Source organism: Rhineura floridana, chromosome 1, assembly GCF_030035675.1.
Source record: "Rhineura floridana isolate rRhiFlo1 chromosome 1, rRhiFlo1.hap2, whole genome shotgun sequence".
Classification (NCBI taxonomy): Eukaryota; Metazoa; Chordata; class Lepidosauria; order Squamata; family Rhineuridae; genus Rhineura; species Rhineura floridana.
In genome coordinates this window covers 84,594,294-84,882,651 of record NC_084480.1, presented here as the reverse complement: position 1 = coordinate 84,882,651, position 288,358 = coordinate 84,594,294, and the positions used below count along the sequence as shown (strand labels likewise).

Here is a 288,358-nt window from a genome sequence, read left to right as displayed (position 1 = left end):
TCTGGAGGGCATCCTGCTGGCCACCCCTGCCCTAACTATTGGCCAAAAAGGAAATCCATGAGAAATCCCATGGAAAAAAGTGGCTGTTTAAATTCTACATTGGTTTTAAATAGTTCATTCTGCAGAGGTGAAGCATGGCGACCAGATGTAAAGGTTGGCGCTGTCTTGATCAACAAAATTAAACAGAACCTGATGCTGAAATAACATACAAAGATGCATTACATTAGGAGACATTGCTTGCAAAACTGTGGGCGTTAGTCAAAACTGCCTACAAATATGTGTTGATTAAGAGAAATTCACACTAAAATGCTGGAGAATTTTCATGAGGATTTTATTTAAAAACATTCAGAAATTGCAGAATTCTGCAGAAATGTGGGGAACTGAATTTAAGACTGGAAAAATGAAAAACGGAGAGGACTGAAATGGAAAGATCTTTCTATCCCTACAGTGTGCACAGTTTCTCGCCTAATCCAGCTGCCAGTAGTCTGTTAATGTAGCCCTGGCCAGAAAAGTGGCACTGCTGATCAGCTGTTTGAGACACAGAGGCGGGAGCAGCATTTATCTCCTCTTCAGATTGGTGGTTGCTTTCCTTCATCAAGCATTAGATGATTAGATCTCTACTTTTAAAAACTGAGCAACACATAAGGATTTTTTTAAAAAATGTACTGGCTTTAAGAAGACTATTTCCTACATTTCGTTTGGAAAATATTGATGTTCTGAGTTTAGTTAGAAACAACTTGTATTGAGAATCGTATTAGTTTCCTGGGGAATCGTATGATATTTAAAGTAAGATGTTATTTTGACTTTATTTCATACTTTATTCCAGTAGAATAACATTTCTAGAACTCTTCCTTAGGTACAGTACACCATTGTGATGAGTTGTGGTCCAAAATTTTAATATAAATTTTGATTCATATCAAGTGCTTATCTGATCCAGATTGATATTAAAATATCAGGTTTTTTCATTATTTCCCATGAGACACTGCTGGAAAAATACCTCAGGGGATAAGATAATACCCCAAGGCACAAATCCAATTCAGTGCACTGAAGAGAAAAATAAGACATATTGTTTCTTTGATGGAACATGTCTAGAATATTGATGGAACATTCAAGAGCTGTTATTTTAAGCTGAAAATCAGTAAGAGCAGGCCGTGTACATCCAATAATAATGGATATAAAGGTAATTTTTATTACTGGAGAAAAAAATCCTCATTATATCTTTTGCAGTTGTAACCACCTTGCTTGGGCATAAGCTTAAATGTAAGTAGTAGGAGTGAGAATATTGTATGAGCATATAGTGTACGTATGTTGTAAAGGTGTTCCCAGATCCCAGAATCTTTGGGTCTGTCCAACTGCATGGATTCCTTGTTTATTACCTGACTGTTCAATGCCCACCTACACTGATCCCTCTCATGCTTTTGAACAAGAACACCAAGGTGCCTTTCCAAACTGTTGCTCCTTACAAAGCCTCTCCCAGACAATCTCTAGGAGTTGCCTGGTGTAAGGCCATCCCTGTTCATATCATTCAAGCAATCTGCTTTTGTAATGGTGAAGGTCTGCTAGAGGAGCAACTCACTATGCAATATGAGAAGAGGCAGATACAAACAATAGCGTCAGACCTTGTTATGTATGGCAAACATTTACCTGTTTCTATCCAATATAAGCAACAATAATCCCGTTAAGGCAGACATCATTGAAGAGATGTCAAACTTCATTGCATTACTCACCTTGATGCATTGGTTACTTTATGTGAAACTGAATTTTTGATGTTACAAATGATGTGTTTTTACATTCACATTCAGGACAGATGGGGGAGACTAGACAGTGTCTCTTTCCCCAGCCTCAGAAGAAATCAAGAAAACAATATCCTGGCTGCTTGAATACTTATGCACTGCTTCTGTGGATGCCGGGTTTTATATTGCAAAAAATAAATCTCTTCAACATGATGGATGGAGTTATTTCTGCCCTTATTGAAATGCAGCAATCTTCTGATGGTTTGTGTAAATGTATATTCAAAATGCAAAATCAAAATTCTAGCACTTGCTGAGTTTCCCAATCGTGTAATACTGTTAATTCTTTACTCTCTCTGAATGTATCATGTATCCTCAGTAAAGAAAATTCCATGTGCATGCAGTCATGACATATTGCTGTGATTCAAATAAATACTGCATTACAAACACATTTACATTACAAACACATAAATACTGCATTACAGATACATTTTAAGTTTACAGACATAACACGCCCCCCCCAAAAAACTGCAAACGCTACTGAATTGAGTAGGACTAGATTTTTCATAGGCTGAATTATAATGAAGAAAATGTGAGAAGCTTTTAATAATAGAAGAAACTGAGATAGCTGCAGAATATAAGGAACTTCTTTATACTGAGGCAGGCCTTCCTAGTCTGCTCTAAATATATTCTTCAAGACCTCAGGCAGGTATCTTTCCTACCCTTGCCTACAGCAAGTCCTGAACAATTAACTTCTTGAACCTATGGATTTGCCCTGTGCACTTCCAGTTATGGTCAAAGCAGGGAAACTATAGGGACCAGCAAGGAAGCCTCTTAACAATTGGCCAGAGCATATCATGTGACATTCCTAGGCGGTTGCTCCCTGGACCTGAGACTGAGCAACAAGAAGAGGTCTCTGCTGCTGTGTTTTCCTTCAGATGGCACTTATAGCTCAAAAGTGTTCATTCAAAGCACTGTGCTGCCTGCACCAAGTTTTTTAAAAAAAGGAAAGGAAGGAACTTGCAGCTTCATCTAATGGTGGTGAGGCATTGCAATGTGGGCAGCTCTTTACTATGATGTGGCACTTTTTTTCTTTCTAGTGAGGCTATTAGGTTTGGCAGCTTGTAAAACTGCAGTGACAGCATAAGCCGCAACTGACAGAATTCTTTTTCGATGCAACTCTTAAATGGGTAACAGTCCCCGCCCCAAACCCTGTCAGCATCTAGATTCTAGACTCACAGGCTGCAGCTGTCCAAACTTCACTTCCCTCATAGCAATAATTCACAGCTCCTCCCATCCTTAGGCCTATGGATTTGCTCCAGAGCTACTTCTTCACAGCTATGACTTTACTACCACCCATGGTTTACTCAAGTTTCTGCTTTTCGACCGACTACTTTGTCCCACTTTCTTGGCCACTTCTGCCCTCTGGCAGCATCCAGGTCTTCCTGACCTTTTTTCACAGCCCACTCTTGTCTCACACCACTGACTCCTCTGCCCTTTGCTCATCCTTCCTTCATTTGCCTTTTCCTCAGGTTCTTTTTAAAAGTTTATTTCCTGTTCTGCATTCTTCCTTCAATGACTGTACCCTGTAATATTGTTTTCTGAGTCTTCTTGCCAGTGCTCAGCCTGTCCCAGATAACTACTCTTGCTCCTAGGACCTGTGTAAAGTTTAACCCCTTTAATTCCAACAGCTTCTCCTCACATAAGCTAGGATGCATACATTCTGACAGCTTTGTTTTCTGAGCCGTTGAATGTTTATGAACATTCTGTGCCATCTCCCCAGTCAATGTCATAGGCTTAACCATCACAAGTACGATACAATATCGACTGTAAAACAGGGTATGTACATTAAGGGAGCCACTGGAGGGGAAGCTGGGACTGAAGCAACGGTGTTTGTGTTGGCCTTCCCAACCTTCAAGGAAAGTGACTTTGACCAGAGGCTGCTTGTGGGGAGGACTAGAAGTTCCCTGTTCAATTGGATGCAAAACAATAAGGCGGGTGGGGGTGGGGAATATATTATCAGCAATTCCTTATACATAAAAAATAGTTTTTGTAAAAAAAGGAAAATGCATGTCAGTTTCAAAAATATATCAAAAGATGTATGAAGAAGTACAAGAATACTGTGCTTACCTGAAGCAATTGTTTATTAGATTCATTGTCCCAATCCTTTTTCTTCTACATGTAAGTGCATCAAGCCATTTTGGAGCAATGCTTCTCTTGCGTGCCACCTCCTCCACTAGAAACCTGATGTCTCATTCAGTGTGCTGATACATCAAGACTCCCACCCACTGCATGCCCTTGGCATCCTATTCTTCTTGGCAACTATGGTAGTATGGGCACCTTCTGATTAGTTCTCTCTCTCTCTCTCTCTCTCTCTCCCCCTTATGTTTCCTGCCAGAAAATCACCCTCCTTTGTAGAAAGCCTCAATAGACATAACAAATCACACCAAGAAATCTGTCTAAGAGTATTTTAATGTTGACATTACAATCTTTCACAAAGCTTGTTTTGAATTGTTTTATGGGGTCAGTTGGTAATGAGAAGCTGGGAGTGGCAATGACCCAGCTAGGGGCAAAGAACATTGCTGCCCTGGGCTCCTGCTGGGAGGAAGGGTGGGATATAAAGCAAATAATAATAAATAAATAAATAACAAAAAGTCCTCAAAGAAGGTGGTGGTAGTGGTGGGTGCGTCAGGCCACTGCACCTCCAAAGTGGGTGGGGAAAATGTATTTTGCAAATTAGCTAATTGTTGGGATTGGCTGGCATGAACTTTATACAGTCTACTCATGTTACACTGCAGCCAACTCAGAAGGGACAGGAAGGGGGGAGGCATGAATTTCAGGCGCCTCTGCAGTCAGAAGAAGCAGAGTTGGGGATTGTTGTGTCTGAGCAGGAGCGTGCGGGAGGGGGACAACCTGCTCTTCAGCCATTTCCCACGAGTAACGCCATTCCCGAGGAGCCGAGCGCACCGCCCCCAGTTGAGGCAGAGAACTTGTGGGAGGATCTTCAGAAGCAGTGCCAGCTCCTCCTTTCCCAAGCAGTTCCCAGGAGGATTCCAATGAGGCACCGCCTCTTGACCTCGAGCCTGTTGTTCGGGAGCAGGTGTCTTCGGATGAGCAAGTGGAGGCGTGGCCCCTGTCTCCTCATTCCCGCCGCCGCAAGAAACGGACAGAGCAAAGACAGGAGTTACGAAGGAGTCAGAGATTATGTTCGAAAACATTTCCTATATAAGCCTGCTGCTCCCAGGGGGGGTTCGCTGAGTCAACTTCCTTCACACGCTGCACAGCATGTCTAGAGTTTAGTTAGGGACTTTAGGACTTCCCAGGAGGATCCCTACGCCTGTGCAGCCTCTGAGACGAGCTCCGTCTTGGATGAAACTTATCCAGTTTAAATTCAGTCAGAAGGCTCTTTTCTGACTGGGAATAATTTCTTCCGGATAAGGAAGAAACGTGAGATTTCCCACACAGCTTTGTTTTGATTGTTGGAGTCTGGAATTCCTCAGAATTGTCTGTCTTCCAGCAGCTCAGACAGAGCAAGGATTTTTATGCTAGCTCAGCTGGATAAGTGATCCCCTTTTTTTTACGGATTAACAGGCAAACATCCTCCTGTCTACATTCATCATTTTCTTATCTATACAGCTAAAGAGATTTGTCAAAGTAACAGCAATTGAGATAACCTAGGTGAGGTAAGACTTTCCTTTTTTTATTCACGGAACTAAGGGGGAAGAAAATATAAATAGCTTATCTTTTTTTTTATTGCAAAAAGCTGACATGGAAAATAGCATTTTAAAGATTACAACGGACGGGAGATTTCTGATTGGAAGAGATAAGAAATCTTTTTGATTTATAAGACTTTTGTGTAATATATGGCTGGGACTATTTTTCCTGATCTACTTTTTTTTTTTTGACGAATCTGCTCATTCTCTCTGCTACTAGTTATTTGGACGCTGTGAACTAAAGCCGTTCTTACACTTCCGGGCAGATAAGAGATAAGAGCTGTCTAGCGTGTGACTTTAGTTGGTTGGAAAGATTAACTCCTTAGTAACTGGTTAAAGAAATAAGCTGCTCTTTGTTTGGGACATTGAAAATTGAAGGAGTTTTGTTCCTTTGGCTTTAAGAATGACAATTAAGAAGATCATGGATGTACAAGAAGGGACTTTATCTCTAGACATGTTTCAGAAAATAATGAATGGGATTAACTCAATAAAACAAGAACTGAGAAATAATAGACAAGCGTGGAGAATTGAATTTCACGAAATGAGACAGGAGCTGAAAGAAACTCAGGATTCTATGAGAAAGGAGAATAAAGATAGATCTGGAAAACAAAAAAAGGATGAAAGAGAAATTAAAGGCAAGGTTCAAATTATGGAGATTGGCTTAATTATGGACATGAAAAAAGATTTGGATTTCCTGGCTGTGATGGATCCTGGAGACAAATATTACAGTTTGGAATTCAGCGCTGTCCCTGAAGGAATTGAAGAGATTGGAGATAAAGATATTATCGGTTCAAAAAAATTCCTGGACTGGAAGGATTTGATGGAACTTGAAATGGAGAAAGTTAACAGAATTAATCCCTGTTTTGTGTCAATGGAAAAATCTTCAAGAGATGTATCATGTGGAAAAGAGGAACAGAGATGCGGCTTTGCAACAATACTTCAGTGATACGTTTGGATTTGATGGCAAGAAAATATCTGTGATGGAGGAAATTCCTATCAGACTTTTATTATATGACTATGACAGCAAGATTTTTGGGTGCGTAAAGATGGAAGATGGACCCAATATGGATAATGACAGAAGAGCGATTTAAAATTACTGGATTTAGTAGATTAGATGAGTTGGATTAATTGATATGTTTATTTAGTAAAAAAAATTGATTGATATATATCTCAAGGATTGGAAACTTCTCTTTGACTTTTTGTGGAAGATTAAATGATAGGATGTTAATGAGATTTGAAACTAACTAAGATGACCGCTGGAGGAAGGTGATTTTATAATCTATTAAGAGATAGGTTTGTTATACATTATAGATTTATAGCTGAATTATAGCGATTTGAAATTACTGGACTTAGTAGATTTGATGAGTTGGATTAACTGGCATGTTTATTTAGAAAAAAAATTGATTGACATATATCTCAAGGATTGGAAACTTCTCTTTGACTTTTTGTGGAAGATTAAAATGATATGATGTTAATGAGATTTGAAACCAACTAAGATAACCGCTGGAGGAAGGTGATTTTATAATCTATTAAGAGATAGGTTTGATATATATTATAGATTTATAGCTGAACTATGACAAATCGGAAGTCAATATTCTTTCTTTTATATATATATATATATATATATATATATATATATTTCTTTTTGTATTGTACTAGTTATTGATTTGTGTTGTTTTCTTTTTGTATTGTTTTGGTTTTGAAAATTGGAATAAAAATTAATTGCAAAAAAAATAGAGTTTAGTTAGGGACTTTAGTGAGTTAGCATAGGGTTTCCTATGAAGCGCAATGCTTTTGATGTATCCATTACTCTAATAAAACGAGATTTACTTGCACACACGCTCCAGCCTCATTCTTTCGGCTCTGGGCGGGTCAGTTTGACTCAGCCACCATCCCTACTCGAACCTGTTCCCATGGTGGATGACATGGACCAGAATGGAGCAAGAGGGGGAGTACCTATCACCATGGAAGCCTTGTATGCCAAGATCCAGAACCTCCGAGTGACTACGCAAGCCCTACAAGCCGAGAATCAAAACCTCCGAGCCACAACACAAGCATTGCAAGTGGATAACCAGAATCTCCATGCCTTGGTCGCCCAAGTCCAGGCTGCACCTCCAGGGGCAGCAGCCCCAGTGAAGTCTCCAGTGGGGCTCCCCGTACGATACGGGGGCCAGAGCGAACAGTTTGCCACGTTTCTAGCCCAGTGTGAGTTGTACATTCAAGTGCGCAGAGCCGAGTTCCCAACTGACAACGCGAAGGTGGCGTTCATTATCAGTTTATTGGAAGGGGAAGCGGCAAAATGGGCCACCCCGTATTTGATTTGCAACGACCAGATATTGCGCCAGTTTGACACTTTCAAGAATGCGATGGGGGACATGTTCCGAGAGCCCCAGAGGAAAGAGACGGTTGCCCGCCAGTTAGGGACCCTGAGACAGGGAAAGGGGTCTTTAGGGCAATACACGAATGCTTTTCGCATTTTATTTATTTATTTATTTATTTATTTAATTTCATTTTTAAACCGCCCATAGCGAATAGCTCTCTGGGCGGTGTACAAAAGATTAAAAGTACAGAAATACAAAATATCACAATAAATAAACTGAAACAAAGAGATTTAAAATTGTAACATTAAACGCTTTAAAATGCCTGGGAGCATAGCCAGGTCTTAACCTGGCGCCGAAAAGATAGAAGCGTTGGCGCCAGGCGTATTTCTTCGGGGAGGCTATTCCACAATTCGGGGGCCACTACAGAAAAGGCCCTGGATCGAGTAACTGTCCTCCGGGCTTCCCAATGGGTTGGTACCCGGAGGAGGGCCTTAGACGCTGAGCAAAGTGACCGGGTCGGTTCATAGCGGGAGAGGCGTTCCACAAGATACTGCGGTCCCACGCCGTGTAAGGCTTTATAGGTCAAAACCAGCACCTTGAATCTGGCTCGGAAGCAAATAGGTAGCCAGTGCAAATGGGCCAGAACAGGTGTTGTATGCGCTGACCGGCTGGTCCTCGTCAGCAGTCTGGCTGCTGCGTTTTGCACTAGCTGAAGCTTCCGAACTGACTTCAAGGGCAGCCCTACGTAGAGCGCATTACAGTAATCCAACCTAGAAGTTACCAGAGCATGAACAACTGAGGCGAGGTCATCCCTGTCCAGATAGGGGCGTAGCTGGGCTACCAACCGAAGGTGGTAGAATGCATTCCTTGCCACCGTGGCCACTTGCGCCTCCAGAGACAAGGAAGGATCGAAAAGAACCCCAAGACTACGAACCTGTTCCTTCAAGGGGAGTGTAACCCCATCTAGAACAGGGTAAGCATCCACCATCTGGGCAGGGAAGGCATTCACCAACAGTGTCTCAGTCTTGTCTGGATTGAGTCTCAGTTTATTAGCTCTCATCCAGTCCATTATCGCGGTCAGGCAGTGATTCAGCACATCCACAGACTCACCTGTAGAAGATGAAAAGGAGAAATAGAGCTGCGTGTCATCAGCGTACTGGTGGCAACGCACTCCAAAACTCCTGATGACGGCACCCAGAGGCTGCATGTAGATGTTAAAAAGCATGGGGGACAAAACCGACCCCTGAGGGACTCCACAATGGAGAGTCCAAGGAGTTGAGCAATGTTCCCCAAGTACTACCTTCTGGTGACGATCCGCCAAGTAGGAGCGGAACCACTGCCAAGCAGTGCCTCCAACTCCCAACTCCGCGAGTCTCCCCAGAAGGATACCATGGTCGATGGTATCAAACGCCGCTGAGAGATCAAGGAGAATCAACAGAGTCACACTCCCTCTGTCCCTCTCCCGACAAAGGTCATCATACAGGGCGACCAAGGCTGTTTCAGTGCCAAAACCAGGCCTAAAACCGGATTGAAACGGATCCAGATAATCGGTCTCATCCAAGAGCACCTGGAGCTGACCGGCAACCACCTGCTCCAGAACCTTGCCCAAAAAGGGGACATTCGCCACCGGTCTATAGTTGTTCAGGTCATCTGGGTCTAAGGAAGGTTTCTTTAAGAGAGGTCTTACTACTGCCTCCTTGAGGCTACTAGGGACTACTCCCTCACTCAAGGAGGCATTTATCACTTCCTTGGTCCAGCCGGTGGTAGTAGTCCTGCTAGCCTTCACTAGCCAAGATGGACAAGGATCTAGAGCAGACGTGGTCGCCTGCACCAATCCAAGTACCTTGTCCACTTCCTCAAGCTGCACCAACTGAAACTCATCCAATAATGAAAAACAAGACCGTGTTCTGGACACTTCAATGGATTCGTCTGTCATAACATCGGAGTCTAGGTCCCTACGGATGCATGCGATTTTATTTTGGAAGTGCCCTGCGATGTCGTTACAGCGAGCTTCAGATGTTTCAATAGTATCTCGAGGACCAGAATGTAAGAGTCCTCGTACAACCCTAAAAAGCTCTGCAGGGCGGCAGAGAGATGTCCTGATAGAGGCAGCGAAGTGAAACTTCTTCGCCGCCCTTACCGCTTTTATATACGACTTAGTAGAGGCACTTACCAAAGCATAACTGCATCCATCTGGAGTTCGTCTCCATCTGCACTCCAGCCTCCTTCTCTCCTGCTTCATCACTCTCAGCTCCGGGGTATACCACGGAGCTGTATGAGCTCTGCATCGAAGAGGGCGCGCAGGAGCAATCGTGTCAATAGCCCGGGCCATCTCCGTATTCCACAGTTCGACCAAGGCCTCGACAGGAGCGCCAGTACTATCAGCTGGAAAAACTCCCAGAGCCGTCTGAAAACCAATAGGATCCATAAGCCTCCGAGAGCGGACCAACTTAATAGGTCCCCCACCCTTGCAGAGGGAAAGAGTCGTTGTAAGTCTAAAACTCAGCAGGCGGTGATCTGTCCATGACAATGGAGTAGATGAAAAACACCCCACCTCCAGATCACCATTTCCATGACCAGTGGCGAAGATCAAATCAAGAGTGTGACCCGATACATGCGTTGGGCCAGTAACAAATTGAGACAGCCCCATGGTTGTCATGGAGGCCATGAAGTCCTGAGCCGCCCCAGATAAAACAGTCTCGGCATGAATGTTGATGTCCCCCAACACCACAAGTTTGGGGGACCTCAGCAATACCTCCGAGACTATCTCTGTCAGCTCAGCTAGGGAAGCTGTTGGGCAGCAAGGTGGGCGGTACACCAACAGGATTCCCAGTCTGTCTCCTTGACCCAGCACAAGGTGGAGGCACTCTAGACCAGTCGCCATCTGGACAGGATGCCTCGTGAGAGAGAAAGTACTCGTATAGACCACAGCGACCCCGCCTCCCCGACCCTCAGGTCTACCATAGTGCTGCACCGTATACCCAGGTGGACAAAGCTGAGAGAGAGCAACTCCTCCCTGCTCACCCACCCAGGTCTCGGTTAGACATGCCAGGTCGGCACCCTCATCCACAATTAAGTCGTGGACAAGGGAGGTTTTATTATATACCGACCTGGCATTCAAAAGCAGCACCTGGAGATCTAAGGGCTGGCTGATAGAACAACCAGCAGTTCTGTGGCCTTGAGGAGAACCGGAACAAGGCACAGACACAACTTGTCTGGGGCGAGTTCCCCTTACCTGGCACGTTCTCCTCCTAGCACCATACCTCCCATAACCCGTCACTACGCTAATTGGGGCCCCCGAAAGCCTCCCCGTTAAATGCAAAATATGCTCTCCCAGGCACATATTTAAAAATACTAAAACACAACAGGCACATTCACACAACAACACATAAAATACACATAAACGCACACAAACACATCCACACAATCTCATTCACACGCACAAACAAACAAACTAACTAACAAGTTAAAATACACCCAAACATCAACACTAGCAGCCGGTATTAAGAATACTCCTCCGCATCAAACTTCGTCCATAAATAATATCTGCAAATAAAGTTGTAAAATATCTGCCCACGACCCAATAAACAAACAAACAAGTAAGCAAGCCAAAAGGGTAAAACACGCCCCAAGCAGCGAACTTGAATGGAGTGGCGGCAAGCAGGCAGAAAGCCACGATGAAACAAAGACATGGGAGCAGGCAGAAGCAACAGAGCCCAGCAGCAACGATCCAGCGATGAAACAACAACAAGGAGTAGGCAGAAGCAGCCAAAAGAATGTCCGAGCAACAGTGGCACGAAGGCCCCGGCAGCAGTGGAAAAGCAATGGGCCCGGCCGCTACGATGATGTTCCAGCGGCGACACGGCCCGTGGCGGCGGGGGCGACAGCGGCGGCGGCAGCACAAGCCGCAACGATGACGACCCGGGTGAGAGCACAGCCTGCAGCGGCAGAGGCGGCGGTCACAACGCCCGCACACGGGCAGGCCCGCAACAACGGCGGCGACAGCACCAGCCGCAGCGACGGTGCCCCGGGCAGCGACACAGCCCGCAGCGGCACACGGGCGGGCAAGCGCCGGTAACAGCAGCACAGGCCGCGACGAAAAGCAACGGCCCAGCCTCTGCGACGGCACTCCAAAGAGCGGATTCCGGATATACAATATATCAGAAATAAAGGTAAAGGTAAAATAAAGTTTTATCTCAGGAGACGGAGTACAATGACCCAGCCTTGATGTACTTCTACAGAAATGGACTGAGTCCAGAAGTGTTGGATGAACTGGCGCGCTCCACACACCCCGACTCACTGAGGGGTTTGATTCAACTGAGTTTACAGATAGACAGCTGCTTAGAAGGAAGAAAGTTGGAGCGAAAAATGGAGCCTTCATGGAGTCAGGTGGCTGCTCCGCTGCCCCGTGCGTGCCCCATGCCCAATCCTGGCATCCCTACTGTCTCGGGAGAGGAGCCCATGCAGATGGGGGGGCTAGACCGCGGTTGACAGAGGAGGAGAGGGAAAGATGCCGGAGGGAAGGACTGTGTCTTTATCGCAGAAAGTCTGGACATCTAGCCAGAAATTGTGCAGCCAAAACCGGAAGATCCCAGCCGCCGGAAAACTTCACATCCCAGCTCTCGTAGAGGCTAGAGAGTTGGGGAGTGCTACAGATATTGAGCCTCCATTACGACCACTTCCCTCACAAGGGGCCCTTCTGTTGCCCATTCGCATCACACTATCCTTGTCGATGCGTGCGTATAGATATCGTACAAGTAAGAAATTCTGGTGCCGGATAGATCCAGTAAATAAGCCAGGCCAGGCAAGTATCTTGTAAGAGTCTTTACTGACAAAAAGCATTAAACACAAATGACTTTCCCCCACACCTGAGCTTCTGCGAGTTCCCGTCTTATCTACTTGCGAACCAGCTGCTGACCTTGACAAACCTGGCGCTCTGTTCTGCTCTGCTTAACTCTTTTGCTTCAGGTTTCCTTCTCTCTACTAAAAACCCTGTCTGTGAGTCTCATAGCTTGCTTTACTGAACAACAGCCCCCACCTGAGACTCACAGATCACAAAACTACATTTATCTTATTTTACAGTCATACATTACAAGTTCAATACACATATATATACACATTATTTTGTTTCTCTTTACAGTCTCTATTTCCATTTCAGTTTTGTTTCTTTATTCATACAAGTTTTACAGCATTTTGTTCACACTCATTTATATTTCATTCTTCAATACAGTATTTCCACATGAGATCCATTGTTTCTTTGTCTATTGGACCTTCTTTTTCCCATTCTACAGGATATTCATCTGTCTCATCATTCTTTTGTGTAACGTTAAATGTAAATCTATGAGGTGGTTTTCCTTTTGTTTTTCTTTCTGACCGTCTAACAGTATCTATTTCCATTTCTTCATCACTCTCAATTTTACTTGGTCCTGCACCTGTGTCTGCACTTGTTCCTGCACTAGTACCTGGCACCTCTTTATCTTGCATTGCCATGTCTTCACTCCTCAGTCTTTTCACAGTATGTTTGCCACTTTGAATTAAGTCAGTCAATGCGGTTCTTAATGGTAATTGATGCCCAAAAGGAACATCTGCTGCTTCCTGCTTGCTTGCATCATCAAGTATTACTGTTTGACTGTCTTTCCAAGGTTTATCTATCACCTTTATGCTTCTACTTAACACTAATTGTTGTTTCTCAGGCAACCAAATTCTATAATATGAATTCTGAAATCCCAAAATGCGACCTGCCTGAGCTCTTGAGGCCAATTTACCATGCCTTTTCTGCTTTGAAACATGCACCCAGCATTTTGCTCCAAAACGCTCTATGTGTTTTACCCTGGGTTTTCTTCCTGTCAGTTTCTCATAGGGAGACATGCCTATTATTCTGTGCACAAGGCGGTTCTGAATGTAAGCAGTGTACAGAATACATTCACCCCAATAGGTGTTATTCAAGTCTGCATCAGCCAGCATGGCTCTCATTGAATCCTGCAGTGACCGGTTCCTCCTCTCTGCAGTTCCATTGGAGGATGGTGAGAAAGGAGCAGTGAGACTTTGAATTATTCCTTTCTTTTCTAAATATGTTTTAAACGAATTACTGGTAAATTCTCCTCCTTGATCTGATTTGATATTTTTGATAACAACCCCATATTGTGTCTCTGTCCTCTGTATAAATGCCTTTAATTTATCTTCTGCTTCACTTTTCTTTTTCAACAAGAATACATGTGTAAATCTGGAAAAATCATCTACAATCACTAAATAAAATCTTGCCCCACCTTTTGAGCACTGGAAAGGTCCAGCCAAATCCACATGTATGAGTTGATAGGGTTTAGCGGTAGTACTTTCACAGCTCTTATTGACAGGAGTCACAGTCATTTTTGTTTTATAGCATACCTCACATTCATCCACATGCTCACAATGTGTTAGTTCCAAATCTTGACTATGCTTTGGAGTATTTTTCACTTTCTCAAAATGTGCGTGCCCTAATTTTCTGTGCCATTCATGTATACAGTTTTCGTGTATGTTTTTATTTACTCCTATCCAGGCACACGTGGGTTTATCAAGCTTGCTCTCTACCATAAACATTTGGTTCTGTAATTTCCCTTGCATACAGATTTCACCATCTTTTCTCACAAAACATCTATTCCCTTCAAATGTAATTTTACAACCTATTTGAGCTAGTTTTCGTACAGATAGAATGTTATATTTTAAACCAGAAACTAATAACACATCTGTCAATATAGTTCTCAAATTACTTAACCTGATCGTGCCTCTTGCAATTGCGTTCTGAGTTGATCCGTCAGCCAGATAAATCTTCTCTTGCACTGGTTTTGATGTGTAAAATAAACTAGAGTCTGTGATCAGGCAATTAGACGCTCCGCTGTCGATAAGCCATTTAGAGTTAATTAGTTTATTGTCCTCCTTAGTAATAAAGTTCACGCTTGGTTTCCAATGTCCAAAGTCCCTGTTACTTCTCTTCTTACTTAAACAATGTCTCTGTATATGTCCTTGGGACCCACAAAAATAACATATTTTATTCTCTTGCCTGTTTCTTTGATATTGTTGTTGTTGTACAGCCTCAGTCTCTTTTATCTCAGTCCTCTTACTCTCTTGTCTCCTATTCCATTCTTGTTGAAGTTTCTGCTCTACAAAGTCCAGAGATAAAGTTCCATCTGGTAAAGTTTCCAAACTAGAGACCAGTACATCCCATTTTCGATCAAATGAAGATAACAGTATATAGACCATCTGAATGTCACTATGATGTACTCCTCTATCTTGAAGTTCAGCAAATAATCTACGAAATTCAGCCAGATGCTCTGTCATAGTCACTTCATCTGTAAAACGCATCTGATAAAGCTTCCGCGCTAAACACAGCCGGCTCCCTGCGGTTTGCTGCATATGAGTGGCTCTTAGCTTCTCCCACATTTGATTAGCTGTCGGCTCATTACTCACCAGCAACAGTTGAGAATCAGACAGCCCCAGAGTAATAAAAGCCTTCGCTTTCTCGTCTTTCTTCGTCCACGCTGCTGAAGGAGCTACCGGAGGGGGGGTTTCTACAACATCATTCAAATCTTCTTTAATCAGAACTGCTCTCATTCTCCATTTCCAGCTGGAGTAGTTTACAGCATTCAGTCTCTCCATCGGCATCCCGGATGACAGGTTTACAGCCATGTTGTCCACTCTTTACTTGCCTCTTTCTTGCACTTTCTTTTCTCTGCAGCAACATCACGTAAACGACTCTTGAACCCCTTACTTTGTATGGTACGCTGGGCCCATAACCCCTGTCGGTGCGTGCGTATAGATATCGTACAAGTAAGAAATTCTGGTGCCGGATAGATCCAGTAAATAAGCCAGGCCAGGCAAGTATCTTGTAAGAGTCTTTACTGACAAAAAGCATTAAACACAAATGACTTTCTCCCACACCTGAGCTTCTGCGAGTTCCCGTCTTATCTACTTGCCAACCAGCTACTGACCTTGACAAACCTGGCGCTCTGTTCTGCTCTGCTTAACTCTTTTGCTTCAGGTTTCCTTCTCTCTACTAAAAACCCTGTCTGTGAGTCTCATAGCTTGCTTTACTGAACAACAATCCTCAGCCGAAAGCTTCTCGGCCAAGGCCATGATCAACAGCGGAGCATCCTCTTGTTTCATAGATCGAGAGTTGGCGCTACACCACGCTATTCCCACAAGAGAATTGAGCCAGCCGTTGGCAGTGGAAACTATAGATGGCCAGCCTCTGAAGTCTGGGGGGGTGACTAGAGTGACTGAGTCCGTGGAAGTGAAGGTCTCTGGGCATCGGGAAGACCTGTCGTTCTATGTGGCTTCCTTACCGCGTTTCCCGGTGGTGCTGGGTATGCCTTGGCTGGTTAAGCACAACCCAACAATCTTTTGGGATGAAGCTGTGGTGGTTTTTACCTCCAAGTACTGCCATCAACATTGCCAGCCTGAAGAGGAGCCACAGGTGTTGGCAGGAACGTCTTCCCCTGGGGAGATAACTTTGCCCGCCAAGTATGGTAGTTTTCGGGATGTCTTTGATAAAAAGGAAGCGGAGCAACTCCCTCCACACCGGCCCTATGATTGTGCCATTGAATTGCTGCCTGGAGCACGCATCCCCGCTGGGGGGATCTACTCTCTATCTGAACCAGAGTTGGCAGCGTTAAGAGAATTTCTGGACTCCAATTTGAAGAAAGGCTTCATTCGCCCTTCACAGTCCCCAGCTGGCACCCCCCTGCTGTTTGTGAAGAAGAAAGGGGGGGAGCTCCGTCCCTGTAATGATTATAGGGCTCTAAACCAGATCACTATCCCCAATAGTTATCCACTGCCGCTCATTAGGGAAATGTTGGAGAGGTTGCGTTCTGCCAAGATTTTCACGAAACTGGACTTGAGAGGGGCTTACAACTTGGTGAGGATTAAGGCAGGCCATGAATGGAAAACGGCTTTTAAGACCCGTTATGGTCAGTTTGAGTATTTGGTAATGCCATATGGGCTGTCGGGAGCACCTGAAGTCTTCCAAAGTTTCATGAATGACATCTTCTGGGACTTTGTGGACCGCTTCATGATAGTTTATCTGGATGATATTTTGATTTACTCAAATACTCCCGAAGAACATGACTTGCATGTGCGTGCAGTGCTGCAGAAGTTACGAGAGCACCATCTTTACGCGAAGCTGGAAAAATGTGGGTTTGACCTAACCACGTTGGACTTTCTGGGGTATTGGATTTCTCCAGCAGGAGTAGAAATGGACCCAGAAAAAGTTTGTTGTGTACTCACGTGGCAACTCCCCAAGACCAAGAAGGATTTGCAACGCTTCTTGGGCTTTGTGAATTACTACCATCGTTTCATAGCCAACTACTCCCATCAGACCGCACTGCTCACGGATTGCCTGAAGGGCTCAGGACCCTTCCAATGGACAGAAGCTGCACAAGAGGCTTTCGAGAGCCTGAAGCAAAGGTTTGCCACCGAACCCATACTACAGCATGCCGACCCGGTGCTCCCTTTTGTGGTAGAGTCGGATGCGTCGGACGTCGTGATTGGATCAGTTCTTTTGCAACCGGCCCAGAAAGGGGGAGAGCTGATGCCTTGTGCCTACTTTTCCAGGAAGCTAACCGCCTCTGAACAAAACTACACTGTGTGGGAAAAGGAGCTATTGGCCATTAGAGATGCCTTTGAAGCCTGGAGACACCATCTGGAAGGGGCGCAGCATGAAATCGAGGTGCGCACGGACCATCGTAATCTAGAGAGCCTACATACTGCCCGCAAGCTCAATCAGAGGCAAGTGCGCTGGTCTCAGTTCTTCGCATGGTTCCACTTCAAAATTCATTACATCTCCCAAGCATAGAATAAACGGGCTGATGCCCTCTCAAAGAAGCCAGAATTCCTGAGGGATTCCACCCCGAAATCATTACAGTACATAATCCCTCCCGAGCGGGGAGTAGTAGGTGCCTGCCAAGATTCTTGGGAAGCTGCAGTGCGCGAGGCGCAACAACGGGACCCTTTCGTGCAGGAGCAGCGGGTTGATGAGGGAGCATCACCCCAGGCAGAACAGAAGGACCTTATATGGAAGGATGGCATATTGCACCATCAGGAAGCTGTTTATGTGCCCCCCGGGGATCTGCGAGTGAGGGTACTACATCAGTGCCATGACACCCCCACAGCAGGCCACTTTGGGGTTTTTAAAACCATTCAAGCTGTCACTCGGGAGTTCTGGTGGCCCAAGGTGAAGAAGGACGTAGAGCATTACGTCCGCTCCTGCCCCACTTGCATGAGGGCTAAACATGCCACTGGGAAGCCACCGGGGCTACTGGAACCCCTCCCTACTCCTGGAGGGCCCTGGAGAATGATTACTATGGATTTTATAACAGACCTTCCACCTTCGCAGGGGAAAACCACAGTTTTGGTGGTCATTGATGCCTTCTCGAAAATGGCTCACTTCATTCCGTGTGCAGGACTCCCAAACGCTCAAGACACTGCTAAGTTGTACGTGCAAAATGTGTATCGGCTGCACGGTCTGCCAGACAGCCTGGTTTCCGATTGGGGCACGCAATTCACCTCACGCTTTTGGCAAGTGTTGTGGAAGTTACTGCAAGGGGAGCTGAGACTGTCGTCTGCCCACCATCCCCAAACGGATGGGCAGTCCGAGAGGGTCAATGCAGTGTTGCAACAATTTTTACGTTGTTTTGTGGGGTATCAGCAGGATAACTGGATGTCCTACTTGCATTTAGCAGAATTTGCCTATAATAATGCTGTGCATTCACACATGCAACAGATTCCTTTCTTCGCCAATTTTGGATACCACCCCCGAGCCTTCCCTGCCCCAAAAGACAGTCTCTCCATCCCAGCCGCTGAGGATTACTTGCAGGAACTTCACGCTATGCAACAGCTACTCCAAGAGCAACTAGAACAGACCAAAGCGGATTACAAACGCACAGCTGACCAGCACCGGAGAGAGGGGGACCCCATACGAGTGGGGGACAAGGTCTGGATCTCTACACGTTTTCTAGCTATGCCTGGCCGGTGTCGTAAACTGCAGGATCGCTGTGTGGGGCCCTTTGAGGTGGAGGCACAGATTAATCCCGTGGCTTACAGACTAAAATTGCCGCCCGCCTTCAAGATGCATCCAGTTTTCCACAGGGCATTGTTGACCAAGGACGCTGGCCCAGACCCTCACCGGCCGAGAGCGGAGCCCGTGCCGCCGTTGTTGGTAGAGGGGGAGGAGGAATACGAAGTAGAACAGATTTTGGACTCGCAAAAATGCCGAGGGCGTATTTAGTACCTGATTCATTGGAAGGGGTACGATCCACCTGAACGTTCCTGGGAAACAGAGGAGAATGTGCACGCTCCGACTTTGGTGAGATAATTCCATGAGGCTTATCCAGAGAAACCTAGACCTTGGGGTGGGAAGGGTTAAAGCATGGAGGGGGCGATGATGTTACGCTGCAGCCAACTCAGAAGGGACAGGAAGGGGGGAGGCATGAATTTCAGGCGCCTCCGCAGTCAGAAGAAGCAGAGTTGGGGATTGTTATGTCTGAGCAGGAGCGTGCGGGAGGGGGACAACCTGCTCTTCAGCCATTTCCCACGAGTAACGCCCTTTCTGAGGAGCCGAGCGCACCGCCCCCAGTTGAGGCAGAGAACTTGTGGGAGGAAGCTTCAGAAGCAGTGCCAGCTCCTCCTTTCCCAAGCAGTTCCCAGGAGGATTCCAATGAGGCACTGCCTCTTGACCTCGAGCCTGTTGTTCAGGAGCAGGTGTCTTCGGATGAGCAAGTGGAGGCGTGGCCCCTGTCTCCTCATTCCCGCCGCCGCAAGAAACGGACAGGGCAAAGACAGGAGTTACGAAGGAGTCCGAGATTACATTCGAAAACATTTCCTATATAAGCCTGCTGCTCCCAGGGGGGGTTCGCTGAGTCAACTTCCTTCACATGCTGTAGAGCATGTCTAGAGTTTAGTTAGGGACTTTAGTGAGTTAGCATAGGGTTTCCTATGAAGCGCAATGCTTTTGATGTATCCATTACTCTAATAAAACGAGATTTACTTGCACACACGCTCCAGCCTCATTCTTTCGGCTCTGGGCGGGACAACTCAGGGCAGAGACACACTTACTGTTGTGTTGGTGTGTCTCCACCTCTCTTTTTTGAAAATGGGGGCATACTAGTCAAACTCTGCTCCTTTTTACTCTAAAACCCTGGTTGGATCAGCTTGAGTGCATTTTTTAAAAAATTCAGCTTCAGACATATTTCACAATTGATTGGTAGATCAACCCATTGCCCCTCCAGGTGTGGCTTTGCTGTAGGCTCAGGAAGAGATAGTGATTGGCCCAACACTTTGCCACGGGCAGTCCTGAAAGGTCTGAGTCCGCAGTGGGGAAGGGAGATGTGTCCAGCCAAGGGCAGAGTCACTTCAAAATGCACCAGAAAAACCATTTTCACTGCTTTTGAAGCGACTATTATTTATTTTTATTTTATTATTTATTTTATTAGATTTTTATACGGCCCGACTAGCATTAGCTCTCTGGGCGGTGTACAACAAAATATAAAAATACAAAAACATCTCAAAATCTCATAATAAAATACAGCATAAACATATGTAAAAACAAGAAATCAGAAACAATTACAACAAAATTTAAAACTAAAACAAGTTACATATTAAAACGCCATAGCGAAGAGGAAGGTCTTAACCTGGTGCCAAAAGGACAACAATGTCGGCACCATACGAACCTCTTTGGGGAGACTGTTCCACAATTTGGGGGCCACCACTGAGAAGGCCCTAGATCTTGTCACCACCCTCCGAGCCTCCCTATGAGACGGAACTCAGAGGAGGGCCTTCGATGTAGAGCATAGTGTACAGGCAGGTTCATATCGGGAGAGGCGTTCCGACAAGTATTGTGGTCCCGCACCATATAGGGCTTTATAGGTTAGAACTAACACTTTGAATCTAGCCCGGAAGCATATTGGCAGCCAGTGCAAGCGAGCCAGAACAGGTGTTATGTGTTCCGACCGCCTGGTCCCCGTTATTAATCTGGCCACCGCATTTTGGACAAGCTGTAGCTTCCGAACTGTCTTCAAAGGCAGCCCTACATAGAGCACATTGCAGTAATCCAGTCGTGAGGTTACCAGAGCATGTACGACTGATGTTAGGTCCTCCCAGCTAAGATAGGAACGTAGCTGGGCCACCAGCTGAAGCTGGTAGAAAGCATTCCATGCCACCGATGCCACTTGGGCCTCAAGTGACAGGGAAGGATCTAAAAAGACTCCCAGACTACGAACCCGGTCCTTTAGGGGGAGTGTAACCCCATCCAGGACAGGGTGTATATCCACCATCCGATCAGAGAAGCCGTTCACCAGCAGCATCTCAGTCTTGTCTGGATTGAGCTTCAGTTTGTTAGCTCTCATCCAGTCCATTATCGCAGCCAGGCAACGGTTCAGCACATCGACAGCCTCACCTGAAGAGGATGAAAAGGAGAAATAGAGCTGCATGTCATCAGCGTACTGGTGGCAACGCACTCCATAGCTCCTGATGACCGCACTCAACGGCTTCATATAGATGTTGAAAAGCATGGGAGACAGAACCGAACCCTGCGGGACTCCACATTGCAGAGCCCACGGTGTTGAGCAATGTTCCCCAAGCACAACCCTCTGGAGACGACCCGCTAAGTAGGAGCGGAACCACTGCCAAACAGTACCCCCAACTCCCAGCTCCCCAAGCATCTCCAGAAGGATACCATGGTTGATGGTATCAAAAGCCGCCGAGAGATCAAGGAGGATCAACAGAGTTACACTCCCTCCGTCCCTCTCCCGACATAGGTCATCATACAGGGCGACCAAGGCTGTCTCAGTGCTGAAACCGGGCCTAAACCCCGATTGAAACGGATCTAGATAATCAGTTTCATCCAATAGTGCCTGGAGCTGGCCAGCAACCACTCGTTCCAAGATCTTGCCCAGGAATGGAACATTTGCTACTGGTCTGTAGCTGTTGAAATTTTCCGGGTCCAAGGAAGGTTTTTTCAGGAGTGGTCTTACTGCCGCCTCCTTCAGACAGCCAGGGACCACTCCCTCTCGTAAAGAGGCATTTATCATTTCCTTGGCCCAGCCAGATGTTCCATCCCTGCTAGCTTTTGTTAGCCAAGAGGGGCAAGGATCTAGTACCGATGTGGTTGCACGTACCTGTCCAAGCTCCTTGTCCACGTCCTCGAGCTGAACCAACTGAAACTCATCCAATAAAACATGACAAGACTGCGCTCCAGACGCCTCATTCGAATCATCTGCTATAAACTGGGAGTCTTAAGTCCCGGCGGATGCATAAGATCTTATTCTGGAAGTGTCCAGCGAACTCATTGCAGCGGACCATCGATGACCCTACCATGTCCTGAAGGCTAGTATAGAGTAACCCTCGGACAACTCTGAACAGCTCCACTGGGCGGGAAAGAGATGAACTAATAGTGGCAGCAAAATATTGTTTTTTCGCCACCCTCACTGCTTCTAAATACTGCTTAGTGGAAACACTTACCAGCGCATGGTTGCATCCATCGGGAGTTCGTCTCCACTTCCGCTCAAGCCATCTCCTATCTTGTTTCATCGCTCTCAGCTCAGGGGTATACCACGGAGCTGTATGAGCTCTACACAGGAGAGGGCACTCAGGAGCGATCGTATCAACAGCCCGAGTCATCTTCGCATTCCACAGTTCAATAATAATAATAAATAATAAAATTTAATTTATCTGTCGCCTATCTGGCCAGTGGCCACTCTAGGCGACATACATACAATAAATTACAACAAAATAGAATACAAAAATACAGTGTAACAGTATAAATTATGCTAACAAACAATATATGATAGGCAGTATTTAAATCATAAGGACATTAAACCTCCCCAGAAGTCCCAAAAGCCTGTTGGAAAAGCCAGGTCTTTAAGGCCTTGCGGAACATATTCAGGGAAGAGACGTGCCGAAGATCTTGTGGGAGGGAGTTCCAGAGGGTGGGGGCCGCCACTGAGAAGGCCCTCTCTCTAGTTCCCGCCAATCTAGCTGCTTTGGTTGGCGGGATTGAGAGAAGGCCTTGAGTGGCCGATCTTGTCAGGCGGCATAATTGGTGGCGTTGTAGGCGCTCCTTTAGATAAACTGGGCCGAGACCGTATAGGGATTTATAGGTTAGTACCAACACCTTGAATTGGGCCCTGAAAACAACTGGAAGCCAGTGTAGATCGAACAGCACTGGCGTGATGTGGTCCCGGCGACGACTGTTTGTAAGTAGCCGAGCCGCTGCATGTTGTATAAGTTGTAATTTCTGGACCGTTTTCAAGGGTAACCCCACGTAGAGCGCATTACAGTAATCTAATCGAGAGGTGACCAGGGCATGTACCACCAGTGGGAGCTGATGAACAGGAAGGTAGGGTTGCAGTCTACGTATAAGGTGTAGATACCAAGCTGCCCAGCTCACAGCCGAAATCTGAGCCTCCATGGACAGCTTGGAATCAAGTACAACCCCGAGGCTGCGGACCTGGTCCTTCAGGGGTAGACTCACCCCATTGAACTTCAGGTCAACAAATCCCAGCCTTCTCTTGTCCCCCACGAGTAGTACCTCGGTCTTGTCTGGGTTCAGTTTCAGCCTATTCCTTCCCATCCATCCACTCACGGACTCCAGGCACTTGGACACGGTCTCCACAGCCAACTCTGGTGAAGATTTAAACGAGAGATAGAGCTGAGTGTCATCCGCATATTGGTGACACTGCAGCCCAAATCTCCTGATGATAGCCCCCAGCGGCTTCATATAGATGTTGAATAGCATGGGAGAGAGGATAGAGCCCTGTGGCACACCACAATTGAGTGGCCAAGGGTCTGAAACCTCTTCCCCCAATGCCACCTGTTGGTATCTGTCAGAGAGAAAGGAACGGAACCACCGTAACACGGTACCTCCTATTCCCAATCCCTCTAGGCGATATAACAGGATACTGTGGTCGACAATATCAAAAGCCGCTGAGAGATCGAGGAGGACAAGAAAGGTGAATTCTCCCCTATCTAATGCCCTCCTCATATCATCTACCAGAGCGACCAAGGCTGTTTCAGTTCCGTGACCAGTCCTGAAGCCCGATTGGTATGGATCTAAGTAATCCGTTTCATCCAAGTGTGTTGACAACTGGTTAGCCACCACTCGCTCAATGACCTTGCCCAAGAATGGTAAGTTCGAAATTGGGTGGAAGTTATTGAAAACTTGGGGATCCAAGGAGGGCTTCTTCAAGATGGGCTTTACAATTGCCTCCTTGAGGGCTGATGGCATCACACCCTCTTTCAAAGATGTGTTTACAACCGCCTTAATCCCCTCACCCAACTTCTCTCTGCAGCTCATAATGAGCCACGATGGGCAAGGATCAGTTAGACAGGTGGTAGGCTTTACAGTCGAGAGCACCTTGTCCACATCCTCAGAAGAGAGAGGCTGAAAATGATCCAAACAAACCGGTGTGCAACTGGCCAACTCTGGTTCATCTACTGTGTCCATGGCGCACGGGATCGAGCTCCGTAAGCGTTCGATTTTATCGGCAAAGTGCTTAGCCAAGATGTCACAGGAGGCTTTTGACTGTTCCAAGGGTTCCTGAGCAACTGGACCGACCAGGCTTCGGACCACTTGGAATAACCTCCTGGGATAGCACTCTGCAGACGCAATAGAGGCAGTAAAGAAAGTTTTCTTTTCTGCCTTTATTGCCACTTGGTAGGCAGTTACTGCTGCTCTAACCAGGGCTTCGACAGGAGCGCCAGTCTTATCAGCCGGAAAATCCCCCAGAGCCCTTTGAAAACCTTCAGGATTCATTAGTCTCCGGGGGCGGACCATTTTAATAGGTCCCCCACCCTTGCAGAGGGGAAAAGCCACTGTAAGTCTAACCTTCAGCAAGCAGTGATCTGACCATGACAACAGGAGAGATGTAAAACTCCCCACATCCAGATCACCATCCCCATGTCCAGTTGCAAAGACGAGATCTAGAGTATGTCCCGACACATGTGTTGGGCCGCTGACATATTGGGACAGCCCCATGGTTGTCATGGAAGCCATGAAGTTCTGAGCCGCCCCGGATAAAGTAGCCTCAGCGTGGATGTTGAGATCCCCCAGTACCAGTAGTCTGGGGGATCTCAACAGCACCTCCGAGACCACTTCCGTCAGCTCAGTTAGGGAAGCCGTTGGGCAGCAAGGTGGGCGGTACACCAACAAGATCCCCAATCTGTCCCTCTGACCCAACACTAGGTGCAAACACTCCAGGCCAGTAGCTGCATGGACATGGTGCTTGATGAGTGAGATGGAACTCTTATGGACCACAGCGACCCCACCTCCCCGACCCTCGGATCTACCATGATGCTGAACCAAGTACCCTGGTGGGCAAAGCTGAGAAAGACTAACTCCTCCCTGCTCACCCACCCAGGTCTCGGTTATGCATGCCAGATCGGCCGCCTCATCTACAATCAAAACATGGACGAGGGAGGATTTATTTTGTACTGATCTGGCATTTAAAAGCAGCAACTGGAGATCCGAGAGTTGGCTGATAGGACAACCAACAACCCTGCGGGTGTTAGAAGGACCGGAACAAGGCACAGCCATTACATGTCTGGGCCGCATTCCCCTTACCTGGCACGTCCTTCTCACAACGCCGTACCTTCCTCTGCCTGTCACTACACTAATTGGGGGCCCCTCCAGTCCCCCCGATGGGCGAGAAAACCTCTTTCCTAGGCACATGATAAAACTTAAATACCATAAACTTATAAACAATAAAATGAAACTATATACAAACACACGCTCTCATACACATCAAACGCACTTACATATACATATCAAGGACCAAACATACATATATACATTCAAACTTCATTCATAGCCAAGCACATCCACACACTCCCACACACAGTACAACAGGTACTGATGCCAAAGCCCTTCTCCTTTGAACGAAAGGGCCTCATCGTCAGACAACACTAAAGATGATTAAAGGTGTGTCAGATGTATCAGCTGTGTCAGCTAGCCTCTTTGGCGCAGTAGCGCCGCCATCATCAGGAACCAGGCTCCCCCACAAGTTACTCGTGTCTCTCTAGTGTGCCCACAGACTCAGAGAGCTCCGAGAGATATGGAAAGGAGACTTTTTTTTAGTAATCTCAGAAGCTAATGAGCATACTTTTTGTCAGACAAATTTGTTAAACCTTGTGGGAACCATGGCCATCCAAGGCAGAACAGGGTCCAGCAATTTCAAGGTGGTATCTCTTTCTTCCACCCCATACTGCAAAACAGTCTCTGTGCTGTAGACCCTCCATGGTGGTGTAGTGGTTAGAGTGTTGGACTATGACCTGGGAGACCAGGGTTCAAATCCTCACACAGCCATGAAGCTCCTGGATGACCTTGGTCCAGTCACTGCCTCTCAGCCTCAGCGGAAGGCAATGGTAAATCCCCTCTGAATACCACTTACCATGGAAACCCTATTCATAGGGTCACCATAAGTAGGAATCGACTTGAAGGCAGTCCATTTTTAACACGATCAACCAGATCCGCTTTCCAGATTGAACTCCCTCTATCCCACTCCTGGATTCAGTGTAACTCCTCCTTTAAAATTCATGATCCTGAACCCTGGACCTGATATTGCAGCAGCATTCTTCCATACCCTGATCCTGATAAGAATTGCTTGGGTCTACAACAGGCTGGCACAAGACACGCTCAGCTCACTAGCCGTATATTGTGGCTTGCTGTGCTTGACAATGCCCTTCTTTATGCAGTTTGAAGTATAAAACAAAAATGGGAGTCTTATTAAACCCATGGATAGCTGTCATACATGGTTGCTGGACTAGCCATTTAATTACATATCAAAGGTGTTTACTTGAACTTTTAAAGTCAAGAAGTGCCAGAACAACAGACAATTTAGCTTTTAATATTAGCCCCTTCTCAGGTCATGGTCTGAAGGCACACAATGCAGCAACCTTGCTGGACCATGGCCTAGTGGCAGAGCACATGCTTTGCATGCAAAAGGTCTCAGGTTCAATTCCCAGCATGGTTAGGTAGGGTTGGGAGATACCACTGTCTGAAACACCGGAGAACTGTTGCCACTCAGTGTAGTAGACACCACTGAGCTAAATGGTCCAATGGTCTGACTTGTATAAGGCAGCTTCCAATATTCCTAGAAACCCAAGCAGGACTAGGTCCATTCAGTGCAAGTATGGCAGACTGGCTGTCAGGAAATCCTGTGTGGCTTGGGTACCATGATGGAAGAAAAGAGGGAAATAAACCCATAAATAATATTGAATTCCTTGTAAACATTAACACATTAGGTGAAGAAACAACGTTAAAGCTGTAATCCTAGATACTTGGCTGGGATCAAGCCCCACTGATACCTTGGAAGACAGAAACAAAATTTAAAGGGATCTTGATAGGCTGAAGCACTGAGCTGAAGACGACAGAATGAAATTTAATAGGGATAAGTGCAAAGTTCTACATCTAGGGAAAAGAAACTAAATGCACAGTTATAAGATGGGGAATACTTGGCTCAGCAATATTACATGCGAGAAGGATCTTGGGATTGTTGTTGATCACAAGCTGAATATGAGCCAACAGTGTGATATGGCTGCAAAAAAGGCAAATGCTATGGTTTGGTAACCAATAGTACTAATAAGTTTAGCTATTTATGCTTCTTTAATTTTTATATTTCAGTAATTTTTATATTACTATGCATAATGTGTTGGTATTTTTAATACCTCCACTCATCATGCAAAGTGTTTAATACTGGCCATTTCTAGAAATTCACACAGGGATTCAATGCAATCTAAAAGCAGCCGCAGGTCTACTTTTTAATGACATATTATGTTAGTGCTTTTTTTCTGGAAGTAACAATCCCTTTAGACATAGTTGTCACCTTGCCACACAGGAAAAACAACACATCTCTCCCAGACTGTGACTATATTTTCTCACTTAATAATTAAAAACAACAGCCTAAAACACCTACAATAATCTGACTATTATGTGATTCATTCAGTAGCTAGTTGCACTAACGTTTGAAAACAAATGAAAATAGATGTAGGTGGCCCTGGAAATGGGAGGTGTATCCACACCTGCCCGACAATGTTTTGGGTGGGAATATACCACTTTGTTTTTCATTTACCTGGGGCATGTGCAGGGAGGCAAAGACATGAATAACCTAGTCAAGGGGAGGATTTTCAAATGCATATCAAGTAACCGCACCCAGCTTTGTGGACAGCAGGATCTAGAAGTAATGCAGATCCACATAATACATTCAAAGCAATGCAATTCACATTTAAAGTGCTTAACTTCCCCCAAAGAATCCAAAGAAATTCCAAAGAATTTCAAAGAAAGTGTAGTTTCCCCCTCACAGTTATAGTTCCCACCACCCTTAACAAACTACAGATCCCATGATTCTGTGGTGGGATTCATGTGCTGCAAGTGTGTGTTGAATGTGTTTTAAATGCATGGTGTGGATCTGCCATCAATCTAGACTGAAAGCAGCATGTTGAGGATGAACATGAACTACTCTGGATTGAGGAAAACTACATTTTTGTGCTACAGATGGTTTTGTGTGTACACAAAAAAGCGGTCTATATGGTTAATGGGAAAACTAATGCAACATCTACAAGTTTTAAGAGGGACTGCTGGAGAGTCTTATGCAGTTTGGTATGAATTTATTTCTTTTGTAAACAATTAAATCATCTGGACAAACACACTTATTCAATGGGCCTTTTTTGGAAATTGTAAAAGTGGAAACAACTCTTGGATTCAGAATAGCCTATAGGCACCGAGAAACCACTGGTGGCAATTTGGACCTTGATCTCCCAAGCATCCAGTGGAAAACAAAAAACAGAAACAATGTCAACCTGTCTTTAGTATTCTTTGCTTCCTCTGCCATTCTTTCTTCTGTCACTTGAAACCTCTAAGTGTGACCTTGCTGTTATATTTAATTTGACTTTGTTGTATTACTTTATTCTTGTTGACAGATGTTATAGAAGAAAATATGCCATAAAATAAGTTTTAAATTAAAAAAAAAATACTCCTTTCGATCTTTGTGCTAATCCTAAACATGGCTAAAGTAAGAGGGCAAACCTATGCATGTCTAAACAGAAGTATGTCCGGTTGATTTCAGCCTCAGTACTATATTTATGCCATAAGCACCTGAATGATATATGTTGATACACATTGGCTGAACAGTGTCTGAGTCTTTCAGAAAACAAACAAAGATATATTTTAAAATAATTTTTAACTCCAAGCCTTTGAGATGGCTCAGGCTAGGCATTCAAATACATAAATCATTTTTTAAAAATCTGATTGCCATTACAACAGATGGATGGTGCTGCTTTCTGACTCAAATTATTATTTTTATTTTAGTGCTTGCGAAATGAAATTGCCTTTTTTAAATACTTAAACTATGCAGTAACTCACAGCAGGTGCAATCCAGTACCATTAAAAACCATTTGTGGGATTGCCATTTATTTGAGTTCACCCCCTTTTTAGTTATCATCATACACTTTACTGCTTTTATAAAAATTTCATGGTTTGATATTGCAGATACATTGGTAGACAGAACAACATGTCAGTCACAGTAATCAGGTAGAGTCTGCCTTCCTACGCAAAGCTTTTGATAACTAATGCATATACGATTGCTCTCTTTTAGACAAATTTTATCCTACTCTCAACAAAAAGGCTGAGGAAAATAGACTCTAGTTAATGATGAAATCATGTCTAGTCAGACAGCGAATTGACTGTGAAGTGCTCCTCTGTCAATAGGACAATGTTTCTTGCTCTGTATAGGTTTGGCACCTCTTCCAGGTATTTAATTATTTAAATTTTAAGTTCACCTTGTAGTAGGCCCATTTAAATAATGGATGTATTATATAAGTCTATATAGTTAAAGGGTTTTGCCCCCTTCAGAGCTGAAATAAAATGTACTTTGAAAAGACAATCATTCCTGTACCCATTCTCCCTCTCCAGGAAGTCTGGGCATACAGTCAAGATTGTAGCTCTTAAATCAACAAGTCTCGGCTTACTCATACACATTGAAGAGTCTGGGAAGAATGTCTTACTAGGTTTCTCCAGATTTCCAGTAGTAACCTTAGGTGAGATCTGAGATAGAGATCTATGAGAACAGAATGGTGACAGTTTGTGAGAATGTCCCATTAGAATGTTTATGAAAAGTCTGTAAGAAATTGTCTGTGGGAAAAGACTGTGGGAATGGAGGAAGTGGTTCCAGGTGCCTTGAAAGAGGCGGTGATCCGACCACTCCTGAAAAAGCCCACCCTGAACCCATTAGTTTGTGACAACTACCGACCGGTTGCAAATACCCCATTTTTAGGGAAGGTGATTGAGAGGGTTGTGGCGCAGCAATTGCAAGTACTCTTGGATGAAACAGATTATCTTGACCCATTCCAGTCTGGGTTCAGGCCTGGTTATGGGACTGAATCAGCCTTGGTTGCCCTGATGGATGACCTTTATTGGAAGACGGACAGGGGGAGTGCGACCCTATTATTCTTACTTGATCTCTCAGTGGCTTTTGATGCCATTGACCATGGTATCCTTCTGGGCCGACTTGTTGAGATGGGTATTGGAGGAACTGTTTTACAGTGGTTCCAATCCTATCTCCAAGGTCGCTCTCAGAGAATAGCATTGGGTGATTGTCTTTTGGCCCTCTGGCAGTTGTGTTGTGGGGTACCGCAGGGTACCATCTTGTCCCCCATGCTGTTTAACATCTATATGAAGCCCTTGGGAGCAGTCATCAGGAGCTTTAGGGTGAGGTGTCAGCAGTATGCTGATGATACCCAGCTCTATTTTTCCATAACATCTGAATCGGGAGAGGGTGTGCAAGCCCTGGACAGCTGCCTGGACTCGGTGGTGGACTGGATGAGGGCCAATAAACTGAGTCTGAATCCTAGCAAGACGGAGGAGCTGTGGGTTGGTGGTTCCCGAGTTCAGATAATTGGTCAGTTGCCTGCTTTGGATGGGGTCATACTCCCTCTGAAAGAGCAAGTCCGTAGTCTGGGGGTGCTCCTGGATCCATCTTTGTCGCTAGAGACCCAGGTAACCTCCATGGCTAGGAGTGCCTTTTACCAGCTTTGGCTGATAAGACAGCTGCAGCCGTTTCTGGACCGGGATAGCCTGACCACTGTTGTCCATGCATTGGTAACCTCCAGGCTGGATTACTTTAATGCGCTCTATGTGGGGCTGCCCTTGAGGTTGGTCTGGAAGCTGTACCTGGTGCAAAATGCAGCGACGAGACTGCTCACTGGGGCAGGATATCGCCAACATGTCACCCCACTGCTGAAAGAATTGCACTGGCTGCCCATTTGCTACCGGGCTAAGTTCAAGGTTCTAGTCTTGGTGTACAAAGCCCTATACAGCTCGGGACCAGGATACCTGAAAGACCATCTTACCTCTTATATACCCAGTTGATCATTGCGCTCTGCAGGTGAGGGCCTCCTGTAGATACCATCTTATCAGAAGGTTCGTTCTACACAATATAGGAAACGGACCTTTAGTGTGGCGGCACCTACCCTGTATGGACAAGTATGAGTAGTGCTGTGACTAATGACGCAGCTGGGTCAAAGCCAAAACGAAGCCCAGAGGCTGATGCGCACTGATGCTAAAGGAGAGTCTAGAGTTGAACGACACACACAATAGGAACATGGAATGTGAGAAGCATGAACCAGGGAAAGTTAGAAATTGTCAAGCAAGAAATGGAACTTATCAACATTACAATACTTGGCGTGAGTGAATTAAAATGGATGGGAATGGGACATTTTCAATCAGGCAACTACAAAATATTTTATGTAGCAAGTGAGAAATTAAGAAGAAATGAGGTTGCTTTAATAGTGAGAAGTGATGTAGCAAAAACAATTAAGAGCTATAATGCAAGGTCTGAGCGAGTTATATCACTGAGTTTTAAAGGGAAACCTATTAACATAACCATCATTCAAGTTTATGCTCCAACAGCAAATGCAGAAGAAGAGGAATTGGGGAGATTTTACGCAGAACTACAGGAAGAAATTGATCACGCACCAAAACAAGATGTTCTGATAATCTTGGGGGAATGGAATGCAAAAGTAGGGAACAGAGAAAAAATAGGAATTGTGGGGAATTGGGGCTTAGGAGATAGAAATGAAGCAAGAGAAAGACTTACCGAATTCTGTGGAGCCAGTAATTTGTTTCTTGCAAACACATTTTTTGAGCAACTGAAAAGATGACTGTACACGTGGACATCAACGGGGCAATATAGGAATCAAATTGATTATATAATTGGAACCAGAAGATGGAGAAGTCACATACTTTCTGCAAAAACAAGACCAGGAGCAGACTGTGGTATGAATCATGAACTGGCAATATAGAAAATGAGAGTAAAGCTAAAGAAGAACAAAGCAATCATAATGCCAAAATACAATTTAAATAATATCCCAGAAGAATATAAAGAGCAAATAAGGAACAGATTTGAGGCTTTAAACTTAGTTGACAGAGAACCAGAAGAACTACAGAGTGAAGTCAGAGACATTATCAGGGAAGAATGCAAAAAGACAATACCTCTCATTAAAAAGAGAGAAAGATCTCAATGGGTGACTAAAGAAACTCTTAAAATGGTTAAACACAAAATAAAAGCAAAAGCAAAAGGAGATAGAAACATGGTTAGTATCCTAAATGTAACAATATAGCGACTAGTATGTAGGGATAAAGAGAACTATTACAATGGTTATTGTATAGAAACAGAAGAGGACAACAAAAAAAGGTAGAACAAGAACCCTATTCCAAAAGATTAGAGAAATTAAAGGGAAATTTAAACCAAGGGTAGGGATGTTGAATAATCAACAGGGGAATGCACAGACTTACTGAAATGAAATAAAAGGAAGATGGAAGCAATACACTGAAGAACTCTATAAAAGAGATGCCAGGATGACTCATTCATGGAGGAACCGTATGATGATGAACCAGAAATTTTAGAATGCGAGGTGAAAGCTGCTTTTAAAATACTTGGAAGAAACAAATCACCAGGAACAGATGGCATACCAATAGAGTTGCTACAAGCTAGTAAGACTGAATCTGTCCAAATGTTGACAAAAATTTGTCAACAAATACAGAAAACTAAACAATGGCCCACAGACTGGAAGCGTTCAATAGATATCCCAATTCCAAAGAAAGAGGATCCCAGGGAATGCAGTAATTATCGAACTACTGCCTTAATATGCCATGCAAGTAAAGTAATGCTCAAAATTCTACAACAAAGGCTCTTACCATATGTGGAGCGAGAAATGCCACATGTCCAAGCTTGATTTAGAAAAGGAAGAGGCACCAGCCATCATATCTCAAACATACGTTGGATAATGGAATGGACCAAGGAATTTCAGAAGGAAATAACCCTGTGCTTTATAGATTACAGCAAAGCCTTTGACTGTGTAGATCATGAAAAACTATGGAATGCTTTACAAGAAATGGGGGTGCCACAGCATCTGATTGTCCTGATGCTCAAACTAAACTGTGGACAAGAGGCTACTGTCAGGACAGGATATGGAGAAACTGATTGGTTCCCAATCGGAAAGGGTGTGAGACAGGGGTGTATTTTATCACCCTATTTGTTTAATCTATACGCAGAACATATAATACAGAAAGTGGGATGGGACCAAGAAGAAGGAGGTGTGAAAACTGGAGGGAGAAATATCAATAATTTAAGGTATGCAGTTGATACCATACTCTTAGCAGAAACCAGTAATGATTTGAAATGAATGCTGATGAAAGTTAAAGAGGAAAGCACAAAAGCAGGACTACAGCTGAACGTCAAGAAGACTAAAGTAACGACAACAGAAGATTTATGTAACTTTAAAGTTGACAACAAGGACATTGAACTTGTGAATCAATACAGTCAATGGAGACAATAGTCAAGAAATCAGAAGGCTAGGACTGGCGAGAGCAGCTATGAGAGAACTAGAAAAGGTCCTCAGATGCAAAGATGTATCACTGAACACTAAAGTCAGGATCATTCAGACCATGGTATTCCCGATCTCTATGTATGGATGTGAAAGTTGGACAGTGAAAAAAGCGGATAAGCGAAAAGTCAACTCATTTGAAATGTGGTGTTGGAGGAGAGTTTTGCACATACTATGGACTGCGAAGAAGACAAATAATTGGGTGTTAGAACAAATTAAACCAGAACTATCACTAGAAGCTAAATGATGAAACTGAGGTTGTTATACTTTGGACACATGATGAGAAGACATGATTCACTGGAAAAGGCAATAATGCTGGGAAAAACAGAAGGGAGTAGAAAAAGAGGAAGGCCAAACAAGAGATGGATTGATTCCATAAAGGAAGCCACAGACTTGAACTTACAAGATCTGAACAGGGTGGTTCATGACTGATGCTATTGGAGGTCGCTGATTCATAGGGTCGTCATAAGTCGTAATCGACTTGAAGGCGCATAACAAAAAATACAGTTAAAGGGAGAAGTGCCATCTCTAACCAGACTCAGAGAAAGTCTATAGTTTGCTGTGATGTAGCTTCCTGTTTGATTGTTGTTTTGCCCTTCCTTTCCTTCTTCTTGCTGTGCTGCCTTTTGAATTCTCCATGAGCACATGAAAAAAAGTAAGGCATGGGACTGCTTGCCAGAAGCTGATAACTATGGACTGAAAGTAACCTACGCTTCTTCTTTGAGAATTCCTAAGCTGTACCTGTATCTCTGTATACACGAAGTGTTTGTGAGTAAACTATTTTGTACACTTTACTGAATGAAGCTAGATTGCTTTATTCTGCTACACTATGTGAGGGTGGCAATGGGACTGATTATTGCTCATTCCATTTTTAGCCATTTTACTCTGCTAGAGATAGAACCATATAATTGTTTTATCCCATAAACCCCAACAGGTTGTAGGCCCAGCAAGCACAAGCAAAGTAACCTTGTGCAAAGCAGATTATTAAAGGGTTTGTTTATGGGGGTTTTGTGGTGTTTTTTTTCCTTTTTGTGTGTTTGTTTCCCCACCCCTTTTATCACACACTAGCTTGAGTTTTTTTTCTCTTGCTGTTTTCTGAGTCATTTGTAACCAAGCTCCACTCAGATCAGCAAGGATGTCTTTGCAAGACAATTGGGCTTTTATTAGCAAGCTCCCAAGACTGACCAGCCACAATTATCAGCAATGAAAAGACAGATTTAAGATTACTCTGGAGGACAATGAAGCCAATTTTGCATAGAAAATCCAAAGCCAACAGGAGTCCAAGGCATTAGAAAATGTGAAAAGGAAAATGCTATTGCTAAAGCTATTATATTTGATTCTTTGGAAGAGAAGCAACTAATGCATGCAAGAGATTGTAACACAGTGAAAGAAATGCTAGATAGTCTGCAAGCTTCATTTAGTTTTACAAGCATCAAATCCCAGGCAGTTTGGATTAGACTAAACCCCAACATCAAGTCCCTCCATTCTTGTGGAGAAGTCCGCAGGAATAGTTCTGGAGATGAGCTTACTATACAGACACAGACAGTATGGTGCAGCAAGTGTTCTCAAAACAGCAGAAGGTGGAGAAGAGAAGAAAGTCTGATGGCTCATCAGTGGTTTAAAATTAAATACATGATATTTCAGATGGGAGAGGTAAGAAAAGCTGCTGAAACAAAAACAAAGACCAATCATCAGAGTCTTAAAAGCTGGCTCAATGGCACTCCTCAGATAATAAATAAAGTTCTGACATTTGTCAGTCAGCCATGAAAGATGCTTGATTTGCCACCTCCAGAGTATTGAGGTCCTCTGCTAATCCAAAATTCTCCAAAATCCAAAATAGTGACAAAATTCTCACCTCCCAGTATCAGCTATGAAAAAAAATCCCTAGTGATCACACTAATCACAGCACCTTGTCCTATATTGCATCATTTTTACAGTAACCAAACTTTGTAACAGCTCTTAGCCTTCAACTGATGTCCCAGTGATATCACCTTTTTTAAAATAAAAAACCTGCCACAAAACAGTGACAAATGAATGGATTTTGATGAAATCGTCACCTCAGCTCTCAAAGGCTGCCAGTACCATTTTATTACTTTGAAAGTGGAAGTTGCACCTAGAAAAGTGAAATTGCAAAACACTGATAATCTTTCTCATTATAATTCAGGGTGCATATTCACAAAATCTGTATCTGCCTGTGACACAACAATCAACATTCTGGACAATTCCAGTAGAGCCAAGTGTCCCCTCTCCTTTATTCAGTTCTGGGTCTGACTCTTTATTCATTTCTTGGTGTGTTCACACAAGGCCGCTCTTAGCAAGCTGGAAAAAGGGAGAGTAATTGTCTTGTAACCACACTTCTTGTTCCTTTCTCCAGCTGTTTCCCTTTCTAGATCCTGAGTCTCTCCACTGAGTGCCATGAACTGGGGATACACCCACTATTTGTAAGGGCCTAATCATGAACAAAGCAGGGGCAGGGCAAAATGTTAGGCTGGCTGGAAAGGGGCACATAAACGGCAGAGGAAAGGAGGAAGCCAAGGTGGCAAAACCCCACATTCTATGTCTCTGTTCAGAGAGAGAACCAGGAGTTAAAGAGCTGACGGAACAGGGCAAAGGCCAAAGGGGGAAGGGAAGGCTTGTCCCACCACGCATCCTCACACTTCTGTATTCCTTCTGTTTGGGCACCTTGAGATGCTTCTGGAAAAACATGGCTGCCACTTAGACTGGGAACTCTGTGTCCACCTGAATGTTTGGATAGTTTGGGTGTGTGCTTACATCACTGTCAGGAATCACTGTCACCATACTGGACAGGGAACATATCCAAATGTCCCTTCAGCTGCACATTGCTCAGGAAGCATAACAACGATGAACAAACTGGCTTACAGTGGACATTCTGCACTATTATGGATTTTTTTCATTGAGAGGACTCCCCCACCCCATTTCGAATTTGCCATTTTTGGGCAAGATCATTGAGCGAGTGGTGGCAAATCAGCTGTCAGCACACTTGGAGGAAACGGATTATTTGGATCCATACCAATCGGGTTTCAGGACTGGACATGGTACTGTAACAGCCTTGGTCGCTCTGGTGGATGATATGAGGAGGGCATTAGATAGGGGAGAATTCACCTTTCTTGTCCTGCTGGATCTCTCAGCGGCTTTTGATACCGTTGACCACGGTATCCTGATGGATCGCCTGGGAGGTTTGGGAATAGGAGGCACTGTTTTACAGTGGTTCCGTTCCTTTCTCTCTGACAGGCATCAACAGGTAGCATTGGGGGATGAGGTTTCAGACCCTTGGCCCCTCACTTGCGGAGTGCCACAGGGTTCTATCCTCCCCCCCATGCTATTTAACATCTATCTAAAACCGCTGGGAGCCATCATCAGGAGATTTGGGCTGCGATGTCACCAATATGCTGATGACACGCAGCTCTATCTTTCGTTTAAATCTTCACCAGAGTTGGCTGTGGAGACCTTGTCCAAGTGCCTGGAATCCGTGAGTGGATGGATGGGAAGGAACAGGCTGAAGCTCAATCCTGACAAAACCGAGGTGCTACTCGTGGGTGACAGGGGAAGGTTGGGTATTGTTGACCTGGAACTCAGTGGGATAAGATTACCCCTGAAGGATCAGGTCCGCAGCCTTGGGGTTGTTCTTGATTCCAAGCTGTCCATGGAGGCTCAGATTTCGGCAGTGAGCTGGGCAGCTTGGTATCAACTACATCTTATCCGGAGGCTGCAACCCTACCTCCCTATTCATCAGCTCCCACTGGTAGTACATGCCCTGGTCACCTCTCGATTGGACTACTGCAATGCGCTCTACGTGGGGTTACCCTTGAAAACGGTCCGGAAATTACAGCTGGTACAAAATGTGGCGGCTCGTCTGCTCACAAATAGCCGCCGCCGTGACCACATTACGCTGGTGTTAGCTCATCTACACTGGCTTCCAGTTGTTTTCTGGGCCCAATTCAAGGTGTTGGTATTAACCTTTAAATCCCTATACGGTCTCGGCCCAGTTTACCTGAAGGAACACCTCCAGTACCACCAATTAAGCCGCCTGACCAGATCAGCCACGCAGGGCCTTCTCTCAGTACCACCAACAAAAACAGCTAGGTTGGTGGGAACTAGGGAGAGGGCATTCTCAGTGGCGGCCCCCACTCTCTGGAACTCCCTCCCGTTCGATCTTCGACATGCCCCCTCCCTGGATGCATTTTGCCGACCATTAAAAACTTGGCTTTTTGAACAGGCCTTCGGGACCTCCGGGGTGGGCTAATCTTTATCAATATTACTGAATGCCCGTTGTTTATACACTGTTTTATGATGCTGTATTGTATTTGCTCTGTATTTTAAATTGTAATTTTACTGGAATTTAATTGTGTACGTCGCCTAGAGTGACTTTGGCTAGATAGGCGACACAAAAATTAAATTATTATTATTATTATTATTATTTAAGAGAACCCAGATCTCTGAAAACTACTGGTGTACTCTGAAATATTAATTTCAGTCTATTGGTTATTTATCAAGTAGGAAGAGCAATTCTATGGGGACAACAGTCTGTGGTGGAGTAGCCTACACATCCAAAGCCCTACTGGTTCATGGTGGCCAGGGTGACAGCTGAGGGCAGCAGCTTTCTCCTTTCCCCCCCTCCAGGCTTTTTTTAAAATCTCCATTACAATCAATGGGAGAAAATAAACTATGCCTGCTTCAAGCCTGGCACAGTTTAGGGCAGGGAGGGGGAACTTCAGGCCTGGGGGCCAAATGCAGCCCACCAGGCCTCCTTTTCTGGCTCTTGAGACTCTCCCCAGGCTACCTCCCCCCTCCTCAAGCCACACTCTTGCATCACATTGAGTGTTTGTGCATAGCTGCAATAAGTCCTTGAACTCTGAAAATGCTTCTTGCTTGCCTGAATGGAGTGATAGTGTAGACAGTCAGCTACTATACAGAGGTAAAATTCCCATCTGTTGCTCTGCCCACTTTTGCCTCTGGCACCACCTATTATTAGCATGTTGCCCAGAAGGGCTTAAAAGGGTTCTGCACCCCTAGTTTAGGACCTGTTATTTGGGTATGAGGTACAAGGGGGGGGCTTAGGACACCATGGATCCTTGGCTGCCTCTAACACCCTCTCCAAATATCCTGTTCTGGCCCCCACCACTGTGGAATACTGCATACATTCCTTGGAGTGTACTGTGGGTTCTCCATTGATGTTAAGTGCTGCTCCACTGGCAGGCCTCCTTCTCCACTGGTGGTGCTTATGCAGCTGCCAGGGGCCCCTCACCCAGCCTTTGGCCAGCTTATAAATTGCTCCCTAAAAACAATATTGCCCCCCTAAATCCTTTTCCTGTCATTTTGTACTGCCTGCTCTAGTACTTTAAGTTCTCTTTGTCTAAGTCCTGTGAACAACATAATGAAATGGAGCAGCCAGGAGGAGTCGTAATTAAGATGTGCTATTTAATGCAGCAAGAAGAAACCTAAAATGGTATGTTACTGCAAGAATGTCAGAATATATCATTACAAACATATATAGGGGACGCCAGAATTCCCAAAATCATTAGTATTGTTATTCACTAATAGGCAAAAAACCTTGCAGTTTAAGAATGTACCTATAGCTCACAGCTATTTCTATCAAACTTTAAAAAGCAGGGAAATTGGGCAGCTATAGTGAATGCACCAGGGGAGCAGGAGACCTGACCTCCTCTCTGAGATATTGGACTGCCCTACAAATTGGTCAAAATGCAAACACCATTTGGGTTGGTCTTTCACAGTCCAATCCACTTCCTGTGTAGCTTGGAAGAATTTGGTAACATGTGCCTCTGAGCATATGGTGAGTGGTGATAACACCTGCCATCTCCAAAGATGGAGAATTATATTTTTGTATGTTTGTTGGTGTTCTTCTTACTTTGCTTCTTTCCTGTGTTACTAATGTTTCTACAGAGAATCTAAACTAGAAAATTTTATTTCCCTCATTATTCATCCCAGAAATCTGTGTCAAATTTATTTTTATTAATGTCAAAGCCTTTTTATTGGTCAGTGTCATATGATGGTGAAGACAGCCTTTTGTGTTTCAAATTGGAGGTTATGTTCTATTTCTATTTTAGGTGCATTAACAGTTGAATCTGAAACTGCAGTTTGATGTAAAATCAGACTGATTACAATATATTGCTCCTTCAGCAATGACTCTAGCTGTTGGAAAAAAGAGGATGCATGTTTTCATCCTGCTATGTTTAAACCACTGCATTTAAGGCAAGGTGGGCATGGTCAATTAAAAACATAGAGCACACCTAGCATTTTGCTGGAATATATTTCACCTACCACTTGTGCAAATTGAGACACTCCTGAGGTCCACTGGAGACTATTCTGTAGAAGTCAGTGCCATTATTCCACAATTATGTTGGAGTTTTTTTAGTATAAATTTTGCTGTACTTCACATATTCACAGAAATAGAAACAAAAGAAAATGATTTCCTATAGGAAACATCACTAAAATTGCAATGGAAATCAGACATATTCAAAGTGACCATCTGAACTATATCAACCGTCTTAATAATGTTGCTTCCTCCCTGCTAAAACAAGATCAGCACAGCAAATCTCTTCTTTCTATTATTTGGGCTGATTGCAGGTGTTGCCACCACTCACCATATGCTCAGAAGCACATGTTACCAAATTCTTCCAAGTTACACAGGAAGTGGATTGGACTGTGAAAGACCAACCCAAATGGTGTTTGCATTTTGACCTATTTGTAGGGCAGTCCAATATCTCAGAGAGGATGTCAGGTCTCCTGCTCCCCTGGTGCATTCACTATAGCTGCCCAATTTCCCTGCTTTTTAAAGTTTGATAGAAATAGCTGTGGGCTATAGGTATGTTCTTAAACCGCAAGGTTTTTTGCCTATTAGTGAATTTCCCTGCTTTTTAATCCGGGAGGTAAGAAATGGGATCCTGTGCAAGTTTGCTGAGAATGGATTGATCATTTGCATGCTTATTGAGTTCAATGGGGTTTACTCCCCTGCAATCATGCTTAGGATAGGTGAAACTGACCACAGAGAATGGGGAGGAGGAGGAGGAGGGAGGGGAGAAGACGCAGAGGGGAGGACTGGGATGGGAGCAGGCAGAAGGGGGAGGGGTGGAGAAGGACAGATTTGATCATTTTCATGTTTATTGAATTCAGTGCAATTTACTCCCATGCAGTCATGCTTAGGATAGGTAAAACTGACTGGGGAGGAGGGAGGGAGGGCTGGAGTGGGCAGGGGAGGAGGAAGAAGGAAGAAGAGAGGGGAGGAGGAAGGGACAGGAGAGGAGAAAGAAGGGAAAGGCAAGTCTGATCATTTGCATGCTTATTGAGTTCAATGGGATTTACTCCTATGCAATCTTGGTTAGGATAGGAAAAACTGACCATGGGGGAGGAGGAGTGGGAAGGGGAAGGAATGTATTAGAGGGGGCAAAGGAAGGGGGAGGGGAGGGCACATTTGATCATTTGCATGCTTATAGAGTTCAATGGTATTTACTTCCGTGCAATCATGCTTAAGATAGGTAAAACTGACCATGGGGAGGAGAAGAGGAGGGGGAGGAGGGGATTGGAAGGGGTTGGGGATGGGGAGGGAGGGGCAAAGGAAGGGGGAGGCAAGAGGCAAGAGGGAGGGAATAGGAGGGAGGAGAAAGGAGGGTGGGTTTGATCATTTGCATACTTTTTGAGTTCAGTGGGATTTATTTCTATGCAATCATGTTTGAAAATGGAAATGGACTGCCTTCAAGTCAATCCTGACTTATGTTGACCCTATGAATGGGGTTTTCATGGTAAGCGGTATTCAGAGGTGGTTTTACCATTGTCTTCCTCTGAGGCTGAGAGGCAGTGACTGGCCCAAGGTCGCCCAGTGAGCTTCATGGCTGTGTGGGGATTCGAACCCTGGTCTCCCAGGTCGTAGTCCAACACTGACCCAGAGAAGAGGCAGGGAGGGGGAGGGGAGGGGAGGGGAGGGGGAGGGGAGGAGGTTGGGTGGGTGGGCACTGAGCAGAAGGGAAGGCCCTTTCCTTTCCAAAAGGCAAACATTGTAAACAGTATCATTCTTTTTCAGACTCTCCCTCACCTTTTTATTCTACAGCAGGCACATGTAGCCTACCACCCAAATTTAAACTAAACCTATCCCTGGCCACATCCACACCAGGCCTTTATTTCACTTTGGACAGTCATGGCTTCTCTCAAAGAATCCTGGGAAGTTTAGTTAGTGAAAGGTGCTGAGAGTTGCTAGGAGATGCCCTGTTCCCCTCACAGACTTCAATCAGAATTAAACCAGTCTGGCCACTGAAGCTCTGTCAGTGGAACAGGAGTCTCCTCTCAACACCCTTTACCAACTACACTTCCCAGGATTCTCTGAGGGAAGCCATGACTGTCTTAAGTGAAATCAAAGTCTGGTGTGGGTGTGGCCTCTTGATTAGCCAAGCCCAGCAGCTGTGAGGCTTTTAGAACTCTTGATAGTTGGTTCTTACTGAGCATGCTCTGCGTTATCATTGGGTTCCAGCCAAAATTTATTAAATTAATTAAAAATCAGCCAGACATTTTTTCAACTTTTCAACTTCAGAAGATGAGGGTCAGAGTATGGGGCAAGGTCAGTATTAGGATTACAGGTACTCTGTGAACATGGCTGGTTTTTAATGAATTTCAACAGATTATGAGAACTCTCAGAGAAAAAAGTCCAAAAGGGCTCTGAGGTTTTTGTCTCTTTTTACACTTTGAACTCTCTATTATCTCTGATTGTTTTGTGTATCGCCATGAAAATTGAGAGGGTTGTTAAGCAAGCGTTTCTGAGTTCAGTACTACAAGTTTTGTAAGGTTTTGTTTTGAAATGAGCTTATGGGAAGCCTCAGAATGGCATGGGGGTATTTTCAATTTAACATTGCAGAATGTGAAAAATCCCCGCTGGCTATAGTGGCTGTATAATTTATATAACAATAGGATATATGTGGCAGGTTTGAAATCAGCAATAAAAAGCAAATTAAGTTTGTCAAAATTTTATTTTTATTTTTTTAATCCCACCTTAAATCAACAGAAAATATTAAAAATTAGGATCAGTAGTGCATTTCATATATTCATGCTTACCAAAATAAACTGCAATACTACTGCCCTCTTCTGGATCATAAGGAAGATGGCAGAAGTTATCAGTATAGTTAAATTGGTGTTGCTATCTTTCCACCTCAGTTATTAATGCACTGTATATGTGGGTGTTCACAGACCTGTAGCTAGCCCAAAAGTTCAGGGGGGCATGAAAAAAGGAGGGCATAAATTTTTTTTGTAACAAATGTAATTATTTTTTGTAAAAGAAATTAGGGGAGACAGGGCCTCCTAGCCCCTCTCCCCACATACAGGCTGGGTGTACATAGGACATTGGGAAGAGAATAAAACTTGTGGGCTATTGGGAAAAGTTTCTAGGTTTCTGGAAAGTTGTAAAAGAATTGCTGCCTTTACTGAAGACGTTTCCAAGGGTGTAAGAGTTAATTGTAGCTGGTGGATTTTCACTGCTCTGACACTTAGTAGTGTGTTCTTGCCGAAAGTAAATATGGCTGTAAATAAGATAAAGGAAGCAGCTGTGAGGGGACAATTGTTTTCAACTTGTACAGTAAGTGCTGCATGGTCATATTAATAGTGTAAAACAAATCAGCTGTGGAGCATTTTAGAGCAATCCCCACTTTTTCTGGCTCAGACCCACAGCAGTGAGTCTCAGTAGAGCTGTGCTTCAGAGCAGTGGTTGGGATTACTGATCTCAGTGTACACAATTCTTTGAAGTACAAGGTTTTGTAGACTGGCTCAATTTGAAAAACTGGCCTTTTTCTGTAAAATGTAGTAATCAGTATTTTTAAAACTGGGAACATGTCCCTGTAATTCCAGTCACTTTGCACGCCAGAATCTGAGGTTTGGAAAGCATTTTCAAAGGAATGCTCATTTGAAAAAGGGTTTCAGACTTGAGTGCAATATTACAAAGCCGAGATAAATGCCACTTTTATTTATAAGGAACTAATGGATGATATTGGGTAGCACAAAAATATTAAGAAGCCCTCTGGGCAGGGGCTTTAGGCTCTATATATTTATTTAGTGTATTTATACTTAAGCATTTTGTACCACTTTCCCACAAAAATACACATAGCAATGTACAATAATAAAAAACTACAAACTATCACAAAAACAAAGCAGCATAAAAGAAAAATTAAAGTCCGTAAACAATATAAAACAACACTGTCCAGCTAAAAAAATGAAATAATAAAAGTCTGTTAAAATAGGAATGATTTAACAAACTGCTTCAAACTATATCCCCTTCAGACATTTGGGTTCTCCACATGTTTAGTTTAATGAATATAATTAGGGTTCCTGCTGGGAGGAAGGGCGGGATATAAATCAAATAATAAAATAAATAATTAATAGGGCTAACTTCAGCATGTAGGGATTGATGACTCATTTTTCCAATGTTAAAGTCAGTTTGCCAGTGTGGTGAGGTGGTTACAGTGTCAGACTGGGATCTGGGAGTTGGTAAGTTGCCTGCTTTGGATGGGGTCATACTCCCTCTGAATGAGCATGTTTGTAGTCTGGGGGTGCTCCTGGATTCCTCTTTGTCACTATAGGCCTAGGTGACCTCAGTGGCTAGGAGTGCCTTTCACCAGCTCTGGCTGCTAAGTCAGCTGTGGCCATATCTGGACCGGGATAGCCTGACCACTGTTGTCCATGCACTGGTAACCTCCAGGCTGTAATGCCATTCTATGTGGGGCTGCCCTGAGGTTGGTCCAAAAGCTGCAGCTGGTGCAAAATGCGGTGACATGATTGCTCACTGAGGCAGGGTATCGCCAACGTGTCACTCATCTGCTAATGGGCAGCCATTAGGTACCAGGCCAAGTTCAAGATTTTAGTTTTGGTGTACAAAGCCCTACACAGCTTGGGACCAGGATACCTGAAAGACCGTCTTATCCCTTATATACCCAGTTGATCACTGTACTCTGCAGGTGAGGGCCTCCTGTAGATACCATCTTATCAGGAGGTCCGTTCTGCACAACATAGAAGGTGGACCTTTAGTGTTGTTGTGGCACCTACCCTTTGGAATTCCCTTCCCTTAAATATTAGACAGGTGTCATCTCTGTTATCTTTTTGCCTCCTACTGAAGACCTTCCTTTTTCAGCAAGCCTTTTAAGTGGAGACCTTTTCCCATTCTGTGTCTGTGTTGGAATTGCTTTTTAAGATGTTTTAAAAGCTGCTTTTTTAAAAAATATGTTTTTAAAGATGTTTTGTTTTGATATGTTTTTAAATATTTTCTTTTACCACAGTTGGCTCCAGAATTGTACTCAAAGAGTGCTTATCAATGGTTCCTTCTCAAACTGGGCAGAAGTAACGAGTGGGGTACCACAGGGCTTGGTTCTGGGCCCAGTGCTCTTCAACATTTTTATTAACTACTTGGATGAGAAGGTGTTACAGAGCATGCTTATCAAATTTGCAGATGATAGAAAATTGGGGGGGCACAGCTAATAACATGGAAGACAGAAACAGAAAAGAAGACAGAAAAAGATCTGGATAGGCTGGAGTATTGGGCTGAAAACAACATAATGAAATTCAACAGGGATAAATGCAAAGTTCTACACTTAGGAAAAAGAAACCAAATGCAGTTATAAGATGGGGAATACTTGGCTCAGCAATACAACATGTGAGAAGGATCTTGGAATTGGAATTGCATGGTTCATCAATATGTGTGTTAACACAGCCATATAATATACCAAATACATGTAGTATACAGGTACCAAAATTTTGAGATTGTTATTTTCATACAGTTGAAAATATTGACTATACTGACTTGAAATGGAAAAAAGTCAGTTTATATCAAGAGGAAATTTCATTTCCTAATCAACAGTTGTCTAACTACTCTGCTTTGATCAGCTTCTGAGACATTTTCCATGTGTAATTCTTTAGTAAAAATATTGCAGATGTATGGAAAGAATTTTGCCCTATGATGCCATACTTATATATAGCTGTGTCTGCACCAAAGATTGACTCATCTCTACTAATGCCAGCAGCCATGAAAGACCAGTTTCAGCCAAATCCTAAACCAAACTGGACTGCTTTAGAAAAAAATGGATGATGTCCAAACTGAAGTGAAATAGGCTCCTCTGCTTTGGAGGTGCTTTAGAGATTTGGAGGGATGCAGGCATCCAGAAAATATTTCTCCCCAAGCTTTCCATAAATGGAAAATGCCAACCGGGGGGGGGGAGAGGAGAGGGAAAGGAGAGGATGTAGTTTTGTGATTGATGGCTCCTGCTTCCCACCAGGAAATGACTTTTCCAGTACTTTTTCTAATCATACTGCTTTGGAGAGGGATGTTCAGAACTCTGCTACTGTTTTGCATTGGTCTTTGCTAGTTCACTCTCTTAGAAGCAGGGACACTGAAAAATTCTGCAGTGGTATATTGGTGGATGGTTTTCATGTATTTTGTTTTGGCTTATGTGAACTAAACCTCTCCTTATTCTAGTCCAGACTAATCCTTTTCAAAAAATCCTTCCTTAAAAACCCAACCCCTTGCATCCTCATTTGTTAATTATTTAATCTTGCTGTTATTTATGTTTGTTATGTTTTTAGTATTAGTTATTATTAGGTAAGTCATTTCCCTTCACCTCTTCCCCTATTCTGCCCCTAGCTGTAGTTGCATTTGATTTTCATTTCAGTGGCATTTTTTAAAGGACTCTGTGTGCGTGTGTTGTGTGTGTGTGTGTGTGTGAGAGAGAGAGAGAGAGACTGTAATTACCCTGACTCTGTGTTCTTTGCTGTTGTGTCCATTGTTATATGGCTGTGTTAACACACATATTGATGAACCATTGCAGAAGTACTACATTAGTGTACACTTTTAAATCAGTGTCATCCATTCCATGAAGGATGAAGGAAGAGTGTGACAAATTTGTGTTTCCCCAAGGCAGCTTCTGAGAGAAGCTGAAGCAGAAGTGGCAAGATCAATCTCCTTTATTAAATTTAAAGGCATATAACACAAAACGCTTTGCACCTATGTATCTGCAATTCAGCAAGCTTTATTCAGTCACAAAAGGGTTACTATGCATGCACATTTCACCAAATTCTCCCCCCCCCAAAAAAAGTTATAAGCTTGCTCTCTTTTTTGTTTAAAACCCCCTCAAATTTTAAAGGTGCCTAGGAGTTTGGCAGGCTTCATTTCTATGATGGTCAACAGGGAAACATACAAAGTTTGGATTTTCATGAGGTTCTGCTTTGAACTTAAAGCAAAACTGATATTCTCCAAAGCAAAATGACCCACTCAGTCTCTAAACGATTTAACTCATTTTTTTCTGTTCATATCCCTAAAAGGCACAATGCTTTAGCAAGACCTGAGTAAAAGTGGGGTTTCTGCCAAATAGCCGGGGTCTGAATCATATCAGATTTGGACTCCAATCAAATGTATCTTAAATTCAAAGGCTTATTTTCAATTAAAAGCTAACACTGGTGTGTAACCAGATATAATTTTCTACTATTATTAACAAAGCTGTGAAAAATGTATAAATAGTGAATTTATTGATTGCCATCAGATATCCTTTTACATCTGTTGTGTAGACTCAGTATGTGAATTCTCTTTTACCACTATTGGGCAAGAAACAAACAACAAGGTACATCATCAGTGGGTTTAAGAAGTTTGAGTGGAGCGCATGGAACCACTGTTGTTGCTTCTATAGAATGAAAGGGAGAGAGGATAAAGGTAAATGAAATGCAATAGAAAAAGAAAAAAGACAGTAATGATTTCTTAAATGCACTACCATACCAACCACAACAAGATTTCTATGAGTAAGGCAGAAAACTCAGCATCCCACAACCAGTCAGGATTCCTAATCAAAACCAAAACTAAAAAAACCCTGGCAGCCAGTCAGCCAAGGTCACAGAAATCCCCATGCAGCACAATCTGACTCAGGGGCTGCAGTTAGTGCAGAATGCTGTGGCACGATTGCTGACTTGAGTGAGACCCTATCAGCACATAATACCTCTGCTCTGAAATCTGCACTGGTTGCTGATTTGCTACCAGGCCAAGTTCAAGGTGTGCTTTCCATGTTATGGGTGCCACTGTTAGTGTTAGTATGGCAGCACCTACGCTTTGGAACTCCCTGCCTATTGATATTAGCAGGTGCCTTCATTGTACTCTTTTTGGCACCTTCTAAAAATATTTTTGTTTAGGCAAGCCTACCCAGGCATGTAGAAGCTATTATATTTTATCTATTTATAACTCATTGTTTGCTTTATTATTTTGAATGTTTTTAAATACCTGTCTTTAACTGTTTTTGCCAATGATTTTATTGTTTTACTTCTTGCTATAAACCACTTTGAGGTTTTTTATAATAAAGCAGTATATAAATGTTGTAAATAAAATACATGAATAAATTTTGGAGTCACTGTGGCCCGTGGGTCTCTTTCCTCTTTTGTACCGAGTCTGGCCATTTGGTACCATCTAGCTCAGTACTTAAGTGATTATAGGGTGATTGTGAGCATGAAAAATCCACCCTTAGTCAGGGAAAGTCTTGAGTGACCAGCTTTTGGGGACTTTTCCAGGTGAGATTTTTGTGCACTCGCCCTGCCTTATTCACTGAATTTGTCAGAGGCTCCTATTCTTAAATTGCTCCTGTTCTTAAAACAAGCTAGCATTCTTTAAACAGAGGTTGTCATTGTCCGTCACATCACAAATAAAAAAAAACCCCAGGTAATTTCCCCAAAAACTCCTGGGAGGAGGATTTGCCCTCTCCTAGCTACAGGCCTGCCTCTCTGCCGTTTGAGGTGTGTCCCTGGCACCTTGACTCTAGGCAGCTTCATTTTGTCTGCAAAAGGTCAACCAAGCAGAAGCTTAGGAAACCAGGACAAGATTGTTGCTTAGGTTCAGGAATCACTCTTGCTAGTTATGCAAAGGAGGAGAACTCTGGAAAATGCAGAAAGGCGGGGGGGGCTTTTTCATCCCAAGGGTCACATTCTGTCATGGACAATCTTCTGGGCGCTGCATACCAGTAGGGGTGGGGCCATATGCAAAAGTGGGCAGAGCAATGAAAGTGACTCCTCCCTTTGTTCAGTAGGTTACATTCCAGCCATGCAAAAGGCAGAGGTCTCTACACACTCACACCCCTCCATTCTCCTTTCAGGCAACCATGAGGTGTCATAGTTCAAGGGCACATTCCCACCAGGGAAAGGCATTCAAGAAGGGTGCAGCCTTTGAGAAGGGGTGTGCACTGGGGAAAGTCCCGAGGGGCAAATAGAGAAACCTGCAGGGCCACATTTGGGCTCCAGGCCTGAAGTTCCTCACCCTTGCAGTAAGGTCACCTAAGGTGTGCCCATTATTCTGCCTTTTTGAGAGCTCTGACTGAAAAAGCCCCATACTTGAAGCCCTGGGAAGCCCTGTGGCAAACACATTCTGGGTACGTTATCATCTGTTAGCAGTTATCAAGGTTAGGAACCTCCATCTAAACTATGCACACAGAGCCCTGTTTGTACTCTGCACTTTGCACTCCAGCACATACGGTGGAGAAACTTGGATCCTTGGATTTTACTGTACAGGGGAAAAAAATAAGCTTTTTCTTCCTTCATTCTAAGAAAATCCCACCCTTGTAAAATTGATCCTTTAAGAAAAAAATCCAAAAGCAAAACGTATGCTCAGTCCTATGAGGAGAGCAGTCAGAGGTAGTTAGTTCACCCGCCTTCCTCCCCTTTAGTTTCTCCCAGTTCCCTCTTCTCCATCTTCAGCAGAGAAGTAGAAAGGTAAGATAATTTTATTGAAGTAATATAGATAAATAAAATATACAAGTCTCCCTTTGATTGTATTATGTCACATTGTTTAATTTGGGGTTATGCAAACTCTGTCAAAGTTTTGAATACCCAACCTGACTGCAAGGTGGTGGATCCTAGCAAAGCAAGAAGTAGTAGCAAGTAGCTGCAACAAGCAGATAACAATACTCTTTTCATCTTCACTGTAGAATGCTGTGCAATATCAGCACTTTCCTAGCCTCCTGGATGCAATACAGAATGGATTTTTATTCTGAGCAACACACTGAGCATCTCACTTGTAAGGAACCAATTCGGCAATAAAGTTTCAACAGGGACAGCTGGCTCTTTCTTGCATATCACTCCTGTTCTGTCCATGGTGTCAGTCCTTTCTTGGGCTCCCTAAATGACAATGGAAGAAGGAAGTCAGTAAGAAAATCCAGATTTTTTTGAGGGGGGGAAGCATGTCTGCAATTGTCTTTCAATAATAATTCACACAACTGGTAATTGCCTGAAGGCATCTCATTTTGTTTTGCCTTGATTTGACGGAGATGAGGAGCAGTATAGCCATAGCACTGCAGGCACACATCCATTCTTGAAAAGCCTGGGCAGCCATAAACACTCCTACCATCAGAAAGGGCCAGAAAAAATAAATAAGCAATTGGAATTCCCCCAGGTGCTGGCTAAAAATAAGCCAGAGGAGGGGACTGCAATTATACTCTGTGGCTTACATTGTGCAGGCCTGTTTCAGTGAGATCCTGCAAACACCCTGGTTAATTTCAGCCTGTTTTACAAGAGAGGCATCAGTTGTTATTATTTATTTTATTTATGCGATTTATTTGTCGCCCATCTGGCTGGAGACCCAGCCACTCTGAGCGATGTACAAAGTAAAGGTATATAAACATCACAACATCAAAAAAAAAAAAAAAAAAAAGCCCAGAAAGCGACTCTTACTTCTGCAAAGCCCTGTAGTCCTCCAGCAGATGCTTATTTCTGCATGCCAACTCCTCTGGGTTTTTACATTCCTCTGGAAAGTAATTAAAGAACGGCTTGAAATGGCAGAGTCTAAGGAGGGTGGCACTCAGAACTCCTCTGATGCAGAATTTATCAAAGATACCTGAAAGAGAAATATTGTATGACCGACCCCTCACAGTTCACTTCTGCCATAACCTGGCATTCTTATTTTATAAATAAATACAGTACTATACCTCCACTTTCCCAGACAAATATAATTCAATTTGTTAAAAAACAAAAAACACCTTTTTTAGTACAAGCTGTTTGACAGTAGAAGGGACTGCCTTGGAAAGGTGGTGAGCTCCTTATAGGTTTTTAAGCAAAGTCTGGATGCTGCAGCAGCGGATTTCCTGCACCCGCAGGGAGGTGGACTAGTTGACCTTTGATGATCCTTCCAACTTTTATCATGCTACATGATTGCCAATTAATTTATACTGCATATACTGAGTGAAATCCAACTGGATTTCTCAGAAGCAAAGATTTTGGAGAATTACATTCTAGGGAGAGCAAGTCCATATGTGGAAACATAAACAAAATTCTTTGTGCAACATATTTCAATGAAACAAGTTATTTATCTAATAAAATATTCATAACAGTATGCTTTTCTCAGTAGAAAATTGCTAAGGTTCAACATTATTTTCACTCCTTGATATGGGAAATAGAAGGAAAGGAATGTTGTGAAAGAAAAACAGAAAGAACTTCCAGACTAGACCATTAGAAAGGAATGTAAACATAGAACAGTTTACAAAAATTGAAATAACTTGAGGCAGAAATTTATCACATGCAGACTAATGTTTTTAGTTTATTTAGTTTATATTAAAAAAGATGTTTTACTTCTTCAGAGGGTCACAGTTCCTTTCACCCTGAATTAAGTATCCTTGATACTACAGCCAATGCATCTCTCTATTATATGGCCTTTGGGAAAATCAATAACTGGTTGTATGGGAACATAATGGAAAAATAATTATGTTTTAAAATAATAGAAGAGCTGTTCTGTTCATTATTTATCACAAAACAGTCATTTACATCACTAAATAATCAAAGCATGCAGCCCTATGCATACCTATTTAGGAGTCAGTTCCACTGAAACACAGCGGGGCTTACTTATGAATAAACATGCATAGGATTGTGGTGTAAATTTATTCTGTTTTATATGCATCAGCATCAAGTTTTGAAACTATCTGGGATGAATATAGAGTCAACTGCATGCTGCAATTAAACTGATTGCAACATTTACCTTTGCTGTCTTGGAAAAATTGCTAAGCTTCCCAACGCATGAGCAGATAAGGCTGGTTGCTTGCAAAGTCCTTATATCTAATGGTTGTAGTGGTGTGAGCAGCAGCAGCCCCTGTGGGCATGTTTCAGGTGGAATCATCTTCATGCTGCTGTCTTCCATTGTTTTCTATCCCCAACACAGAGCTGGCGGGAAGGGGGAGGAAAAATGTGCCCAGGGTTTTTTAAAAAGCCTTTATCCAAAATGATCCACTACATCGTGTGGATCTGGTACTGGTAGAGTTGCCAGGTCAGAAGCATCCCAAAACCTGAGATTTTAGGGGTGAGCCCAAGTGATGTCATGGGGGTGGGCCCAAGTGATGTCACGGGGTGGGCCCGAGTGATGTCATTAAGCATGATACATTAAGCATCAATCACAGTTGCTTGGAGCGTACAATTAAAAAAAAAATCTGACTGGAAATTTAGCTAGACATCTTAGCTAAAAGATGGAGCCTGGGTAGGGAACATTTAATCTAGCCTACTTGCTTTTGGCAAGAAGGGTTTAAGTGCCTTCAGGCCAGGCCAGTCACCAGAAAGTCACTGTAGGAAGAAAGGAGCCTAGTGTTGTGGAGATGTTAGATGGGAGCATTGGGGAGTAAAAATGGATGCCCCTGAAGGCTGCAATTCTAAACACACGTACTAAGGGACTAAGCCCCCATAGAACTCAACAGGACTTACTTCTGAGTAGATATAGTTTGGATTGTGCTGTTGGTAAAGCTTGACTAGGGATCCTCTGCAAAGACATCCATATCCAAGCAGGGTTGGCAACCCCCTGCCGGAATGCCCTGCCCTTATCTTGTAATGTGGCTGTTCCAAACTACTTTACAGATTTGACCCTTCACTTCAGAAAGAGGTCTGAGAAATGAGTAAGAGTAAGAAGATTCTCTACCCTTTCTGTCTGCATAGATGCCCTCATCCTTCCCCTGCGCCCAGCAGAAGCTCTGGGCCAGGTGGGGCACAGTGGCATCTCAAAGAGGACACCCTCCCCTTTCAAGGGGTGTATGATTTGTCCTGGCCCAGAGCAGATTTTGGGGTGGGCACCCCCAGTTACTTATTTTTCCTGTATGTCTTTTTCTGCTTTGATTTTGTATAGATGCCCTCTTCTGTGCCCTGCGCCCAGCAGAAGCTCTGGGCCAGGCGGGACGCAGTGGCATCTCATAGAGGATGCCCTCTCCTTTCCTGGGGTATATGATTTGTCCTGTTCCAGAGCAGATTTTGGGGTGGGTACCCCCTGTTACTTATTTTTTTCTATGTGTTTTTGTCCATTTTGATTTTGCATTGATGCACCCGTGCATGCCCGGTGCCCAGCAGAAGGTCTGGGCCAGGTGGGATGCATTGGTATCTCATAGAGGACACCCTCCCCTTTCCTGGGGTATATGATTTGTCCTGGCCCAGAGCAGAGTTTGGGGTGGGCACCCCAGTTACTTATTCTTTGTGATTTCATGACATCATTATGTATTTATGATAATATCAGAAGCCTGATGATTTTGATTGCATAAATGTATTGTTATTCTTGACGGGGAGAGTTCCCCGATCACAGTGATATATCATACAGGGTACCCCAACATATATTTTAGTGTTCAGAGACATGTTAAGTTTGGTTTTAAGTTGCTGTAGCTGTCAACTCTTCTTTTTTAGTGTTTTGAACTTTCAAGCAAATAAGGAATTGGGAACGAGGAACCAAATTCAGCGTCGTATCAGTTAAATAGATTAAACAGTTGCGGGGGGCTGACGTTTTGGTGTATATCTCGGGAACCAGACCACCTAGAAACTTTTTTTTAAAAATTGAAGCTGAGAGTCCGGAGATTAAGGCGTGCTAGTCGGAGAGCCAGAGGGCCCCCCCAAAAAACAGAGACTCTGGCTGAAAAATGGAGACCTGGTAACCCTAGGTACTGGTAGTTTAAAATGGTCAATATTAATGCTCAGCAGTAGGCCAAACTCTCTATGACCAAACCATTCCATCCATGAAATCTGTCTCACACCTGTGCATTCAGACTTTAGGTGCATTCAGACACAGATACCAACAGCAGCAGGTGCCGTATTTTTGCTGCAGTGTGAACTGTGCTTCCCCGGCTGCTGCTTCTGCAAGGACACATATGCCTGGCTCTAAATCTAGTTCTGAAAAATGTCAGATTTAGCATGCTTGTGAAGTGAAATTTGGTGCCTTTTTTCTTCTTGAAACTCTGCTCTGGTCAGGATAGGAGGAAGTGACTTGGTGGGATCATAAGGAGTACCTAGTCATTGTTTTCACTCAACTTCTGAAAACAGGAAGAACCAGTTTGTCCTGAGTTAGATTCACACTTTCCAAAACAATGTTAACTGAAACACAGCCATCCTTTTAAATTCACACTTCTCTGAATTCTGTGATGCAGTTCTTCAGCCAAGTAATATGTACAAAAATGCATTATATCAGTAAACTTGCATTGGAAAAATGTGTCTACTATGCAAAATTACATACAAAAATGTACAAATTAGGAGAAATTAGCACTGCTAATGGATTTTCATAAGTTTTTTAAAATAAAAAATGCATATGTGTATGGAAATATGGAGAACTAAATGTGGATTGGAAAGATGAGAAACCAAAACTGACAGATTTGCCCATCCCTACTTATAGTTCCTCCCAGCACTGCACAACATCCAAACCTTTGCAGAGCCATGGGACCATCTCAGTTATCATACAGACCTAGCCGCAACCTGCTTCTCTGTTATCACCAATGCGTTGGTGCTACTGTCTCCAATTGACTTGTCTTCTGGGGCTGCTCTAAGCTGAACAATGAGGGTTGGCTTGTGCTGCCCACTATTGTTGAGGCTAGGTGTGGGTTCCAGCTCCCTTGGGCATCCCTGAGCATAGAACTCTATACAATGAGAAGCTGCAAATTTTGATCAAAAGGAACCAATTTCTTTATCATGTTGATGCATGCAGTCACAAAGCTCTAGGCTGGCTCCATTGATACTACTTTTTAAAACATTTTGACAATATCACTCTTATCTCTGCTCCTTTACCCAAATATACACTTTTTAGCAGCACTTTTTACTTGATGTAAATTTATTTATTTATTTATTTTACTAACTGCATATCCTGCCCTTCCTCCCAGAAGAAGCCCAGGGCAGCTGTGGGTGTTTTGAGTAGACTTGGAGAGAGATAAAGATTGATACAAGTTGCATTGTACCGAGTCAGACCACTGGTCCGTCTAGCTCAGTATACACTGGCTGGCAGGGACTTTCCAGGGTTTCAGGCCAGAGCCTCTCCCAGCCCTATCTGGAGATGTCAGGGATTAAAGCTGGGACTTTCTGTATGTAAAGCAAATGCTCTATCCCGAGCTATGGCCCTTCCTCCCAAATTAGGGCCAGTAAGATCATATAATTAACTCCATAGGCAATATGTGCAATGTAGAAAAAGTTAAGTGAAATTCCATGAGGGAAATTAAAAAAAACTTTTTTAAAAATAGCTGTAGGTAGTATCTTCTGTGGATATAATTTATTTGAAATAATAAAGAGTGCAGGATGTCCAGTGGGTTGGGTTTTGTTTGTCTTCAGTGTTGTGTGTCAGAGCATCTAATGAAATGATATCCTCCACATGCCATTCTGCTGCTTCCCGTAAGCTCATTTCAAAACAAATATGTTACATCATCACCAGGATAGTCTATTGCAATGCTGTTTGAGGACTCAGTCAGTGGCAAACTTGTGCTGTTACAGAGAAAGTGTTCTGTTTTACACTTTTTCATGAATGATTCCACTGATCTTTCGAAATTCAGACACAAATGTCTAAGAAATTGATTCCGGTAATGCTACCTTTGTGAGCTGTTGTGTGAACAGTTTCTGTAACATCAAACAGATGTGTTATAGTCTTTTTATCCTCCCAACAGTGTTGTAAAGTAACTCAAAGCGCAATTCTAGAAAAACAACAAAAGGAACAGTACTAGCACCTTAAAGACTAACAAATTTATTATGGCATAAGCTGTCTAGGGCTAGAGTCCACTTCAGCAGATGCATCATTCTTGATAATCCATGAAAGCTTATGCAATAATACATCTGCTAGCATTTATTTATTTGTTTATTTATTAAATCTGTTAGCCGCTTTTCTACACAAACATGCACACTCAAAGCAACTTACAATTAATAAAAATTGCAAGTAAAGTAAGAGATTACAATATATACACAAATTTATTTATTTATTTAAAAAAAACAATATATAAGGTGGTGGAGCAACCCTTCTGAGGAAGGCTACACAACAGAAGCCTTCCAAAAGCCTTCCAGAGCTAAGGACCAAATGCCTGGGAGAAGAGAGATGTTTTTGCCTGCCACCTAAAGATGGATAAGGATGGTGCCAGGTGTACCTCCTGTTCTCATGTTGCCACTCTCCACACCTCCTTCGGACGGAGCACACGAAGAATGGCCTCTGATGCTGAGCTCAGGGTCCGGAGTTAATACACATAAGGAGAGGCAGTCCTTGAGGTGCTGGGGTCCTGAGCCACATAAGGCTTTATAGGTCAAATCCAGCACTTTGAATTGAGCCCAGAAACTCATTTAAAGTACTACTGGACTATTGTTTTATTTTTGCTCTAAGCCATGACTTGTTGGCTACCCATTTGACTGAAAGAGTAACATGCCCAATGAGGCTGTAGCAAAGAGCAGGAATTTTACATTAATCCTTCAGCTCTTCTGTTAGGTTGTCCAAGGCTTTTGCCAGTTGGCTGACTGAGAAGGAAGATTATTCTATCTAATCAAAGCTTAACACAGCCTAAGGAATTTAATTTGAGCAGGGAGGATTTCATTAGAGTTATGATCCTCAGAAATAAATGGCATGAGCATGCACAGAATGCATCTGCCTCAATGAGAACCCTGTGCTTGTATTTAATAAGATGATTCCACAACAGCCTGAAATATAAATTGTTCATTGTGAGTCAAAGCAGCACAAAATGAGTGATGTTGCCAACTTGCTTCATAGCTCTCAACCTCATCTTCGAAGAACAAATATCATACATAGCAAATGCCAAAAGAAGAAGCTGCTCATCAGAGATGATGGTCAGATACCACTCTGGAAAATGAAACACAAATATATGTATTAAAGGAGGAGTGGGGAATATACCAGGCAGGATTAGAATGAGATTGCTCTGTCAGTCCGTTTCTGTTAATTCATTTCTATTTACTTAAGTAGTGAGCTCTTTAGCTGTCGCAGGAAGGTTGACCAGCAAGATACAGATCAAACTCCCATCTCACATTCTGATATTGAGTTAACCTTAACTCAGTGGGGAGGGGCCATACCATGGAGGGTTTTCAGCTGTCATTTCCCCAGCTTTTATATGATCTATAGTTTGTATATGGCCTTAGGTCAGTCGTGATTTTCCTGGGGTTAAAATGGCTTCTCAACTGGTAATCTATATCTTTTCCACCTTCATTGAACAATCAGCTTGGAGGATACTATTTTTAACTGGAAATGTCTGTAAAGAGACATTAACTAGCTTCTCCCTGCCTGTTACCTTGATTAAACTTAAAGAAAACATGGAAGAAAGTAGCATGGGGTTCTGTGTAATGACGAGTATGGCCCTGTCACTGAAAGTTGTGATATAAGGTGCTAAACTGTAGAAAACGTGTATAAATGAATTAAGTTTGAACCAATAATCCTTATTTCCTGTCTTCCAGCCTTCCTTCCTTTGAGAACAATGCGCTGCAATTAGGGTTGATCTTTTTTTGAACTCTGCCCAATATCCTGAAGTAGGGCTTGACATTATGTCAATCAATGTAAGAGGCAGGCAAGTTCATGTAAGCAGAGAATCTAAGCTTTTGGTTGAGCGTTTTCCAGTCTTTGTTTGGAGCTTGCTAGTCATGCTCCCTGAAATCCATGCTTTCAAGAAGATAAAAAGACCTTTGGTTCCTGGCTCAACTATCGCTTCTTAGGATGTCCAGAATAGATGTGTTAGTCTGTTGAAACCACAACAGAGAGTAATGCTGTATCTTAAAGACTAATAATTTCATCTTTAAGATTTGTGGACTAGCATTTTCTTTGTCAGATGCATCCAATGGCATGAACTTTAGTCCACAAAAGCTTATATCATAAGAAAATTGTCCATCTTTGAGATGCTACAACTCTATTTTAATTCTTAGAATGGATCATATCTTCTTATATTTTAGTAAGCGTCACACTTATTGATTTTATTTATTATTTACTTTATATCCCGCCCTTCCTCCCAGCAGGAGCCCAGGGAGGCAAACTTACAAAAGGGGGAGCTTTGGTGACCTGTGGGGGGACGGGGGAGCTTTGGCAACCTCTGTGGGGGGAGCTCTGGAGACCCCTGTGGTGAGGGGAGGGAAGGGTTCTGATGACCCCTGTGTGTGTGTGTGTGAGGGCTCTGGCAACCCCTGTGGGAGGGTGTGAGGAGAGGGCTCTGGCAACCTGTGTGGGATGGATGGCTCTGGTGACTCCTCTGTGTGTGTGTGTGTGTGTGTGTGTGTGTGTGTGCACGCACACGCACGTGTACTCTGACAACCCCTGTGGGGGGATGGGAAAGGCTCTGGCAACCCCTGTGGGGGGAGGAGGAGGGCTGTGATGATCCCTGTGGGGTGAGAACACTGACAACCTCTGGGGGGGGGAAGAGGGTAGCTTTGGCAACCCATGTGGGGTAAGAGGGAGATTTGGCGACTTGTGGAGGTGGGGAGCAAGGGTGGCAGTCCCTATTATAATACATAAGAAACTGCCTGCCTATTATACCAAAGAACTGTAAGTTTAGACTTACCAGTAGTGTAAGTCTTCCAAGTTAAAATAGTATTTTCTATTTAATGACTGCAGTGTTAATAAACCTAATTATTTGATTAAAAGTAATCTGATATGTTGTGATCTGGGTATATCCTACCCTGCTACATTATCACTTGGTCTTCTCAGCCAACATACCGCACAGTAATATGCTTACTGTCTAGGGCAGGGATGGTGAACCTTTTTGAGAGTGTGTGCCCAAATTGACGATAATATTCTAAAAAATTCTCTCACATGCCCTTGGTAATTTTGAGCAGCAGATTAACATTTACTATTATTATATTTGTATTTTACAATTTTTTTAGGGAGAAAGAGAACAAAATGCTTGAAAGAATTCTTAAAGAAGTCTGTTTAGGCAACCAATAACTCTTCCGAATTGTTTAAAATGGGACAGCTTTAGGAATTACATGTTATTAATAACTAGTAATTCACAAGGAGTAAAATTAATGAATTAGTAACACTAATAATGGACCTTTTTTAAGGAAAAGGAGGAGTCCTGTTGCTTATATACGTGTATTGTTTTACTATTAACAAAAGTATAACAGACTGAAATAAATGAAAGCAATTTAGAAAGCATGTTCAAAAAATTATTAATATCAATGTTCTTAAAAAGACAATTGAAAAATAACATCATTTACAAATAGTATTGTTACTGTACTTTATAAGCAACATAAGAAATGTGAATGTGAAATGATAAGCTTTGGTTCATATTATATAAAACATTAAAAAAATCAAGGAAAGGAAAATAAGCATATTTTACTCTCAATGAGACTTTTGCTGCTGCACCAACGATGACTGATATTTTATATCAGGCTTGTGTTTGGTTGTTTTGAGAGCTATACATGCACCACAGTTTCTTCAGTGAATCTATTCCTATAATTAGACTTGACAAAGTTCATAACTGAAAACAATGACTCGCATGAATATGTTGATGAAAATACTGTTAATATTGCCATTCTAGCCATGATTCTTTAATATACTTCCCATCACGGATTGGTTTTCCATGTTGAGCAACAATCTTTGAAATCTCAAAACCAGCAGCAGCTAAGTTGGAACTACCTGAAACAAATTTCATCAAAACATTTGACTGCATTTTTTTGTTGCTGATTTTTCAAGAAATGTGTTCTTTTTGTTCTTGCTCACTGTTATCGCAAAGCCATTTATGAACAGTTTCATCATGCCGCTTTATGGAGGAAGTCCTGTACACCACTGTTTTGGAACATAAGATGCATAATGCTTTATCACCCTTTTTGATCATGCCGAATCTTTCACTCCATGATTCTTGAAAATCTCTGCTGCTGCTCCCTTCATTTGAATGTTTTTGTTTCTTTGCTGGTTGAGCTGACATTCTGAACAGGCTGAAAAGGGTAAATGCAATTTTAAAACATCTCACCGATAAACTTAAATATGATAATATAACTTAGGAGGGAATTGCGGAGGCCAATTGCCTCTCTCTCTTCACCTCAGTGCGGGGGTGTCCACACTCCTGCCCAGTTGTGCCTCTGCGCTGTTTGGCCATGGCAACAACAGCGGCTCTTAAAACAAGGCAGCCGACCAGCCTCCTCATCAGGTCGTAATCTCCTCTTCTCTTTTCATGGCTAAGTCCCAAGCTCGGTTTCTGTCTGTCTTTCTTCTCTGGTCTTACTGCTTGGAGAGTCCCTTCCTTGTAGGCTAGACCAGCCAGGCAACCTCCGCAGAGCTCAGTGCAGACTCTGCCAGGCTCTCACTCTCTTCCAACTCTAGGTTGGGGGTGGGAGGAAGAGAGGAAAGCGAGAGAACCACCTGGCAGCACCAAGGCTCTACCCCTTCCTTTCTTCCCTCCCACCTTTCCTTCTCTCCGGCTGCCTGCAGTTGTTTTTCTCCTTCAGTCGTTCCTCCCCTTAATCCCGCCCTCCCGGGCTCTAAGGAGGGCGTGTGAAAGCACAGCATGTTGCCAGAGAGCCCTGGCAGAGACGCACAAGGCCTCTGTGGGAGGAAGAGATCCCACAAGGTTCTCAGACCGTGGTCTCTCTTGGGGGAGGCGGAGAGCCAGGCATGCCAACAAAAAAATTTTGCATGCCACCTTGGGCATGTGTGCCATAGGTTTGCCACCCCTGCTCTAGGGAGGTGAGCAAGCTGAGACTGGGAGCTGGCAGAGTGGTAACTTGGTATCACAGATAAAATATTTTCCTTCAAGTTACTTAACGAGTCCTACTGTTCTGTTAGGTGATGACAGCAATTAATTGGGCTATGCAAAGTTTCGTCCCCGTGGTAAGGATGGAGCATTCAGGTACCCATTTAATTTGGCTTACTTAGTGAAGCCCTGGGGTACCAGGTTAATAAAAGGAAAAAGGCTTCTCTAGACAATCTGAGGGTACACAGGCCCAATACAGATTGTCCCACAAAGCCACTTTGAAATCATAAATCCATGGCGACTCACCACAGTGACTGGACATGTGAAGCTGTTGTACTGGTACAGACCATTGGTCCATTTACCTCATAGAATCATAAATAGTAGAGTCGGAAGGGGCCTATAAGGCCATCAAGTCCAACCCCCTGCTCAATGCAGGAATCCAAATCAAAGCATACCCGACAGATGACTGTCCAGCTGCCTCTTCAATGCCTCCATAGGTAATTGGTTCCATTATCGTATGGCTCTAACAATTAGGAGGTTTTTCCTGATGTTCAGTTGAAATCTGGCTTCCTGCAGCTTGAGCCCATTATTCCATGTCCTGTACTCTGGGACGATCGATAAGAGATCCCTGCCCTCCTCTGCGTTGCAACCTTTCATGAAGAGTACTATCATATCCCCTCAGTCTTCTCTTCTCCAGGCTAAATATGCCCAGTTCTTTCAGTCTCTCCTCATAGGGCTTGATTTCCAGTCCCGATCATCCTTGTTGCCCTCCTCTGAACCTGTCTGCATCCTTCTTGAAGTGCGGAGACCAGAACTGCACGCAGTACTCAAGATGAGGCCTAACCAGTGCTGAATAGAGGGGAACTAATGTTTCATGCGATTTGGAAACTATACTTCTGTTAATGCAGCCTAATATAGCATTTGCCTTTTTTGCAGCCACATCTTACTGTTGGCTCATATTCAGCTTGTGATCAATGACAATTCCAAGATCCTTCTCACATGTTGTATTGCTGAGCCAAGTATCCCCCATCTTATAACTGTGCATTTGGTTTCTTTTTCCTAAGTGTAGAACATTGCATTTATCCCTGTTGAATTTCATTCTGTTGTTTTCAGCCCAATGCTCCAGCCTATCAAGGTCCCTTTGAATTTTCTTTCTGTCTTCCATGGTATTAGCTGTGCCCCCCCCAAGCCCTGTGGTACCCCACTTGTTACTTCCGCCCAGTTTGAGAAGGAACCATTGATAAGCACTCTTTGAATACTATTCTGGAGCCAACTGTGGATGCACCTGATAGTTGTTCCATCCAGCCCACATTTAGCTAGCTTGCTAATCAGAATATCATGGGGCACTTTGTCAAAAGCTTTGCTGAAGTCAAGGCATATTATGTCCACAGCATTCCCACAGTCTACAAGGGAGGTTACCCAATCAAAAAATGAGATAAGATTAGTCTGGCAGGATTTGTTCTTTAAAAATCCATGTCATCTTCTAGTAATGTCTGCATTGTTTTCAAGGTGCTTACAGATTGACTGCTTTATAATCTGCTTCAGAGTTTTTCCAGGGATTGATTTTAGGCTGACTGGTCTGTAGTTCCCCGGTTCCCCCTTTTTGCCCTTTTTGAAGATAGGGACAACATTACCTCTCCTCCAGTCATCCAGCACTTCATCAGTCCTCCACGATTTCGCAAAGATAATAGACAGTTGTTCTGAGAGTTCTTCAGCCAGTTCCTTCAACACTCTAGGATGCAGTTTATTGGGCCCTGGAGATTTGAACTCGTTCAAAGTGATTAGGTATTCCTTGACCATTTGTCTATCAATCTCAAGCTCCAATCCTGCCCCTTCCACTTCATGTTTCCCAGGAGGGTCCTAGACCCTTTTTTGGAAGAAGACTGAGCCAAAGTAGGAATTGAGCACTTCTGCCTTTTCTTTGTCATCTGTTATCATTTTGCCATCCTCATTGAGTAGCTGTGCCACCATTTCTTTTCTCTGTCTTTTACTATGGACGTACCCAGATAAAGCTTTTTTGTTGCTTTTAGCATCTCTCGCTAACCTCCGCTCATTCTCAGCTTTAGCCTTCCTGATGCTTTCCCTGTAATTCCGTGATACCTGTCTATACTCTTTCCTTGTGGCCTGGCCTTTTTTCCATTTCCTGTATGTGTCCTTTTTGTTTTCAGGTCATCTCTAAGCTTTTTGTCAAGCCACATTGGCTTCTTCTGCTGTTTCCCCCCTTTTTCCTTTGTAGGAATTGCTTACCATTGCACTTTTAGAATTTTTTTTAGAAACTCCCACCTATCTTGGACTCCTTTTCTCATTAGGGTCGCTTGCCATCAGTACCACCTCAGCGCTGCCCATTCTCACTGGCAGTTCTTGAGGTTCTCAGGAGTTGAACCTGGGAGCTTCAATGCAGTATATTTGCTTTGTCACTGAGCAAAGAAGCTTTCCCAATTGATGCTAGCAGTATGGATATAGAACTTTATAATCACCTCAAAAATGGTAGAGGCTGGTCTTCACCATCAATTAATGCTAGCACCTTAAAAAATATCCATCTTGGTTAAAAGTTGAAGATTTTGATTGTTCCATATTGATATCAGGGATTGGTCTGACCCTTTGCTGTTGCACTTTCCAAACAACAAGAAGCAGGAGGAATAGTCAAGTCACAACATGGGCTCTGGGCTCCTACTGGGAGGAAGGGTGGGATATAAATCTAATAAAATAACAACATATACCTGCTATGAGAAATTATGTGGAACAATATGGTGCCAATATTATTCCTGACCACTTGGAGTCATGGTTCTTCCATCACTAGTCATTTTAGTGTCCCAGTGTACCTGAAGAACTTTACTTGGGGTGGGCTATCATCTTTCTGTATCATTATTCTAACAAATAGCTATTTAACTTTTTTCTGTGATTCTGATAAATGTCTCAGCATCAGCATGATGGGACATGGGCAAAGAAAAAAGCCTTTAAAGAAAATTGATGGCCTTATGCTTTTCCAGAACATTTTCAGTGTTTGCAATTCTAAGATTCAGATTTTTGGAATAAGTTTGTAAATCTTTAAAGTTTTGGGGAAGAGTAGTAAAATCACCCAACCATCAATTACTTTACTTCTGTTGGTATTAGACTCTGTGGTCATTCTTAATCCTAATGACTCTGGGTTACAGCACCTTTCCATCCCTTTGTTCATTCTTATTTAAATAACAACTGGGAAGCAAAGAAGTGAGAAATAACTTATTCTATCACGCCTAATGTTTTTCTTTTATGAGGTATCTAACAGAACTATTACAGAACCCTTGTTTTTTAAAAACTGTGTGAACAGCATTAATTAAAACTAGGGTGCAGATCTAATAATTGTTGAACCAGAAGAGATGTTATTGAAGACAGTCACACAACAGCCTCTATACAGAAGAAAATGTTATATACATTGCGTGCAATATTTCAGTGTGTTTCTAGTAGCAAAAATAATCATGCCAATGGGGAAATGAAAGGTAATATTGTGGGGTATTTTTGGAAATTTTGTTATGTAAACCTGCAAACATATTTGTTGATGTAAGTAATTATGTCAGTTTTTACATGATGAATTTCAGGTGTATTCAGAAGTTATTTTTAAATAATATTGGTGAAATATTGTTACAACAGAGGGCTCTTTGACAAACAAATCGCATTTTTAGATAATCTGTATCAAGACAGAAGGACCTGTGAGGAATGCAGGACATCGGTCCCAGAGATTGTTCTCATATTGATTTAAAAGCTGCACACATATTTTAAATTGTGTGAATCATAAACTAAGGCTTATAAACAATACAGGGACAGGTGCTTCTTTCTGTATCTATAACTGCAATGTCCTATTCCCCCCTCCAAACTAGTTTGGTTCCTTATGGTTTTTTCTGTCAGGAATATAGGCAAAGGTATAGAAAGGAATATGACAGAGCTACGGTAAATGTTTTCACGTTTTGGCAATATTCAGCTCCTAATGAAGTCTGAAAAACTTCATTCCGTTCATAGCTTTTTAAATGTTAGAATGGCCAGCATCCTCTTAAGGCTACATAGCACTTGACTTACTCAGCTTCACCATAACAGGAATCATTATGTAGGTATCAGGACACGATTCTTCTCTTCTTTTTGCTTGTACATTATGGCTCTCCAAGCTACCATCCCCCCTCAAAATAGCACACCCAGGTTTCATTCATTGTCTAACTTTAAGGAAGTAGAATTGCAGAAAAGACACAGGCGGTATATACACTTACAGGCTAGATTGCTCAATGGTTTTATTTTTGTATGCCATCTGAATACTTTGTAGAAATGTGGGTTACAAATCAAAACAACAACAACCCAACTCAGTACTAGGTGGCTTCTTATGTTGCATGTTACATATATTCCCTTTTCTTGAAAATCTGCATCACAAACTCTTTTTGTGTGTGATGTGGATTGGATGAAGCAGTCTCCAATCCAAGTTTGGGGATTCATGAGTATTCAGGTGCTGGGGCTTACCACACAAAGCATTTATTGTGACTTTGAAATTGCTAGAAATTATAACTGTAATAACATTTTTTTTAAAAAAAGGATAGGCTTTATTTGTGAGTTTTTGTAACATACACAAGAGTGTAGAGCTATTCCAACACCATATCAAACTTATCCCACAGCAAGATATTTGTGCTGCTTAAATTCCAAATCACCATGTTTTCATCTTTCATGTTTGCATGTCCCAACAAGATTATGTATCTTTAGCAAGTTTAAAGATGCAGGATGCCAATGGCTTCAACAGGCTACAGCAATGGCTTTTGATTGTGAATGCGTTACATAACATTGAATAAAGCAAAGTATGGTATTTCAATTTCAGGGTCTCTTGAGTACCCAGAAAAGCTTTTCTTTAACACCATTATCAGTAGCTGTTTTCAGTTCCATTTGTTGGATCACAGTCATGGTAATTCTTTGAATTTAATAGCTCTAGGTACTAGAAACCAAGCATATTGTACACAGGTTGAGACAATAGTGGAACATTTCTCTACCTTGTTCAATGGTGATAAACTTAACAGTCCTGATATATGATTTACCAGCTTTAGGATTCAGATGTACCATGGAGATGAAATGACAGGTTGTAAACTAAACTAAACATTCACAAATATACATAATAGTTTAAGGAATTCTCTGTTACTGTTAGGGCTAAAAATAATTTAGTAATGGAAAGTTAAATTGTATAGAACAAGTCTACATTGGGGGGAGAGACAAAAAGAAAGAGATAAAGAGATTTCTTTGCAATGTTTACATTTGTATGACAATTCAACTGAAAATTGGCTCGTTGGAACACACAAAAATACCTTTGGAATAGAGAAATGACACTTCTAGGGTGAAAAAATAGTTGAAACAATGGGAAAATTTGGTTTCTTTTTTTAATACTTTTTCCTCATTATAAACATTATCCCTAGTACTAACACTAAATCAGTTTTAAAACTGAATAAGAATTTCAACAGTTTACATGCTAGTTTAAGATTACTTTTCTGGCCTATCTCTGATGGAGAAATTGACATTATCTAAATAATATTTTTGTTTCATAAAAAACAGTTCTCCTAAATCAGACATAATGGGAGGGGGGGAGAGTTGACAAAACTACAAGGGACATAAAATTTAATACTTCTGCACTGTTATTCTAAAGCACTATAAAAGATAGCTACATTATTTTAACATAGAGATACAAGTTAATGAAATGTGGAGTATACATGCCAAGGTATTGCAATGCGAAAGACCTGCTTAAGCATATTTTCTCTAAATCAATTACAAAAAAGAAAAGGTTTTTTAACAAGTATGCACAAAGATTGATCAAATGTATTATTCTTATTCAGTATCACAATAGTGCTACTTGTTTATAACACTGAGACATTTCCTTGCATTTAAAATGTACAGCATATACATTTTGTCTTTCTCTTATCCACTCATTCAATTCATTTTGATAAAAATAAACCCATTTTACTTACATGTTTATGAAACAAGTACTGATATGTTATGCATTATTACTTGCATAGAGCAAAAATTGTACTCGAAATTGCTAACTGTGAGCCTCAGTTTTACCCACGATTTGGCAAGAACTGGTGCCAAATCTTATTTCATCACATGTATCTAGCCATCTTCATCCAAGAATTCCCTCACATTCAAAGGAATTCCTGTATTATATTTCCATCACCAGCAATGGAGTAATTATATTGCCTTGGCTTTCCCAAATCAATCCAAGTCAAGTGGATAGAATGACATGTGGAAAAAGCAACAACACATTGGTTTCTTTTTTTACCAGAGTAACTAGTAATTCAGTTGACTTGGCTAGATGAGTATTTGGTAGATTGTATAGTCTTGGCTGCATGTCAACTGCAAGTTGAGCTAGTAAAAAAAAATGGCCATCCTTTGTAGGAACAACAATACAGCTGGCACAAGAACTGTACTCAAGCTTGTACCTTTGAGCCAGTACATTACATTATAAATGTTTGGCATTTCTTTTCTAAACATTAATTGCAATGTAAAAACTGACAGGGTCTTCCAAGCATGGTATCTATCCATCCGCCATGAGCATATACAAACCATAGCTTGATTTGTATAGCAAAAAGGTTTACTGAATGCAGATGGCAAAATAGAAGAAAAGGTTCAACTAGATCCTAGTTCTCCATAAGAGGTCCACTCTGCTCTAGAATTCTCATCAGGTATCATTCGCTGCTATCGTCTTTCTCTGAAGATGCTGGACTATCCCGAACAGGCAGCAGGTCATAATGGCAGGGAATGTGGCTGTTTTTTGGCAGATCATAAAGATCTTGGCTGAAAGGTCCCTTGTTACTAAATGTCCCCTGGATAACACTAACTGTAGGTTCTGCAATAAAAAATATATACACATACATGCATTGGTGCTCTGATATTGGTAAATGAGGACGAATCACAACATTTAATTAAAAAATAACAAATTAGCCCTGGTGTTTTAAAAGCCCCCAATAGTTCTGATATGGTTTTAAACAATCTGAAGCAGTGTTAAAGCAGGCTATGAAATGAATGCAACTCAGTACAGAGTCATGAGAATGCAAGAGAAATACAAAATAAAGCAGAGCTGCAGGTCCCTTTTTCACTATGGTAAGAGGGGAGGATAATTATGATAGTCATAAATGCATAAATGCATAATTAAGGCATTATCATGCTTTGCACTAACTCCCATTCATAATCTGGAGAGAAGTTACAACTGCACTATAGATCCATCTGCTGATTCCTTCCCATCCATTAAAGATAAGGTAGCAGTAGTTCCTAAATGGGGCTCCTTCCTTCCCTATTCCTTCCATGTTGGAGAAAAATAGTGTTGTAGCTACAACTTGGGAAAGAGGCTCTTTTCAGAAGAGCAACTAAGACCTTAATGATTCAGGAACATAATTACTTCAACAGTTGTAAGTTACAGTTGCAATGGTACCCGTTTGTGAAATGACTTCCTGTGAAAGTGTGGCTGGTGCTGATATCTTTTCAGTGGCAGATTAAGACATCATAGTTTGTCCAGGCATTTTAATTGTTCAAGGGAGTTCACTGTCTTAATTTAGCCTGCTCTTCTGTTTTATCTACTCCTATTATTTATTGAAATACTTTATTGTTTTATAATTGTCTATTATTTGATTTTGTTTTGCGTATTCTATATGTTGTACCTGACTGTAGTATCTATATGGATGAAACATGGTGGGCTAGAATTGTTTTTAATAAATAAATAAATAAAATACCATTGTTTTTCTCTTTTGATTTTTTAAAATCTTATGTATCCTGAGTTTGTGTTTAGTTTTCAGTTCAGCCACCCTTCATAAAATATTTTTTAAAATTTGAGAAATGTCTCCAGTATGTGTGTTTGTGGTACAGCAGTGATGAATGGACTGCTGAACTGAAAGCTCTCCCCACCCCGGTCCACAATACCCTCTGGGTGCAGTCTTCAAGATTGTGGCAAAGGTCAATGTCACATACATCGTAAAACATTCACCTGGAACTCACCAATTTCATAGACGTTTTTATTGGTTGAAGCAGAGTTACTAATTTCTGCATAGGCGGAGTCTCTTCGTGCTGGTGACTTCATTTCAACATATCCACATTCTGAATTTTTTGGTGTCAGTGCTGGTGGGTCTTTAATAGTAGCATAAGGATTTTCAGAACTACTTAAGGAGCAGTTGCTTAAATTGCATTCGGAATTCTTTACTAGATCTGAGAAAACCCACAAAAATAATGTTTAATGGTGCTATTCAAAAAAGAATACATTTTAATGGCAAAATTAAGTAAAATGTAAATGATAATTTTTTTAAAAAATTAAATGATCTTTTTGCCACTTGGCAAGTTTCCTTTTATCTTTTTAGACTTCATAGTTAAACAAGCCAACAAACAAAATAATATCCACAGCTTTCCTTTCATTAGCATGTATTTCATCATGTACTGAAAATGGTTGAGAGCCGAACGCGGGTATACACACACCCCTGGAGGCTGTACACTGAAACAAGGAAGATCTTATGTAATCTCTGGCAGAAAATCTGTGGCAAATTTTACTTCTCATTCTTCTTTAATTTTATGCTTTGTGTTGCTATGCAGTCAGACTGATATCTCATCATGTTTTCAGTTATTCTTTCAAAAGTAATCTGCCTAAAAATGATGAAATATAAATCCAGCCACTTGGGGGCACCATCATAAGAAAGCCTAACTTGATGAGAGTGGTGAAGAAAAGTCGTTACAGGGGGACTTCTTTTTCCTAACAAAAACTAACTTCAATGGTACTTATGTGTAGTCAGAAATGTTTTAATATAACTTAATGACCCAAATATGAAATATTTTCTTTCTTTTAAAAACCCTAAATCATGACTTTGTGTGTTTGTGGAATGATTGTGAACTGACATTTGAGTTAATAGTGTCAAAGCTATATAATACAATTTTTAGCATCTCTGAAAACATTCATGGCTGATGTGACTAAGGAGATCCACACAGGTAAGCAGGTATGTATATCCTTATGACTTGCTGGACTGGAAACCATGGTATAAACTGTATTCACATTCTAGTGTGTATGCAAGTAAGGATACCGTCTGTTGTATTGATCTGAATGGAATGAGAATCTCCATCTATCATGTTGTGTATTTACTTCTTGTTAACTTACGACTAAAACTGGATTGGGGTGGCACATAATATGTGTGTGAGTATATCAGTAAACACACACGCACACGTATATAGGCACACAGATTTTTTTCCCTTTCAGATGTGAAGTGGTCCTGTGATTCCTCTCTCTTTAAAACAAATAGCAGAGATGTTGTACTGCAGTTGTTTTTATGAACTGGAGAATTTGGAGTGACTGCTAAGTGAAAAAAATGGTACAATTTGTTATCTTTATCCTCCTTTTCTTTCAGTTCAGAAATGAGCAGTAGTGGTTGGTGGGGAAGGGTCGCACTGCTTACCTGGCTTCCCAATGCCAGGGTTGCTGCCAGCTAATGAGATGAGAGGGGTGAAGTGGCAGGGAGATTGGTGCTGGTGCAGCAGCAACAGCATTGGATTGGCTCCACTGCTGCCCCTGCATCAACCTCCCTGCTCTCTCCCTCTCTCCATAGCCAACAGTGATCTTGGGGTTAGGAAGCCAGGGAAGCAGTACAGCCCCATCCTGTCCTGCTGACCACTACTGGAAATGAGGAATAATGTAACAGATAAGCAAAAATATTTAACAATATAATAAACTTTCAATGGGTTGTTAATTAATTTTACATATTTAAGTAGTAATTCTTCTAACCCAATCTATCTTGCAGCTCCCAATGGGCTCACATCCAGGACTGATCAGGCCCACTATGTCATGGGCCCCATGAAAAACCTTTGACTGAATTGGGAGTGGGTTACAGATGTTGTGGAGGGGGTTCAGAAAACATGGGAGAAATGCTTCCAGAAACCTCTAGCAGCTCCTTGTCTAGTGAGTTAATAGATGTCAATAACCTCCCTTCACCTATGGCAGAGAGAGGAATCCTCACTGGCACTCAGCCCAGACCTGGCTGTTGAACAGATAAACCCTAATGAACAGCTTGGACTCTTCCAGAGAGAGAGTGAAAGTAGTCTGTCAGAGCTGGAGATAACAATTTTTTTAATGTCATATAGAATAAATGAGGCTTCAGATAAAGGAATCAACGCCTCTCCTCAGAAGGAGCCCCTGCCTTTCTGCAAAGGGTAGAAAATGCTAGAGTTAGCCAGTGCAAGTAAAGTGCCTGTCCACCTCTCTTTTATTTAGGGTGTCTGGGTGTGATAAGATGGTTGCAACAATCTTCCGATGTTGGTTCCATGCTTAGTTCTATATCCTGATTCATGCCCAGAATGTCTGAATGTGTTCCTGTACTGACTTCTGGAATAAAGCTTTTTGCAAAACCTAGTTTTCGAGTCCTGAGTATGCTTCTCTGGTTGGGAGCCAGCACAAACAACTGCTTAGCTTCAACAAGACTGCAACATAACATGCCCCAAGACGATTCACTGGGCCACAATATATTTAGATTTGTGAGAAAATAAAAACTCACCTTTCAGAGATTTCCCCATACAACCTCTATCAATTCCCAAAGCCCCTGTAAAAAATTGAGAGAAACAAAAACAAAGGGAGTAGGCTGAAAACATTACATTCAGTAATTTTAACACTCTTTTGTAATTTAACCTGTTCCTGACTAGTTCATGTTTAAGTTGTTGGCCATTGTGGTCATTCTAAGGTCCGTGTAACTGCATATATTAAGAACCCTCGTTAATCTGTCTGTATATCATAGTCAAATTCCCAGAATCTTTGCTGCTGGAAGAAAGAGATGGGAATGGGGCTCATTGTTCTCTTTTCCTAACATCTATATTGCCATGCAGAAAACGGTTTTTTAAAAATATATTATTATCTCTGTACCAAGCTCATTGAGGTAACCTCCATGCTTCCAGTCAGCAGGTAGGGTTCCTGTGTAATCCACGACAGGACCTCGCTTCCCAGAATCCACATTCTTAAGATTCACAAACAGTTGGTTGTTTGACTGTTTCAAATAAAGACAGAAGGCATATAAGGAAGATGGTAACTGGTCTGTGGTATTTGTCAGAGACAGCAATTGTAGATGAATAAATAAAATGTATGATTTTTATATATTTAAAATACCAAGAACAACATGTAGGCTCTCTAAATTTTTACCTTTGCCAGGGTAATCCTGTCCATGTTGTTGGCATTCGTTGGGTTTGAGCACTGTGTTAGAGTGTGATAGCTTGGATTGGAGAAGTAATGGCTATTAGCATTTCCACCATTACTGTGAGGAATAGTTTCTGAAAAGGGAATGAGAAGTGAGTGCTATATAATTGCTCATCCTTAGCATTATACCACTAAACTCAAGAACTGGCCAACAGCTCACCTAGAATGAAAATGTAAGTTAATAAGGATTTACCTAATAAATTCTATTGTTTTTATGTTCCTAAAGTGCATCTCCTCAACTTGGCCTGGTCACTTCTTTTATATGACAGAACCAATTTTTTTTAATTGACTGGTCCCACTACATTTCAGATTTTGATTGAAAGATAACTTGATATAGGCAAAAATTGATACATTGTCTTCCGTTTCTATGAGACAAGCCACATTTTACACTGGCTCCCTGGTTAGTATGTTGGGGATATTTACTCTTTTCACATAGCTTCTCCCCTCCTTGAGATAAATTTCTTGTTCCTCTTTTAACCACAGCTCAAAAGGCAGGAACTGTGGTTAAGGCTAACCTACTTTTTCCTTAAAGCAGAATGTGAAACAGTCATCTAGAATGATTCTCTGAAAATCATCCTGATAGGGTCATCACTTGGCTACCACATTTGACAGCTGCTAATGTAGCCAAAAAAAGTGGACGGATGTGCTGAAAGATAGGATATAAATATTATAATAAATATGCTGCTTGTATAGTGATTTCAGCTATATAATCCTGGATTGATGGCAACAGGGAAGAGTGATGGGGGAAGCCACACAGTAGTTAAAATACCTTCAAATGTTTGTCCTTTCTATCAGCAAAAGCCACTCTGTCACTATAGAAACTGCTGATACAATAAAACGCTATTAACTGTTTGTAAATGCATGAAAATACACAGCATGTGAACCTGACAAATCTAAGAGAGGATAAGCAAGTTTGGCAAGTCACAGAAAACAAAACTTGCCCTTTGCTGCATATGTGCTCAACACAGATAGGATTAAGGTTCACACCACTGTGTTCCTACCTGAAATGCTGTAGTCTGCATTGATGACCCTCAAGGCAGGTGTATAGGTAACTGCTGGCACATTTGTTTCCTTCCCCTTCTGCTTTTGCCTATAAATGATGAATAGTGCTAGCAGGAAGAGGACAACAAGGACAAGAATAATGATGCCAGCAATAGCTCCAATCTGGTAAGAATCAGCAGGGATGGCAGCGCTAGTGCGGCTTAAGCTGTTCAAATTTCCCACTATTATTACCCCAGCTGGAAAAAAAGAAAGAGGAAAATCCATTCCACAAGTGCACAGAAGGAATATAATATGCATGTAAGACATAGTTTTAACTTTCACTTTCAAATTTGGTTTTCAAAACTTGGCTATATATATTAATTTATGAATAGTTAAATGCATTTGAAGACAGAAAATGGAAGATGGCTGATACTCTGGAGCACTGATGCTTTAAAATATCAGTTAGAATAAATTACACTAGTGTTAATATTTACATGGATTTGTTTAAGCTATACAGTTCTTACAACTGCATTTTTGCATGAACATGTTTAAGCTGAACACTTTTTACAACTTGCAATGCTTTTCACCATTTTCAGTTACAAATCTTTTATTTGGAGAGTTTGCCTGGAAGTTTTTGAAATATTTCACCCATTTTTTGGCACTGGGAAAGAAGGGATGGGATGATGACAACTTTTTCTTTGCAACCATTTAAACTAACAACTTGCTTTTTACATAAATCAAAAGATGACTTTTATTTATTAATTATTAGATTTATATCCCACCCTTCCTCCCAGTAGGAACCCAGGGCGGCAAATAAAAACACTGAAAACACTTTAAAACATCATAAAAACAGAGTTTAAAATATATTGAAACAAAACATCTTTAAAAACATTTTTTTAAAAGCTTAAAAAATATCTTTAAAAGAAGAAAAAAGTTTAAAAACATATTAAAAAGCAATTCCAACACAGATGCAAACTGGGATAAGGTCTCAAAAGGCTTGCTGAAAGAGGAAGGTCTAGCAGGTGCTGAAAAGATAACAGAGGTCTAATATTTAAGGGGAGGGAATTCCAAAGGGTAGGTGCCACTACACTAATGATCCTTTTCCTATGTTGTGTGAAATGGACCTCCTGATAAGATGGTATCTGCAGGAGACCCTCACCTGCAGAGCGCAGTGATCGATTGGGTATATAAGGGATAAGACAGTCTTTCAGGTACCCTGGTCCCAAGCTGTATAGCACTTTGTAATGGTTCTAGATAGCTCTAGATGGGGTTCTAGATAGGGTTTTTTAATGGTTTTAGATAGTTAAGCTTCTAGATGCCAGAACTGTTAGATTCACTGCAGAAACATGGCCATGCAGTTTTGCAGAATCAATATCATACAGTTATTATACCTTTACATGTTCAGCTTTTAGAAATATAAAACAGTTATATAACTGTAACAGTGCAATCATCTACATATCCACTCAAGAGGTAGGTGCCATTATGTTCAATGGGGCTTACCCCAAGTAAATGAGTATAGGATTTAAACCTAAATGTAGAATTATATCCTCTAAGCAAAAAGTTATTTATTTATTTATTTATTTTGTATCCTGCCCTTCCTCCCAAAGGAGCCCAAATACAGGCAATTTTCATACAACCTGTTGAAGTACAAAGAAGTTTGGGAGGCATCTCTTCCCCTCAATTGGGGCCCTGGGAGCCAAACTACCATTCAACATTCTGAGGCATTCTAGCATATATTCCTATGAGCAGGTGGGAAGGAAGTGCCTAAGGCAGCAGTCCAAAACATGCCAACAAGCAGGAGCAGGCAGCAGGGCAAAATGGGTGGGGAGGCATTGCTCACCTGGCTTCCCAATGCCAAGCATTGCTGCCGGTTACCTGAGAAAGGGTAGATGTGAGCATGGTAGTGGGAGCATTGGTTTGATTTCACCACTGCGAATGCACCAAGCTCCTTGCTGCCTCACCCCTCTTGGTAACCAGCAGTGATTATCACCATTGGCAAGCCAGGTTAACCATGCTGCGTTGCTGACTGCTACTGCCTACAACTCAATCCTATACATAAGTACACAATATTAAGCCTCACAGAGATCAGTGGGACTTGTTCCCAAGTAAGTGGGTACAGGACTGCAGCCTTAGTTATGAGTAAGCTGTATTAAAACAGTGGGACTTGCTTCTGATTAAATATGCATTGGATCTCTCTGTTGGGGTGTAGTCTTAACCATACTTGCAAGTACACAATGTGACTTACATCTGAGTAAACATCATCATCATCATCATCATCATCATCATTTAATTTGTGGGTCGCCTATCTGGTCAATGGCCACTCTAGGCGACGTACAATTTAACAACAATACATTACATCATAATAAAATACATCATAAAATACAATATAACAATAAAACAATTCCAGTACAGAGTAGTAGGCTATTCGTCGTAAAAATTTAACCCTCCCCGGAAGTCCCAAAGGCCTGTCTGAAGAGCCAGGTCTTCAAAGCTTGGCGGGATACATTCAGGGAAGGGGCATGCTGAAGGTCATACGGGAGGGAGTTCCAGAGAGTGGGGGCTGCCACTGAAAATGCCCTCTCTCTTGTCCCCGCCAACCTAGCTGTTTTAGTTGGCGGGATTGAGAGAAGGTCCTGTGTGGCTGATCTTGTTGGGCGGCATGGTTGGTGGCGCTTGAGGCGCTCCATCAGGTAAACTGGGCCGAGACCGTATAGGGACAGTTTGTAAGTAGTCGAGCCACAGCATTTTGTATAAGTTGTAATTTCCGGACCGTTTTCAAGGGTAACCCCACGTAGAGCGCATTACAGTAATCCAACCAAGAGGTGACCAGGGCATGTACCACCAGTGGGAGCTGATGAGCAGGAAGGTAGGGCTGCAGTCTACGAATGAGGTGTAATTGATACCAAGCTGCCCGGCTCACTGCCGAAATCTGAGCCTCCATGGACAGCTTGGAATCAAGAACAACCCCAAGGCTGTGGACCTGGTCCTTCAGGGGCAATTTCACCCCCTCAAACACCAGGTCAACATCTCCCATCCTTCCCTTGTCTCCCACGAGTAGCACCTCAGTCTTATCAGGATTCAACTTCAGCCTGTTCCTTCCCATCCATCCACTCACGGATTCCAGGCGCTTGGACATGGTCTCCACAGCTGACTCTGGTGAAGATTTAAACGAGAGATAGAGCTGAGTGTCATCCGCATATTGGTGACACTGCAGCCCAAATCTCCTGATGATTGTCCCCAGCAGCTTCATATAGATATTAAATAGCATGGGAGAGAGGATAGAGCCCTGTGGCACACCACAATTGAGAGGCCAAGGGTCTGAAACCTCCTCCCCCAATGCTACCTGTTGATGCCTGTCGGAAAGAAAGGAATGGAACCACCGTAGTACAGTGCCTCCTATTCCCGATTCCTCCAGGCGATGTAAAAGGTTACTGTGGTCGACAGTATCAAAAGCCGCTGAGAGATCGAGGAGGACAAGAAAGGTGAATTCTCCCCTATCTAATGCCCTCCTCATATCATCCACCAGAGCGACCAATGCTGTTTCAGTTCCATGTCCAGTCCTGAAACCCGATTGGTATGGATCCAAATAATCCATTTCATCCAAGTGTGTCGACAACTGATTAGCCACCACTCGCTCAATGATCTTGCCTAGGAATGGTAGATTCGAAATTGGGCGAAAGTTATTCAAAACTTGGGGATCCAAGGAGGACTTCTTTAAGATGGGCATTACACCCTCCTCCAAGGATGCATTGACCACCGCCTTAATCCCCTCGCCCAGTGTCTCTTTGCAGCTCACAAGGAGCCACGATGGGCAAGGATCAGTTAGACAGGTGGTAGGCTTCACAGTCGAGAGCACCTTGTCCACATCCGCAGAAGGAAGAGGTCGAAACCGATCCCATTTGACCGGGTTGCAACTGGCCAACTCTGTTTCATTTACTGTATCCACGGCGTACGGAATCGAGCTCCGTAAATGTTCGATTTTGTCGGCAAAGTGCTTTGCTAATTTGTCACAGGAGGCCTTAGACTGTTCCAAGGGTTCCTGAGCAACTGGACCGACCAGGCTTCGGACCACTTGGAACAACCTCCTGGGACAGCACTCTGCGGACGCAATAGAGGCAGCAAAGAACCTCTTCTTTTCTGCCTTTATTGCCACTTGGTAGGCAGTTACTGCTGCTCTAACCTGTGTCCAGACATCTTCGGAACGGGATTTCCGCCACCGGCGTTCTAGTCGTCTCACCTCCTGTCTCAGATTTCGCAACCGTGGAGTATACCATGGTGCTAACTGAGTTCTATTCAGGGGGAGAGGACGTTTCGGCGCCACGCGGTCCAGAGCCCTGGTGATCCCCTCATTCCACTCCATCACCAGGGTATCGACCGTGCGGCCTTCAGCAGGTTCCAATTCCCCAAGCGCAGTCAGGAATCCTTCTGGATCCATTAGGCGTCTGGGGCGGACCATTCTAATAGGTCCTTTTCCCCTACGGAGGGTGTGTGGTATCGAGAAGTCTATATTTACCAGATAGTGGTCTGACCATGACACAGGGGTGGAAGAAGCCACCCCCAACTTCAGAACACTTCCCTCCCCTCCCAGGACAAATATAAGGTTGAGAGCATGACCGGCTACATGGGTGGGCCCAATATTACTAAGGTGCAGTTCCCAGGAAGCCATGGTTTCCAGGAAATCCCGAGGGGCTCCTACGAGAGTGGCCTCAGCATGTACGTTGAAGTCCCCGAGAATTAACAGCTCTGGGGACAACACACGTACAGCCGAGACCACCTCTAGCACCTCGGCCAGGGAGTCTGCTGTGCAGCGGGGTGGGCGGTACACAAGCAGGATCCCCAAACTGCCCTTCGGGCCCAACCTCCAGTACATACAGTCAACAAACTTAGTCCTATGAAGAGGAGGTCTGGTAAAAACTAGAGACTCCCGATAGATGACTGCCACACCCCCTCCCCGCCTTCCCACCCTCGGTTGTTGTGCATAACGGAAACCCGGCGGACACATGGCCTCATCCAGCCAGGTCTCCGTAATACATGCCAGGTCTGCTTGCCCATCCAAGATTATATCATGGATATGCGATGTTTTTGTACTACAGACCTGGCATTACACAACAACAATCGAAGGTCGGTAGGAATCCTGCATCCCCCAGTTGTCGTCTGGTTCTGAACAGACCCGGAACATGGGATGGGTATTACACATCTATCCCATGTTCCCCTCATCTGGCATGGTCTGCAAAGGATTGCCCTCTAAAGGCACTAATGGTATGTTGCAACACTCTAAATCAGCTACACTCTAATTAGGTTATTGCAATGGCAGAGGTATCCTATAAGGATTTGTCCCTTCTCAGTATCTGTCCCAGATTTTGAAAAACCAAGTTATGCACAACTTTTTGTCTTTGTTTTAGATTCTTGTTGCAGCCCTGCTTACACATCAGCATTTCAAAGCTCATTTTTATTTTGGCATTTTAGGAAAATACTACCTTGGTCACATCTTGTTCCTTTCCAGCCAGGGCTGCAATAACAGGTTCCAGTGATGTGATCACAAGTTGAGTTGTTCAGACAGTCACATATTTGCCGGCAGCCATACCCATACGTACCTGGGGGGCACTCTATAAATAATAACAAATATCAACTGTAGATTTTTCCTTTTAGCCTTTCCCAGTTCATACTCAGTTGAAATCAGTTGATTCCTCTGCTCCATGCAGGAATTCAGCTTAAAGCATATCTGACAGGTGGCTGTCCAGCTGCCTCTTGAATGCCTCTAGTGTTGAGGGCCCACCACCTCCCAAGTTAATTGGTTCCATTGTGATAGTGCTCTAACAGTTAGTAAGTTTTTCCTGATGTTCAGCCAAAAGCTGGCTTCCCATAACTTGAGCCCATTATTCCGTGTCCTGCACTCTGGGATGATTGAGAAGAGATCCTGGCCCTCCTCTGTGTGACAACCTTTCAAATATTTGAAGAGCACTATCATATCTCAGTGACAGTGACCATGATTTAGTAAAGAAGAACTGTGTGTAACTAGTACTTTCAAATTGTTAGCAGTTTTTACTGAGCTTTGCTGCAACAACACATCGAACAATGGAACCCTGAGTGTTCTGTAATTTCTTGATCAAAGCCAATGAATAAGACTTTTCACTGTTCCCATATTAGAATGGGGCATAAACAAGGTGTTCAACAGCCAATAACCTTATATACCACTTTAGAATTAATTTGACATATTGCTTTTTTGAAAAGCATGTCTAGTATTAAAAACTCTACAACTTGCTGTTATGAAACCTTGCACCCTTTATAGATCACAAGAAATTGTGTAGATTTCATAAGTCACCAGCAGGTGGCAATGTTTCATTGTGCAAGTTCTATAAGAAATCAGACACAATCTGATGTGTTTAAAAGATGCTCATAAATTCAGATCAAATATGATTTAAGCATAAAGGCTTGCAACAGGTAAAGTTCATTCAATAACAGGGGAAGCTGGTACCTCTGTTCTTATAAAGTTCCACTCCAATCCAGAGTGTTAGATGACTAGGAAACTACATAGATGGTAAGCTCACAAAGCAATAATTACTCCTTCAGTTTTTCTTGTGGTGTCAAATATTTTACAACTTATGCCAGGGTAGATTTGTTTTACTCAGACTGAAGTTCAGTCTCTTGGCTATTAACTGTAAACATTTTGTACCAAAAGATGCACATTTTAAAAACATAATGTTAATATTGTTCATTGCTTCCTCTTTGCAGTGTGTCAAAAATTGCAGTGCATCAAAAATAACTATGTTCAGAAGTGAGCAAAAATAAGTTTTTGAAAAAAGAATATTAACCTTCACTAGTAGTCTTCTCACTTCTAGAAGTTTTAAAAAATTCTGATCACAATCTACTAAGAAGTTGCTGCAACTAAGAATGGATGAAACTTACAGCCCAATCATACACAAGCTTAGTCAAATGTAAGCTCTATTGGTTTCAAGGATTACAGCCTTATGCATTTCACTATGCACTTTTAGTCCCACTGATATCATTGGGACCTGCAAGCCTAAACACACAGGGTTGGATCAGCTGAGGGGGGGAAGTGACTTTTGCCAATTCCTCCCTCTCTCTGTAGCCCTCAGTGCTACTTCTCACACTGTTTGTATTTTTGTTTAGTTTATTAGATTTATATCCTGCCCTACCTCCCATTAGGGGATGAGATGTTCTGGAACAGTGTGGGAGATGTGCTAGGGGCTTTAGGGAGATGGGGAAAACTGGCCAAGTCATGAGCTCCCTCCACCAGATCAAAAGCCTTCTGTGGACTGAAGGAGCCTTTCTGTCCATGGAAGGTGAAGTCTGGACCCAACCACTTACTATGGATTCAGTTGCACTTAACTCAATATGCACAAAATTGAGTTGCACTGTGGATGTGTCTCACAGAAAACCTCCACTAGCTGTCAATGTGAATTTTGCACAAAATCAGCTGTGTTTTGAGTATGAAAAACAGCTTTGTACAATTTAATCCACTTATGCATTTCTCTTCACTATGTGCAAGAACTTTTTCCAGCATACTCTGTTCACAGTGTTTCCCCATGAATCCTGTGCGACATGTACACTGCCCTGAGATGTGATCACAGTCAGCTCCATTCTGACACTGACAGATTAACGCACAGTCCTTTCCATAAAATCCCAAAGGACATCCTGTAAGAGAAAGGGAGGAAAATTAAGCGGCCTATACTTAAAACTTTAGTTTTGCGTAATATATTGAATCTTAGCATAACTGACACAAATAATTTACCTTTCCCAACATAAAGAATTCATTATCCAAACAAGATATGAAGCCTGAAAGTGATTACATGAAAAATATCAGTTACATTACTTAGAAAATCTAATGGAAGTAGTGAGATTTACAGTGCAATTCTGTTTGATTACTCAGAAGTAAGTGCCACTGAGTAAGTGCATAGGACTGTACTGTAATTCTCACTACTTCCTTAGACTTTCAATGATATCCAACTAGGATTTCAAATAAGAAAAAGGGATAGAAAAAGGTCTATCAATAATGATAGACCTTTGGACATATATTTTACATAGAGGATCCTGATGCATAAGACAGTAAAAAACAACAACACAGTGTAGTTCAGCCCTGTACAAATGTTCCATTTCAGTCTGAAGACTTATTACATATTCACTAACAGGCAAAAAACCTTGCAGTTTAAGAAAATACCTATAACCAATAGATATTTCTATCAGACTTTTAAAAAGCAGGGAAATTAGATAGCTATAGTGAATGCACCAGGAGAGCAGGAGACCTGACCCCCTCTCTGAGATATTGTACTGCCTTGCAAATTTGTCAAAATGCAAACACAATTTGAGTTGGTCTTTCACAGTCCAATCCATTTCCTGTGCAGCTTGGAAGAATTTGGTAACATGTGCCTCTGAGCATATGGTGAGTGGAGGGGGAGGGAGAGGAGGGGATTGGGTGGGTAGGTAGGCACTGGGCAGAGGGAAAGATCCTTTCCCTTCCAAAAGGAAAACATTGTGATCATTTTTTCCAGGTTTCCCCCCACCTTTTTATTCTACAGCAGGTACTTGTAGTCTCCCACCCAAATTTAAACCAAAGCTGTCCCTGGCCACATACACACCAGACCTTTATTTTACTTTAGACAGTCATGGCTTCCCCCAAAGAATCCTGGGAAGTGTAGTTTGTGAAGGGTGCTAAGAGTTGCTAAGAGAAGCCCTCATCCCCTCAGAGAGCTACAATCCCCAGAAGAGGAGCTGACTGTTAACCCCCCCTAGCCACTGGAGCTCTGTCAGTCTCCTAACTCAAACAACACTTCCCAGGATTCTTTGGGGAAGCTATGACTGTTTAAAGTGGAATAAATATCTGGCGTGTGTGTGGCTCCAATTAGTGAAGCCAAACAACTGTGAGTCTGGCTTTTAGAACACTGACAGTTGGCTCTTACTGAGCATGCCCATGCTTATCATTGATTCCAATGTAACGTTTCTTAAATTAATTAAAAATCAGCCAGGTATTTTTTAAACTTTTAAACTGCAGAAGATGAAGGTCAGAGTATGGTGCAAGTCAGTAATAGGATTACAGGTACTCTGTGAACATGGCTGATTTTTAATTAATTTCAACAAATTATGAGACCACTGACAAAAAAGTCCAACAGGGGTCTGGATTTTTTTTTCTTGTTTTACACTTTGAACTCTCAATTCTCTCTGATTATTTTGTGTATCACCATGAAAGAGGGTTGTTAAGCAAGTGTTTCTGAATTTAGGACTATATGTTTTGTAAGGTTTTGTTTTGAAATGAGCTTATGGGAAGCAGCAGAATGGCATGGGGGGTATTTTCAATTTAACATTGCAGAATCCATGTTGGCTATAGTATACATTCTCATGGCTGTATAACAAGGATGGATGATTCAACTTGTTTCCATTCTGTGCCAATTTTGCAAGTGCTCAATCATACATTTATTTTCTCCCATTTTTGTGGATTTTTTAAAAATTAAAAACCATGCAAAATGTATTTAAATTATATACATTTTGTATAAACCCCCATGTGCATTATGCATTTTGTTCCTTTCTAATATATTTTCCACTTAAAATACCCATTTTTGAAAGTATTTTTGGTGTTAAACAGAATTTTTGTGTGCAGTTTTTAGAATCGAAACTGCATCACAAAATTTGGTGAAGTGCATAATCTGATTGATAGCTGTGTTCCTGTTCACATACAGTTAAGCAAATTATGTCCATTTGATTCAAAATGTGGGTTGAACAAATTTCTATTCCATTCCTAATTACACATAAAGAGATCATTATTCTAAATCAAGCAGCAAAAGAATCTTGAGCATTGATGGTTCAAGCACCACAGAGCAGTCATATGGCTCTACAATACATGGACTTCTTCCTAAAATTATTGAATTTGTCTGTTTAAAAAAGAAAAGTCTGTTGGGCTACTGTGACATGTGTTTCTCACAGAAAGAGATACATGAGAGGAAGAGCAAAACCTGAAGCAAACGGGTTAAACAGTGCAGAAGTTGTTGCCAGGCTGCCCAAGGCCAGCAGCTGGTTGTCAAGGGCAACATTCGAGATAAAGAGCGGAGCGCACGGCCAGTTCTGGTGTGGGGGATTTTGTATGAAGAGAGAACTGTGTTTCAGAGAATCTTAATGCCAGTAAAGGCTCTTAAAGAATACTTTGCCTGGTCTGGATCATTTCTAAACCGATCTGCATTGGCACCGCTTTATGGATCACACACACACACGCTACACACGCCAACAGAGGGTTATGGGCCCAGGATTCGGTCCATAAAGAGGTTCTGGTGCTGGTCCGATCTATAGCTGAAGAGAGAAAAGAAGCAGCAAGAGAAAAGCAAAGTAAGAGAAGTGTGATTGCAACATGGCAATAAACCTGTCAACCGGGATGCCGCTGGAAAGATTGAGTGCGGTTAATTATGCCAGCTGGAAGTGGCGAATGAAAGCAGTTCTAGTCAAAGAGGATTTATTCGATGTTGTGGAAAGTGCCCCACCGTCAGCGCCGTCAGCAGCGTGGACGAAAAGAGACGAGAAAGCGAAAGCGTTCATAACATTAGGGCTGTCTGATTCACAACTGCTACACGTAAGAAATGAGCCGACTGCACATCACATGTGGGAAACGTTGAAGGCAGCTCATGTGCAGCAAACAGCAGGGAGCCGGCTGTGTTTAGCGAGGAAATTATATCAAATGCGTTTCACAGAGGAAGGAACTATGAGTGAGCATCTTGCTGAATTTTGTCGTTTGTTTGCCGAGTTACAAGACCGAGGGGTGAATCATAGCGACCTCCAAATGGTTTATATCATTTTATCTTCCTTTGATGAGAAATGGGATAATATTGTGACAGCTATGGAAACTTTACCTGATGGAACATTAACCTTGGACTTTGTTGAACAAAAGTTGCAGCAGGAATGGAATAGAAGACGGGAAAGTAAAAGGACTGAGTCTAAAGACACTGTAACATTAAAACAGAACTATGCAAGAGACAGATTTGGACTAAAAACGTGCTATTTTTGTGGATCTCCAGGGCATATCCAGAGAAACTGTATAGTCAAAAGAAGAAACAGAGACTATGTGTGGAAGAATCCAAGTGTAAACTTTGTAACTAAGGGGAAAAGTAAAACAACTAACTCTAAATGGCTCTTGGACAGTGGAGTGTCAAATTGCCTAATTACCGACGCGAGTCTGTTTCACACATCAAAGCCAGTTCAGGAATCTATTTGTTTAGCTGATGGATCGACGCGTCACGTGACTGCCCGAGGAACTTTAAGGTTGAGTACACTTAAGACTATTCTTACAGACATTCTCTTAGTGCCGAAATTACAATGTAATGTGCTTTCAGTAAAGAAATTAACAGATATAGGTTATAAAGTGCTGTTTGACAAAGGTAAATGTATAGTGCAGAAAGGAAATGAAATAAGCATGCAAGGGGTTTTACAGGATTCAATGTTTATGATTCAAAGTGAGCACACTGATCCGACGTGTGCTTGGTTAAAAGTAAATAAGCAGGTACATGAAAACTGCATCCATGAATGGCACAGAAAACTAGGGCATGCCAATTTTGAAAAGATTAAAAACACTCAAATGCATAGTAGAGACTTAAAACTAAAAGGTTGTGATCATGAATATGATTGTGATGCATGCTACAAAGCCAAAATGACAGTGGCACCTATTAATAAGAAAGCAGTAAGCACAACCACTGAACCATATCAGCTTGTTCATATTGATTTGTCAGGACCTATGCAATGTTCTAAAGGAGGAGCCAAATTCTTCATGGTTTTGGTGGATGATTTTACTAAATTTAGTCATGTGTACTTATTAAACAGAAAAAGTGAAGCAGAGGACAAATTGCGTATGTTCATAAAGAGAATAGAGACTCAACATGGGGTCACTATTAAAAATATTAGATCAGACCAAGGAGGCGAATTCACAAGCCATGCATTAAAGGAGTATCTTGAAAAGAAGGGAATAGCCCAGAATTTAACGGCCCCCTTCTCTCCGTTTTCTAACGGGACAGCAGAGAGGAAAAACAGGTCTTTGCAAGAATCCATGAGAGCCATGTTGGAAGACGCTGAATTGAACAACACATATTGGGGTGAATGTATACTTTATGCTGTGTACATACAAAATCGCTTAGTGCACAGGATGATAGGGATGTCTCCTTACGAAAAGCTGACAGGGAGAAAACCCAGACTAACACACATTGAACGTTTTGGTGCAAAATGTTGGGTTCATGTCCCTAAACAGAAAAGACGTGGGGAAATAGCTCCAAGGGCTCAGGAAGGCCGTGTTTTGGGGTTTCAGAATGCATTCTACAGAATCTGGGTTCCTGAGTTGCAACAAGTAGTGCTCAGTCGCAGTATCAAAGTAGTGGATCAAACATGGAAACCTAGTCAAACTGTTGATCTGGAAGATGCACACAAACACCTCACAGTAGATACACCACAAGTGCCTCTAAAAAATGCTTTAACAGATTTAATTCGGGGTGGCAAGCGTAACATTAAGAGAATTAGAAGTGAGGACATGGTAATGCAGGATACAGAAGTGCCAGGAACAAGTGCTGGCACAAGTGCAGGAACAATAAAAGATGAAAGTGAAAACAAAGAGACTGACTCTGAAAGGTTGCGACGCTCTGAAAGAGCAAATAAGGGACAACCACCACAAAGGTTTACATTTGGTGTAATGCAATACAATGGCAATGAAATAAAGGATTGTGCCACAGAATGGGAAAAAGAAGGGCCTATAGATGCTGAAACAATGAATTTAATGTGGAAAAGTTGTGTTGAAGAATGTAATGTAAATGAGTCTGAGTAAACTGTAACAAAATAAAAACAACAGAAAATGTATATGTAAAGAAAACATGAAAAAGGAACTGTATAAAACAACTGAAAAACAAATTGTAAAAATGCAAACTGAAATGTATATTGTACTGTAAAGTGTAATAATAATATAAAGGGATTTCTGTGAGTAACAGGTGGGGGCTGTTGGGCTACTGTGACTTATGTGTTTCTCACAGAAAGAGATACATGAGAGGAAGAGCAAAACCTGAAGCAAACGGGTTAAACAGTGCAGAAGTTGTTGCCAGGCTGCCCAAGGCCAGCAGCTGGTTGTCAAGGGCAACATTCGAGATAAAGAGCTGAGCCAGTTCTGGTGTGGGGGATTTTGTATGGAGAGAGAACTGTGTTTCAGAGAATCTTAATGCCAGTAAAGGCTCTTAAAGAATACTTTGCCTGGTCTGGATCATTTCTAAACCGATCTGCATTGGCACTGCTTTATGGATCACACACACACACGCTACACATGCCAACAAAGTCATGCTACTATTATTTTAACTACAGGTGAAGGGCACTTGGTGGCTAAGATCCTTCAAAGATACACAGGCATGCAAAACCATCTTTATTCTCAATACAGTGAGGAGCCTTTTATACAACCAATAAATGGTCCAAAGGCAAATTGAGGGAATGAAAAACTCAGCATCAGTGCATACATGCCATTACTTTCTATCTTGCTCATGACAGCTCCTGAATGCATGAGAACATCCCCTTCTTTGAAATAACCTAATTGTAATTGGACTGCCTTCAAGTTGATCCCGACTTATGGCGACCCTATGAATAGGGTTTTCATGGTAAGCAGTATTCAGAGGGGGTTTACCATTGCCTTCCTCTGAGGCTGAGAGGCAGTGATTGGCCCAAGGTCACCCAGTGAGCTTCATGGCTATGTGGGGATTCGAACTCTGGTCTCCCAGGTTGTAGTCCAACACCTTAACCACTACACCACACTGGCTCTCTTGAAATAACCTAGATGTAAGCTAATAGTGCAAACATATTCTTCTGGCTTCAATAGGAGTTCCTGGATTATAATTTCCATACTACTAACTATGTCTGACACACAGGGACAGAGGTATATACTTGGAACTCACTTTGCGTACAGTAGAGACCAGTCCATCCCGGTGTACATTTACACTCCCCATCATAAGCACTACAGTGAGCTCCGTTGTGGCAGTTGCAGGTATGGATACAATTTGGGCCCCAATGGGAAGGAGGACAAGCTGAAACAATAAAAATAAATTAGTATTATTTGACAGAAAACAACACAGCTGTGGAGCACTGAGCCACTTAGCCAAGGTCACTACAGGTGTTTGTGAATCTTATTCATCTAAACTCAATAAGAACATAATTTATATATAGCATTTCTCAGTTAAACTCAAATTATTATGAAAATGGAAATGGACTGCCTTCAAGTCGTTTCCGATTTATGATGACCCTGTGAATAGGGTTTTCATGGTAAGCGGTATTCAGAGGAGGTTTACCATTGCCTTCCTCTGAGGCTAAGAGGCAGTGACTAGCCCAAGGTCACCCAGTGAGCTTTATGGCTGTGTGGGGATTCAAACCCTGGTCACCCAGGTTGTAGTCTAACACTGTAACCACTACACCATTCCCTATGTGGATTTTTGTATTTACAGCAGCACAACATACATTAAAAATTCTGCTGCAGTATGTGGCTTGTTACACTGATTTTCCTTGTCTGCAAATTGTAGCCATGTTACATTGTAATTCTGTGTGTGCAAAGTATAGAGTGGGGGAAACATGTAAAACTCCAATGCTTTTCCCATTGTTTCTTTCTGTTTATATCTGAAAGTACCATAGTCAAAGCGCTATGACGGCTTCAGCTTTATACACTTAGAACTAGGGTTTGCACTGACCACAAGATTTGGTTTGGACCACAATTCAACACTTCTGAAAAAAGCCAGATTCATTCCAAGTTGCTTTGTAGACAGCCTGCTTCAGCTTGGGATCCCTCTGAGTCTGCTTCTTTTGCCCCCTTCACTATTGGGAAATTTTAAAATGGCTAAAACTGTTTTTCCTTTTGACAGAAGTGGATAACATTTGCAGGCACATGAAGCTCCTCTAGAGCAGATAAAACCTACCAAATTACTGGCAAATGGATCCAGGGGCTTTTTTGCTGGGCACTTTTAAATTTTTATTTTTTTAGAAAAGGAAGCATCAGTAATCTTTTAATTTTGGAGCAGAACTGGAAGCAATGTACAGGGCAAGGCAATCCTTTCTGAGGGTGGGATCCTACCAAATCTCAAAATTAGAGCTCTGTGGGTTTCCTGCAAGCAAAGCAGTTACAGTTTTGGGTTGCACTTCATTTCCCCATTCCCATTCACTATCAGGAAACTAAACACAGCTATATTTTTTTTCTTTTCACAGACATGGATAAATTTACAGGCATAGTAACTCTCCAGAGTGGATAAAGCCAACCAAACTACAGGCAAATAGGTCCACTGGCTTTTGTGCTGGGCAACTTTAAAGTTTGGTTTTTATGTTTAAAAGAAAAAATCTATTTGCAACAGTATTTGGGGCAGAACTGGATGAGATTTGCATACAAGGTTGCCCTTTCAGAAGGCACAACTCTTGCCAAATTTCATGAGGATGCGACCATGGTTTTCCTGCAATGATAGCTGTTAACAGTTTTGGGTGGATTAAAAAGGAATCACTTAATCTTTCCTAGTATTTTGTGGGCTATTTCAAAATCATTCACTTTGATTACAGTCATGACAGAACTGTCCCTCTACCCTCTCCGCATTCCAATGTTTGATCTCCTTTTTCCTGTCATCCTGCCCAGTGCCAGCACCAGACTGCAGTGGGCCCTTGGGCACCACACTGCAGTGGACTCTCAAAGGTGGAAGCAGTGGCAATGTGGAAGCACTACCACCACTGCTGGAGGCTTAAATAGGCCCAAGCCATGTCGGTGTTAGTGTGCTGTGTGCACGTGCCTGCCATCACCCAAGATGGCAAGCATGCACATGCAATATGTTGACATGGTGATGGAGTGACATGGGAAGTGGTCTGACCAGCCTGTGCCGGTGTGGGGGGGGTGTTGCTTCAAAGGGTGGCTTCCGCTCCGCAATTCATGCCAGCATGGGCACACAAATTGCAGAGTGGGAGCTACACATGGTCAGCTGCAGGGGTCCTTGTCCAGTGCCCAACTTTTCCATCCAACCTGGGGCCAGGCCTGATCCTACAGGATCTACTAAAAGCATCTACTATGTTTTTTAAAACATCTGGATCACCAAGACACTCTGAAGGACTTCAGGGACCCCTGCTTTTACTTATACTACCCTGTACAGATCCCACTTTATCTCTGTTGTTGTTGTTGTTGTTATGTGCCTTCAAGTCGACTACGACTTATGGCGACCCTATGAATCAGCGACCTCCAAGAGCATCTGTAATGAACCACCCTGTTCAGATCTTGTCAGTTCAGGTCTGTGGCTTCCTTTATGGAATCAATCCATCTCTTGTTTGGCCTTCCTCTTTTTCTACTCCCTGCTGTTTTTATCTCTGACAAGCCCAAAATTCCTCTGAAGCATTCCACATCACCTTGGGATAGAGGATTTGTCAGAATCTGATGCATACCCCTGCTTATAACATCTGTGCAATATATTCTCAATGTATACATAAAGGTTAAAGGTTTTGCATTCAAGTTATAGGCATGGAAAATGCAAACAGCATGCTGTGTGAAAATGGTATTTTGGTCAGATCCTTAAAATATCCCACTCTCCATACAATATTTTTAAATAGTTCAGTTGAAGTGCCTTGAATTCACACAGAATCTTGATAATTTGGGCTTTAGGCTGCTTAAATATATTAATATACTAGGATTAAAAGGGAAATTGCATGGAAGATCCTTGCACTCCCATGAAAGGTACTTAGAATAGGGTGGGGGAAGGTTCCCAATAATGGCACTGCTCCTCTAGTTGGGCATACCACACTCCTTGGGATGGCAAATGGGTGGCATCATGTAGCCAAGTGGATTTAGACAGAGGTAAACATACCAGCAAAATTCTCCCAAGCTGGGCTCAAAGAATTTGGGGGGCAAAGAGAATACCTCTCTTTCAAAGGAGAGGCAGATTTTACAAAGCCACAAATTATTCTAGGCTTGGATTAAAGTCTGAACTAGAAAAAAAAATCCTGGTTTCCTTCCCTGCTAGCTATCCCCAGAACATCCTTCTTGATGGTTCCTGACTCCCTAAGACATCTTATCTCCCTTCCCTTTATTACCTGGCCAGCAGTGGTGGGAACAGCCATAGCTCATGAGGTCAGCAGAGGGTGGAAGGCTGTTCAAGGAGGAAGGGCCTTTGGGATCTGTTGTCTTCCTAAGTACTACTGTGGCATGCACTAGGGCAAGGGGACAAACGGACAAACCTCCATCCTCACTGATGCTCTTACCATGCCAGTGGCCAAACAAGTAAAGGCAAGAGCATTCTGAAAAGTGGGTAGACTGGAAGGGAGTGGTCATTTTCTGAGCCTTCGCTTAGCTTGTTCTGAACTCAGACAATATTAGAGTATATTCAAGGCAAGCAGAGGAGGGCTTGCCCATCTCTAGATAGAGGAACGGTGCAAGTGAGATGTAAGCACTATGTGGACTGCAGCAGTTAGGCAGACTCAGAATACATACCCAATCCCTGAAAAAGTATCCAACCAAATGTGTCTTAAGGGCAAATTTGTAGTGATTGGACCATTGGTCTCACCTGAAGGGTGATTTTCATAGGAGGTAGGCCATCAAAGCGGGTAGTGACTCCACCTATCGTCCGAAGGCAAGAATGTTTCTGAAGTCAAGACTAGGGGCGTCAGGCCCCTCCCACTCTCCAGTTCATTCGCAGCGAGTCCAAAGAGAGATATCTAAAAATGCAGGGAAAAAAGGCCAACGGGCCTACCAGCAAGAACATAACACAATAGCAACATTCATAATAATATGATTCTAACATGACCGTACTAGGAGTCTTGACTTCACTAATAAATGTAATAAAATAGTGTAACATAACAGGGATAGATGGCCGTCTGGAGGCTAAGATAATATCAATAAGAGCGTCAGACAGTCCAGCCGACCTCAAACGTCCCCGTTCAAAAGCCACGCTGTTAGATTGAGCCAAGTGGGATCCTGATGCCATACTGGACCCTGGGATAGAAGATCTGGCCTGACTGGAAGTGTCCAGGTATCTGTCACCGACATTGCAAGAAGATCCGAGAACCACGGTCGGCGTGGCCAATATGGTGCTATCAGAACCAACTGTGCACTCTTGCTCCGCGCCTTCCGCAGTGTTTTGGCTAACAGCGGTATGGGAGGGAAGGCATACAAAAGACCGTCTGGTCACGGTATGGACAGAGCATCCACTGCTTCCGCTGCTGTGTCCAGGTATCTGGCAAAGTACCTGGGAAGCTGGTAATTGCGACTGGAAGCAAACAAGTCGATCGAGAAGACATCGAACCGACGCTGGAGACGCTGGAATATGGTCGGATGAAGTTTCCATTCTCCCGGACTGAGCTGTTGTCTGCTGAGCCAGTCTGCTGTCACATTCCAAATCCCTCTGAGATGCTCTGCTTTTAGGGATTGTAGATGTTGTTCTGCCCAGACGAAGATGAGGGAAGCTAGGTCCTGCAGAGGATGGGACCTGGTGCCCCCCTGTCTGTTCAAATGTGATTTTACACACATGTTGTCCGTTCAAATGAGGACATGGTCCAAAGGGAACAGAGACTGAAAATGAAGTAGAGCTAGGTGGACCGCCTTGAGCTCCAGCCAATTGATGTTCTGAGTCTGCTCTGCTGTGGACCAAACTCCCTGAACGTACTGGGAGTTGCAGTGTGCTCCCCAGCCGATGAGACTGGCATCCGTGGTGACAACAGTCCTGCGAGGTTCTCTGAATGGAGTGCCTCTGGAAAGATGTTGGACCCTCATCCACCAGCGGAATGAAAGGCGCAGTGTGGGGCTCAGAGGAACTGTGCGATGATTGGAGTTGGCAATGTCCTGTTGAAAAGGCAACAAAGCCCACTGAAGGTGGCGAGAGTGGGCTCGAGCCCATGGCACAATGTGGATGGTAGAGATGAACATTCCAAGCACCCTGGCTAGAAGCATGACGTCTGCGGTTGTTTGTTGCATCAAAGACCTCGCGATGTTTGTGATGGCAGTTATGCGATCTGGAGACAGAAACACCATCGCCTGCAGGGTGTCCAACATTGCCCCTAGATGTAGTAGGCATTGGGTCGGTTGAAGATGGCTTTTGTCGAAGTTGACAAGCCAGCCATAGGCCTCTGCCCTGGAAACGTCGGTTCCAGGTTCCCCTGAAAGAATTGGAGTCATAGGATCGGAAGTCGTGGCCTCGTTCTCCTGGCCGCGTTCCTCGAAAGGGCTGGTTAGTGCGGAAAGAGGGAAATCGCCTGAAAGGTCTATGATCGATGTTCTTGACAGTGGCTAAGACCGGTTTGTGAGCGTCTTTGGGATCAACCAGCACTGCCTTTAGAGCTTCCTTGCCGAAGAGCAAAGATCCAGTGTAAGGAGCTCTAGAAAGATGCACTCTGGCTGTAGAGTCAGCTTGCCAGTGGCGAAGCCAGAGGGTCCGTCGAGCGACTATTTGAGCCGTCATGGCTCGTACCCCCAGTTGAGTGGAATCCAAAGTGGCATCAGCCACAAACGCCGCTGTCTTGCGCAACTTAATCAATGATTGTCTGAGAGAAACAGGATCAGGGGTAGGGTCCTCTAGCATATCATCCAGCCACATCATTGCTGCCCTGGAGAAGACGGGAGCTGATGCGGAGGCTCGCATGGAGAAGGCAGTGGCCTCATGATTTTTGTGGAGAGCGAAGTCTAATCTTCACTCAGTAGCATCCTTTAGTTGGGATTCTCCTTCCCTAGGCAAAAGAGATCGCGAAACTAGGCTAGCGATCGGCTCATCTATGCCGGGAACGGCCAGCTTGGAGGCAAATTCAGGAGCCAGGGAGTAAAGCTTGTCAGCCAGGTTTTTGAAGCGGCGAGTTTGGAATGGATGAGACCATTCTTCGGTGGCCAGTTTAGCGATGGGATCCGGCACCGGGATGTAATGCTCAGTAGGTGCAGGGGATGTGAGAACCCTGGCCCCTTTAATAGCTGGAGCGGCAGCTGTTGGGGGCGCAGCTTGGAGACCAAGGGTGTTAACTACCCTGCGAGCTAGAGGTTGATAGTCTTAGTTGCCTTAGATGGTTGTGGCTTGGCTGTCTGAGACATGTCTGGCTGTTCCGCCATCTTATATTCACTATGGGTGCAGTACACAGCCACAGCGGGGGCAGAATGTAGAGACCCGAACAGGCGCAGTACACGACCACAGAGGGGGTAGAATGCACTGGCAGATGGCTAAGTACACGGCCACAGAGGGGGCAGAATGTACGATGGTAACAGTGTCTATATAATGCAGACTAAAGTTCAGGCTTGGTACACGGCCACAGAGGGGGCAGAATGTACGAGGTAACAGCGTCAATATAATGCAGACTAGACTTCAGGCTTGGTACACAGCCACAGAGGGGGCAGAATGTACAGTATAGACCGCCCTGGAACACGGCCACGGGGGGGGCAGAATGTACAGTTCAAATAAGTTGTGTTTTGTACAGGGGCAACTGGCTGGGACATGGCCACAAGTGGGGCAGAATGTCCAGTTCAAACAGCTTGCGCAGTATCAGCCGCCTAGTACACGGCCACGAGTGGGGAAGAATGTACAGTTCAAATAGTTTGGTGCACAGCCACAGCCTTGATAGAGCAGTCACAGAAGTACATTAATCCGAAGGTTGCCAGAGCCAACAGCAGGAGACGTGTGGTAGAGGAATCAGTTGAACTATGGAAAAAAGGGTGGGAAAATTGGCCAATCAGGAAAGGCTTGTGGGGATGAAGAGGCAATGGCGGTCCCCTCAGAGCACTAGCGAACGAAATAACGGCCGCCAAGTTGAAAAAAGGAAAGGCTCTGGAGCCACGGGTATGGAGGGCTCGATCGCGGCTGTAAAAGCCAGGATAAGGGGTCTGCTACGGAGACGGCCGGCAGAATCCCCAGTAGATTGAAGGCTTAGGAAGCCTGATTAAGCTGCAGTCGCAGCGGCGGGCGATGGGCGCGGCGAGATTTAAAGCTGCCGAAGAGCAAGCTGGGGGAGGGGGGACAGTGACAAAATGAGAAGCTGCAGTTGCAGGCGCTAGGATGAACCGCCGCGACGGAGAAGCCGCGGTCGAACTGGGGAGGCAGCGACCCAAACGGCCAGGAAAAAGGGAGCCGCAAGAGCAGGCTCCTGTGGGGGACGTGAATAAGCAGCGAAATCAGCCGGGAGCTGCAGCCGCAAGCTCCCGTTGAGGGAAGAGAGAACCGCAGCTGTGGTCTCTCTGAGGGCCGTGATACTAAAAACTGAACAGAAAAAGGAAAAAACGGCCCAGGCAAGGGAAAACCTCCCCCAAGGATTCCCCAGGAAAACAGACGACGTAAAAAGCAAGACAGAGGGAAGGGAAGTGTGAAATACACAAACACTGAAACCTCCACACCCTGTCAGCCAAAAAACACAAACACAGAAAACACAAACGACTTAGCTAGATTCTAGGCTAGAAAAATCAAACTTGTTCGGTACGAAGGCAAGAATGAACTGGAGAGTGGGAGGGGCCTGACGCCCCTAGTCTTGACTTCAGAAACATTCTTGCCTTCGGACGATAGGTGGAGTCACTACCCGCTTTGATGGCCTACCTCCTATGGAAAATTCTCCTATTCCACCAGTGTAAGAGGGATGGAAACTCACTTTCCAGTTCCAAGTGTGATCAATGTCAAACTCAATCATCTGGAGTGGTGCACTATCCAATGCACCCTGGGGTTACATTGATATCTAAAATTACCATGATTGTGACCCATAGAATCTGTTGCATGCTGGACCCTATGCAACGAATGGATCTATTTAGATCAAATATAGTTTGCTTATGTGTTATTTGTGGTGGTGGGGTGTCTATGGCTCAAAAGCCCAATTTTTTAAAAGAACACTCCTTAAAATGTAACAACTGGAAGGAATATAATCAATAATTTATTGATTTGGGTCTTATCCTTTTATGGGAAAATGCTGGTGGGGGGCTTAGAATGTTAAGTCACATACACAGACATCTTTAAGAAGTCTTTACAGAGATCACACTGAAGTAATATTAAAGTAATGGGATCACTACTTTCTATAAGAACTAAAGGCCTTAACATAAGTCAAATAAAACTCCCTTTTCTTGGTCTAAAGGTCAGTCTGGGTAGAGATTCCCATTCATTCTACTGGCATATTTTTTCTTATTGCTCTATATCAATTTTCCATTATCAGAAAGTAATGAATTATACTGATTAATTCTGAAGATAAAGAGACATAACAATGCCAAAGTGTTTTAATTAAAATTTTCCTAAGTAACTAATACAAAACATTAATTTATGGAAATAAACATTAAAATTATTAACAAAAACATTTTGATAAGACACATTAGTACTTGTCCCCAAAAAGACAAGTGTGTATTTGTACACTCTGTGGGTATTTTTTAAACATCTAAAATAGTACATGAAACATCCAACAGTGTGGCAGTCATATGTAACATTATGCAATATCTACAATGCAAAGAAAATGATAAAAATTAGTGATATGTAGGATAATAATTTAATTTTTAAAACCATTATATTTCAAGTTTTGTAAATGGACCAGATGTTGCAAAGCAATGGGACAGCCAGTTAATCTCTGTTAGACAAACCATGAGGAATGTGAACCAATGAGGCATGTTAAAAGGAGTACCATCATCTTGAAAACAAAATAGGTATCCTACACTCTTGGTTCTCACACATTGCTGCAACTTTTACTGAAACTCTGCATGTAAACATTAATCAAGTCTGGGCTATCAACCCTTACAGCTGGTTCTGCTACACCCAATAGGTAATTCCACTGGCTACTGATTCAATCAGTCCTAAGTAAACCACAGTAGGAAGTCCGTACTCATTGTGCAAATGTAAATTATGCAAATGTACAGAGTTCAGTAACAATACCGCTTTGGTGAGGCAAGGCAGATTTTACAGTACCTTGCTTGGAATTATGAACCAGAATAGAAGCAAAGACAGAAAGAGGGAATATCTCCCAAACGGTGTTTCCCTCCACCTGATATTCATTCATGACACCTTCATCATCTTGATCTATGAGCAGGAGACCCTTTAAAATTCCACCAGGACTTTAGAAGCTTCCACTCTACTATGAACCTGAGAATGGGCTTATCAATGCATCAGTTCCAGTTTCTAGATACTATTTTGCAACTATGAGAACCACATTATACCAGAAACCCATTGATCACTGCAAACATACCTACATACTTCCATTTAGAGCACACTACACAATCTATTGTTGATAGCCAATTGCTACAGTGTAACAACATTTCCTCCAGTTCTTTGGACAAGGACTCATATAAAATGGATTTCCACCAGGCATTCCCAATACTACAATGCCCAGCCAATAAAGTGTGTTTGTGGGGGGGATAGGTTGACAATATCAAACTGGTACACAGGAATAATTACAGTGGGATAGGGCCAAAAGAATAACTAGCAGAACATCACCTGTTGTCACCCACTACACCCAGCTAAAATCATTCCAATGTGAAATCCAACAGCCTATTTGGAATAACTATACGTCTTGCTCATAGGCCTTAGGCAGCAGGACTGATGTTGCTTGCAGACAAAACCCTAATTTAAAATAGCTATTGATGAGCAACAACAGACTACCTAGCAAAGATACAAACCAGGGACCAGACCTAGAAACCTGGATGCCAATTCTGTCCCAATGTCAACTTTGGCAAAACTATTTCAGGACCTAATACAAACCCAGGGACCAGACCTAGAAACCTGGATGCCAATTCTGTCCCCATGCCTACTTAGGCAAAACTATTACAGGACCTAAAAATGAGTCATACTGTCAGGAGCTCATTCACATGTTCATCATCCAACATGGCACATGAAATAGAATCATAGAATTGTAGAGTTGGAAGGGGCCTATCCCTTCCAACTCATCCTGCCCAATGCAGGAATCCAAATTAAAGCACACCCATCAGGTAGCTGTCCAGCTGCTTCTTGAATGTCTCCAGTGTTGGACAGCCCACCACGTCCCTAGGTAATTGGTTCCATCTAACAGTTAGGAAGTTTTTCATGAAGTTCAGTTGAAATCCGGCTTCCTGTAACTTGAGCCCATAATTCTGTGTCCTGCACTCTGAGACGATTGAGATCTTGGCCCTTCTCTGTGTGGCAACCTTTCAGGTACTTGAACAGTGCTATCATATCTCCCCTCAGTCTTCTTTTCTCAAGGCTAAACATGCCATTGAACATAAATATAACCATATATGACACTGCCTTATACTGAGTCAGACTACTGATTCATCTAGCAGCGTTGCCTACTCTGATTGGCAGCAGTTCTCCAAGTGTCATGCAGATATTGTTTCCATCACTTGCCTCTTGAGCCTTTTAACTGAACATATCAGGGATTAAACCTGGACACTTCTGTGTGAAAAGCATATGCTTTATCATTGATCTATAGCCCCTCCCCTAAATAATACCAATAATATATTTCTGCATTGTGCAGCTGGCTTGAAAGTCACCATTGTTCAGCAAAGGAATTTCAAAGGGAGACTCCATCTTGCACTTGCTGAACCACAGGTTATCAATAAGGCTACATATACACCATACATTTAAAGTTTACCCCTCAAAGAGCTAAAAGTGCCAGCGCTCTTAACAAGCTACAGTTACCAGGATTCTTTGTAGAAAATAATGTGCTTTAAAAGTATGGTGTGTACGCAGCCTTAGTTTGACCCTCAGGTCTCAGTCAAATCAATGGTTTCTTTTCTATTACTGTTAAATTAGCATAACAAAGCTAGGAAGACTTTTTATTGTTATTGCCTATTGCTGGGCTCTTGAGAATGGTCAACTACCTTGTATACATTTAAGATTTGCAGAGAAATATCACAGACTAAACCACTTTCATTTCATGGCTATTTAACCCCACTGTTTATATCCCCCGCCCCACTATGTATATGGAGAAATATGCCAGTTGAGGATAACACTTCATGCATCTGATAAAGTGGACTCACATCGTCAAAAGCATGTACCGCAGAAAACGTGTCACACAATATTTTTGTTCTACAAAGTTCTATGCATAAAATGCAGGAAGGCATTCATTTGCATGTACAACAAACAGACATTTATGTTCAGAGGAACCATTTAATACTGTATTGGTAGAAACTATATAAATGACTTTATTACAAACTGTGTTAGAAAGTCTGGGTTTCTTTAAAAAAGTGAAATTGCTATGCAAAACTATTGCAAATATTTGATGTACTTTGAAATACAAATAGGTTGAGATCTAATAGCCATGTATGCCTTATTTTTGAGTTTATTACAAAGTGTCTTCAGTGTCTACGAGAAAAATTAAATATAAAGTTAGATTAATGACTTTAACAAAGCCACTGAACAAATAAAAATACTTGTACTTACGCTGAGAACAGTCACTACCAATCCATCCAGGATAACATTGACAAGATCTGTCAATTGGATTACAGGTTCCATTGTTGGTGCATGTGCAAATTCCTGCACACTTCTTCCCGAATCTGCCACTGGGACAGACTGCAGAAAGAAATTATAGGCTTCATGAAGTACACTGTGCTCTTACAGTTCATTTAGTTCAGTGATATTTCTTTTTGTTTTGTTTTTTAAATAGTTATACTGGAGAGATGCCAACAAATGGTGGGAAAGAGGTCATAAGAGGCCATTTGGTGCCTGAATAGACAGCTTCCCTTCCCTATTCCTGGCTTTGCTCAACCAATCATTCCTTTGACTCTTGACTGCCCCATCTGTTCTTCCATGGGTTTCCTTGCCTTTGCCCCCCACTTCAAATTCTCCCATCTTTCAGGTCCCACTGCCTCGTGCTTCTTCCTCTTTTCTTAAATCCCTCAGCTTCCTTTTCTTTAGGCCCTACTTCTTCCTGTGGCCTCCTTCCTCCACTGCTCTTTTCCTTGGCCCCCGGCCTCCTTTCTCTCTTCTCTTCAGCCCCAGTCAGCTATGGGCTTGTGTTCCTCCGCACATTTCTATTGGCCTTGGGACAGATGAATCCTTGCATAAGGAGCCAAATGGTTTTGATATGACTTTTTCCCATTGTTGGATGATTTCCCCCCCATTGTTGGACAATCTCTCTCTCCCTATCCCCAAGGTCACTGCTGTGTCTCATTTGTGGGTTCATGCAGCAGTTCTGGGTTTTGCTCATCTATCCTTATCCAAAGTCATTCCTTTACTCCCATATCGGGTATGCATTGCAGTCATTGCTCTTTATCCAAGGCCATCCAAAAGCAGTTGTTTCATTTGGCTGTATGCAATGGTTGCATAAGAGGAAAGGTGCTCGCATCTTGCGCAAAATATATTTATCTTACCCTCCTTACTTCTAAGCTCTGTTGGCATAAGATCCCTCCTGATTTCAGCCAATGTACATACAATAGAGCCCCTTGTCCAGGGAACCCTGAGCCTTTGGAGAAGGTTTTGAAGAGTGCAGGGGCTGCATGGTGAGGGGGAGAGATAAAGATCAGCTGAGTTGCATGAGCAGACCTTTATTTGTGCAACCATTGTATACAACCCCTTGTTTCATTCTCACTTGGTTCCCAGCATATTAACACTCATTTCCTACTGTGTGGTGGTCACATTATTATTCTTTATTTAATTTGTATCCCGCCCTTCCTCCCAGCAGGAGCCCAGGGCAGCAAACAAGGCACTAAAAACACTTTAAAACATCATAAAAACAAATCTTAAAATACATTAAGACAAAACAGCGTTAAAAACATTTTTAAAACTTTTGTTTAAAAGGGTTAAAAACATTATTAAAAAACATATTAAGCAATTCTGACACAGACACAGACTGGGATAGCTCTCAACTTAAAAGGCTTGTTGAAAAAGAAAAGTCTTCAAAAGGCGCCAAAAAGATAGCAGAGACGGCGTCTGCCTAATATTCAAAGGGAGGGAATTCCACAGGGTAGGTGCTGCCACACTAAAGGTCCGTTTCCTATATTGTACAGAACGAACCTCCTGATAAGGTGGTATCTGCAGGAGGCCCTCACCTGCAGAGTGGACCATTGGTCTCACCTGAAGGGTGATTTTCCTATGAGGACGGACATCACAACGGGTTAAAGCTCCACCTATCGTGCGAAGGCAAGAATGTCTTTGAAGTCAAGACTAGGGGCGTCAGGCCCCTCCCACTCTCCAGTTCATTCGCAGCGAGTCTAAGGAGATATCTAAAAATACAAGAACAAGGCCAACAGGCCTGGCAGCAGGAAAATAACACAATAGTACCATGCATAGTAACATGACTCCAACATAGTGGTATAACAGAACTAGAAGTCTTGACTTCACTTTTAAATTTAAATATAATAGCGTAACAGTAATATAGAACACATTAGAAAATATATAATCCTCCAACTGGGAGGGTCGTGATGTCCGTCCTCATAGGAAAATCACCCTTCAGGTGAGACCAATGGTCCATTTTCCCTATGAGTCCGGCCATCACAACGGGATGTACCCCAGCAGCCCAAACAGGGAGGGACCACCCACGTGTTAATCGTCATTAAGAACCTGTTGCAACACTCGTCTGCCAAAAGAAGCGTCAGCAGAGGCATAGCGATCAATTTTATAATGCCTTATAAATGAGTGTGGGGTAGACCAGACTGCAGCCCTACAAATATCGGCAACAGGAGCATTAGTGGCAAAAGCAGCCGAAGTGGCAGCTGACCTGGTAGAATGAGCCGTTATACTAGCTGGAACTGACAGCTTAAGAGACTCATATGCTAAAGTAATACATGCCCTTAACCAACGGGATAAGGTAGGATTGGAAACTTTGTGCCCCATAGACCTTGGATGAAAGGATACAAACAGAGACTCAGTTCGTCGTATATCCTGGGTCCTAGACAGGTAGGTCTTGAGAGCCCTCCGGACATCTAACGAATGCCAAGCCTTCTCGAGAGGATGGGTAGGATTCGGGCAAAAGGAAGGCAAAACAATGTCCTGGTTGCAATGGAACACTGAATCAACCTTGGGACGGAAGGAAGGATCAGTTTTCAGTACAACAGAGTCCTTATGGAAGACGCAGAGATGGCGAGCGGAAGACAATGCGCCCAACTCCGAAACTCGTCTAGCAGATGTGATTGTGATCAGGAACAAGACCTTGAAGGACAGTATACGAAGAGGCACAGTCCTGATGGGTTCAAACGGAGGGCGTTGCAAAGCCTGCAGAACCTTCGGCAAACTCCATGAGGGAAACCGATGGACAACAGCCGGACAGCGTAGGGCGACTCCCCTCAAAAAACGTTTGATGAACGGATGTGAGGAAATATGATCTCCAGGAGAGGACACTGAGAGAATGGACGAAAGAGTGGACGCATGTCGACGTAGAGTGTTGGGTCGAAGTCCCATCATAAAGCCGCCATGGAGAAATTGGAGCACCTGATGCACATTGGCCTGGGATGGATCATGGTGGTGGGACTGACACCACTTGGAGAAAGCCACCCAGGTATGTTGATAAATACGGGTGGTAGATGGTCTTCTCGAGGCCAAAATAATATCAATCACAGCGTCAGACAGTCCAGCTGACCTCAAATGTCCCCGTTCAAACGCCACGCTGTTAGATTGAACCAAGTAGGGTCCTGGTGCAGTACTGGACCCTGGGATAGAAGGTCTGGCCTTACTGGAAGTGTCCAAGGATCCATCATTGACATTGCCAGAAGATCTGAAAACCACGGTCGGCGTGGCCAAAATGGTGCTATCAGAACCAGCTGTGCCTTTTCGGTTCGCGCCTTCCTCAAGGTTTTGGCTAACAATGGTATGGGAGGAAAGGCGTACAGTAGACCGTCTGGCCACGGTGTTGTCAGAGCATCCACTGCTTCTGCTGTTGAGTCCAGGTATCGGGCAAAGTACCTGGGAAGCTGGCAATTGCGACTGGAGGCAAACAGGTCGACTGATAGGGCGCCGAACCGACACTGGAGACGATGGAAAATGGCTGGATGAAGTTTCCATTCTCCTGGAAAGACCTGTTGTCTGCTGAGCCAGTCTGCTGTCACATTCCAAATCCCTCTGAGGTGCTCTGCTTTCAGGGATTGTAGATGTTGTTCTGCCCAGACAAAGATGAGGGAGGCTAAGTCCTGCAGAGGACGAGACCTGGTGCCCCCCTGTCTGTTCAAATGTGATTTTACACACGTGTTGTCTGTTCGAATGAGCACATGATGCAAAGGGAACAGAGACTGAAAATGACATAGAGCTAAGTGGACAGCCTTTAGCTCCAACCAGTTGATGCTTTGGGATTGCTCTGTGTTGGACCAAACCCCCTGAACGTACTGGGAGTTGCAGTGGGCTCCCCAACCTATGAGGCTGGCATCTGTGGTTACAACGGTTCTGCGGGGTTCTCTGAACGACGTGCCCTTGGAGAGGTGTTGAACCTTGGTCCACCAGCGGAAGGAGAGGCGCAGTGCAGGGCTCAAGCGAACTTTGCGATGGTTGGAGCTGGCAATGTCTTGTTGAAAAGGCAACAGAATCCATTGAAGGGGCTGAGTGTGGGCTCGAGCCCATGGTACAATGTGGATTGAAGATATAAACATCCCGAGCGCTCTGGCGAGAAGCATGACGTCTGTGGATGTTTGTTGCATCAGGGACCTTGCGATGCTTATGATGGCAGTGATGCGATCTGGAGCCAAGAAGACCATTGCCTGCAGGGTGTCCAACATTGCCCCTAGATGTAGTAGGCGTTGGGTTGGTTGGAGATGGCTTTTGTCGAAGTTGACAAGCCAGCCGTAGGCCTGCAAAACATTGAGGGTGATCATTAAATGATGATGAGCCAGTTCCTCCGACTTGGCCCGTATTAGCAAATCATCCAAATATGGGTAGATATGAACCCCTTGGGTCCGGAGGTAAGGGGATGAGTAGCACCTTGGTAAACACTCTTGGAGCAGAGGAGAGGCCGAATGGCATCGCTCTATATTGAAAATGCTGGTGGCCAAAGGCAAATCGAAGAAACTTTCTGTGGGCTATGCAAATGGGCACATGGAGATACGCTTCCTTAAGGTCGATAGAAGCCAGGAAGTCTCCTTCATGCAGACTCTCCGTAATGGAGTGGAGTGATTCCATTTTGAACCTGCGATATGTTACAAAATGGTTGACAAACTTGAGGTCCAAGACCGCCCTCCATGATAAATCTCGTTTTGGCACAGCAAATAGGAGGGAGTACACCCCTTCCGACCTCTCAGATGTGAGAACTGGCTCTATCGCCGCTATGTCCAAGAGGTGGTGTATAGCTGTCTGCATAATGTTGTGCCTGGCTGGTGCCCTTGGGCAAGGAGACGGGTGGAATCTGTCTGATGGGGTTGCCCAGAACTCTATGGTATAACCATAACTGAAAAGGTCCCTGATCCAGGAGACCTTAGTAAGGCGCAGCCATCGACCTCCAAAATTAAGTAATCTGCCACCTATGGGGAGGGCGTTAAGACTACTTGCGTAGGCGACAGCCTCCCTTATATGAGGACGATGAGTTGCCCCTGCGCCCTTGGTACTGACCTCTGCCCTGGAAGCGTCGGTTCCAGGAGCCCCTGAATGCGTTGGGGTCATAGGGTCTGAAGTCGCGGCCTCGTCCTCCTGGCCGCGTTCCTCGAAAGGGCTGGTTAGAACGGAAGGAAGGGAATCGCCTGAAAGGCCTGTGGTCGCTGTTCTTGACTGTGGCCAGAACCGGTTTGTGGGCGTCTTTTGGATCAACCAGCACTGCCTTTACAGCTTCCTCGCCGAAGAGTAGAGATCCGGAGTAAGGAGCCCTGGACAGATTCAATCTGGCCGCTGAATCAGCTTGCCAGTGGCGAAGCCAGAGGGTGCGACGAGCGACTATTTGAGCCGTCATGGCTCGTGCCCCTAATTGAGTGGCATCCAAAGTGGCATCGGCCACAAAAGCTGCTGTCTTACGCAATTTCAATAGTGCTCTTCTGAGGGTGACAGGATCAGGGTTAGCATCCTCTAGAAGGTCATCCAGCCACATCATAGATGCTCTGGAGAAGATGGAGGCTGAAGCGGAGGCACGCATGGCTAGGGCAGTGGCCTCGTGATTCTTGCGGAGGGCGAAGTCTATTTGTCGCTCAGTAGTGTCTTTTAGGTGGGATTCCCCTTCCCTGGGCAAAAGCGATCGTGAAACGAGGCGAGCGATTGGTTCATCTATGCCAGGGACATCTAACTTGGTGGCAAAGTCCGGGGCTAGGGTGTAAAGTCTGTCAGCCAGGTTCTTGAAGCGTCGAGCTTTGAGTGGATGGGCCCATTCTTCAGAGGCTAATTTGGTAATTAGGTCCGGCACCGGGATGTAGTGTTCAGTAGGTGCAGGGGATTTGAGGACCTTGGCCCCTTTGATAGCTGGGGCGGGCGAAGTTGAAGGCGCAGTCTGGAGACCAAGGGTATTAACTACCCTGCGTGCTAGCGGCTGATAGTCTGAGGTATTAAACAAGCGATACGATGTATCCTCCTCATGATCTGAATAGTCGCTCCAGTCGTCTCCTTCAACATGGTCAGTGAAGGTTGACTCCTCCACATACGAGGCTTCGTCCGTACATCTGCCTCTGGCTACATCAAAGGGATCTGGTGAACCGGAAGAATGAGCTTCATGGCACGCACGTTGGACCATGTTAAGTGGAGGTATGGCAGGGACTTGTGGTAGTGACTGCATTTGAGTGAAAAATGCCAGCATGGCTTGAAGTTGGGAGAGGAAATCAGGAGACAGCTGCAGACCGGATGTGGCAGATGTATGTGCCTGAGGAACTATTGGAACAGATGATTGGGGCGGTAAAACGGAGGGAGGTTCGTTAGGCGAACACGGGGGAAAGCCAACAAACTCTTCCTCGTCAGAGGCAGCAGCAGGGGAATGGAGAATATCGCTTATGTGTGCCTGTGCTGTGGTGGTGGTTGGCACAGAGACATAACGTGGGCGCTTTGGTTTACTATGGCTGGAAAGATGTTTTGTCTTAGCCAGTGCTTTGGTATGTCTGGTCTTAGTCGTGTTAGAATGTTGTGGCTTGGCTGATTGTGGCATGCCTGGCTGATCTGGCACCATATGGGTTGATGGCGACATGCCTGGCTGTTCTGCCATCTTATATTAACTTGGGTGCAGTACACTGCCACGGAGGGGGCAGAATGTAAAGACCCGAACTGGCACAGCGTACTACCACGGAGGGGGTAGGATACACTGGCAGATGGCGAAGTGCACTGCCACAGAGGGGGCAGAATGCACTGAGGTATCAGTGTTAATGTAATATAGGCTGTTTTAGAGTGGTACACTCAGATTAGTGCTGTAGGCTGGGTTTCAGGTTTGGTTCACGACCTCAGAGGGGGCGGGACCAATATAAATCAGATTTAGTACAGATCAGCCACTAAGAGTAATGCTCCAGCCTTGATCATACAATCCAGCCACTAGGATTAAAGCTTCAGCCTTGATAAAATAATCCAGCCCACTAGGCTTGGACCTCCAGCCTTTATAATATAATCCAGCCACTAAGATTACAGCCACAGTAAAATTGTGTGTAAAGCAGCCCTGTGTAAGTCTGTCTGCAGCACTTATACAACACACATACGGATAGATAGCCTGCAAGGGAGGTATCCGATGGTTAATAAGGGTAACAAAAAAGGCGGGAAATTTGAATTTGAAAAATGGCGCCCGGAAAAAAGAGCGGGAAAAAATGATCCAAAAATGGCGGAGGAAGAAGAAGCAATGGCGGTCACTGGGGGAGGCGCGGGGTCGATAGCCGCACTAGCGGCTCTAAAAAACCCCAACAAGAAGATTGCCTAGAGAAGCCTGTGTCGGAAGAGGCAGCAGAAGGCAAGCCGCTGTCGCCGCCGAGTGAAGAGCTCTTCGTGGCGAAGATCAAAGCTCTCTGCGGCGAAAATCAAAGCTCTCCGCGGTGAAAATTAAATTCACGGAGAGAGAGGGAGAAAGAGAGCCGCAGCACCAGGCTCTGGTGAGGTAGTACACCGGCAGGCTAAAGATGGGTGGCGGGGGAAAAACAAAAAAGAGAGCAGGAAGCCGCAGCCACAAGCTCCCGCAGGGGAGAGAACTGCAGCAGAGGTCTCTCCAAGAGCTCCTCAGAGCACTGCTTGAGACCGCCCGGCACAGGAAAAGATAGAGCCAAGAGCTCCCGATGGATGCAACAGAGCCAGGGGAGAAAGCTCAAAAGCAGCCCAAAAACGAAGAGGACCGCAGCCGCGGTCTCTGTGGGAACCCTCAAATAAGCCTCAAACAAGTAAGGGAAAAAAGAAGCTTAAAGAAAAGCTCAAAATTGGCCAAAAACCTAGAGAACCGCAGCCGCGGTCTCTGGGGGACCCTCAAACTTAAATGGGAAGTTAAACACAGACAGGGAAAGGAAGGACTTGAAGACAAATAAACTTAGCAAAATGCTTCTTGCTACGCTATGGATCCAATCTTGTTCGTACGAAGGCAAGAATGAACTGGAGAGTGGGAGGGGCCTGACGCCCCTAGTCTTGACTTCAAAGACATTCTTGCCTTCGCACAATAGGTGGAGCTTTAACCCGTTGTGATGGCCGGACTCATAGGGAAAATGCAGTGATCGACTGGGTATATAAGGGATAAGACAGTCTTTCAGGTATCCTGATCCTGAGCTGTATAGGGCTTTATACACCAAAACTAGAACCTTGAACTTGGCCTGGTAGCAAATGTGCAGCCAGTGCAATTCTTTCAGTAGCGGGGTGACATGCTGGCGATACCCTGCCCCAGTGAGCAGTCTTGCCGCCGCATTTTGCACCAGCTGCAGTTTCCAGACCAACCTCAAGGGCAGCCCCACATAGAGCGCATTACAGTAATCCAGCCTAGAGGTTACCAGCGCGTTCCACAAATGCTACAGAAGTAATACCAGGCAGGAGAGTGACTGACAACAGAACACTAGAGAAAAAGAAAGGGAAGGTTCTTTCTTTGACTTTGACATCACAGAAGTATTCCCAAATGCTTCCTTCCTCGGAATACGTAAGTAGGCCCTGGTGGTCGGTGGCATTTTTTTGTTAATGTTTTGATTCAACAGCATTGTCACTACTGGGGGATGGAATAATGAAATAGCTGAGAAAAGTTGTGGCAGTATTAGTGTACTGGCTGATGATGTCACAGAAACATTGAAACAAGAATACCTAGACAGCCATGTATGGTGATCCTTCCACGATTCTTAACGTGTACAACTATTTGAGTACAACATTTGTTGCATTCCCCTTCCACCAAGATTTCTCTCCCATCCAGGCCAGCAAAGCAGTGCAGGGCAAGGTGGAAGACAAACGAGGAGACTCATAGACAAGTGAATATGGTTGTAGACCAACATTTTAGTAGAATTCTCAGATATATATATGTTACATTTTAAAAGCACATTCTTGTATAAATGCATATTTAAATACAGCTTAACATTATTTGGTGTTCTAGCTATTATTCTGTTAAGTAAAATGTGTACACCATGTGCCAAATTTCCAAAACATGCATTCTTCTCAAAAAGAATAAAAGAATTAAAGAACACCCAAAAGGAATATCTCAAAGTTTATTTTTGAGTTTCTGTATTTAACTACAGAATGGGCTCTATATACAGTAAGGAAAAAAAATATTAAATGCAAAGCTACCATCTGAAAATGTCACTTTGACTGTAAATAGGAGAAAGGGAAAAAACAGTGTATGAATAGAATAACACTGTGATTTGTACCTTCATTGCAGAGAGCTCCTGTGAAACCAGGTAAACAATCACACAATCCAGTCACATGATGACATGGGCCACTGCTGTGGACACACTGGGGGCATGCCTGACTACAGCGATGACCATAAAATCCAGGAGAGCAAACTGAAAGCAGGAAGATTTTAAATTCACCCTTCATTAATACACAACAATGACATATCTTGTACAGTTGCTTTCAATTCACTTGAGAAACATCTGAGAAGCCCTGGTTTGTGCAGGTCACTTGCTTCATAAAGTCAATTGCACCACTGGCATATAAACAAATATACTACTTGAGTAAGAGTATACAAGATCAGCTTGATGTGTATTGAACTTTACCTAAACAGTTGTTACTATTAATGATGATGATGAATGACACATGTATATAATAATAATAACAACAACAACAACAATAATAAAGTATTAGTATTAGTATTAGTATTCAGTCCATAATTATGTCATCACTGTCTATATTGTAGTCTGCATGATTTGGCTGGTTGATATTGGTCATGGCTTGCGGGAAGTGCAGGCAGGAAATAACACAAATGCTGCATTTAATGGCAAGTACCTTGAGCAACTGGCAAGGTGTACAACAGGCCCCAATTAACCTCACTGTCAGCTGACTCTAGGTGAAGTTGCATGGGGATGGTTTGTGGTTCTACTAGACGTACCCCGCTGAACACCGGCTAATGGGGATAAGGGTTTCTGGGTTCCCAACTGGCTTCTTTTTGAGAGCAGGTGAAGAAGGAAGTGACTCAGCCCATGAACCCGAGCCAGGTGGTTTTGCTCTTGATTGGGGCTGGTGGGCAGTTCATACTAAATGGATCCAGTTGGGCTGCCTGTACTTATACATTGAAAGTAATCTGCCCATTGCAGATTTGTTAATAAAGCCATGACCCTGGGAAGGGGGCAATTGTTGTGCTAATGATGATGAATAATGACACATGGAAATAATAATAATAATAATATTACTGTACTCTGAATCATGATAGTCATCATTATGTTTTTAATTACTATGATTATCAGTAGTGTAACAGTTTTCCTCTCTAGCTAGAACTTCAAACTAGCAGTTCCAAACAATACAAGTATAAAATATGTTTTTCAACTCAAGGGCAATCAAAGTGCAGACAGCTATACACTGTTGTGCTTGTTTTCATTCAACTCCTGACTTAAAAAACAAAGTAGACCAATTCATTTTTATGCCAAATACACTAACCCTTTCTTCTTCACAGATTCATCACCATTTGGATTGCCAGAGGAAGAAAGAGCTGTTTGGTAGAATTTCTTTCTTTACATCTCTAGCCTTTTCTGGTATTTCTTTCATGACAAATGAGTATATTAAGCAATGCTTCAAGTTAAGTGCTTGTTGTTAAGCAGCAATTAACATTTACAAAGCTAACTTTTGCCTTTAAATAATTTGAAGTCATTTAGAAGTCAGCCAGCCTGACATCATGCTTGAAACAGGTTGCCTGATCAAAAAACCATCCCAGAGATCCTCATGTCTTTTCAGTAAAGTTGAGGGTCAGTTATATTTTCCTCTCTGCCTTATAGTCCAGATTGGATTTGTGTAACTACGTCTCAGATGCCACACCGTCGTGAAAAGCCTGACTCTTTTAATAGCAATTTCAGTATTATAATAGGGAGAGCCAAGGCTTCACATTATGGTCATAATGCAACATCATTACAGCAGTGCCTTTGCATTAGCTGAATTATTAACTTTAAAGCCATTAAAGATGGTGAGAACTGTTACCATCCTTGGGAACAATCCATCAAGAGTCGTTCCTGTGTAGCTTCAATTCATTTCAACAGGGTTTATTTTGGAGCAATGCTTGATGGACTGTACATAACTGGGTAGTTTAACCTGAGCACATTCAGTATGTTTTTAATTAAGCTTATATATCCTATAACACAAAAAAGAATGAACATAAGAACATAAGAAGAGCCTGCTGGATCAGGCCAATGGTCCATCTAGTCCAGCATCCTGTTCTCACAGCGGCCAACTAGATGCCTATTGGAAGCCCACAAGCAGGGCCTGAGTGCAAGAGCACTCTCCCCTCCTGTGGTTTCCAGCAACTGATATTCAGAAGCATATTGCCTCTGACAGTGGAGGCCGAGCACAGCCACTGTGGCTAATAGCCATTGAAAGCCTCATACTTCATGAATTTGTCTAAAGCTCTTTTAAAGCCATCCAAGTTGGCTGCTATCATTGCCTCCTGTGGGAGCAAATTCCATGGATTAACTACATGCTGCGTGAAGAAGTACTTTTGTCTGTCCTGAATCTTCCAACATTCAGCATCATTGAATGTCCCCGAGTTCTAGTGTTATGAGAGAGGGAGAAAAACTTTTATCTATCCACTTTCTCCACAACATTCATATGTGATATGTCCAACTCCACATTTGACCACTACATCAATTCCCATTACATGGGTCAGGTTCCAATCTACATTAATTGGCATGAAATGCTTAAAAAAATAATAATTACGATATAATATATTCACGACTTTTCACAGCATTAGGAACAAAGGTATAAATCATGGGTTGGGAATCTTTATCTGCCCCACGCCTTGCAGGCCATGTTTGACAGGTAGGTGACATCACAATGACATCAGGCGACCCACTTTTGATTTGCTGACAATTAGGTAATTGCTTATGCTTGCAAAGCACAATGCATGGGGCTTTGCACAGAGCTTTGCAGGCATCAACAATCAGTTTATTGTCTGCAAGCCTCCTTGTTGGTATTAACCTTTAAAGCCCTATACGGTCTCGGCCCAGTTTACCTGAAGGAGCACCTCCAGTACCACCAACTTAGCCGCCTGACTAGATCAGCCACGCAGGGCCTTCTCTCAGTACCACCAACGAAAACAGCTAGGTTGGTGGGAACTAGGGAGAGGGCATTTTCAGTGGCGGCCCCCACTCTCTGGAACTCCCTCCCGTTCGATCTTCGACATGCCCCTTCCCTGGATGCATTTCGCCGAGCATTAAAAACCTGGCTCTTTGGACAGGCCTTCGGGACCTCCGGGGTGGGCTAAGCTTTTTATCACTATTACCGAATGCCCGTTGTTTACATACTGTTTTATGCTGTAATTTAATCCTTTATTGTCGACTGTATTGTATTGCTATGTATTTTAAAGTGTATTCTAAATTGTATTTTACTGGAATTTAATTGTGTACGTCGCCTAGAGTGGCTTTGGCCAGACAGGCGACACAAAAATTAAATTATTATTATTATTATTATTATTTCAGCCCAAAAGTGCCTTTACTTTCTTTACACATAGTGTCATAAGGTGTAGCACAGGTGGGTGTGCCTTGGTCAAAATGGCTTGGCAGGCCAAATGAGGCCTGATGGGTGGGCAGGAGGTTTTTCACAACTGATGTAAATAGCCTTGGCAGGATCAGGGTTTGTATATACTAGTGGATGCTACAACCCACTTGATGGCATGTTACCTGGGGAAAATGGCCTTGGCAGGATCAGGGTTTGTATAAGGGTGTGACAAATCACAGAAAATATTTAGGAACAGAGGTCCACTCTGTGATCTTGTCCCCAATTCAGTCCCTAATTCAAAGGCACAGAAACTGAACTAGGGAAAGGAGTCAGCATGGAGTTCTAACAGGAAGAGGTCCAACTGGCATCAAGCCCTGTTACAAGCCTAAATCAGAATGCTCCAGAATTAGTGAAGGAAAAGGGAGAAGAACTGGCAATTGAAGTAGGGAGCAGGGTGAGGAGGCATAAGAAGATATCAGGCGACAACAAGAGCTGACTTCTGGTTGGAACAAAACAGGCTATAGGCAGAGAGGGAAGCAAGTATTGGAAGAATGGATCAATACATCATCTTGTTCTGTGAAACCTACTGGGATGCTAATTGTACAAAGAATGTACCATTGGTATCACCTGAAGGGTGATTTTCTCAGGTAGTCCAACATCATGTGGGAAACACTGTCATCTAGCGTTCAAAGGCAAGAATGAAGTCAAGACCTGGCGCACTGAGCCCCTCCCACTCCAGTTCATTTGTGATGAGACCGAAGTGAGATATCTGTGAAGACAAAAAAGGCCAAGCAAGGAAAACCTTGTCCCAAATAAGAACCCAGAGACTACATGCAGTTTAATAGTTCCAAAATGGGTCCTGATTTAACTAAATAGTTTAAATAATCTATCTCCGAAGAGTTAGAACCCAGATAGCCTCCAACAGGGAGGGCCATGATGTCGGACTACCTGAGAAAATCACCCTTCAGGTGATACCAATGGTACATTTTCCTCAGGTAGTCCGACATCATGTAGGATGGGACCACCCCTTGATTACTTGTCATAAAGAACCTGTTGTAACACATGCCTCCCGAAGGAGGCATCAGCAGAAGCGTAACGGTCTATCTTATAATGTCTTATGAAGGAATTTGGGGTAGACCATACACCTGCTCTGCAAATCTCTGCCAGAGGAGCGTTGGTTGCAAAAGCGGCAGTAGCGGCTGCTGACCTAGTTGAGTGCAGCGTTATATCACGAGGCACTGGCAGCTGAAGGGACTCATAGGCCAATGCAATGCAGGCACGCAACCAACAAGATAATGTAGAACTGGCCACCTTTTTCCCCAGAGTACGAGGGTTAAAGGATACAAACAGTGAATCCGTTGATCGTATGTCCCGGGTTCGAGACAGGTAGGTCTTGAGGGCCCTTCGGACATCCAGCAAGTGCCAGGCCTTCTCCAGTGGATGTATGGGGTTCGGACAGAACAAGGGAAGAACAATGTCCTGGTTGCAGTGGAACGCCAAATCGACCTTTGGGCAGAAGAAGGGGTCTAGACGCAAAACCACTGAGTCCTTATGGAAAACACAGAGATGGCAGGACGAGGACAGTGCCCCCAACTCTGAAACTCTTCTCGCTGAGGTGACCGCCACTAGGAACAGGACCTTGAAGGACAAAAGTCGTAGTGGCACAGATCGAAGAGGCTCAAATGGAGGATGCTGCAGGGCTTGCAGAACCTTTGATAAACTCCATGAAGGAAAACGGTGACAAACTGCTGACGATATTAGGGCAGCTCCCTTCAGAAAATGTTTGATGAGAGGGTGTGAGCCCATAGAAACACTAGGAGATGTAACAGAGAGAATAGAAGATATGGTGGCGGCGTGGCGACGCAAGGTGTTAGGTTTAAGTCCCATCTTCAGACCTCTATGCAGAAATTGCAGCACCTGTTGACCATTAGCCTGGGATGGTTGGACGTTCTGAGAGTCACACCATTTAGGGAAGGTAAACCAAATGCTCTGATAGATGCGAGAGGTTGACTGCTTCCGAGAAGCGAGGATTGTATCCACAACCCCCTGAGAAAGTCCTGAACGAATCAAGTGTCCCTGTTCAAATGCCATACTGTCAGACTGAGCCATTCGGGATCCGGATGCCATATCGGACCCTGAGAGAGAAGATCTGGTCTGACTGGTAATCTCCAAGAATCCATCACTGACAGGGAGAGCAGGTCTAAGAACCACGGCCGGCGAGGCCAGTATGGGGCTATTAGAACCAGATGGGCTCTTTTGCGTCGTAGCTTCCTCAAGGTTCTGCCCAGTAGCGATATCGGGGGGAAAGGCATATAGGAGGCCTTCTGGCCATGGTGTCGATAGGGCATCTACAGATTCTGAGTTGGCATCCAGATATCTGGAGAAGTAGCGAGGTAGCTGGCAATTGTGACAGAAGACAAACAGGTCCACCGAGAGGATGCCGAACCACCATTGGAGAAGGCTGAACACCGTAGGGTGGAGCTTCCATTCTCCTGGGATCACCTGTTGTCTGCTGAGCCAATCGGCCGTAACATTCAAGACACCACTGAGATGCTCTGCCTTCAGTGAAATGAGATGTATTTCAGCCCAATCGAAGAGTTGAGACGCTTCCAACTGGAGGAACTGTGATCTGGTTCCTCCCTGCCTGTTCAGATGAGATTTCACACAGGTATTGTCTGTTCGAATCAGTACATGGCCCAGACGAAAGATAGGTTGAAAGTGTTGAAGGGCCAGATGGGCTGCTCTCAGTTCTAGCCAATTGATGTTCTGAGTCGCTTCTGTGCTGGACCACACTCCCTGAACAAATTGAAAATTGCAGTGGGCTCCCCATCCGGATAGACTGGCGTCTGTTGTTATTACAATGCTGTCTGGTTTCCGGAACGGGGTTCCCTTGCTGAGATTTTTGTCTATTGCCCACCAATGGAAGGAAGCACGCAGTGACGGATCCAGGTGGATTGTGCGATGGTTGGACATGGCAATGTCCTGTTGGAAAGGTAGTAAGGCCCACTGAAGGGGTCAAGTGTGATGCCAAGCCCATGGTGAGACGTGGATGGTCGAGACAAATATCCCCAGAGCCCTTGCCAGAATCATTACGTTTGTGCTTGAACGACATGCCAGGTCCAGGGCCATCTCTCTGATGGCCGCAATCCGATCTGGTGATAAAAAGGTCATGGTCCGTGTGGTGTCTAAGATCGCTCCCAGATGTTGCAGTCGTTGGGTTGGATGAAGGTGGCTTTTGTCGAGGTTGATGAGCCAACTATGGGTGCACAGAACTGTGAGGGCTGAGCGAACGTGAGAGAGGGCCAGATCCCTGGAAGCAGCCCAAATCAGCAGATCGTCCAAATAAGGGTAAATGTGAACGCCCTGGAGGTGGAGATAAGCCACCAGGGTGAGCAGCACTTTGGTGAAGACTCTCGGGGCCGACGAGAGTCCGAAAGGCATTGCCCAATACTGAAAGTGATGGGGGCCGAAGGCAAACCACAGGAAACGTCTGTGAGCAGGGCAGATAGGCACATGGAGGTATGCTTCTTTCAGGACTATGGAAGCCAGAAAGTCCCCTTTGTGTAGAGTCTCTATAATTGACGCCAGGGACTCCATTTTGAATCCACGATACTTCACGATGCGGTTGACAAATTTGAGGTCTAACACCGCCCTCCATGACAGATCTCACTTGGGAACTGCAAAAAGGAGAGAGTAAACCCCTTCCGCCCTCTCCGCTGATGGTACTGGTTCTATTGCAGCTATGTCGAGAAGATGAGCAATGGCTTCCTACATGATGCGGCGCCTGTCTCGAACTCTGGGCAGGAGGGAGGGGATGAATCTGTCTGGAGGGGTCAGCCAAAATTCCAGTTTGTAACTGTGAGTGAAGAGATCTCTGACCCAAGTGACCTGTGTCAGACACAACCAGTGACTTGCAAACAGTAGCAATCTGCCCCCTACAGGGAAAGCGTCAGTATTGTCTGCGCTGACGAGCTCCTCTGCCATATGATGAAGCTGAGGCCCCTTGACTTCCCCGGTTCTGGATTCTGCCTTGGAATCATTGCCTGTTCCAGGTTCTCTGGAGGGACGGAAATCGGAAGATTGATAATCGCGGCCCCGTCCCGCAGGCTGCGCTCCTTGAAAGGGCTGAAAGGAGCGGACTTCCCAGGAGGATCGCTCCGCCTGTGCTGCCTCTGAGACAGGCTCCCGTCTTGGATGAAACTTTTTCAGTTTTAAAACCAGTCAGAAGGGCTTTTTGACTGGGGATAATTTCTTCCGGATAAGGAAGAAACGTAGAGATTTCCCACACAGCTTTGTTGTGTTTGTTGGAGACTGGAATTCATTAGAATTGTCTGTGAAAGAAGGTCTTCCAGCAGCTCGGACGGAGCTAGGAATTCTAGCTAGCTCAGCTGATTAAAGTGAGCCGTTTTTTTTTCTTCAAAGAAAAACGGATTAACAGGCAAGCATTCTCCTGTCTACGTTTATTATTTTGTTATCTATACAGCTAAAGAGATTTGTCAAAGAACCAGCAATTAAGAAATTCTGGGTGAGTCATAACCTTTTTTATTCACGGAACTAAGGGGAAGAAAATAAAAATAGCCTATCTTTTTTTATTATTGCAAAAAGCTGGCATGGAAATTAGCATTATAAAGATTACAAACGGATGAGGGGTTTCTAATTGGAAGATTTTTTGATTTATAAGACTTTTGGGTAATATATGTAAGGGACTATTTTTTCCGGTCTACTTTTTTCTTTTTTTCTTTTTGACGAATCTGCTCATTCTTTCTGATACTAGTTATTTGGATGCTGTGAACTAAAGCTGTTTTTGCACTTCTGGACATATAAGAGATAAGGAAGTCCGTGCTGTCTAGAGTGTGACGTCAGTTGGTTTGAAAGATTAACTCCTTTGTAACTGGATAAAGAAATAAACTGTTCTTTGCTTGGGACATTGAAAATTGAAGGAGTTTTGTTCCTTTAGTTTTAAGAATGACAATTAAGAAGATGGGTGAGACCATGGATGTACAAGAAGGGACTTTATCTTTAGATATGTTTCAGAAAATAATGAATGGGATTAAGCTAATAAAACAAGAACTGAGAAATAACAGACAAGCGTTGAAAATTGATTTTTACGAAATGAGACAGGAGCTGAAAGAAATTCAGGATTCTATGAGAAAGGAGAATAAAGATAGATCTGGAAAACCAAAAAAGGATGAAAGAAAAATTAAAGGCAAGGTTCAAACTATGGAGATTGGATTAAATATGGACTTGGAAAAAGATTTGGATTTCCTGGTTGTGATGGATCCTGGAGACAAATATTACGGTTTGGAACTCAGCGCTGTCCCTGAAGGAATTGATGAAGAGATTGGAGATAAAGATATTATCGGTTCGAAAAAATTCTTGGACTGGAAGGATTTGATGGAACTTGAAATGGAGAAAGTTTACAGAATTAATCCCTGTTTTGTGTCAATGGAAAAACCTTCAAGAGATGTGCTAGTGTATTCTGTAAAAAAGAGGAACAGAGATGCGGCTTTGCAACAATACTTCAGTGATACGTTTGGAATTGATGGCAAGGAAATATCTGTGATAAAGGAAATTCCTATCAGACTCTTATTATATGACTATGACAGCAAGATTATTGGGTGCGTAAAGATGGAAGATGGAAGATGGAACCAATACGGATAATGGAAGAAGAGCGATTTGAAATTACTGGACTTAGTAGACTTGATGAGTTGGATTGACATGTCTATCTAGAAAAAAATTGATGGACATATATCTTAAGGATTGGAAACCTCTCTTTGACTTTTTGTGGAAGAATAAAATGATATGATGTTAATGAGATTTGATACCAACTAAGATAACCGCTGGAGGAAGGTGATTTTATAATCTATTAAGAGACAGGCTTGTTATATATTATAGACTTATAGCTGAACTACGACAAATCTGAAGTCAATAGTTTTCTTTTTTTTCCTTTTTTTTATTGTATTAGTTATTAATTTGTGTTTTTTCTTTTTGTATTGTTTTGGTTTTGAAAATTTGAATAAAAATTAATTGAAAAAAAAAAGAAAGGGCTGAAAGGAGCGGTATGGGGTGAAACGTCTAAACGGCCTACGATCCTCCCTCTTGGATGTGGCCAACACTGGTCTTCGGCTGTCTTTAGGGTCTACCAAGACCGCCTTGAGGGCTTCCTCTCCGAAAAGTAATGACCCAGAGAAAGACACCCTTGACAAGTTGCCCTTGGCCGTACAATCAGCGTCCCAGTGCCTGAGCCAAAGCGTACACCAAGCTACCACCTGTTAAGCTAGGGCTCATGCTCCCAGCTGAGTGGCATCTAATGTGGCATAAGCCACAAATGCTGCAGTCTTATGTAACTTTACCAGGCTCTTTCTGAGCTTTACAGGGTCTGGATTGGGATCATCCAAGAGTTCGTCCAGCCACATCATAGATGCTCTTGAAAAGATGAAAGCTGCAGCGGATGCCTGAATAGTGAAGGCGGTAGCTTCATGATTTTTATGCAGAGCGTAGTCCATGCAGCATTCAACGGGGTCCTTTAGTTGTGAGTCCCCTTGTTTTGGTAGCAGGGACCTCGAAATCAAACTAGAGACTGGCTTGTCGATGCCTGGGACATTCAGGTGATTCATGAAGTCCGGGGCCAATGCATAGAGTCTTTTAGCCATAACAGAAAAGTGGTGTGCCTGCAGCGGGTGATCCAATTCTTCCTTGGCCAGTTTGCCGACAGGAAGGTAGTGATCCGTTGATCTGGGTGATGTCCTCCTCGAGTTCTGCATCATCTCTCCACTCATCTCCCTTGGCTTGAAGACAATACGCTGTATCCTCCAAACCGGGAATCTCATCTCTGATCCTGCCTCTGACAACATCAAATGGGTTCGGTGAGGAAGGAGAGACCACATCACTACAGCCACATGGAGCAGGAGCACAGGAAAGTCATTGTTTACTGTGCTGAAGTAATGGAGCTGTTTGTACTCTTGACTACTCCTGTGATAAGAAGCTCAGCGTATCCTTTAACTGCAAAAGGAATTCAGGAGACAACTGCAGTCCTAGTGAAGAAGCAGGTGGTAGCCCTTATTGAGGCACAGCTGCAGGGGGCTCACTGGACTGGTGAGACGTATGAGTTGCAGGTGGTAAAATGATTGAGAGGGGCAGTCCACAGGAAAACTCTCAAAGTCATCCTCAGACGACCCAGCTGGCGAGTGAAAGAGGGCTGTTAAACCTTCCTGGCCAGCAGCGTCAGAAGGCGGAATGGAAATATAACAGATGCTTGGTTTTAGCCACGGCCTTGGCGTGAAGGCTGGGCTGCTTTTGCTTAGCTTATGCAAATAATATGCAAATAATTTGCATAATATGCAAATTAACCTGCCCGGATTTGATGTGAGGTCTTGCAAGGCTGCTTTGTCCCAGACGAATGTGCCTCTTGTTGGTCCACCATTGTGCAGGCACAGAGATGCGGTATATGTAAATATATCACCAACACACGCACAAAGGTGGGGTGTGTGGTGTGGTGAGGGACTAACACCAACACACGCACAGAGGTGGGGGGTGCAGTATGGCGAGGGACTTCAGTACGCACCTTCAGATGGGTAGTCCCTGCACAATGGAGCAGTTGTGAAGCCAAGTATGCTTGTGCAGATATGCCTTCTCTTTATGCACTTGAAAATAAAAAACAGTCCAAATCACTCTGAACTATGTCAGACACTATCACAAGCAGCAGGGAGCCAGCAGAGCCGAAGAGAAAAGGCGGGAAGCAAGAGGCAAAACAAAATGGCGCCCGCTGAAAAGAGCGGGAAAAAGGACAAAACAAAATGGCAGCCAGGAAAGAGGCGATGCGATGGCGGTCAAAAAGGATCACCTGCAGACTTGGGATGTAATCCAGTCAAAGGAGGAAAAAACAGACTCCGCGTGCTCCCAAAGGCCGCAGTAGCATGCTGTAGGGAACAAGACGCAGTCCCCTTCACAACTTCAGTAGAGAGCCGGGGGGGAAGTCTTCCCGTGGCCGCCGCTGGTGCCACGAGGCAGTTGACCGGCCAGCAAGAGGAGCCGCAGGAGCACGCTCTAAACCACTGCTCACTAGTTAGAGCCGCAGCCGTGACTCCTGGCAAGGAAAAAGCAAAAAGCAAAAATAAAAATGGCCGCCGCCTGTGAAGGGAGGCGGTGGCAAGGAAACAAAAAGAAAGGCTGAAGAGGGAGAGCCACAGCTGCGGCTCTCAGGCAAAGCTTGTCTCACAAGAGACTTGAGCCCAACAAGAAACGGCCGCCGCTTGTGGAAGGGAGGCAGTGGCAAGGAAACAAAAAGACTGAAGAGAGAGCCGCAGCTGCGGCTCTCAGGAGAGGCTTATCTCACAAGGGACTTGAGCCCAACGAGCCTGAGCCCAAGGGGGGAAAGGCAGCCACCAGAGCCCCCCAAAAAGGGACTGAAAAGGGGGGGAATAAAACGAGGCTCGTCTCACAAGGGACTTGAGACGAACGGACCTGAGCCCAACAGGGGAACGGCAGCTGCTGAAGCCCCCCAAAAAGGGACTGAAAAGGGAGGGAATAAAACAAGACCACTTGAATAGGAAAAAATAAGTCCAAACTAAGACAAAATAATTTGGAAAATCCCCCCAACAAACGTCCCAAGTAAATACAAAAGGGGTGGAGGGAAGGGAACAGAAGGAAAAAGGAATCAGCAATCCCACACACAATCACCAACTTAGCAAACTATAGAAGTATCCAAACGCCTCGAATGAAGGCAAAAATGAACTGGAGTGGGAGGGACTCAATGCCCCAGGTCTTGACTTCAATCCATTTTTGCCTTCGAACGCTAGATGGCAGAGTTTCCCACATGATGTTGGACTACCTGAGGAAAACTGTCATATTTATATGGAGAACAAAACATGGAAGGGGTCTTATTGCTAGTGTGCCCAAAGTCCCAAACAAGTACACAGCAATGTCTAAAAGTCAGTTGGGCCCCAACACTTCATTTAGAGCATTTGTTGACATTGTTTTTTCCCCTTGGTCTTCCTGTCACTTTTTTTATTATTTGTTTTCTTCTTAATTCAGAAATAACCATTCTCCCAATGTGTCAGAATCAGTCCTATTGGACTTGCAACTAAAAACAAAGCCAAGCATTATGGAATACACATAAAGGGTGCCAAAAACCACTTCCACATGAATCAGCCAAATTATTTAGAAAGTCTCTGTGCCAGTTCCAGCAGCTGCCAGGAACATTCTACCTAGAGCTGTGGCTAAAGCATATGGTAAACAGCTTAGAAAGTTATAGCCCCAGCATGGGGTTGCTACCGAGAAGTTTTTTCCCAACAACAGCTTTGATATAGGCGTTGTAATGTTTGGATCAATCCTAACTTGTTTATCTTGTTCAATTTTACTGAGGTAGTTTGCCGTATTTTCTGCAACTATATGCATTTTCTACAGAATCCCGTTCTGCACCCTGGGACTTACTGGGTTGCGGGGTGAGCTCTGTGGCTGCAGCTGAATTAGGGTTGCCATATTGCCCGGATAGCTGGGTTTTACCCAGATTCTATGCATGCCACCCGGCGCCCGGCTAGCCCCTTACGTGGCCCGGATTCTCAGCTTTAATTTAAAAAAAGAATTAAGTTTCTAGGTGGTCCGGTTCTCGAGATATACATAAAAACGTTAGCCACCCCCCTCGACTGTTAAATCTTTCTTTAAACAGTACTGTACTATAGCACTTTGTAGCTTTAACGCCGCCCGTTCAGCATTGCAGCCAATCAGGGATTGTGTTTCAGTTTCATTGACCTCAGGCAGTGTCTAGAAAACAAAATGGTGGTTTCAACCCCCCCCCGTTTATCTGAAAATCTCATAAATTGGGTAAGTATATACATTTCAGTTTTTTTTCCTCTTGTGTGCAGGAGTCAGACCTTGGGCAGTGTTTTGAAAACCTTCCCAATACTTGCTTTTTGTAAAAGCAATGCTAATCCCATATGCCCAAAGTAAATCCCATTTAATTCAATAGGACTTACTTTGAGTAGACATGGTTATGAATGTGCTCAAAATCAATAGGACTTTGGAGTGAATGTAAAAAAGAATTATGTTTGTGTTCTAACTCTTTCTGTCTCCAGTCCAATTTTAAAGCAAGTAGGCAGGGCTTACTTAGGTATTACAGTTTTTATTCTGTAGGAAAGTAATACTGATTTTTTTAAAACTAATACTGATTTTTCTGCAATGATCAACTGGTTTGACAATAAACTATTATATGGGCTGTATGTATTTATACATCTGCTGTGTGTGCGTGTGCGTGTATGGAGTCTTTCCAACACCCCTGTGAGGTAGGGTTGGAAACCAATGCAGCTCACAACAAGAAATAAAGCCATTTAAAATCCAATGACCATAAAACAAGTATAAACAGTTGCAAAACAGCGTAAAGTGGCATGATTCGGAATTTTGGGTTGTGTGAATGAAGTTGTTTATCACTTGAGGTTGCAGTTCTGTCCCTGTTTGAGTAAGCCCCACTGAATACGCTGGGACTTGCTTCTGAATAAATAAACTTAGGATTGCACTATAAATATCTTTACAGTTTGTGTAAATAATAAATATATTTGATAGTCATGCTTATATACATATTTCTTCATTTATCATATTTTTGGTTTTTGGTTAGGAATCCTGACTGGTTGTGAGATGCTTAGTTTTTTGCCTTACTCATAGGAATCTTGTTGTGGTTGGTATGGTATTACATTTAGGAAAGTGTTACTGCCTTCTGTGTTTTTTTTTCCTATTTGCATTTCACTTATCTTTAACCTCACTCCGTTACAGCCATAGAAGCAACAGCAGCATATGCAAGATAATTAACTCCCATTAGTGATAAGAACAAGAATTTATAATTATTATTTCAATTAAAACAAGAGGTTTCTCAATACTTTGAAGAGGACCAGATATTTATTTTCTTTCTGAGCCCAGGACTGGGTCTTTCATGATGCCCAGGGAGCAGGAGAGTAGTCGATAAGACAGACATCCTGGCATTGGTAATCTAATTAGCAAGGTATGTGCGGGGTTGTTGCACACTTCCAGGCCCAGTTTCATTTTGAGTATGGAGGTGGAACCTGTGTAGATGTGGTTGAGAAATTTTGAGTTAAGCAAAGCTCTGCTTTTATAAAACCTAAGAAACATACAGATACTTTGAATGTCTGAGAGCCTGCACCAGTGGAATACTGGAGGAACTTGTAAAACTTGCTGCAACAGTATTTAGAACTGAGTATGTGGTGTGAAAGACTCCTTTTCCTAACATTTTGGCTTGTTTTTCTCCACCCACCACATCTCTGAAATATATTGTATATGTTATGGTTAACCGTGCTGCTGCCCTGGCTTACTTTATGTTTGTTGCTATTTTGTGTTTTTATTATGTTTTTATATTGATTGTGTATTTTTATTGTTTTTATTATATTTGTAAGCTGTGCTGAGCTCTGTTTTTAACAGCAAAAGGGCAGGATATAAATTCTCTTAATCAATCAATAAATACTCCATAGTGTTGGAAACTAGAGTCTAGGCATTTAAGGCTGAAAATGTTGCTTAAAAAAAAAGATTTCTCACATCTTTCCCCAGTTTTTGGTGGTAATTCCTAGGCACAAAAACAAAACAACTGGACAATCCAAATATTAATATGCAAATATTTGCATAATATGCAAATAATATGAAAATAATTTGCATAATATGCAAATTAACCTGCCCGGATTTGTGGAACTGGAATATGGCAACCCTAGGCTGAATCCCATGCTGCCATCTTGAGGGGGCGGGCATGCTGATGTGGTACACTGCAGGAGGACAGGGCAGCCAAACAGATTTAAGTGCCACCTCCCCCCCTTCTTTGATTCCTCATGGCTCTGACTCCTCAGCACCTGAAGAAGAGAGAAGCGGAGCGCGACTATGCCAGCCTAAGTGGTCTTTGGCATCATTTCTTTCTTGTTTGGTTGTTGCACCCTTCAGGTGCTTTGTTCAGGGTGGCTGGGAAGCATGTGCAGGGGGGCTTTTTTGGGGGGTGGCAAGGCCTGTTTGGTGGTTTGCTCCCCCCATTGGTTGGGCAACAGTGGGACGTGAGTTGCACCATCACATGCGGTGGGAGGCTAGTGCAAAGCGCTCTTGTGATAGGCCCCTTAGGCTGCGCTAGCGCCAGGGCCAGTAGCTGATTAAGGCACCAGGCCTCACTCCCCCCTCATTTTTGTTTTAGGCCTGTTTGGCTGCATGGGCGGTGGGGCCTAAGGGCCTGCTTGGGAGAGTGGGAGGCCTGGCACAGTTTGGTCTTAGGGTAGCAAAGGCCCTTAGATCAGTCGCCCGCATTTGGGTAGGCGTGGGGCCTGCCAGCCTATTAGGCTGCAGTGGTGCTCCAGGCCTTTGGGCCTGCAAGGCATACCAGGGTTCTAGGCCTTAGGCCTCATGGGTATAGAGCTTTGGGGCTATTTAGGTGTCGGAACGGCACAGGACCTTTAGGCTGATTGGCAGCATCCCAGTACAGGGCCTTGGGCCTGCTTAGGCTGTGGAGGGCACAGGGTTTTGGGCCCATTTAAACCACCCAAAGGCCTAGGTCGAGGCTTGTTAAGGGTTAAGGTGCCTAGGTTTGGGCCTGTTAGACTGACGCGGAGTACACCCAGCGCTAGTCCCCTATTGCCAACCTTGGATGTTTAAAGATGCCACCTATTAAGGGGCAGGGTGGGCTGAAGGGGAAGGGCAAGGCCCCCAAGTCAGTGAGTAAGCACCCTCCTCCAGTTCCTTTAGATGGGGAGGAGGAGGACAGCCATCCTGGCCCGACTGGAAGCTTTACAGGGTGTTTAATCTCAGCTAGCTACGCCTCCTGTTCGGCCTGTGTCAGCGGGATCAAAGGAGCCACCGGTTAAACAATCCTGCAGGGGCGGCATGTGGTGAGTGGGGATAACAAGGCTGCTATCGATTCCATTCTATCTCAGCTGGATGCACTCAAGACTGGGCCCAGCGGGGCTGATCCGAGGACGCCTAGCATAGAACCATTAACAGCTTCCATTCCGCAGTTCTCAAGGGAGCCTATAGCAGATGGTTCTTCGTGTGAATCTCCTTTGACTACGTGCCAATAGGATTGGCTACAATAGAGCCGACCCCCATGGAGGTTCCCCTATGGGGGGATGGGACAGGTATGGCCCTTTTCTCCCCAGTCTGGAATAGCGGTAGACCAGCAGTCAGAGTTTTTATCTGGAGTTGGGGGTAGCCTGACCCACCAACAGCCTCCTCTTTTAGAGGCCTGTGACCATGTGTGGCAATCCTCTCCAGGAATGTTGGTAGAAGAGGGGACTCCGTCCTCCCTGTTTGTCACTCTTCCTGCAGAGGCAGCTGACCCTCTTGGCTCTGTCAAAGAGGGTGCTATACCTTTTGGGGAGACTTCAGCCCCCTTAGGTTTTCACTTACTTCCTGCTACCAAGGAAAACATCTGGAAAGGGTAATATGTGGACCTCTTTTCCTTTTTATATAGGGAGCCAGTAAAAAAAGGTAAGGAAAAAGGGGAGGACAAGTACTCAGATGAACCCAAACAGCGTCACATAGAGCACCTGGGCTAACTGACTGACTGCCTATTTGACATATATGGGAGTGGCGATGCAGAAGCAGCCACAGATGGGCTCGGTCCTTATTAAATATTTGGACATCATCTATCACAGCTACTCTGAGCTCCAATTGGCTTGCCTATGATGAGGAATTTTGTATGAGGGCGGCCTTTGATACTTTCCTTCCCTGGGATAAGAAGGACACTGACCTGTGGTTGCAGTTCATGTCACACTCCGAGGATAGGATGGATAGTGGCCACCTTCTGGCTAGATCAGCCTTTCCCAACTAGTGGGCCACCAGATGTTGTTGGACCACAATTCCCATCTTTCCTGACCATTGGCAATGCTGACTGAGGCTGATGGGAGTTGTGGTCCAACAACATCTGGTGGCCCACTAGTTGGGAAAGGCTGGGCTAGACAGTCGGCAGTGACTCCTTCCCGCGGGCCTGCAGCGCAGGGGGTTCAATCCCACCTGCTCTGCTGTGAGTTTAGCTCCTGTGGCTTCTGCGGTCAGAACCCATGCAGATTTAGACACAAATGTGCAATATGTGGGGCCCCCACGCTTGCACTAGTTGCCCCAGGGGCCGGCCTTTCAAGAAGAAAGAAGAAGGGACTTGCTGGTGCAGCTCAAGGAAAAGGCCCCCAGCCCAGTTAAGCTCCCTGAGCTCCAACGCTTACTCAGTTATTATCCCTTAGTTCAGGATGCACAGTTTTTGTTGGAAGGCTTCACAGCTGGTTTGCAGATTCCTAACTCGGGTCCCAGGCATGCCTTTATGTCCCGCAACCTTAACTCAGGGGCGGGCATGGAAACTGTGGTACAGGAAAAAATTGAAAAAGAAAGGTGGGCAGGTTGAGTTTTAGGGCCCTTTCCGGCACTGGCCACCCCATTGTTCAGAGTCTCCCCGCTGGGCTTTGTCCCTAAGAAAGCACCAGGCGAATTCCACCTTATACATGACCTGTCCTACCCTTGGGGTGAGTCTTTTAATGACTTTATTCCACAGGACCTGTGTTCCATCCGCTACACATCCTTTGACTCTGCAGTACGAATGGTCAGGGATTGTGGGATTGCTGCCCTTATGGGAAAATGCAACATCAAACCTGCTTTCCGTCTCCTCCCTGTCCACCCACAGGATTTTGAATTGTTGGGCTTCACCTTTGCAAGTGAATATTATCTTGATCAGGCGCTGCCCATGGGCTGCTCGATCTCATGTTCAGTTTTCAAGTGTTTCAGTTCCTTCCTAGAGTGGGCAGTCAAGAGACGGGCAGGTTTGCTGTCAGTTGTACATTATTTGGATGATTTCCTGTTTGCGGGTCCAGCGGATTCTGGCATATGTAAGGCCTTTATGGACCACAGCTTTGTCAGAGGAACTTGGTGTTCCCCTTGCAGCCGAGAAAACTGAGGGCCCATCCACCGCTCTCACTTTCCTGGGCATTGAGATCGATGCTGTGGCCCAGTGCTGCAGGCTTCCTCAAGCCAAACTGGCGGCTCTTCAAGAAAAAATCTCGGGTGTGGTTATGCCTAAAATGTTGGAAGTGGGGCAAGAGCAACTCCTGTTTTGTTCTTTTGTTTGTGCTCCAGAAGGGAGATAGAGCTAGGGTCCTCCAGATGGATAGGCTTGTTTACCTTTACCTGTGATGCTCTGACTGACTTCCTTCTGTCGCTAGACCGTTATGTCTTTAGGGAAGCTTACCTGCCCCTCCTCCTTCTGCCCTTTTCACTTCCTTCCTTCTCTAACTGTCCGGGAGAGAGGAGACATCCCTTTTTCTCTGCTCTCTCCAAGCCATGAGGCTAACCCCATCACCTGGGCATTATGCCTCCAACTTAGTTAGTTAGTTAGAACTAGGTTTGCTTTTCTATCTACAATGTATTTCTATAAATAAAGTAGCTTTTCTTATTTTACTAAATCTCAAGTCTCAGTGATGCTCATGCAGGGTAAAGCCTACTTTCTTAGGTAAACGCTGGCACACTCGCATTTCAACATCTGCTGTTACTCTGCTGCTGTGGTGCTGCTTTAAACGAAATTAAGCAACACAAATTACACACAGCGCAACATAAAAAGGTTACCTTGTCTACACTTCAGGAATTGGCTGGCCATATGAACTTTGCATGCAGGGTTATAGAGCCCGGGTGTGCATTTCTGAGGTGCATATATGATGCCATGTCTGGTTTGTCACAACTTCAGCATCACATACAGGTTTCTGTCGCTCTTAGGGTTGACCTAACAGTCTGGTCTACCTTTTTGCGGGACTTTAATAGAGTCTCCCTCTGGAGAAGGGACCGCCTTTTAGAGGCAGAACTACAGGTGCACTCCGCTGCCTCAGGCTCTTTCAGTTTTGGGGTTATTTTCAATGACTCATGGTGCCACGGTGGCTGGCGGCAGGGCTGGGCTCAGGTTGGGTTAACCCGAGATCTGACCTTCCTAGAATTTTTTTCCATTGCTGTGGCAGTGCACCTCTAGCCAGACAGGTCGCGTGATTCCACAGTCCACTTTTGGTGCAGCAACCTGTCTATAGTACATGTCATCAGCACTCTTTGAGAAACCCCAATGTTATGTGCCTCATGTGTACATTTATGCTGCAGTGTATCTGCTATAATATTCTGTTCCTGGTGCGCCATAGGTATTGATAACAGTATTGCTGATGCTCTATCATGGAATCAGACTGAGAGGTTTCGCCAGCTGGCACCATTTCCAAGGGCTCAGCCGGACGTGGTTCCCCCAGCGCTATGGGAGATTGGAGGCTCGAGTCGCAAAGGGCCATAAGCCTGTCCGTTGCACCCAGCACTATGGCCACTATCAGAGAGCAGGTAGGGAGCTGTCAGTTTTCAGGGAGGCCAGGGGCTACGCCCAGAAATGGCCCATCCCTATGGAGCATCTTACTGAGTTCTGTGTAGAGGGCAGATGGAGGAGCCTTTCGGTCAAGACCATTGAGGTAAGCTCTCCACTCTTTCCTTTCTAGCCAAGGCACAGCGCTTCCAGGATTATTTGGGCTACTTTCAAGTTTGCTGAATGTTGGGAGGATTGGACTCGCAAGCACCCGGGCCCCCTGGATGCTCGCCTCCCCTTTTCCCCAGAGCTATTGCTTGGTCTACAGGGACAGTGGAAGGACTTATGTTCTTCCCCCTTTGAGGCACTACTATATCACGCGGCTGCCCTCACCCTGTTTTTTGGGGACTTTCGAATCGGGGAGGTGGTGGCAGGGTCTAAAATGGACTATTCTCTTTGGGCTCTCTTGGTTTCTGACCTCAGCTGGAGGGCGAACGGGCCCACCTGCAACTGTGGTGGTCCAAGACAGACCAACATCATAAGGGATGCTTGATTGTACTATCCCCCTCCCAACAGGAAGAACTCTGCCCAGTAACAGCCCTACAGCGCTTCATGGCAGTTCGGGGACTGCAGATCGTGTACCTATTTACACACAGGGATGGCCTGCCCCTCACCAAGTATCAGTTTTGCGAGGTGGCCAAGGATGTGCTTTGCAACTTGGGTGTGGACCCCTACAAATTTGGGACGCACTCCTTCTGGATAGATGCAGCTTCTACAGCCGCCTGCCTGGGCTTCTCAAGAGAGAGGCTGCATGCAGTTAGCAGATGTCGTCTGATGCTTATGAACAGAGTTTGGAAAAGCTACTTTTTTGAACTACAACTCCCATCAGCCCAATCCAGTGGCCATGCTGGCTGGGGCTGATGGGAGTTGTAGTTTAAAAAAGTAACTTTTCAAAGCTCTGCTTATGAAGCTTATATTAGATGACTTACAGGGATCCAGAAAGCCAACTGTTGAATTGTTATTGTTCTAAGATGCTATTGTTTGTTTTGACAGGCCGCTGGAAGAGAGCGGAGCAGAGCGGGCACACATCCTCCTCTGTGGCCACAGCATGGCATTCAGGGCAGGCCGCAGGGCGGCGAATTCTCATTTCAGTACGCAGCTGGGGCTTAGTCAATGGGTCTCAGTGCAACGGCTCGGCCACCAAGGGATGAGCTGGAATAGGCTCCTTCCCACATTGTTCCAGACGGCTTTGGATCGGGCTGTGCCCCAGTTTCTTGTCATTCATCTTGGAGGTAATAACCTGGGTTTGTTGAAGGGCAAGGCCTTTATCTGGCAGGCTTGTAGTGACTTCTGGGCCATTGAGCCAGGAGTGTACTTAGTGTCATCTGACATCTTACCCCGTAAAAAATGGAATTGCATTGGTGACCCCAGGGGGATAAATAGGAACCGCAAAAAAGTTAATAGGCAAATCCAGAAGGCTCTGTGGGACTCTGGTGGTTTTGTTATTCATCACTCGGAGATAAGACATGATAGGTTGGAGCTATTTCAGCCAGACGGCGTTCACCTTACCGACGTAGATATGACATCCTGTTAGCAGACTTGCAGAGGGGCTCGCATGAGATTCTTTTCAGCTGTGGGGTAAAGGGAGACTAAGCTGAGGCTTGTCTCCCTTTTGTGGCAAGGAAGTGCAGGAAAAGGTTAAAAGGGGAAGGGCAGCTAGGTGACACCTTTAGGCACCTTTGGGGTGATAGGCAGCTCTGGAGGCCTGCAGTTCTGGGCTATATGGCCCGGTGGCAGAATACGAGCCGCCTTTGGGGCCAACGTCCCTCATCTTCTCGGAATTTCAGGGCACCAAGGGGTGGTGACGCGGGTTGGCCCCCCTACACACCCTCAGGGTGTAGCTGGGGCAGGGGTTTGGCAGACTTGCTCCAACAGGGGTTGGTCGCCCTTTAGCTGCAAGCAGGCTTTGCCTGGGTCATCAGAATGCTCCCACACTTAGGCTCCCCTCTGCAGGTTCATTATTCTAATTGAATTCAGTTTAATAAAGTGGCCCATTATTTTAACCCAACAGCTGTTGTCCGTGTCTTATTTTGGCCCTAGGCGACAGACACCAGTCTTGATGAATTTTGGGTGGTGGTGGTAATATGCACATTTACAAATTAGGCAAAAGTAACAAAAAAGAGATAACTGCCAAAGCAAATTTAATTAGTGACAGGGAAAGCACTTATTGTGCAAATTACAGCAACTCATCAGCTTCAGCATCATTAAAGGCACTGAGTTCACTTTACAATACTATCATTCAACATTATAGTATATCCAAAGAGTCAGTGTGGTGTAGTGGTTAAGGTGTTGGACTATGACCTGGGAGACCAGAGTTCAAATTCGCACATAGCCATGAAGCTCACTGGGTGACCTTGGGCCAGTCACTGCCTCTCAGCCTCAGAGGAAGGCAATGGTAAACCCCCTCTGAATACCGCTTACCATGAAAACCCTATTCATAGGGTCGCCATAAGTCGGAATCGACTTGAAGGCAGTCCAAATAAATAATAACAATATACTAAAGAAAAGGAGACTTTAAAACTTACTTCTTTGGCAAGTGGTGCCTCTATAGCCAGGTGCACATTCACAGATCCCTTCATCTGGAGAACATGATGCTCCATTTTTGCAGTAGCAGGACAGTGAACAGTTTTGACCCCAGTGTCCTTCAGCACATACGCTGTCACAGTGCATACCTACAAACATACAGAGTTGTAATTAACAGTGCTAGAACAAACACTTTAATCTCACATATCACAAGCATAAGGCTTCTACTTTGTAAGTCAACACTGCCCAGATATCCAAAATAAAATGAAGGAAGAACAATGTTTAACCTTATAACTTAACCTTAATATTATAAAGTTGATTTTTTTTTTACAGTTGGGACACTGCATTACAAACTCACCAGCTATAATATCAAGAATTAATGAATTAATATTTTGTGTTTGTTTGTTTGTTTGTTTTCCTTTGAACATCTAGCCAAAATATTTCTATGCAGGACCTTAACTTTCTGTTTCATTCTTGCTCAGATTTTAAATTCTAGAGGCTAGCCCTTCAATCAGATCCAGACTTTACCTTTTACCTTTCAAAGTTGCTGACTGAAATGCGTAGTTCTTATGCTCCTGTTATTATAAGGGATTTATGTGGCTTCCCTGATCAAGTCAGGCCTTATCAGAGTGCTATAGATCTATATGATGCAGTGACACTTGGAGTACCGTGTGCACTCTGGCTGCCATATCTCACAGAAGTTATTAGCCCTCTTCTGGCATTCTGTTCACATATAAAACTAAACAAATGGCGAGAGTAGGGATCAGTGTGCTAACCTCCATTCCATTACCCCCAGCACCACCCTCCATAAGTTAGGAGGGCTAACTTCTCTAAGAGGGGAGCCTTTTGTAATTGCAGAGGCTCCCTGTGCAATTCAGAAAAATCCTTGCCCTGATGGAACATTAAACTCAGCACTACACTGAATACAACCCTATACAGCTTTATCCTTGTCATTCCATTAGGAGAGGGAAATTCAGTTTTGGTTTATTTTCTTCCGTTTCGAGGAAAATTTACAAGGCAATAGACACAGAACAAACCTACTTCTGTAGTAATTAGTTGTAAGCTGATTATGGCTAAGTTTCCTGCCAAATGAAAAGTAGAATACAAAAAAGATTCAAAATGCTAACTATAGTAAGGATATTGATCATTCATGTTTTGTTGCATTGCTTGTTGCAAAAGTATATATGTCATGGGTAGAATGCAAGTATATATATATAAATATATATATACAGTCAAAAAACCCAATTGCTCAATAGAACCATTGGTCTTCTTTCTTTTTACTGTTAGTAAAACTTTCTTGATTTCTTTTCTGCGCTTTTTACTGCTTCTCAAAAGTCTCATTTCATGTCAAATGCCAGTTGGCATCCACTGTAACTCTCAGAACTTATTGTGTCTACAGTACTTTCTATTATCAATTGACTATTATTAGCGTACAGCTACTGAATGAATCATTTGGCTAAAGAAAAAGGGGGCTAAATCCAGAAGAATGACTAGCTTTGTAGCTATTTCATGAAAAATATGCTTTAGGTCTACTTTCTATCAGACTTCTTAAAGGAGCAATAGACTGTTTCCTGATTTTTGCAAAGGAAACTTTGTTTAAATTACCCCAGAGTAATTATTTTGTACAGTTTGTAGAAGAATTGGGAAATACTGACAATCAATTAATTATTGTGCCTATCCACACACTAAGCAGCACTGCTCACCCCCTCTATAGGGGACGGGTCCTGATTGAGAAGTATTTCCTGTTGGATGGAAGAAAGGTGAACGAAGGTCAAAACCTTTACATCTTAGACCTTTCTGCTGACTTAAGGCTGTCAGAGAAATGACTACAGTGGAAAATGCCTCATGTTGATATTTAACAAGAACTAAACAACTAATTTTACACAGAATACTGAACAACCATAAAGGGGCTATTTTCCTGAGTGAATGAAAATTTGAATGGAATTTGAACTGATTGCCAAGACACAAAAGAGTCTTGTATCATCAACATCTTACAAGCTGATTTTTGTCTGTCTAACTATCCAGAGTTTTCTGAATCAAGACACAAAATAACTTATTTCTCAACAGCTTGGAGCAATCTTTTTCAGCTTGAAACCTAAACAGAGGCACCTACATTTGCATCTGAATTAGGTTCCTAAGTGAAATACACTGAGCCCCCTTATTTGATGCCACTGAGAGTTGCATGAACACCCACACCTTTAAAAATGTGACCAAGCTGCAAAATGCCATCCTGGGCTCCTTCTGAGAGGAACAGCATGATATAAATGTAATAAATAAATAAAATTATAAAAAACAGGCTTAGATGTAGGAATTCATATGCACATGCTTGCAAGACAGGGATTTTAGAGGTTACTAGTGAAAATGGCTAAGCAACAAATCTGGTTCCAGTGGAACCCAACAAGGACTGAGTGTACAATGTCCCTTCCCCCTTTGCTGGTTTCCATTTAACTTTTTCAGTGGGCATGAGTGAAGGCTCACTTAAGAAAAGCAATTTTATTAAGTTGAAAATTGAAAGAGTTTTGGACTTCCAGTGTGGCATATTTTGATGAATTTTAAGTGAGAATGGTTTAAAGGATATATATATTTAAACATATCATGAAATTCGTGCTCAAACTAACTGAATCTGAACTTGAATTCTATGGCTATGTTTGTTCGTAACTCTAAATAGTGAGCCTCCATTTTGCACACTCACCTTTCCCCTTCTGCCACAGCCATGAAGAAAAATACGGATCCTTCCATTTCCATTAAACACAATTTAGCATTATGTCAAAATCATAAACTGTGTTTAATTTTAACTATTGTTTACTGAAGCAAGCAGGGTTGAAAAGTGTCCTTCTTTATCTCCCCCCAGCCCATGCCCCCATGGCAAGCCTGCACTGCTGCATGAGTTTATCAGGCAGTGCTAATTGTCATACTCCATCATCTCAGGGCAAAATCCTCATTTTTCCAGAAATAAGAAATTTCCACGTAATCCGCTATGAGGAAATTATTTTTAATGAAGACTTGCTGCCTTTTCTTTCTTTTATTAACTCTAACCCTGCAGAGCCAAAGCCCCCTACTTCTGAGAAATCATTTTGGAGAGATTACTTAACCTGAGTTTGGATCTATACGGATTACCAAAGAAATATGTATATATGCAGACAGTGTGATATTGTATGACCAGATGAAGCAATGTACACACTCTGTGACACAGATCACAGTAGACATCTGTTTATTTGATTATTTTTTGTGTTGCTATTAAAGAAATATATTTAAAAAACAAGCAAGCCGTAGTTAACAGGCTGAAGCTGGCTTGTTTTAGTAAGCATATTTAAGACTAAGGCAGTATATTCAGATTCAGACATCACTACAAGATGTGGTTAGTCAAAAACAGAAAGGAAAGCTTCTAAACGTCTTGTGGCCATACTGGGAGAGGGAATGCACAGCTCCAAGGCTCACTCACATCCGCATCATACATTTAAAGCACATGGCTTCTCCCAAAGAATCCTGGGAACTGTAGTTTGTTAAGGATGCTGGGAATTGTAGCTCTGTGAGGGTTAAATTACTGTTCCCAGGATTCTTTGGGAGAAGCCATGAGTGTTAGTGGTATAAATAGATTTCAAATGTATGTGACTCACAGCGTATCTGACTGACCGAAAGGAAAACAGTGTGTGTATATGTATGTTTTTTCAATTTCATGTTCTTGTGCATAAATATTAATCAATTACATTTCTTTTATCTCTTTGTAGCTTACATAGATTTTTTTAAAAAGAATTTGTATTCCAAGTAGACTTCTGCATGCTCAGATTTTGAATAATAAATGTCAGCAAACAGCTCTGCCACAATACTGTGTGGTAATTTCATGCAAGACTTCTGACACAATTTTAACTAAAACAGTATGAATAATGTATCTGCATGGAAACTTTGAACATTTAAAATGTGTCTTATGAAACAAAAGAATTATTAATGTTTGTATGTAAATTTCATTCTTGATAAGCAGATTGGTAAGGAAAGGTTTTTGCCAGGAGAATGGACAAAGAACTCTTTGACCAGCTTTACAAGTTGCTAGGCAATAGCTAAATGGTCATGATAAACTTCAGCTAAGGCTCTGAAGAAATCCTCATGCATTGAATGCTCAAAGGACGATGCCAAGAGTTTCACATCTAAATTAGCATTCCGGTAGCATCTGTAATTGTGTGAAAGAAGTAAATAATCCTTTGAGTGGCGGCATCTATGCTATGTTATATATACTAAGGCTGCAAAAATATATGCATCTACTGGGGAGTAAGTGCCATTGAACTCATTGGGGGTTTACTTCTGAGCAGACAAGTATAGGACTGTTATAAAATACTTTTACAAATCTAACAGTCTGATACTTCAAGGTACTCCACGGTGGCAGTGGAACATAAGATCCAGCACAATAGCACTGACCCAAGAGGAGAACTTATCCCAACACCTGAACTCAACTCTGGAGTCTGCCCTTTGCTAGGCAAATGAATTATTTGGCTTTTAGTGTGTGTTTTTTAAATACTAAAATTTTGTTGTCTTAATTTTTTGTAAGTTGTATTTTCTTCTTACGTGTTATATTTGTGTGTATTCGTCATGAGCTGCCTTGGGGGCTTTTTTGGCCAAAAGGAGGCACAGAAAAAACTATAACATAACATACAATAACTCTGCACTCTACCATTGCTGTTGCAGACCCAGTAAGCTGTCCAAACTGACAACTAGAGCCCACTTTAGGAGAGGAAGAGAAAAATGGTAATTTCTTATACTGAAAAAGCACCATCAAGTCAGAAGGTCTCTTCACATCCAGCATATGGACTATGTAATTTGGAATGTTGTTTGTTCACTATACATTTAGCCACCTCCTAAGATCATAACCAAAATTTGCATATTTCCTGAAATCAAGGAGCAAGTTTTCGTCTATGTTTAGATACAAGCGTACACCATTTTGAATCAAGAAGGTGAACAGAGCCTTTCAAAACTGCACTGATTTTTTTATTTCTTAGAACTCCCAAGCAACACCAGGTATGAGACTGCTAGCAAAACACAGAGAGCATCCTACATTATTATTTACCAACTTGAGAAAAGTAAGTTGTACACTGAAAACAGAAAGCTATTTTTACTCCCATTAATTTCTCCCCACAATATTTATATCATCAGTGATATGTGGAATCTTCAACTATATGTCCATACGAACTGTTTCATAGTGCTCTAACTCCTGACAATACATCCAAAGACATAGTATGTTTGTCATGACAGAAGAATGAAAATAAAAAATAAAGACTAACATATTTGCATCCATTGAAATCAGTTCCATAAGTCTCCTGCTATAATAAATACATTAATTTTAAGCTGCTAAAGAACTCTTGTTTTTCCTGATAATTCAGTTAATCGAGGTCTATATGCTGAGCTTGAGGTCTCAAACATCTTACACATAAGATTCAACAGTTCTTATAACTTCTGAAAGCTTGCTATTAAAGCAAGGGTAGACACTCAAGGGAACACAGGTGCATCTTTCACAGAAAAACTTCAGGGGAGTACTTTCAAGCAGAACAATGCAGGCATGGAAAATCATAATACAATGTGAGGGTGTACTTAGCAAGAAACTGAGGCAGCTGGAAATGATGTCAAAGAATGAGAAACTCCACAGAATTTCCACAAGTACAGCATGGAATAGGTTGGAGTAAGAGGCCTAAAAATAGGTACTGAAAGAATAGTGTCTACCAGACACAAAATATAATACATACACACACACACACACTGGTATGTTTTTGCTTTTGTCAGAAGTACATGTGTTACTCAGATTAGAACAGTATGTAATATTAATACAACCTTGTCAGAGGTTGTATTAATGCTACATACTGCAATTTCCTTGCTTCACATTTTTATGTTTATATTGCTGGCAAATAAGAAGGAAACAACTACAAAATACATTTTTCCTATTATGTTATGTCATTTTATAATTTAAAGCCACCTTTTAGAAGGAGCACATGCTGCACTTGGTCCCCAAACAAAAGCAACATGGGCTACGTGTGTGTATGTGAGTGAGAGAGAGAGGGGGGGAGGGGGGAGGGAGGGAGAGCACATAGCAGGTAAGCAATGGGTCCAGCAGCTGCTGCTGCATATCTACGTCAGCACTAGTGATGGCAGGTGCCCCTTATCAGATCTCTCATTCAGGATTATGTAACACTAATGTGTTACTTCTACAATTAAAAAGTCTTACAGTACACACAGTATTATGGGTGGACTTCAAAGCAACCACAGCCCTTTTTCCTGGCTTAAAATAGACAGAACCAATCCATAAATCAGTATTACAGCCTGCTATGTTACTATGTACTATGTACACTAGTAAAACTTCACAACTGGAGACCTAACATAAGTTTTTAAGTGCTTTTTAAGGGCTACAACTGCCATCATTCCTGAACATTGGCCATACTGGCTAGGGCTGATGGGAGTTGTAGTCCGACAACATCCTGGGACCTAAAGGTTGGGAAAGGCTGCTGTGGACTATGCCCTGCAGCTGCTGGTCCTTGCTTGAAAAAGGCAACAGATAGAGAAGGCATCACTTTTCTGCTGAAAATCACTCCCTCCTGGTTGCTTTTTGCCCCTCCCCAAAGTACAGTTTACTGCAAACAACACCTTTGTGGACAGATAGCAGCCAATTTTCAGCAAAAAAAACCCCTTGTGTGGGCCCTTGATCCTGATTAGGAACATGTTTTAGATTGGAGCCATCTGGCTGCTTTTTGTCCTGAATAAAACCAAATATATCCTGGTTAAGCATGCTAGTTTCAAAACATAACTAATGTCATGTGTCATTTGGCTCTTATACTGATTACATACAAACAATCCCTGTTACCCACTGAATCTTTCATAAGCTGATCTAGATTTTTTAGTGGATGATAGTAAAGCCATACCATAATTTGGATGCTGCTTTATTATTGTCCCAATGATTTCAAATTTACCTGACCATCCTGGGAGGCAGTGACAGTAGCCAGTAGTTGGGTGACAGCCATCTGCATGGCTGCAGTCACAGCGCTCTGAACAGTCCAACCCATATGTGCCATCCTGACAGAAAACAAAGAGAAAGCATTGGTGAACGGAAACATTAGATTTTAGATGAAACTGATATGCAAGTGGTTTCAAGTCTCAAATTAGTGAGCTATGATCTATGGGATAAAAAGCAATTTCTACACAATTTTCATACACTCGTATGGGGAAGGGATATAGCTCAGTGGTGGAACAACTGCTTGGTATTTTTAATTAAATAAATTTATATCCCCCACTTCCTCCCAAAAGGAGCTCAGGCCAGGTTTTCTTGTATGCAGAAGGTCCCAGGTTCAGCCCCCAGTATCTCCAGGAAGGGGTTGGGGATGTCCCTTGTCTGAAAGTGTGAAGAGCCAGTGTCAGTCAGCATTTACAACACTGAGCTAGATGGACCAAAGGTTTGACTAGGTACAGAGCACTTTACTATGTTATGTTTCCCCCAACAGGCCGTAGATCAACTTGGGAGGGAGGATTTAGATCAGAGTAAACAACACAGGGAAGAAAGAATTACAGTAGGGCCCTGCTTTGCGGCGCTCCACTTTGCAGCATTCCATCGATACAGCAGTTGTCAATTGCAGAAAGGCCCTGCTCCTATGGCGCTTGTTCCACTTTTATGGAGTTTTTCATGGAACCTGCTGTATGAGCGGGGCCCTACTGTAACCCTCTCCTGCAGTCCTGCTCCAGTCTCTCTCCAATCTCTTGCTCTCATTCACATACATATGCACACACATACCATGGCTAGTTTTAAAACAAATGAAAAGAGGCATGAGATCTCTGACTGGATTGTCTTGCCTACAGACTTGTCTTTGGCCTTTAAAACAAATCTCAGAATTGTCTTCTCCCCTCATCACAAGGAAAAATACAGCCACCATTTAAATTCAGGGGAAGGACTTGGTGACAATAGAAATGTATGGTAGAACACTTTTACAACTTCCACTTCCATGACTAGAGAAAAAATGGGGGAGGGGAGTTAAAGTGGCCACAGAAAAACTAGAATCTGAAATCTAACCCAAAATACAATTCATTTGCTGCTACTTGGCATTCATACCTATGCATTTATAGCACACCTTAGGGATTAGCCTCCCCAATCTATCCTTTAGTTCTAAAGTAAAGCAACATGGCATGTGACTACGGAGTAGTAGTCTTCCATTTACCTTTGTAATCTGTTTTAACATGAAAGAGAGTAGATTAAAAGAAGCATTTCCTGTGCACATAATCAGATTCGAGAAGATTTTTTTAAAAAAATTAAAATGTTTTAGATGTTTCTAATGGTTTTAAAATATGTTATTTTTTATTGAATTGCTTTACTACTTTGATGTTTGATGCCTTTGGGAGGAAGGGTGCAATAGAAATTTAATAAACAAATAAACTAATATTTTGGAAAAGATAATTTGAAGATATATAAGGAGATGTACTATCAAAATACACTCAGCTTTCCCTGCAACCAATTATATAAGTGATAAAAATGTGTGGCAAACTTTATTTAAAAAAAACATAAATTCTACAGGACAACACAAATGATGCCATCAGTGATGTGAATTACAACCCCAAAACCCCATGTTTTAGTGGATGGTATTTAATTACCTGACACGGATGTTCACATTTTTCTCCTCTCCATCCTGGAGCACAGGTGCAAGTTCCATCCAGTGTATTGCATGCCCCTCCATTAAGGCATTGGCATGTTAAATTACAGCCAAGACCCCATGTTCCACTAGGGCAGTTTATAGAGCAGTCAACTCCATGCCAACCTGTCACAGTGAACACAAAATAGCTCATTTCAGTGGTGTAGAGTTCTAATTTTGAAATTCTTCCTGAATGGAAAGCAGTAGAGGCATCCAGTCAGCAGCAGTGTGTGCTCTCAGGAATGACTTGGAGGACGCTCTTCATCTACATCAGGGGTGGGAAATCTCAGGCCTGGGGGCCAAATGCAGCCCTCCAGAGCTATCTATCTGGCCCTCAGAACTCTCTGTAGAGAGGCTGCACCCCCTCTCTCCCCAGGCTGTCATCCTCACCAGCCCTACTTTTCACCCTTCTTGAATGTTTTTGCCTGGCTGGAATGTGTCCTTGAACTCTTGCTTGCCCGGATGGAAGATAGAGGTCTTTGGGAGGGGGGGTTCTTTTGCATCCAGCAAAACACAGAGCTAAACAAAAATAATTAGTCTTGGGACCGATGTTAAGGATTATCTACCTTTCCTAAATATATACACATATAAAATGTCATATCTAATATGTACAAAAAACTACAAATGACCTATGCACATGCTTCATAAACCATAAATGGGCAATTTTGACTGAAAAAGTGTAGCAAGAAGTTGCAAAATATTTTAACACTGAGGGCCACAGCCTGTTGAATTTATATATAACAGCTATACAGATGCCAACAGATCCAACAGCACTGACTAAGAAGGAGAACTTCTAGATATACTCCCTGGACACATTGGCATCACAATGGCCGTAACCTGGTGGACAGTACCAACATCATTTAGCTTCTGCAAATGAAGCCCCTCTGAGCATTCCATCCTCAAAGCTCTATAACTGCCACCTTGGTAAAGAGCAATTAATTTTAAGGTGATACTTATGAGCATTTTAGTACATAAAGGCGCAGAAAATATTGTGGAGATGTCTCTTCTAATTAAAATTAAAAATAAATGCAAGATGAACAATTTTATCTGATCAATAGTGACACAAATTGGATTTCTAATTTTATACTTCATTTACAGCAAGGGGAAGAAACACAATCTAATCAATATGTTATTCCAAACACATGTGGTGTGACAAATCTGTCTCATGATCACAGTCCCTAGCTACAAAATTAGGTGCTTTAGTGAGGAAAGGTATCTTGTTGAAGCATACCAATGTGCACTTACACAACAAATAAAAATGCATTTGCTATAATCAAGTGCTGATTCCAATTGTTACCTTATGTATCTTTTCCACTGGCTTTGAGGCATTTAAGTATTTTCTGAGACAAAGTTAAGAATTAGATTCCCCAACCACTATATTTGATGTCTGCTCTCTTTTCTTGTCTTATACCTCAGTACTACAAAATAATAAGATCAAAGTTTTTGGGATTTTGAGAAGAACGTGGTTGCATGAGTAGTGTTTAGATACCAGAGAAAGGGAGAGGATCTGTTCTTATTTTTTTGTTGGGCAATTTTTCTTATATTTAACACCTCTGCAAACATTAGAAGAGCTCAGCAGCCCTGGGTCCTTATTGCTTGGCTAAGTGATTGACATAAATCCATGTTCCCCTTCCTGCCTGTTTTATAGTCCATTCTCATTTTTAAAGAAATATTTCATATGAATTCCATATTACAAAGAAATAAATTATTTATCTTACCTGCTTTGCAAGTACAAGAACCATCCACTGGGGAACAGATGGCCTCATTTTTGCAGCTGCATGTAGAGGAACATTTTACTCCATATGTTCCAAGAAGGCAAGGAATAGAACAATCAGAACCCTAAAATAAATTTTACAAAAAATAAGCAAAAATGCAAGGAAAGCAATTTTGGGTGGTTTTTTGAAAAAATTCAGTAACAGAATAAGCAGTCTTTGAATGAATAATTGTCAGTATTTAATTTTAAAGTAGAACACATATCTAAAGGCTGCTTTATATGCTATTTTTTCCTACCTGATAATCTTTGTGAAGATTATTTGCACCTACTAGTTGCCTGCACATAGCATATTCACAGCAAACAAACAAACATGCAGCATAAACTTTTCTTACAGAGATTATCTCTGGTCAGCAAAAATATAATATATGAAAGTGTAGATTATTCTAGGTATCCATTAGCTCACTTTGGAATTGTGCAATTATAAGGAAAAAGCTAATAGCCTTGATCTATAATAAATCAGGATGTGTAAAATCTGTCCCTTATTTTTTATTTATTTATTTATTATAATTATTTTTACCCCACCCTTTTTCCAAAACTGAACTCACAGCGGCTTCCAGATAAAAGAACACATATAATTAAAAACATACAAAAGTCTAGATTAAAATAGAATTAAACTATTTACAGTATTAAAACCATTCATACATACAGTTAAAATAATTCAAACTCAGTTTAAAATAATACAATTAGATAATTTTCACAGCCTTTTCCACTTTTCTGCCATACTGTGCAGAAACTCTGCAGAGCGTCTCAGACATCCTTGCTCTTAGGAACTGCAGGTGAAAAATTGCAGGTGCACATGCTGTTTATTGCTTTCAATTGCATGAAAATTCAAATGAACATCTGAACATATGTCCCCCTATTTAAGCGCTGGCAAGCTATACATCCAGCTACTCCAATTTTTTTCTGACCTAACGTAAATTCAGTAGAACTGGACAAAAGGTAAGTTTGAAACAACTGTCCACACTTACAGAATCTATTGTGGAAACCAAACCTGCTGGATTACTACAGCATCCTTAACAATAAATACTAATTTTACAGTAGTTTATGTGAAAGATAATGCATCATTTCATAAGCCCCTTATTCACATTGCTTCCACTATTAGCAGAGACAGCTGAAGGCAGTCGAAGCATACAATTGCAGTGTAAGTATAAATTGGTAGAAAAGAACAAAAGGTGTAATTCAGAAGTCCTTTTTAAGAAGAGAAAATATTATCTAACCAAAGAGCCATCACTTTTAAAGTTATATTATTAGCATCCACCTATTAAATTCCATAATCTGTAGATTCTAGCAGATCCACTTGGAGAAAGGGCGGGATATAAATTTAATAAATAAATAAATAAATTCCATAATCTCTTGCACTTGACCCGGAAACTGTAATTAGTGCAGAACGCTGCAGCCAGTTTGCCGACAGGAGTGAGATCTATCAGCATATAACACCCCTGCTCAGAGATCTGCACTGGTTGCCTATGCCAAGTTCACGGTGTTACTACTGGTATATAAAGCCCTTAACAGCTTGGGACCAGTTTACTTGTGAGACTGCGTTACCCCATATGTGCCTACTCAATACTTTGCTCTGCGGTTCCACATAATACTTGTTCCGCACTCGTGAGAAATCATTTAGTGGGGCAGCAGTTACTCTTTGGAACTCCCTGCCTATTGACAGCAAGCAAGCAGGTGCCTTCACTGTATTCCTTAAAATATTTTTGTTTAAGCAAGCCTATCCAGACACATAGATATTAATGTGTTTTATATGTTTTTAGTCTGTTGCTTTTAATTGTTTTTGTTTTTAATTTACTAGTTTTTAACTGTTTTATTGATAATTTCAATATTTTTTGAAAACTGCTTAGAGGTTTTTTACAACCAAGTGGCATATACATTTTGTTAAATAAAGTAAAAAATAAAATAGATAAAATAGTTTTAAAAAATTCCTTTACAAATTAACTTGATTTTTTAAGGTGTTTGGTTCATTTGCATTTTATCAGTTATCGCTACAAGTAGTTCACTGTATCCAAAGGATTGATAGCTGCTGAAATAGTCAATAGCCAATCAGAATTATTTACCTTAAATCCTGGGGCACAGATGCATTTTCCAGTCACACTGTCACAGTCAGCACCATTTTGGCAACTGCAAATTTGTTGACACGATTCACCATAGAATCCTGGGGAACATGTCTCATTACAGTAGAGTCCAGACCAGCCCGGCTTGCAGGAACATTCCCCAGACATTGGATGACAGCTGCGACAAAGGGATGAAAGGAATAAAGCATTCAGAGTTAAATATGACACCAAGAGCCTAATGCAGCAGAATACTGTTATAGACACTTTATAAAAGGATGTCACACAGAAACAAAAACTAAAAATCCATGCATTTAGGTTTGGTGTACAGCAACACATATTATAATATTATGCTACTTTTGTAATAGAATCCATGGCTTCTATTTATAATGTGAAGCATTCCATCTGTAGTATGGGAAACAACAATCACATATGTATGGTTATTAATATGGGAATAATTAATTTCTGGAATGGGCTGTGACAAAAATAATCCAAATAAGCAGTCATAATATCCTTTCAAATGAAGTAACAAAACCCCTCTATTTCACTGATGGTTCATTACAATACAACAACACTAACTACCATTGAGATTATGCTTGCAATTATGCTCATAATTCACACTTCTTTATGAACTGACTCCCAAGACCAAAGCAAGCATGATATTCAAACCTTTCTTGTCATTTCCAAATACCAGCTTCAGAGCAGGGATTTTTCTCAGGACCAACTCACTTGCCATATTATGAGCCCCCAAAACTAACACTATTTTTATTTTTTTTAAATCCTGTACAAAGATGCATTTAACTCATGTAGTTTGGCCATGAGTGAGAACCCATGTACCTCTCTTCACATGTGTGTTAGCAACCAATTCCTAGAAATGATGCCAAATTACTTTTACAGAGGAAGGTCACGGACACTTTTACAACCTTGGAGAATATAGATAGCTTGTGCTTTCGATACCTGGTGACAAACCAACTGTTTTTACCTGAAACAGCAGCTTCATTCAATAGCAGCTTCATTCAGTAACAGCCACACAGCTGTTGTCTTATAACAAATGGGCACCATCAGCTGTGCTAAGATATATGTGCCGGGAAAGCAGACACAAAGGGGTGCTCTGTGGTTCTCTGGCAGACAATGCACTTAGCTTAACACTCACCAAAGGGAAGCCTTAACATCCAGATCAATTATGTTTACAAAAGGCAGCCTGTAATATTCCCTAAGGCATTCTGAAAGGGGGGAGGGGGATGTGCCCAAGTCCAGACAAATGTAATTTCCTTAATGTTTGCTAATCCTTATCACTATTATTTATTAAAATGCAGTCACCCTCAAAAGACATTGGTTTCCTCACCAGAGTAATAATAACAACACAATTAAGCACAGACACAAATATAAACCATGTTTTCAATTACATTTCAATATGTGGAAAGCAGGAAGTGCATGTATTCTTCTAGCTGATAGATTATGCGTTATATATTTCTGAAATCTTTGGGAGATATAATGAACCAAGATTATTATTTCTTAGATTATTTTAATAATTGAGCTATTTTTATCCCAACTTTTAATCTTGACTTTTCAAGGCAGCTTGCAAGAGTATTTAAAATGAAATACAAAAATAAAGTACAAATAAAAATCAAATAAAAAGAAAGAATAACAAAAGTACTATGGCTTGGATCCAAAGCATCTTATGCAAGCAGAAAGTTAGAACACAGGAACGTAGGAAGCTGCTTTATATCAAGTCAGATCATTGGCTGATCTAGCTAAGTGTTGTTGACACTGACTCACAGCGGCTCTCCAGGGTTTCATGCAGGATTCCTTCTCAGTCCTACCTGGAGGTGCCAGTGATTGATCCTGGGTTCATTTGCATCCAAAGCATGTGCTCTCCCATTGAGCTATAACCCTTTCCCATATAACTTTCTCTTATGCAACAAAGCCCCTGCTTAATTTTGCAGAGTTCCATGCCCTGTGCTTCATCCCATGAATTCAGGGGTGTAGTTGGCCAGGGTCCCAGAGGTCTAAGACCCCTTACCTTTTTGGGAGCAGGTTTCCTATGTCTTCAGTGACCTTTCCTGCTTATTGGAGCCAATCAGAGTGAAAGGAGGTGAGTCAGTCACTGAGAAGACTCTTCTCAGTAGCTAACACCCTTTCATGCGTAATGGTTCTTAGGGACATCTGTTGTTGCGGAAGATAATGACTGAGAACAAGCAAGGGTAAGTGAAAAAAGAGGTAGGAGAGGGAAGAACTTGGACTGAAGGTCACCTCTCTTTCTGCTGCACAGCTTTCAGTTTGTTTGTTAACAAGGATCTTATTCTCAATCCAACAACAAAAAGGGGGGAGGGGAAAGATGTGTGGCTTAATTCGAGTTCAAAGCCAGGAGTAGTAGAGGAGGAGGAGGAAAAGAGAGCAAAATACATTTGGGGGGGAAGTATGGCGGGATGGTGTTTCAGCTTTTAATGATGTTCTATATATGTGTATCGTGCATGGTAAAGTGAAATGCAAATAAATATGCCTAAGAGTGTGTGTGGTGCAACCAACACTAGAGGTTAGGATAAAGAATTTCCATGCTTACGTTTCCATCTAAAACTCATAAACTTTGCCCAAATGCAGTTACTCTGAGTCTTAGTATGGCAACCAAGAAGGAAAACTCAGCAAAGGAAGTCCCTTACCTTATTGGATCTTACTACATTTCCCCATATATGTGCGCAGAAAATAGTAGATCTAGCTGAAAGACAACACATTAAGATCTGTACTCATTGTTGCAATGCATCACTAAGGGAAAGTACTCCAAGCACAGTAAGAGATTGCAAGCTCATTTTATTGTATTATCTTAGAAAGTTTTATAATCTTAGAAGGGGATGTAGTTGTGTGGAGCCATGGCTGTGAGGGGGCATGGCATGGCTATCATGAAGGGACCCTACACTTCTGAATTTGCCACTACACTACTGCCCACGATATTCCTGAGGGCCTCTTGAGCCTCAGGAGCAGCTTTTTTGGGAGTGCAGAGAATTACAGTGGTAGAGAGCCAGGAAAATCCCATTCAATAAGCAGAGTTCCACTTGTTCTTCTTTAGGGAATAAGAAATCCCTGCTTGTTCATTTTCTCTTTTTCTCTTCAAGTAGAAGCCAAACTGTGACACTGATATTGCTACATGTTTTCCTGCCACAATGTGTTAGAAAGCCATAGTTGCACATACAAGTGCCTGGAATCCGTGAGTGGATGGATGGGAAGGAACAGGCTGAAGTTGAATCCTGATAAGACTGAGGTGCTACTCGTGGGAGACAAGGGAAGGTTGGGAGATGTTGACCTGGTGTTCGATGGGGTGAAATTGCCCCTGAAGGACCAGGTCCGCAGCCTGGGGGTTGTTCTTGATTCCAAGCTGTCCATGGAGGCTCAGATTTCGGCAGTGAGCCGGGCAGCTTGGTATCAATTACACCTCATTCGTAGACTGCAGCCCTACCTTCCTGCTCATCAGCTCCCACTGGTGGTACATGCCCTGGTCACCTCTCGGTTGGATTACTGTAATGCGCTCTACGTGGGGTTACCCTTGAAAACAGTCCGGAAATTACAACTTATACAAAATGCTGCAGCTCGACTACTTACAAACTGTCGCCGCCGGGAACACATCACTCCAGTGTTATTCGACCTACACTGGCTTCCAGTTATTTTCCGGGCCCAATTCAAGGTGTTGGTATTAACCTTTAAATCCCTATACGGTCTCGGCCCAGTTTACCTGATGGAGCGCCTCAAGCGCCACCAACCATGCCGCCCAACAAGATCAGCCACACAGGACCTTCTCTCAATCCCGCCAACTAAAACAGCTAGGTTGGCGGGGACAAGAGAGAGGGCATTTTCAGTGGCAGCTCCCACTCTCTGGAACTCCCTCCCATATGACCTTCGGCATGCCCCTTCCCTGAATGTATCCCGCCAAGCTTTGAAGACCTGGCTCTTCAGACAGGCCTTTGGGACTTCTGGGGAGGGTTAAATTTTTACGACGAATAGCCTACTACTCTGTACTGGAATTGTTTTATTGTTTTATTGTTATATTGTATTTTATGATGTATTTTATTATGATGTAAGGTATTGTTGTTAAATTGTACGTCGCCTAGAGTGGCCATTGGCCAGATAGGCGACCCACAAATTAAATTATTATTATTATTACACTGATTGACATCAAAATTAGTATTCTGTAATTTGTAACTAAATATAGTAAGCAGAAACACTTCAGAAGCTTTTGATGATTCTTGTTTAGTGAGTTTAATTGGCAATGCATAACTAACACAGATACTAAAAAATGCTGCACATACCTATCTCTTAAGTTCACATCTTAAAGAATCTGCTTGCATGCAGTACATCAGGTTAGTATCTGAATCTGAAATTAATTAACTATTTTACTGCCAGTGACAAATTATGCAGAGAAAGCAGAGGCATTAAGTGCTTAGAAGGGATGACAAGGATGAAAAATCCAAAAACTGCCTATATAAGTTGGATACATCTGAGCCATTGCTGGCCATCTTTTTTATGGGTATGGACACATAGGAAGAGCCCTACTAGATCAGACCAAAGACCTATCTGGTCCAGCATCCTGTTTCCCACAGTGGCCAACCAGCTGCCTGTGGGAGAAGCAGGGTATGAGGGCACGACAGCACTTTCCTGGTGACTACAGTTTGAGGATTTGTATGGCTGCAGTTGGTGAAACTTTGCAAGGAGAAAACTTGCCTCCCTGCCCCAGACATTCTAAGGGAAGGGTGATGACTTAGTAGTAGAGTCTGTGTTCTTAATCATTAGGATTGTCATATTATCCAGTTGGCGAGGTTTTATAGATTCTAGCTATTCCAATGCCTGTTTGCTCCATTAGCTGGCCTGGATTCCCAGCTTGCTTGCTTTCTTTTAAAAAAAAAACAAGTCTCTAAGTCTTATAGGACCAGATTTGCAAGGCAAAATGTTCAGACGCTATTCTGCCCAATCACTGTATGGGAAACTAGCCTGATGCCATCTTTCTGTGTTTTTATCTAAGTGAAATAAGAGGTTTGACTGACATTTAAGAAAGCAGCATTAGACTATGAAAATGAGCAAAAGTGAGACATCCATTGCCTGGAGAAAGAACTTCTTGGTTCATTTTGAATCTACTCTTTGGTACTTCCTGGTCGAGAAATTGCTGCCCATAGAAAACAACTGAAAACGCCAGAATTGTAGTGTAGCATTGATTAGGCAGTAGTATTTCCAACCCAAAACAAAAGGTAGCAGGAAAGACAGGTGTTAATACTCTTTCTAATTTAGGCCTTTATTAATGCAACCCCCCCAATTTATTTTCTCCTTCGAGTTTGTGAACTCAAAACAACTTAAAATTACCTTACCTGTACAATTCCACCATTATTATACTCATATTGTAGGGAGAGTGATGCTGTGGCTGAAAATGCATATGTTATGTCACCTCTGAAATGAAGCCCAGCACTGTTATAAGCACAGGCGGTATTACGCTAATGCATCCTGTCAACACAAGGATTACTGTTAGTGCAACAGTGCTTCCCCCCCCGCACATGCTCCAGAGGGTTGGAGAATCTCTAGAACAGATTTGGAGATGCATGGGGGAGAGGTCCCATTGTGTTAGCGGTAATCCTTGCACTGACAGGATCCTGACATAGCACTAGAGATGGGCAAGAATTTTGCAAAAATCAAACTTAGCATCAGACTGCCCAACATTTGCTGCCTTTGCTTGTCAGTTTTAAGTTAGACCGATCCTGGATGCTACCAGTTTTTCGCTAATGTGAAATTGACCAGCATGGGTCTTTGCTTCACTAACATTAAATTGACCAGACTGCTCTTTGATTCAGTAGCATGAAACTGACCAGACTGCATCTTTGCTTTACTAATGTGACACTGAGTTTACTGAAATGGTAAAAACAGGAGATAGTGGAAAACAAATGAATGCAGAACAGAACCACCAATAAGCAGATCCCATCCCTACTTAGTGTTATGCTGGATGCAACCCCATCTCGCTGAGGGACAAGGAATGAGAAAGAATAGTGTATAATACCCCCCCGAAGTCTAGTGTTGTTATACTGTTGGATGGTGTGTGAAGTTGATCGTAGCAACAGCATGGTGATGATGATGGAATGAATGATCAATTTCTTTCCCACACATGAAGGATACATGAGGGCTCTTCTGGCTGTGGGTTTAAGTTATAGTAAGAAAAATAGCCTGATGGGAAAGTGTTAATCATTCCTTCACAACTCTGCATGCTGCTACAGCAATTAACTTTGCACCTCCCACTGTCTTCAGTTCCCTACACACACACATAACATCCAAAACAACTATGTTTGTGCAGTTGGAGCCCTAGGATTGTTAAACAGTGCTTCAAAATGCTGCTATAGAAATTATTACTACCACTACTCTAGTCTATCTGGTCATAGTGGTTGGTTTGTCTCCAGCCAAAAACTATCACCCATGAAATATACCTAGGCCACAGCAAATGTCAGTTTAATTCAACTGCCCCCTTTCAAATCCAGTGCTCAGTTTCACACATAAGAAGAGCCCTGCTGGATCAGATCAAAGGTCCATCTAGTCCAGTATCCCGTTCTTACATTGGCCAACAAGATGCCTTGTGGGGAGTCCACAAGCAGGACATGAGGGCAACAGCAGTCTCCATACTTGAGATTCTCAGAAACTGGTATTCAGAGGCATACTACCTCTGAAACTGGAGCCTCATGTTTCATAGGACCACTCTATCCCTAAGCTTGCCCTTTTTCACCCTAGAATGAGAGACTAACTGGAGGATATGGGTCACTGGAAAGGCTGGTAGAGGCCACACATTTTTCCTAGCAGAAAGTCAAGTATGACATACCCAAGCCTACTGAACCATGTTAAGAGAGTATTATTCAGTTCAGACAGATGTTAAGGATTTGTATTGCAGTGCTTAAGCATCCTGAAGATTGTTGCAAGGGAGGTGGAAGGGGGAAAAACTCATAATGTTGAGTTTGTCTAGTATAGGCTTTGGCTGTACCAACTGTTAGCAACCCTGCCCTCTACACTACTAATCCAAAGGTTACCAGGCACCACTAATCACAACCTATGCCGTAATTTCAGTGTCACTTCTTCATATGGTTGTAGAAGTTGCCAGTCTCACAGACACTGTTTTTCTGTTTTCAGTGCAATGGATTACAACATCATTGGGAGGAGAAAGTGATGGAAAATAGGAATAGATAAACCAGCTAAGAAATGTTCTGTTTAGAAAGTTAATACATATGTTCATGTACAGTCAATGTACAGGTGGTGAGTAGAGGTTTTAGAAGACAGGTGAAATATGTTCAAGTATATCTGAAATTTTACCTTTCTAGACTAGCAAACAAACTGTTTGCTCTGGAAGTAAACTGTAAAATGAACAAACAGATGCTCCCACGCCTACATCATTACTAAGTCCATTCCATTTGTCACAGAAAGAAGGAAATGTCAAAAACACATTCAAAAATAGTCATATGCTTCTGTTTACATCTGAACATTTGCAGTTTGACTTAACCAAAGCTGTCTTCCAGTGGTATAAATGAAGGAACAGCTGTGTTGAACATGAATCAAAAGTAATCCTTGAAATATCAGAAATGCTATACAGTGTTGTGCCATACATTCTTGCCAGTGTAAAATGTTTATGGCACATTTTATTTAACTTTCTAAAATAACCATAACTACTATATACAGTTTTTAATAGAAGCAAGGTGCAAAGGACTGGTAAAACCGCATCTGCATTTATCCAACCCAAACTGTTTTACCTATTGCCCATGAGAAAACAGCACATGCGAAAACAGCAAGCACACCAGTGAACAGGCTTGTTAATGAAAATAATAAAGGAATATAGCTGGCTTCTACGTCAATGGCTGAACACATCAAGCAATCACAATATTTAACTATATAATTATTGCTGATAATGATGTCACAGAACAGTGGAGAGATTTCGTCTAAAGCTTCTCTTCCACTTGATGCAACAGTTAACCCATAAACTCTTGACAAAAACAATGTATTCCACCATGCAAGAATAGATAAGCTCTCTGAATGCTTGCCATAGCAATCTTGCTTTAAAATGTCCATACAATATATCTTACATATTGGCTTTGATCCAGCAAGCCCTGCTACATGCATGCACAGGCTTGCACGCATATAGTGGTGCTCTTTTTTTCTTTTTGAAACAGCAGCTGTCTTTTGCTCTCTATCAGAAGCTGCAAGATAAAACTGTGTCATTCATTCTCAATTTCAACCTAATTCAACACTTACCTAATTTTATCTATTGCCCGCAACTGGAAAAACTGGGGGAGCTTAAATAGCTGCTTCCAATTTAGTGCAAGAGGCCTGATATTCAGAAAAGGAAATGCAGACTTCCTGTGCACAAGGATTTTCTACTTTCCTTCTAAGGCAGGAACCTTTGTTTTTATTAACAAAAAATGTACATAAAATGCCTGAAATGCATTAGAAAAGAATCCATCCTTTCAGATACTGGCATGTATTGGGCTAGAACCCAAGGGGCTTCAGACACGTGGCCAACTCAGGACTTCAGAAAAGCAATAAACACCTCCTCATATTCGTTTTAGACCTCAGTCTATCTCTCTCTATAGAACTATTTGGCCAACCAAAGTTGTCCGGATAATGCTATTTATAAGTCTATAAGAAGAAGGTCTGTCAAAAGTTCTAGAAGTTTACCTTTGGGTATTTGGCAAGTGACAGGGGCATCTTTTGTCACATTTGATACCATAGACACCTTCAGTGCACAGTCTTGTTTCACAGTGTTGCCCTGTATATCCTGGCTCACAAAGGCATGTACCACTAATGTGATAGCATTTTCCATCATTCATGCATTGGCAGGTTTCTGCACATTGTACTCCAAATGTTCCCACTGGACATTCATCTTGGCACCTGTTGAGAAAGTCAAGCAGAAAGGTAGATGTATTTACCTTCTATTAAAACATTTTATATTCAATATTCACAGTGACTATGAAACTTTGCTAACCAAACCTTACATCAGTTGGCTTGCCCTTCCATTGATTTCTAATCCTCCCAACCCTACTTTGTGCTCATTGATATTTCCAAACCTCTTACACCAGCCTTTCCCAACCAGTAGGCCACCAGATGTTGTTGGACCACAACTCCCATCAGCCTCAGCCTGCATTGCCAATGGTCAGGAAAGATGGGAATTGTGGTCCAACAACATCTGGTGGCCCACTAGTTGGGAAAGGCTGTCTTACACAGACATGTCCACTAAATATAAATGTTGAGCCTTCTGAGCTAGAACACTGCCATAATTTATGAGGTTGCCACAAAGCTAGTAACTAAGGCTGAGATCCAATATATGTCTACTCAGAAGTGAGCTCCATTGAGTCCAACTTATTCCCAGATAAGTGTGTAATGGATTACAGCCTAAATAAAATATTAAATAGTCGAATATTGATCACCTAAGCCTTATGTCCTAACGTGACACTTCTGATAGTCACTGTTGAGATACAAGAAGTCTCAAGGCTGAGAATGCCTCCATCCTTTAATAATAATTAAATTGTAATCCCTTGACAATAAAAAGAAGAGGCATATAGGAGCAATGATTAAAACCTAGGCTGTAAGAATAATAATCCTTAGGATATCCTGGAAGGAGCCATTGCTGTCACTCCATTGGAGATGTTCCCTGAAAATGTATGGAAATACTGCCACAGTACAGCTGATGGATCTGTTACTGGAAGCAGGCAAGGAGTTCTGCCCTTACACCATGACACTACTGTCTCATCCTTTGAACCACTTTTTGACTACTACAGTGAAAAAGATCAGGACTATGTTTTGAGACATTTGAAAATTGACCATTGGTCTCACCTGAAAGGTGGTTTTCTCAGGTATCATGCCATCACGTAGGTTATAGTGCATCCTAGTGTCCGAAGGCAAGAATGCAAAGGAGTCAAGACCCCAGCTGCTCCTTCCAGTCCCACTCCAGTTCATTCAAGACAAGGCCGAAGTGAGACATCTTGACAGCAGTCACATACAGAACAGACAGACCAGAAAGGAAAAGAGCAACTGCACGAACAAAGGAGCAGCAACAGCCAGGACACATATACAAAGATCTTGACTTATTAAAACCTTATAACCTTACCACTGAATACGTGTATGAAAAGGTGATACAAAATAATACAACCAGGCAGGCTCCATCAGGGAGGGCTGTGATGGCATGATATCTGGAAAAACCACCTTTCAGGTGAGACCAATGGTCCGTTTTTCCCAGGTAGCATGCCATCATGTGCGATGTACCAAAGCAGCCCTGGTAGGGAGAGGCTACCCACTGCCTAAACATGAGAAGCAACCTGTTGCAAACACCTCCCAAAAGAAATGTGAGAAAAGGCATAACAATCAATCTTATAGTACCTGATGAATGAGTCTGGAATAGACCACACCGCCATCCTGCAAAGGTCTGCAAGAGGTGCATTAGTAACGTGTGCAGCCATGGTGGTTGCAGACCTAGTAGGATGTGCTGTGATATTGACTTGTAGGCCAGGGCAATGCAGGTGGACGACCCACAAAATAAGGTGGATTTTGCCACTTTCTTCCCCAGGGTCCTTGGGTGAAAGGATACAAAAGAAGATTCAATTAGTCGTATGTCCCAGGTATGGCAAAGGTAGACCTTGAAGGCTCTGCAAATGTCTAAAGAATGCCAGGCTTTGCCAGGCTTTTTCGAGCAGATGAGCAGGATTAGGACCAAAGGTGGAAGTACCATGTCCTGGTTACAACTAAACACAGAGCTTATTTTGGGTCAGGCAGATGGATCAGGACATAAAACAACAGAGTCGTTATGAAATACGCAGAGATGGAGGGCACTAGAAAAGGAAGAGCACTAAAAAATTTAAGGGCACAGTTCTAAAGGGCTCAAATACACCTTCTGGAAACTCCAGGATGGAAAACAATGACACAATGCCGGGGAGAATGAAGCAGCTCCCTTCAAACCATTAGCCAAAGGGTGAGAGCCCATGGGAATACTCAACAAATTAACAGAATAATTGAAGAATTAGTAGAGGCTTGGCGACGCAAGGTGTTGGGCTTCAGTCCCATCTCAAACCTTTGTGAAGAACTGTAAGGCCTGTTGGGCAGTGGCTCTGGAGGACTGGAGACCACAGAAGGCACACCAACTGAAAATGCAGGTCATGTACTCTGGTAAGTTTGAAGTCGATAGACGTCTAGAGACCATAATGGTATCAATAACCTCCTGCGATAGAGCTGTGCTGAGCAACTGTGTCTACTCAGACGCCAAGCTGTCAGACTCATCCAGTCGGGATCTGGATGCCAGATCAGTCCCTGTGAGAGAAGATCCGGCTTCATTGGCAGTCTCCAAGGATCTGCGACTGATAAGGAGAGGAGATCTGAGAATCACAGCCAGCATGGCCAGTACTGGATTAGTAGAATCAACTGAACCCATTTGCGTCAAAGTTTCCTCAGTGTTCTGCTTAGCAGGAGAACAGGAGGAGACGCGTATGGAAGGTTGTCTGGCCAAGGAGTCAGGACAGCGTCTACAGACTCGGCCTTTGTCTCTAGATACCTCAAGAAAAACCAGGGAAACTGAGTGTTGTGGCTTGAGGCAGATCCACAGCCAGAGTGCTGAAATACTGCCGGACATAGCCTCCACTCCCCTGGAATCAGTTGTTGCCTGCTGAGCCAATCTGCAGTGACCTTCAGAACCCCACTAAAGAGTTCTGCCCTCAAGGACAGCAGGTGTCTCTCAGCCCAATAGAATATTAGCGTGGCCTCTACTTGAAAGGTTTGAGCCCTTGCCGGTTCAAATGTGGTTTCACACAGGTATTGTCTTGGCTGGAAGTGGCAAAGGGCCAGATGGACTGCCCTCAACTCCAGCTAGTGTGCCTCAAGTCCAGTTACACAAATTGAACAGTGAAGTAAGCCTTACCAAATTCCACCATATGGAATTTTAAACTGTTATAAGTCGCCCAGGGATCTGCCGATGAAGGTCAGGACTTGAATGAACAAGCACCACCGTCTTGTGGTGAGAACTGCACCATAGCACATATGAATAACCTTGAGTCTAGTTACGCAAATTGAAACAGCGAAATAAGCCTTAACAAAGGCTACATGGAATTTGGAACTGTCTTAAATCGCCCAGGAACCTGCAGGTGAAGGGCAAGGCTTAACAGAGCAAGCAGCTTAATTTCCGTTACCTTGCTAAGTAACGTTTACCCAGGAGGTTAACTATGGGGCCCTTAGAACTTTCAAGGGACTCCCTGGATAAATGCAAAAATTTACTCAGACAGTCATGAAGCGTTGCAACTGTTCAGAGTAGCAAACTGGAGCTTGCATTGATGCCCTAGAAATAGATACGGCAGAAATCCTCATGTAATAGACGAAGCTGTATTTGGCGTAATTCATTTTTCTTGCTTATTTATGTTTTCCTGCTGGGATGACAATAAGATCCTCCTCTGTAAGAAAGTAACTGGATAAATTCAAAGGTTTACACAGACAGTTATGAAGGGCTGCAACTGTTCAGAGGAACAGACTGGAGCCTTGAGCTGAAGCTCATGATGCAATTCATATATCTTCACTATACTGAGACCCCCTAGAAAAGTCCCCAGGTTATGAAAAACTGCAAAAGTTTGCACAGATGGTTATAAAGTGCTGCAAAAATTTACACCGACAGTTATGAAGAGCTGCAACTGTTCAGAGGGACAGACTGGAGCTTTGAGCTGAAGCTCATGGGGCAGTTTATATATCTTCAGTACACTGAGGCCCCTTAGAGCAGCCACCAGGTTATTCCACCGTTGCCTGTGGAAATGGCCTGCTGCTATTCAGGCCTTGTGCTGTTTTGAGCTGAGGCTCATGAGGCAATTCATATGCCCTCACTACACTGAAGTCCCCTGGAGGAGCCACCAGGTTATTCTATTGTTGCCTTTAGAAATGGACCATTGGTCTCACCTGAAGGGTGATTTTCCTATGAGGACGGACATCACAACGGGGTTATAGCTCCACCTATCGTGCGAAGGCAAGAATGTCTTTGAAGTCAAGACTAGGGGCGTCAGGCCCCTCCCACTCTCCAGTTCATTCGCAGCGAGTCTAAGGAGAGATATCTAAAAATACAAGAACAAGGCCAACAGGCCTGGCAGCAGGAAAATAACACAATAGTACCATGCATAGTAACATGACTCCAACATAGCGGTATAACAGAACTAGAAGTCTTGACTTCACTTTTAAATTTAAATATAATAGCGTAACAGTAATATAGGACACATTAGAAAATATATAGTCATCCTCCAACTGGGAGGGTCGTGATGTCCGTCCTCATAGGAAAATCACCCTTCAGGTGAGACCAATGGTCCATTTTCCCTATGAGTCCGGCCATCACAACGGGATGTACCCCAGCTGCCCAAACAGGGAGGGACCACCCACGTGTTAATCGTCATTAAGAACCTGTTGCAACACTCGTCTGCCAAAAGAAGCGTCAGCAGAGGCATAGCGATCAATTTTATAATGCCTTATAAACGAGTGTGGGGTAGACCAGACTGCAGCCCTACAAATATCGGCAACAGGAGCATTAGTGGCAAAAGCAGCCGAAGTGGCAGCTGACCTGGTAGAATGAGCCGTTCTACTAGCTGGAACTAACAGCTTCAGAGACTCATATGCTAAAGTAATACATGCCCTTAACCAACGGGATAAGGTAGGATTGGAAACTTTATGCCCCATAGACCTTGGATGAAAGGATACAAACAGAGACTCAGTTCGTCGTATATCCTGGGTCCTAGACAGGTAGGTCTTGAGAGCCCTCCGGACATCCAACGAATGCCAAGCCTTCTCGAGAGGATGGGTAAGATTCGGGCAAAAGGAAGGCAAAACAATGTCCTGGTTGCAATGGAACACTGAATCAACCTTGGGACGGAAGGAAGGATCAGTTTTCAGTACAACAGAGTCCGTATGGAAGACGCAGAGATGGCGAGCGGAAGAAAATGCGCCCAACTCCGAAACTCGTCTAGCAGATGTGATTGCGATCAGGAACAAGACCTTGAAGGACAGTATACGAAGAGGCACAGTCCTGATGGGTTCAAATGGAGGGCGTTGCAAAGCCTGCAGAACCTTCGGCAAACTCCATGAGGGAGACTGATGGACAATAGCCGGAGAGCGTAGGGCGACTCCCCTCAAAAAACGTTTGATGAACGGATGTGAGGAAATATGATCTCCAGGAGAGGACACTGAGAGAATGGACGACAGAGTGGACGCATGTCGACGTAGAGTGTTAGGTCGAAGTCCCATCATAAAGCCGCTATGGAGAAATTGCAGCACCTGATGCACAGTGGCTTGGGATGGATCATGGTGGTGGGACTGACACCACTTGGCGAAAGCCACCCAGGTATGTTGATAAATACGGGTGGTAGATGGTCTTCTCGAGGCCAAAATAATATCAATCACAGCGTCAGACAGTCCAGCTGACCTCAAATGTCCCCGTTCAAACGCCATGCTGTTAGATTGAACCAAGTAGGGTCCTGGTGCAGTACTGGACCCTGGGATAGAAGGTCTGGCCTTACTGGAAGTGTCCAAGGATCCGTCATTGACATTGCCAGAAGATCTGAGAACCACGGTCGGCGTGGCCAAAATGGTGCTATCAGAACCAGCTGTGCCCTTTCGGTTCGCGCCTTCCTCAAGGTTTTGGCTAACAATGGTATGGGAGGAAAGGCGTACAGTAGACCGTCTGGCCACGGTGTTGTCAGAGCATCCACTGCTTCTGCTGTTGAGTCCAGGTATCGGGCAAAGTACCTGGGAAGCTGGCAATTGCGACTGGAGGCAAACAGGTCGACTGATAGGGTGCCGAACCGACACTGGAGACGATGGAAAATGGCTGGATGAAGTTTCCATTCTCCCGGAAAGACCTGTTGTCTGCTGAGCCAGTCTGCTGTCACATTCCAAATCCCTCTGAGGTGCTCTGCTTTCAGGGATTGTAGATGTTGTTCTGCCCAGACAAAGATGAGGGAGGCTAAGTCCTGCAGAGGATGAGACCTGGTGCCCCCCTGTCTGTTCAAATGTGATTTTACACACGTGTTGTCTGTTCGAATGAGCACATGATGCAAAGGGAACAGAGACTGAAAATGACATAGAGCTAAGTGGACAGCCTTTAGTTCCAGCCAGTTGATGATTTGGGATTGCTCTGTGTTGGACCAAACCCCCTGAACGTACTGGGAGTTGCAGTGGGCTCCCCAACCTATGAGGCTGGCATCTGTGGTTACAACGGTTCTGCGGGGTTCTCTGAACGACGTGCCCTTGGAGAGGTGTTGAACCTTGGTCCACCAGCGGAAGGAGAGGCGCAGTGCGGGGCTCAAGCGAACTTTGCGATGGTTGGAGCTGGCAATGTCTTTTTGAAAAGGCAACAGAATCCATTGAAGGGGCCAAGTGTGGGCTCGAGCCCATGGCACAATGTGGATTGTAGATATAAACATCCCGAGCGCTCTGGCGAGAAGCATGACGTCTGCGGATGTTTGTTGCATCAGGGACCTTGCGATGCTTGTGATGGCAGTGATGCGATCTGGAGCCAAGAAGACCATTGCCTGCAGGGTGTCCAACATTGCCCCTAGATGTAGTAGGCGTTGGGTTGGTTGGAGATGGCTTTTGTCGAAGTTGACAAGCCAGCCGTAGGCCTGCAAAACATTGAGGGTGATCATTAAATGATGATGAGCCAGTTCCTCTGACTTGGCCCATATTAGCAAATCATCCAAATATGGGTAGATATGAACCCCTTGGGTCCGGAGGTAAGCCACTAGGATGAGTAGCACCTTGGTAAACACTCTTGGAGCAGAGGAGAGGCCGAATGGCATCGCTCTATATTGAAAATGCTGGTGGCCAAAAGCAAATTGAAGAAACTTTCTGTGGGCTATGCAAATGGGCACATGGAGATACGCTTCCTTAAGGTCGATAGAAGCCAGGAAGTCTCCTTCATGCAGACTCTCCGTAATGGAGTAGAGTGATTCCATTTTCAACCTGCGATATGTTACAAAACGGTTGACAAACTTGAGGTCCAATACCGCCCTCCATGATAAATCTCGTTTTGGCACAGCAAATAGGAGGGAGTACACCCCTTCCGCCCTCTCAGTTGTGGGAACTGGCTCTATCGCCGCTATGTCCAAGAGGTGGTGTATAGCTGTCTGCATAATGTTGTGCCTGGCTGGTGCCCTTGGGCAAGGGGACGGATGGAATCTGTCTGATGGGGTTGCCCAGAACTCTATGGCATAGCCATAACTGAAAAGGTCCCTGATCCAGGAGACCGTAGTAAGGCGCAGCCATCGATCTCCAAAATTAAGTAATCTGCCACCTATGGGGAGGGCGTTATGACTACTTGCGTAGGCGAGGGCCTCCCTTATATGAGGACGATGAGTTGCCCCTGCACCCTTGGTACTGACCTCTGCCCTGGAAGCGTCGGTTCCAGGAGCCCCTGAATGCGTTGGGGTCATAGGGTCTGAAGTCGCGGCCTCGTCCTCCTGGCCGCATTCCTCGAAAGGGCTGGTTAGAACGGAAGGAAGGGAATCGCCTGAAAGGCCTATGGTCGCTGTTCTTGACTGTGGCCAGAACCGGTTTGTGGGCGTCTTTTGGATCAACCAGCACTGCCTTTAGAGCTTCCTCGCCGAAGAGTAGAGATCCGGAGTAAGGAGCCCTGGACAGATTCAATCTGGCCGCTGAATCAGCTTGCCAGTGGCGAAGCCAGAGGGTGCGACGAGCGACTATTTGAGCCGTCATGGCTCGTGCCCCTAATTGAGTGGCATCCAGAGTGGCATCGGCCACAAAAGCTGCTGTCTTGCGCAATTTCAATAGTGCTCTTCTGAGGGTGACAGGATCAGGGTTAGCATCCTCTAGAAGGTCATCCAGCCACATCATAGATGCTCTGGAGAAGATGGAGGCTGAAGCGGAGGCACGCATGGCTAGGGCAGTGGCCTCGTGATTCTTGCGGAGGGCGAAGTCTATTTGTCGCTCAGTAGTGTCTTTTAGGTGGGATTCCCCTTCCCTGGGCAAAAGCGATCATGAAACGAGGCGAGCGATTGGTTCATCTATGCCAGGGACATCTAACTTGGTGGCAAAGTCCGGGGCTAGGGCGTAAAGTCTGTCAGCCAGGTTCTTGAAGCGTCGAGCTTTGAGTGGATGGGCCCATTCTTCAGAGGCTAATTTGGTAATTAGGTCCGGCACCGGGATGTAGTGTTCAGTAGGTGCAGGGGATTTGAGAACCTTGGCCCCTTTGATAGCTGGGGCGGGCGGAGTTGAAGGCGCAGTTTGGAGACCAAGGGTATTAACTACCCTGCGTGCTAGCGGCTGATAGTCTGAGGTATTAAACAAGCGATACGATGTATCCTCCTCATGATCTGAATAGTCGCTCCAGTCGTCTCCTTCAACATGGTCAGTGAAGGTTGACTCCTCCGCATACGAGGCTTCGTCCGTACATCTGCCTCTGGCTACATCAAAGGGATCTGGTGAACCGGAAGAATGAGCTTCATGGCACGCACGTTGGACCATGTTAAGTGGAGGTATGGCAGGGACTTGTGGTAGTGACTGCATTTGAGTGAAAAATGCCAGCATGGCTTGAAGTTGGGAGAGGAAATCAGGAGACAGCTGCAGACCGGATGTGGCAGATGTATGTGCCTGAGGAACTATTGGAACAGATGATTGGGGCGGTAAAACGGAGGGAGGTTCGTTAGGCGAACACGGGGGAAAGCCAACAAACTCTTCCTCGTCAGAGGCAGCAGCAGGGGAATGGAGAATATCGCTTATGTGTGCCTGTGCTGTGGTGGTGGTTGGCACAGAGACATAACGTGGGCGCTTTGGTTTACTATGGCTGGAAAGATGTTTTGTCTTAGCCAGTGCTTTGGTATGTCTGGTCTTAGTCGTGTTAGAATGTTGTGGCTTGGCTGATTGTGGCATGCCTGGCTGATCTGGCACCATATGGGTTGATGGCGACATGCCTGGCTGTTCTGCCATCTTATATTAACTTGGGTGCAGTACACTGCCACGGAGGGGGCAGAATGTAAAGACCCGAACTGGCACAGTGTACTACCACGGAGGGGGTAGGATACACTGGCAGATGGCGAAGTGCACTGCCACAGAGGGGGCAGAATGCACTGAGGTATCAGTGTTAATGTAATATAGGCTGTTTTAGAGTGGTACACTCAGATTAGTGCTGTAGGCTGGGTTTCAGGTTTGGTTCACGACCTCAGAGGGGGCGGGACCAATATAAATCAGATTTAGTACAGATCAGCCACTAAGAGTAATGCTCCAGCCTTGATCATACAATCCAGCCACTAGGATTAAAGCTTCAGCCTTGATAAAATAATCCAGCCCACTAGGCTTGGAGCTCCAGCCTTTATAATATAATCCAGCCACTAAGATTACAGCCACAGTAAAATTGTGTGTAAAGCAGCCCTGTGTAAGTCTGTCTGCAGCACGTATACAACACACATACGGATAGATAGCCTGCAAGGGAGGTATCCAATGGTTAATAAGGGTAACAAAAAAGGCGGGAAATTTGAATTCCAAAAATGGCGCCTGGAAAAAAAGAGCGGGAAAAAATGACGGAGAGAGAAGAAGCAATGGCGGCCGTCTGGAAGCGAACTGGGGGAAGTACTGCCCAGCGCTGTCTCGCCGGAGGAACCGCGGGGCCGAAAACCGCACTAGCGGCTCTAAAAAACCCCCAGGAGGGAACAGTGCAGTAAGGGAAAAGCGGCAGCTGCCACAGAGAGAGCCGCCGTCGCCGTCTGCAAAGCCCTTCGCAGTGGGAAATTAAAGCCACGTAGCGAGGGTGAGCTGAGGTAACGGAACTAATGGAGTAGCCGCAGCCACAGGTTAAAGGGGGAGAAAAACGGACCCGGGCAGGCTAAATCGGGTGACGGGGGACCGGCGGGAGCTGCAGCCGCAAGCTCCCGCTGAGATCGGAAGAGCCGCAGCCGCGGCAACAAAGCCGGGGGGGGGAAGCTCAACAACTATCAAAAGCAAAGAGAACCGCAGCCGCGGTCTCTGAGGTAGCCCCCAGACACTGGATGCAACAGAGCCGGGGGGGGGGGATCTCAAAAACGGCCAAAAACAAGAGAACCGCAGCCGCGGTCTCAGAGAGAGCCCCCAGTCAAGGAAGGAAAGAAAATCGAAATGAATAGCTCAGGGTTGGGAAAATAGCGAAGAGAGCCGCAGCCGCGGTCTCTGTGGGGACCCTAAGTGAGCTACACACAAAACAGAAAAAAGGATTTGAAGGCAAAAACACAAACAAATATGAGAGACTTAGCTCAATGCTATGCTATAATTCCAATCTTGTTCGTACAAAGGCAAGAATGAACTGGAGAGTGGGAGGGGCCTGACGCCCCTAGTCTTGACTTCAAAGACATTCTTGCCTTCGCACGATAGGTGGAGCTATAACCCCGTTGTGATGGCCGGACTCATAGGGAAAATGATCTGTCGCTGTTCCGGCTTTGAGAGAACTGGAGCTTTGAGCTGAAGCTCATGAGGCAATCCACATGCCTTCACTACGCTAAGGCCCCCTAGAAGAGCCACCACATTATTCTACTGTTGCCCCTGGAAACAGCCTGCTGCTGTTCAGACGTAGGGAGAAAGAGAATCCGGTCTCTTAGAAATATTGAAGCTGAGTTCTAGTGCTTCCAATAACAAAGGGCAGACATACTTCTCAGTCGAGGACTACCCCATATCTCAGCCCAAAGGTTCTATACAGAACAGCTAGGCCCTTTTCACAGTCACTTTACAGACTATGACCAAGTGGGAACAGAGATACCATAAAAATGGTGAGAAATTCCTCAGCAGAGGACTACCCCATTTTTCTGGCCAAGGATTCTGAGTAGAGGAAAAATAAAGTGGCTAGCATCCACAAAATGCAAGAAAAGGAGGTAAAAACCAGAATGCTGAAAAAATATTTATTGTATGTACAAAAGTACTAATAAAAATATATGCAAAAAAGTTTTTTTGAAAAATAATAACAAGAGCTTTAGGAATGTATTACAAGATGCTCTGTAGAAGCTCAAAGCCCAACGCGTTTCAGCTTGTGCAACCAAGCCTTCATCAGGGGCTAGAACAAACAAGAATTTATATATATATATATATATATATATATATACACACAAACACACAGTTAAAATTACATACATCTTATTTAAATCATCTAAAATTATATGAAAAATACTTACACACATTGATTTTTCATCAAAATATTGTAGCCAACTCTTATTAATAGTTTTTTAACTTCTGTTATGTGGAGGATATCCTAAGTTAAATATAGCTCTGTAGCATATAACGAGTTTAACCTTTTTGGGGCACACCTGACTGTAATTGAAGATACCTCTGTTTTCTAAATTAAAGGCAACAGGTTAAATTCCTCATTCAACCCATTTGGAATCATGGTATCTAGTTCTAAAATCCAATGTAATTCCCTTCGTAATAGGATGTCTATATTTCTTCCATATACCTTTTCCAAAACCCAGAACTTACACTCTGTTATAGAATGAGGACATTGATTGTAATGATCTACAAGAGGGGCCCCTCTTCTGTTATTCCTTAAGTTACTCCAATGTTCCCCTATCCTTATTTTTATCATTCTTGTAGTTTGTCCTATGTACAGTTTTTTACAGCCACATTGTATAACATAGATGACTCTATCTGTATTACATGTAGAAAAGTGTCTTAGATGATACTTCCTCTGATTAGTGGGATTCACAAATTCTGTCATCTTGCTAGTATTTTTGCAAAAAATGCTATGCCCACAAGGATGATGACCCAGGGGAGAAGTTGCACCTGGTACACCTAGTACATCCCAAAGTACTAAGAGAGAATTTACCTCATGGACAGTTCCTTAGAATAAAACGTAATTGTACTACAGAAGAAGATTTTGTGTCACAATCCTTATCCTTAAAAAAACAGCTATGGAATAGAGGATATCCATTCCCTATTATTGAGAATAACTTTTAAAAAGTAGCTAACAGAAAACGGAAAGAACTTTTAAAAAAACCATCACAAAAATATCTACTCGTTTAAATTGTATACTAACATTTGATCATATTACCAACAAGATACAGGACAGTATAAGAAAGCATTGGCATATAGTAGAGCATGTTGAAGGGTGTCAGGAACCTCCAAAAATCTCATATAAAAGAACTAGGAATCTTAAAGACATTTTAGTGAAAAGTGATTTTAGAGGTGGGGCACAATTGAGGCAAAATTTACTCCCAGGTGCAACTTCTCCCCTGGGTCATCATCCTTGTGGGCGTTGCATTTTTTGCAAAAATACTAGCAAGATGACAGAATTTGTGAATCCCACTAATCAGAGGAAGTATCATCTAAGACACTTTTCTACATGTAATACAGATAGAGTCATCTATGTTATACAATGTGGCTGTAAAAAACTGTACATAGGACAAACTACAAGAATGATAAAAATAAGGATAGGGGAACATTGGAGTAACTTAAGGAATAACAGAAGAGGGGCCCCTCTTGTAGATCATTACAATCAATGTCCTCATTCTATAACAGAGTGTAAGTTCTGGGTTTTGGAAAAGGTATATGGAAGAAATATAGACATCCTATTACGAAGGGAATTACATTGGATTTCAGAACTAGATACCATGATTCCAAATGGGTTGAATGAGGAATTTAACCTGTTGCCTTTAATTTAGAAAACAGAGGTATCTTCAATTACAGTCAGGTGTGCTCCAAAAAAGGTTAAACTCGTTATATGCTACAGAGCTATATTTAACTTAGGATATCCTCCACATAACAGAAGTTAAAAAACTATTAGTAAGAGTTGGCTACAATATTTTGATGAAAAATCAATGTGTGTAAGTATTTTTCATATAATTTTAGATGATTTAAATAAGATGTATGTAATTTTAACTGTGTGTTTGTATATATATATATATATATATATATATATATATATATATATATATATATATAAATTCTTGTTTGTTCTAGCCCCTGATGAAGGCTTGGTTGCACAAGCTGAAATGCGTTGGGCTTTGAGCTTCTACAGAGCATCTTGTAATACATTCCTAAAGTTATTATTTTTCAAAAAAACTTTTTTGCATATATTTTTATTAGTACTTTTGTACATACAATAAATATTTTTTCAGCATTCTGGTTTTTACCTCCTTTTCTTGAAAGGATTCTGAGTAGCAAGCTAGGCCCTTTTCCCGGGGTTCTGAGTGGAAAAGCTAAGCCCTTCCCAAAGTCACTGGACAGACTGATAAAGCGCTGCCCATTTCTCTCCACCACAAGCAGCACTGACACCAAACATTGCTGCTCAGGTGCAATTTCTGAGGAGGAATACTTGGAAGGCCCAAGTTTAGCTGCCTTGCTTCCCTTAGGGCCACCTTGCTTCCCTTAGGGCCTGAGGTGACCAGGGTATCACCCATAGGAAGAACAATGCACACAAGGTAAAGCCCAAATTGCAGCTCAACATTCCTTCCACTAGAATTCCTTCTGATGTGGGCCGTAAGATAAATGGAACTGATGGCCACTGAAATGTCTTCTGCTACATATCACTGAGCTGTGCCTCATTAGCAATATCCATAAAAAACAGCACAGGATGACCCATGTGTTACATGGACATAGTAGAGAGGAATGGTACCTGGTGATATATGGATAGATTCCTGATTAATCAACACACGTACAGGTAGAGGGGTGTGGTGGATTAGCGAGGCCAAATATAACCGCAACCAGTAGAGGGGAGCGGTTTGAGCTCTAAATGCAGCCAAGAAATGCAGCCAAGGGCCAAAATAACCACACACAGTAGAAGGGAGTGGTTTGACCTCTAAATGCAGCAAAGAAATTTAGCCAAGGACACATATAACCACAAAGTCGACTGTAACACAGCCAAGAAATGCAGCTGCTGCAATGTAGCCAACAAATGCAGCCAAACAAAGGTACTTGTGTGGTTGACAGTGGGTCAAGTTGTGGATCCGTAGGCATTACATGTGCCTTTTGAGGTAGTGACGTGACAGCAGCATCAGGCTGGTAAGTGGGAGCTGAGGAGGGCCCCAACATGGCGGTGCCAGGAGCCTGAGCCCTAGCCTCTGTGATGACCCCAATGGCAGTGGAGGGCAAAACCAGCAACTGGCGAACCTGCAGTGCAGGTGCAGAAGGCTGGTGAGCAATGGAGGGGTGCACTGGAAAGTGGAACAGGGCTGCAGTCTCTCTTGACCAGTAACAGAGACTTGCAATCAGTCTGCTCCGCAGTAATAATGACCAAGATAGAGGATGCTTCCATCAAGGCTGGAAGACACACATACCATGCCTGCCTGGCAGCCAGCTAAGTAGGGGAGTACTTGGTTTTGGCAACAGCCATAGAATGACTCTTGGAGGACTGGTGCTTGGAGGCCTTGCACTTGATACCTTGGACCTCATAACGGATTGAGATGTGTGGCAGAAACACAATGCTTCTCCACATCAGAGAGCTGATCGAGAAAATCTGCAATTGGCTGTGAACCTCACATGGTATACACGCACACAGTAGAGGGGTGCGGAACCTGAGGGGTGCAGTACCTGAAGTCCAACACATTCACTAGAAGGGTGTGATGAATCCAACACTGAAGCATACACACACTGAGGTACACGCACATGGTAGAGGAGTGTGGTACAGCCCCGACTGAGAGTCAAATATAGTCTCTTTAAAAAAAAAAAACTTATACCCTCCCTTCCTTCAGTCCAAAGTGGGGGGAGGGCAGGAGACAAACAAGATAGCAGAGTGAGAGAAAAGAGAAATGATCTAGCCAAGCTTACGAAAGAACAAGAAAGGGTTGGAAAATGCAAGGAAAATGGTGGGAAAATACAAACACAATGGCAGGTGGGAAGAGAAGGAGCGAGAACCAGCAAAATGGTGGTCAGGCAAAAACAGCGGGAATAGCCCAAAACCCAATGGGCCAGAGCTGCAGCCACAAGCTCCAAGAGGATTTCCTCTGCCCAGCCAGACACGCAAACAGAGGTGTCTTGGCAAAATTGGAAGAGGCGCGAGTAAGCACCACTGTCCCCAGCAAGCTCTGGTCAAAAGACAGTTGTCAGCCAGCACTGGCCGCCTTTGCAGCTGGCTGCAGCAGGAGCTGCAAGCTCTAGCCAGCTCTGGCCAGGAAAAGCACTGGGGTCACAGCCGCAAGCCCCGTTCGAGAAGGGCGCCAACCAGCACCACCATTCCTGCGGCCGGTCAGAGTTGCAAGCTCTGTCAGGAAAAGCACCAGGGCCGCAGCCACGAGCCCTGGTCGAGAAGAGCACCAGCCAGCGCCCCTGCCTCCTCAGCAGGCCAGAGCCTCAGCCATGAGCTCCTGCCAGGGAAAGGAGGGAAGGCCAAAGGACCACTGGGGCTGCAGTCGCAGGCCCCATGAGGTAAGAAAGCTGGGTCTATGAGGTAAACAAGCTGGGTCTGGAGCTGAGAACTAAACGGGAAGATCTGTGGGGCCGTAGCCACGAGCCCTGCCAGGGAGGTGGAGAGGACTCAGGAGGTGGAGAGGGCTGGAGGCTCTGCCGGGGCCTCAGAAGGGCTTAATGGCAGGAAAGGTTCACCCCAACAAAACAAGCAAAACCAAACACTCTCACCACACGCAATCCTAAGCACACAGACCAAACAAAAATTCAGTAAAGTAGAAAAGAGAAGTAGACAAGAGAACAGCTTCGGATGAAGGCAAAAATGAACTGGAGTGGGACAGGAAGGAACAGCTGGGGTCTTGACTCCTTTGCATGCTTGCCTTGGGACACTAGGAGGCACTATAACCCATGTGATGGCATGGTACCTGGGGAAAACTATTTATTTGTTTATTTACAGTATTTATATTCTGCTTTTAAGACAAGATTTTCCCATGAAAGCTTACAAAAATCATAATACATCACAATAAAATAGAATGTATTATTTATTATTATTATAGTTATACCCTGCCTTTCTTTTCATGATTGAAACCCAAGGCAGTTTACATATGGTTCCCAGGCAGACTCCCATCCAGGTACTGACCAGACCTGACCCTGCTTAGCTTCAGCAGGGAGCTGGCCTTACGTGCCTTCAGTCCATAGCCTGGGACCTTTAGAAAAAACACCAGATAAAAACATAATCAGGAAGTCAAACACATCTTATAAAATTGAAAAAAGTCTTCAGGGCCCATCTGAGGACAGCAAGAGAAAGGGGCCTGGTGAAGATTCAAGAATTTCAGAAGCTTAGGAAAACCACTAAAAATACACTGTCCCTTTTACCCACCAACCTGATTTTCCCTAATGGTAGGCCAGAGATCAGGGCCTTAGAAGCTAATCAAAGGGATTGGGTAGGTAAATTTGTATGTGCAGGTGGTCCTTCAAATAATCTGGGCTAAACTATACTTAAACTGCAGAAGCAGACTTTTTTAAAAAAGCATTGTGCAGATCTAAATAAATAAATATCCCAAGTAGGGATGGGCAAGAATTTTGCTAAAATCAAAGTTGGCAATGGACTTCCTGATAGTCTACAGGTTCTCTATCTTTGTGGACCAATCCTCAATGGTGTAAGTTTCCCTGGCTTTTCCTGACACTGGATTTTTTAAAAAATGAACACATTGAATTTTGCTTTGCTTATGTGAAACTAACCAGCCCGCCTTTTTATTTTGCTAACATGAAATTGACCAGCCTGCTTTGCTAACTTTAATCAGACAAGCCTGTGTCTTTAATTTGCATTAAAGTGATTTTTCTCTTTCTCCCAGGAATGGGGGGAAGGATCCAATACCATTCAGGGGGAGGAGGAGAGAAGGAGGGGAGATTGGGTGGGTGCGTGGGCACTGGGCAGAGGGAAAGCCACTTCCCTTTCATTTCCAACAGGAAAACATTGATAACAATATTGTTATTTTTCAGGAGGGGGAACAATCAGAACAGTAAAGCAAAGGATAGCGAATAAATAAATAACCTGCAACGGAACCTCCTGCTAGTTTGACGGAATGCAATCAAATAGGCACCAACAAACTGCTTCCATCCCTAATCCCAAATCAAGTTTTCCCCTCTACAGTAAATTTGTGTGCAAAGTAACATACACATGCCCAACTTGAGAAAATAACTGCAAACAAATACAGCTAGTATAGATAACTGCTACATGATTGAGAAGGGAGTGAAGCAGGTCTCACTGTAAATACATTTAAAATGTTTCAGGTCAATGGTTCTATGAAATAACATGAACACAAAGAATGAAAGTGGACTTTTTAGTTTACCAACTGAGAAAAAATAACTGTATTCTACCAGATATAAACAGTGACGAGGAAGACAAACCTCTGCTAAAGGGCTGCTTAATAATAGACTAGGATAAATGCTAAAAGATTGCTGTTTCTATTTAAATCAACAGTTAATCTTTTAAAGCCCATTTGTATGAAGTTATCCCACAATTGTAGAATCTCCGTCACTCAAATAACAGCTAGAATCTTTGGAATGGCTATGTACTGACTAGACTAGATTATAGTTTTTCTTCTAGCTGACTCCTCCGCAAATTTATGAAAAGATGGGGGGGGTCAGGTGGTTTAAATGGAAAAGAGATTTGGATGCATAGCCATACATGAAGACCCATGTGGTCACATTCTAAGGATTATTCAACATGTATCACTGTTCCACCATCATTCTTCCTATTCAGAATATTTCATACAGGTCAAGGCTAGAAGGACATCAACTTGTATCCCTTTGCTGTAAGGCAATATTATCACCACCACAGATAATTCCATCCAGAAACAGAAGCATCCAACCAGGAGACAGTAGGTGTGTCATAGAAAAGCTTCTCTAAAACTAATAGTTCCAGCTGTCTCAAGCAATATAACAAAGCTACAAGCAAAGGCAATGAAGTTGAGGATAGCTCAACAAAACTTAGTTGGAGGTAAACTTTCTTTCCAGCTTCAGGTGTGGCAACCAGTCAGATCCTGGTCAGAATACGAGCAAAGCTGATTTGATTAACCTTTTACAGCTAGAAAAGCACCATACATCAGTGGTAGAGCACAAACTTTACAAGCATTAAGTCCTAGGTTCAAACCTTGGTATCACCATTTAAAAGGATCAGAAATGTGACGATGAAGAACACTGCTACTGAACTAGATTACCACATAGTCTGACTTGGTCTAAACCAAATGTCAGCTGTCTCAGGGGAGGGAGTTCACCTGAATGTTCTCTCCCTAGCTGCAGCACTGCCTAGTTCCTCAAGGAAAAGGGGAGATTTCCTATATATATATTTCTTTCTTAAAAACAAAATTTCTAACACAATTTTGATATTTAAAATATAAGACATGACTTTAAAACAAATACTTCTTCCACACAGCACAGATAGGATCCATCACATGAGGAGCCATTTACCATCTTAACACAAGTACCTTCAGCTCCTTCAGGATCAAATCTACAATGAATAAACCTGCATAATATATCTCCTGTGACAGCTGAAGCAAGAATAAACAAGGAAAACCTCTACCAATGCTTTCTGCTCCTTCTGACATAAAAATGGTAATGCAGAGATAATTGATGGTTAGGGAAAAGGCCAGCTGCTACACATTCTTTTCAAAGAACATAGACAGTATGCAGAAGTTGATAAAATGTAAATGGAGAGCTCAGGGAGCTCTTAGTACATACTAGCTAAGGAAAGAATCCACTGGGAAGTTCTCTTGCACAAGCTCTATTGAGTAGAACAGAGCAAGAGTTCCTTTTTTGGTGAGCATGCAAAGAAACACTTTATAAACATTGGGGAAGTCAGAATTCTTCCTTTCGTCCTGTTCTAACAAAGAGTCCTGATAATATAATATTCACTAACAGGCAAAAACCTTGTGGTTTAAGAACATACCTATAGCCCACAGATCTAACTTTAAAAAGCAGGGAAATTGGGCAGCTATAGTGAATGCACCAGGGAAGCGGGAGACCTGACCTCCTCTCTGAGATATTGTACTGCCCTACAAATTGGTAAAAATGCACACACAATTCGGGTTGGTCTTTCACAGTCCAATTCACGTCCTGTGGAGCTTGGAAGAATTTGGTAACATGTGCTGCTGAGCATATGGTGAGGGGTGGCAATACCTGCCATCTCCAAAGAAGGAGAATTACATTTTTGTATGTTTGTTGGTATTCTTCTTTGCTTCATTCCTGTGTTACTATTGTTTCAACAGAGAATCTAATCTAGAAAATATTATTTCTCTCATTATTCATCCTAGAAACTTGTGTCAAATTTATTTTTATTAATTTCAAAGCCTTTTTATTAGTCAGTGTCATATGATGGTGAAGACAGCCTTTTGTGTTTCAAATTGGAGGTTATGTTCTATTTCTATTTTCTATTATAAAATCAGACTGATTACAATATGTCGCTACTTCAGGAGTGACTCTAGCTGTTGGAAAAAACAAACATAGCCTGCCCAAAATGCATGTTTTCATCCTGCTATGTTTAAACCACTTCATTTAAGGCAAGGTGGGCATGGTCAATTAAAAACATAGAGCACACCTAGAATTTTGCTAGAATATATTTCACCTTCCACTGTTTTATCTTGTGAAAACTCCTGATGTCCACTGGAGACTATTTGGCAGAATAGTCAGTGCCATTATTCCACAATTATTTTTGGAGTATTTTTAGTGTGAGTTTTGCAAAGTGTTGCTGAATTTCAGATATTCACAGAAAAAGAAGCAAAAAGAAAATGATTTCCTATAGGAAACTTCACTAAAATTGCAGAGTAAATCAGACATATTTAAAGTGACTATCTGACCTATGTCAACTGTCTTAATAATGTTGCTTCCTCCCTGCTGAAACAAGATCAGCACAGCACATGTCTTCTTTCTATTATTTGGGCTGAATGCAGGTGTTGCCACCACGCACCATATGCTCAGAGGCACATGTTACCAAATTCTTCCAAGCTATGCAGGAAGTGGATTGGACTGTGAAAGACCAACCCAAATGGTGTTTGCATTTTTACCAATTTGTAGGGCAGTACAATATCTCAGAGAGGAGGCCAGGTCTCTTGCTCCCCTGGTGCATTCACTATAGCTGCCCAATTTCCCTGCTTTTTAAAGTTTGATAGAAAGATCTGTGGGCTATAGGTATGTTCTTAAACCGCAAGGTTTTTTGCCTATTAGTGAATTTCTCTGCTTTTTAATCTGAGAGGTAAGAAATGGGATCCTGTGAAAATTTGCTGGGAATGGATTGATAATTTCAATGCTTATTGAGTTCAATGGGGTTTACTCCCCTGCAATCATGCTTAGGATAGGTGAAACTGACCACAGGGGATGGGGAGGGGGAGGGGGAGGAAGAGGAGGGAGGGGAAGAAAGGCAGAGGGGAGGAGGGGGAGGGGAGCAGGCAGAGGGGAGGAGGGGGAGGGGAGCAGGCAGAGGGGAGGAGGGGAGGAGGGGGAGGAGGAGGAGGGGAGGAGGGGGAGGGGGAGGAGAAGAGAAGGACAGGTTTGATCATTTGCATGTTTATTGAGTTCAGTGGGATTTACTCCCGTGCAATCATGCTTAGGATAGGTAAAACTGACCATGGGGGAGGGAGAGAGGACTGGAGAGGGCAGGGGAGGAGAAGAAGGAAGAAGGGGGGGAGGAGGAAGGGAGAGGAGAGGGGAAGGAGGGGAAAGGCACGTCTGATCATCTGCATGCTTATTGAGTTCGGTGGGATTTACTCCTATGCAATCATGGTTAGGATAGGTAAAACTGACCATGGGGGGAGAGGGGGAGGAGTGGATTGGAGGGGGGCAAAGGAAGTGGGAGGGGAGGGCAGGTTTGATCATTTGCATGGTTATAGAGTTCAATGGTATTTACTCCATGTAATCATGCTTAAGATAGGTAAAACTGACCATGGGGAGGGGGGAAGGGGAGGAGGGGGAAGGAGGGGATTGGAAGGGGATGGGGAGGGAGGGGCAAAGGAAGGGAGAGGGAGGGGATAGGAAGGGGAAGGGAGTGTGGGTTTGATCATTTGCATACTTTTTGAGTTCAATGGGATTTATTTCTGTGCAATCATGTTTGAAAATGGAAATGGGCTGCCTTCAAGTCGATCCCAACTTATGGCGACCCTATGAATAGGGTTTTCATGGTAAGCGGTATTCAGAGGTGGTTTACCATTGCCTTCCTCTGAGGCTAAGAGGCAGTGACTGGCCCAAGGTCACTCAGTGAGCTTCATGGCTGTGTGGGGATTCGAACCCTGGTCTCCCAGGTCATAGTACAACACTGACCCGAGGAAGGGGCAGGGAGGGTAGGAGGAGGGGGAGTGGAGGAGATTGGGTGGGTGGGCACTGGGCAGAGGGGAAGCCCCTTTCCTTTCCAAAAGGAAAACACTTTGAACAGTATCATTGCTTTTCAGCATTTCCCCTACCTTTTTATTTTACAGCAGGCACATGTAGCCTCCCACCCAAATTTAAACCAAAGCTGTCCCTGGCCACATCCACACCAGGCCTTTATTTCTGAGCTCTTTCAGTGAAATCAGAGTCTCCTCTCAGCACCCTTCACAAACTACACTTCCTAGGATTCTCTGGGGGAAGTCAGGACTGTCTCACATGTAATCAAAGTCTGATGTGGGTGTGGCCCCGATTAGCCAAGCCCAATAGCTGTGAGTCTGCCTTTTAGAACACTAAAAGCTGGTTCTTACTGAGCATGCCTGACATTATCATTGAGTTCAAGGCAAAATGTGTTAAATTAATTAAAAATCAGCCAGGTATTTTTTTTAACTTTTAAACTGCAGAAGATGAAGGTCAGAGTATTGGGCAAAGTCAGTAATAGGATTACAGGTACTCTGTGAACATGGCTGATTTTTAATGAATTTCGACAGATTATGAGAACTCTGTCAGAAAAAAGTCCAAAAGGGTTCTGCGGTTTCCCCCCCTCTTTTTAGACTTTGATCTCTCAATTCTCTCTGTTTTTTATTTCGCCATCAAAATTTAAAGGGTTGTTAAGCAAGCAGGACTATAAGTTTTGTAAGGTTTTGTTTTGAAATGAGCTTATGGGAATCATCAGAATGGCATGGGGGGTATTTTCAATTTAACACTGCAGAATGGGAAAATCCATGCTGGCTATAGTATACAGCCACTCTTGTGGCTGTATAATAATATAATATAATATAATACAATATGCACAGAAAGCAGGGAACACAGAAGACCAAAATTCTGCTAGCTAAGAGCCTACAGGAACAATACTCCTGGTGTTAATGCCAGGCCAAGGGGAATCAGGATGTGGCATATGTCTGGAGGAACAGGAAGGGTCTCAACACAGCCAGGCCGCCCCAACAGAAATCCCCCATCCAGTTTCATCTGCAGCCTGGCTGGCATAGCTGAGGCTGGCACAAGGCCTGAAACAGGGGCATTCTGTCGGTGTTTCGGGGGTGGAACCGAGGGGAGGGGGACTTATGCTGCATCCTGGCCCCAATTGGCTCTGTTCTGTGGTTCCCAGTCTCGGCAGACCCTGTGTCAGGAAAAAGGGTCATGGAAGGAAACATGTATTTAGTTTCCTTCTGCCTAGCCCTGCTGGCGCAACAAGCATACTCCCCTCCCCAGGGCTCCTGAATTGTGGTAGGAAGTGGCAGCCCCTTCCACTGGGTCCACTCCTGGTGGCCTCCTCTGTGTTGGATTGTTCTGCTTGAGAAGATGCTGCTGCATCCTCCTTTACAACTGTGTAACTGTTATAGAAATTGTTCTCTGAGATGCAACCTGGCAAGCTCACTTCCAAATTATATACTTAGGGGGAAAGGTGACCATTTGATGCATCTGACAAAGTTGTTTGCTAAAAAAAGGTTAGTTTTTGTTTTCATGCTGGGTATTATGGTATTTCTAAAAAAGGTCTCATAGCACATTTTGAATATTTCTATTTCTTTGTTGTTTTAATATTGTTTTGGGGGTTGTTTCATTTTCAGGAGTTTGTTTTTAAACTAATTTTCAGGAGTTTGTTCTTAGATTGGTTTTGTTAGACATATTTTGATATAGCTATGTTTTAAATTTTTATAATATACTTTACACAAAGCAACTGGATGAGTTTTAATGGCTTAACATGAATTTATGAGATTATAGTTCCCTTTCTTTTACTTTGTATTAATTATAATTTTTCTTATTTATGTTATTTATATATCTAGAGTGCCTTTAATAAAGGAATTTTTTCAAAATGAGTTGGAGTCACAATAAATGCTATTTTGTAGCACCTGGATTTTCTACACACAGACACAAAACTTTTTTTTTGCCTGATATGGATGCTACTCCAGTTCTCTGGATAGTCCTTAAGGTGCCACAAGATACTTACTCTTTATTTATTCAGGGCTCAATCCAACTTGTATTTGCATCAGGCTGGGGGAGTTGGATGTGGCAGACCCCCAGCTGAGCTGCATTGATGCTGGGACCCTGCCGGCTCAGCTGAGGATCTGCTGGGGAAATCCAGCCCAGATGGACAGGTGGTGGAAGGCCCGAAAATGGGACATTCCGGGGGCATGGTGGAGGTGGAGCTGAAGGGAGAAGACTTCTGCTACATTTAACTCCCCTTTGGAGCACTCCTGCGGGTCCCAATCCAGCCAAAATTTCCACTGGTAAAAAGGTCGGCTTAGGTAAATAACTACAATGGCTGTCAATGGGGAGTGCTGACTCCCCAGTAGGAGTATTTGCCGGTCTCTGTGCACAGCTCCCAACTGAGCTGGCATTCAGCTGGCCCAGCATCTCACAAAAAGCAAGTGCCATGGAGCTTCCCACCGGCCCCCTCCTGCCATCTTCCCATGACTTGGATTGCTCTATTAGTCTATTTATATCCCACCAACCATCCAAGGATCTCTGGGTGGGTGACAATAAAATTCTATAAAACACAGAATCTCACAGAATACAATACAACAAATAAACTAAAAATAGTGCATAACATAAGCTGAAGTAAACAATGACACTAATGTCCTTAAGTCTGAGTAAATAGCCAAGTTTTAAAATGGCATCTGAAATTCAGCAGTGCAGGTACCTGCACTTGACTACATTAGTTCAGGCACTAGTGACTTCAAGACTGGATTACTGCAATGCACTCTATGAGAAGCTTCCCTTGCACTTGACCCAGAAACTTCAGCTAGTGCAGATGCTGCAGCCAGATTGCTGGCAGCAGTGAGACGCTGTCAGCATACAACAGCTCTGCTCTGCGATCTGCACTGGTTACAATTTGTTACTGGGCCAAGTTCAAAGTGTTACTACTGGTATATAAAGCCCTTAACAGCTTGGGACCAGTTTACTTACGGGACGGCTTACCCCATATGTGCCCACTCAAGCACTTTGATCTATAGAACAGGCACTGTTACAGATGCCACATAATACTCATTCCGCACTTGTAAGAAACCGTTCTTTCAGTGTGGCAGCTTTGGAACTCCCTGCCTGTTCATATCAGGCAGGGGCCTTCACTGTATTCTTTTCAGCACCTGCTTAAAACTTTTTTGTTTATAGACAGGTCTATCCAGAGACATAGATGTTGATGTAGTTGATGTAGCTGGTTGCTGTTTTAATTAATCATTAAATATAACTTAATTTAATTGACTCCATGTAAAAGAACAGCTACCACATTTTGTATTAGCTGCCATTTCCAAATCATCTTCAAAGAAAACCCTACAATCAGTGAATTACAGTAATCCAAGTGGGAGGTTATCAGACTGTGCATCTCTACAGCCAGGCCATCTCTCCAGGAATGGCTGTAGCTGACAGAACAGCTGGAACTGGGAAAGGGCACTCAGCTCAATTGAACGGACAAGTTAGTATCTAGGAGCACCCACAGACTATGGACTTGCTGCTTCAAACAAAGTGCAACCCTCTCAAGAACAGTCTGTTCCCCTAATACCCAGACTCAGGAACCACCAAGTAACAATTCTGTCTTTATCAAGATTCACCTTCATTCATTTCCCCTTATCCAACACATCATAGTAGCCACACAATGTTCCAGAACCTCCATGGCCTCATTTGTCTCTGATGACAATGAGAAAAAGAGCCATGTGTCATGTCATCCCCATATTGGTGGCAATCAATTCCAAATCTTTGGATGATCTTACCCAGCAACTTCATATAGATGTTGAAAAGCACTGGAGACAGAACAGAACCTTGAGGGACCTCATAGATCAACTGTCATAGGGTCAAACAGAGGTTTCCCAATGCTCTGGCACTGATTTGTACTGCAAGAGACTAATATGACTACTACTACTATGGATTCACCCCTCCTCCCATATTTTGCTATCCAAATTCAATTGTACACAAGGATATCTAAATGTGGGCAGCTACCTGTATGTTTTCACCAAATGTCTCTTCAGAACCAAGAAAATAAGGGACTTGCCATCGAGTAGCAGCCTGTGCGGTGGGGCAGAGCTGCTGAGCCACTCTCCCAACACTCTTGTCAATGCAGCACACATGGATGGGGATGGGTCAGGGTGGCAGCAAGGTTGAGAGTGCACAGATGCAGTGGTGGAATGAATCCAGTATATCTGCACAGCCCTGACCATCCTGCTCCAGCTCTGCTCATGCAACCTGCAGTTACAATGGTGTCAGGAGGGCATTTTCACTTCAGCACATGGACTGCTGCTGTTGACATTTATACGAAGGAACGCTGAAGTTCTCTTTAGGTTTTTCTAAGGTAGTGGATTCCTCACACACTAAATTAAAGGAGATGAACTATCCTATGCACAATATCATATAGCTCTGAAAGGACGGTACACTTCATATGAGACTGTGTGGATTCTGCAACTGTGTCACAAAAGGAGTTTGAGAATATTAACTTATGGGAAGCCTGCAACCAAGACCTGAGTACAACAGCACTCTCCCAACTTGTGATTATCAGCAACATGTATTTAGAGGTATGATGATGATGATGATGGACTGTCGTCCAGTCGATTCTGACTTATGGTGACCCTACAAATAGGGTTTTCATGGTAAGCGGAATTCAGAGGGGGTTTACCATTGCCTCCCTCTGAGGCTGAGAGGCAGTGACTGGCCCAAGGTCACCCAGTGAGCTTCATGGCTGTGTGGAGATTCAAACCCTAGTTTCCCAGGTCCTAGTCCAACATCTTAACCACTACACCATACTGCCCCCAATAGGGGAGACAGAACATAACCATCATAGCTAGTAGCCATTGATAGCCTTATCCTTATTTGTCTAATCCTCTTGTAAATCCATCCAACTTGGTGGCCATCACTACATCTCATGAAGGAAATTCCCACTGCTAACCTAAAGGGCCTGATAGGGTTTGGAGGTCTGATATGAGTCGTATAAAGGGAGAAAAAAGTTAAAAACTAAAATAATAGCCGCAGACCTTCTGAGCAGCAGCTGTGGGCACAGAGTGGTGATGTCATCATTAGCCAATATGTAATCAGTCTCTCTTCAGGATTGCAGTTTCTGCTAACTTTAAAATACTTTTAGAAATGAAATTTATAATAGTTAATGATTCTTTCTTTCAGTAGCAGACAGTAAGGCAATGGTGGTGCTTTCTTGACCTCCTGGTGGTAGAGTTGCTGCTGCTTACCAGGAGAGAGAGTGGGAGGACAAGGTGGGGGGCACTCTGCAAATGTACCAGTGGTGCCAACATACCATCCCTGCCAGTGCATTTGAATGGCGTCAGCCTCCCTGACACCTTGGCCCTCCCACTCTCCCACCCAGTAAGCAGTGACTCCACTGCCAGGAGATCAGGTAAGTACTGCCACCCCATCTCACCATCCACTACTTCTTTTTTTGAACAGGTGTTGATTAACTCTCGACAAGACACTAAATTCTGAAATTTAGGGGAAATCCCCACTGAATGTGTGTAACTGTATAGGTATTCTTCCTTTTGCAAAATAGCCATAGTACCAAGTAGTGAAGTTGTATCTCCTTACCGTTCCCCTGTGTAACCTGGGCTGCAGTGACATTGACCTGTTGCTGAGCCACATGTGCCTCCATTGTGACACTGACATTCTTGGGAGCAGTTTTTTCCATAACGCCCTTCAGGACAAGGCTGACCACAGACTGTGCCCTGTTTGGAAACAGAACCTCAGTTTTATGAATGGGAGTGCAGCTGTGAGAGAGAAAGATGAAGTGGATTTGAAGGAAGCAAGGAGATTACCATGTTCATATACCAGACAGTTTGTGCACATCTTAACAATGCCATAATCTTTTTTTTGGTTGCAATGCAATGGACATTTACAATAAGTGTTAGGGTGTTAATTTGTTGGAATGTCCATTCTGTAAAATAAATCTAATCCTAGATTTCATTTCTAAACAACAGTAAACATTTAGATATTTAAACAGCGCTCCTTGTTTCTGTATACCAAGTAGTACAAGCAAAATATTTTAGTTAAAAAGCTTGAAAGGGAAAAAAATAAAGTTGTCTTTGTTGTTTTATATTTTATATTTGTTTTAACTTAAAAAATTATGTTTAATTTTAAAATATATAAAAAAATCTGATGCACAGATCCTGTTCAGACCACTTGGTTTAACATAAGATGTCTTTTAGAAAGTGGTGATTAAACAAAGAATGTTGGCTTCATAGAATGGCAGCTCTGAAGCTTGGACAACAGCTCAAGTAGGGACAAACTACTGAGGACAACAAGCCACCAGTTACTGATTCCAATAAGAGACGTTGGATCTCCAAGAGAGTGCCTTCTTCCCTAGATTCTTGGACCACTTCTCTCTCTCTCTCTCTCTCTCTCTCTCTCCGACTATGCCCTTCAAAAATAAAATACAAAATGGAATGCAAAAAGAGAGACATTCTTGGAAGATGCTTCCTAATTTTGGAACAACCTTCTCCATGTGGTGGTCCACCATATATTTTTTTAAAGCCAGATGCTTTCTGTATCTACAACGAAGTGTTTGGATGGTGTTCATGGAATACATAGGGCAATCCTAATTATTATTATTTTTGGTCTTTGTTTTTCTAAAAAACATAAAGTTATAAATATTTACATAAGTGGTCCACAGCCTGAATCCAGATATGGTTATAAAAAACAAGATAGAAATTTAAATAAATACCAGCCTTTGACTTGGTAGATTTTTAAATGATTAATCTTGTGTGGGACAGAAAGCATACATTTTCTTTTCCTGTCTAGGCTCCTCTGAATTAGTGGATGTGAAATACCATATGGTTTTGTAATGGTTTGGTTTTGATCCCTTGTGATAGTGTTGTATGCTAACACATTTCCTCTTTTCTTGCCTAATGTCAGGCTGTAATTCAAATTACACTTTTTCCAGAGGCCCACAACAGTGGCAGTTTCTATTTTATACAGATATATTTACCATCCATCCAGGAGGACAGGCACATTCCCCAGTTACATGATGACACACTCCTCCATTCTGGCATGGACATCTTTCTTCACACTGTGGTCCATGTTTCCCGGGGGGGCAGAGATCCTCACAGCTATTTTAAAAAATATTAAATACTTATAGGTATCTATAATATACAGATTTATCTTTATATCCTCGTATTTCTCTAATGTTTTCAATGTGTCACACACATTTTTTTCAGCTACAGAATGCAAAACAGAAAGCTATCCAAAATTATGAGACTACAGTCAATGAACAATATCACTAATCTTTAAAAACAAAGGGAGCATTGCACCAAAAATTCTGTTGCATAAGGACAACTCTACTTACAATGGAGTATACAGGCATGATTCCCTATGTTAACAATTAAAGGACTGCAAAAATATGTACACTTCCTTACAAATGTTTCTGCCCTAGTCCAATTTATAACTTAAGTTGTATGGTTTAAAAAAAGGGTTAAAACTCTAACAGGTATTAATGTATTAGCTGGACTGTAATGCCCCTTTATCTAATTGCATAAATGTTTCCAAAATTTTGATCCTATTTTATGAAATATTAAGCCGGGTGTAGAAATTGTGTGGTGATGTTACTGTGCGCCAGGAGTAGCTGGCTTTCTAGTGCCTGACCTTTTCTCTTTCAGCATGTGTATTGAAGAAACAGAGGATTTATGCCTGGGGCAATCAGCTTTATTTATCTATCTATCTGGGTCCCCCTGAAGGTATATACTAAATCAGCATATGCTCGAACTCTCCTTATTTTCCATAGACAATCCCTATTTCCTATTATTTGATCATTGTCCCACTTTTCATCTTCTGGGGATGCCATGCTAATAATACTGTTAACATTCATTGTTAGAGCTGCAATTCTTCAGGATGTTTCAGTAAAAGTTACTATCTTTTGAATTACTTCTGCTCTGGGACCCACCCAACAACTGCAAGGAATGCCATAAAGGCTGCCTACAGAAAAAAAACATTTCTTTTTTAACCTACTCTCCCTCAAACAGAACTCAGAACAGATCCACCACTCACCATGATGTTGTATGGTAGGATATGCTGAGAAATATAAAACTAACCCAATACATTTCAGTGGAATTCATTACTGAGCAGGTATTTGAACCTGAATCTTCCTGTATCTCACAGCCCAACCAACACTACACCACACTGTGATGTCCTGAATGTTTCTCACTTTTATTGTCATATTATTTTCATTCCAGTCTGTTGTAACTGGCAAAAAATTAGTATGCCCTAAGCTTTTGTGGACCAGACCTGACTTCATAAGATGCATGAGGCATTTCTATAAGGTTAACGCTTCAAGCATCTGACAAAGTAGGCTCTGGATTGTGAAAGTTTCTTTTATAATGTCTTTGTTCATCTTCAAGATTCCACAGGAATCTGTCATATTTCCGCTGCATATTTTTTATCTATGTTTTAATATGTTGGTCTTGGATCTGGGAGACAAGTTCAAATCCCAACCCAGCCATGAACACAGAGTAAGTTGTGAAACTCTTATTACTGCAGTATAGATGAAGAAGATACGTAACTTCTTGTCACCCACCCTTAGCCTTTGGGAAAATAAACACAACTGACTATATGTATTGTGAAATCTGTTGCTATTCCACACATAACAAATACAACTGCTGCATACAAAGCTCCAGTGTATCCAGGAGGACATCTGCACTCTCCAGTCACATGATCACAAGTGGCTCCATTCTGACACTGGCATTTTTGGTGGCAATCATTTCCATACGTCCCTTGGTCACAGTGTTCTTCACAGCGCCATCCCTTGAATCCAGCAGCACAGTGGCAGGCTCCAGTGATAGGATTACACAAGGCTCCATTTTTGCATTGGCAGCGACTAGTGCAGTGTGGTCCCCAATGGTAACTATCACATGCTGAACAAAAGCAAAAAACAAGTGTCAGAAGTGCTTCCTTAACCACTTATTCTCCAGGGCTTAAATTAGAATGACTCAGTGATATGAGAATAGCAAGCTTGACATTTGTTTTTAAAAATGGAGCCAAGTGAGGCAATATCGTTTGTTGAACTGATAAATGTTCAAAATGTTGAAAACATGAGCTTTTGAGTTGCACAGAATTTTTCTTCAACCATAATTGTTCAAAGGGGGAAAAGAGAGAGAGAGAGAAGGTGCAATATTAAACTGGTTTAACATTGTAAACCAGTTGTTGAAATATTACAAACAGGATGTTGGCAACAGGATTTAGTTTACTGGATTTTCCTCAGAAACAGTAAATCTGGATTAATTGGGGAGGGCGTATGAACTGCTATTTTAATGGCAACAACATCATGTGGACACTGCAAAAAACTTGCATGCATGAGGAGTACTAATCCCACAATAAACACCCATCTGGAAGCACACAAAGAGAGAATTCATGTTTTATGGCAGGAAATGTTAACCAAATGAAGCTGATCATGCTAAAGCAAATGTGCGGGAACATTCCCAACAAGGAAATTAAAAACAATGACCCATACCTAAACACAACTTGAAATATAGTTTCTTTGTATTTTCTCACTGACTTTCCCCCTAGAGCTGATATTGTTAACACTGGTCTCAAACTAACCAAAGTTGGGGGCTTTTAGTCTCATTAATAAGATGTAAGCAAGGCCCTAGAGTCCATTGGAATAAAATAAAGCCTTACTTTTGGCTGTATTGTACATATTTTTGCTATCTAAATGGAAGTTTAACTTCCAACAATGCTTTAGACAACCTGTAATACAACTTCAATAGGTTCTGTTAACACCATCCCATTTATTGTTCATTTCAAATGTTCTGAATCCTATAAAAGGAATCAGCTCACATAACTTGTGTTTCCCACCTAGACTACAACAATAAATTTTGATAACTTTGATAAATTTTCCTGATGTTTTTATTTTATTTTATCTTGCTTACTACTTTATTAATTCAACTGTGCTATCAATACAGGAGAGTATATTCTAAATTATGTTTGTGTCTTTTAGTATGAAATTATTCTTAACTTCTGTCATATCTAGGCTCAAATAGCAGAATTTTTCTCTGAAGGCACTAAAAAAATGGAACTGTTCTACAAAGAACAAGTTGAGCTTCTTCATTTTCAGAAATACAAGAAGGTAAAAAACACAGTAAAACTATGTAAAAATGCACTCAATGAAGCAGCATTTATTTTATAAACTTTATTTTAAATATTAAACTTTGTTATGTTATTCTCATTAAAGGGCATGGTGCCACACTGCAATCAACAGGCTAGTGGGCTATTCAGTTTTTAGTTTTCCATTAACAGCTATACATGCTGAGATTCAATCCAGTCCACCATGGGAGCAGGACCTGCACATGAAGGGATCATCAGAGGATTTAGTGGAGACCTGTTTCCTCTCCTTCTCTCTTGGTAAATAATAGCATCAGGCCACAAAAGGAATGGAAGATCTGTCTGTGTCTCTCATATACCTGTTCCATAATCCCTCTGTTCAGCCAATGAACATAGTCATATTCCTTGACTAAACACAGTGGGTGGGCTAGACATGGATATGGGAGGCATGCACAGGCTTCCCTTGCCCTATAATGTCCTAGTGCGGTGCTTGCACTTAGGTGGAAAACAGGGCACCATTATGACCGATGATGATAATCTCTGTATGGATGCTGGACCCATGATGCACTGTATTAAATCCATTATTTCATTGAAAGCATGCATAGGAATAGTAAGTTCTTTCCAAAATCTCTGGTTTGCTCTCTCTCAAGAGGAGTTTTTGAACGGAAGAATAAGTAACCTATAAAAAGGTCACATGGAGTTCACTGGGAATTTGCTAAACATGTGCTCAGAGCATCTGCTTTTTATTTTCACATTGTACTGATAACTAGTGTTGTGGCAAAATTTCAGAGTAACTACTTGATGATCATTCACACTCAGCCTTCTTAGTGACTGACAGCTATTGTTCTCATAGCCTTCTCCCAAGGCAGAGCAGTCAGGCAGAGAACAGACCGACTTTCTTAGAGGAGACCAAAAAAGAAGAAGACATCTCCTCAGGGTGAAAATAACTCCAGCACAACACTAAACCATTCAGACTAGACAAATAAAAAAAGCTAGGCTCCTTTAAGGATCATTTCCCATATATGTGACTGGTAACCTAGATATATCATAAAATGGACCATTGGTCTCACCTGAAGGGTGATTTTCCTATGAGTCCGGACATCACAGCGGGTATTAGCTCCACCTATCGTGCGAAGGCAAGAATGTCTTTGAAGTCAAGACTAGGGGCATCAGGCCCCTCCCACTCTCCAGTTCATTCGCAGCGAGTCTAAGGAGAAATATCTAAAAATACAAGAACAAGGCCAACAGGCCTGGCAGCAGGAAAATAACACAATAGTACCATGCATAGTAACATGACTCCAACATAGCGGTATAACAGAACTAGAAGTCTTGACTTCACTTTTAAATTTAAATATAATAGCGTAACAGTAATATATAACACATTAGAAAATATATAGTCATCCTCCAACTGGGAGGGTCGTGATGTCCGGACTCATAGGAAAATCACCCTTCAGGTGAGACCAATGGTCCATTTTCCCTATGAGTCCGGCCATCACAGCGGGATGTACCAAAGCAGCCCATACAGGGTGGGACCGGATGCTAATCCTCATTAAGAACCTGTTGCAACACTCGTCTGCCAAAAGATGCGTCAGCAGAGGCATAGCGATCAATTTTATAATGCCTTATAAACGAGTGTGGGGTAGACCAGACTGCAGCCCTACAAATATCGGCAACAGGAGCATTAGTGGCAAAAGCAGCCGAAGTGGCAGCTGACCTGGTAGAATGAGCCGTTATACTAGCTGGAACTAACAGCTTCAGAGACTCATATGCTAAAGTAATACATGCCCTCAACCAACGGGATAAGGTAGGATTGGATACTTTATGCCCCATAAACCTTGGATGAAAGGATACAAACAGAGACTCAGTTCGTCGAATCCCTTGGGTCCTAGACAGGTAGGTCTTGAGAGCCCTCCAGACATCTAACGAATGCCAAGACTTCTCGAGAGGATGGGTAGGATTTGGGCAAAAGGAAGGCAAAACAATGTCCTGGTTGCAATGAAAAACTGAATCGACCTTGGGACGAAAGGAAGGATCAGTCTTCAGCACAACAGAGTCCTTATGGAAGACGCAGAGGTGTCGAGCAGAAGACAATGCGCCCAACTCCGAAACGCGTCTGGCAGATGTGATTGCGATCAGAAACAAGACCTTGAAGGACAGCATACGTAGGGGCACAGTCCTGATGGGTTCAAACGGAGGGCGTTGCAAAGTCTGTAGAACTTTCGGCAAATTCCATGAGGGAAACCGATGGACAACAGCCGGAGAGCGAAGGGCGACTCCCCTCAAAAAAGTTTGATGAACGGATGTGAGGAAATAGGAGCTCCAGGAGAGGACACTGAGAGAATGGACGACAGAGTGGACGCATGTCGACGTAGAGTGTTGGGTCGAAGTCCCATCATAAAGCCGCTATGGAGAAATTGCAGCACCTGATGCACAGTGGCCTGGGATGGATCATGGTGGTGGGACTGACACCACTTGGAGAAAGCCACCCAGGTATGTTGATAAATACGAGTAGTGGATGGTCTTCTCGAGGCCAAAATAATATCAATCACAGCGTCAGACAGTCCAGCTGACCTCAAATGTCCCCGTTCAAACGCCACGCTGTTAGATTGAGCCAAGTAGGGTGCTGGTGCAGTACTGGACCCTGGGATAGGAGGTCTGGCCTGATTGGAAGTGTCCAAGGATCCATCATCGACATTGCCAGAAGATCTGAGAACCACGGTCGGCGTGGCCAAAATGGTGCTATCAGAACCAGCTGTGCCCCCTCGGCTCACGCCTTCCTCAAGGTTTTGGCTAACAATGGTATAGGAGGAAAGACGTACAAGAGACCGTCTGGCTACGGTATTGTCAGAGCATCCATTGCTTCCGCTGTTGAATCCAGGTATCGGGCAAGGTACCTGGGAAGCTGGCAATTGCGACTGGAGGCAAACAGGTTGATTGAGCATTCGCCGAACCGACTCTGAAGACGATGGAAAATGGCTGAGTGAAGTTTACATTCCCCCGGAAAGACCTGTTGTCTGCTGAGCCAGTCTGCTGTCACATTCCAAATCCGTCTGAGATGTTCTGCTTTCAGGGATTGTAGATGTTGTTCTGCACAGACGAAGGTGAGGGAGGCTAAGTCCTGCAGAGGACGAGACCTGGTGCCCCCCTGTCTGTTCAAATGTGATTTTACACGCGTGTTGTCCGTTCGAATGAGGACATGGTCCAAAGGGAACAGAGACTGAAAATGAATTAGAGCTAAATGTACAGCTTTTAGCTCCAGCCAGTTGATGCTTTGAGTCTGCTCCGTGGTGGACCAAACCCCCTGAACGTACTGGGAGTTGCAGTGGGCTCCCCAGTCTATGAGGCTGGCATCTGTGGTTACAACAGATCTGTGTGGTTCTCTGAACGGCGTGCCCTTGGAGAGGTGTTGGGACCTCGTCCACCAGCGGAATGATAGGCGCAGTGCGGGGATCAAGCAAACTTTGCAATGGTTGGAGCTGGCAATGTCCTGTTGAAAGGGCAGTAAAGTCCATTGCAGATGCCGAGTGTGGGCTCGAGCCCATGGCACAATATGGATTGTAGAAATGAACATTCCGAGCGCCCTGGCTAGAAGCATGACGTCTGCTGATGTTTGTTACATCAGGGACCTTGCGATGCTTGTGATGGCAGTGATGCGATCTGGAGCCAGGAATACCATTGCCTGCAGGGTATCCAACATTGCCCCTAGATGTAGTAGGCGTTGGGTTGGTTAGAGATGGCTTTTGTCGACGTTGACAAGCCAGCCGTAGGTCTCTGCCCTGGAAGCGTCGGTTCCAGGAGCCCCTGAATGAATTGGGGTCATAGAATCTGACATTGTGGCCTCGTCCTCCTGGCCGCGTTCCTCGAAAGGGCTGGTTAGTACGGAAGGAAGGAAAGCGCCTGGAAGGCCTGTGGTCGATGTTCTGGACAGTGGCCAGAACTGGTTTGTGGGCGTCTTTGGGATCAACCAGCACTGCCTTTAGAGCTTCCTCGCCGAAGAGTAACGATCCGGAGTAAGGAGACCTGGCCAGATTCATTCTGGCCGCTGAATCAGCCTGCCAGTGGCGAAGGCAGAGGGTCCGTCAAGCGACTATCTGAGCCGTCATGGCTCGTGCCCCCAAATGAGTGGCATCCAAGGTGGCATCGGGCACAAAAGCTGCTGTCTTACGCAACTTTACCAGTGACCTTCTGAGGGCGACAGGATCAGGGTTAGTGTCCTCTAGAAGACCATCCAGCCACATCATAGCTGCTCTGGAGAAAATGGAGGCTGAAGCGGAGGCACGCGTGGATAGGGCAGTGGCCTCGTGGTTTTTGCAGAGGGTGAAGTCTATTCGACGCTCAGTAGTGTCCTTTAGTTGGGATTCCCCTTCCCTGGGCAAAAGGGATCGTGAAACGAGGCGAGCGATTGGTTCGTCTATGCCAGGGACGTGTAACTTGGTGGCAAAGTCCGGAGCTAGGGCGTAAAGCCTGTCAGCCAGGTTCTTGAAGTGGCGAGATTGAAATGGGTGAGCCCATTCTTCAGAGACCAATTTGGCAATCGGGTCCGGCACCGGGATGTAGTGTTCAATAAGTGCAGGAGATTTGAGAACCTTGGCCCCTTTGATGGCTGGTGCGGAAGAAGTTGAAGGCGCAGTCTGTAGACCAAGGGTATTAACTACCCTGCGTGCCAGGGGCTGATAGTCTGAGGCATTAAACAAGCGATACGATGTATCCTCCTCATGATCTGAATCGTCGCTCCAGTCATCTCCTTCAACGTGGTCAGTGAAGGTTGACTCCTCCGCATACGAGGCTTCGTCAATACATCTGCCTCTGGCTATATCGAAGGGATTTGGTGAGCAGGAAGGATGAGCTTCATGGCACGCACATTGGTCCATGTTGAGTTGAGGTATGGCCGGAACTTGTGGTAGTGACTGCATTTGGGTGATAAATGCCAGCATGGCTTGAAGTTGGGAGAGGAAATCAGGGGACAGCTGCAGCCCGGTTGTGGCAGATGTTTGTGCCTGAGCCGGTATTGGAGCAGATGTTTGGGGTGGTAAAACGGAGGGAGGCTGGTTAGGTGAAAGCTGAGTGGAAAAGCCAGCAAAAACCTCCTCGTCAGAGGAAGCAGCAGGGGAATGAAGTATATCGTTTATGTGTGCCTGAGTTGCTGTGGTAGTGGTGGTGGTTGGCACAGAGGCACAGCGTGGCCGCTTTGGTTTGTTATGGCTGGAAATATGTTTTGTCTTAGCCATTACTTTAACATGCTTAGACTTAGTCACCTTAGAGTGTTGTGGCTGGGCTGTTTGTGACATGCCTGGCTGATCTGGCATCGTATTGGCTGATTGCGACATGCCTGGCTGTTCTGCCATCTTATATTAACTTGGGTGCAGTACACTGCCACGGAGGGGGCAGGATGTAAAGACCCGAACTGGCACAGCGTACGACCACGGAGGGGGTAGAATACACTGGCAGATGGCTAAGTGCACTGCCACAGAGGGGGCAGAATGCACTGTAGTATCAGCGTTAGTATAATATAGGCTGTATTTTAGGTTTGGTACACGGCCACAGAGGGGGCAGGATGTACAAAATATAGTTCAGATTAGTGCTGTAGGCTGGATTTCAGGCGTGGTACACGGCCACAGAGGGAGCAGGATGTACTGAATATAATTCGGATTTAGTACAAGTCAGCACTGATATTAAAGCTCCAGCCTTGATGATACTGAATATAATTCAAATTTATTACCAGTCAGCCACTGATATTAAAGCTCCAGTCTTGATAATACTGAATATAATTCAGATTTAGTACAAGTCAGCCACTGATATTAAAGCTCCAGCCTTGATAATACTGAATATAATTCAGATTTAGTACAAGTCAGCCACTGATATTAAAGCTCCAGCCTTGATAATACTGAATATAATTCAGATTCAGTACAAGTCAGCCACTGAAATTAAAGCTCCAGCCTTGATAATACTGAATATAATTCAGATTTAGTACAAGTCAGCCACTGATATTAAAGCTTCAGCCTTGATAATACTGAATATAATTCAGATTTAGTACAAGTCAGTCACTGATATTAAAGCTCCAGCCGTGATAATACTGAATATGATTCAGATTTAGTGCAAGTCAGCCACTGATATTAAAGCTCCAGCCTTGATAACACTGAATATAATTCAGATTTAGTACGAGTCAGCCACTGATATTAAAGCTCCAGTCTTGATAATACTGAATATAATTCAGATTTAGTACAGGTCAGCCACTGATTTAAAGCTCCAGCCTTGATGGTACTGAATATAATTCAAATTTAGTACAAGTCAGCCACTGTATTAAAACTCCAGCCTTGATGATACAGTCACAGTAATTTTGTGTGTGAGGAAGCCCTGTGTAACTCTGTCTACAACACACAGACAACACACAGACAGATAGCTTGCAGGGAAGGTATCCGATGGTTAATAAAGGGGTAACAAAAAAGGCGGGAAATTTGAATTCAACAAAGATTTCAATCTTGTTCGCAGGAAGGCAAGAATGAACTGGAGAGTGGGAGGGGCCTGACGCCCCTAGTCTTGACTTCAAAGACATTCTTGCCTTCGCACAATAGGTGGAGCTAATACCCACTGTGATGGCCGGACTCATAGGGAAAATGATAGATTACTTTGATATGACAGTTTCTTCTTGAACAGGATTCCCCTCTAATGGCATTATGATTTGAAATGTGCAATAGAAATAGTTTGGTCTGTATGCATTATGGTAAACATTTCCCTACATTAGATGTTCCTTACATTCCCTAAATCAGTTGCGTATAACGAGGCTTCTTTCCTAATCTGGCCAAGCTGTAAATTTATTTCTGTATTCTACATTGTATGCAAAACTAAATGCACAACAATCTGATACTATGTTGCTTTCAAAAACTGTGACAAGTTTTATGGCTACTCACAGAAATTAAAGATTAGTGTAAATAAAGCATTTTGGTGGTCAAAAAGTATTATGTTTATGCTTACTCAGTCCTTACCATCATTTCAGAGACCAACATGCTCTGAAACATATGTATGCTTGCATTAAATTTGTTAGACAGACTCATGTTTCCAAAGACTTAAAACAGACCACCAAACTAATTTTGCTGTATACCTCCTAGCATATTCAGGTTACAGCCCCCCTTCAAGTGAAACAAGACTATTTCAATCAATCCCCCAGGATATATTAAATATGAAGTTGAATGTCTTGGAATGCCTGAACAAACCACCACAGAGTTGAAGAATTTAAAAGGTTGCAAGAACACCTGCACTTGGCTGACTTTCTTTTCTCCTAAAGATACAGGATCAGTCTCAGGGATTGAACCTGGAAACCCTATCACAGATATACATTATCTCAGATATTTTCCCCCAAAGTACCCAATAAGGTCAGGTCCCACATTACATTTATCACACATATGGAGCTGCTTAGAACACTCCCACAACTGTTGGAAGCAGCCCACAGTAATATGTGAACTGGCCATAAAAAGAAATCACATCAAGAACTGTATGAAAGAGCTAATGTTGATGATTTTAAAAAATACAATTTACATAAATTCAACATGCTCTTATATAATAGAGGATTTTGTTAGAGTCCTGAGAATTGTTGTCAGGGCCACAAATGATCTCTTATCTAGCCAGGATCTCATGGAAGCAGCAGTGATTTGAACCAATGCTTCCATATGCAGAGTGGATATGATGTTGCTGCAATCTGTGCACCGTTATCATGTGTATGACAGTGGCTTCATGTCCAGCCATTATCAGTTCTCCAACCATCACAACACACACACTTGCGAAGGTGCAACTAGTACCTCCATATAGACCCAATCCCCCTGGGTGCTCCCATGGGCAATCATATAGGGCCAAGAGGTGTCTGAATCAGACTAACATTTTCATTGGAAACTACCTTCTAGATATCATGGTTGAAACAGGTTGTAAGAGTGCCAATGCTTTGTAAAGGATCAGAATCTATAAACCACATTAAGAAAAACTGTTAATATTCCTTATGAATTTAAGCTGTCTATAACAAACTGTATTCACTGAAAACTTTCAAAAGCTGGTCATGTTTTTCAAATGTAAGGTAACCTCTTCAGCAGAATAAAGTTGAAATATAAATGAAATTTATCTATAGTGTTCATGAAAATTATTTGTAAACAATGTTAATTATGTGTTATTTAAACAATAGATAGATAGATAGACAGACAGACAGACAGACACTGATAATAGAATCGTAGAGTTGGAAGGGGCCTATAAGGCCATCGAGTCCAACCCCCTGCTCAGTGCAATATTGATACTGATATATATCAACACTAAGACAAGTTAGAACATTGACTTCAGGAATAACTGTATTCCTTTTGAATAGTGATGTTAATTCTGTCTAGGGGCATACTGTGTAGCCAAGAAATTACCACATTCAAATAACAGTGGTACGTACAACTGGTTCATTCTTCCTAGGGATGTACAAAATCTCAAAACAAATGCCAACATGAGAGTTCTCCTGGGAATACACCCATCAGAACAGGCCTTTCTATACCAAGTTTATTTTCCGTCCTTAGTTTCCTGGAACAACTCGTTCTTCCATCATTTCTCAACAACTTATATTTTCTCCCTCTGTTTAGGTACAGTAAAATACTGCCTGCTCATTTAATGCTCAGGGAAAATAGGATTTCATGATATTACAGGAATGTTGTATTCTGTACCTCAAGTATAGCTCCTTAGAGATGCTGTTCTTTAATAGCATATAGTATATCCTAAGAAAATAAAATATTTGATTAAACTTTTATTTACTCCCCCACCCCCAGTGGACATTCAGATCATCTGGGAGCAATGTTGCTTTAGTTTTCTGTTGTACATATTCAGCAGATCATGAAAAATCTAGAACACTTTGCTTACAACATCTCAAATGAAAAAGATGCCTTTGGAACTAACAATCTTATATTATATAAACACTATTAAAATGCACAGGACTCCAAGACAATGCCAGTTTACCATCAATGACAATGAAAGCAAATTATAAATGCTCTCTGAAACTCAATGACAAACAACAGATTTATGCACAGAAACAATCCCAAAGTACAGTACAGTAGGGCCCCGCTTTACAGCGCTTCGCTTTACAGCGTTCCACTAATACAGCGGTTGTGAATTGTAGAAAGGCCCCGCTTTACAGCGCTTGTTCCACTTTTACAGCGTTTTTTTGCAGCCGGGCGCCATTTTGGTCAATGTAAGTCAATAGGATCCACTTTACAGCGGTTTTCGCTTTACAGCGGGGGTCCAGAACTGTATCCTTCTTCCAGGGACAAACCTAACTCTAATGTAATAGACATCATACTTGATTGCACATTTGAAGATGTACATCAGTGCATTTCACATTATAATTCAACTCTAGTGCACATTATTATGAGCTTGAGATCCAGTCTTATGTAGATCCCTTTCCTAAACTTGCACTGCTTTGCTAACTGAGAAGCAAGGAATTGTGCTATTTTATATTGTGAAATATGTAACTGCGTTCTATGTTAGTTACATATGTATGGATTTCTGATGGTTTGAAAAGTCTTCTTGAGATCATTATAAACAGTGTTTCAGTCCAACATGATCACTCTAAGGGTTCCTCCTCCTTTTCTTCTTTTTTTCCACATCTCTTGACAAGGTAGTGTAGAGGAAAAAATGGAACAATTGGAATCCATTTTGTCCTTAGCATCCATTTTGTTCTCTTATACCTCCTTGACCTGAGATATAAAAGTTATTTCTGAGAAGACAGCTGTGCAAAACACTGACTACTTATGAAAGTAGCTAAGCACTAGGAATAGAATAAGGACCGTTTGTGGTTGGCCAGTTGGGGAGGATTCTGAGATAACCGGGAAACACACCTGGACCTGATATGTCAAAATATCTTATCTGTTGAACTCTGGAAAGTCCTTTGCAACATGTCTTCATGACACACCACCCATCGCTTTGTTTGCTCTTTTACATAATTAATGATCTTAGCTTGTAATTTTATAATAAATACTAGGCCTCATACTCATGGAGAGAGAGCGCTTTTCCAATCTTGATGTTGGGGGATCTCTCTCTCATTGCTAGCGTGTGTGTGTGTGTGTGTGTGTGTGTGTGTGTGTGTGTGTGTGTGTGTGTGTGAGAGAGAGAGAGAGAGAGAGAGAGAGAGAGAATGGGTTTAAAATAAAGCCATAACATTCTATATTAATGTGGTCAGACTCCTTGTTTTTCCACAACACCAGCAAAAATAGAAAGATGAATGAATTGAAAATATTCCTGTTGATATCATCACGGTTGCCTGCAGTTCTCTTCTCCTGCAAAGAATAACATTTGATGAGAATAGAATAAGGCTATCGGATGGAGGCAGAGAACATGTCAGAAGAAAATGTATGAAAAGGTCCTGCATTTGTCGTTACCTTATGGTTCCTTCTACAACATATTGAGATTTATCATTTTAGGTGTTTTAGGAATTATAGAGACCATAACTGAATGTGTACTCCTGAATGCATTTTATCCTTTGCATTACATTGCTCTTCCCATCCTATACCCAAGTCTTTATACCAAGTGAACAGCACCAAGTGTTCGGCTTTGATGAGGATACCTGGTTTCAAAACCCTGTTTATCCACAAATTCACTAGTGACTTTTATCCAGTCAATGTCTATCACTCAACCTAATCTACCTCACAAGGCTGCTCAAAAGAGGGACTGTGTGCACCTCACTAAGCTCTTTGGAGGAAAGGCAGAATAAAAATGTAGAAGCCCAATTTGAAGGCAATAGCCAGGATCCAAAAAGCTAGTTGGTACAAGCCCAACGCAATCCCATTAAGATTGTTTAAAGGCAATACTATATAAAAACTAGTTTTAAAACACATCTCAGTTTCAAAAGCAACTTTCTAGGTCGCAGGTGTCAGGGTGGCTGGGAACTGGAGCTGCTTTTTTTTTTATGCTACCAATATTGAAATATTAGCCAACAAATTGCATTATACCACTGAAGAAATAAGTAAAATGACAGAACCTATCAACAGGGCACTGGATAAGGCTACCGAAACTCCTAAAATTATAGCAAGCTTACTCCCAATGTGGGAACAGGGAATGGAAAGCGATAATCATGACATGGTAAATACCATGCAGTCCTTACAACAGAATATTTCCTTGGCCATTACATGCACCCAAATGCAGAATTGGACCCATACAATGGCTTTGGAACTTATTCACATGACAGATAGTGGGTTCATACCCAGGGAAATTAGGTCCCTAATTCGACATCAGGTGTCCAAGGGGGAAAGAAAATTGGAAGATTGGTGGAGCCTTGTCAATGCCACATATGATAGGCAAAATCATGCATTAAGATTGTTTATTGTAATGGTAGAAGCGTCTGAAATTGTTACTGTTTATCCTGTAATTCCATTGGGAATCACTGTAGATCAAGATTTAGTTCTTTATGCCCAGGAAGTTAACCAGTGGGCCATGATTAAGCATGCAAGATGGGTAACAATTAATGTGAAAGGATGTCAACACCATAAGAATCTAGGATTTGTTTGTGAAGATGATAGTTTGGAATCCCATCAAGATTGCTTTTCTCTCAGAATGATTAATGTATCTTATTGCTCTTTCATGCTAAGAAATTAATCGAGTTCAACTATTGTATATTCTGGACATGGGTGTGTGTGCCTTAGAATGTTTTGTGATTATGCTGTTATTGATAAATATTATATACAACCTATGCTAATATATCAATAGATGTTTTTGTGGTATTGAGGAAATAGTAGGATTTGATTTTTCATTTAAAGTCCCTGTATGGACCATCCAGAGAATATTAGTTAATCCAGATTTGTTTCAACACCTCAAACCCATTGCATTAGGTTATGGCCTAGCTGATCTCCAGAAGTTACTTTCTCATCCTATGTTACAGAAACAATTAGAAGCAGTTAAACAAATGGGAGAGCAAGCCACACTCCAGATAACACATGATCGTCATGCAATCACTAAGATCGCAGCTAAGATGAAAAAGATAGGGGCACATAGATCGTGGGATTCCCTGTTTGGCTGGGGAGAAGGTGCCAAAGGTGGTTTAACTCTTATAATGCACCCCATTGTGGTGATTTAATGCTTCAAATAATTCTGGTCTTTGTCTTAATGGCCATTGTGAGATGGATCCTGTCCCAAATGGCACAGTTACACTGAATGGAAGTCAGCATTAGAGCCCGGGGGCAAGACTGTGATGTCTGAGATGTGAAAGGACATCTGTATAAGTATGTACAGATGTCTTTCAACAGAGGGAGTGTTACGATTGCTTGGCTAACCCAATTTTGGTTCCAGTAGAACCCAGGAGGTGCAAGGCCAGGAACTATAACTCCCACCCTGACTCTCACATACCCCCATCCGATGGTATGGCTGGTGATGCGTTCCATAGGTTTTGTGCGAAGGGTAACAAGGACAGCTGTTGAGACACAAAAAGTAACTAACTGCATAAATGTTCTGCATAAATGTTATCTCTTCCTTTGGCAGACTTGCCTCACCCACAGTGAATTCCATTGTTCGTTAGGAGCCTTAGGTTTCAGGGTCAGAAATATACATTTTGATACACACACACACACACAAAATCACAACTTTCAGACCCCTCCTTGGCAGGAGGGGGAGAGAGGAAAAAGTCTTTTAAAACCAAGGCTTGAATCTAGTGGAGAAGGGAGGAAGAAGGGGGGGCGAGGAACATCAGAGCTCCACACGTGTACTACGCTCTCAAGGAACTCATCCAAGGACTGCAGGGACCGAACCAGGGAGAGACTCTGGGTCTCAGTGCAAAACCTTGAAACCAAGAAATTCCTTCCTGGTTTTGGATCAGGAGTTTCCCACATAGCTTCAGCTGTATTCAACTGCCCACTCCGGGCATAGGAGAAGTAATCAGTCCTGCCTTTCACCTCTTATAGTAATAGGGCCCTTTAATCTCTTTAGTTTAAAGTTATGAATGGGTTAGGATATTAATGATTAATGCTGCCACGCACCCAAGTAATTCTGTAATGCTTTTCTACTCTTTCAATAAAAGAAAGCTTTGCTTTATTTTGGTTTGGACCTGCATTTCTTGGGGAAAATATAGATACACCATTTAGGCACATTTCAGGGCAAAGCACTTGTTTTATCCCTAGCAAAAGATCCCCTCCTCTCAAGGAGGTGTGTTTCATAGGACATGAGGGTGGCAAATTCACACACTCAGGTTCCTGAGAGTACATGTGGTAACAGTACTACTGTTTGAGTAGTCAGTTCTGGAGACTGGAAAATAGTGAAATCAACAAGTAATAGAAGGTGAGGAAGAAAAGAAGGCAATAGCCTTGTTGTGGGAGGCAGACAGACTGCTACTGTTCACCTCTTTTTAGGTTTGCATTTCAGCTTTTAAAACTTAAACACCAACAAAAATAGAAAAGAAAGGAAGCAAAGAAATGGGGCATTACTGCAATATACCAGTTGTGTGTGTGTGTGTTTTTAAATCTCATCTTTGAATAAATCTATACATTAAATTATTATTATAATTTACAATAAATAATTTCTATTCAAAGATTTATTTTCCTACATGTTCCAGAAATAATTACACATTTTTGTAAAGTTCACTTTTGCACATCTATGTTTTCTCTAGAGTCATTTGCTTCTATTCACTTTCATTTGTCACACTGTAGGCTTTCTACCCCTGGCATATTTGTCATTGTCCTGTTACTACTGTATGTAAAGAAAGGGTTTTTTATTTAGGAATATAAGCTTTCTTTTCTTTTCTATTTGTAAAAGCTCTTTGACCCATGAAGTGGAAGAGAAGTGAAAATGTAATGCTTAGAGGTATAAAAGGTCTGGAATTGTATGTGTTTCAGACTCTATACATTTCACAAGACTCTTTAATGTGTTTTAGAGACTAATACACAACTGCTAAAGAATTGTTCTAAGCAAGTTCAGATGGTCCTTTTTGTTATTCATATACTGAAAAACAGGAAACACTAGAGAAAAATCATGATGACAGGAAACGTAGCCACAAATATGAGTGCGGTTTATCATCAGGATGCAATTGTGGTGGGTTTTCCCAGTTTATGTTTGTGATTATTTTAATGGGAGTAAAGGATTTTTGGTGTTACACACAGACATACACATGTAAACAGTGAAAGCCAATGAACACTTCCTGAATTCCATATTGCTTTTAGGCTGGTGGGCAAGTAAATGGATGACATGGGGAGTGCATCACTGTGAATCTTTAAAAATGTAAAAGTTATATGCATAATTACTTTGTCTGAGTAAAGAATATGAAACTGATTAACTGGTTTACCTTCTGCCTCCTGCTATAAATGAAATGGGGGAAAATGTGGTACATGTAACATGAATATGGACTGAACAACATACATAGTTGTTTCTATGTTGAAGGAAAATTATTTCCATTTTGCATCTCAAACTGGATATGTACTCTTACTGTGTTTACTTATATTTGTGAGGTTCTTTTCCCCTTGTTGAATGGAATCAAATATTTGTTTTTAGATGTGTGGACTATTAAACTGGAACTTAATATAAAAAGATAGTAATGTTTTTGTAACATATAGTATTATGATTTGTGGGTGTGCCTGTATCTTTTGAAGATATGCGGGGTGGGTGGGTTTCCAGATAGCATTATTTTCTACTCTCTGGCAAATTATCCCACAGGGACTAAGCTTACTGAGTAATGTTTAAATAAAAAAAGCATTCTGTTCCCCAGCCCAATGATTCCACCTATCCTGAGAATACCATATTATCTCTTTTTGGTGAACTGGAGTTTGAATATTGGGTAAGCTTGCAAAATCGTGAATCTAAAAATTATGGTGCCAGAATAGGGCCTGTGGTAAGAGACCAGGAGTGGAACTCAGCTATTTTTAGTGGGTCTAGGTATGGCACTCAGTGGTTTCTGGTGGGTCTGGTGGTGGTGCCCATTATTTATTTATTTATTACATTTATTTTCATGATAGAAACCCAAGGCGGCTTACATATGGTTCCCAGGCGGTCTCCCATCCAGGCACTGACCAGACCTGACCCTGCTTAGCTTCAGCGGGGAGCTGGCCTTATGTGCCTTCAGACATTAGTTTGGGGTTGGTCCAGAGCCCAGCACAAAAGCTGTCTAATCACCTAAGGTACACAGCTAAAGGAACAAAACTGGGGTTTGGCCCTTGTACTTTTAGCAACTGATTCAAAAGACCAAAAAAAAATTAACCTGTCCCCTTTTTAATGGTCAGTTGGCAACCTTAATGCTGGAAGACTGCTGGACTCTACTCTGCTTGGGGCCCTGCAGGCCTAACCACCACAGGTTGCAGGCAGCCCATCTGTAACCATCAACTATATTTATTGATTTATTTTATTTAACAAGATTTATATACAACTTAATTAAGTAGTTTACATAAAACTGTACATATGCTGGTCTTCAGCTCAAGGATTAGATAGAAAAGGTTGCAACAACCTTAACAGTTATTACAGACTGATTGAGCAATACAGCTTGGGTCAGTACTCTATAGTCAGTGTATTCATTTTATAATGGATACAAATGTAGCCATCTTTCCATCAAAATGCTTATCTGCCTTGCCGCATCAGACTTCCATGCAGCCTCCTGCTGGCAAGTCCTGGAACATGGCAACATATAAATATCTGAACAAATTCAAAATGTTAAATGTATAAAAAACACAGACGATTGTTTAATGGGGTGGTGATTCATTAGACAAGTATCACTACCTCACTTTTATAGTCAACCCTTTTCCGGCGTGGTAATCTATTTTGTAGTTTTATTTTTAAGGATCTGCTCCAGTTCATATGCAATGGCACTTTCAATAACAGCTTTGGTTCTGTTCTGCTTCAGTTAAAAACAAGACCCAGCTTTTGGTTTAAGTTCAGCTTTGGTTTGATTCCCTGATTATCTTCCTCCTCAGTTAGCTGAGTGTATTCGTTGGATTTTGGTTGTCAATTCACTTCAGACTTTCAGGGGCTAATTAAAAACTAAATGCTTCTCTGAGAATCTGGCAGTGTTTGTACTTTGTGTGTATATCCCACAGAGACTGTGCCAAGGGATACTGTTTCTGCCATCTTCTGTATCTGCCAGGTCCTCTGAGAAACATAACTGCAAGCATGGAACTTGCAGACTTTATAGACATTCCTGATGGCAAATGACACTACAGGGAAGCAGGATGGTTGTGTCTGAAAAGTTCCATAATAAATATGCACAATTTAAAAGTAAAAAGATGCAGGGCTTTGTTTTTTATTTTTGATCTGTCAAGTCTGATCTGTCAACATGAAATATCAGGGTCAAGTTGATATTTTCTTCTCTTTTTCTCAAGCATCCTCACTAAACCAAGGAAGTAAACTTCTTTCTTTTATAGCAGCTGTGCTCTTTAAAATCCTTTTCTCAATGAAACTCTGTTAAGCTGGGCCAACATCAGGGGTCAACATGGCCAGATACCAGCCAATGGCTCCGGGGCTCAGAAAGGCCCATATCCATCCCTGTTGCTGCCCTCCCCACTGCTAGTCACTCACATTTCCCCCTTCTAAAAGTATCCCTTACTGGTGCTGGTGGTGTTGCTTTGGAATAGGAGTTGAGCCAGTGCTTGACTCTGATGAGGAGTGACCAGCCAGCCACCAACTTAGATTTCCCAAAATGCAATGCTTGACATTGAGCATTGGTTTTTGGCAATGCAGGTGATGTGCATCCACTGTGCATCAGAGCTGAGTGCCAGAAAGCACTGCTAACACCTGCTAGGGAGACATATCCAGGTCTAGGTGGAGATGAAGTGAGTAACTGGCAGTGGTAGTGCCCACTGCAGCACCACTGGGAAGGTGAGGGTTATGGATGCAGTGGGGGCCCAGGTTGGTGCTAGCTAGGGGCCCATGGGCAGCACTATGCCAAGGTCACACTGAACTCTGGCTCTGGCCTTTCTATTCAGCAATGCCACAAACTAATGTAATGAATTATATTAAGTAAATACAATTATATTAAGATATATCACTTGTAAAGACCCTGAATTGACCCCATAGGCAATTCAAGCAGTGAAAGCAAACCTATGAAGATTCCATATCTCTGGTCAGGTATCTTACGTGGGGCTGCCTCTGAAGACTGTTCGGAAACTTCAGTTGGTACAATGTGCTGCAGCCAGAATGTTAACTGGGGCTGGTTACAGGGACCGTACTACCCCCCTGTTAAAAAAGCTCCACTGGTTGCCAGTCTGTTTCCAGACACAATTCAAAGTGCTGGTGTTGACCTATAAAGCCCTATACGGCTTAGGTCCAGGCTATTTATCAGACCGTATCTCCCTGTATGAGCCTGCCCGGGCCCTGAGATCCTCAGGAGAGGCCCTTCTCTCAATACCCACATCTTCTCAAGTACGACTAGTGGGGACGCGTGAGAGGGCCTTCTCGGTGGCTGCCCCTAGGCTTTGGAATTCCCTTCCTAGGGAGGTAAGAATGCCCCCCTCCTTGCAGTCCTTCCGCCGACAAGCAAAGACCTTCCAACAAGCCTTTGGAATTGAAGGCTAAGGATAGGGCGTGAAGGGTGCTGCATTGTTAATGTCTATTATATCATTTTTAAACTAGTTTGAACTTTTTTAGCTATATGTGTGTATGGTTTTAATATTGGAAATAGTTTAATCTTATTTTAATGTAGACTTTGTATGTTTTTAATTATATGTATTTTTTATCTGGAAGCCGCCATGAGTTCCAGTTTTGGAAAACTGGTGGGGTACAAATAAAGATAATAATAATAATAATTATTATTATTATTATCCCAAAATCTACCAATTCTAACACCTGTACTGGTGCTGAGAACCAGAGACAGGAGCAGATTCTGCTGTATCATCCACCATGCTTTCCAACAGTCTCCATGCACAAGCTGATGGAGATCATCACAGCTGTGGTGTTGCAAATCCCAAGTCTGATAGTACTGTGTTTTTTCATTATCCACCTGGTTGAGAGCAGCTCAAGATTTCATAGCCACCATGACAACCATGGGATTGGCTCAAGTAATATCAGGCCCAACACATATGGCTGGGCACACTCTCTTGGCTGGTGTTTTGTTCAGGAATAGGGCTTGTTTGTTCAGGAATATGATCTGTCATGGGAACCCTTAGTAGTTCTGTTGTCATGAACAGATAATTACCTGATCAAGTTGGAACTTCACGGTAGTGGCCTCTCAACTTCTGACAGTGTTGGAGGAAATTGATTATGACCTGGGAGAGGAAGATTCAAATCCCCACTCAGCCATGACGCTCACTGGGTGACGAAGGTCATAGTCGAACATTCTTAACCTTAACACCACACTTGTTCTCAATAGTTGTTTTATTAGCCACTGTAGCTGTTTTAATTGGTCTTTTTAATAATTGTTAAAGCTGCAGCCTTTTTTAATTTTCATTAATTTAGATCATTTGATTTAGTAACCTCCAAAACGTATACAATCAAGATGGCGGCTTAGGTGGAGGAGCTTGCGTTTGGAGCTCCCACCGCTCATCCTTTTTAACACCTTTTTAACATCTATTTTAACACCGTCCGGGCTCGTATGGGAGTGTATGGGAGTATGTGGACGGGTGAATGCTTTTTTGGCATTACCCACCTCTCCCCTGCCCTGGTAACAGTGGAATAGTGACTGCGTTGTGGATGCTGTTGACGGCTGGATCTCGAAGTGAGAGATGTAAAAATCGAAGCTGGGGATGAGCGAGGCCTCCTACCTTTTCTACTGGTCTCGTGCTGCGCTGCGTTGTGCTTCCGCTGCTGCCGTGCTGCTCTTCGTTGCGGCTTGTGTGGGTTCCTGTGGTCGCCTGCTGCGTCGCCTGCGTTGTTTCTGCTGCCTCCGCCACCGTGTTCTTTGTTGCCGCCTCCGTTGCTGTCGCCGCAGCGCCCTTCGCTGTCGTCGTGTCGCTGTGTCTTTGTTGCTGTCCTCGTCGTGTGTCGTCGCTGCTGCTGCGCCCTTGTTTGCCGTTGTTGCTGGGTGCCGCTTTCTGCCTCGTGTGGCTCGTGTGGCTTGGGTCGCCCTGCTGCTCGCCGGGGTTGTGGCTGGTCGTTGCTGGGCTGTGGCTTCTTTTCTGCTGCCGTCGCGGCCGCGGCGTTTTTCGCCGCGGTTTGTGCTTCTCCATCATGGGCGTGGCCGTGCCCTTCGTTGCTGCTGCTGTTGCTGCGCTTCATCCCTGTCGTGGCTTGTGCTCCGCTGCCATCGCGACTGGTGTTTTTTGGCTGCCTGCACGCTTCCATCTCTGCCGCTGCAGTTTGCGCTTTGCCTTGGCGGCCCACGCTTCTTCGTCATCGTTATCATCTGGACTCTTTGAGGGTGGCGTTTTTTCGTGTGAAGAAGAGAGGCTTAGAGCTGGCGCCTGTGCGCACAGAGTGCGGGACTCTGTTTGCCGTGTTGGTTTGAATTGGATGAGTGGGTGCGTGTATGAGTGTATGTTGTGAGTGAGTGTCTATTTTTGTGTATATGAGTTTTTTGCACTTATAGTTTATTATGTGCCTGGGGAAGAGGTCTTTCCATCAAGTGGGGAGACTTGAGGGGGCCCCAATTACCGTAGTGACGGGCAGAGGGAGGTATGGCGTTATGAGAAGAACGTGCCAGGTAAGGGGAACGCGGCCCAGACATGTAGTGGCTGTGCCTTGTTCCGGTCCTTCTCATACCCGCAGGGTTGTTGGTTGTCCTCTCAGCCAACTCTCAGATCTCCAGCTGCTGCTCTTAAATGCCAGATCGGTACATAATAAAACCTCCCTCGTCCATGATTTGATTGTGGACGAGGCAGCCGATCTGGCATGTATAACCGAGACCTGGGTGGGCGAACAAGGAGGAGTTAGTCTCTCCCAGCTCTGCCCACCGGGGTACCTGGTCCAGCATCATGGTAGATCTGAGGGTCGGGGAGGTGGGGTTGCTGTGATCTATAAGAGTTCCATCTCACTCACCAAGCACCATGTCCATGCAGTTAATGGTCTGGAGTGTTTGCACCTTGTGCTGGGCCAGAGGGACAGGCTGGGAATCCTTTTGGTGTACCGCCCACCTTGCTGCCCAACAGCTTCCCTAACTGAGCTGACGGAAGTGGTCTCAGAGGTATTGTTGAGATCCCCCAGACTATTAGTACTGGGGGATGTCAACATCCATGCCGAGACTACTTCATCTGGGGCAGCTCAGGACTTCATGGCCGCCATGACAACCATGGAGCTGTCCCAATATGTTAGTGGTCCAACACATATGTCGGGGCATACTCTAGACCTTATCTTTGCTACTGGACATGGGGATAGTGATCTGGATGTGGGGAGTCTTACATCTCTCCCTTTGTCATGGACAGATCACTGCTTGTTGAAGTTTAGACTCTCAGTGGCCTTTCCCCTCTGCAAGGGTGGGGGACCTATTAAATTGGTCCGCCCCCGGAGACTGATGAATCCTGAAGGTTTTCAAAGGGCTCTGGGGGATTTTCCGGCTGAGAGGACTGGCGCTCCTGTCGAAGCCCTGGCTAATCTGTGGAATGCAGAGATGACCCGGGCTGTTGACACGATCGCTCCTGCGCGCCCTCTCCTTTGTAGAGCTCATACAGCTCCTTGGTATACTCCAGAGCTGAGAGCGATGAAACAAGATAGGAGGCAGCTTGAGCGGAGATGGAGACGAACTCCCGACGAATGCAACTATGCGCTGGTTTGTGCTTCTACTAAGCTGTATGTAGGAGCGGTGAGGGTGGCGAAAAGACAACATTTCGCTGCCACTATTAAGGCATCTCTCTCCCGCCCAGCGGAGCTCTTCAGAGTTGTCCGAGGATTACTCCATCCAGGCCTACAGAACATAGTAGATACATCGGTGGCCCACTGTAATGAGTTTGCTGAGCACTTCCAGCATAAGATCTTATGCATTCACCAGGACTTAGACTCTCATTTTATAGCAGTTGATCCTAATGAGGTGTCCGGAGCACAGTCTTGTCATGTTTTATTGGATGAGTTTCAGTTGGTTCAGCTCGAGGACATGGACAAGGTGCTTGGACAGGTAAGTGCAACCACTTCAGTACTGGATCCTTGCCCCTCTTGGCTAATAAAAACTAGCAGGGATGAAACAGTTGGCTGGGCCAAGGAAGTGATAAATGCCTCTTTACGAGAGGAAGTGGTCCCTGGCTGTCTGAAAGAGGCGGCGCGACCACTTCTGAAAAAACCTTCCTTGGACCCAGAAAACTTCAGCAGCTACAGACGAGTGGCAAATGTTCCATTCCTGGGCAAGATCTTGGAACGAGTTGTTGCTAGCCAGCTCCAGGTGCTATTGGATGAAACCGATTATCTAGATCCATTTCAATCGGGTTTCAGGCCTGGTTTTGGCACTGAGACGGCCTTGGTCGCCCTGTTTGATGACCTATGTCGGGAGAGAGACAGAGGGAGTGTAACTCTGTTGATTCTCCTCGATCTCTCAGCGGCTTTTGATACCATTGACCATGGTATCCTTCTGGAGAGGCTCGCGGAGTTGGGAGTTGGAGGCACTGCTTGGCAGTGGTTCCGCTCCTACTTGGCGGGCCGTCTCCAGAAGGTAGTGCTTGGGGAACACTGCTCGACACCGTGGGTTCTCCAATGTGGGGTCCCGCAGGGTTCGGTTTTGTCTCCCATGCTTTTTAACATCTACATGAAGCCGTTAGGCACGGTCATCAGGAGTTTTGGAGTGCGTTGTCATCAGTACGCTGATGACACGCAACTCTACTACTCCTTTTCATCTTCTTCAGGTGAGGCTGTTGATGTGCTGAACCGTTGCCTGGCCGCGACAATGGACTGGATGAGTACTAACAAACTGAGGCTCAATCCTGACAAGACCGAGATGCTGTTGGTGGATGGTTTTTCTGATCGGATGGTGGATATATATCCTGTTCTGGATGGGGTTACACTCCCCCTAAAGGAGCAGGTTCGTAGTTTGGGAGTTGTTTTAGACTCTTCCCTCTCACTTGAGGCTCACGTAGCCTCGGTGGCATGGAATGCGTTCTACCAACTTCGGTTGGTAGCCCAACTACGTCCCTATTTGAGTAAGGAGGACCTTACATCAGTGGTACATGCTCTTGTAACCTTGCGTTTGGACTACCGCAACGCGCTCTATGTAGGGCTACCTTTGAAGACAGTTTGGAAACTTCAGCTAGTGCAAAATGCAGCGGCCAGATTGCTAACAAGGACCAAGCGGTCCAAGCATATAACACCTGTTCTGGCTCACCTGCACTGGCTTCCAATATGCTTCCGGGCCAGATTCAAAGTGTTGGTATTAACCTATAAAGCCTTATACGGCGCGGGACCACGATGCCTGTTGGATCACCTCTCCCGATATGAACCCGCCCGTACACTACGGTCTACTACGAAGGCCCTCCTCCGGGTTCCGACTCATAGGGAGGCCTGGAGGGTGGCAACAAGATCTAGGGCCTTCTCAGTGGTGGCCCCCGAACTGTGGAATAGTCTCCCCGAGGAGGTGCGCTTGGCGCCGACATTATTATCTTTCCAGCGCCAAGTTAAAACCTTCCTCTTCTCCGAGGCATTTTAATTTAAATTAATTTAATTTTAATTTTAAATGTGTTGTAATCTGATTTTAGATTTTGTACTTTTTATATGCTCTGTTGTATTACTGTGTAATTTTATTGTATTTTTTGTTGTTCACCGCCCAGAGAGCTATTGCTAGTCGGGCGGTATATAAGTTTAATAAATAATAATTATTATTATTATGTTTTTATTATATTGTGAGCTGCCTTGGGTAGGCTAGCCCAAAAATAAATAAATAAACAACATAAAAGAGGAGGTACCAGAAGCCTTAGAAGTACTCCACTGGGTTATTTATTTTTTTAGTGTTCCAAACAAATATTCAAAAAGCCCCTTAAGACTTTTTGACTGCTCACTTGGAACACTGAAAGAAAGCTCCAAGTGCTTTCTGGATATGTGGGAGAGCAACTGCTCATTCATAATTGGAGAAGCAGCTGGACAGCTCAGAAGGTGCTTAGCTGCAGAAGGAAAAATTGCTTCGGAGGTGATGTGGAACAAGGAATCAATAAGCAAGGAGAAAGTAACGCACCCCTGACATCTCCTGCCCTGAAAATACCTCAGGAAGCAGCTTTTCCTGTACAGAAAAGGCTAATCATGTTGCATGTAATGTCTTAATTTACAATGAAATATTACTCAGTGATACAGTTAAGATACAACATTTATTTAAAGTCTTTCAAAAATGATTTAGAGTTTAGTGAAATAGCTGTAAAAAGTTGGACACAAAAAACAGTAAGCTTTAGCTTGCTTAGGTCTGAGTTGGGAAGTATCCATCAGTTTTTTACAAAATAATAACTCACACGATCTGAATCAAAATGCTCTGAGAAGCAAAGAGTTTCCTAAGTCGGTTTCATTAAGAATGAAATCAGTTGTAACCATCTCCCTTTTCTTTAAATATTTGGAAATAAACACATCAATCAATAGTCTTTCAGCTTCATGAACAATTTTCCCCAATGTAATTCTGACAATGTGTTGCGTTGATTCAGTAGCTGCAACGGATAGCTTCAACTTGATTTATGTCCCGTTCAAATTACATTGATTATCTACAGCATTCACTCAACCGAATGTTAACTCTTTTGCTGAAAAGAGAATATTTTGTATGTTTATAGTCCTTTATACCATGTAATGTTTCTTTTCTGTTCCATACCATCACCCTTAACACATTTTCATCAAAATACACTTCAGGCAAACACTCAATATATGATATATGATAACAAGTTTGTCAACGAAATATCAGATAGAAAAAAAAAAAGCCTGAATATCATATTTTGCCTATGATAATTTTGGGACCAAATAAGGCATGCCATATTCTGATGCCCCTGCTAAATTTTCCACTCAAAGCAGATATTTCATACATGCGAATATGAGCCTACTAATGTCACAAAAACAACTGTTTACCATTCCCTGGGCATAGCCAATGCAAAACAAAAAGTCATAGAAGAAATTGTTCACTGAGAGTTGCTTAGAGAAAATTGTGAATGGAGTAAGAAGTTTAGAAGAAGCAATGAGGTCAAAATACAGTGAGATGGTTGCTGACCTAAGAGAGAGCATATGGTGTGTAAAGCACAGATTGGAAGGGATAGGAATAGATTAGAAACCATTTGATCATGAAAGGCTAGGAAAGCACAAGACATTGGTTGGTTCTGCAAAGGCTGAAAAAATAAAAGTCTCTTGTGTTGCTGTGAAGTGGTTTGAGGTCCTCGTTCATAGCCAAACTATGCTTTGTGGCAACCATAGCTTGCAAAGTTAAAATACAACAGTAAACTACAGTTTGCTGCTAATAAGAACCAACAGTTCCTCATGTACAGACAAAGGGGATAGAGGGAGTATATTAGTCCAAATACAGCTGAATGTAGAATATATTGCTGTTTCTTTGATGCAGGAGCGCAGACAATCAGGAAGCTCACAAGATGATCACATCCTTCATTTTGTATTTTGCATGTCATGTGTTCTTAGTCTTACATGCAATCATATGGTAAACAAAGAATTCACTAACAGAGCAATTCTAACCCACAATCTACCAGGCTTGAGGGGGTTCGAATGTAGTGGAGGTTTCCCTGTGCCTGACTCCACTCAGCTCTGCCAGGCTCTGCTAGTAGGCCTCGAACATCATAAAGGTCCCCACTACATCTACCAAAAGTACGGACAGGGGAAACATTTCACTAGTGGTATCCTTGCCAACAGTAACCAGCATGAACACTGAAGGGAGAGGTGGAGCTGGGCTGGGCAAGGATACTCTGTATCCTAAAACTAATCTGGTCCTTTCCACTGTGGAACTCTGGAGCTGGTACAGGAAAAATCAGCAGTTTTACTGCCCGCCCCCTCCATTTTGGTCAGCTTGAGCAGAGAGCTATGGGTGCAGTGGGACTCTACCACTCTGTTCACTCCTACTACTCCAGTTGGAAGTTGGGAATACAGCCTAATGGAGCAATGCAATATTTTGAATAAACTGAAATAGTCATTAAGGAATTGGATCATACTACAGATTATGAGACAGATCCATAACTTGCTTTTCTGACTTGTGTGTGTTTGCAAAAACGAAAAGACAACTGCAGGAGAGCAATAGTCAACTTGTTGGGGAAAGGAGTGCTTAAGCGTTCCCCATTAGATTGTTTTTCCCAATCAAAATCCCTTTCTCCCAAGCTGCTGTTTGCCCTGCAGGGGAAAATTCAGGTGCTTATATTTTTACACTTCAGGACAAAGAGCAACTGGGGGTAGGAGAAGAGTGATTATTTTGATCAGGAAAAAAAAGGTGCAGAGGAAACAAAACACTAAATACACCTTCCTCTGCCACTACCCAAAAGCAAACGAGGCATACTGGAGCTGCATTTCATTTCTGCTATACAAAACAAGTTGGGAAATCCAATTATGAATCTTGTACATAACAGGTAACTCGGCCAATATCTGACAATCTCCTCACACAGTGCTAAGTTCAAAGCTCAGTCAGGCTCTCACTACATATTAAATCACATCAAACTTCTGGTCCCTAGACTTCCTGTATGCTCTTTGCTCACTTCCTTTTGCTCTGCTTCAATTTTCACAACAACATTTATTGAGCCTCTTAAGGCTTTCTGATGCAGCTCTCAGCTTGTACTGCCACAGCAAAACCTTTTACAATGTCAAGATTAGTGCTAATAATGCTCTGCTGTTGCTTACAATGCTTACCAAATCTTATTCAAATATGTGGAAACTGGATAAAAAAACCTGTGATAAATCCAATGAGCTTTCACGAAAGAAGGAAATTAACGATTCAACAAGAAGTTTAACATCATGAAAAAGATGTTAAAAAGGGGGGAGAATGTAGTAAAAAAGATAAAATCAAGGCCATATCTCAGAACAACAGGAGCCTTGCAAACACTTGAGTTAGCGCTACACCCCACATGTTACACCCACATATGCAACTGTGTATGCCCTGTTCTGCTGATTGTATACATTCCTTCCTGCCTGGTTAAGATAAGCCTCTCTGTAAGCCTTTGTGATCTGCAAAAACATATAAAAAGGGAAGGCAGGAAGAAGGGGGCAGCGGCTCATGCTTCACCCATCGTTGTGGAATGTACAGTATGTGTTTTGCCCTACTGCAGTAGTATTTGAATAAACGCCTTGAACTCGCCGCTACTTGTGGTCTTTTCTCTACCCGAGAGAACCCTGTAAGTTTTTACATCACACTTCTATCAGATTGTGTATCACTTTATTTAGTCACCTTTTCCAGGTATGTTTCAACTACAGCTTGGGGTTTATTTAAGCTGCAAACCTATCACATCAACCTGGAAGTAAATCCCACTGAACATAGTTTAGGATTTATTTATTCTGAGGAAACATGCATATGATTGCACTGTTAGATCAGGAAAATGGTGCAAGGAAAAGCCTAAAACACCTCTCCCCCTACCCCACATCTCTAACTAAAAACAAAGACCCTACTGGCTGCTTTAAAGTAATAATGTAATGTTGGAAGATATGGTCATGAATTGAACACAGTGTGTGAGTAGTATGGTGCTAACTCTTGTTACTTTTAAAGAGAAACCTGTTGAACTCAGAACTTTACTTGCTATCCACTATATTAAACAGTAATTTACCACTAAAATCCTCCAAAGTTCATCTAGAAAACTGATAAGCAACAGAATACAAAGAAATCAAGGGGAGAGGGAGTTTAAAATCAAAAATTGCTTTCTGATGAAAATTATACGAAACTTGAAAAAATTATATGAAGATTGTACTTGATGACTTAAAGAACTGATGACTAGTGGATAACAATTACATAACAAGAAAATAGATATTAAGAATAACTGCAAAATGAACCCATATAATTTTTTAAATATCACATTATCAGGATGTGTGAAAATGATAGTTGAAGGTTTTCTTGAATTAATCATGGATCTTTTATCTGTTGCAAGAAAAAATGTGCTTCAAACTGGATAAAAGCAACTGCTCATCAGTTTCTGAAAGGCCTGAAGCGATCTGAACAACTGAATTTATGAGTGAACCAACGTTTTTGAAAAATGTGGTAATAAAGAAGGAAATAACTTTACTGAAAAATGGATGTTTGTCATAATCCGACAAGAAGTGTTAGGATAACAATGTTCAGCCTTGCTTAAAAATATGTTCCCAAGTTAATTTTTTAAAAAGTTTTAATGATATATATGCTATGAACCAATTACAGATGGACAGAGATTAGATCTGCCTTGCACTATTTTCCTGATCTCCCAGTATCACTCATTCATTTCTTTGGTGAGAATTCCACCATTGCTGTGCAATGAAAAACTTTGTTTGTCAACACAGATGAGGAAATCATGCATGCCTTACAGTTCAGACAATAACAAACAGCATAACTCAAATTATGCAGGCTAAAACTGTTCTTTCATTTTGGAATGACTATGGACAATTCGATTTGCAGCAAGACAATCCAATAAAGGCAGCGTCTCATTCCTCTTTTGTCTGCTGGGAAATATGGATGTATGCCAGGCAGCCCAGGCCCCTTCTTCCCAAAGCCTACCTCAACTGCATGTGAACAAACACCCCTTGAAGTATAATTATTTCAGAAGAAATATTTTTAGCAGCAAGTTGGCTGTAATTAGTATGCACAAACGTTTTACAGGGGATCTCTAATATTCCAGGGGAAATCTCAGTTCCAGGTACAGGCTCAGCAACGAAGGCTCTTTCACATGACTTCTATAGTGAATAGACAAGCACACAATATTTGCACTATTGAACCTGATGACACTAGCAGCAAGTGGCACATGAACAGGCAGGAACAGAAGAAAGAGCGTAGCACTAGCACAAATAAAAGGAAGAGGAAAATTGTTATGGAGAACATAGCAACAAGAATTCATTCCCCCAAATACAATCAGTGGATAATTGCATTTGGTTAATTCACTACACTTTTCTTTGCTTTGTATTAGAAAAGCAAAAAGGGGGGAATGAAAGCCCCATTTGCATGTCTGCAAATGCGTATTCTGCTTCCATTGAGTTCAACTTAATTCATCTATGGCTTTTACTCAGTACTTTTTTGGGGGAGTGTAAAAATGAGATGCTGGTACTAATAACTTGGGAAAAGTGCTGTGGATGCCTGCACAAAATGGCTGCCATTAGCAACAAAAAAAGAGGTGCCAGTATTCATTTCTGCTATTAAAAAAGCTCTGGTTTTACTAATACTTAAAGTCTCCAAGATAAGAAAAAACATGAAAAATGTATGTGAGAACTCACTTTTAGTTTTCTTCTAGACCTTCAGGCAGCCAAAACAGACAAACAACTGCTACATCAATGCTAAACATTCGTAGTTATCACCATTGCTAGATTAACATCCCATTCTAAATACTTTCCTGAGAACATATTGTAGGATTGATCCATTGGTTGGATTGTGCCGGGTTTGGGGATAATTTCTGTGGGTTGTATCCAAAGTTGCTAAGTCAGTGTCCCATCAGCGCAAGGATTTCTGTTTGTGCAATGGGACTGTCCTCCTTCCATTCCCTCCCATGTGCCCCCTAAATCTCTTCTAGGGATCCCAACCCTCTAGAGCAGATTTCAGGAGGGTGCAGTGCACATGTGGGGAGGAGAGAGGGGAAAGTCCCACTGCACAAGAGGTAATCCTTGCGCTGATGGGACACATTCGTTGAATACCACCCAGTATATTAACTGTGGCTACAGTGATTGGGTGGTAACCAGCTTTAATCATACTCCGAGTAGACCCATTGATAAGGCTACTCATGTGTAAGTGACAAAACAACAAGCAATAAACTGTATGATGGCCAATTAATGTCAGTCAAGTGCTAGCCACAAGGACTTATGTAAATAGCACTGTGTGAATTCAGCAAGTGATATTCAGGTTATAGTGGAGAAGTGTCTTTTTTTCTCACCATAGCAACAGAACTAGTATGTGCCCTTCCTATATTTATCTGCATTACAAGTATACAAGGAAGTAGCATTTTACACAGTGAGCTTAACAAAACAAGTATGGGGATTTTTATCAATAAACTAGACCTGAAACACAGCACAAGAGTTTAGCCTTGCCATTTAAATTGAGAAAAAACAGTAAAAGTTGCCTCTTGGTTAGGGTTGCCATATTCCAGTTCCACAAATTTGGGTAGCTAATTTGCATATTATGCAAATTATTTGCTAATTATGCAAATTAGGAATATTAATATTGGCCAGCTTTTGTTTAGTTTTTGTGTCTAGTAATTACCACCAAAAAGTAAGGGAGGATGTGAGGAATCTTTTTTTAAAACTTACATTTTCAGCTTTAAATGCCTAGACTATAGTTTCTAACACTATGGAATATTTATTTATTTATTAAGAGGATTTATATCCTGTCTTTCCACTGTTAAAAAACGAGCTCAGGGCAGCTTACAAACTTAACAAAAAACAATAAAAATACACAATTAATATAAAAACATAATAAAAACACAAAATAGAAACAAACATAAAACAAGCCACTGCAGCAGGATAAAAGTCCAGCATAAAACAAAAAGCTAGCAAAACATCAATTAAAACCACTACATCTTGCAACACAGATACAAATCAAGATTTCAATATTATCAGTTTAGTCAGTCATCTTATCTAAAGAAAGTAGTGTCTGAGCATATAAGAATGACTTTCGTACACTGATTCTCACATACCAGATCAGGGAAAGGAGAGACACAGCCTTCTATCATAAAGGCTGGAACTTGATGGACATTTGAGTGCTGGCACCTCTTTTTTAAATAAATAAATAAATAAATAAATAAATAAAGTGAATTCTAGAGACCTGGCAAGCTGTGCTAGTAGTAGACAGGGCAGCTGTTCTATTCCTATTGGACTTAATGGGAGGGAAAGGTTGCACCACCACCCCTTGCATTAAATAGATAAATTCTGTCTGTGTGTATGTATACACATACACACATCCATCTCTGGGAAGGAAATGAAGTAGGGTGATCTTTGGTGGAAAGATGTCTGCCAGTAATTTTGAAGAAGAATATGTATAATAAATACTTTTTATCCTTTTTCGAATTGCTGAACAGAGGCTCTGCCAGGCAACAGGGTGAGTGAGGCTGTATTCCAATGCAACTTTACATGGCAGTAAGCACCATGGGGTGGGTGGGGACAGGGCTAAAAATGCAAATACTAATACCTCAGACTTTTCTACAGGGAGGTTTGCTTTTATATTTTGTATTTGTTCAGGGGAGGGAGCGCTTGGTGGATTCAAACCCCTTTATTCCATCCTCCCATTGCAGACACTCCCATTGCATTAAGACACATACCCTGAGACACAGAGGGAAATGAGATGAAGGCTGATTCTCCTTGCTGACTCAACCAGAAAGTCTATGGATAAGGGATAGAGCTATATGTGTTGATCAAGTGAGTGTCATGGCCCCGTCAGAGGACTCCTCAGATGAGGACGACTCAGGAGTAACAGCAGCAGACCCAGGAGCAGCAGACTCAGAAGGAGACACGGAGGAGCCTCCTGAGAATCCAGCTCCTTCTCCCCCTCAGCTGCAGAGCACCCCAGATACAGCAGAGGCCCTGCAGCCAGACACAGACAGTGCACAGGATACTCCCCCCTCACCTGCAGAACGTAGACAGCAAAAGGTCAGGCAGAAGAGGGGCAGGCCTGTCTCCTTAAGGCCCAAACGCTGAGGGCTCACACCTGCTGTCAACCCTGCTCTTGATAAGGCACACCTTGGCTGCAGCTTGTTGCTGACTGCAATGTCAGGTGTGGCTTGTGTGTTCCTAGTTTCCTGGCACCCTCTTTTGGACTGACCCCTTGGCACTTGATCCCGGACCTCTACTGACCTCACTTCTGGACTCCTGACTCGGCAAGTATGCTTCGGACAAGCCTGGCCCTTATCAGCTCCCCTCCTCCTAGACCTGGCAGATTTATGGCCAGACTGCCGGCTAAGGACTTTGCTTCCCTGCCAACCACCCAGGAATTTCCAGCCCCCCACCGGCACTGCTGACGCAGTGTAGAGCTGACAGTGAGCATGTGCAGTTTCCTAAACTGTCTAGATCAGCCTTTCCCAACCAGTGTGTCTCCAGATGTTGTTGGACCACAACTCCCATCAGCCTCAGCCAGCATTGCCAATGGCTGAGGCTGATGGGAGTTGTGGTCCAACAACATCTGGAGGCACACTGTTCGGGAAAGGCTCTAGATTCTACATATGCAACAGGCAGACAAGCAAAACTTGATTTTCCCAGAGCAGCTGTGGTGTCCTGCATTGGCTAAGAACAATGAAAGGTGGGAGTAGGCTGATTTCTCACAAAACGGGCAGAAAACTGCCTCCACATTTTGCCTTGTATCTCTGGATCCACAAGAGCTAGAGACTTGCTTTTTTAAAAAAATGAAAGCTGGGAATCTGGGCCACCTAATCAGCTAAGTGGGCACCGGGTAGCATGGCTATAATCCGGGTAAAACCTGGCTAACCAGGCACTATGGCAACCCTACTCTTGCTTTATATTATGTTTGTGAATTAAACTCAAATGAATATATGGGTTATTTTAAAAAGACTGATCAGACAGTATTAAATAAACAATGTGAAAGCTTAAATCGCTACAGGTCCTCATGCAGTTTGAAGGTTTCCTCAAACTGCAATATAGGAGTTGGCTAAGGCCTGTTGATGGAATGCAGCCTAAAGACACAAATCTTCCACTACAAGTATGCCATTTGGGAGTTTTCTGTTGCATGTAACAATACCAAATCTATTTTAAAACCCTTTCTAAGTACTGCATGTCATGGTTTAGTATGCAACAAAAAAGCTGCATTTTAAGACAGATCCACACCATATGTTTAAAGCACATCCAACACACTTTTAAATCACATGACTTCCCCCCCCCAAACTCATATGAATTGCAATTTGTTATGGTTGCTGGCAATTTGTAGGGGAAAACAGTTCCCAGGATTCTAGCAGTTTCAAAGGAACTTCATCACTTTGAAAACAAAGAAAATAAAAACTGAAAATAGGACTTTTGTTTATTTATCCTTCAAAACAGCAATCTAAATATACCCTACAAACAGTTACAGTAGTTCCATACTGCCCATGCTGTCATGCAGAGGGTACTTAGCATCAGCATAAGTTACCTTGGTTTACTTAAAAAAGAAAAGTCTGAGAACTGGACATTTTTATGCCTCTTTCTCCAAGGTAAAAGTGTTAAGCATCCTCCACGCTAAGGTGATAACAACTTAGGTGGTTTTATCTGTATACCTAGAAATCTTCTCTTGATCTTAGTGCTCTAGTTTACATACATTTTTTTAAACTATTTATTAAATTTATGCAACAAAATGCAAAAGCTTTCAAGAAAATGAAAGATAAATGGGGAAACAAGCCAGAAACATTTCCAACTTAACCCATGCAAACATTCTGTATGTATATAATTGCCACTCCTAATTCAAATCTACATATAATTTGTATCTGTCTTTCTTTCTTCAGAACATTGTGAATCCGTAACATGTATTGGGAAATAATCCATATCTCCTACAATGTTCAATAAAAATTATCCATGTTTACAAAAAAAATGCCCTGTCTTTGATTTTGTTCTCTAGTTCTAATAAAGAAATATGTATAATCCCATATTTTATTATACCAGTATTTAATAGATGGTATAGTAGCTAATCTCTATTTTCCTGCATATAAAATTCTAGCGGCTGCTAACAAATAAGAACCAATTCCAAATTATCTTACTCTAAATAATTTATATTAACACAACAACAACAACAACAACATGTTGCAATGCAACGGAACTTCATATCCCAAAATTCTTTTCACATGATCCTTTATCCTCTCCCAAATTGGTTTGCCAGATCACACCTCCACCATGTGGAAAAAAAAATCCCCTTCTCTTTTTGGCATTTCCAGCATGCGGCCAGATAGTTTCTATTTATTTTATTTATTTTTGCAGGGGTAATATACCATCTAGACTTAATTTTAAAGTTCTCTCTCATGCCCATATTCAGAGAGAACTTATGTGCAATTAACCAATGCTTTTCCCAAACATCCATTTGTCTATTTTCTCTGATAGCTAGTCCCATTTTACGATGTAGTCTTTGACTTGTTCCTGCTCTGTATCATATATAAGTAATACTTGATAAGATTTTTGTGAACATATGTTTATTTTTTATTATTATTATATTCTGAAATGCCATAATATCTTATTTGTTCATAACACAACAAATTTGAAAATATCTGAACTATGGAGGATTCATTACCGGCATCCTTTTTGATTTCTAAACATGAAATCATATTTCCCTGAATTAATAAAAAAATTCTAGTGGAAATACTTGCAAGTTTGAAAGGGTATGGTTGTTCAAGCATTTTTGTTGTAACTGAACCTTTTCACATCATCTACCCAAGTGCATCCTGTTCAAAACTAAGCCCTGTGTATCGGGAAACAAACTAATGTAGAGTTTTTTCTGGTGATACCTGGCATTTCCTAATTTAATAAAGAGAAAACAGAGAGAAACTGAGTAACACAGACAGAGAGGTCATATGCCTTCATGTAAATCAGATATGACTTTTCAGACAGGCACTGGGGAATCCTGGCACAAGTTATTAGAAGTCTTCCTGCAAAGAAGGGTAATAGAATAGACAGAGCACCAGACAGACAGCAGCAGATGTAGACTTACCACTGGAGCAGTTGGGTCCACCCCAGCCAGGCTCACATTGACAGGTGTTTGGAGCAATACAACGGCCATGGATACATTTATCAGCACAGTGAGCTGTCAGAGAGAGAGAGAGAGATCAGGAACAATAAAAATCATGAATTAGAAGGGGAAAAACCTACTGTATACTTTCCACAATCCAGCTGTTTTCTACTGTCTCCAGTTTCTCTTAAAAACAAAGAAATATTTAGCATATTTGAAGTTTTTCATAACTTCCTCACATTTACTGGGGTTTTTTATATCCATAGAATGTCCTCTCCGATTTCATCATTTTGGCAGGAATTCCACCATGGCAGCTCCAACTTTATACATATATCTAGTTAGGAAAAAGTATTTCTTTGAGTTTTAGTGACTCTATTTTACCAACAGTGTACAAAAAATAGCTTTGTAGACCAATCCTAATTAGGTCCAGGGAGAACCACAGCAGTGGAGTCATCACCTCATCTGAAGCCTCACTGATACCTGCTGGTTAGGGTGGAAGGTGGGGTTAATTTTTTATCCATCTTTACTGTGCCAGTTCCCTTGGGGATTCATAGGGCGTTGGATGCCACAGATCCGTGGCCTCTTGTGCCCTGTCCCCATAATGCCCCATTTCAGAGCTTTCCCTGGCTACCTTCCACTTGGGCCCCTGCCACAGTACAGCCCCCCTACCATCAACGGTTGCACACTCCTCTTCACTGGTGGAGATGTGACTTTATTGTATCCTAACTACCTTCCCCCAGACATTAACATCCGGGGAAGGGTAGAACTGCAGCCTTATTTGCCTTTTCTTCTTTTATCTTTTTTGTTACACAACACACACAACTGATATACACCATTTATTTACAAACAGCTTATTTTTCTTTCCTTAACTTCTGATATATCAGTAAGTGCTACATTACTTATGTTTCTTATGTTTCTTAAGTTATGAAGATATAGCCAATACATATGCTTACTGCATTACTGAATGCTCGCTGCATTCAGAGGTAGAAACAAGAATAAAAAGAGAAAAATAAGCAAAAGAAAGCTTCTATTTTAACACTGTAGACAAAGATTACAATGATGTAAAACGTGAAACAATAGCATCAACTACTATTAGCATGCCTATGGACAGATGCATTAAATATATTTTGTCTTTCCTGAACTTCATTGCTTTGAGTCTCTGCAACTGCTCCTGGTTCTGAACTCACAATCAGTATTGCAGATAATGTTGCAGTCCAAAAAATAGCAAGGGATAAAACCCCTACCTCTCTATCTTTTACTTTTTATAAGGAGTTAAAGGGGCAAGTATTAAATAATTTTGAATACAAGTACATAAAACTGAAAGGAAGTTTGGTAAAAGTAAGCAATCTACAGTAGACACAACCCTCTGTCACTCCCTTTTCCCTGGGTCAATATCCCATCTTCCTATCATTCTCCCCATTGTCCTTTCTCTCATTTCCTACTGTAGCATTCTATGACAATTTTAGAAAAATAATGCAAATCTGCATACAGTAGGGCCCCGCTTATATGGCGGGTTCTGTTCCGGACCCCTGCCATAAAGCGGAAAAGGCCGTAGAGCGGAACCCCATTCACTTTAATGGGCCGCGTCACACGAAAATGATGCGAAAACAGCGCAAAATGGCGCAAAAGGGGAGAAAAAACCCGTATCAGCAGAATGCCTTAAACCGGAACGCTGTAAAGCGGGGCCCTACTGTATTAATCATGCTTCTGAGACCATGACATTCTGAAGATGCTGCTTTAATCAAGGGCTACATTATTAAAATTTAGTCTTCGTGTGCTAAGAAGCATAAAAAATAGCACAGCTATTAGGCAGATATGTCACACACTACAAGCAGCTGTAAGAATATTTATGTTTAGATGGGGTTCAAACACTTTGAGAGTTTTAGCAAGGTATAAAGGGATGTGTCTGCATCATGGCTTACCAGGAAATTTTAAGACCAGATATAGGAAAGGGTTACAGTACAGAGCTTAGTGCACTGTACAGTGCAATCCTATATATGTTTACTCAGATGTAAGTCCCACTACATTCAATGGGGCTTATTATTGCAATGGTGAGAGGACTGCAGCCGTAAAATCTAGTTTGCTGTGAGGAATATAAGGACATGCTGGATCAGGAGGCTAGCCTGTCCAATATTATCTAATTGTCTGTAACAACATAATAAATAGTTAACAGTTTTCTCAAGGCTGAGAAATTACTACTAGGCATAAACAGCACTGTAAACAGCATTATTGCAACTCTTGATGAGCAACTGAACACATGAAGCTGACAATCTGTATCATCTACCTGGTCTCGTATTGGCTCTCCATGATCTTGGGCAGAAGTTTCTTCCCATCACTGCTACTGACCCTTTAACTGGGGACCATCTGTTAGGTTCTCTTTTGCTGAGCTAAAGCCCCACCCTGTATAAATGTCTGAGATACATATAGTTAGATATTCCTGCTTACAGCAGACCATATCAATAAGATCAATTCTGTTTGCAGATCATGTTGTCTTTTGCAGGTGGTAGTGACTTCAGGCTTTAGGGAGCATGTTTCTCTTTTGCTGATACTACTGGGCTATGCTGGTTAGTATGCCATTTGAACAGAAGGCCAAAATCCTAATGCCTACTTAAGTATACAGTATATGGGAAGGGTAAGGGTGAACTGGTGCCTCCTGTAGAATGCTAAGTGACTTATAAGGAGCATAAATGGCAGTAGCAGTAGGACAGTGGCTTCAAGTAGTCATCCCTTGGTTAGTTTCTAGCCCAAAGGTTGGTGAGCCAAATATCATCATTTAAAACATCCACAAGATGCAGTTTTCTTCAACAACGGCTATTGCCAGTAAAAACAGAAAATAACTTATTCTATTTTTATTTACATGACCACCATGAAAAGTAAGGTATGATTACTAGAAGCCAGAATTAAATATTTTAATCTACATTTACTACATTTTCATTCTAGTTGTTTTCTGCTTCTTTTGCTATTATTGGTGTAACTCCCTCCTGCTATTCCACCATGGCTATTAGGCCATGTAAATGAGCAGAGACAGCAGGAAAAAAGAACTCCGCAGGGAAGCTCATCATAGATGCTTCCCTCCCTTCCTCCCATCTCAAACATGTGCAGTCCAACAACCTATAGAGACATCCCACTCCATCTCTGAGAGCGGGAGAGAAAGAAAAGCCAGAAACCAGCCATAAAACTGCCGCGTGCACCCAGGAAATAAAGTGGTTTTGTTTTATTTTTTTGAAATTATAAGCAGATGGGAGCATTAAGGAAGGTGGACCTGGAGAATAATTCCATTTTTGTCATATCCTTCTCAAGGCCAATGTTAACAGAATCTTAGACATTTATCTCCATCCCTTCCTTTGCATGAAGAGGCCATAGTTTGTTCCCTAATGCCTGTGAAAGCCACTGTCCACTTACACACTAGGATCTTCCTAGCTGACTGACAGCTGAAGAAATAATCAGTGGCTCTTCTAATCCTGGCACCAGAAATGCTAGACAGGAACTTACAACTGTCAACTGGAGCTGTCAGTCAGAAAAATTATGCATCCATCAGCATTGGCACTTCCAAGAAAAAGGAATTCAGAGAGGGTGAATTAAAATACAGCCTTTTTAATTACTTCCAAATCTGCTTGCTGAAGTGAGGGCAAAAGGACATGCAAGTCCCCAAAACACCTGCACAGAAAGGTCTACTATGGACAGACGTTTGGACTAATGCAGCAGTTGGTCTTGCTCCTTCAGAATTCATTTCTTTGGAGTGCCATAATGAAATGAATCCTAAAGCTGTATGAAAGTTTACTGGCAACTCCAACACAACGTCAGCCCTGTTTTTCTGTCTCCACTTAATAATTTCAACTTTATATGTGTAGAAAAAAATTAGAAACTGTTGTAGTTAAATACACTAAGGCTACATCCTATACAAATTTACCTGGTAGTAAATCCATTTGAACTCAATAGGGCTTCTCAAGTATATGATTGCTACTTTTTTTTTTAGTCTTCCAATTTAGATGTATTTTAGAATGGCTCTGCTTCCAAAATAGTCACTTTCAAATTAATATAGGCAGTACTAATGCTGAAGTGTACCAGATACCTACCATAACATTTTCTTTGCTATCTGAGGAATAACAGCTGCTGTCACCCAGCATATAATCCCAATAATGCATTATACATAATACATTATTTCTGAAATTGTATGGGTTTGGCATGGTAATTAGCACTTCTAATTGAATTCCTAAGTAACTTCCAGCTTTGGAAAGTTAGTATTTATTTATTTAAGATTCTTGATCATGTTTTGTTTTTTAAAAATATTTTAATTTTTATATTTCGCCAACAGGTAACAGCTAAGAACAGAAAACAACATAAAAACAAGTGCAGATTTCATATTACCCAGCAAAAATTCCAAAAGGATGTAAAAGAGCAAAAAGACGGAAAAGTTAATATTATTTTCAGATATTTGTGCCTGTACTGTAGTCATACACAATATTAGCTGTTATTCCAAATAAGATATTGGATAAAAATAACAAATACTTTTAACAACAAAATACTTCTTCTGTCTTTTATTATAAGCCTACTCCAAAGCTCCATGAGAGTTCACATATGAGCTTCACTTACTCTCACATGTTAGAAACAACTCCAAACATGCATACTACATAGCTGAACTTAGGCACATGGCACTGTGTGTACTAGAGCTCTCAGACATGGAAAAGGGCTGCTTGACTAGGTTATTTGTGTGAAAGATATATGATATTCTGCCAGAATAGATATCAACTTCCCTATCAGATATCAATTTGCATTCACCAAAAGCTCATTTCTCATTATCTGGGCATCATGTCCTGAAATATCTGCCCTTATTGTAATCTTTTTTTAAAAAAAATCACTACAGGTAGGTTGGAATTGCCAGCTGCCGTTCTGGGGCAATCAAGTGAGACAGGGAAATACCATCATTTATCAGAAATAATTGGAAATCAATGATGAAGGCAGAGGACATCTTAGTCTGAACCATACAAATATGCAGTTGCTAACTAACAGCCTCTGTTAGTGCCAGCAATAAATGCCAGGAACGGCAGTCAGCAATTGCTCACTTGCATATTGTGAACCGAAGACAGCCCCTTTCTCCACTCCTGCCTCCCATCAGTTAGGGCTCATCCAGACGACTGCAAAATATGTGACACGCCGTGATGTGTGTTCATTATTTTTCGGTCGTCCAAATGACGTCTCGTGCTGTTACGCATTTTCGCGGGTTAAATCCGCTCCTTGCAATACTGGCAAAAATGCGGTTTGCTGTTTAAAATCGGGAATAATCTGCTGTGCCTTCAGGAGTTAGGATGCAATACCGCAAACTTTACAGCTGATGGGCGGTTCTTGGGCATTTCCCCTTGCCCCTTCTCTTCATTCCAGCCAATCATGTATCTGCACTTTTGTGCATGTGCGAGAATAAGCCGGGAAAATTGAACCAATCATTGCAATGGTGGGGTGTCGGTGGGGGGGTCTGCAACTACTGCGCAGATGCATTTTATTTTTTGCCAGCCTGCAAACTGGGCGGCCACTCTGGGTGAGATCTGCAATGCACAGCAAGCGAGAAAGGGGGGATGGTCGGTTTCACGCCTGCCTCCGAATGCCTTCTCAATTTCATTCTACTTGCTGGGGTTTTTGCTTCAAATCAGAAAAGCATACATTCGTTTAAGTGTAATATCGCAAATGCAAACAACAGGGCTTCTGGTCGGTTTCAAGCCTGCTCTGGAAAGCTTTGTCAATTTCATTCTCGCGGGAAGGAAAGGGAGAAGGAGGGGGGGGTGACACATTTCTTGCTTTTTTGGAGAAATAAGTGCATTGCCAGTGTGTGTATCTCGTTAAATATCATGCAAATGCAGACAAAAAAAGGGCTTCTGGTCGGTTACAAGGCTGCTCCAGAAAGCTTGTGAAACCGACCAGCAGCCTTTCCTTCCCAAGGCGAGAACTCCTTTACAGGCTTATTGTGCTTCGTTGCAAAGGGGGAGAGGAGCATACATAATTTTTTTGCTGACCAATTGGTTGATAGGGGGAGGTTTAAGAGGCGGAGCTTGAAAAAAGCGAAAAGAATGTAGGGGTCTTACCGCTGCGTGTGTGGGTGCAAAAAAGCATTTTTTTAATTGGGAAGGAGCGAACTAAAAGGCAAAGTGAGGACTATCAGATGACAAACCGAATATGGAAACCGTGGATTATCCCGCTCTGTTTGGATAAGCTCTTACTGTGTGTGCTTTCCCTTCAATTACCCCACAGCAGCAGCCAATGATATCTACCAGCAAATAATTGCACTCTTTAAAGACATTTGAGTTCTCAGGAAATGCTCTTTTGGATTCCTGTTCTTGGACATCAAATACTCACAAGAAACTCTAATATACTTCATAAAGACCCACATGTATGCAACTGAAATCTTCATTACTTAAGTAAATTCTGATGTAATAGTAACAAAAACAAATTTACTTACGGATGCACATTTCTCTGTTTTCATAAAATCCAGGGCAACACTGAGATTTCCGTCTGTACATAGTTTTTTCTCCATGTCTATAGGCAGTGCGGTAACTGATTCTATTAAAATACATGAATGTAAAATTTGTTAACGAATTCTAGAATATAACCAACCATGGATATGTAGGGATATTGTTAGCCTATAAATCTACCCTCTTTTTCTTTTTCTACTGAAGTATTCATATTACTGATTCTATAGATTGCTCAACTATTTCTAAAACTATCTTGGACTTTCAGATATAAATATAAACAAGCTGAATATTTACTTATTTATTTATTTCAGAATTTATGAACTGTTCTACATTTAAGAAACACCCAAGTGGTGTACAGAAATAAAATATAAAGCATAAAACTGATCATAACACAGTATTAAAATATAGAAACTAGCAAGAATTAAAAACAGAAGTGAAATACGCTAAATTGGGAAGGTTTGGGAGAAAAAGGTTTTCAATAAACATTGAAAATGATGTTCCTGCCTTCATTGGGGGTGAAGTGGCCTTACCCCCTTCTTCCCTGGAAAGAGACTAAAGGTGGTCTCTCCGAAAAGGAGGGGGCTGGCAGAACATGTGGGCCAGAATATCCAGTTAGAAGGAGTGATGTAGTCTCCTATTTAGGACTGCTCTATTCCTTCTTCTCCCCTCTTTTCGCATTGCAGTACCCACCCTACCTCCCTAACTCTACAGTGTAGGCTTTTGCAGGTCACCTTTTCTGGGGCTGAGTAGGATTTTTTGGGGACCTCTGACTGGCACTTGGAACTCCTCTTTTTCACCTGCTTCACACTATAGGATCTCATTTGTGTTGATTTGGTTCATTTGGTCCATTTGGCTTTCAGTGCATGCAGGTGAGTGAAAGAAAGGCCTGATTTGACAGCCACCATTATTGGGTCAGGATCACTCTTAAGTCATAACCAACAGCCTGAGGCTTGGGGGAGAGGACTTGGGAGTGCCTGGCGCGCACATCTTGGTAAATGCTGGACAGCAGGGCCCAGGTGCGCATGTTGGGTTCATATACCCAGGTTCTCTTAACAAGGTGGGAGAATCTTTCTGCAATCCTTGGCTGAGGAGCCACCAATGCAGCTACTAATGTGCCCAAGGACATGGACAGAAAGATTCCTTCATACTTGTTAATTCAATCTCACCTGCCCACACTTATTTAATTTGCTTAGATTAGAAAGAAAAACTAGATAAAATTGCTACAAATTGTTTGGGAGATTCAGAGTCTTAAACTGAGCTCGCTGATGGTAACTGAAATTCTTTTATATTATTGGTTGCAATAGCAATTTGTTCTCTGTATACTTCTACATACCTCTGTATGTTTTTACATTTTTAATGTATTTGTCATGGCCTTTGGCTAGTACAATAAATTGGATTGACTTGACTTATTTAATTTGCTTATCTTTTTTGCAGATCTTCCAACCATTATATTTAAATAAGTATGACCCTTCCACTAAATATATGTCTCTAAGTTTTTCATAGTGTGTTAGCAACATAACATTGTTGTGGCTTGCTTTACTTCTAAGGAATGAAATTCCAGAAAAGTGGTGCCACAATGATAAAAGCACATGCCCAAGCCACAACATGCGTTCTGCACCTTCAAGAGGTCTTTATCCACAGATCTAAGTGACTGGAGTGGTATATAGGAAAAGACACAGCTCCTCCTAGTCCAGAATCATAAGAGGCTTTATAGTAGTATCTACCCCAATATCAAATTGGCAGCCAGAGGTGTTACAGGTTGTCGAAAGTGTGCCCCAGAAGGCCTACATATTTCATTGAACCAATGATTTGTAGAAATTCAAGCTAATAATTAAATATTAGGTACACATAAACATGGTGAAGCAAGGATAGCATAGGAGGAACACATTCGAACATATATCCCTGAGTAAAGAAATTTGCCAAAAAGTAAATTTGAAGTGACCTCTTGTCTATACTGTTCAACAAGAAACATTTTTTTAAATGGCCCATTCTCCTTAATTATGGCTCAACCAACAAGATCCATCAAAGTACACGGCAGGCATGCCACATAAATGCTTGACAGAATCTGTTTTCAGATCACAAAAACTGAGTAAGCCACTGCATCAACATTACACTTCTCTCCATTAATTCTCCAGAGGAAGAGAACATCTTTTCACACAACTTCATCACACGATCTTCGATAGCCTAATAATCCTAGCAAAATACACAGAGAACACTTGAGAGGATTATATATCTCATTATATGCCCACATTATATGCCCTATTATATGCCCACATACAAACTATGGTTTTATCCATAGGATCTGATTTGTGTTTGATATACATCTTATTATAGATTCTTTTTAACGTGAAACAATCATTAATTACCTACAAAGGATTATTCTAACAAAGCAATATAAAAAAGAACTTTTCTTTTAATCACCTGTGTTGTGTGCATTTAAACCAGTTCAGAATGTCTGTACAGCTGGTATAGTATATTTGATCAAAAGGGTGTGGATAGGATTCTTGCACTGTAACAGAATAACTGCACAGAAACAAAAGAAAATCATTAAAGCGTGTACTCTATTAGAACTACTGCTAAGCTGAAGAAAGTACAATTATGAGGGAATTAAAGATAAGGGTTTATCAAAGTTTCAAATATATTATCAGTTCAAGTAAACGCTAGCTACATTTCAGATAAAAACGATCAATTAGTCTTAAGACATTTTTAATCAAGTATTTTCTGCTTACTACAGGTATATCTTTGATTGCAGAAAAGTATTGTAACTGATGAGGACAAATGACAAACTTTTTTCTTTGGTACATACCTCAGTACATATCTATGTAAAGTGTTTTGTCACTGTCCAGAGAGTGCCTATTTTCAGTCAATGTCTACAGAAGGAGTTTTCCACTTTCCTGGGCAAATGTGTTTTCTTCCCTGTCACCATTTGTATCCAGAAGTCTCCCAACACATAAAGATGGGCAACTTCAGCAAACATTATAAATGTATTGTGAGCCAGAAGGCTTTTTGCACAGGTGTTCATAGTTAATAACTTTTTAACTTTTAATTTCTTTTAACTGTTTTTAATGTTGTATTTTAAATTGTTGTGACCCACACTGAGGCCTTAGGGTGTAGGGCGGGCAGTAAATCACATAAATAAATAATAAAACATCCATTAATATCACAGATGTGATGCTGCAGTTCAACAACACATACAAATATTCTTATTATAACAATGACCTTGAAATGGAAAAATTATTTGCACCTAGAAAAGCAACCTTGACATGTAAATATGAAATGTAAGAATGGAAATCTTGCTTCTTTATTTACAGATCTGTAGCAGTTTGGTCATGTGAAGTTTATCTGGATTTTTTTTCTTTTTTAAAACAAATAAATCTAAAACTAGAACTGCCACCCTGGGTTCCTACTGGGAGGAAGTGCACATTATTATTATTATTATTATTATTATTATAACTTAATTTAATAATAATTTAACTTAATTTAATAATAATAATAATTTAACTAAGGTTCATCTCACTCCTGTGCTAACATACTAAAGAAATAAGTACCAGTGAGTTTAATAGGACTTACTCTGCGGGCACAGGGGTGAGGCACTAACTTGGTATTCTGATCATTCTTAACTCACTTAGAGTCTAGTTTCTCAAAAAAAAAATCTATCTCAATTCATTTGTAATTATCCTATAGGACTGCCAAAGACATAAGCAGTGTTGCCTACCATCTATCCTAGTATAACTGCTAGTGGTATGGTAACTTTCCAGACTGTGGTTTTTTATGTTCTTCCCTCTTGCCACACCCCTGGATATGGGAAGACAGATGAAAGATTACTAAATTTAGACATAACCACTAGTAAGACTTGTATTTTTTTTATTTACTTGTTCAAGCAGATTGTGTTACTATTTGATAGTTTTTTAACAAAATAAAACAAAGAATGCTCTCAATTAATCTACCCAACTTTAAGGGCTAGATCTAGACCTAGTTGTGCTTAGAGAAGACCTACTGAAATCGTAGAAACATACGTTTAGACAAATTTAAATCCTATTTATTTCCATGTGTGTACTCCTAAACACAATTAACTCTGGATCCAATCATATATTTCTCCAACATCCAACAAATTTCTCAGAGGCCTAATGTGAAAAGGCACAAAAAAAATGTAAGGCACAAAAATAAAACAATAGTAATAACAGCTTCTGAATTTATTTTTGCAAGCTTGGTATTGTGCCAAATAAGAAGTGGGGTGCCTCTGGGCTAGTCATGAGCCTTCAGGGGGTCCCGTTTGGCTCCTGAGGCTATCTTCCCCCAATCAAGCCTACCTGCCCATCAGCTGACATCACTAGTGATGTCAGCTGATGGGTGGAAGGGCAGGGTTTAATCCTGTGCTTTGGCACAGGGATTAAAACCCTGTACAAAAGCACTCTTTGAATCACCTTGCACACGTGAGCTATTTCAAAGAGGATGTTAAGAGACTTTAAGACAGCTCCTACACTCCCATTTTCTTAAAAGAGAACTAGGGGGGTTTCTTAAAACCTTTTCCAAGTCTCCCCGTGCTTTCCTTTTAAGTGTCCAACTTGGAAGAGGCTTTTGCAAGTCTCTCCCCCTCCTTCCGTTTTAAATCCCCAATTTTGGGGGGCTTAAAAGGAAAGTGCAGGGAGACTTGGAAAAGGCTTGTGCAAGTCTTCGTTTCCCTTGAACTCCCTGATCTCATAGACTTAAAAGTGAAGTATAAGGGATTTTGACAGGTGGATGGTCCTGCCCTGCCCACCTGTCAAATTTGGCCTGCAAGGCAGATCCTGATAAGAGGTTCCCATCCCTGTGCTAAATATTCACCCCAGTGCTTTTTATGCATGTTCAGTTCATTGTATACATGGGAACTCTAGTGACTATACAGTGCTCCTGTACATGTAATTCCCTTATCCATTTAAGCAAAAGAGACAGCTCTATCCACATGCCCCTTTTTATGCACAGAGCTGCCCTCTTCCTTAAAATGAAGGACATACTGCACTGACATTTATAGCTATACATTGTGTATTTCTGAATTTCCTGACTCCTTTTCCCATAAGAAAATAATTAAACTAACAAGTTTTAAGGTAGGTTTTAAAAGCTTCATAATTACACCTGGATGGCTTCCAATAAGGATAATTATACTCTGAATATGCAGATTCTCCCACTGAGTTAATTTGATTAAAGGTATCCATTTATAGTGTTATAAGGGCTTCTGTTTATCTTCTGGATATCTTTTAACGTACAATGTATAATTGGCTCACTGTTGCATTTCCCCCCTATATAACCACTTTAGGATATAGACTATACAAGTTTGCTCTGAAGCTATTTACACTTTAAATAAACATTAACTACCATGGCTCTTCTATTAGTATATATGTTACCTCTCCCAGTGGCTACAGACATTTGGATCCTCAAGATTTAGGGATAAAGTTGTAACCATCCAGTAGTACAAAAGTAGGAGAGGGAAAGGGACAAACCAGTCCAAATAAAGAACCATCTTTTCCACACAACAGCCCTGTAAGAAAAGAGAAAACAATTGCTAATATTATTGTTAGGTACTTCTTCTGCCTATATCAAGGCATGAAAACCATTCTAGGTACAACCAGGGCCAGCCTTGCAATGCAGGAAGAAGCAACATGCTTCAGTTGGCACTATGAGGAGTGGATACACAAAAATTGCAGTGGCGGCTAGTGCCTTCTAAAACTGGTGGGGCTGTTATGAGGTCACAGGGACATGGCCAATGAGGTCTCAGGGGCATGGCTAAGGTCTGGCTTTCTTCTCATCCTCCTGCATTCAAAGATTCTATGGATGCTTAAACTTTGCAGTTTTACAAATAGAACCTGAAGAAACTGACAAATGCCTTAATTTGGTTTAGAAAGGGTCAACAAAAGACAATAACATTATCAATAAAACAAGATGAGCATTTATATATATGTAAATGCAGTGGTTAGAGCATTGGACTAGGATCTGGGAGAACCCACTCAGCCATGAACAACACTAAAAAGTCTTTTAAACAACTCTCTCCTTCTGCTTGCACGAGCACACACACACACACACAAACAGTGGGCACTCTTTTCTTTCAAGTTACATATGATTAGATGCAAAACATCAATCACATACATACACAGAGTGATCCATTTGGGTCCTGCTTTTCCCTCCTCCTCTCCCCCCCCAACAGTCAGCAAAAGGCCCATCAGCGTCAGGACCAGGGCCAAGGCCTACCTTCCCCTATTAGTGCCAACCTCCTCCTCTCTGTCCAACAGTCAGCAAAAAGGCCATCAAGACCAAAGCATACCCCCCCGCACCACTCTGTGATTTTTTCCCTTGCTTCCCATGCAGCAACATACACACACACACACACACACACACACCTACTCTGCACAATCAAATACTGAACTCACACAGAAACTTTGCTGTGGCTTTCAAAGGCTGTCTACAGTAGGGCCCCACTCATACAGCGGGTTACGTTCCGGACCCCCGCTGTAAAGCAAAAACCGCTGTAAAGCAGAACACATTGACTAACATTGACCAAAATGGCGCCTGATGGCCAAAAAACATCATAAAAGCAGAACAAGCGCTGTCAAGCGGGGCCCTGCTGTACTGGGAAAGAATCATACTTCCTGTTGCTTTAGCCGGCCACTTGTAAAGCAAGGGAATAGCAACATGAAGAGTCAATGCTGATTGCAAATGCATGAATCTGATTGGCTCAGATTGAAATACATTGGGGATAGTCCTGCCCTGATGCTATGGAACTCCCAATGCATTTCTGAGGGCCTCCTTCTGATTGGTTAGAGATTATTCTATGGGAAATAAAAAAATGTTTTTGTTGTTGTTATGTGCCTTCAAGTTGATGATGACTTATGACGACCCTATGAATCAGTGACCTCCAAGAGCATCTGTCATGAACCACCCTGTTCAGATCTTGTAAATTCAGGTCTGTGGCTTCCTTTAGGGGATCAAATGTAGGTCCTAGATATGCTGAGGGGACCCCTGCCCTCCCTAAGCCACTCCTACTAGAATTTTACCCCTGGCAACAGGGGTGGGACCATAGCAATTATTGTGATTGGCTGTGCTATCCAGAGATGATTGGACAGAACAGAAAATGGACAGAAACAAGCCTAGAGTGTCTCTAATGTTAAATACTGGATTGAATATGAATGTAAGGAACAGAGAAGGTACTGGGCTATAGGTTTGGAGGTTTAGGGTGGTTAGGGTGGTTAGGGTGGTTAGTGCCCCACCTGCCCTTAATGAGGGGCCTCAATTGGAAAATAGCAATTTGTGTCGGAATGGTGGAGCAACAGAGAGAAGTGCAAGAAACAAGACACCAGTGTATCATTGCATAAGTGGGGGGGAAACTCCAGTGACATGCAGGAGTTGAGAGATGCACTTTAGCACCCTCTGCAATCATTCTTGGATGCAACAGACTATAGCTTGACAACACAGGTTAGGTTTGTGCATTTAATAATAAGAAAGTGCAATCATATGCATTGCCTACTCAGAAGTCCCAGTGAGTTCAATGGGGTTTACTACCAGCTAGTGGATGTAGGAATGCAGTCTCAGGGCTCATCCAAACGGAGCGGGATAATCCACGTTTTCCACATCCGGTTCGTCATCTGACAGTCCTCACTTTGCCTGTTTGTTTGCTCTTTCCCAATAAAAAAAACCTGCTTATTTTGCACCCACACACACAGTGAGAGGACCCGTACTTCTTCTTGCTTTTTCCCAGCTCCGCCCATAACACTCCCCCCTATCAGCCAATTGGTCTGCAAAAATATGACGTATGCTCCTCTCTCCCTTTGCAACAAAGCGCAACAAGGCGCATGCGCTTGAACGTACAAGCGCGAAAGTTTGAATTTCCTGATGGTTTGGTAGTAGTGGCTGTAATGGAGTTCCTTGTCACTCACCACTCTGGAGCAGCCCCGGCCAGGGGGGTGTCTCCAGGTGCCCCTGACCATCCAGGGGGATTGTGGGCAGTGCAAGGGATCAGCGCTTGTAATCTCTGGGCGAATCCCCCCGTACCCCTTGGGCTCATTCACTGCAAACTGCCCCCCCACACAGGTGGCCACTCTTGGCTCGGGCAGGGAATGTGGGCAAACAGCCCGGCGTGCTGCTGTGTCAATCTGCTCTGAAGCGACCAGCACAGGCTTTGCGGCGTTCCCTCTGATAAAAGAAACATGCAAACCCCTTCCCTGGATACATTTCGCCGAGCCTTAAAAACTTGGCTCTTTGGACAGGCCTTTGGGATCTCCGGGGTGGGCTAATTTTTCTGTGACTGTTTATTGTTTCTGATTGCCCTACATAGTTTTATGCCAGCATTAGTGTTGACTGCATTGTATTTTATTCTGTAATTATATTGTATTTTATTGAATTTTAATATGTACGTCGCCTAGAGTGGCTTCGGCCAGATAGGCGACACAAAAATTAAATTTATTATTATTATTATTATAAACCACTTATATGCCTATAATTCCTGTATTTTTGTTTGTTTGTATTTGCGATATTTCACAAAAGCGACTGTATGCTTTTCAGCTCAGCTGGGCTGCAGAGAACCTGCAGGCTGTGGTTGAAATTGACAAGACTCAAAGAGAGTAGCCTTGCAGGCAGGAAAGCGAAATTGACTAAGGGTGCGTGAGTGTCTGTAATCCAAGAGGAAACCCTCTATTTCTCTTCTCTCCCCCTCTCCCTCGACTCTGGATGCCTGGAAGCAAAGACCAATATGTTCAAGAAGGGCATTTGATGCGGGGGGTGAGGGGTGGGAGGTGGAGATTAGGCAAAGATAAATATTTTCTCCCTTGAAAAAGTTTACAAACAACCACAATTGCAGATCTCACCCTGAGCGGCTGCCCAGTTTGCAGGCTGGCTAAAAATTAACCGCTGTTGCTGCTTCTGCGCAAATGTGCTTTTTTGCATCCGCGCAGTTGAAGTTGCAGGGGGGCCCCCCAACACCACACCATTGCTCTGATAGGTTCCTTTTTCCGGGGCTTTCCCCGGACATTCGCGCACATGCGCAACAGTGGAAATACGTGATTGGCTGAGAATGAGGGAAGGGATATGGGGAACCACCCAAGAACCACCCATCAAACGCCCACAGCTGTAAAGTCCGTGGTATTGCATCTGAGCGCCTGAAGGTACAGCGGATGATTCCAAGTTTAAAAAAGCAAATCGCATGATTTGCGGTATTGCAGGAGCGGATTTAACTGTGCGAAAATGCGCAAGGCATCATATGGACGACTGAAAAATAATGAAAACACAAAGCGATAATGTCACACATTTTACAGTCGTCTGGATGAGCCCTTAGTCTTCTTTCCACTGACTATTTACCAATGTACTTTCATCATTGCTCTAAGTCTGTTCCTAGGGGCATAATTAACAGAATTCAGGGTTGGTTAATACAGTCCTTGGCAGATGAGGTGTGGATGTACTAAAAGAATAGCACTGAACTACCTTCAGAATGCATTTGTTCTAGAGTTACCAGGTCTCCGGTTTTCGGCCAGAGTCTCTGGTTTTTGGGGGGCCCTCCAGCTCTCTGTCTACCACCCCTTAATCTCCGGACTCTCAGCTTCAATTTAAAAAAAAAAGTTTCCAGGTGGTCTGGTTCCCGAGATATACACCAAAATGTCAGCCACCGCCCCCCCGCAACTGTTTAATCTATTTAACTGATACGACGCTGAAGTTGGTTTCTAGTTCCCAGTTCCTTATTTGCTTGAAAGTTCAAAACACTAAAAAAGAAGAGTTGACAACTACAGCAACTTCAAACCAAAATTAACATGTCTCTGAACCCCAAAATATATGATGGGGTATGCTGTATGATATATCACTGTGATCGGGGGACTCTCTCTGTCAAGAATAACAATACATTTATGCAATCAAAATCATCACGCTTCTGATACTACCATAAATACATAATGATGTCATAAAATCATACGAGATGCCACTGCGTCCCACCTGGCCCAGAGCTTCTGCTGGGCGCAGGGCACGGAGGAACACATCTATGCAAAATCAAAGCAGACCAAAACATACAGGAAAAATAAGTAACTGGGGGTGCCCACCCAAAATCTGCTCTGGGCCAGGACAAATCATATACCCCAGGAAAGGGGAGGGTGTCCTCTACGAGATGCCAGTGCATGCCATCCGGCCCAGAGCTTCTGCTGGGCACCGGGCATGCACGGGTGCATCAATGCAAAATCAAAATGGACAAAAACACATAGAAAAAAATAAGTAACTGGGGATACCCACCCCGAAGTCTGCTCTGGGACAGCACAGATCAGATACCCCAGGAAAGGGGAGGGTGTCCTCTACGAGATGCCACTGCATTCCGCCTGGCCCAGAGCTTCTGCTGGGCGCAGGGCACAGAAGAGGACATCTATACAAAATCAAAGCAGAAAAACACATACAGGAAAAATAGGTAATTGGGGGTGCCCACCTCAAAGTCTGCTCTGGGCCAGGACAAATCATAAACCCCATGAAAGGTGAGGGTGTCCTCTTTGAGATGCCACTGTGCCCCACCTGGCCCAGAGCTTCTGCTGGGCGCAGGGGAAGGATGAGGGCATCTATGCAGACAGAAAGGGTAGAGAATCTTCTTACTCTTACTCATTTCTCAGACCTCTTTCTGAAGTGAAGGGTCAAATCTGTAAAGAAGTTTGGAGCAGCCACATTAAAAGATAAGGGCAGGGCATTCCAGGTAGGGGGTTGCCAACCCTGCTTTGAGATGGATGTCTTTGCAGAGGAACCCTAGTCAAGCTTTACCAACAGCACAATCCAAACTATATCTACTCAGAAGTAAGTCCTGTTGAGTTCTATGGGGGCTTAGTCCCTTAGTACATGTGTTTAGAATTGCAGCCTTCAGGGACATCCATTTTTACTCCCAAATGCTCCCATCTAACATCTCCTCAACACTAGGCTCCTTTCTTCCTGCAGTGACCTTCTGGTGACTGGCCTGGCCTGAAGGCACTTAAACCCTTCTTGCCAAAAGCAAGTAGGCTAGATTAATGTTCCCTACCCAGGCTCCATCTTTTAGCTAAGATGTCTAGCTAAATTTCCAGTCAGATTTTTTTTAATTGTATGCTCCAAGCAACCTGATGCTTAATGTATCATGCTTAATGACATCACTCGAGACCGCCCCGTGACATCACTCGGGCCCGCCCCTAAAATCTCAGGTTTTGGGATGCTTCTGACCTGGCAACCCTAATTTGTTCCCAACTGGCCACTGGTAAATGTTTGCGTATGGGATGTGTGACTACTCTTCAGAATTTACATGTTTATTGCAGAAGACACCAGAGTAGCCACAGCACACGGGACTGGTGCATAAGCTGCTGCTTTATACTGAGTCAGATCATTGATCCATCTAGCTCAATATTGTCAACTCTGACTGGCAGAGGATCTCCAGGATTTCAGATGGGCAACATTTCTAACTGAAGATGCCAGATGTTGAACAAGGTACCTTCTGCATACAAAGCAAATGTTCTATCACTGATCTACAAGAGGAGTTGCTGCTCTGTCATAACACTGTGGATCAATTCAGACATCATACTGTTGCCAAACCATGGTTTATAGTAACCATAGTTAGTTATTCCACACTCTGGCTTGACCATCAAAAACATAAAAAAAGCAAACCATCATTTAAAACTGTCTATTTTTATTTTCCACTTGCTCAGCACTCAGCTTTGTAAGTTCACTCCCATCTTCATATGCTACATCCTTTTAAAGCAGAACAGTGGCCTTAACTGTCATTTGTCAATGGTTTGTGAATTCAGATGTAATGGCAAGCCATAGTTAACACACAATGTGATGTGTAAGTTAACTTCAAACTGATGTGATAGCCTGGTTTAGTAGCTCCTCACAAGTCATGGTGTGGAAGCTAGTGTAGTTCAGACATAATGACAAACCATTGTTTGAACATATGTTGGAATGCAGCTAATAACTGAGATGAGGCTGGCAGATCTATGTACAGTATTTAATAACCAGTTGAGGATGGCAGATCTATGTATGTAAACCCATGCTATCCAGAATTAGAGACGTTTGTGGGAGCCAATTTAAGTAGCCAAAGGGGTGCATGCATGAGGAATGCAAAAGCTTGCATTAACTCCTGACAATCCTGCTCCCCAAACATTTTTCTCCAAGCCATGCTCACTTCCATCACAGACCCCAGAAGAAAAACCAACATAAGGCTGTGCTGAGGTAAATTGCATACAAAGAGTTCTACACTTCTAGATTGCAAACTCCTTAATCAGTATTAATATTGTGGTAGTCAGTGAGCTATGTTAACAGGAATAAAAAGTTACAGGAGTAAAAGTTGTGTACTTATCGTTTAATTTTCAACAACATGGTGATTTCCCTTATTAAAACAGATTATGCAGGTAAATTGTATTTCCTTTTTAAAAATGTCAATAAATTTCCTTTTGAATGCCTCGAACAAAAAAGATTTATGTAAAAAAAGAAGACAACTATTTGCATGAACCCCCTAGTGTACAACTTGATTGCATCCTAGTTCTTTTGCTTAATTATTAAAGAAAATCAAAACAGAAAATCAGTACAACTGATTAGCATTGCTAAAGTGTTTATATTAGCAATAAAAATGTAGAAGATTTAACTCTCTCTACAATATGCAGAAATAGATTTCTCAAGTTATTTCTCATACCTGGATTCCTCATACATGGATGAACAACACTGACAATGTACAATATAAAGAAGTTAAAAATCTCATATTACTCTCTCCATAAAGGACAAAATCTTAATTTAAAAAAAATAAAGATGGAAGGTTGCATGAGTGAGTGTTAATGTAGAAAGGACATATCAAGGCAACCATTAATGCCAGCACTTATTGGGGCAGCAAGGCTTACAAAACATATTAGACTGAATCCAATATTAGTTCTGTTCAGAGTAGCTCTATAGAAATTAATGGGCATGCATAACTTAGGTCCTTTAATTTTAATGGGTCTCCTCTAAGTAGAATTTAGCTGGATACAATCCACTGACAGTCTGGTTAGCACATTTTAATTAGTGGAAAGGTAGCATAGTTTGAGATGATGAGAAAGGATTGTGGTAGTGATTTTTTTTAAGAGCAGTGATTGATACCTACTGTATATGAGAGAGGAGAGAATCTGAAATAAGATGGCACACCCTTGCATGAGAAACAAGAAAAGGGGACTGCTAAGTCTTGTTTACATTCAAGGATACCAGCCTGGTACACACTCTGCAATCCCTTTCATTCAGGGTTTTCTAGTCTCCTTGGAGCTGAATGAAAGCTGGAATAGATGTTGCATGTGTCTGTATGTACCTTTGTAAACATTAACCATAGTTAGCTTTAAACAGAAGTTTGAAATCAAGAGCTTGAAGTAGATATGTAAACACTAGTAAAAGGAAGTTGTACCACTTGTCTTCTTTCCTGATCAGTCTGGTTCATCCTGGCTGCTGCTCATGGCCAGGTCACAACAACCAGGGGTGTCACTACCGGGGTGCGGAGGGTGTGGACCGCACCCAGGTGACACCCTGAGGGGGGTGACACCCAGAGCCGCCCCGCTGCCCCGCACCAACTCCTCCTCGGTGGCAGGCGGGCGAGACCAAAAGCAGGCGCCCGCTTGCTGGCAGTGAAGCCGGGACAGGCCTCCCACCACCAGCCTGGAGCACGTGGTGAGTGTGTGTGCATGCACAAGACCAACCACCCCTATCCACGCACCTGGGGGGGCATGCGCCGGAGGTCCGCACCCCCCCGCACTCCCGCTAGTGACGCCGCTGATAACAACCATGTTTAGTGTTAACACTGGTGCACATGGTAACATTAGTACAGATGTAATGTTGCACAGACGTAATGTTGCACATGCAAATATGTATCACTGAATACCAAAGTCAGGATAATTCAGACCATAGTATTCCCGATCTCCATGTATAGATGTGAAAGTTGGACAGTGAAAAAAGTGGATAAGAGAAAAATTAACTCATTTGAAATGTGGTGTCAGAGAACTTTGCGAAAACCATAGACCATGAAAATGGCAAATAATTGGGTGTTAGAACAAAGTAAACCAGAACTATCACTAGCAGCTAAAATGATGAAACTGAGGTTATAGTTTGGACACATCATGAGAAGACATGATTCACTAGAAAAGACAATAATGCTAGGAAAAACAATGTAAAAATGTAAATGGACTGCCTTCAAGTCGATGTCGACTTATGGCAACCCTTGAATAGGGTTTTCATGGTAAGCGGTATTCAGAGGTTTACCATTGCCTTCCTCTGAGGCTGAGAAGCAGTGACTGGCCCAAGGTCACCCAGTAAGCTTTGTGGTTGTGTGGGGATTCGAACCCTGGTCTCCCAGGTTGTAGTCCAACACTCTAACCTCTACACCACACTGGCTCTCTGGGGAAAACAGAAGGGAGTAGAAAAAGAGGAGGACCAAACAAGAGATGGATTGATTCCATAAAGGAAGCCACAGACCTGAACTTAAAAGATCTGAACAGGCTGGTTTACAACAAATGTTACTGGAGGTCACTGATTCATAGGGTCGCCATAAGTCATGATCTACTTGAAGGCATATAACACACAATGTTGCACAAATCAAAATAGTTTCACACAGTATATCCCAGTATGAGAATTGTACATGGTAAGATTTCCCTTCTTTCATGTGCTCTTTTAAAAACAAATTTGATATTAACATGAAAATGAAACGCACAAAATCTTTTATTTACAAACTGAAAGAAGTTGATGCCAACATAGTTAATTTGGTTTTTATGACTAATCATTGCTCAGAAGACTGGTGCATAACAATCCCACTACAAAATCCCAGAATAACTAACTTCCTATACTGCTCTTTAATTAGTAGACTAAGTTTAAAATCTCATTGCATTGGCTGCCTGTATGTTTCCGAGCTTGATTCAAAGTGCTGGTTTTAACCTATAAAGCAGCCTTTCCCAACCTTTGGGTTCCCAGATGTTGCTGGACTACAATTTCCATGATCCCCCAGCCAGCATGGCCAGTGGTCAGGAATTATGTGTCGGAAGGCAGAGCTGGGGTCCCAATCCCGGGGAGCTGGATCCCGGAGAGTTGGGAGAAGAGTATTCGGATGGATGGCAGAGGGAAGGGGAAGGAACTTCCCCCCTTTGGAGTGAAGACAAAACAGAGGAACTGCCAGTGATAAGGTCGCTTAGCAACGGGGAGCCTGAGCCCTCCCTGGACATTCTGACGCCTCCCCCTCTTTCAGGCTCAGAGCAAGAGGGGAAAGAGGGAGGGCTGCTCACAGCCGAAAAGCGGGGAGGCAGTTTACCATCAGCCCCTCCCCTATCCCCCATCCTGGAATCGGAAACTTCAGAAGAGGAGGGGGTGATGCTTCCCCCCTCACCGTGCACACGCAGACAGCTGAAAAGACAGGAGAGAAGGGGGGAAGGCGGGCAGTACCTGAGGGGCAGTTAAGGAGGAGCGAAAGATTGCGCGCCCGTTTGGCCCCTTCTTAAAGAACAGGCGGGAAGAAGTCCCTTGCTCTGTCAACTTTCTCCCAATGCTGCAGGACCTGTATCCCTGTATTGCTTCATGAGAAAATGCAGTCTTTGTTTGGACATTACCCTAATAAAACACGAATTAACTACAGCCTTTGGTCTGGTTCCTGAGTCACATCCTGGGCCTGACATTATGGGAGCTGTAGTCCAGCAACATCTGGGGGCCCAGAGGTTGGGAAAGGCTGCTATGAAGCCTTACACAGCTTGGGACCACAATACCTGATGGAACGCCTCTCCCGACACAAACCCACCCGTACACTATGCTCAACATCAAAGGTGCTCCTCTGGGTGCTTACTCCAAGGGAAGCTCGGAGGATGGCAACAAAGGAGAGGGCCTTCTCAGTGGTGGCCCCAAAATTATGGAATTATCTCCCTGACGAGGTGTGCCTGGGGCCAACCCTTATATTTTTGGTGCCAGGTCAAGACTTTCCTCTTCTCCCAGGCATTTTAGCATGTGTTTTTAAATTGTTTTCTTAAAAAGTGTTTTTAAATTTGTATATTTATATATTAGTTTTTAATGTTTTTAATTGTTGTAAACCACCCAGAGAGAGCTATGGGGTGGTATACAAATTAATAAATAATAATTCAATAAACTTGAGGTTTATGAAGTAATCTGAAATCATGCAAAATGTGCAAGATAGAAATGTTAGTGCTAGGAGATGTACAATTGTCTAATGTGCTTGATGAATCCTGGTTAAATTAAATTAAAATGCTGCAGGTTTCAAAGATGGAAACAACTGGCATTGTCACTGTTTACCTTTCAAAACTAGTTAAAGGCACACTTATTCACCCAGGGTTTGTAGAGGGCTGATCTGAAGTAGCCACTTGTAAAGCGGATGGTTGTCCATCTGCTGCACTATAGTATTGTAATATTGTATGTTTCTATCAGGTGTTTTAATGCTTTTGTGTATTAATAATGTTTTATGTTGCAATCAACCCTATGATTATGAATTAATGAATGAGAGATTAGAAATCAAAATCAATACATTAAAATGAATAAATATGGATATAACCATACCAACTTGAAACAATGGGATGGGTCCAGAAAAAGTTAATTGTACTTAGTTTCCACTGAAATCAGTGGGATCTTGGTTCAGTCATAACGAACTTTGCCCAAATGATTTCAATTGGATCTAAGTACAGTGAACCAAATCTTGATCCAATCCAATATGTGCAAAGCAAAGAAATTGCTGATTTAGATTTTCCATTACTGTCCCTGGAGAATAAAACATGCAGTAAGGAAAGTCACATATTTTCATTGGGAAAGGAAATTCCAGGACAGTGAAATCTGCTTGGGCTGACCACTCCAGATCTCTTTCAGAAGAACAAGGATTTTTTTAAAAGAAAAAATTAGCAATGACAATTAATTTGCATTTATATGTATCCATTCTACCTTTGTGATCAAATATAGACCTTTTTGGGCATACTAATTTTCATCTTTTATTTGTTAATCTTTTTTTTTCTGGTGGTGTCACATTCTCAAAAGCCCTTTGGAGAAGCTGAAATTCCAGTAGTGTGCTAAAGGACTTTATAAATGGGAATGTGTTTCCATGATCCATAGAGCCCAGCTATCATCTAAACAGCTGCACATCATATGACAGCTGCAAGAGCAGCAAATCTAAAGTTTTCATCCACTTAGCATGGTGATTATTCTATTCACATACATCTGTGCCTTTAGACTGATTCTGAACATGCAGCAGTAGAAGGTGTGGCCACGACCTGCATCAGCGTCTGTGAAATAGGACTAGCCCAACCAACCTGCTAACCCTTTCATGCATTCTGCTCCACCAGGTATTGAACACCTCAGTAGGGCTTCTGCTGTATACAATCGCTGCTCATATGCCATATGCAGACATTAAACAACTAATGTAAGGTAGCAATATGAGACTTTGGACATAAGAACAAAAAGAATGTTCTCTTTTGTTGACAGACAGAAACAATAATTAAAACAGCCAATGCTGAGCTTAACAAAACTCGTATCTGACCCAATCTTGTCAGCAGTGATTAGTCTCATGTTAACTTGGGGCTATGAATAAACTTGATTGCTTTTATTGATTGAGCTTGCAGTGTTAATAGATAAAGCATGTGAAATGCAGATGTTACAATACATTAGTAAATAGTTTTTACACATTGACTCACAAAATCTTGCTAGGAAAATATATGTGCATATATTTTAATGTTCTGTCACATATTTTATGTACTCATGGCACATAAATAAAGGAGAATATAAATAAAAGTAAACATAAATATAAGATAAATTATAGGAAATCACTGTAACCAGTGTTATGTCTTTACTGAAGACCTCCAATAAAGGGAAAGACATATTAAACATTGGTTAGATTTTCTATCATGAACGCTATTTTAAGGGTGTATAACGAAGGATAAGAAATCAAATGTCAGAACTGTATTTTGACAAAATGCAAGCTAAAGTATCTATGAATATTCTGTTTCCTGACTCCTAACACAGCAGAGCAGAGGGAGCTCTCTCAGTGAAGCTGAGCAGAAGTTGAAACTGTTCATTAACAGAATCGAAACTCAACACGGCGTAACGGTGGGGGCTATACACTCAGGCCAGGGAGAAGAATTCATGGGTAAAGCATTGCATGAAGTGCTGGCAAGTAAGAAAATAGCACTTAAACCTTCCACCGGGGTTGCAGAAAACAAAAACAGGGTGCTGCAGGAAGCAATGAGAGCCATGCTCTCATTGCTCCACGAGCTAGAGGGAGCCCCAGCTGACGAAGCGTCAAGGCGAGTTAAGCAGCAAAGCGAGTTCGGCAGCAGGGCGAGGAGGCCAGGGCCCCCCACTCTGCCCGTCTGTTCCCTGAGCTCAACTAAACCGCAGTCTCCAACCCATTGACGTAATAAACCTTAAACAAAACTATGCAGGTAAGAAGCCAGCAAGGGTGTGGGGGCTTTCCAGTGTTTTGCACCGCCTGCAGCATGTACGACTATCTGCCTGTTGGACAGAAGTCGTGGGTGTGCTCTCAGTGCAATGAGCTCCTGGCTCTCCGGGAACGACTTCATTTCCTTGAGGCCAAGGTGGCGGACCTGGAAAAGCTGAGAGAGGCAGAGAGGTGTGTGGAGGAGGCCTTCAGGGACGTTATAGCTGTGTCCCACTCCAACGATGATAGCTCTCCTGCTATCATGGAGAACGATGGTCTCGGGGAAGGAGAGCATCCAGCTGAGGAAGAGGGAAACGATCCCTTAGAAGGGACCCATTCCTTGGGGGATGAGCAGCTATCCTCTCGTGCCGAGGATATATCTCCAGGGGATGGAGGGATCCTTGTAGTGGGTGATTCGATCATTAGGAACATAGACAGTGGGGTGTGTGATGGGCGTGTAGACCGCAAGGTGTTTTGCCTGCCTGGTGCGAAGGTTGCGGATATCACCCGTCGTTTAGATACTTTGGTAGACAGTGCTGGGAAGGAGTCAGTGGTCGTGGTGCACGTTGGCACCAACGACATGGGGAAATGCAGCCGTGAGGTCCTGGAAGCAAAATTTAGGTTGCTAGGTAGGATGTTGAAAGCCAGGACCTCCAAGGTGGCTTTCTCTGAAATGCTACCAGTTCCACGCGCAGGACCAGCCAGACAGGCCCAACTTCGCAGTCTCAATGCGTGGATGAGACGATGGTGTCGGGTGGAAGGGTTCGGATTTGTTAGGCACTGGGGAACATTTTGGGACAAGCCGGGCCTGTACAAAAGGGACGGGCTCCACTTGAACCAGAATGGAACCAGACTGCTGGCACTTAAAATTAAAAAGGTAGCAGAGCAGCTTTTAAACTGACTGAGGGGGGAAACCCGACAGGAGCTGAGAAAGGTCCGGTTCGGAATAAACCTCCCCCCTGGGATAAAAACCAAAGAAATGATGAAATTTTAAAAGGGGTAGGCCTAGAAGTAGGCATTGTGATAGCAGGGGCACAGGATATAAATTCAGAAGAGCAAAATTACCACAGGCCTAACCACAAGTGCCAAAGACACTTGAAGAGAGACACTGCTTACAAGTGCCTGTACGCTAATGCTAGAAGCCTCCGAACCAAGATGGGAGAACTGGAGTGCTTGGTCTTAGAGAAGAGCATTGATATAGTGAGCATAACCGAGACCTGGTGGAATGGAGAAAACCAGTGGGATACGGTTATCCCTGGATATAAACTATATCGGAAGGACAGGGAAGGACGTATTGGTGGCGGAGTCGCTCTATACGTGAAAGAAGGCATTGAATCCAGCAAGCTCGAAACCCCAAAAGAGGCAGACTCCTCCACAGAATCGTTGTGGGTGGTGATACCGTGCCCCAGGAGGGACTTAATACTGGGAATGATCTATCGTCCCCCTGATCAAAATGCTCAGGGAGACCTTGAGATGAGATATGAAATTGAGGAAGCATCCAAACTAGGAAATGTGGTAGTAATGGGTGACTTCAACTACCCGGACATAGACTGGCTGCATATGTGTTCCAGTCATGACAACGAAGCAAAGTTTCTAGATATTCTAAATGACTATTCCCTAGACCAGTTGGTCATGGAACCGACCAGAGGGACAGCAACCCTGGACTTAATCCTCAGTGGGGACCGGGACCTGGTGCGAGATGTAAGTGTTGTTGAACCGATTGGGAGCAGTGACCACAGTGCTATTAAATTAAACATACATGTAACTGGCCAATTGCCAAGAAAATCCAACATGGTCACATTTGACTTCAAAAGAGGAAACTTCACAAAAATGAGGGGATTGGTAAAAAGAAAGCTGAAAAACAAAGTCCAGAGGGTCACATCACTCGAAAATGCTTGGAAGTTGTTTCAAAACACTATATTAGAAGCTCAACTGGAGTGCATACCGCAGATCAGAAAAGGTACCGCCAGGGCCAAGAAGATGCCAGCATGGTTAACGAGCAAAGTCAAGGAAGCTCTTAGAGGCAAAAAGTCTTCCTTCAGAAAATGGAAGTCTTGTCCGAATGAAGAAAATAAAAAAGAACACAAACTCTGGCAAAAGAAATGCAAGAAGACAATAAGGGATGCTAAAAAAGAATTTGAGGAGCACATTGCTAAGAACATAAAAACCAACAACAAAAAATTCTATAAATACATTCAAAGCAGGAGACCATCTAGGGAGACAATTGGACCCTTGGATGATAAGGGAGTCAAAGGTGTACTAAAGAACGATAAGGAGATTGCAGAGAAGCTAAATAAATTCTTTGCATCTGTCTTCACAGTGGAAGATATAGGGCAGATCCCTGAACCTGAACTAACATTTGCAGGAAGGGATTCTGAGGAACTGAGACAAATAGTGGTAACGAGAGAGGAAGTTCTAAGCTTAATGGACAATATAAAAACTGACAAATCACCGGGCCCGGATGGCATCCACCCGAGAGTTCTCAAAGAACTCAAAGGTGAAATTGCTGATCTGCTAACTAAAATATGTAACTTGTCCCTCGGGTCCTTCTCCGTGCCTGAGGACTGGAAAGTGGCAAATGTAACGCCAATCTTCAAAAAGGGATCCAGAGGGGATCCCGGAAATTACAGGCCAGTTAGCTTAACTTCTGTCCCTGGAAAACTGGTAGAAAGTATTATTAAAGCTAGATTAACTAAGCACATAGAAGAACAAGCCTTGCTGAAGCAGAGCCAGCATGGCTTCTGCAAGGGAAAGTCCTGTCTCAGTAACCTATTAGAATTCTTTGAGAGTGTCAACAAGCATATAGATAGAGGTGATCCAGTGGACATAGTGTACTTAGACTTTCAAAAAGCGTTTGACAAGGTACCTCACCAAAGGCTTCTGAGGAAGCTTAGCTGTCATGGAATAAGAGGAGAGGTCCTCTTGTGGATAAGAAATTGGTTAAGAAGCAGAAAGCAGAGAGTAGGAATAAACGGACAGTTCTCCCAATGGAGGGCTGTAGAAAGTGGAGTCCCTCAAGGATCGGTATTGGGACCTGTACTTTTCAACTTGTTCATTAATGACCTAGAATTAGGAGTGAGCAGTGAAGTGGCCAAGTTTGCTGATGACACTAAATTGTTCAGGGTTGTTAAAACAAAAAGGATTGCGAAGAGCTCCAAAAAGACCTCTCCAAACTGAGTGAATGGGCGGAAAAATGGCAAATGCAATTCAATATAAACAAGTGTAAAATTATGCATATTGGAGCAAAAAATCTGAATTTCACATATACGCTCATGGGGTCTGAACTGGCGGTGACCAACCAGGAGAGAGACCTCGGGGTTGTAGTGGACAGCACGATGAAAATGTCGACCCAGTGTGCGGCAGCTGTGAAAAAGGCAAATTCCATGCTAGCAATAATTAGGAAAGGTATTGAAAATAAAACAGCCGATATCATAATGCCGTTGTATAAATCTATGGTGCGGCCGCATTTGGAATACTGTGTACAGTTCTGGTCGCCTCATCTCAAAAAGGATATTATAGAGTTGGAAAAGGTTCAGAAGAGGGCAACGAGAATGATCAAGGGGATGGAGCGAGTCCCTTACGAGGAAAGGTTGCAGCATTTGGGGCTTTTTAGTTTAGAGAAAAGGCGGGTCAGAGGAGACATGATAGAAGTGTATAAAATTATGCATGGCATTGAGAAAGTGGATAGAGAAAAGTTCTTCTCCCTCTCTCATAATACTAGAACTCGTGGACATTCAAAGAAGCTGAATGTTGGAAGATTCAGGACAGACAAAAGGAAGTACTTCTTTACTCAGCGCATAGTTAAACTATGGAATTTGCTCCCACAAGATGCAGTAATGGCCACCAGCTTGGACGGCTTTAAAAGAAGATTAGACAAATTCATGGAGGACAGGGCTATCAATGGCTACTAGCCATGATGGCTGTGCTGTGCCACCCTAGTCAGAGGCAGCATGCTTCTGAAAACCAGTTGCCGGAAGCCTCAGGAGGGGAGAGTGTTCTTGCACTCGGGTCCTGCTTGCGGGCTTCCCCCAGGCACCTGGTTGGCCACTGTGAGAACAGGATGCTGGACTAGATGGGCCACTGGCCTGATCCAGCAGGCTCTTCTTATGTTCTTATGTTCTTATGTTCATGCTGATGGATTGCAGTTTAGGGAATTCTTTCTGGACAGAAGCAATTCTTTATGCGAATTACATTCACAACAGGGTGTTACACAGTGCACTTGGAATGTCTCCTTATGAGAAACTTACTGGCAGAAAGCCTAAAATAGAACACATTCAAAAATTCGGGGCAAGGTGCTGGATCCACATTCCACAGGGAAAAAGGAGGGGCAACCTTGTGCCCAGAGCACAGCAAGGTTTGGTTTTGGGATTTCAGAATGCATATTTCAGAGTTTGGTGTCCAGAAACACAGCAGTTAATTCTGAGCAGAAGCATTAAAGTCTCAGAAAAGCCTTGGGATCAAAGGCAGACAGTTATTCTTACAGGAACAGATGACACACAAACACGAACACAATCACAGACATTTAAGCCAAACCTTGACATTAAAGTGGAAGGTACACAAATTCCTCTCAGAGATGCTTTGAATGAGCTCATTTGTGGGAAACGCAGATCGAAGAAATGAAAAGCTGAGGAAATGGAAGATCCTGGGCACGCGGTGCCAAGCACAAGCACAAGCTCAAGCACAAATGGGGGGGCAGAGAGAGCCGAAGCTCTGGTTCCTTTAAGACGCTCTACAAGAGCAAATTTAGGCAAACCGCCTGAAAGATTTACCGTGGGATTAATAACAAGTCCTGGAATGAATAAAGTTGTAGATATGGATCCTGATACACTTTATTTGACATGTGTTCAACCAAAGTTTGAGTGAATAAAGTTTTGAACTGTACTGAGATGTAATTTTGAACTGTACTGAACTGAACTGAAAATGTATGATGCAATGTACTGAAATGTATTGCAAGAGGTATTGTAGAAATGTATTACTGTATGACTATGTATTGTAGAAATGTGTTATTGTTGTAATGGATTTACAGACATGATGAAAAAGGGGGACTGTTGGCATTAGGCCGTACTGCCTAAGGATGTTTTCATCAGGTCTGGAAAGTTACAAGCATGTGTCTTGAGAAGCAGTCTTATCTGCCATGCCTGGCCTGAGAGAGCAGACTTTCAAGGTCAGACAGGTTGTCATGGTAACGGGAGATAACAGCTGGGAAAGTTGTAACAGCCTGCTGTTGGTTCTTCTGGTTTTTCTGCATCATGCCTCTGAACTGAGAGGCTGTCTTACTTTTGCTTTTGGAGAGAGATGTGCTGTAGAGCTGGGGGGGGGAAACTGCTGAAAAGCCTTAATGACTTAATAAAGACTCTTACATGATTTAAATGCTCTGAAGAAGTTTCTTGCTCAACTTAACTCCAACGTAATGTATGCTGTTTCACGCAACAACGCACACACGCCAACACAGGTATCCCTTTCTCCTCATCCATGTAGAAACAAATGATACTGCCGAATGGAGCTATGAAGAAATCACATCAGACTTTGAAGCTCTGGGAAGGAAACTCAAGGACTTTGGGGCTGAAGATCTCTCAGAACATCTGTCTGTTATCTTTGTGAAATCATGGAGGACTGGTGACATGCCGGATGACTGGAGGAGAGCTAATGTTGTCCCTATCTTCAAAAAAGGCAAAAAGGAGGAACCGGGGAACTACAAACCAGTCAGCCTAACATCAATCCCTGGAAAAACTCTGGAACAGATTATAAAGCAGTCAATCTGTAAGCACCTTGAAAATAATGCAATGATTACTAGGAGCCAATATGGATTTATGAAGAACAAATCCTGCCAAACTAATCTTATCTCATTTTTGACCAGGTAACCTCCCTTGTAGACTGTGGGAATGCTGTGGACATAATATACCTCGACTTCAGCAAAGCTTTTGACAAAGTGCCCCATGATATTCTGAGTAGCAAGCTAGCTAAATGTGGGCTGGGTGGAACAACTATCAGGTGGATCCACAGTTGGCTCCAGAATTGTACTCAAAGAGTGCTTATCAATGGTTCCTTCTCAAACTGGGCGGAAGTAACAAGTGGGGTACCACAGGGCTCAGTCCTGGGGCCAGTGCTCTTCAACATTTTTATTAACAACTTGGATGAGAGCATGCTTATCAAATTTGCAGATGATACAAAATTGGGGGGCATAGCTAATACATGGAAGACAGAAACAAAATTCAAAGGAACCTTGATAGGTGGACTATTGGTCTGAAAACAACAGAATGAAATTCAACAGGCATAAATGCAAAGTTCTACACTTAGGAAAAAGAAACCAAATGCAGTTATAAGATGGGGAATACTTGGCTCAGCAGTACGACATGTGAGAAGGATCTTGGAATTGTCGTTGAACACAATCTGCATATGAGCCAACAATGTGATGTGGCTGCAAAAAAGGCAAATGCTATATTAGGCTGCATTAACAGAAGTATAGTTTCCAAATCGCTTGAAGTATTAGTTCCCCTCTATTCAGCACTGGTTAGGCCTCATCTTGAGTACTGTGTCCAGTTCTGGTCTCCGCACTTCAAGAAGGATGCAGACAAACTGGAACAGTTTCAGAGGAGAGCAACAAGGATGATCAGGGGACTGGAAACAAAGCCCTATGAGGAGAGACTGAAAGAATTGGGCATGTTTAGCCTGGAGAAGAGAAGACTGAGGGGAGATATGACGGTACTCTTCAAGTACATGAAAGGTTGTCACATAGAGGAGGGCCGGGATCTCTTCTCAATCATCCCAGAGTGCAGGACATGGAATAATGGGCTCAAGTTGCAGGGAGCCAGATTTCGTATGGACATCAGGAAAACCTTCCTGTTAGAGCCATACAACAATGGAATAAATTACCTAGGGAGGTAGTGGTCTCTCCGACACTGGAGGCATTCAAGACGCAGCTGGACAGCCATCTGTTGGGAATGCTTTGATTTGGATTCCTGCATTGCGCAGGGGGTTGGACTTGATGGCCTTATAGGCCCCTTCCAACTCTACTATTCTAGGATTCTATGAATATATAGAAAAAATAGCTCTGAAGACTTCAAGTATACTTGAAAAGCTAGAAGAGCCATGCAGTAATATTTCTTTATAAATGCAATATTATTTTATTAAAAATTCTGGCTGATAATAATATGATCAACCTCAGGAAATTCAGGATGTACATAATATTAGAGACCTGCATTTATGAAGGAAGATTTAAACGTTGTACAGTATATCCTACTGCTTGCAGACGTAAAATAAACATAACAATATAAAGGTTTGATCTTTTCAGAACATGTATATCTTCTATCATATTTTCCATCAATTTAACACTGAAGTTAGTTTAATTCACTTAGGCGTTTACACAAATAGTTCTTTATCTTCCCAAGAGATGGCATCCTTATGCTTTTGTAAAGATTTCAGAATAGACTCAACATGTTCTTAAATGGCATAGCCAGACACATTTTGCATAGATTGCTACAGATATACATAGAAGGAAGTGGCATACCAGACGCCAGGTTCCAGGATACAGGGCCAGCTTGCCAAAAAGCACTACAGTTGTTACTTGTTCCATTTCTGAATACACTTTTAAATTGCATCTATAGCCACTACACAAATTTGCATGCATGATTTACTCCTGTCATATAAGATGATTAATCTGCATGCTAGGATCTGTCGATTGGTGTTTCAGCCATTAAGTGGATAGTTGAGCAGATAGTCAAGAACAGGTACACCTGCATCCCAGCACTCCACAAAGCTTGCATTCTAGGCAGTCACTTGTGTTGTCTGCTTCTGAATCTGGCCCTGTCATGATCCATTAGCTTTTGTTCTTGTTTGGATCTCCTCTTCCTGGTCTTCTTCCTGACAATCCCTTCAAGGTATTTAATGCTGAAGACCGAACTATGACTACTAGAAAAAAGTCCCATTGAATTCAATGGGGTTTACTTTTCCAAGTAAGTGAAGGTTGAGGATTACAGCCTAAACTAGTAGAGGAAGGGAAGTACAACTGAGACAGGGAGAAGAAAACCACACAGCAACCAGTGAGATCATAGGAACTAAATGACTGGATGAATTTCTAAAATGTATTTTGTCAGGGAAGTGTGTCTTCCTGCTCTTGTCATCTGCTTCTCTCATCCATGTCTGCAGATATAGAAGTCCTTTTTGTAGTTGTTTGGGTCTCCACAGCAAATTCAGTGTAAGCATACCGTACATTCCTTTGGACATCTGCAAAAGTTCTACATATCTTTTCACTGTGCCAAAAAAGGCATACTACATGAGGTGACTTTACATCCCAACTGGTATTAAAGGTTTCTGTTTCACAATATATACTGCTAGTCATTTAAAACTATGGAGCTATTACGCATGGATTCTGTCATGAAAGACTTAAAAGACCCTGATTGCTGGGTAGTTTTTGTTGCTGATTATCCTAGTTTATTACATTCAGGAGCTATCATTAATGTACCCTGTTACATCAAAGTATATTAAAGACAAAAAATATAGTGGGAACCAGAGAAATCAGTGGGATTAGAGAATATAATTAGTTTCCACTGGGCATAAGCACACTTAATTTTCTAGATTGTATACATGACATTTCAGCACCGATACAGAATACATAAATAAGCCCAAATAAAAACATTGCTCTGTGTGTGTGTGGGGGTCTCTTTTCTCTTTATACCCTTTTTCTATATCTCTTTTTTGACCACATTGAGCATAAATTTTAAACGCCTTCTGTTCAAAATTTGAATTCTGTCTGACAGGTAGTCTTCGGAAACAGTTGTTATATACAATATCTGTCTGGTGAAAAAAAAGATTAAAAGATCAAGTTTCCCTTGACTTCCAAACTAGTCAAGCCACAGCTGGTGCATTGGATTTTCAGCAACTGTTCCACATACACACAACAAGGCTTCTGTCTTCCCATGGGGTTTGCTCAGGTCATCTGCTTGTGGTGTGGATTAAAGCACCAATAAAGCTCTATTATAAAAGTAGGCTAAACAGTGAATTTATACACCAGACTCCTGTGACACTGGTAAATGCTGCCATCTGACACTCTCCTCAGAGGGGTTTCCGTATCTTGAACACACAGAGAGGTTCTCTTTTAAGTATAGCTAAAACCAATCCAAGAGCAATGATTCATCCTGTGTATTGTCAGGCTGCATATAAAGAGTGCAAAAAGAAGTACAAGTTAAATGAAATGTGGAAAAATGTTTTGAGAAGTACCTTCCAAATGCACCGCTGAATAGGCACAGTAGGTCCCATTTACACACAGGTCTCTGCCATCCACTGAGTTGACCTCTAACACAACTAACACTTAAACAAGTACAGCACCTATTTGGCTAGCAAAATTACATCTTTTTGCATTGGAAACCAGCTTTGCTACTGAATACCTTTAGCTATTTTAGTACTGTGAGATGTGTGTGACAACAAAGATGTGCAAATTCATGACACAGAAATGTGAAAATGTGCTTTGAGTTTTTAGGAAAATTCAAATGCTGAGGTTCATATTTTAAAACAATTCGGTGAATAGTTGAGGCACACTCCCACACTATGAACTTTTGTGCATTTAATGAATGCACACCTCCTTCATTAAATCTATGTTAGAATGTGCTTGGTACAGCCTTGTAAAAAAAGGTGCCAAAAGCAACTAGCCAACCAACATATTTAATAGCCAGCTGGGGACTGGCAGGAGAGGGATGGAGAGGTCCATTACTTTTGTGGCAGCCTGCTGTATTTTTATGCTGAAAATGGAAGAGGGTGGTGTAGTAGACATTTGTAATAAGAGATTGGCAGGAATAGATGGAACAACTTTTAATAATTGTTGATGTGCTTCAACATAATTATTTCCCTATATAGGTATGTTCATACATGCTTTTCTTTCCTGGAAGCATTAAAAGTACAGTGGATCATATCCTTACTTTACTCTAGTCTACAATATTCCATTAGTAAAGACTAACACCAAAGCATCTGAGAGAAGGAGTTAATCAGAGCAACAATCTATTAAGTCCATTAAAGGAGCAATTCTAAACATGTTTTCTAAGGACCAAGACTCTTGGGATTCCATGCAATTTACTTTTGAGGAAATATGCTTAGGGATTGTACTGCAGTAAGCTAACTATCCTAATAAATTACCTGAAAGACTTTGAAAATAAAATACTACTATTTTCTCATTGACATTAACAATTTTAACAGTAAGCGCTCTTGAAAATGTTCTCTGGTACTATCAAGTAATCCTTACAGGAAGGCAAAATTCAAAAGCAGGTGTTGTTGGAGATGCGTGGGTGATGTTCTGGGACTTAAGGAATTTATGGTAGTTTGTTAGAGTTTCCTTTAATAGACCTGTGCGGTACTGTTTATAAGGGAAAAAAACTATGCTGGCAGCAAAATACATCAATTTGGATGCTGCTTGCAGTTATAGTTCTGTTGATGTCCATCTTTGGCTATGAATTGCCTTTACGCCCTCAGCAATTTCCAGTTTGCTTTCACACTTGATAAATGGTATACAAAAATACATTATTAAATATCTTCATAAATTATATTATTATTATTATTATTATTAAATTTTATTTATACCCCACCTTTCGGCCAAAGGCCCTCAAGGAGGCTTTCAAGAAAAATAAACACAGGTATAAAAATACACTAATATACAATATAAACAATACAAAATACAAAAATTAAATTAAATAGAAACAACATTATCATTATCGACACCACCAAGAAAGAGGAGGTGGTGCTAGTGGGGGCGGCAGTTCTCGAGAGGCAGAAAGGTGACAGGCATTTATTACAGCGAAGCTGTTTGCTGGTTCAATATTGTCTTCCTCCCCATGTCCTCGGGCTTGCTCAGCTGCTGCTCCCCAGGGTTCTGCAGCTGCTGCTGCTGATGGCAGTTTATGTCGGAGGGCAGCTGTAAGAGCTCGGGCTCGGGGATCTGGGCCCTGCCTGGAGCAGGAGGGGAAGAAGGACGTGGAGGCAGCGGCTGTTGTCAAGCAGGAGGCCCCACGCCGGGAGGCCCTGCACAAGAGGCCCCACGCCAGGCTGTTGTTGGGTAGGAGGCTCCAGGCTGTTGTTAAGCAGGAGACCCCCATGCTGGGAGGCCCCGCACCAGGCTGTTGTTGAAGAAGCAGCAGCAAGGATGTGGGTGGAGGAGGAGAAGAATGCGATGGCAGTGGCTGCTGACGAGCAGAAGGCCCCGCACCAGAAAGTGGTGGCAAGGGGCGCTCCCCCATCCCCCACACCTTCTGATGTTGTTCTGGTGTTCCAGTTGTTGCTGCTGGTCAAACAGTTGCTTCCCTGTTTTCGGTATGGTGCTGGCGGGATCGGGCAGTTTGGTGGGCTCCTCTCGGGGCGGCGGTGGCAGTCAGATCTGATGAACGCCACAGATATAATGGACTACCTGTGGTATGCAGGAAAAAAACTTCCCCTTTTCATAATCCTGCACTAATTATTGATTCCATCCAACTCTGTGGGAAAAGAGCCAGCGTGGTATAGTGGTCAGAGTGTCTGACTGAGACCCGGGAGACCAAGGTTCAAATCCCCACTTGGCCATGAAGCTCACTAGGTGATCTTGGGCCAGTCACTATTTCTCAGCCTAGCCTACCTCACAGGGTTGTGGTGATGATTAAATCAGGAGGGGGAGAACCATGTCTATATGTCATCTTGAGCTCCTTGGAGGAAAGGCGGGACGTAAATGTAATAATAAAATAAATAAATAAAATGTGTAGACACTAAATTATATACAATTTTTTCATCTCATAGAAACATCCATAACAGACCTGTTATATCCCTTGTAAGCTTTAGTTTTACTTACACTGTAAACATATCTAAGACTGTAGTCCTACTTATCTGAAAGTCAGTTCCATTGAACCAAATGGACCTTAATTCTGAGACAGCATGCAAAGGGTCGCACTGTTAATATGTTTAGTTGTATTTTCATTCTGTCTTACACTGGATTCCTAAACAAGCTTACAAGGAAATAAATCTGAAGGAACATCAATGTAAACATTCATGCAAACAAATGTACGTAATTTGAGAAGTTGAAGTGTGCTCATCATATTCATTGTTCTCCCCTCTAGGATCAAGCTCTTTTTTATCTATCTACAACAGAAGCCAGCTATATACAGCACTGATTGGCTGGCACCTTTGACATGCTGATATTCAACTTAAAAAAAAATACAGAATGAACTTTTAAATGTATAAATGCACACAAAGCTCTTTAAATGTTTCTTAGAGGCCAACAACCTCTTTAAGTAGTGATTGACAAGCAGTCTGGTGCCTGCCCTGAAAATCAGTTGGGCCTTTAGAGCAAAACAGCCTGGGGCTTTTTAGTTTAGAGAAAAGGCAAGTAAGAGGTTGTATAACAGAAGTATATATAATTATGCATGGCATGGAGAAAGTAGATAAAGGGTTTTCTCCCTCTCTCATAACACTAGAATGTGTGGACATCCAATGAAGCTGAATATTGGAAAATTCAGGACAGACAAAAGAGCTTCTTCACACAGCACACAATTAAATTATGGAATTCTCTCTCTCACGAGGCAGTGATGGCCACCAACTTAGATGGCTTTAAAAGAGGATGACACAAATTAATGGAGGATAAGGCTATCAATGGCTACTAGCCATAATGGCTATGGCTCTGCCTCCAAAGTTGGAAATGATATGCTTCCGAATACCATTTGCTGGAAACCACAGGAAGGGAGAGTGCTCTTGCACTCAGGTCCTGCTCGCAAGCTTCCCATGGGCAACTGGTTGGCCACTGTGAGAACAGGATGCTGGATTACATGGGCCATTGGCCTGATCCAACAGGGTCTTCTTATGTTCTTATGTACCAATGTTACACTGAAGTTTGAATTAAAACCTTTCCTGTACCTATAGAAATTCTGACAATACATGTAGAATGATGACAATGACCTTTGGTAAGTTGGCAACATTACATCATTGACCATTTGCTAGAAGTCAGCACAACTGAGGATAATACAATGAATGATTCAAAGGATACAGTTTGCTTATCTGGTACCCTTGTGCACAGTGTAAAAGCACAGAGCATGACTAACCCCCACCTTCGGAATTTGTGTGTACTGCCAAATGCTTAGAAGATAGGGTATAATTGCCTGTAAGAATTATGGATGCTCCAGAACTCACAGACTGGCAGCTTCTGTGAGTTCTCCACTTGCAAGTGACAATAAACGCCTTGGTTTGTATTTTTTATGAGTCTCACGTTGAATGATTATTGGGGCCTTCAACCAGCGGCACGAACCTTAATTCTAGTGTAACACCAACTGGCATAATGCTTTGAAGTATAAACAGATTGGGGGGTAGATGCTTGAGGTGGGCTCAGTTCTACTCACAAGAATTCAAGCAGGGGTGCTCATATGGTTGAGAACCTTTGTATTCTTTTCTCACCCCTACCCTAAAGCACAAGGAAGGGAGAAATGGATGTAAATCAGCAAAAGTTATCTGCCATTTTCCGGTGTGAAGGTGGGAGGGAGCTAGGCTCACTCTCTGAAGAAAAAACAGTGCCAAGTCCTGTTTTTAGATAAATCTGTATGCATCTCTAGTTTCTGTGACTATAGGCCATAAAGAAAGATATGGTTGAATTTTGTGCTCCAAAAATTGTTGTCTGATATAAATGCCATCAGTTTATCCAAAGCTCTCAGTGTACAAGTGGAATGTACTTACACTTGTGCAATGGGACTTCGCCTTCCTCTCCTCCCTGCAGCAGCTCCCACACACACACACATTCAACATTTGCCCCGGGTGTGTGTGTGCTCCAGAACAGATTTTAGGGGCACATGACAGACTGCACAGGGAGGAGAGGAATATGAAGTCCCATAGTGTGAATGGAAGTGTGCTTATATAACACTGGAATTGGTCTAAAGTGGTGTTTTATAATAATAAAGCATTGCTGAAACTAGAAAAATAACCACCTTAAGTATTTTTTAAGGAATAGTTGCTCAGCTATCCCATGCCACCTTAAAAGCATTTAAATGCCAGTTTTATGTTACTATCATTTTTAAAATGTTAACAGTGATTATTTTAATGAAGGTGACTTCTGCATGCAGAAAAAATACAATAATTAAAAAATATTAAAGTAGTTAATGATGCTCTGTAGCTCACGAATATTCTTCAACAACTGTTCATGCAAAGCTCCCAGGCATCACTTACAAACTACTTCTCTAATGGCACACAATCCCTTTTCTTCCCCCAGCCTATGACTAAGAAACAAAGCACTTAAAAAAAAAGTTAAATAAAGCTCTATCTCTTCAAAGTTTTGTACAGAATAGAAACAGGCTGTCTAGCTCAGTCCTACACTTGTGAAGCCTTTATTCGTCTAACCCATTCAGCTGTGTTGTCACAGTGATCACTTTTCTTAGGAGGCTTGATCTAGTCAATGAAAAGAATGTCTGATGCTGATAGCCTAGACAGGCTGTTTTGGGGCCAGGCTTGATACTGTGTCAACTGTCTCCTGGTCTTGTTCCTTAACCACTGACAATAATCAAAAATTCATTTTTAAACCTGAGAAACATATTGCACATGTTTTACTATGATTACCTTCATAGTTAGAATAATTTCTAATGATTCTCAGAAATTACTAGAGATATGCACTTTTCAAAAGTGTGTTAGTAGCCCCAAATTGTTAAGGCTTTTGGAAAATTCGCTGATTTCAAAATATATTACGTTAATTACTATATTTTACAGTTGTTGTAATTAAAAATGAGGTTAGCCAAAATAGTAACGCTAACAAAGTATAGGGTTACTTGAGGAATTTAGGGTTGCATCTAACTAACTCATACTCATAGTAGACTGATTGAGATCAATGGGCTTAAGTTAGTTGGATACAACTCATCATCTTTACGAATTCCTACATGAAATGACCTGATCAGCACACCTCTCAGACAAATGTGTGAGGCAGAACGTACCTGTTCATCAGATTTCACACTTTTCTGAATGTTGTGACATTGCTGTTGGCAGTTTCAACTCATCAAAATGTGCATTTAAATACATATTTTTAGAGAAGATACACAAAGTAAAATAAATATTTAAATACATATTTTGGAAAGATTTTTTAAAAAACTGCAGATTAATGCAGAAAGAACAGAAAGTGAAACTATGGATAAAAACATATGAAAGTGACACCTACTGGGAAATAATAGATTTCCTTGTCCCTAAAAAGTATATTAATTGTGTGTCACTTGATACAACTCAGACTGATTTATAATAGGTTTCACATTTATGGTTATATGTATACTGAGATATAATCTGGATTTTAATTCATACAAACATTTTTCTTTCTTGTTTAATAGCATGTATTAGTTTTAGGTATGGTAAATTCAGCTAATATTAACAATTATATTTTGTCCCTGCATTGATACTCTTTATATCCACTGCAAAAGTCTTTTTTTATGGCTGAATGATATTGATTTTAATCTTTTTTTTTATTCTGTGCACTGCCTTGGGATCCTTCGTGATAAACAGTGTCTGATATAGGAGTGCAATAAATTAATAAATAAATATTAATTTTGTTTCCATGTTTCATTGTTCCTATAATGATGGTTGGTACAGGGGTACAATATACCACTGGCTGCTTGAGGTGGGGTATTCCTCCCTCCTGAATGATCTGGGTGCATTTGCAGAAGATAATATCTGTATGAAAACATGATTATTGGCTGGGATAACTACTCTCTTTAGTAAATACTCGCTGTAATAAAAAAATTGCAAGGGACACCTAAAGACAATATTTTACCCTTGATTTTATTGACATATTGTTTATGGAATATAGGCAACAGTAGTTATAGTACTAATAAGAAGTATTCTTATTCATACTCATAAATTAAAAGCTGGAATCTCCAAATATTTCCTTGATATTGGTGATATATCCAATATTAGTTAGAGTAGTCTCATTAAAATCTATTATTGGAAAAAAATCTATTATTATTATTATTATTATTATTATTATTATTATTATTATTTGGACAATTTATAAACAAAACTCTACATGGTTTATAATGTAAAAACATCTTAAATAAACAGCAAATTTAAAAAATTGGAATTTCTGCATTCTATAAAACACAGTTAACTAAATAAAACATCCTCTTTAGTATCAAAATAAACATTGCACATAGACATCAGCTACAAAATATAAGGAAAATTAATAATAAACTCACTCTACAACTAAATAAAATATTGTCTAGACATCAGAAAGTAAAATTGATTTAAAATCATAGATTTCAATGGGTCTACTCGGGGTATGACTTCATTGGAAATCACCCTTTGCTTCTCTGTTTCCAATATGAATTATAACACCATTAAAGAGCAAAACAGAGTTTCAAATTTCTCAGTGGATAAGTCAAGCTCCTCCTGGAAGCAAATTCTGTTGGCACCTTTCTCAAATGTATATAAATAAATAAAGATGTTTTTAAAAGTTTCGTGACAGCTAACTAGATAAGCAAGATAAATTATTAACACAATTCCATTGCCAATTTACAAAAAAAATGGCTTTTGTTGTCCTTTCTTCAAACACCCTTGTAAGAATATTAAATATTCAGTTAAATGTAGTGTAAATTGGGGTTAATTAAGATAACTTCCCTAAGTCTGAGCTGCTAGTTCATTCAAATCCTACAAGCAGACATAGCAAGACTTTTGATTTAAGCTATCTAATTGCTCAGGTTTAGCAAGGTTTCTTCAGCTTCTTATCTTCTCTTATGCTAAACAACAAATTCCCAGATAAAAACTTATGAACAAAGTAGAATAATGTTTCTGACTACTTATCGAATATTGTGGCATTACATTTTTAAATGTTCCTGTAAACATAGGAACAGACTGAATTCTAACATTAAAACTTAACCAATCTGGTTCTATATTTTGTTATAGGTGAGATAGCAGGGCTTTCAGAATCAGGGAAAAGAGCGTAATACTTTCTCTTTCGCATTGTCAAAGGTTTCCAAGGGGAGCAAAGGAATGGATCTCCTTTCTCCACAACTTGTGGAACTGCATTCTTTTTTCGGATAATTCAGAGGACAGAAGAAAGTGAATTCAAAACAAATAAAGCTAATGGAATCATTTCCCCAAAGTAGCACTGAACATCTCAAAAGGACTTCTACAAGACCAACAGATATTTTAAGACTGCAATCACTTCTTAATCTTCTTTTCTGCAGGCTAAACATACCCAACTATTTCAACTGTTCCACACAAAAAAAAACTGTTCTTTTTGGTTGTCAAGGTCCTGGCGCCCAGAACTTGATGCAGTAGTGCACATGTAGTCTGATTACAGAACGGAGTAGAACTATTACTTCCTGTTATCTGAACACTATGCTTCTGTTGAAGCAGACAAACATTACATTCGCTTTTCTAATAACTGTGTCACACTGCTGGTTTATGTTCAGCTTGTATTCCACTGAGACACTTAGATCACATGTATTGCTGCCAAGCACAGTGTCCCCCATCCTATATTTGTCATCATTATCATTATTATTATTTCTAAATGCAGAACTTTATATTTGTCTCTGTTGAATTTCATTTTACTGATTTCAGTCCAGTGTTGCAGCCTGTCATTTTGAATCTTGATTCTGTATGGTGCTAAGCCATTCCCTCTTTGTGTCATCTGCAAATTTGATGATTCTGTCTATGCCGTCATCCAATTCATTTAAAGCACATTCAACCCACGTTTGAAGCACATGAATCCCATCACATTGTATTTTATTGACAACATTTATATTGCTTTATTTAAAAAAAACCTCAACATGCTTTACAGAAGGAATTAAAACAATAAAATTATTGGCAAAAACAATTAAACACAAGTATTTAAAAATATTCAAAATAATAAAACCAGCAATGAGTTAAAAACAGATAAAAATAATAGCTTCTACATGCCTGGGTAGGTTTGTCTAAACAAAAATGTTTTTAGCAGGTGCCAAAAAGAGTACAATGAAGGCGTCTACCTCATGTCAATAGGCAGGGAGTTCCACAGTATAGGTGCTGTCACACTAAAGGATTCATTTCTTAGAAGAGCATAACTAGTATGTAACTAGTATGTAACTAGTAGTTACATGGCACCTGTAACATGGAAAGCACATCTTGAACTTGGCTTGGTAACAAATCTGCAACCAGTGCAGATTTCAGAGCAGAGGTATTATGTGCTGACAGGGTATCAGACATGTCAGCAATCGTGCCACAGCATTCTGCATTATCTGCAGCCGTGCTGCATAGGGATTTCTCTGACCTTGGCTGACTGGCTGCCAGGATTTTTTTTATTTTGGTTTTTGGTTAGGAATCCTGACTGGTTGTGGGATGTTGAGTTTTCTGCCTTACTCATAGGAATCTTGTTGTGGTTAGTATGGTATTGCATTTAGGAAATCATCACAGTCTCTTGTTTTCTTTTTCTATTTGCATTTTCTTTTTCTATCTATCTTTAACCTCACTCTCTTACATCCACAGAAGCAACTACAGTGGTTCCATGTGCTCAGCTCAACCCCCTTAAACCCACTGATGACACCCCTTGTTGGTTGTATGACAGTTTGTTTCTTGCCCAATAGTAATAAAAGAGAATTCACATACTGGGAAGTGTGGTTGCAATGGCTGTTGTTGACAAGCTACTCCCTGTGAAGGTAGACTAAACCATGTGTTTTTTCTCTCTGTCAATTATTATTTCCTGGAATTGGGTTGGCCGTCAAAGTGAGTTTATAGCAGCCCACAGCATAGACAGAAAAGAGTACAGAATCTTCTTAATCTTACTCATTTCTCAACCCTCTTTCTGAAGTGAAGGGTCAAGTCTGTGAAGAAGTTTGAAGCAGCCATTAAAAGGTAGGGGCAGGGCATTCCAGGTAGGGGGTTGCCAACCGTACTTGGATATGGATATCTTTGCAGAGGATCCCTAGCCAAGCTTTACTAACAGCACAATTCAAACCATATCTACTCAGAAGTAAGTCCTGTTGAGTTCTATGGGGCTTAATCCCTTAGTAAGTGTGTTTAGAATTGCAGCCTTCAGGGACATCCATCTTTACTCCTGAGTGCTCCCATCTAACATTTCCCCAACACTAGACTTCTTTCTTCCTGCAATGGCCTTCTGGTGACTGGCCTGGCCTGAGGGCACTTAAAACCCATCTTGCCAGAAGCAAGTAGGCTAGATTAAATGTTTCCTACCAGGCTCCATAAGCAGATGGGAAGGAATGACTCCATCACTTCAGTTGGACCTGGGAACATCATCTTTAAGCTAAGATTTCTATCTTAATTTCCAATCAGAGAAATGTTTTTGTTTGAATTCTACGTTCCAAGCAACCGTGGTGCTTAATATATCATGTTTAATGGCATCACTAGGGTTCACCCCATGACATCACTAGGGCCTGTTCCTGAAATCTCAGGGTTTGGGATGCTTCTGACCTGGCAACCCTAACTGGGCTCTACTGGGCTTCTTCTGGGAGGAAGGGTGGGATATAAATTTAATAAATTTAAATAATAAATTTAATAAATTTGTTGAGGTTTAGACTTACTGCGACCTCTCCCCTCTGCAAGGGTGGGGGACCCATTAAGATGGTCCGCCCCCAGAGACTAATGATTCCTGAGGATTTTCAAAGGGCTCTGGGGAGTTTTCCAGCTGATACGGCTGGCGTTCCTGTCGAAGCCCTGGTGGAACTGTGGAACACAGAAATGACCCGGGCGGTTGACATGATTGCTCCGGTGCGCCCTCTCTTGTGTAGAGCTCATGCAGCTCCATGGTATACTTTGGAGCTGAGAGCGATGAAACAAGATAGGAGACGGCTTGAGTGCAGATGGAGGCAAACTCCTGATGGATGCAATCATGCACTGGTAAGTGCCTACACTAAGTTGTACTTAGGGGCAGTGAGGGCAGCAAAAAAGCAACATTTTGCTGCCACCATTAAATCATCTATCTGCCGTCTGGCGGAGCTTTTTAAAATCGTCCGAGGGCTTTTGCATTCTGGCCCTTCGGACACGGTGGAGTCATCTCAGGCACGCTGTAATGAATTTACTAGGCACTTCCAGGACAAAATCTCTTGCATCCGCCAGGACTTAGACTCCAATGTCACAGCAGTTGAACTGAATGAGGTGTCCAGTGCACAGTCTTGTCCTGATTCTTTGGATGAGTTTCAGTTAGTACAGCTCGAGGACGTCGACAAGGTGCTTGGACTGGTGCATGCGACCACTTCTAGGTTGGACCCTTGCCCTTCTTGGCTAATAAAAGCTAGCAGGTCTGGAACAGCCGGCTGGGCCAGGGCAGTGATTAACGCTTCACTGCGAGAGGGAGTGGTCCCTGGCCACCTGAAAAAGGCAACAGTAAGACCACTTCTGAAGAAACCATCCTTAGACCCGGAAAATTTCAACAACTATAGGCCGGTAGCTAATGTCCCATTCCTGGGCAAGGTCCTGGAATGAGTGGTTGCCAACCAGCTCCAGACACTCTTGGATGAAACCGATTTTCTGGATCCATTTCAGTCGGGCTTTAGACCCGGTTTTGGCACGGAGACAGCCTTGGTCGCCTGTATGATGACCTTTGTCGGGAGACAGACAGGGGGAGTGTGACCCTGCTGATTCTCCTTGATCTCTCAGCGGCTTTTGTTACCATCGACCATGGTATCCTTCTGGGCCGACTCACTGATTTGGGAGTGGGCGGTACTGCATGGCAGTGGTTCCGCTCCTACTTGGTGGGCCGTCTCCAGAGGGTAGCGCTTGGGGAGCATTGCTCAGCACCCTGGAACCTCCAGTATGGGGTTCCGCAGGGGTCAGTTCTGTCCCCCATGCTTTTTAATATCTATATGAAGCCACTGGGTGCGGTCATCAGGAGTTTTGGAGTGCGTTGCCATCAGTACGCTGATGACACGCAGCTCTATTTCTCCTTTTCATCTTCTACAGGTGAGTCTGTCGACGTGCTGAACCGATGCCTAGCTGCGACAATGGACTGGATGAGAGCTAACAAACTGAGGCTTAATCCAGACAAGACTGAGATGCTGCTGGTGGGTGGTTCTCCTGACCGGTTGGGGGATGTTCGACCTGTTCTGGAAAGGGTTGCACTCCCCCTGAATGAGCAGGTTCGTAGTTTGGGAGTCCTTTTAGAATCATCCCTGTCACTCGAGGCTCAGATAGCCTCGGTGGCAAGGGGTGCTTTTTACCAACTTCGGCTGGTGGCCCAACTACGCCCCTATCTGGACAGGGAGAACCCCGCTTCAGTAGTTCATGCACTGGTAACCTCAAAACTAGATTACTGCAATGCGCTCTACGTGGGGCTGCCTTTGAAGACGGTTCGGAAACTGCAGCTTGTGCAGAATGCAGCGGCCAGACTGTTAACGGGGACCAAACGGTCCAACCATATAACACCTGTTCTAGCCTGCTTGCATTGGCTGCCTATATGTTTCCGGGCCCGGTTCAAAGTGCTGGTCTTAACCTACAAAGCCCTACACGGCACAATACCTGTTGGAACGCCTCCCCCGATATGAACCTGCCCGTACACTACGCTCAACAACGAAGACCCTCCTCCGAGTGCCTACTTATAGGGAAGCTCGGAGGGCGGCAACACGAAAAAGGGCTTTTTCAGTGGTGGCCCCCGAACTGTGGAACAACCTCCCTGAAGAGATACACCTTCCCGGAAGTGAGTGCCCAGCTGGTGGTTGTCTCTGAGAGATCTCTGCCTCAGAGGAAGCTTTTTTCAGTTTAAAAGCCAGCCAAGAGGAAACTTTGACTGGCTTAAATGTTCTCCAAGGTATAGGTGAACCGATCAGATTTTCCACAGGACTTCGTTGAGCTGTCGGCTGCTGGAATTGATCAGGAATTCCCTGAGATAAGAAGGCATACCGATCGGCTGAAGACAGAGTCAGGACTTCCAACAAGCTGTACTGAAAAAAAGCGAAGCGGTTTTTTTCTTCTTAAAAACGTTCTTAACCAGCGAGCCTCCTTCTGTCTAAATCTTATCATTTGGCTTAAATTACTACAATAAAAGGGATTTGTTTACGAATCAGCAACTGAGAAATCTGGATGAGTCATACTTTTTCTCTTTTAAATATAATTAAGGAAGAAAGAAAATGTAAACAATTTATATATTTTTTTTTACGACAAAAAGCTGGCCTGAATTTGGAGTTTTAAAGATTAAAAACGGATGAGAGGTAATTATTATTTGATGGAAATATATTTTGGACTTTTTTTTCTCCTTGGATTATTTCTTTTTGGACGAATCTGCTGTTCGTATATGTTACTAATCGCTTGGTGTTGTGAACCAGAATTGTTTTGCATTCCTGGACGTAGATAAGAACTGTGCTGGCCGGACTATAATAACAGGCCTGGAATATTAACTCTTTTGTTGGTGGAGGAAAAAAAAAGAAATAGACTGCCTCTAGGTTTTGGAACAGTGGTTAATATCAGAAATTAAAGGCTTCTTTTGAGAATGACAACTAGAAAAGCAGCTAAGGCTCAGGAGCGAAGAGGTTCAATTGATCCACAGGAAGGGGCTTTACCCCCAGATATGTTTCAAAAAATAATGGAAGGGATTAGTGATATAAAACAGGAAATGAAAACTGAATTGATAGATATAAAAGACTATATTAAAACACAAGTGGATGAGATTAAAGGGACAATTGGGCAAATAAAGGAGGATGCAAAAAATACTAAAGAAAAGGTACAAATCTTGGAGAATAGAACAGATATATTAAATCTGGAATTAGAAAAAAATTTGGACTACATGGCTGTGATTGAATTGAGAAATAAAGAACATTGTTTGAGATTCCGTGCAATCCCTGAGGAAACAGGTGAAGACATCAGAGATAAAATTGTTAATGCTTTAGTAAAATTTCTGGATTTGAATGAAGATCGGATGAAATTTGAAATAGATAAAGTTTATAGAATTAATTCCAGATATGCAACAATGAAAAAAATTCCAAGAGATGTGCTTGTTCACTTTATAAAAAAGACGACCAGAGATATGGTATTACAACAACACTTCAACAATACCTTTAAAATTGATGGTAAGGAAATACTGGTGATGAAAGAAATTCCTATTAGACTTTTACGTAAGAGAAAAGAATATGCTTTCTTTACAGAAAAACTTAAGCAATGCAAAATTCAGTTTAGATGGGATGTTCCAGAAGGAGTGGTTTTTACATTCAGACAACAGAAATATAGATTGAATACTGTTCAAAAAGCAAGGGATTTCTTGAGAAAAGCTTCAAAAGACATGGAAGAAGATAAACTCAAAGATATGGATATAATTCCTGGGAAACAAAGTCAAGAGGAACATGCAGAGGAGGGGAAGGAAGATGATGGATTAAAGGGAGCATCAGGTACATTTTAAAATACACGCGTAAAGATGGATTACAAATATCTAACTTGGAATATAAATGGAGCCAACACGGCGCAGAAGAGAAAGAAAGTGTTTCATTATTTGAAAAAAATTAAAATTGGATATAATTTGTTTACAAGAAACTCATATTAAGAAGAAAGATTCCAAATATTTGATTTGTAAAAATTTGGGTGAAGAATTTATTTCGGCTGGATCAAAAAAAAAATGGAGTTGTTCTTTACATTAACCCACAATTGCTTCCTAAATTGATATTACTGGATGATAGTGGTAGATTTGTGGGGGTTGAAATTACTTTACAGGGCATAAAAATTTTGATAGTGGGTATTTATGCTCCCAATGAAGATAAAACAAGGTTTTACACAGGACTTATGGAAAAATTGTCAGAGTTTTCATATGATCATTGGTGTGTTATGGGTGATTGGAATGGGGTAATCTCACCAAAAATTGATAGACTTTCTGAAAAAAATATTAAAGAGACACAGGGTAAATTACCGAAGATTTGCTTTGAACTGATGGAAAATTTAGAATTGGTGGATACCTGGAGATATATAAATGATAACGCAAAGGAATTTACTTATTTTTCAGAAAGACATAAAACATTCTCGAGGATTGATATGATTTGGATGTCTAAAAATCTAGTGAAATATATTTTTAAAATGGATATATTACCAAAAACTTTTTCGGACCACAATCCTGTGATATTAACTTTTTTAAAAAAAAATATTGGATTTAGATGGAGACTAAATGAATCTTTATTACAGAATGACAAAGTAGTACAAGAATGTAAGAAGAAATTAAAAGAGTTTTTTTGAATATAATTTACATAAAGGAACAAATGAAAATATTGTTTGGGATACAAGTAAGGCATTTATGAGGGGATATTTTATTAAATGTAACTCTGAATTAAAAAAAAAGAAACAACAGAAAATGCAATTAATTTTGGAAGAAATAAAACAAAAAGAGGAAGAATTGAAAAAGAATCCAACTAAAGTTTCTATTGTAAATCAAATTAAAATGTTACAGAATCAAGTATCAATGCTGACAGTTAGAGAAATTGAAAGGAAACTAAATTTTGCTAAACAAAGGACTTTTGAATTTGCAAATAAACCTGGGAAATGGTTAGCATATAAATTAAGAAAAGAACATCAAAAAAATATTATTTTAAAGATACAAGAAGGAGATGAGATCCTGACAGATAATGTAAAAATCAAAAAGATTTTTCATCAATATTATTCAACATTGTACAAGTGTCAGGAAATCCCATCTGAAAAAATAGAAGAGTATATATCTAAACAGAATTTGCCTAAAATTACAGACTTTCAGAGACAAGCTATTAATGGCCCTATCACATCAAGAGAGATATCTGAAGCTATAAATAAAATTAAATCAGGAAAGGCGCCAGGACCAGATGGGTTATCTGCAATGTACTATAAATGTTTGGAGGAAGAACTCTTGCTACCTTTACAGTATACAATGAATTCTATTTTGCAAGAGGGAAAGATACCGGATAGTTGGAAAAATGCTAACATAACATTAATACCTAAAGAGGAGCAAGATTTAACTAAAACAAAAAATTATCGGCCGATATCTCTATTGAATAATGACTATAAAATTTTTACAATGATCTTGGCAGAAAGAATGAAAATAATATTGCAACAATTTATCCAGGAAGATCAATCGGGGTTTTTACCTAAAAGACAATTACGTGACAACGTCAGGAATGTCTTGAATGTGTTCGAATATTTAGAACAACGAAATGATAAACAAGCAGCTTTGATTTTCTTAGATGCTGAGAAAGCATTTGATAATTTGAATTGGAAATTTATGTTTCAGGTTTTGGAGCAAATGGATTTTGGAGACAATTTTATAAAATGGATTAGATCGATTTATACATCTCAGAAGGCTCAGATAATTGTTAATGGAGATTTAACGGATTCATGTGAAATACAAAAGGGTACAAGACAGGGATGTCCATTATCTCCCCTTCTATTTATTCTGGTCTTAGAAGTGCTGCTTAGAGATATAAGGCAAGATAAAAGGATTTCGGGATTAAAGATAAAAAAAGAAGAATATAAACTGAGAGCATTTGCTGATGATTTGAAATTTGTATTAGAAAACCCTTTGGAAGGAATTAATATATTGATGGACAAATTAAAAGAATTTGGACCGTTAGCAGGATTTAAGATCAACAATAAAAAAACAAAGATGTTGGTGAAAAATTTAACTTTAAGGGAACAGAACGAGTTAATGGACAATATTTTACAATAGAGAAAAAGTTGAAATATTTAGGTATCATTATGACAAATAAAAATTCAAAGTTGTTTCATAATAATTATGAAAAATTATGGACAGAGATTAAGAAAGATCTGTTAAGATGGGATAAACAACAATTGTCATTAATGGGTAGAATATCTGTGATAAAAATGAATGTATTACCGAGAATGATGTTTTTGTTTCAAACAATACCTGTAATATCCTCTGATTTACCTTTTAAACAATGGCAAAAAGATATCTCTAAATTTGTATGGCAAGGAAAAAAACCAAGAGTTAAATTTAAATTACTACAAGACGCCAAAGAAAGAGGAGGACTGGGATTACCAAATCTGAGACTTTATTTTGCTGCCTGCTGTTTAGTCTGGATAAAGGAATGGATTTTATTGAGGAATAAAAGACTATTGGATTTGGAGGGCCATAACCTGAAGTGGGGATGGCATGGATATCTATGGTATGACAAAGTAAAAGTAAATGTAGACTTTAATAATCATTTTATAAGACGTCCTCTGTTGAAAATATGGAATAGATATAAACCAAGGTTCTATTCGAAAATACCATTATGTGTCTCAAGTCAAGAAGCGTTTTACAGAAGAGAAATGGCTGGAAAAGAGAAATGGTTAACTTATCAAGAACTATTAGAAAACGTACATGGAGAATATATAATGAAAGAGAGAGAACAACTGATAAAGGAAGGATATAGTTCTCAATGGTTTGCCTATTTACAATTGTTAGAAAGATATAAAATGGACAAGAAAATGTATGGGTTTGAAATAAGTAAATCTGATTTTGAAATAGGTTTGTGTACAAATGATGAAAATATAATTGCGAAAATGTATAAACTCTTGCTGAAAATGGATATGGAAGAAGAACAAGTAAAAGAGTGTATGGTAAAGTGGGCAAAAAAAATTGGTTATAACATACAAATGGATCAATGGGAAAATATGTGGAAAAAAGGCTTGAGATTTACATTATGCTATAATCTTAAAGAAAATTTCTATAAAATGATGTACCGTTGGTACATGACTCCAGAAAAGTTGTCAAAAATGTATAGTAATGTTTCTAATGTTTGTTGGAAATGTAAACAACAAGAAGGATCATTTTATCATATGTGGTGGCTGTGTAAAAAGGCAAAATCATTTTGGGCACAGATAGGTAGGATGATGCAAAAAATTCTAAAGATAAATATTCAGTCAAAACCAGAATTTTTTTTATTGGGTTTTATGGATAAACAAATAGAAAAGAAATATGGAAGAATAATATTATATATGATTACAGCAGCAAGATTATTATATGCACAAAAGTGGAAAATGGAATCAACACCAACAACGGAAGAATGGCTATTGAAATTAATGGACTTAGTAGAGATGGATAAATTGACATGTCTACTTAGAGAAAAATCGACAGACACATTTCTTAAGGAATGGAAGCCTCTCTTAGACTTTTTGTTGAAAGATCAAAATAAAATGATGATATTGGGATTTGACGATTAACTAAAATAGCCTATGGAGAAAAGTGATCATGTATGTATATATTAAGGGACAGGTTTGATGTATATTATATACTTATAGCTGATCTGCGACAAATCGGAAGTCAACTATTTTATTTTTATTTTTTTGTTGTATTGTTATGTTTTTTGACTTTGTTTTGTTTGTCTTTTGAAAAATTTGAATAAAAATTATTAAAAAAAAAAAAAAGGAGATACACCTGGTGCCAACATTACTATCTTTTCGGCGCCAGGTTAAAACTTTCCTCTTCACCCAGGCATTTTAATTAAGTTAGTATGTGTTGGAACTGTTTTAATTTTTAACATTTTAAATTTTTAATGTTTTATATTGTCATATGTGTATTGTATTTCTGATGTTGTTCTTGTTCTTGTAAACCACCCAGAGAGCTTCGGCTATGGGGTGGTCTATAAGTTTAATGAAATAAATAAATAAATAAATAAATAAATAAATAATAACTTAGGAAATCCCTGTCTAATGGTGAGCCTGGGTGATCAAAGGCAGCCTAAAAGGTTGTTCATTGAGAAATCTGCCACCTGCAGTTCAGTCATTCACCACATGGGGCAGCCACACTCAGACTCTAGCAGCAGGAGATAAAATTGCCCTGGTGTGACTTAATCTTGATAAAACCATTCTGACTCCTAGCAATTAATATATTCTTTTGTAGATGCTCCCAGACTAACCACTCCCTGAAATAACACAAACAAGCCCCGTCAACAGCCTGGGGTATAATGTCTTTGTTGCTACTGAGAACTTAGATTACTACTACATACAGGATAAATTCTTTACATCTTGCCCATGGGTAAGAAAATTTCAGAGAAAGGAAGTTAGGATCATAAAAACCAAATGACATATGTATGCTTATGCCATATAAACTCAGTGACTCCAATCCAACTGTGTGCATGCACAGCAATAAACTTCTGCTCATACGTGGTCCCAATCAGATAATCATTGGGGATGGTGTGAATTATCCTTCTAGGGAATTGAGGGTGACTGAATTCTGTTCTCCCCTTCTGCCTCTCCCTATAAAAGGTAACTGGTGCTAGTTCTACAATCTCATCACCAGCAACCTTTGTTGGATGTTTTGTAGGTTCAGATATCAAATGTACACAAATTCTCAACCAGCTAGGGAGATGCAAGTAGAAACTTGCTTTCATAAATCTGTGCCCCTAGATGGACTACCACTTATCATTTTGGAAGCATTGTTAGGTGATATTCAAGATACTTTGATTGAATAAATGTGAGGAAGCATATGATGACTTTTTAAACATGCCATCCAAAATACAAGTGCTCGAAATGGCAGGATAAATTAAACAACACTACCCTGAGACCAGATCTTTTGTGAGAATAAAAAGAAAGTAGAGCAGCCATTCCCAACTTGGCACACTCCACATGTTTTGGACTGCAAATCCTACCATCTGCAGCCAGCATGACCAATGATCAGGAGTGATGGGAGTTGTAGTCCAACATCCTTTGGAGGCCACCAGGTTGAGGAAAGCTGAAGTAGAACAAAGCAAAGTACAATAATACCTTACATTTTAAAGTTATAGCTTCCTTTTTAACTTCTTTCTCAGAGCTTGGAAAAGTTACTTTTTTGAACTACAACTCTCATCAGCCCCAGCCAGTATGGCCACTTGTAGTTCAAGAAAGTAACTTTTCTAAGCTCTGTTCTTTCTTTTGATAATGCCTTTATTGCTTTATCTATGACACTGTAAGCCAATGAAGACAGTATCAAATTAAAGAGTACAAAAAGAAAGCTGTAATTAAAATGTAAGTCACAGGTTGGCTTACTACACATGATCTGCACCCATTATCTCACTATGAACAGTATAATTAAAGCTGCTCTAGACTCCTTTGGTTTAATCTGTGACTGATCTCTTAACATTGTTATGAGCTTGGCTGCCTTGATCAGTGTCAGTCTGGGTACTGACTAAACAACATTAATATTTCTTAATGACCATGGATAGTCCTCTGAATGGCTAATTCACTTGCAGGGTAGTAGTCTTAAAACAGTGCCCCGTTGGGTGTATATATGTGTGTGAGAAACAATTAACTCTGGAGTTTGAAACTGAGACAGAGACAGAAGCACAGAGAGAGCTGAAAGCTTATAGGTGGAACAAAGGGAGCAGCCTCAGGGGTGGCCACACAAGTTGCTCACTGGAAATCTGCTAGTTTTTAGGGCTCTACTTGATTCTAAATTCCAATAGTCTTTATCTGTATATTTGTTAATAAAGCAAATATTACCAAGATACTGCAAGTGTCCAGTGTCTTCTCATTCCAAGGAACTGAAGACCAGTAGTGCTATCCATGGAACTTGTAACTATCTGGAAGAAGGAAGTGTGTAACAAAGTGTACTTCTAACCTTAGTTCTGCCAAGTTTTGTCTGAATATAGGTTCGAGCAGGCTGCATCTCCAGCTAGCCACACATAATGGCTTCTTTGTCTAGCTGTCACATGAGCAGTGTTGTATTACCATTATTGTTACTCTAGGCTTAAAATGGAAAGCATACTTTCGTACAGACCACCTACTTCTGCGTTTTATGGTTAATGCTGTTGTACTCATTTTATTTTTAGTTAATCAGTTTAGCAGATTAATGCAGCTCTGAGAATTGTGATAAAAATGGTTCTGGTAATTCATGAAGTTTCTAACATGATTATACTGACTCAAAATAAAAAAAGCATATGCTTTTGAACATCTGTATGACCCAAAATTTCAAGTGTTAAGAAAATAGCAATGCCAAAACATGCTGCGTATAGGCATTATAGAATTGAGTGGCAGAAACAAGAAATATTCAGAACTAGAGCTGACTTCTTCACAAATCCTGTTAGGATTTTATAATTCCTGTACTTTGAAAATCTTCTGATATCTGGACTCTCTGAAAATACACATATATGTTACTAGGAGTATTAAACACAAAGAAAGGGTTGTAGGTCAGTGGAAGAGCATCTGCTTTGCATGCAGACAGTCCTGGATTCAATCCCCCACATCTTCAACTAGGGATGGGCGAGACCTCTGTCTTGGAGAGCCACTGCCAGTCAATGTAGACAATATTGAGCTAGATGGACTATGGGTCTGATTCAGTATAAGGCAGCTTCCTATGTTCCTGTGTTCCTACAGGATTGTGAAACCAATAGTCTTCAAGTAATGGGTTGTATCCCAGCTGAAGGAAGCTGTAGCACTGAGGGCCCATCCATACCTAACCATAAAACCCACATTTTCTATATTAGGTTGGTGGCCTCGAGCTCCATACATGTGCTGTTTGTGGTCAGATTATTGTGAAAACCTGATTATCAAGCATCCATACGTGTGGAGGGTTTTTTGGTCTAAATTGCTTTAGCATTGGCCACTCCGCTAAGTCGACCCCTTTTCAGTGATTGGTCCATAATGGTCGTTTGCTTTTTGCTCACTTTTTCAGAACAGAACACAAACATATATCTTTTTCTTTAATTCCCACACATGCACAGGTTTGTAGATGTGCTGTTGGGTGGTAAGGAGACAGGGGGCTTGGCACATGACGGAGGAATGCCCATGGACTGCCTATTTCAGGAAAGTCCGCTGCATTGCATCCAAGCGCATGGACATTAACGTAATTGATTATCAGCCCTCTGCAAAGAAATTAAGAGTTTCTGTTGTGGTAACAGCTACTCTATTTCATATCAAATAAATAATCAATTGCACAAACTCACTTTTCACATACAGCCTTGTGGGTTTATGTAACACCATACAGAAACAACAGCAAAGAAACTCACTTGACTTCAACAAAGTGCCCCACCAACAAATATTTCCCAGTTTGCCTAAGAAGGTCTTATATTCTGCCTTTCAAATATGAGGCATTATAAATATTGCAAAGAAAAAAGAGCCAGCTTATGTTTCAAGGAGATAAGATAATCCAAAGGAGTTAAATGATGAAGTGATAAAACTATTGGTCTGAAATAAGGCTAAATTTCTACCACTATATTCCATGATTGTACAGGAATAACAGTGCCTGCATAGCTAGGCCAGCTACTTGAAATTGCATTCCACCATTATCTAAAAAATCCTGAACATTCTCAGTGTTAATAAAATGCAGATCATTGGATCAATTGGAAAATTTGGCAAGTATTCATGCCGTAGAACAGAGATGGGGAGCCTTTTTCAGCCCATTGGGGAGAGGAGTGTACATCCCAGTGGTGGGTGGGACCAGAAGCAAAAGATGAGTAAATGGGGGCATTATAGGGGTTTGTAAAATTATGCATGATGTGGAACAAATGGATAGAGTGTTTTTCTCCCTCTCTCATAACAGCAAAAGCTGGGGTCATCTAGTGTTATTTACAGCATCTGTTGCCCGGCAAGAAGCAGGACCCTGATGCAACTGTCGCACTATAAAAACAGAGGGTGTAGTCAACATAGCACTAAGGTGAACTTTCCATCAGTGCAATGATTTCTGCTTGCACAGCAGAACATTCTCTCCATCTCCTACCCCCATGCAGCCCTTAAATCTGTTCTGAGGTTTTCCCCAATCCTCTGGAGCAGATCTGGGGATGGTATGAGTGCTCAAGGGGAGAAAGAGGAAAAATTGCATTGTGCTACTGCTAATCCTTTCACTAGCACAATTATTTTGTTGAATACCACCCAGGAACATAAAAATATAATGAGCTATGATTATTATTTTTGCTTTGTGTTTTACTGCCATTTCCACTCTACACAGTCTCTATGTTCTCTCTTTTATTTATTGTGTTGAACCGAATCAGCACCAAAATTAGTTCCTGTCATGTGATGTAGATACTTGCTTGGTGGGAACAAGCTAAGAGACAAATTAGTCATATTACACAGAATACTGAATAACAGCTGCTCATTTTGGGCATGATGGACAAATACAGACATAAACCACTATGCTGAAGATAAAATTCATTACTGCACTGGGTTCCACAAACAAAATTATCCAATAATGAAACATTGCTAGGCAAAATGTTTTCAAACACAGGCCATAATTTTATTAAAATATACAAGGTGTTACTATTTACTATTTAAAAACATGAAATAAAATATTAATTTGCATGAGCAAACTAGAACACATTGCTGAAGAGTGCACATTTTTAGAAACAGCACCATGAGAAAATATTGTCCATACTATGCTGCATACTCATTTATTTAAAAAGGCTACACCACAACCAATCAATTGGCATTTCTAACTCGAGCCTGAAAGATGTAAACAAGCTATTCAGCATCATAAGACCACAGATAGGCTGGCTGCTCAGTTTATTATTTTCCTGAATCCAGTTACTTGCATCCCATACTGCATGCATATCAAAAGGAACACACACAGCTAATTATGCACGCAATCTTCCCAAATTGTGTTACAAGGCATTCAGGAGTGTTTACAAGGAAAAATGAAGCCCACAGCTAGCTTTCAGTTTCAGTCTTGCATTAAATACAGAACTCAGTCAATGGGCACATTTCTTTTAATCAGGACACAGCGGCTTGTCCAGTGAGAAAGCATTAGGCATTCACTTCTCCATACTTGTTATTAACCATACCAAGTTGCTGAATAACAACAGTTTTCTCTCAAGGCACTACCCTAGCTTTCTGATCTAACTGACCTTGCTGAGCAGAGCTAAGAATCTCCAGTAATTTTGATAAACCTAGAATGAATTTGCATATTATGTGAGTTGAAAACCTTGCAGACAAGGGCCTGAAATCATGTGTCCCACAAGACATAGCTGGATTTATTTACACTCAACAGATATTTCATTTAAAAATATTTCTATACCATTGTGTGTTTTTTTAAATCACAGCAGTTTACAAAACTTTAAAACACCGAACAAACATCAACCATAAAATAACAAAGTACCACATGAACCCAGTCAGCAATTAAACAGAAGTGGTAACACAACAAAACTATGATATCAGTTCACAGGGCATGACAGTTGTCAATCCACAGTTCTCAACTACTACAAGAATAAGCAGGGGTTTTACATCTTCAGAAACAGGAGGGGGGAGGCTGTATGGACATCTCTCAGAAGAGAATACAGATACACAGACTGTTCCTAATGGAAACCCTGTTCCTGTTGGAAGCTTCCCCATGAACTTCATCAGAATATAGGTGATATCCAGCTAAGGGTGCAATCCAACTCTCCACCAGCAGAAGCTTCTCACCCCAACTCAGTCACTGCAGAGCTGGGACCCTGCTGGCTCAGCTGGGGGTCTGCAGGGGAAGTCCACCCTGGTGGAAGGGGTGATGGTGGAAGTCAGCATAAGGCTTGAAAAAGGTGCATTCTGGGGGCATGTTGGAGGCGGGGACTTACACAACATCCAACTCCCATTCTGAGCACTCCTACAGGCCAAATCCGGGCCAAAGTTACGCCAAGAAAAAGGTCTGTCTAAGAAAATAATTATAATGGAAGTCAATGAAGAGTACTTACTCACTAGTAGGGGTATTTGTGAGAGCTGCCTTTTTCTTTTCTGTTCCTGCACACAGCTCCTGGCTGAGCTGATGGTCAGTCAGCCCAGCAACTCCCAAATGGCAAATGGATGCTGCGGAGCTTCCTGTTGGCCCCCTTCCACTGCCTTCCCCTGAGTTGGATTGCTCTGCGAGTCATACTCAGAGTAAATTCATGAAACTTAATAGACTTAAGTCCCTTGATTTCTACAAGTCCCGGGATACGAAACATTTTTCAGACTGAGGGCCACTTTCTCATCTGAGCAACCTTCCCAGGGTCACATGGAAATGGACTGCCTTCAAGTTGATCTCGACTTATGGCAACCCTATGAACAGGGTTTTCATGGTAAGCAGTATTCAGAGATGGGTTACCATTGCCTCCCTCTGAGGCTGAGAGGCAGTGACTGGCCCAAGGTCACTCAGTGAGTTTCATGGCTGTGTGGGGATTAAAACCCTAGTCTCCCAGGTCATAGTCCAACACTCTAACCACTACACCACACAGGCAAAAAAGAGCAAAACAACAAATGTAAATTTTACCTTTCTCCATTAAGATAGTTTGTACAATGCACACTCACATAGATCTATCCTCTATCCAGGCAACCAAGACTCCAAGAGGCATTATCATACTCCAAGGACACATTCCAGCCAGGCAAAAACACTCAATAAGATTATGAAGTAGGGCTGGGGAGAGAGGCTGAGGCTGGAGTGTGGCCTGTGGAGAGTCCTGAGGGCCAGATAGAGTTGACGTCCAACACATCTGGAGGACATCAGGTTAGTGAAGGCTGCTGTAAACTAACAGCACTGCCATATCCTTTGTTACAGCTACTAGACAACCTAGCATTGCTAATAAAAATCCTTGTTCCACCGCAGCACAATACTACATAAATGAAAAAATGCATGCCAGTGTAATGATACCCTTGGACATGTGGGAGGCAACTACCAGCTTGAATCTTGCACCATCGGGAATCTGCTAGCCCAAGGAGAAAAAGAGGGATTTAGGGACATGGCAAGGGAATTGATCAGAATCCTATTCTCAGTCAGAAATCAGTCCTGCTCCCAGTGATGCAAATATCACACCTATAACAAAGATGGCATCCATTAAAATGCTCTCACGTAATCAATGGAGAGCCCAAAACAACTGTCCAACCCCAGCAACAATGGAGGCCCTGAATGAACAAAAATGTTGGCACCTCTATGTCTCTTTGATACTATAATAATAATAATAATAATAATAATAATAATAATAATAAATTTTATTTATTGGTCGCCTATCTGTCCAGGTTAGTGGACACTCTAGGCGACTTACAATGGTAAAAACAATAGATAGTATACAACATAATAAACCTATAACATAACCATAATCAGTTTAAAACAATTCCAGTTAAAACCACATAAAAATCAATCCTCCCCCATTCCATAGGCCCGCCTGAATAGCCAGGTCTTTAAGGCTTTGCGAAAACCTGTCAGGGAGGGAGCATGTCGGAGATCGAGAGGAAGGGAATTCCAGAGGGTGGGGGCCACGATCAAAAATGCCCTCTCTCTGGTCCGCACCAGTCTAGCTGTTTTCACTGGTGGGACTGAGAGAAGGTCTTGCGAGGCTTATCTTGTCAGGCGGCATAATTGGTGATTCTGGAGGCGCTCCTTCAGATAGACTGGGCCGAAACCGTATAGGGCTTTAAAGGTCAGCACCAACACCTTGAATTGGGCCCGGTAAACAACAGGTAACCAGTGAAGATCTATTAATACTGGCGTGACATGGTCACGACGACGACCGCGCTTAATCAAGCGCGCTGCCGCATTTTGTACCAGCTGTAATTTCCGGACCGTAATTTCTGGCAAAACTCACCCCTATTCAGGCATTCTTCTCATGGTGATTAGGGGGAGAGCAGGGACACATTAGCTGGATCCATTATCTCCATCACAATTGCTGCATCAATGTCTTCCTCATGCTGGAGGTGCACAATCAGGGTTTTAAGACATGCAGGGAGCCTCCATAAGTACAGCAGACTCCCTGCTGCAGACATTTGGTGATGGGGCCAGTGACAAGGATGTGATGGAGGAGCCAAGGTTAGCTAGTGCATCCCACTCTCTCCTCACACAATTCAGGAGAACACCTGCACAAGGCTTCACTTAACAACCACCATTGTTCAATAAAAGCTGTGCCTGTTTAAGCTGTGCCTCTGCTATCCTTGATAATTATCAGTTTTATTTTATTATGATATTTATTTTATTATGATATTTATTTTATTTTATTTTATTATGATATTTTGTATTTTAATCTTTTTGTACACCGCCCAGAGAGCTATTCGCTATGGGCGGTTTAAAAATGAAACAAAATAAATAAATAAATAAATAAATCAGTTGAGGAGACTCCTCCCACCCCTTGTTATTCACCTCAGATGTATTCCTAGGACACATGCACTTGTGGATGGCAAGGGGCTCCACTAATACACCCTACTCAGGCTAATGTTTCTGTATGTTCTTCCTGAAACACTTGCAAGGGGAAGACTAAGTAGTTCAATGTCTTCTTGACTGCCACCAGCACCATCCATTGGTTTGGAAAAAGAGTGAATAACAGAGGACATAATGCAGGTATATAAAATTATGCATGGTGTGGAGAAACTAGGTAGAGAGAGACATTTTGCTTGCTCTCTCATCTCTCAGCGTTGTCTAATGATGCTGAATATTGGAAAATTCACGACAGACAACAGAAGACACTTCTTACACAGCGCATAGTTAACCTGTGGAATTTGCTGCCACAGGATGTACTGACTGCCACCAGCTTGGATTCCTTTCAAAGGAGGTTAGACAAATTCATGGAGAATAAGGCTATCAATGGCAGCTAGTCATGATGCTTGTGTACTACCTAAAGTGTCAGAGGTAGCATGCCTCTGAATACTAGTTGCTGGGGAGAGTGCTGTGCTGCTCATGTCCTGCTTGTGGGCTTCCCATAGGCATCTGGATGGTCGCTGTGAGAACAAGATACTAGTCTAGATATGCCTTTGGTCTAATCCCGCAAGGCTCTTATGTCCTTAACTACTCTCAGACAGAGGAAGACTGAAACAGACAGTGTGACACTTCTCCCTGATCCTTTCCCCAACCCAGATACACCATAAGCATTTTGTCAGTCTTTTAGAAGCATTGTGTGCAGCCATCCATCAGGATACCAATACGATACCAATGCTTTATCCCTCATGCAGCTAAAAGGACACTAAAGAAACTTAGAATAACAGAAGAGAAGAGTAGAGTTGGAAGGAGCCTATAAGGCCATTGAGTCCAACCCCTTGCTCAGTGCTGATGTTGCTCTGCTATTGAAGACTTGTGGTGGGAGAGAAAGATGACCTGAACTTTCTCATTACAGCTCCCCGCAGATCTGTTCCCGAGCAAGTGTCTGAAGAACAAGGAAAGGTTTATTCCCTGCTATAATCCTCCATGTGAATAGAGCTTGACTATGCAATGTGCTTTTCTGGTACCTCATTTCATTGGTGATCACTCGTGGCCGAGTAAGATTGTCTTCCAAGATAAGGTCTTTAACAGTGGGTCCGTAAGTGACTGTGGAGGCCAATTCTGGATCCACACAGCCTCCCACAGTGAGGACATAGGTTTCCAGATGGAAAATGGTCGCGATGAGGATTTGTTTGATGTGCCTTCCGCTTAGCTCCTTTGTCCCGTTCACCCTGTATTCATGCTTCTTTGAAGTCCATAGCACCTTTGATAATAGCCGGCCTCCATTTGGGTCGTTCATGGGGCAAGACTTCCCAGTTCTCAATGTTCATGTTACATTTTTTTAGATTCGCTTTAAGAACATCTTTAAATCTCTTTTGCTGTCCACCGATATTCTGTTTTCCATTCTTAAGTTGGGAGTAAAGTAGCTGCTTTGGAAGATGGTGATCAGACATTCGAACAACATGGCTAGTCCAGCAAAGTTGATGTTGAAGGATCATTGTTTCAACACTGGTAGTCTTTGCTTCTTCCAAAACGCTAACGTTAGTCCGTCTGTCTTCCCAAGTAATTTGCAAAATTTTCTGGAGGCAGCGTTGGTGGAATCTTTCAAGAAGCTGGGAGTGGCGTTTATAAATGATCCAAGTTTCATAGGAGTACAGTAAGGTCGGTAGTACAATGGCTTTGTAAATAAGCATTTTTGTCTCCCTGCGAATATCCCGATCCTCAAACACTCTACGCTTCATTCGGGAGAATGCAGCACTCGCAGACCTTAGACGATGTTGAATTTCATCATCGATGTCAGCTTTTACAGAAAGATGGCTGCCCAGATAGGGGAAGTGATCAACGTTCTCCAGCATCACACCATTAAGCTGGATTGATGGTGCTACAGAGGGACTAGTTTGCACCTGTTGATGAAGCACTTTTTTATATATTAAGTGACAGCCTAAGCTTTTCATACGCTTCTGCAAAGACATTTAGGATAGTTGGAAGATCTTTCTCTGAATGTGTGGAGACTACATTATCATCGGCATATTGAAGTTCTATTACAGAGGTTGACATTACCTTACTTTTTGCTTTCAGCCTACTGAGATTAAAAAGCTTTCCATCTGTTCGATATGTGATTTCCACACCACTAGGAAGTTTCCCCTCAATAAGGTGTAGAATCATAGCAATGAAGATAGCAAATAAGGTAGGAGCAATGACACATCCCTATTTTATGCCTGATCTGACTCTGAATGGATCGCTCTGAAAGCCATTGTTATCCAAAATTGTCGCTGTCATGTTGTCATGAAGGAGTCGCAAAATATTCACAAATTTATCAGGGCATCCAGTTTTCAGAAGGATGGTCTAGAGAGGGGTTCGATTCACAGTATCAAAGGCCTTAGTCAGATCAATAACACCATACATAAAGGTCGATTCTGCTCCCGGCATTTTTCTTGAAGCTGTCGTGCCATGAAGTTCAGGTCCAGAAAAAGAAGAAGGAGGTTACACCTTTTTCAGGAAAGAACTGCCTGAACAAGAATGATGAATACATGGGGTAAAAGTAAAGGTATCCCTGCACTTGTAGTGTGAGTCATTTCCGACTCTTAGGGAAACGTCTTGCAACGTTTACTAGGCAGACCGTATATATGGGGTGGGATTGCCAGTTCCTTCCCCGGCCTTTCTTTACCCCCCAGCATATGCCGGGTACTCATTTTACCGACCATGGATGGATGGAAGGCTGAGTGGACCTCGACCCCTTTTACCAGAGATATGACTTCCTCCTTCCGTTGGAACCAAACTAAGGCCATAAGCAGAGCTTCAGCTGCGTTACTGCCGCTTACCACTCTGCGCCACAGAGGATCTTACATGGGGTAGGCTCTGCTATTAAAAATAATCTTGTGAAGCTCTTGTCAGAAGTTCCTATTGGCATTAATGAACTCTCAACTCTCTGGTTAAAACTTGCCAAAAACCAGCAGGCAACTATTCTAAGTGCTGATGCACCAACATTAGATGCTGATGAAGACATTAAGGAAAATTTTTATAACCAGCCGGACACCATCTTATCAGAGACACCTAAGGAGGATAAAACTATCCTCTTGGGTGATTTCAGTGCATGAGTTGGGCGTGATTTTGATTTATGGCCAGAAACCATTGGGAAAGAAGGAGTTGGCAATAGCATCCTGAATGGAATTCTACTTCTGACTAAATGTGCAGAGCATAATCTTGTTATTACAAACACACTCTTTCACCAGAAAAATAAATTTAAAACATCATGGAAGCACCCTCGGTCAAAACACAGGCATCTCCCGGATTACATAATTGTCCATGCCAGAGATCGTCGTGATGTACTCCTCACTAGGGCCATGATGACTGCTGATGACTGCTGGACAGATCACCGATTAATTCGATCCACTATGGCCATTAATACTGTTCCTCAATGTAGGCTCCAAGGAAGAAAACCAAGGCGTAAAATGAACATCCGTGCCCTTCAGGATCCTATTAAGCGAGCCTGATTTCAAACAACTCTCAAGAAACATCTACCAACGGAACTCCCTGAAAATGTGGAGGAACACTGGATTAAACTAAAGACATCCATTATCGCAGCATGTGAACAAACTATTAGATACCAAACTAAGAAACATCTGGATTGGTTTGATGAGAATGATAGTGAGATTGAACATATGATCAATAAGAAAAGGAAAGCCTTCCAGATATGGCAGAAAGACATTAACTGTACTACTAAGAAAAAAATCTATGCCAGTGCAAAATCTGAGGTCCAAAGAAGAACTAGAGAACTGAAGAACGCCTGGTGGATAAAGAAAGCTCAAGAAATCCAGCACTTTGCAGATGCTCACGATGCACGGGGCTTTTTTAATGCCACAAAGGCCATCTATGGACCAACAAATTACAGTGCAAGATTACTGCAATGCGCTCTACGTGGGGCTGCCTTTGAAGATGTTTTGGAAACTGCAGCTTGTGCAAAATGCAGTGGCCAGATTGGAAACAGGGACCAGATGGTTCGAACATATAAAACCAATTCTGGCCCACTTGCATTGGCTGCCTGTATGTTTCCAAGCTCAATTCAACGTGCTGGTTTTAACCTATAAAGCCTTACACGGCTTAGGACCACAATACCTGATGGAATGCCTCTCCCGACATGAAACCACATGTACACTCCACTCCACATCAAAGGCCCTTCTCCAGGTGCCTACTCTGAGGGAAGCTGGGAGTCTGGCAATAAGGGAGAGGCCTTCTCAGTGGTGGCCCCCAAATTATGGAATGATCTTCCTGACGAGGTGCTCCTGGCGCCAACACTGTTATATTTTCGGCGCCAGGTAAAAACTTTCCTCTTCTCCCAGGTATTTTAGCATATGTTTTTAAAATACTTTTTAAAATATGTTTTTAAATTTGTATATTTGTTTTTAATGTTTTAATTGTAATAACTGCCCAGAGAGCTTCGGCTATGCAGCGGTATACAAATGCAATCAATCAATCAATCAATCAAATCCCTTACATTCAGTGGATGATAGCAAACTTCTTAAGGATAAAGAGCATTACCACAACCTCCTTAATCGTAACTCTATTGTGGCTGGTGAAGTCTTCTTGCAAATTCCACAACAACAAACTAAAGATGAGCTTGCAGTATCCCCTCATTTGGATGAAGTCAGTAAAGCCATCAATCAAATGCAAAACAACAAAGCTAGTGGACCTGATGGGATTCCTGCTGAAGTCTTTAAAGAAGGTGGGTCTGAATTTACACAACAACTTCATAAGCTCATCGAAAAAATCTGGATGAGGGAGGAGATCCCAGAAGACTTTAGGGACGTCATAATTATCTCCCGTTTTAAGAAGGGTGATAGAACAGATTGTGGGAACTATCAAGGTATCTCTCTTCTCGTACCGCAGGTAAAATCCTTGCAAGGATCCTTGCAAATCGCCTCCTACCGATCTCAGAGGATGTCCTCCCCGAATCTCAAAATGGTTTCCGCCCTTCCAGGTACCTATCAATCTGCAGGAGACAACACCCCTCCCCCAAACAACAATAATAACAATCTATAATAGAGAAACATTACACTTGCTTGATATGCAAGAGTTCCAATACAGCAGTCCCATGAGGCGGTAGGCACTGACATTTTGCCACCCTGATAGTTATCTCTAGCAAAGCAAGGCACATACAATTCTGTGCTATGTCCAACTCACTTATTCATGTGATTGTGCACCAATTATAAATGGTCATGAAAAGAGTGGATGCATTCCATTACATCCTGATTTTGTATATGATTCCTCAGAGTTGTTATCTGTTAACTCTACACGTGGTAAGGACTATGCCGCATATACAGAAGATAATAGTGCCAGTGGAATGACAGGGGAATTAAAGCCTGCTGATTTGGTAATACAGTTATTAGAGTTATAACCAATGAAGCCTGGAACAAAATGGTGCAATGTGGAGTGGTATGTTCAGGATTCCAGGTAGTCAACCATGCCCTTTTCCAGAATACTCCATTCCATCTCCCTGGTTTTCTGCCCTCCCTTTGCCCCACCTTCCAAATAGCCAGGTAGCATTCTGTCCTCACTGAGCATACACAGTCCTCATTGGACAATTTTATTGTACTTCTGCAAACTTTGGAGTTCCCCCAAGTCTGCTGATCCACATTCAGAGAATGAGTTCACTATTAGTATATAGGATAGAACTATAATTCACAGTGCATTGTAGAAGGCATTACAACTCTTAACAGTTTTTGTAGAACTTGGGTTATGTCTCATGAAAGTAAATAAACAACATCAGTTGTTTTTGTTATTGTTATCAATGTAAAGGAGGGGCATAGGGAGGATTAGGAAAAGAGACACAATTGGCAATGGAGACTCCTCTGTATTTGTAAGGAAATGGTTTTAGTTGTCCTGGTTACTTGAGATGTATTTATTCATTATTTCAAATATTTTATTATTTAAATATTATTTGATACATTGTTGTAATTTAAGCCACCTTTCAGGACTACAGTCTCCTAAAGAGGCATATAATAACAAAACAATATACAATTTCATTTACAACAAATTTTAAAATCACAAAGTTATGTTACAATAGAGCAGCATCGCATACAGTAATACTTTTCGATTAAAAGTTAAAGAACACAAATACATTTTGATACAGAGAACCAGACTACTACAGCATATACAGACAGGGTTTAATTTCTAAAAACAGAGGCTCTGGGGCTCAAAGTTTTGAAATCCCTGTTTTTGATCCTGGAACCCATGCTTTCTAATCGTTGTTATATGGGGATAGGATAATCACGTAAGAGAAAGATATGCTCCAACCATTCTTGTTTTTAATTACTTCACATGTTTAAATGCCTTGGCCCTTCTACAAATTAATGTCCTCCCTTTAGTCCCTTTTCAGCTAGAAATATATGGATTCCATGAAACAAAAAACCAAAATGTTTTAAAAATATGCTCAAAAGTTTCTCTCTCTTTATCTCTCTTCAGCTGTAAAGAAGCAGTTGTATGGGATGTTAAGCTAGCCAGGCATTTAAAACCCAGTGCTGAACTATCAACAAAACAACCCAGACTGACAGCCCACCCCTCAATATGCACAAAAGGCATGTTGAGTGGAAGACAGTCCTGCATGAAATTTGAAAGGTAGGGTTGAAGAGACAGGGGACAAGAAGTTTTCTTTCTCACAACAACCCTTTGTTAGGAAGAGCTCCATTTAATGAAGAAAAAGTCCCAGTGGATAGGGGAGCAAGTGAAAACCCAGGGACAAATTGGCAAAGTGTACACCTAAAGCAGCAGAAAGTGTGCTGCTTTGGAAGCTAGCCGGGGGTTCTTACAGAATGCTCTTTTATAGGCAAAAGCCTACGTCGTCAGATTAGTCAGAATGACACTTTCCTTGAAGATGTGGAGGCTGTTGTGCTCCAGGTGCCTACAAATAAAAACAGCTGATTTCACAAGACCACTTCACCCACAGTGACTATCCTCTTGTGAAGTTTGGGAACGCTGCTTAAAAGTCATGTGTGGCATACATGTCTCATTTGACAACTGACTAAGCAGTGCATTGAAAGCAGGTGTAGAGAGGGTTGTGGGGCCACACAAGCAAGCCTCACCACCCACTGCCACCAAGCACTGCCATCACATTCCCCAAAGTCCACATGTGAAAGATACATCAGTTCTATTTGCATACTCATGTATGTGCAAAAAGCCCCTCTATATAAGGAGAGTCCCTTATTGGGTCAAAGTCCCTCCTCACATGGAGGAGCACCACATGTATACATTGGTACATGAAGAGAATTTCTTCGACAGAGTTTGAACATGCGGGCATCAGGAGAATGTGGCAAGAGACGAGGTTGTCCATGTGGCCTAGAAACTCCACACCTTCTATCAAAGTGTGGAGAGGGTAGTGTGATAACCCAGAGTGCAGAACACAGAATAAGGGGCTCAAGCCACAGGAAGCCAGATTTCAGCTGAACATCAGGCAAAACTTCCTAACTGTTAGAGTGGTCCAACAATGGAACCAATTACCTAGGGAAATGGTGGGCTCTCCAACACTGGAGGCATTTAAGAAGCAACTGAAAAGCCACCTGTCAGGTATGCTTTAAGTTGGTTTCTTCTGTTGAGCAGGGGGCTGGACTCGATGGCCTTATAGGCCCCTTCCAACTCTACTATTCTATGATTTTATGACACACACACACACACACCACACAAAGTGCTTCCCATCACCTATCTGCATAGCTAAATAAGACCTATTCAGCCCCTGCCTGGTGAGGCCTGGGTTGCTTTCCCCAAACCCTAGCCTCAGTCTAGCTTCTTTATCTGATCATCAATACAGAGTTGTCATGTGTACGGCTGCAGCAGTCCCGACCCCACATACACTCTGAGTCGTCTGAATAGGGCTAATAGAGTACTAGATGCCATCTGCATGCTTCCTCTTTCTGACATGCAAGTGATATTTGTGTATAAAATAGAAAAGGGGAGGGGAGCATCTTGGCAAATCAGCCCTTCGATTGTGAGGCGCCACCGCACTTTTTTCTTTCTTACAACCCTGTTACTTTAAGTTTGCTTAACCGGGGGGAGTTAACCTAAATTCAGAGCACATAGTGTCCGGAGTCACAGCCGTCTCAGGACAAGCACCATTAGCGTAGCAAAAGAGTCCTTGGGCAGGCAGCGCAATCAAGAGTCACCTGCGTTTTCCCGCCTTCGACACCCCTCACCTGTAAAGCAGAGATGCTGGCGTGGCAAGCGGGGTTTCTCTTCAGTTTCAGCTGGGCTGGACACAAGCGGGGCGGCTTTTTCCCCCTTTTCGACTACAGTCTCTGCGTGGGAGGCGCCATGGTGCGTCCTAGTCTGTCCGAGCGAGGACAACTAAACAGCCGCCCCCGCTCTCAAGCCCAAGATGTCTCAAGTTTGCCAAGCTTGCTGGAAGAGGGAGAAAAGGAGCCGGGATGCCTCTGAAGCGGGGGGGAGGGGGGAACAGCTCAGCCACCTCTTGTTCCTCGGGGTGGGGTGAAGCAAAAGCGCCGGCCACTGCCTCCCGTCGCCTTCGAGCCCCGCTCCTTGTTGTGCGCTAGCTGCCAGTGCCTCTCTCGGCCGCTCCACAGCGCGCTCTGGCCAATGGCAAGTGCAGGTGGCCGCCGGCAGCTGACCCGCAACAAACTTGAGGCGGCGGCGAAAGTTCCCTCGCAGGCACAGCAGAAGAGGCAGAGTGAAGCGACGAGAAACGTAGGAATAAGGAATGCCGTCGCCTCCGAGCCCGGGGAACAGGTGCCCACCGCCCAAGGTCATGAAGCGAAGCGCAGCCTCTTACACACGCGCACAAACGGGGCGCGTGTGTAGGAGGGGGAGGCTCCCTCCTGCAGCAAACACCTCGGGCGCTCCCCGCCAACCGGATTTTTTTTCCACACAAAGAAAACTGCGAAGAATTAGCGGCTTTCGATAACCACCGCTTCCAGCGCGCTCACTGGTTCTGGTCATGGCCATGTGCATCAAAACATAAAATGTTTATATATTCCAGCGGGATAGCCTTGTTAACTTTTGTTTCAGCAAACACAAGCATATTGCGGTGCCCGAAAGACAGAACAGATTTGGGCTGCGGTGTCTTGCCCCCGCTGAAATGGGAGTAAGCATCATAAATGGGAGTAAGCACCATTTAACTATAGTGGAACTTTAAACGTGCACAGGATAATGCCGGAGAGTCCAACCTCTTCAGATACATGAAGTGTTTTCCTCAGTTGGCTGATAAGGGATCTGGGCATTGAGGGGGGGTAAATGTAAGGAGTTGAAGCAAAATACTATGAAATGCATGAGGTACGTTTCTGTGACATTTCTTTCAAAAGATCAGTGATATAAAAGTTATGCACAGTCATAACAGCAATCACAGGTGATAACATCCCTCAGGTTCATCCTCAGCCATGAAGCTCCCTGGTGTTCTTGGACCAGTCACTTTCGCTCATCCTAACTTACCACACAGGGTTGTTGGGAAGATATAATGGGAAGGGGAAGAACCGTGTACACTGCCTGGAGCTCCATGCTGGAGGGACCTTTTCCCAACATGTATTCATACATTATATTTTACATGCAGAAATGAAGGGTGGAAGCTTTTACACATAAGCAAATACAGAAAAGGAAGACATAGGTTAGTAATGCAGTGTTCTAAACATACAAAACATGCACATAAACTGAACAGGTAGTCAAACAAAAAGCTGAAGAAAATGCAAGGGGGGTTGTACAGAATGCACAGTCTCTGAACAATCATTGACACATTCAGTCTCCCAAAAACATTGGATCTCAGAGCGAAATACATATACTGGTAATAGGCAGCATTTTGCAACTTTTAAACCAAACTTTTGTCTGTGTATACAGGACAATACATATTAGGATAAAAAGATCCGTGCACCTTGGCCATTTCACACATTATACATAATGGGCAACTGCAGGCAAATAAACATTTGATAAGATTTGATAAGATGCTGATGGGTACCAGCATATTACAGTTGTATTTTGCTATGGTCTACTGACTAATGCAATAAATGCTATTTTATTCTATTCATAAGCAAACACTAGCAGTAATAAATCATGAATAAATATAGAATCATGGAGTTGGAAGGGGCCTATAATGCCATCGAGTCCAACCCCCTGCTCAATGCAGGAATCCAAATTAAAGCATACCCGACAGGTGCCTGTCCAGCTGCTTGAATACCTCCAGAGTAGGAGAGCTCACCACATCCCTAGGTAATTGGTTTCATTGTTGTATTGCTCTAATAGTTAGGAAGTTTTTCCTGATGTTCAGTTGAAATCTGGCTTCCTGCAGCTTGAGCCCATTATTCCATGTCCTGTACTCTAGGATGATTGAGAACAGATCCTGGCCTTCCTCCGTGTGGCAACCTTTCAAGTACTTTAAAACTGCTATCATATCTCCCCTCAGTGTTCTCTTCTCAAGGCTAAACATGTCCAGTTCTTTCAGTCTCTCCTCATAGGGCTTTGTTTCTAGTCCCCTGATCATCCTTGTTGCCATCTTCTGAATCCATTCCAGTATGTCTACATCCTTGTTGCCCTTGAGCTGAAAAGGATTCCCCACCCTTTAAACTGCTACAAGGAGAAAAATCATTTAAGTTTTAGATGGGCACCAAAATGGTGGGATGGATGAAACGTTACACCTTAAAGCGAAAATATTAAACCGCTATACCTCATTCATCCTTCATCAGAGTTTGGCCAAATTGCACCCATCAGATAGCATCCATGGTAGATTTTGTACTGATAGGATATCATGTTAATTTTATGACCTATAGGACTTCTATACTTCAAAATATTACTCTTGAAAAGGTAGCTGCCTGCAGCTATTCCCACAGCCAGTGCTTGAATTACAGAAGGAAAGGTAGGGGCCCTTAATTATATTGACACTAACTGACTCCCAGCCCCTTATTCTTTAGCCAAATTATGGCCCTTGTTATCTTCTAAAAACAGAAGCTGAAAGGGTTGTCAAATAGGTAAGGGGGGCAAGACCTTCTCTTTTTAACTTTAATTCAAGCACCATATAATATGACTATATAATATGTTCAATATAAAACATCATAGTGTAGTAGTGGCTCATGCTTTATATTCCACCACTTTATTATACTTGCATTAGTTTATCCCATTACTGTTCTTGTCTGACTCTCTCAGCACAATCCTTTACATGGCTACTCAGAAGTAAGCCCCACTGAGTACAATGGAACTTGCTCCTATGAATGTTTGTACAGGAATGCAACCTGAACAGTTCATATACAGCAGGCAATCAGTATTTACTTAATATGCATGAGGAATACACATGGGCACACTACACTTTGTTGGAATTAGAAATTCCAAAGGTACCACTTAAATTCACATTTCTCCCCAACCCTTTGCAAATAAGGACACTTTTTCAATTTTGCAAAAATCTTTCAGAAGCCAAATGGTAAAATCATCACTGTGAAAATTGGGCAAAGTGAAATAACAGTGTTCTGTTCAGTGCCTGTAGAAATGTATTTGAAAACAGGGCCATCTGCTGTTTGCAACAGTCTTCTGACAATTGTAGCTTTGTTTGCTTGTCTTTTGAGCTAACAAGTAGCTAAGGAATGAATAAAATACATTCTTTTATGGAATTAAATATGCAGCAAGCTTTCAAGTGACAGCTTAAACTATGTCATAGAAAACAGCATATCTAAACATTATCTAATACATGATCATTTGCTTTTACCTCTTGATCTGAGACATCTTACCAGTGCTTAGGTGTTTTGTTTTGTTTTGCTTTACAACAAGCTTCAGGTTGCGTGCTGATAGCCATCCATCCAACAGTTCTGGCCTGGGAAGGATATAATGAACAACTCTGGTGACTGGTAGCATAACCCTTAGCTAGCCCCAACGGTTGAGGGACCCTCAGAGCAGGTTTTGTGTTTTTTTGGTGGTTGTATTCTGCAA

The 288,358-nt window shown here is 42.4% G+C and overlaps 1 protein-coding gene across 2 annotated transcripts; it reads right to left on the bottom strand.

Annotated features, from left to right (window-relative positions):
* Positions 1-64,886: 64,886 nt before the first annotated feature.
* On the bottom strand, positions 64,887-285,185 carry MEGF10 (multiple EGF like domains 10). 2 transcript variants are annotated; one of them, XM_061625273.1, is made up of 25 exons: positions 284,638-285,185; positions 227,543-227,676; positions 224,583-224,684; positions 222,149-222,249; positions 215,683-215,775; positions 180,709-180,955; positions 179,038-179,158; positions 177,642-177,778; positions 150,570-150,782; positions 141,900-142,074; positions 139,784-139,904; positions 138,028-138,191; positions 136,362-136,464; positions 129,420-129,566; positions 107,288-107,422; positions 98,043-98,171; positions 86,646-86,774; positions 80,266-80,394; positions 78,216-78,344; positions 72,759-72,995; positions 71,704-71,831; positions 71,431-71,551; positions 71,069-71,113; positions 68,541-68,747; positions 64,887-67,398 (listed from the first exon to the last, which is right to left on the bottom strand). In XM_061625273.1, exons 2-25 carry the CDS (start codon positions 227,656-227,658, stop codon positions 67,238-67,240), a joined length of 3,390 nt encoding a protein of 1,129 aa, XP_061481257.1. In that variant the 5' UTR covers positions 227,659-227,676; positions 284,638-285,185; the 3' UTR covers positions 64,887-67,237. The 2 variants fall into 2 exon arrangements, with proteins under 2 accessions (XP_061481257.1, XP_061481266.1); XM_061625282.1 differs by lacking the exon at positions 224,583-224,684.
* Positions 285,186-288,358: the final 3,173 nt, after the last annotated feature.

Coding starts and splice junctions, on each gene's coding strand:
- MEGF10 (XM_061625273.1), bottom strand. CDS start 227,658: ATGGTTCTTTATTTGGACTGGTTTGTCCCTTTCCCTCTCCTACTTTTG. Junction 142,075..150,569: donor CACTTGCCAAATACCCAAAG/GTAAACTTCTAG, acceptor CCTTTGTCGCAG/CTGTCATCCAATGTCTGGGG. Junction 138,192..139,783: donor TTCTTGTACTTGCAAAGCAG/GTAAGATAAATA, acceptor TCACTGTGACAG/GTTGGCATGGAGTTGACTGC.